Source organism: Simochromis diagramma, unplaced genomic scaffold (genome assembly GCF_900408965.1).
Source record: "Simochromis diagramma unplaced genomic scaffold, fSimDia1.1 OVJJ01000487.1, whole genome shotgun sequence".
In the NCBI taxonomy this organism is placed as follows: Eukaryota; Metazoa; Chordata; class Actinopteri; order Cichliformes; family Cichlidae; genus Simochromis; species Simochromis diagramma.
Window position 1 is genome coordinate 2,037,364 of NW_024387305.1, and position 283,354 is coordinate 2,320,717.

Consider the following 283,354-nt stretch of genomic DNA (forward strand, 5'->3'; position numbering starts at 1 on the left):
TTTTCCCATGTGTGACTTCTATCCTGAAATTAAAATTTAGAATTTCTGTCTCTGTTTTCTTTTCCTTTGCTTGTGTTCTCTATACTACTTTTTTGGACATGAACTTCATCCTTCTGATTGGGATTTCCAAATGGTGAAAAATCCATCCATCTTCTTCCGCTTACCTTGTCAGATGCCCGATCTCTTGCTCCTTCTCCCGTCACTTGTAAACAAGACCCCGAGATACTTAAACTCTTCCACATGGGGCAAGAACTCGTCTCTGGGACACTCCACCCTGAGGACCATGGCCTTGGAGGTGCTGATTCTCATTCCCACCGCTTCACACTCGGCTGCGAACTGTTCCAAAGTGAGCTGGAGGCCATCACCCGACGAAGCCAACAGAACCACATCATCCACGAAAAGCAGAGATGAGATTCTGAGACCACCAAAGTGAAAGCCTTCTGCCACTTGGCTACGCCTAGAAATTCTGTCCATAAAAATTATGAACAGAATCGGTGACAAAGGGCAACCCTGGTGGAGCCCATCACCCACCAGGAACGAGTCCAACTTATTGCCAGCTATGCGGATCGAGCTCTTGCAACGGTTGTATAAGGATTGAATGGCCTGTAGCAATGGACCAGACACGCCATACCCCTGGAGCACCCCCACAGGGGGTCCTGTGGCGGTGCTCCAGGGGTATGGCCAGGGGTAAGGACAAGGTCAAATGCCTTCTCTAAGTTCACAAAACACATGTAGACTGGTTGGGCAAACTCCCATGCACCCTCAAGTAGGAGGGGAGTCCATGGTGAAAAAGTCTAGAACAATCCATAGCCAAATTAAAGCAAAACCAGAACAAAATCATAAATTATATTCAATATTATGTATTATGTCAAGTTTCAGTCCTTTGTTTGTTGACTTTAATACCACATTATTGACAGGTATGACTCAGAGTCATAAAAACACAGGAGAATCCAGTTAATTCAGTTCAGTATATTTTTATAGCTCCAATTCACAACAGTAGTCGCCTGAAGGTGCTTGATTTTGCAAGATAAGGCGAGAAAACCCCAACAAGTATATCATCTGCTATGACCAAGCACAAACCCTGTTACAGAAGTCTCTGCCCCGGGGCAGTGCTAGGGTGGCTGGCAGAGAAGCTGGGACTGATTGTCTAATAATGTGCTCCCTATTTTAGTAGCCAGTTCAGACCAGATGAGGAGAGCTGAACTGAACTGGAGACTGAAAAATTACGGAAGCGTGAGAGTGTGATTTAGTGTTTTTGTGTCTTGGTATTCTAAATACATGGATGCTCACCCTGCAGTGCTGCCTATGTGTGCGTCAAGGTGCTTGTCACAGGCAGCCATCTCTGGGGGATGAGGGTAAAGAGAAGAGGAAAGAGGAAACTATGGAGAAACAAGCATGAAACATAGACTCTGGGGGAAAGAAGAGTTAGTTGGAAGTGTATAACTGAAGTTCCCGAGCAGCCCACAGCTATAGCAGCATAACTAAGGGATAGTTCAGGGATATTTATTATTGTAAAAAGAAATATTAATCTCAGAATTTCTCAGAAAACAGTGGGATTCTGACTTCCAGCAAAGTCCTTCTAAAAACAAGTCACCGATCACTTATTTTAACAGTTATTTTTAGTTACAGTTTTCATAAAACAACTAAAAGTGCTTCTTTTTTGTAAATGGCCAGCGCAATTAAAACCTCCACTTTTACTCTTACAATTATTGCTTCTCAAGCCAATGTTATATTTGAAGCCTGCTGTTTTCACAGGCTGAACTGAAGCCGTTTTCAAAATAACAAAATCTTCCTCTTTTACAGTATTAGTGAGAAGTTATGACCAACTTGTTTATCTCTATTTCATTAATATTTAACATATTTATATGTCTAACTTCCATAAAAAAGTCATAAAAGACACACAGTGCTCAAAAGCGACACCTAAACTCATAGCTATGGAGTTATAAATAAACGCTTCTGCACAGCATCTGTTATGAGATAACTGCCTACAGATGGATGCATTAGATTTGTATGAATCAGCAGTTTTTAATCTTTTATATATACTTAAGAAGTACAGATAGTTGATCAGGGGACGGTTTCATTTTCCACTTTTTTGGTCTAATGAAAATGTGCCACACACTAAAAGCAACCAAAGGAATCCACTAACCACTTGCTGTGACCACATAGCTTACTCAGAGCTGTCATTTGATCATTGCTATTTGCTCGTCTTGTTTAAAAAACTCTCTCCCTCTGACAGATTGCATTTTTCCCATAGAGTTTCTCTTTTGGGATGACTGATGGCTACAATGGGCAGACATCCAATAAGTGCATTTGGGATTAATGTTTTGTGGCTGCCAAGTGCATGCACAAACCCACCTACACACACACACACACACACAATAAGTGGATCTTGCCATATGTTAGCACTAAAGTATATAATAATACAGCTGCAGATGAAGTTGCAACTGATTGTCATAGGCTGACACTCTTCTTCCATGTCTGTGAGGCACAGACATGAATGAACAGAAAACTTTTAAATAGGTCAGTGCACCCTGCCTACACACATTCACCCTGTGCACACAGAAAAACTCACATCGCATCTGCTTTTACTTAAACTTTTGTTTACTCTAGATGCTGAAGGGACATGAACTTGGATTCTCTCATCCTCTTCCTGCCTACATGTGTGTGTGATTTGTCTGTCTCCATGTGTCTCCTGATTTGTCTGTGAGAATATGAGAAAATATGAAGATGCAGAGTCAAGATGATGCTTCAGAAGACCGTGACAGTAAGAGAACAAGAGACCAAAGGCAGGAAAACAGGTCACATCAATGAGATTTACGTTCACTGTGAATCAAGCAGAGATTTTTCAACTATCTCGTCATGGAAAGTGCACTTGTTGCTGCACGTAACAGGAAGAGGTAACTGGTTATCTACGACTGCTATCTGTGCTGCACACTGAGAGACTTCCATCAGTGGTGGACACTGTTTCTGTTAACTGCCCAGTAACCATGAAAACAATCTCTATTTGCAGTACACATCTAAATCTTTCTTTCCCCCTTTTCGACTGTGGGTTTTCACATCTCTGTCATAGCTTTTGTATATGTGCAACTTAGTGAGATGTTCTGTGTTGTCATCACAAGTGTCTTTTGTGTACCTCATTGGGTGCTGACTGGTGGCAATATATTTTTCTGTCGGAGTGTTTTTTTTTTTTCTTTCAAGGTAATGATGTTACACCCGGGGGACATACGGGGAAAAGATAACCTCAAAAAAGTCCCCTCATGGATCATTGCGAGTGAGAGTGTATGTTTGTGTGATAGACTAATCTACGTATATAAAACAAAACAAAACAAGTAATTACCACATTACCCCAATTGAGTAATGTGGCTTGCTAAGTCTTGATAAATGTGTTACTGATAAAAAAAATGGAGTTCGCTGCTCATGTGCAAAGCACTAACTATATAATCAAAATTGCAGGTATCATGCAAGCTATGAGAACTGAGTACTCGTGCAATAATATGTCAATATGTATTAATTACTACTTTATCATATGTGTGGAAACATAGACATGGAACATAATGATTTATGTTTATTCTTAAATAAGCAGTACAATGAAAATGATATGAGAATTTGTACCACTGCCCTGCCTAACTGTGAATATCTCATAGCTTAGCAAACGTTGCTGTGTATTGCAGGATTTAGAAACTACACACATGTCAACATGCTGAAGCAACCTGTTCTCAATTCTAACTCCTCACCCACTGAGGCTTAGTAAAGACCCACAAGCTTGTCATGAAGCAGCAGGTAACCGTAGTTGTAGTTTGTATTTTTCAATCTTCAAGGCACTTCAATAGGACCAAACCAGAGATCACTGAAATCAGAAAACCGTGCAATGACACTGTGGGTTAAAAGGCTCCACGGGTGTTGTTATGGTTGCAGAACGTGTACCCATGGTAACCAAGGATGTGTAAACCTGGGTAACCAAGGTAAAATCAAAGAAGTGTGTTGCAGATGGTAAACGTTTGCAAAGGTTTAAGGTTTAATTTGAAAGTGTGTATTTTAATGTTCTTTCCCTTAAACCTATAAACTCATGGTTTGGTGGCTAAATGTAATCACTCAATTCTATACCTAACTAAAGCCCAAACCTACTTATAGAGCTGCAGTAGAGTCAAAAAGAAAGTAAAATGAAATGGAAAAAAAAGTCAGACTGGTTGCATAATCTTGTGGTCTGCTGTTTTGCACCCCAGCTGTTACCTATGGCAAACTTTTGAAGGTTTATGTCTTCATATTTGCCGTCAATGCATTGGAAAATAAAGCTAAAGGGATATACCTTTACAATATGACAATAATGATTCCCTGACTAAGTGTCAGTGTGTAACTTGTCATGGTTCAGAATGTATTTGCTAAGCAGTGTGTATGGGAAGATATTAAAAGCAATAATATAGATATAAGGATGAGTGTGCATTATTTTTAGCATTTCCACACATTTTCAAAACATCATCATAAAACTGATTTAACAAAAATCAGTTTCTTGATCGCGGTCATGTGTCTGGAAGCTGGAAGCTGGTTACACTTCAGTAACCCTAATAGTCTTAGTATGTGATTCTGAGTCTTGTTAAAGGCGGAACCTGTATTTATATAATGATCCTGTATTACTAATGAAGATATAGAGCACTCAGCTACAAAAGATTGGCACCCACTTGTTTTCTAGTTAAAGATGTTATGTCTTTACATGATAGATTTTAATGCCAAGTCTTTTTTTTTTTTTTTTTTTTACAAAAATGTTTGAAAAACAATAAACACTGACCAAAGTTCTGTACAACTAAAAGAATAAAAGCAAGAAAAACAAACAGAAAACAAACAAATGTCAAGTCTGGTTTCAATGCCAAGGAATAAAAATGAATTTTCAAGCAGGCTATGAAGATGTCGAGTGTTGCTTAAGTCGTGATGTGAAAGACCAGACTGTTTTAAAGTTTAGGGGCAGCTACAACAAAGGCTTGATCTCCTCTGTGCCTTAATCTGCTTCTCCATATAACCAGAAACATCTGGTGAGCTGAGCTCAGTAATCTTTTGAGATGTGTACATAGTTAACAGATCAGAATGATAAGAAGCTGCTAACCCGTTTAAAGATTAAAACACAAGCAAAAACTTAAAATCTAATCGTAAAACACACTGTGAGCCAGTGCCTGGAAGCCAAAACTAAAGAAATATGGTCTTGTTTGTGTGTGCCCGTTAGGAGTCGAGCTGCTGCATTTTGGACAAGTTGCAGATGGGAAAGCAGAGCCTGGCTGATGCCCAAATAAAGGCTATAACCAAGCCTGGATGAAATTAGGTGATGAGAGAGGGTGTAACCTTTGCAAGGGCCCTCAGCTGTAAGAAACTAATTCTAACAACAAAAGCATTTATTTCTTTATCAAATATAAAGCTGTTGTCAAACCCCTGCTGTTTTCTGTGAACCACAACATTATGCTTGTGTGGTGGATTTCATTTTAACACAGGTCACTCTATCTGTCTCCAGTCTGTTTTCTCGCAGCCTGGGGGTTGAGAAAATGCAGAGGGTTTGTCAGTGGAACTGGGTGAAGGGCTGAATGCTGAGCAGGCAAAGAAGAAAATGTAGAAGAAGAGCAGAGTAGGACTTGGAGGAGAATGGGAAAGGATATAAGATTACTTACGGGCAAGACTCAAGTACAGCAGCAGCTGTTTAGGCTGAGTGTTAGTCATCGCCCTCTCTTCAGTCCCCCCCCCCCCTTTTCTGTCTCTCATGTGAATAGCTCCTGAAATAGAGGCCACTGGAGCGTAGGGGGAAATGTGAAAGCTGGTGTAGACAGAGGGGGGTTGTGTGTGCAAGCAATGTGATATGTGCCAGTGTGAGAAACGTATTCATGTGGAAAGACACAGAGTCAAAGCAAAGTGCAAGAAAGAGCAGTGTGAGGGAGACAGGGCCACGCTGATAAATGAAAAGAAAGAAAGGAGGGAGAGAGAGAGAGTCTGTGTGTGTGTGTGAGAGAGAGAGAGACTGAGATAGAGAGGTCTCGCGCGCGCGAGAGAGTGAGGGGTGGGGAGTCGAGCGCGAGACATGCCCAGGCTGAAAGTCTGAATCTGAGAGAGGAAGAAAGCTGGTGAAGGTTCATTCTTGTTTTTCCTGTCACAAGTAAAAATAACTTGTACGAAAAGGACGTCTCTTTTCAGTGGTCAGTGTTTGTTTTGTCACTCAAATACTTTTTCGATTTTTATGGACCTGAAATTTTTTTCTTGAACCTTTGTGAGCGGACAGCCACCAGGTTTTCACTTCATTCATAGTCGCGATAGTTCAGAAACAAACTTCTGTGTGGAACTGTTTTTCCTATTCAGCATGGGATTTGGGAAGGGACTACTTCTGCTTGGTAAGTTTTAAAATGACTTTACCTTGTGTGTGTGCGCGTGTGTGTGTGTAACGAAGTGACGAAGAGTGTGTGAAGGGAAAGTTCAGGGTACATAAAACAAATTTCTTAATTTTATGAGACATGGGCAAAAAAGAGAAAAAATTAAAAACTCAAGAATTAGAGAACATTTTAATCCATCCAGCATGGTATTAACCAAGTTAGTCACTCGAAAATATAATATTATTACTTTTTTTCTTTTTAAAAGTTATTTAGGTTCATTCTAGTTTACAGTGGTAACATAACCCTGTCAAACAGTGATTGGCACCTTCCTGATGTGCTTTTCCCCCCAGTTTCTGTTTCTTGAATGTTGTTCTCTATGGTCCTTTCCCTCAGTCGCGGCAGATCGTTACACATCACTGGTTCTACCAGTTGTCTCTTGGTGTTGAAGGAGTTCTTGTTCCCCACTATCGCTAAGTGCTTGGTTATGTTTTCAGATTGTCCGGGTTTTTTTTTTTTTTTAGCTTACATTATGAATCAGCCTGAGGTGACTGTTTTTGCGAACACGTGCTATATAAATAAAGCTTAGCTGAATTCTAAGTAGATCTTTCTTGAGGTATTCGCTTTTATTGAATGGCTGTGCTTATCAGACTGGTTGGCGTCGAGTAAAAACCTCCAGAAAAACCGCCACATCCTCAGAAACCCTGAACCTGAATCCAGTATCGCTGTTCAATCAGACCGTTGCATATGTCAGCAGTAATATGCAAAGATCACAGACAACGTGCCTCCCCGTAAGAGGAATCTTCAAGTCTTGTTTGAATAAACCGCAGATGTATCAGAGCGTGACGTTCGTGTTAGTTCTTCTGGTTTGTCTAGTGGTACACCAGAAGTGATGGTTCATGTAATGTAGGCTGATTTCAGAAGTTCACTTGATTCTATTTTATGTCATCTTTGTACAGATGCCTTACAATATTCTTTAATGAGCTCGTGTTTTTATTAAGATAAATACATCTAAAACGTACAAAACAATCATCAACTAAATATATCCATAGATTGTGTATAAAAGTTGTTAATAGAGTACAGGTCTGAAAAGTAAGGACACCTAACACAGGGTGACGCATCTGGCTGCAGAAAGACATCCGATTTTAAAGAAACCTATGAGAAAATGTGTTTGTATTGTTCACTTGATTTATAATCCCAGTGAACACTTTCCTGGTGTGTTTGTCGGCGAAACTGCTGGCTTCAGATTTTACCGAATAGAGTTTGATTCACATTTTCAAAAATTTGGTCCCTATTAAAGCCAAATGAATAATAGTGCAGAGTCCAGGATGGCTGCCCTGTGACTGACAAGTAGCTGATGTAAGACAAGAGTCACTGAGGTTTGAGTCATATGCACAATGACATCTAGTTTTAGCGGGCCAAGGTGGCCACAGACAAAATGGTCAGCTTAAGGCTTTAGAATAAGACTTGACAATTCAATTCAATTCAATTCAATTCAATTCAATTCAATTCAATTCAATTCAATCAGTTTTATTTATTTAGCCTCAAATAACAACAACAGTCACCCTAAGGTGCTTTATATTGTAAGGTAGACCCTACAATAATATATAGAGAAAAATCCAACAATCACATGACCCCCTATGAGCAAGCACTTTGGTGACAGTGGGAAGGAAAAAGTCCCTTTTAACCAAAAGAAACCTCCAGCAGAACCAGGCTTAGGGAGGGGCGGGGCCATCTGCCGTGACCGGTTGGGGTGAGAGAAGGAAGACCGGATAGAAGACATGCTGTGGAAGAGAGCCAGAGATTAATAACAAGTATGATTCAGTGCAGAGAGGGTGACATCACAATGGTGCTGTGATTTTTATGTAATAATAATAATAATGATGTATACTTTATTGATCCCCATGGGGAAATTACTCTCTCTGCATCTAACCCATTCACTTAGTGAAGCAGTGGGCAGCCACCAATCAGGTGCCCCTGGGAGCAGTGTGCAGGGACAGTGCCTTGCTCAGGGGTACTTCAGGGTAGCCGTTCTGTGGATTCGAACCCCCGACCTTCACGTGGCAACACGCTGTCCCTTCCCCATATACAGTCTATGTTTATTTCCTATATAAAGTTATGCACACATGTTGCTAATATGCCAATATGCTTGTTCAATGCTCTATAGCACTGCTTCATAAACAAACACAATAAGAGTTATCGCCCACTGCAGCATTTGTTGCTTCTTTTAGTCAACTTTTTGTTGTTGTTGCTGGTTTTTTGGGGGGTTTTTTGCATCACAGTTTCACGCTTTCTGTGCTTTGCTTACCACTTTCGAACCTGTCTGTGTTGAGCTCTCACAATATGTGGCAAAACTCTTCTTTTGTTAAGATGAAACCAGTGATGTGTCGAACATCCTGTTATATTACCTAAGTGTTGCAACTCTGACCTCTTTTGTCAAAACTGAATGTCCCTGGTCTTCGGTTGTGAGGAACATCAAAAAACGAATTCGTGTGCTGACCAAGTCAAAAGTTGGTCAGTAGCCTTTGAATGAAATGAACATTACTTCCACAAGCTGCTCAGTAATGATAATGTGACATAAAAGGCAAACGGGTCAGTTAGTCCCCTCAGAAGTTGGTGAAAATCTAACAAGTACATGACATTTTTCAAGACATCTTTTGTGACAGCACTAAATATAAAAGTCAACATTGTGTACTATGTGTTAGACAGGAATACTACATGTCTGAATATGTGGTCTGCAACCAATTTTGGCTAGATGTTTGCGCTGTGGTAAAAATAAACAGTTCAGATGAATACAGGTTTAAAGTTGAAATTAACTGTGGCCTACAGAAACCCCTGTCTAACAATAATGACAGGGGCTAAAGTCTTAGTAATAACTGAATGAATGATATCACCAAATGCAGGCAATTTAGTTCAGCACTTAAACATAACAATTTCAACCATAATACCAGGCTCTGTTTTTTCTTCAAATCACAATATTTTTAAATAACTAATATTTCTAAAAAAAGATGCTGCAAAATAGCTCTTGCATGATTAATTTCCTTGTCTCTGTTCACATGCTATTACTGTAACCAAAGGCAAACAAAAGCTGGACTTTTTCAAGCAAACTCAAAAATCCCCTTAATTCTGAAACAGGCATGTTGGATGGTAAACACATGACCGATCAACACCTACCAGTCAGCTTTACTTCTCACAGTCAGCCTTTTAGTGAAAAGACAACCCGCCTGTGTTTACAAAACTGAAACAGTTTACAGAAGGAAGTATTTATTGTCTATCAAGTCAAAATATACTTCTAGGAACAGAGAGAGAAAAATAGACATGCAGCTTACAAAAGATGGCAGAAAAGGCAGAGGAGTCAATCAATCAATCAATCAATTTATTTATAAGCACATTCAGGTTGACCAAAGTGCTGTACATAGTAAAAAACTAAAAAGTAGATCAAACACACACAAAGACTGAAACAAAACACAATTAAAAGCTAGAGAGTAAAAATGTGTAGGAGTCATACAGCTGGGGCACATGTGCTCACTGGTCAGTAGAGTCGTCTGTATGCGAGCATGCGGTTAGTCTTTAAATAAATTCAGGTATTGTTTCTGTCTGTGGTTATTTCATCATATAATAAGAACAAGTCGGCCTCGTCCACACTTTCTGTCACTGTTCACTGAGCAACACTGTCTGTGTTTCCTGTGGCATTACTCTGGGACAGTTTAGCCTCATCGTGAAATAGCAGAATTGTGGTAGAAGAAGGGAAACACAGAAGAAGGACACCGTGTGTGCAAATTGCTAACTGAGGATGGAAACATAATGACTTTTGCAAAACTGTGAACTAAGCAAATAATTCTGTTTGCATAGTTCACACTTTTAGCAAAGTGATGGATACTTGTAGATGGGAACATAAACAGAGACGTTAAAATGAAGTACACTTTTTGAAGACACAACATATTACATGGCAACTTCACATTCACAATTTGTTTATTTAAAACTTTGTTTCTCTTTATATCAGAAGATGGATTTCCAATAAGATTGTAATTTAATCACATTTCTTTCTTTTGCTTTTTCTCCACAGGGCTAGCATGTGCCCTGGGAAATCATGTTCTGGGGTGTAGAATTGGCTTTAGCTACAACAAAACTATCAAAGACTGCACTGGTAAATCTGTCATTACCTATCGTTTTGACTTTTCTTTGACATTTTCTTGCTTCTGTGCGCCGTTTCTCAAAACAAGAACTCTCAGACAAACATGGCATTACCATTATGCAAGGAGTCTTAGGATAGTTTGATAGGAAAGTGGCCTTTCTTAATGACATTCTTCTTTATTTTTTCCCATTTTAGGACTTTTAGCTCATGTCCAGGAAGGATTCAATTTGAAACAACAGTAGAGGAGTTTGAAATTGTTAGATCATTTCAAATACTAGCAGCTAATTAAAGAAATATGACACAAAGAAAATAATCTAATAAGATAACTACCAAGTTTGGTTTAAACTGAAATGATATTTTTTCATTTGTAAAAAAAAATAAATAAATAAAAACTTGAATATTATTTTTTACTATCTACTCATGGTTATGTGTTTTCATTTTGTATTTAAATCTACAGATATTAATGAGTGTTCAGAAAATCCATCGCCATGTGGGAGTCATTCAAGATGCATTAACACATTTGGCAGCTACTACTGTCAGTGCCAACACGGATTCATTCACAGTTCAAAAAATGTTAACTTCACACAGGGACAGTGCATAGGTAAGTGTGTTTGACATACATTTCTCCAGTCTGCTCTTACCATTGTTTACAGTATGGGCTTTTTTCAGATATCAGGCTTGGAAAGCTCACTATAGTTTGTTTGCTAAAGCTAGAGATCTGGAATTATCTAATGAAACTCAGTTATAGTTGTTTAACCAGATGGTATTACCTGTATTGTTGTACAGGTGTGGTGCCATGAAGATATTTTATTTATTGACGTTTTCCATGTTACATTTTTGAAGAAGCTTCTTAAGTTAAATTAAAAAGTGTGCTGTGTATGGAGATTTGGAAAGTTTTAAATGGATTAAAATTGTTGAATGTGGGGTGATTGGTTTCTGCTGTAGATTATTGAACACAAATAGGAATAAGTGATCATTTCTTGTTTAGTTTTTTGAAAAATCACAATGATAAAAGTGTTTTTAAGTCATGGTGAATAGTGAAGTAAAAACAAATATTAAAATATACACGATTTTCTTATTTATGGGAACATACCGGAGTGGTGAATAAAAGCAGTAATCATGATGAGGAGATCTGATATCCCGAGGCAAAATTAGAATTCTGGAATTTTTAATAATGGTGTTTGTATAAACTACAGAATATTGAAGTGCGAGTTCCAACTGGAATAATTGTTTGTGTAGTTTTGATCATTCCATCTGCTGTTATTCGGCAAGGTTCAGATAGTGGTACCTATGGAAGCCTGTTTCCGCCAGTGAAAAAAAAGTATAAATAACTCAAAATTTAATTACATTTTGTGCAGAGGAATGCGCACAATTTGTTTAGTGCGCGTTCCTCTGCGCCATATCCTTCCGGGTAACAAGAAAATGACATCATTCACGTAGATTACTGATTGACAGAGCTGACTTGAAATTTCGAGTTACTTTTCTCAAAAATTCTAGCTAATAAGTCAAAAATTAGAGAAAATAACTCGATATTTTGAGAAAATAAGTCGAAATTTCGGTTTACTTTTCTTAAAATTGATACTTTCTATTTCTTTTTTAGTGGCGAAAACGGGCTTCCATAGGTATCGCATGGAGCTGAATATATTAAAATTATGCTCCCCCAGATTTGCTCATTTGGGTTTGAATATTCTCGTCAAGTTCTACTATTTCATGCATTTCACATGTGTGTTTATCTGTACACCCACTGAGTACAAACAAGCTCAACATAAACAAAGGAAATCAAATCTGTCTCCAATAACAAAAACACACAAAAGAGAGAGAGGAGAGAGCGGGAGATCAGGCTTACAGTAGCATCCAGCCAGCAAGAGAAAATGAAAGCTTACAAAAACTCTGCTAGTGCTGATATGATCTTTAAAGAGTCTTATAGGCCCTTTACATTATGACACAGTGTCATAATGTAAAGGGCAAGTTCTACTTGCAAAGTAGAACTTAGTGATCCCAAAATACAAGACAAGATGTCACAACACCGTTTGCTGGGAAAGTTTAACTCTTTCCTTAAGATCCTTTTACCAGCATCATAAAAGTCACATGACTGTGCGGGTAGCTACATTTCAGAGACGTTTATTCTTTTGAAGGACGGACCAATACCTCCTATATTCAGAGTTGTTTCTGTCTAATGAAAATTATTACTTTTGAGGAATATGAGACATTACCTATGCCTCTGCTCTATATCCCTACACAGATTTTAATGAGTGCACAGACAGTGAAAATAAAGAAGAGCTGTGTGGACCCAATGGAGTGTGTAATAATATTATTGGGAGTTATTGGTGCAATTGCTCAAATGGCTACACCAATTACAGCACGGAAAGGACACCATGCTCAAGTAAGTGTGCAGTTTTTTGTTATTTCCTATAAACGAGTGCATGTCACAGCTTTTATGTCCTCATATTCTTCACATTAGGCAACACACCTTTATTGCATTTTTGCAATTTTCCTGACACAGACGTCACTGTATTAGTTGCAGACTATATTTTCACCATCTTTTACACCACCATGTTTAAGTAGTAAGAAAACCAAATTTCATCCACTGCGCTCCTGAGTAAAGTCCCTTTTTTTCCCCTTCTTAGTCATGCAGCTTGTGGTTTTGCTTTCTTTTATCTTTTGGGACTCAGTTTCGTTTTTGATATCAGGGCTTACTCAGCACTCTATCTACTTTCTGTATGAACTTATCAGTTCAAGAATCTAGATTGTGGCTTGTCTTCCAGCACATTGCATAGTTTTGTTCCTTTACTGTGAGATTTTTTATCACACACTCTTTTCATGGTGGAGCCAAGAATCCCAGTCAGCCGGTGTGGTGATAACCTAATGCTTTGTTTTGTCTAGAACTCGATTGTGATAACTTCCGTGCTGAGAAAAAGCCAACACAGGTAAGTGTGGAAATAAAGTTATGATCATTATCAACATAATGGAAAAATCACAGATATAAAGCCAGTTATAGTTCAAAAATAGATAATACATCTAGCTCAAATTCTGTTTATCAGGTGTTTCAAAGTTACTTATTTATTCTGACAATAACATCTGGCTGGCAAAAAATCTCATAGCACACCTGGATTCGCACACAAGTACACCACGCTTTGCTTTGGCACATCACGTAGGACCTGCTCCTCTAGACGACCCTATGGCCCCGCAAGGTTCAAAATACATGAACTTTAGAATGGGGCAGGCTGAATAGTGTCTTTATTCTCTGTCTATGTGTCTCCCAGTTGCTCAGGGGCCTGGCAAACATCATGTCCATGATGAGAAACAGCTGTTTGGCCCTGTCTGGAACTGGCAGCAAAGTAAAGCTTGATGGAGATGCGCTACTGGAGGTTAGGAAAAGATACAAGTATGCATACACTCATAACAAATGCAAATGCGTACGCAGTATTCACAATCGCCCCTCTGTGTCTTTTATTTGTGACAGAAACTTTTCACAGAGACTGATGCGATGCTGTCTCCTGGAACCCAGAACATCGATGAAAGTGTGAGCGGGCTGCTCACTGCTGTGGAGAAATCGATTTTATTCATTGGGCCTCAGCTAAAAGACAACCACACTAAGATGGAGAACAACAAGATAGGTAACACTTTTGAATTAATGAACTTGATGATTTTCATCTTGGGAACTAATAGTTAGGATGCAAAGTGTGTTATGATTTGAAAAGAGTGATTTGCTTGAATAGATGCACAGATTGCTGTTCAAAGAGGAACGACTCGACCAACTGGAGACATTCGTCTGTCCAGTGAATATGCTTATCTGGACACAGACTGGACAACAGCAGCCGGGACGGGAAAATATCCTGGTAAATATCAGTTCTTTTCTGTCCAGTTCAAGTCATAATAAGTTTATAATATTCTAATATTCTGAGGATCTTTTACAGGTTTTGCTGTGGCTGCATTGTTGAGCTACAAAAACCTTGAAAGCTCTGTGAACAGGTCTTTCGAGATGGTCAAAGGAGCTAAAGAAAACGGAGCGGACCCCTCCTACCAGGTCTTCTCTAAAGTTGTGTCTGTGGTGGTCTCAAATCCGTCGACTCAGAAATTGAGCCGCTCTGTCAACATCACCTTCAGACATCTTGAGGTAATCCCACCTGTGTCACATCCACTTTTTTTTTTAAATCAGTCATTTACTTCTTTTGAGCTTCACAGTAACAAACATGAGGAGCAAAAGAACAAGAGATGTAAATAAAACATAAATCGCGTCTTTGACATGTTTGTTTTGGTTTTAGGACATAGAGGAATCGACTAACGTGAGTTACATCTGTGCATATTGGACCGAGACAGGGGCCTGGTCCACAGATGGTTGTTCTAAGCAGGACTCCAATGCCTCACGCACCATATGTACATGTAACCATCTGAGCAGCTTTGCTGTTCTCATGGCTCTTCACCCCATCGAGGTAAGAAACAGCTTAAAAAAGTGTAACCATGTAAGGTTTAAGACCTCATCGGTGACCCTGACCCCAAACCTAACGCTATATCTTGATAAAAAAACAAAACAAATTCTGATGCATGTCAGTTTGAAATTTTTCTTGTCCCCTAATTCCCAAGACATGGGAGAACAAATGTAAAATTACTCGGTCTAAAAACATAGGGTAAGGGTCATCAGTGTTCATGACTTAAACCTCAATGAAATACAAATCATTTTCTATTAGAATAGCATTACTTTATAAGTTTATAAGTAAAATGATTTTATGATCTTGAAAAGAAATGTGCAACAAAATGTTATTTACTGGTAACCAGCTGCACTCACATTCACACTTATTGTCTTCTCTTCCAGCACACCTATGGGCTCGAGCTGGTGACTAAAATAGGACTGACCATCTCCCTGTTGTGTCTCACACTCTGCATCCTGACTTTCAAGTTCTGCCGTTCCATACAGGGAACCCGCACCACCATCCACCTGCACCTCTGCATCTGTCTCTTCATAGCTGATCTTATCTTCCTGGCTGGCATTTCTCAAACTAAACCTGTGGTACGTTTTTAAAAGGATGTGACATGTGACATGCTCTACATTATTTAAAGAGAATATGTAAATTCACCAGCATTCGTGGTAACAACAATATCTAACTAACTAGTTTGTCATATAGTGTCATGCAATATCTTCACATGATACTTATCTTTCTGTGTATCTGCTGTGAAGCAGAGTCTTTCCCACTTTAACGCTGGAGCATTCCTGCAGAAATAAATCTCGAATGGCGCTTTCTGACATGATAAAGCAGAATACCCTTGTGGGTTTTCTAAAGGGGAAAAAATGTACTTTTTAAAAAAATAATCTGTCCGTGAAAATTTTTCACAGACAGATTGTTGGAGTAGGCTCAGAATGGAGCAGAAAATTACAAAAATGAGCACATGGAAGTTTGTTGCAAAGAAAACTTCAGTTTGAATCAGAATCTATCCCATAACCTAACCTATTCCACATGTGCTTTGCTTGATTATTCCCATTTAGTTGTAGTTAGTGCCATTTCATTCATTAAGGACTAATTTTTAATTGAAATAATGTTGGCTGACATTACCTACTGCAGTCACACTTAATTACACTTCACTGTCTGAACTGTGATTGTTTGAATTGTGTAGTTTACACAATCACAACTCTGCAAAAAAAGACAAAGGCTTGTTTACCTCTTAATGCTATCGTTTATTCATCTGACTAAGAACAGAATATATTTTGATCAGACACACTGGCTTGTTACAGCAGCTCAGCTATAAACTAACCAATGCAATAATGAGAAAAGACCTGTATCTGAACGAGACCAGAAGAAGTACTGCTGAGGCAGGGTGGCAGCTCAGGGTGGTACCAGAGAACAGTACCTGGCCTAGCAAGTGTAAAATGCCATTTTTTGGATATTTTAACACCTCAAAAGTACAAAAACCCACTTATAATTTGTCTCATTAACAATTAGACTGTTTTCAGTGCTCATATGTTGCAAATGGAAGTAATACAAACTAACTGTAAACAATGATGAGCTCAGAAAACCGTGGGAGGATTTCAGCCTTGCCAGGAGCATCTGCCAACACTGAGAGAAGGTGTCCTTGAGCTGATAAGCTTCCACAGATACATGGATAACAAACTGTGATAATTATGGCAAGTGGATAATTACCTAATAATGCAGACGAGGTAGCAGCTTGCTGGTTAACCTGATGCTTCTTTTTAGTTCTCTCTCTGTTAATCTATTGATCGGTTTTGGGATTCAGCAGAACACAGGCACCGAGGAATTATCTGTGGTTAACTCTGACAGCAACAAAGTAACAGCCGAGCCTGGCCACTGTTAAAGTGTTCTTAAAGTGTTGCTGTTGGCTTGATTTGTCACACCTTGTGCTTTTCACAGCTGTCAAGAGTTACTTTGTAGTCTCTTCTCCTTCAGAGAGATCACATGACTGAAGGTTCCCGATAAGCAAAAATGATGTCTGACCTTGAAGCATTACATGCTAAAATGGTGTATTTTGTTATCCTTGTCCATATGAGTTGAGCAGAATTGGTGCTGTGGTACTGTGTTTTCTGATGTTCATGTACATCTTTGCTCCATTAATACATTGGCAGTAAAGATGTAAAATGCTGCTAAGCTACTTATTCATGTGGTCTTAATTAAATTTGGAGAATAGAAAATGTTTGTGTGAATAATTCTCACTCACATAAACATTGCAAGCAGCTGACTGCTGTACGATCGGGGATAGAGCGGTGCTTTCTCCTCTCTGACGTGTTCTTTTTCTGTGTCCTTTCACGTTACAGGGTGGCTGCAGGTTTGTTGCAGCAATGCTCCATTTCTTCTTCCTGGCGGTATTCACCTGGATGCTGTTAGAAGGGGTGCAGCTGTACCGTATGGTTGTTCTGGTGTTCAATGCCACCATGCGGCCCCTCTACCTATATGCTGTGGGCTACGGGACGCCTCTGTTTATCGTCATTATATCCGCCTGCGTTAGACCAAACGGATACGGCACTAAAAAATAGTAAGTCTTCCAGTAACTAAAAGTGATGACCAGAGAAGCCTTGTCTGTGCATGTGTTTCTACAGTTGCTTAATAGTAATGACATCAGTAGGTTGCATAAACTTAATGCTATCTATCTCAGTGAAGCAAAGAACATCCTGTTGTGAATGTGTGTTTTATCACTCCTAAACGTAGCTGCTGGCTGTCCACGGATGACGGCTTCGTCTGGAGCTTCTTCGGGCCTGTGTGCTTAGTCATCTTTGTGAATGTCTTCTTCTTTATCATCACCGTCTGGAAACTTGCCCAGAAGTTTGCCAGCCTCAACCCAGACCTCTCCAACCTGCACAAAATTAAGTCAGTCTGTGTATTAATTTGAATGTGTAACCCCTTCCACTGCATGACCAAACTGTGTGACTATAAAACATACAATATATAGATTCAATATGGCAGCTTCGGGACTGGGAATTGCTTTGATAGAAAGAATACGTTTTGTGAGGGGGAAAAAATGGAGGGAATGTTTTCTTAGTTGTGACAGCTGCCTGATGAGCTCCTGTTAATGGATTTTGTCTCGCCTGTCTACCTACAGTAGGCTCATACTTAGCTCATGGACCCTCCGCTCATAGCTGCAAAAAACATTAGAGTTAAAAAGAAAAAGAATCCCTTGTTCCTTTTGCTAGTTGATCATGAATGATGTGTAGTTCAGTCCAAGGAGTTGGGAAAGTGAACTTCATGTGCCAGAAACAAGAGAGAAAGATGTTTTTTTTTCAGTAGAGGAAAAAGTCAGAAGGCATTAAATTATAATCCAACACTTTCTGTCTGTGGAAGAAAAGTCTCTTTTTCACATTTCGATCTTCTTGTTTGCTAAATGGATTCTTGGCTAAGTTGGTAACTTGAGCTAGGCTGGATAAATAAATAGAACAAAGGAGCCATACAGAGCAAACTGACAGAAACTTCTTTTTAAGAGTGCCTCTTTTAATCTCTCTTTTATATTTATCATTAGCCTTTGGCTTTTCTGCTTCCACATACATTCAGCAGACAGCAAAGTGAACTAAAATGATCTGTTCTGTAGCTGCTTTGCCTAGAACACATGTCTCATTGTGTTCTTTCACTTTTAATGGGGCTTTCCAAACACTGATGTAGTAACTGAGTCATCCGTGTGTAACCTTTACCATTCTCTGGTAATCTTTATTGAATTACCATTTTTCCCATCCTTCTTTTCCATCTGCAGAGCTTTCACTGTGACAGCTGTAGCCCAGATGTGTATTCTGGGTCTGATGTGGGTATCTGGGGTCTTCTTGTTTCAAGAAGATCCCCCTGTTGCGGTGTCGTACATTTTCACCATCTTCAACAGCCTGCAGGGCGCACTGGTCTTCATCATGCACTGTCTGCTGTCCAAACAGGTACGAATACAGTATATTTGTGTAAAGCTTCATGTGGACATGATGCTAAGACCGAAATTAAAACAGCATGAAAATGTATATTTAAATAAAATCAGTGAAAAGGGCAAAAGCAGTGACAAACATGCTAGATTGTGTCAGTATGCGAGGTGGCAACACAGATTTGTTTCTTAATGTTCTGTTGCCCTCTGTAGGTGAGAGAGGAATATGCCAATTTCCTCTCCTGTATCTGCAAGTCACAGAAGAAGAGATACTCAGACCTAAGCACCACAAATCCCTCCAGCAGTCAATCACAAGTAAGCATGCAATAATACCACTGGATATCATCATCGGTTACAAGCACACTTTGTAGTGGAAAGTAAAGAACTGCATTTTCTCACTGGTAGCACTTTGGTACTTTTTAATCTACTAGGGGTGTGTAATTATTAGCTTTAAATTACTCTGTGTCTAACCGTGTGGTTTGTCTCCCTTTAGGGTTCAAAGAGTGGGCAGCAAACAGGAGAATCACAAATATGAAGAGCTCGAGCTAAAGCTTTCCTCCAAAGACTTAATGACTATCACACATTCAGCCTGTTTTGTCACCTACAGCAATTCTTCATTTAAACTTGATTCCGGTGAAGTCTAAAAGCAATGGCTCACTAAATGACTACACAATGCTGGCTGGGGGCTGTTGGCAGATTCACCCACACTCGGTGACTTGGGAAAAAAAAGAAATAAAGTGGTTCCTGGATATTTACATTTAAACTATAGTTTTTAGTTTTATCCAAGTCCTCTTAAAATCCTTTATTTCAAAATAAAATGTCATTCTTAGGTACTGATAGCAAGCATTTATAGCTTGTCTTTAAAGTGTCACATCATAAAACAGTAAGAAATGAAATTGTGACCTCTTAAGCACAGGTTATTCCTCGTAGGCAACGTAATGTTAATGGGACCAAATTTCAGTTCAATCCAGTAGCATCGTTTGCTACTCACAAGGTCGCAAGGTCCGATTTACCTCCTGAATATGGCTATTTTCCTCATTGTTTGTGTGCTGTAGCACTCTTTGTAGTTCAAGACGTACTGGTAATGACAGATTTTTATCACTGAGTTAAAAAAAAAATGTCATTAAAGTCACAGGCATGAAAAAGCTGGCTATTAAAAGTGTTTATTCAGGAGTGTGAAAGTGAAGCTGCTCGAGTGGCTTATTGGTTCGCGCGGAACATATCACGGTAATAATATAAGCTGTATTCCTTTCAAAGTCATAAAAAATGATATAATTATGTTAGTATTTATTTTCAGTGCAGACAATAAAGTCCATGTTATGTAGGCTACAAGAAAAAAATGAGCATGCAAATTGTTCTGTTTTACATATTTGTATTTTTGTTTTTGCATAAATGGCTGTTTGTATATAAGATTGGGAATGTTTGCTGATACTGTCGGATAATATTTGTTTCCATGTACTCTATTTAACAGTAGGCTGCAACGGAAGCAGCTTACCAATGATGAGTTTCCCCTTGTTCCCATGTGGGTTCTTGCAAGGAGTTCATGTCTGCTTCTTTGATTACGAACAAAACAAGTGTTTTTAAAAAAAATAATACTTGTGGCTATTTTCAAAGACTCGCCCTTGATTAACAACTGAGCTGTGCCTTTTTTTCACCCACCCCAAGTGCATATTTCAAGGGTTTTCTTTTTATTCTCAAAATTGTGAACTTGAAATTCTAAATCTGTCCCAAAACGAGTGGGCAATTCACAAAAACAGACCCACCCTACTGATAAGCCTGCAGCTTCCTGCAAGCAAACTGTGTTTAAGCCTGTGAGCAGTCACAATGTGCCTTTACATACTCTTAGTTACTGTAAAACTTAAGCGATGGGAGCTGTACAGACCTGAATTTGTTTATTTTGTTGCACTTTTCCATGATGATAAATATGACGATCCCGCGCCTCTTTACTCACACAGTGCACCAGCCTCAGTTACAGATCCTGAAGAGTAAAAATAAACTTTTTAATATATTTCCAGTTACAGAAAAAACAAAAAGCGACAAAGATGTTAATATAAGGAAACATTTCGATTGTTTTATTGTCTTAATCCTTACTGCGAAATATATTAAAGTCACCTCGCTGTTGGTTTTAACATCTACCCTGTTCTTCGGTTGGTAAGTGTGATTGCACTTTTATGGCCATCAAACCTTTTTTTCATACAATGCTATGGATATCAATGTGAAAATAGCTACATGCTTTTTTTGTTGTATTGTGAATGTAAGTTATATGAACTTATTTTTTTACTTTGTTCTGTTTATATTTGGTACTGTTTTCTTTGAAGAATGTGCATCATAAGATTTATTAAAGCTTCTATTCCATCTGAAAAGAAGATTGTGGTTTATTAGCATTAATCAATAACACACCACCTTTTTTTTCCCCACGAATGGACCTGTTGATCCATCAATCTTCTTCCGCTTATCCGGGACCGAGTTGCTGTTGATGTAAATTCCAAATCCATCCATCCATCCTTCCATGGAATGGAATGATTTATAAAGCATAGTTTTTTATATTGCTTGTGAATCCAAATAGTCTTTTTTATTCTTAAAAGGATTTTTTTTTAAATTTTCCTTTGAAAACTGCTTTAATCAAAATGATCTATTTAGTAATGATTTAACACTTAATGGATTCAAATGTTATAACTTCTACACATTCAATAAAATTGAACTTCTCTCTGCTTTTAAAACCTTGGCGCTCATTAGTCTTTCTGGGAAATAGTAAGTACTGATGATTAAACTCTTCCTTGATTGTAAGTGAGTAATCTATTGTAGTTATTCAGGTGAAGAAATCGTGCCTATGCGTGAACCCAGTAAATAATTTTTCTCATGAAATCACACATTTCTGATTTTATAAACAGGACCGGCAGCACTTTGATTCAGGAGTAATGAATCACACTGGCTCTGCAGTGACGTAAGAACTGCATGGGTTGTAACTTGTGCAACGCTCTGCTGCGTGCTGATTCTTATCAGGCATTTCACCTCTGGCTTTGGAAACATCTGACAGCTCTGTGAGCTGCTTCTGGTGCTGTTACTCAACTTAACAGTGAAGCTGACATTTAACTCGTCACAGCACACTGTTGCTGCTGAATCCATTTTTTTTCTCTTGGACTATCATAATTTAGAATCTTTAAGAGGTAAGCCTCATCTCATGAGATTTCAGTTGAGTGTATTTTCATGATTTTTGTGCCTGAAGTCATTGTTTGTATTCTCAGAGATAAGATCATGGAGCGAAAGATCGGTGTCATATTGAGCTTCATTGGTTTGGGCACTGTGTGGCTGCGCTCCTTCCCCTGGCTCTGCAGTCTGCTGGTGGGGCTAGGGCTGTGCTTGGTCCATATGGGATCTTGGAAGAACATTCATATAGCTTTGCATACTGTTAAAAGAGACCTCATGTAAGTAGGTAGTTTGCATGGGCTTGTCCCACATTTGCTTCTATGCTGGTCCATTCCTGTTTGCATATGCCCTTCACTGTTCTCCTTTCCTCTTCTTTGTGTCTAAAAGGTGTTTGGCTGTTATAATTAAAGTGAGAATTTCCATGTATCACCATCGGCGAAACCGAAGAACCATCCCTGCCCTGTTTGCCCAGGTAGTGACACAACACCCAGACAAGCCCGCCTTGATATATGAGGCCACAGGAGAGGTGAGGTCTCATCAAGAATAACAAATAGAAAGAAAACATAGCACCTTAATTAAAACAGCGGATAAACTGAATTAAGATGACTGATTTTGCATTTTCATTTCATTTCAGGTTTGGAGTTTTAGAGAGCTACAGGAGAGATGCCACGCTGTGGCCCACTGGGCATTGGCTCAGGGCTGGACTGAGGGTGATGTGGTGGCTTTGTACATGGAAAGTCAGCCTTTAATGGCAGCTTTATGGCTGGGTTTTGCTATAATAGGTGTTGAGGCTGCTCTTATCAACTACAACCTTAGACAGCAGTCATTGCTACACTGTCTCAGTGTTTCTGGAGCTCGAGCGATGGTGTTTGGATCGGAGATGACTGGAGGTGGGAACTAAATATACTTTATTTATAAGATAAATACAGAGCTTATTTGCCCAGAGGTGGAATAAAACAGCTAATAAAACATGTGCTGGTTTGCCTGCTTTACATTTTTCACACTTTTGATTGTCTTCCAGCTGTAACAGAGGTGAGTAGCATGTTGCAGCCCAGCATGCTTTTGTTCAGCACTGGTAAGCAGGAAGACAAGGATGAGCTTCAGGTTCAGAGTTTGGACTCTCTGCTGGCCCGTTCACCCACACACCCACCACCCTACAAGATAAGGAAAGAGTTTAATGGTGAGGCTCTGTAGAATTTGTGCATGTGGGTAGGGGTATGCTGCATTTGACATTTTACAAGATTTGATTGCAACACATTCTTGTCCTTAGCAAGTCTTTGCCTGCTAGAGTACATGGCCGACTGCCAAAATTGTCTGTCTTGCGTATTTTTTCTTTTCTAATTTAGCTCACATGTGTGTCAAAAAAATGGAAAAAATCATCAAGTTACTACAAAGTTCAAGACTGTGAACAATGTTTATCTTTTATTTTATATAATGCATGCAAATACAACTCTGGCCATGTTCAATTCAATCGTTTATATTGTTGTGCATTTGTTCTCTTATTTTTAACAAAGGCATTGTTTTTGTCTTTGTTATTGCTCAGCATTCCTATGTTGACACGCTTCAAGTCTTTACTTGATTAGCCTGTATGGGACGGAGAGAAAACAGAGTAACAAAAAAATATGTAAAGAATGACGGGAGCGTCACGGTGCATGCCACCCATGTGAAACACCGCCAAAAGGTTTTGAGAATGCAATATGGAAATTTCTTCTTCTCTTTGTATTTGCAGACAGGCTTTTCTACATCTACACTTCTGGTACAACAGGAATGCCAAAGGCAGCTGTAGTGGTGCACAGTCGGTAAGTCACTGAGGGACCTAAACAGTTTTATCAACAGTTAATAAAACGTACTCTTTGAATTTTGTTGTAAGACATGTCTACGACATTTCAGTTATAAAATTGCACTTTTAAGAGAATCCTTTAAATAATGACATAAGTAATGATGATGACTTCTGTCACTTAGTTTGTTGTTCTTTTTTGTCAGGTATTACCGCATCGCAGCTTTTGGTTTTCATTCTTTTGGCTTACGTCCTGATGACATCATCTACAACTGCCTTCCTCTCTATCATTCTGCAGGTAGGCCTTGTTTCTTCTCATCCATGTTTTCAAAATACATTTAAAATCAATATAAAGTAAGATTTCCCACGCTTACACATCTTTACAAGCATGATGTCATTATAATAACAATCAGAATCATTCTTCATAGCTCTTATGTTATTATGTCTATTTTAACATAATATACTACCCCATTTTTAAAAAGTACTTATTTTTACTTCCATTGGCTTTGATAAATGGTAAAATCTATTTGAGGTTTACAAATCTTATCGTTATACTAAAAATACATTTTTTCCTGAAGTCAGACATTCATCTCACTGGACTTTTAGTGATGTTATTTTCTGGGCTAAGTTTGGTGAAGGCTCATCAGTTGTCGCGCGACCCAAATGCAGGATGTAGAGGAAGGCAAAAATAAACAAAAAGTTTATTTATTGGCCGATACAAAAATCCCCAAACATTCCAAAATCCAAAAGAGAAAACAAAACATGAATCCATACCAAAAAGGGCAGAAGAAGAAGAACCCTAAAGTCACACTCAGGACAACAGTGTTTGGAGACTGGAGCGTGACTAAAGTTATTGCAACTGTGTGCAATGAACTTGCAATTTCACTGCCTCTGGAAAGGCTGCCTTGCAGTCAGGGACTAACTCTGGGACCAGTCGTTTCAGTCATTTGCTGTCTTTAAGGCAGCTTTGGAGCATCACGATGGCAACAAAGTCATGTGAACAACTTATTCAGAATCCAGCAGAACCTCAAGGATTTCAAACAGAAATTCAGAAATTCCTCGAGAAATAGTGATTCAGTTGCTACAGAACGATTAGCTGCAAAATGACATAGATGCTTGAAAACCTTGATCAAAAGCAGCCAGCAGTCAGTTGAATGAGATGTGCTGCAGACAAGCTCCGCTTATCAGCTGAGACTGACTCACTGTTAGCAATCTGTTTGTGTTTGTTAATGAGACTGATTATTGGCAACATTTCCCAATTTGTCTGCAAGTGACTGCAGATGGACGGCAGTTTTTCTGAGGCAGGTTGCCCCACCAATTGACCTGTGGAATTGTCTTGCGATCAGAAGTGATTGTCCAAAGTTGAGGGTGTTGCATGCTCAATCTCTGGGCAACCAGTTGGCTCAACTATTTGCAATCAGTCTCCGACAGCATAACAAAACCCCCAACAACAGCTGCCTCAACACGCTTTATATAGGATAAAAAAAAACATTGAACAAATAGACAATGTGACAATAAACTGACATAGGACAGACACGCACACTAAGAGAAGACAGGAAGCAGGCAGAGGTACAGGTGGTACAGGCTAGCAACAAAAAGCAGAAAGTGAAATAAGAAACACGAAAAAATTAATCTTCAGTGTGAAAAAGAAAGTAAACAAAATAGGCTACATATGACTGAAACATGAAGGTGAGCAGTAAACATGATGACAGGGGAGCATAGAATGCATCATGGGTTAAAAAAAACAAACTACAAACAAGAATAACTTTAAATTTAAATTCTTTAAACTTGGTTCAAAAGTAAAAGTAAAAAAGGGCAAATGTTATCATCTTTAGGTTATTACAAAGTTTTTCACTTCAACATAATTCGAAATCAAGGACTTAGGTTTACCCACTGAGCAATTTTCTTTTAATGAGAGGTCTAAAAGAGGTCTACTGGTAACTGTCAAGGCAAAATCAAGCTATATTCATAAGTGAAATTTTAATAAATGTCTAAATGTCTTTTGAAAAGCTTTTCACCTTTCATGCTTTCAAGTGTTAACACTGTTCAAATGGCTGGCATGGTTGACTAGGAGGGATACTGTTTCTGCCAATATGTAAAAGAAAGAACAAGTTTACAAGTATATATTTGCTTCACAGAAATCCTTGTTGTATGTGCTCATGTGTTCATGTGGATATTTACAGGGAACATCATGGGTTTAGGCCAGTGTTTGCTCTTTGGTTTGACTGTTGTAATCAGGAGGAAATTCTCAGCCAGTCACTTTTGGGATGACTGTGTCAAACACAACTGCACTGTGAGTACACACTGGTGCAATAACTGTGCCTAGCCACAGGCCAAATGTCCTATTGATTTTCTTGAGCCAGTTCTATAAACAAGACTTGCGATTCGGTTTTAGTGTGTAATTGTACCTCTATGTCTGTGCGCACACATAGGTAATCCAGTATATAGGAGAGATCTGTCGTTATCTGTTGGCCCAGCCTGTTGGAAAATCAGAGGCTCGTCACAGGGTCCGTGTTGCCATCGGTAATGGACTCCGTCCCTCGGTGTGGGAAGAGTTTGTCAAGAGATTTAGAATCCAAAGAATTGGGGAATTTTATGGCGCCACAGAGTGCAACTGCAGCCTGCTCAACATAGATGGAAAGGTATGCTTACCTGGATGTTGTTTTACTGATTTCTTAGGAAGCTAAAGAATTTAAAACACAACATCTTTTTTACGTACTTGCTATACTGTATGTTTGCACATCCAGGTCGGGGCGTGTGGCTTCAATAGTCGCATCCTACCAAATTTTTATCCCATCAGACTGGTCAGGGTGCAGCAGGATAGCAAGGAACTACTGAGGGATTCACGAGGCCTCTGTATACCCTGTGAGCCAGGTAACACCATGCACACACACACATACATGCAAAGCTACAATACAGAGAAACAAATGCAAAAATAATCTTTCATCTTTGCAGGAGAGCCAGGCATGTTAGTGGGACACATCAACCACACCGATCCGCTCAGAAGATTCGACGGTTACGCTGATCAGGATGCCACCAAAAAGAAAGTCGCTCGCAATGTGTTCAAGATGGGAGACTCTGCTTATATCTCAGGCATGTTTTATTTTGTCTCTTTAATGTTAGTCAGAATAATAATGATGGACTGTCTGTTTCTTGATTTCCAGTTTTATAATATCGAACATGCTTCATCTCACAGGTATCCAGAAAAAGAAAGCTGCAGATGCTAAATTGCCATATGAACTTTTACCTTTGTTAATTGTTTTTACATGCAGTTCACATTTTAATTGGCTTCTGTTTTCATAAGAAAACTGAAAATAATTTATGATCATGACACGACTGGACTGCTTCCAGTACTGCCGCTATTTTCAGCAGTGAAAGTCCCATTCGGAACACTTTCGCTGCTGCATCTGTAATTTCACCACAGACAACGTTTTTTTTCACAGAGCAAACATCAACTTTAGTGTCAAGGATCATTGATTGCAATGAAAGTTTGCTGCCTGGCTACGACAGTTTCCAAGCCAGATGATGGTGCATTGTGAGGAGCAAGCTTGTCATTTTTTTCATTCAAGCAGTTTGTGAATCATGAATTTAACCCTCACTGAAAGTAGTCGTTTTCTGGCTTTGTGAGTTGTCATTCTCTCACATTGTTCTGGATGAATTTTGACTCTTCTTTACAAAGTTGCTTCAGGTCATTGGTTTGTTTACAGCTCTCCTATCATCCACAATGGAATTTCAATCAGGTTGAGGTCTAGATTTTGACTGGGCCATTACAACACCTTGATTCCTTTTTTTGTGGATTTTTTCAGACTTAATAATGTGCTTGGAATGGTGGCCCTTTGGCCAAGCTTTAGTTGTCAGACAGATGGCCTTAAAGAGCAGTGATTTTGCTCTGTGATTGCAAAACAAACCCAAATCACCCCTCCACCATGGTACTTGACAGCTGATTGTAGTTAAAACTGGTGCTGTGCATTATGGCCAAACATCTCTACTTTGATCTCATCTATTTAAAGGACATTATTCCAGAAGTATTGTGGTTTGTTCAGATGCAGCTTTGCAAACCTAAGCTGTGTCATATTGTTTTTAGAGAGAAGAGGGTTTTTTTTTTTTGCTAACCTTTACAAATTAGCCATACTTGCTCAGTCTTTTTTCTAATTGATCTAATTAACATGCTAACTAAAGCCTGTAGATTCTTTGGCTTTTTCAAAATTAAAAAGCATCTGGCTGCTGCTTACTTCTTTAATTCCTATGGAAGCAGTAAGGGTATACTTAGTATTTCCCAGTCCTGTGAATACGTTCTTTTTCACGACTGTCATTCATTTTCAGCCATCAGAATGATGATTATTTTATTGCTCTGTCACTGTCTGTGCTTTAGGTGATATACTGGTGATGGATGATTATGGCTACATGTATTTCATGGACCGCAGCGGCGACACTTTTCGCTGGCGAGGGGAGAACGTTTCCACGACAGAGGTGGAGGGAGTCCTCAGCAAACTACTGGGACACACCGATGTTGCCGTCTATGGAGTGTCTGTGCCAGGCATGGATGAAATGAATTATTTCATCGGCACATTTCAGGCAAATAAACAGACTCAAAAAGCTTATGAATACTCTGTGTTTTATTGTGTTCAGGTGTGGAAGGGAAGGCCGGTATGGCAGCAATAGCTCAGGAGGGAAACCAGTTGGACCTTGATGCATTCTTGATCGGTGTACAAAAAGCTTTGCCCTCCTACGCACGCCCTGTCTTCCTTCGGTTCATGCCGTCTGTTGACACTACAGGTGAACATCAGTGAAAATACATTCAAAGGGCAATGTGATTTTATAAAATTACATAAAAACTATATATATATATATATTTTTTTTATCTTGTTCACAGGTACTTTCAAAATTCAGAAGACACGGCTGCAGAAGGAAGGATACAAGCCACAAAACTCGAGTGAAAAGATTTATTTTCTGAACAGTCGTGCTGGACATTATCAGCCTGTCACTGATGAATTATATGATGCCATCAATGAAGGGAAAGTGTCTCTTTGAAAGAAGAAGGAGCTAACAAGGCTACTGGGTTAACACAACTTACTCTGACTGTGTTTTTGATATAGTTACTTTGTGTTTGTTGTGTTTTTTTAAGATGAACATTAAGCTCACCTACCTGAATAGATTTGGCTTGGTCAGATTTCTCTGAGGCGTCATATATATATATATATATATATACACACACACACGATTTTTTTTGTATTTCTAGTAATAAAACATGTTCCTTCTTACAAGAAAAAGAATGACTGAAAACTCAGTAATTTATGGAAATTAAGTAACAACTATATCAAATAACTATTATTTGAAAACTCGTTTTTTAACATGACCAATACTCCATAGCTGCCTAAAGACTTGTTTCAAACAGAGCAGCACAGAAAGACTCAGGACAGCACCGCAGTAGCCTTGAATCATGGCACAAAATATGTGGGTTCTTTTTGTGAAAGCAAAGTGACTTTTAACTTTCATCACCTAATACCAGTCACGTTGAGTACAAGCACCAGTGTGTTATATTACAGTACATCCTGGGCATTGATTGGCTTTTAAGGCAGACACTGACACTGAATTGTATTTTAAAGTTAAAAATGATATCTGGGTTAATATCAATCATTCTCCCAAAAACTTGCGACACATGGGTAGCTGTCTCCAACTGATATGCTGAGAATTCCAATGTGGATGAAGCAGATTCAACAACAGAAAAGCGTCTTTGTTAGGCTGCGAACGAGAGGAGCAACGAGCAGGTTCCAAGGAAAACAGAGCACCAAGGTAGCACATGAGAAAAGTGACAACAAAGACTAAAGGAATGTATGAGCATATATTGACACTGAGAACTAACTGGGGTTACATGTATGAAGATAATCAAACAGGCAGAACGTTACAGACTTATATAAACAAAACTAAAGCTCAATAAATAAATAAAGGCCAATCAGACGCAAGTGGACAGTTTTTTTTTCTCATCTGACACTGTATCCTAACAGCATATTCAAGTTTTAAAGACCCCTCCTGCAGCATGCAGGGATGGCTGTGGAAGTGGCAAACTTACCCATATTTTGTTCTGTTCCTGTCTGTGTGATGTAGAAACTGTTGACCCCAGGAGACTCCCTCAGATGCTGTCCATCTTTTATGGGGTCGAGGGCCTCTTGAGTTCATGAAGCGACCAGAAAGTTGCATGCATGCATGCAAACTAACTCTAGAGGGCAATGTGTTTCATCTTATCAGACATACTAGCAGCTACCCTAGTGTTTTCCCACAGGTACTAATATAAAACGTATCATATCGTCAGGCACAATCATGCTTGTCTGTTAAAATAAACAGCAAAGCCACAAACTAATTAATTCCAACCTTGCAGTTGTGTGAAAAAGGGTTTGTCATTTTAAATACCCGTTCTCATTCATTGACTAGTTGTGAAACATTTGATTGAATCAAGCTTCTCTTTATTCAGTGACAATTTTTTTCTGTCAGGGATTTCGCTGCATGACTGATTCACTTTTTCCATTCCAGTGTTCAGTGTTACTCTGGTTGTTTCACAAAAGTCTTTCACATAAATCCCTCTCCATGTGTTCTTCTGTGAGTTTCTTGTCAGCCTAAAACACAATGAAAACTGTTTGTAAAGTAAGAAGACGGTAAAATAAATAAAACATCAGCTCCAATCATTTGAATGCATGTTTACAGGTCTGTGGGACATTTTTGCAGTGAAGCATCTTTTCGCTCATCCCATTTGTGATGTTCAGAGCTCCCCTTAAAGGCAAAAAGACTTAAAAACTAATCATCTATCACACTTTCTGCAATAAGTGCCCTTCTGATTAGCTGCTAGTTATCTAGTATGTAACATATGTTAGTACTTTACCAAATCAAGTAGTGAAAAGCAAGTACATTTACTCAATTGCTCAAGTACTTGAGGAGTCTCCAAATATTTATTCACAGTTGCAGAAGTCCTTATTTATCTTTTACTTGATTTTGGTGTAGCCCCACAGTTCATTCTTTGTCTGAAGCTCGTTTGGCTCCTCTACTATAACTAAGCCTTCTTCTGATTGGCTATCCCTTACACACAGAAGGGTTGAATAGTCACAAATGTGTGTCCAAGATGCCCATATACAGGACATTTCCTCATATAGACATCATACATAGGTTGAACACTCTAGCCTGAGCTTTTGTCAGATACCAAATCACCGTGAGTGGTATACACCAAATGTTTGTTATATGTATTGCTTATTTATTAGTTTTTTTCATATTTGTTAGTCTCATATGTTTCGAATCATCAAAAAAATTAATATTAGACAAAAATAGCCAAAATAAAACTAAAATTAGTTTTTAAAAGATGTTTTCATTTACTAAGAGGAAAAAAGCAATACAAACCTACTTGACCCAGTGTTAAAAAAGACACCAGTTTGTGATGTTAAACTGACCCCAGTGTGGCTGAATTAAAATAATTCAGAGAAGAAGAATCGGCCAAAATTTCTCCACGATGATGCCAAAGACTCATTGCCAGTTATTTAAAATATTTGATTGCAGTTTTTGCTGCCAAGTATAGCAGAACCAATTATTACTTTTCATGTAAGTCCAGGTAGGTTTGGATAGATTTTTTCCCTTAATATTTTTTCACTATTAAGTCTGGTTATTTTCATTTATTTATTTATTAACATTCATTTGATATCAGAAACATTTTAGTGTGACAAAGATGCACAAAAAAAAGGAAATCAGGAAAGGGCAAAGAGTTTTTCACGACACTATATAACAAAAACTAAGAGGAAGCATAACTGATGCTCTGGTCAAGTGCCACAACAGGAGAGCAATGACGAGATCATTCTGCACAAAAAGTGCTTTTACTTCATTTTTGGCATGTTTCTGTACATCTTTTTAAATTAGTAAAAAGCAGAAACACTACTACCACTACTTTTTCGTAAGTTCTATTTTGAATATGAGAATACGTCTTTTACCTAAAATAAAGTACGTCTTTTCTCGTATTTGTACAGACTTGACAGAAACACAACCCACCTCTCCAGGTCTTCAGTTTTTCTTGGCATTGTGGTCTGCATGTGTGCGTGTATGTGCAGCTCAAATTTCATGTCTTGACTCTTGTGAGACAGCACATATGTAAGACAATGATAGACACAGTTATTACCAGCTCAGTTTTCAGCTCGATGCTGCTTTGAAATTCACTCTAAATTCAGCTTGAATCAACTAATCTTGGATTAACACAAGGCGGCATCTGTTTGGGAAGGAAAATGAATATTTACAGGAGATTTTTTTAAAGCCCGACTGCTGCCTTGTTTAAATATCCGCTTGCTGTGGTTGCAGGAAGCATGCAAATGAAAAAGTATGAAACAGTCTTGAGAGGCCCCCCTTAGTCTTTGCAAAGAATAGGGTTCAGATCTTGTAAGGCTGCGAGCGCTCTGCTGTTATTTGATGTCTTCGTGCTAATGTTTGGTTTGGCTTCGTGACATCGGTGCAACTGCAACTAGAACACCAGCATTCAAGCACTCTTGCTGGCAATCATCTACCCCGCTGAAGTGTCCTTGAGGAAAAAAGTAAATTCCTGCCAGCTGCTCTGCATCTGATCCTTCAGGAAGTTGCTTTATTGCTTTCAGTGAAATAAACAGATCTCTTCTAGGTCTTTCACTTTTGTGATCCTGTCAAGAGAAATCTGAAATACATCCTTGAAAAGAAAAACATGTGAAATAACTACTGGCTAAGTTTAGTTGGTGGGGCCTCTGATCGTATTCACAACTTATTCACACAAGCAATAAGTTGGGAAAATAGTTTTGGTTAAGGTTAATCTTCTGTTCATAACTCACAAGGGATGCCAAATAAAGAGGTTTCTTTGCTTTGGTAAAACTTGGAAAACAACATTGTGAAATTTGAGGTTAAATTCCTGCACGCCAAAGTAAAAGGAGTGAAGAATTAAGAATACCACAGTGAGTGGTAAATGTTTATACGAGCTCCCTCTTTTCATGTAACCTCAACTTATAAAGTCTGTAATAGGAAAACAGCATTGATTATTTTCTATTCTTTCTTTAAATGTAAAGTCTTATGCTCATTACCTAACACTTTTCAGCGTATAGCTGCCCATGTTAAAATGTAAACCATGTGCCGTGCATGGCTTCCAGCTGCAAATAGTTTACTTAAGGGGTCCTAGTCATCCAAACAGAACGCTGACAAGTGCTCTTCACATTTCTCATAACACTCTGGAGAGTCAAGTAACAAGAGAGGAAAGATAAGGCTTTTTGCCTTAAATCCAGGAAGAAGTCTATGGAGAGGGACTTGGTGGTGACAGTTGAAGCCTTCAAACGTGATGCCAGCTTGGTTTCACGAATGCAGAAGCTGGATGTTTGTATGAAACAGATGACAAATAATGAAAACAGCTTAGTGGAAGTGCGCTACATGTGCCCATGTGTCTTGGTATTAGAGCTGCGTGTGCAATATGTCGAGAAGTGAGGCTTACTTTTTTCTGTGACCTGCATGAAACGATACCTCCACCTCAAACGTAAAGCTCAAGCAATGTGTGTCCACCAGATGTAGCCATATATCACCCTGCAGTGTCAACTTGACTTTATGACCCTGTAAGTTATGGTATATATTTTCATATCCAAGGGCTAACTTCATTCCTTTCTTAGTTTTTTTTTACTACCTCAGTCGTCTCCCTCCCATTGAACTGTAGCAGTAATTAAGTTCTGGTAATGTTTGGTACTTGCGTGTGTTTGTTGGAACGTGCACAGTCACAGTTCAGGGGTTCTTTTAGTTTTCAAATTAACACATGCAGCATCAAGTTTTAAATTATTCAGTGTTTGCGCTACCAGGATTCAGGTTTTTATTAAAATAACAAGACATTTTTGTAAGTTGAATATGTGCTCGTGAAGCGCTTCACAGTTTAGTCTTTCCTTTATCCATTAGGGGTCATGCTTAAGTGAACCCTGAAGGCAAAATACATTTGTTAAAAATGGTTTTATTTTGGTGAGTGAGTAAATATAAATATTAATGTCATTAAATAACTTTTGCCGCTTTGCACACATAGATTGCTGTGAATGGGCAAACTTCAATCAGGCGTGTTTTGGCCAAAACTCTGCGCAGCAAGTTTGGAGACAGTGGCAGGGACAAGATGAAACACATCAACCTAAAAAAGCTGCCTCTGCCTGCATCTCTTCATGTGTTTACCATACAGGTTTTATAGAGTTCATGTTTTTCCTCTGTCAGCTCTCTCTTATCATCTTCAGATGTCCTCCCACTCAGCCCCAGTAATCCTGACAGCTGACTGTTACCTCTCTCTCTCTCCAAACGTTATCAGTTTCAAGGACAGGGAAAATTGGGTCTCTGAAGTAAAATTGTTCAATGTCTTAGTCATTCTCTGTGTGCTGCACACAATTACCCCTCTCAGCTGTATAGCTCTATCATCAGTTTGCTCAATTACAACAGCTGATTCTGTGTTGTGCCACTTCACCTCCGTCGCACCATTTTCAGAGAATGGATTTTGCGGCTTGATTCCAAGTTGATGAGGGTGATGAACAAGAGGCAGGGCAGCATCTAGCTAGAACTTCCCTTTGTTATTCACCATACTCAGTTTCAGTCAGGTCAGTGACAGTTCATCCAGCCCTTATGTTCTGTTAATACTTCAGACGTGCCAATGTAATGGCGGCTGGGTGACAGCAGGAGATGAAAACTCCTTTGTTTAGTAAAAGCTTTAATGTCAGTCTGCATAACGTGTCATCAGATAAAGATAATAAATGAGGATAGCTTGATAAATGGGCCGAATATTAGTTTTTCCTTGCTGAATAATTTCAGCATAGCAACAAATACGATTAAAAATAAGCATTTGTCAGTGTCAGTGATTGTGTGACATGAATTTTGTGCTAGCTAAATGTTTAACATTCATACAGATCTGTGATTTTTTTTGTGAATAAAAATGGGGAAACAGTAAATCTGCCAAATTCTCATTTAGTAACACCTCAGAGTTTCACAATTGCTGCACCCGTAATAAAGAAAAAGGCAAAGGTGGAAGCGTGAAGGTGGAAATGACAAACATTATGAAAGCCAAAATGAAAGAGACAACTGATTTCTGAAGCTTGAAAATAGGAAAGCAAAGGTCTTTCTGAGGGTTTACCAACAAAAATACCACGACTGACCTTCAATAAATGGAGATCCATCCTTTACCAACAAACTGAGGGTTTTAAGGCTTCTTCACAACTGCCTATATTTATTCTACATCAGAAGCAGAAGATGTGACTTTAATCACGATCCATTCTTTAAAACTGCTAAATAAACTGCCAAATGAATGGGAGTGCACAAGCACTGACATGCTTTTATTTGGCATCTTTGTCCAGAGTGTTGACTGCTAACATACGATTTATGGACTCTACCGCAGTGAAAAGTCTGATGAAGATAAGGTAAGGATAAACAGTGTGAACGGATTAGGACGAGAGCTAACGTAGATCCAAAGTGATGAACTAATGTCAAAATCTGTCATTATGATTTTTAAATAATGTCACTGGATTGCAGATGTTCACAAATCAAACCCGTGTAAAGAATTTTGCAGATTTTGTCTTACATTAACAAAGAAAACAACAAAAGCACGAATCTTATTTTCTTTAGGTGACGAAAGAGGTGATTCCTCAGTTTCTTTACCCGACTTCACTTTTTAACCCGGCAGCCATGCAAAGGTATAAACACAGTATGGAATGTGAAGTGTTGTGCATGCCCTTAGATGCATAGAGTATTTTAATAGAAGTTGATGTAAGCTTTTCTTTTTAAACCATGTTAATGCCATGTTTTATAAAGCCTATAGGTAGTTTTTATGCTATTTAAACCAACTGCATAGCTCTGATATGAGCTGATAGAATTGGTGGCTTATTCACAGTGCAGTTTGCTGAATTATTGAAGGGTAAAATTTAAGTGTTGTTATCTGAAATGCTGACACCTTTGACTTGGAGCAGATGGATCTTGCATGCGGCAGTGTAGGTTGGATTTGTCAGCAGAAGGCTAAGGCTACTGGACACACAGGAAGCCCACTCAGAATGCTCTCCCCAAAGCTAATTAATGAAACATTTTGTATACCCAGTAAAGTAATGCAAATAAAAGCATTTTTAAAATGCCATCACATTGGTTTTCCTATCCCGTCACTCTTCTTTCTTTCCACGGGGTTAATATGTGTGCTGCGATATTTTGGAGCTCGGTCTCTGATCACAGCAGTGCTGTGCAGGATCAAAGACAGAGTGATTAAGGTGTGTAATAAGGTGAGATTAATTGTGAGTTTTATGCCCCAGAGTTTGTTCAGATTGTGCTGTCACAGAGTAAAATGCAAAGCTATTGCACATTTCCCTGTATGTGTCTGTTTCTGTCTGGGCATGTTCATTTTACCCTGCACCTGGGAACAGAACTGTTGACTCTGTCATCTCAATTAATTCTGCAAATGATCCTGTAGATCTCGCTGCCAGTATTTGCACAAGGTGTGACTGAGCAGGCATTTCTTTACATTTTTATGTGTGTAAGCTGCTTAATTCCCTTCTCACATCAAAATTATTAATATTCTTGTAATAAATTAATATGGTTTTATTATCTGACCTGCTATGATTCCAGGTATCAGCTTGAAAAAGCTCTCTTTATCCCTGTACTATCTTTGAATTCATCCTAAGAGACATCCTGACTTCTCATATCCAAAAAAGGTATATGTAATTTTTAGTCTAAGTCAGACTTAAGGAGTTGTTTCTGGTTTAAGAATAAGTGTGCTGTGCTTATCTTGAACTGATTACTTGTTACGCTGTCAGTTACATGCTACATTTTGTTTTCATGCTGAGATGAGACAGTCCCACAGCAGTTTGTGCATCTCCATGTCAATCCCAACATCCCCCACAGCTCCAGCTCTGGTGTCTCTGAACCAGTACATGACAAGCTGCTCCGTCATTGTGACTGCCAGCAGAAGCCCAGCCAAACCTCTGAAGGCTCTTAATCAGAATCTGAAAAACTCATGCCAAGCATCATGTTTGACAGAGGAGACAAGGAGCCCGCTCTAAAAACTCAGAAAAACATATGCTCTCAGTCCTTGATGAAGGCAATGAGCCATGAAGGAACTACATGGCGGCACAGTAGAGGCTTTGACCTCTAAAATTATATCCTTTGCATGTTTCTATTCAATTTCCAAGAAAAAGAAAAACATAAATATGTAAAGTCTTGTACATAAAGGTCGTACATTTATTTAGGTTGTAAAATGCACATTAATTACACTACCAGAAGAAAAGAGACTATAATACACACATCAGGCATAACATTATGACCACTGATGGGTGAATAACACTGATTATCTCTTCATCATGGCACCTGTTAATGGGTGGGTTATATTAGGGATCAAGTCGACGTTTTTTTCTTCTTCTCAAAGCTATCTTATTCATAGCCTTTCATAGCCTTTCCTTTTTTTTGTTTTCTTTAGGTCACGAGCAGTTGTCCAAGCATTTCACTACATATTGTACTGTGTATGACTGTGTATGTGACAAATAAAATTTGAATTTGATTTGAATTTGAATTTGATGCATTAAAAGCAGGAAAAAATTGTCAAGTGTAAGGATTTGAATGAGTCTGAAAAGGGCCGCTCAGTGTTAGACAGGTGGTCATAATCTTATGCCTGATCTGTGCATGTTCTTAGCACAATGGTGCAAACGTTGCCTCAGAGCCAGAAGGTTCCTGATTCAAATCCCAGTTGGGATTCTCCGAGCATGCTCTCCGTGTGCCTGAAGGTTGACTCCGGCTTCCTCCTAAAAACAGGCATATTAGGTTAACTGGTGATTCAAACTTAGGGTCGAGTTAAAAATACGTGCTTTTGTTTTATATTATAATGCAATATAATATATGGGTAAAAAGACTGGTTGTCTAAAGGGCTTTGAGTGGTTGATAAGAAAGAAAATGCTACATAAATAAGTGCAGCAGTAGGCGTTAATAGTTTAAGATGCTATAATAAAGCAAAACCATAGCTGTGAGAACACGTTTCATGTGGGGGTGTTGTGAGGATGATACAATATGTGTGACTTCAGGATGACACCCTCAGCGCCATATGAAAAATATCAGAATAAATACGTTGAAAAATACAGTTCATATAAATTTAAAGCTCATATTTGTCTGTGAAGGGAAAACCATGTAAGAAAACATATATAAATGAAAGGTTGCACAGACATATTGCAGCTGGACACTATATAAAAGGCAGATTTCCACAAATGCTGATAAAACAGTTACCAAATAAGCTGTTATTTAATATGGATACTGATCAGAAGACAACATATATAGGCAAAGTAAACAACAACGGTTATAACTTATGAAAGGCAGTTTCATTGTGTGTGTGTATATATATATATATATATATATTATACAATTATTATTTGTACAATTTTAAAGAGCTTGAAAGTCAGTATTTGGTATGACCGCCATTATTCTTCAACACAGTCTGAACTCTCTTAGGCAAACTTGTAATTTTTTAAAGTAGTCTTCAGGAATTGTTCTACAGGCTTCTTGAATGGTATTTCAAAGTTCTTCTTGAATTTTGGCTTCCTTTGGTTCCATGCTCTGTCAAGATGATCCCACACTGCTTCTGTAACGTTGAGGTCCGGGCTCTGGGGAGGCCAATCCATAACTAATGGTTTCACTGTGTGGTTTTATATTAATTTATGCTTTTTATGCATTGTGAATGCATTTGGAATTATTTTCAGGCTGAAACATGAATCTGTTGCCAAACAGGTGATATAATATGGTAGATTAAAATGTATCTATTCATAGTTCCAGAGTTCTTTTCACAAGATCCCCAACATCACTGGATGAAATGCAGCACCAAAGCATTTCAGAGCCTCCGGTGTGTTTTACAGATGGCTGCAGACAGTCACTGTCCGTGATAGGCTGCTATTAACAAAGTGCCTAAAGACACAATTTAAAATTGCTCCTTTCCTAAGCTGTCTGTATGTGTAGACACAACACATCCATTTAGTTAGATGCCTTTTTATGTTTGAATGGGTCATAAGTGAGTTGCTTAACAAACAAAACAAAAACAAAACTTTGTAATGCTCAGGTACAAGGAGCAGACTGTGTGATGTATTCTTAAAAGGGAGGACAGCATATGTCAAAGGGAAAGTATAGATGGCTTTATTAAAAAGACAAGGTTGTTTGAATACATAAGGAGGATTTGTCTTATCATAACCTAACCTCTCAGTACCTCACTCACAGTTCAATGTTACTGTAGCTGTGGTGCATACAAGCTGGCATGCAATGGCCTTTTGATAACAATGAGTTCCCCTGAAACCAGTTCAGACCTGCCTTTTAATTCAGCCAGCGCCAATCCAATCTCATGTCAGTATAATATAACAGTGACACCCTTGTCTGCTGTGTCTTCTGGTCTAAAAATTTGTTAAAGCACAACCCATGTCCAAAAAAAAAACCCTTTAAAAGACCTTCAGAAATCACGGAAGACTATAGCTCAAGACCACTTAAACAATAAAGTCTGTCTTTTTTAAAGCAAATTATAAATAAATGAGGAATGCTTCAAGACTTTTGCGAGTGCTGTGTGTTTATAAATGCATTGATCAGTGATTATTATTAACAGGTAGTTAATAATATGCTTAATAACAGAAATGGAGTGCTGTATCAAACCATTAAAAAGTGGCCATACTGAATGCTTTCAAAAGCGCACTTCTACTTTGGATTCATAGTGATTAAAATCTTATTATGTATGTATGCATGTATATGGGGACAAGCCAGTGCACTGTATATTAAAGAGCACCAGTAAGGAGGGTCCCATTCCGCACTGGTCGGAGATTAACAATGATTGCCTCTGGTGCTGTTGGCCAACAAGGAGCATGTGGAAACTACGGTACTGTTGGCCGAAGACAAAGGAAGAGGAGAGGGGGAGGCGACAAGAGAGAAGGGAAGTTAGAAGTGAAGAGCTGAGAGTAGGTGTAAGCTATAGCTGGTAAACAGAGAGTACTAGCTGATATGATGGCAAAGACAAAGGTAGTTAAACTGATATTTCTTGTAGAAATGCCAAGCAGGAGGAAAAGTGGAAGAGCACAGATAAATGGATGTAGTGAGGGAGGACATGCAGAGGATTGGTGTGACAGAGGAGGCTAAGACTAGGAGGAGATGGAGGCAGATGATCCACTGTGGCAACCACTAAAGCAAGCAGCCCCAAAAAATAAATAAATAAAAAATATAAGGAGAAATAAAAGTAGCTTATGGAGTCTGAGTTGTACTTTATGTTTTCATTTGTAATTGTGGACATGTAGGTCATCTCTATCCACTAGGGGGTACTGCAGTACCTTCAGCGCCACCACTTTCCAGCAAAAAGACTCAACACTGGCCAATTACACAATCTTATACCTGCGGATTTCTTCTCACGTTGAGATCCGGGAATCATTTCTCACTAATATCTTTCATTTTAATCATTCAAGTTTAGCGTTAATCACTAAAATGCCTGGTAGTGCTTAGGTTTGCTGTACACCATGATTTTAATTATTTGCTCTGTAATTAATATTTCTGTATACAAAAATCACCATTATTGTTATTATCCTAATTATATTGTCACTTGGGTATAACAGATGCATGATTATGGGACACGGCGTGAGATGAAGGTTTTACTCAAACAGTAGCTCCAAAGCAGAGCGTAAATCCCCTTAGTTTAGAGTTTCTGGACGATATTTTGCAGAGGTATGACAGGCCTGCAGTGTGCTCAACACATCCGACACGCCCAAATGGCTTTCCATCTGCTACAGCTGGATCTATTCTTAAAGGGGAGGGCAGTATATGGCAAAGTGTGAGTCCAGTCGGCCTTATAGGAAAGATAAGGTTGTTTTATATATATAGGTAGGATTCATTCTAGCTTAACCTGTCAGTAGCTCACGGTTAATTTTCTCTGTAACTGTGGTGCATAGCGGCTGCGAAGCAACGGCCTTTGGACAGCAGAGAGTTCCCCTTAAAGCAGTCAAGACCTGCCCTTTAATTCAGCCAGCTCGTCTGCCATGTACACACTGTCGGCATAATACAACAGCGGGACCCTCGGCTACTACATCCCCCAGTCTCCTTCTCCTGTCCGCCCTGGCTTCTAGGAGTTACTCGCCCCTGCCATGCACCGGGTCACCTCGATACTGCTTACCTTGCTGTTCGTTCTCCTGCCGGGCCGGAGCTGGGGCTATTTCCCCGAGGAGCGCTGGAGCCCCGAGTCTCCGATCCTCGCTCCCCGGGTCGTTATCGCGCTGGTCTGTCGCAACTCGGCGCACTCTCTGCCGCTGTTCCTCGGAACCATCGAGCGCCTGAACTACCCGAAGGACCGCATTGCGCTGTGGTGAGTGTCATCAGTGTGTCGTGTCAACATATTAAAGGAACTAGCTGACTAAAGTACAACAAAATGGGACTCACTGTAAGCTCTCAGTGGCGCACGAGAGACACGTCGAGCCTGGGTTTAAATTATAGAGGAAAACTCTGCGTGCGTTTGCGCGTGCGCTTGTGAGATTCGATCAGATGGGGGCGCTGTGTTCTAAAGCTGTGGGAACACATATGCAGCGTGGGCTTTATCTTTGTAAATGACACCAGCGATGAAATGAGTGCAAGTGGGAGCAGCGTGGCTTCCCCTACTGTGTGGACCTGAGCTGGCAGAGCATGGAGGGCGAACTCCGCCTGCAGAGTCAAGCCCATGAAAAGTTCCATTCAGTCACGGAGCTTCTCTTACATAGGCCCGCTCTTTCTCCCCTATCCCTCCCCTTTCTTTCCCCTCCCTCTTCCCCTTCCTCATCGTCGTCCCCCAAAGTCGTCTGGAAACAAAACTAGTATTTAAAACAATTTTGAATACATCTTTTACAATGCGACCAGACACAATAGACTGTGAATGTGAGCCCGTGTATTAAAACGCCTCCGCAGGACTTATCTTCTTTTACCTTAAGGCTGTTTTTTTTCTGTTGCCACCCAGCCCCCCTCCTTCTAGATTTTTCCTGTCTCCAGCTCTGCTAACTTCCTGTGATCCCCTGCCAGTATATCTGTTCTTGAAAATTGAGAGATTCTTTTAAATTTTTCATCAGCATTCACACCTGACAGGTTAGATTATATCCTAGTTGGCAATCCAGTGGTCTAATGAAGGAAAATGAGGGGCTAACCGCCTCTAGCAGAGTTGTGTTTAATGTGACAGCAGGAAGGGGAATTAAAACTAAACATCAGTCACTCCTGTGAAACGGCTGTTTGATCAGAGGATGCCGTGCTTCATTTAAATGCTGAATTGAAACTTTTTCCATCAGACCCAGAACGAGGGATTCAAGTGTCCGTGTGCCTCTTCAAACAAACCATCCTGGATGTTGAGCTTCTTTCCTTGTGTCTGAGCCAGATATTTGTGCCTGATTTTAACCATGCCCATGTGGCAGCCAGTTTTCAGCGGGCTCGCTTTGATATACAGCATAGCTCATCTCTCCGTGGAAGAGCTGATATAAAAAGTTTTGAAATGCAGTGTGAAAGACATATTCTGAGCTGCTGGCTTGCCACCTGTCGATGTCTGCAGTTATCAACGTGACAGGTTAAGATGAAATACTTGGCAAACGGCCACACACACACACACACAACCACACACACACACACACACACTGGTGAGTGTGTGTGCTCTGCAGGGACATGCAGTGGGGATGTTATCATCAAGCCATAAATCATCTTCCTCCTCCTGCCTTTTTTTCCCTAGCACTCTCATATCCGTTAGGCATGGCTGCAATCGCACATATTTATTTTTCACAAACCCTTTTTAATTCACTACCTCTGGCCATTCAGAACTTCACAGCTGTCAGAAATTTGTGTCCAACAGAAAGAAAAGAAGTAGACACATGCAGAGAGAGAGCATGGGAGAAGAAGATAGATTGGTTAGCTGGTCACATGTAGGTGCTGAGATGACACTGCTGTGTTAAAAACGCCACAGACAGATGGGAAGGCTAACATCAGCAGCACGTTGACTGACACTCATTACATGACAGGGTTGGAGTTAAATCCATTTCTGCCGTGTTACACATTCTTTCCCTCTTTCACGCTCCGTCTGTGTTTCTGCCTTTGTCTCTGCCCCTCCCTGACACACTTAGATTTGTTATGATAGCACAGAGAGCAGCTGAATGCCACCCTCCCCTTCTGTGGCTCTATTGTCTGCCTTTCTTTCCCCGTCCACACCCGATACTAGTGATGTGACGTTTTGAACCTCAAATGACAGCAAGGCCATAAAAAGGATTATGAGAGCATTCAAAAAGTTCAGCAACTGAGCATATGAAAATCAAAAGCTGATTTACATTTGCTTGTTATCTTCTTCAAGGTCACATCCTTTTGTAGCCCTGCACTGCTTCCAGCAGCGCTGGGAGTCTCATTTTGAGCACTAGTAGGAGTGTAGCTGTTAATTCACTGTGGAGCTTGAACTTGGATATAGAGAAAATGTCAACTTTGATGTCAAAGATTTTATCAGTCAGCATCATCGCTGGTGATGAGAGTTCTGTCTCTCGCTAAGACCCAAAAGTGTTCAGCAGAGGATCCTGCTGTTTCCAATCCCCCAAAATGTCCATTAGACGAGCAGCACAGCCAGGAGCATGTTTGTTTTCTTTAGGGTTAGTTTTTTTCTCTTTTTGGGTTTATGCACTGTGAATTTGTCCTCCAGGCTCAGACTATCAATGTCCTAAAGTGTCTTAGGTTGCCATTAAACTGCACTCTTTAAATGTCAACATATTCATTGCCAAGTTTTTCTTTGAACATTTCACTCATGTTCAGCTTAGTCTTTGTGTCATTTTCATTTTGTTTATTGAGCCACTTAACACTGACCCATTAATAAAACAGACACCCAACTCAAGTGTTGAACCAGCGTCGTGTCTAAACATAACAGACAATTTAGCAACTATTTCATTTAAATTTAGACATTTTGTTACTAGTAGCCTGTCACAAAAAACACGTCATTTCTTTAGTTGAATGTATGAAAAATAACATTTTTTTTTATCAAGAAGGTCAAAACAGTGTCTTAAAGACATAACCTTAACAAATGTGAACAAATCCAGGAAAGACCTAACACAGGACCTGAGACACATCTGAAAATTAGTGGCAACAGGTGTTATTAACTGATGAATCCAAATTTGAAAAATTTAGTCAACAGACAGATACAACAGTGACTGTCTGCATCCATTTGTAAAACACGATTTAGTGCAGCATTTCGCCCAGTGCTAGCGGACAGTTTCATTTTCAGTCTGACAGTGATCTTAAAAACACTGCCAATGCAGTAAAAGCATACTTAGATAATAAACACACACAATAAATAACTTTGAGTCATGGATTGGCCTCCCCAGAGTCCAAACCTCAAAGTTATTAATGCGGTGTGGGATCACTTTGATAGAGAATGGAATAAAAGACAACACGTTCGGGGCATTCAAAGAAGATCAGAGCGTCCTTTAAGAAGCCTGAAGAATTATTTCTAAAGCCTACTTACAGAAATCACAAGGCAGTGACATAAAGGCAGTTAGGTACAGGACAGAATAAGCAGTAAAGGACCAAAGTGGAATGTGTGCAATAAAGGACCATTCTAATTATGCTAAAGACATTCAATCCAACCTTTTAACTTCGACTGTAACTGAAATCTGCATTGGTGAATGCATGTCAGGGATGAGAATGTGTAGAGTATCCCCGTGTCATCAGCTGAAAGAATGCCAGGCTGCAGCACATGAAAAATGACCTTGCTTGATATTAACATGTATTACTAATATTTATTATATACATTACTTATACATTAATTTTAGGTTCCAGCCTCTGAAGGTTTGTGACCATGGATAAAAAAACCTTCAGAGGCTTATGCAATGACTTTGAGCTTACCACCCAAATATTCTCATACATCTTAGCTCTGTGGGCTGTTTCAGCATTTTTCAGCTTGTTTCGTTTCCTTCAGAGTTCTAGTTGCTTTGTTTCGCAAGACAAAGTTTGTGATTAACCAGTACACAGCACAGACAGTACGAAACACGTGGCAAAATACTCTGTATTTTGAAGTCTCAGTGTTGGTGTTTCAGCCACTTACATGTTGTTATTGTTTTCTTGAAACTGTCATATGTGGATAAAAAGGTTGAATCCCAATTTATCAGCTAAAGCTAGTTAGCAAGATGCATTAATAAACTGTAGGTGCAAAACACAGAAACAGGTATCAGCTAATTTAATGATGGCTAAATCTTTCCTCACCAGGATTAGAACACCTAGTCCTTTATCTCTAGAATGAATGCTGAACTCGATCCAACTCTGTTGAATGTTTAACAAGGTTTAGTTTGCTAACACCATAATAGCATTATAAGGTTTGTTGGGGCTTTACCTTACAATAAAAAATTATTGTTGCTATATAAAAAGATGGTGGATAATTAAATCTGAAATGACTGAATTTTAAGGCTGAAATATTTTCTACAGTTGATTGATATTTGAAATTTTCACCTAGTTATTAAATGGCTTTATTCCAGTCAAGACATGTTGATCTACTGATGCTCATTTCTGTATGATTTTGGAATATTAAAATGTTGAGTTTGTGCACCGGCAAGTGTTGCAAACTATTTGAACTTTATTACTTAATGCACAAAACATTTCCCGCTTGATTTTTGGAAACAACTCACAATCCTGATTGGAAAACAACCAATAATCAATCTATAATCCTCTCTACCACCGCCATACTTCAGTGTATAAAACTGAACAGGATCATTCTTCTTCCAAAAGCAGAAGCTTTGTGTAACTATTTATGCAGAGACATTAGCTGACTGCAGTAAATGAGACAGAACAGAAGAGAAAACAACAGGGCTCCTGCTGAGAAAATGCTGTTTGAGTGGCAGAATAATAAATGCTGGCAAATATTAATAAATAAAAGTACATCATGTACAGGGATTACTGTGGTTGTTTGAAATGTAGCCAGTGACCCAATAAAACAGAATTTTATAGCGACACCGACCAAAAATAGTTTTCCTAGGATTCATAGCCTTGTCTTATTAATGCTAGGACTGGGACCAATGCTATTCCAGCATGTCTCTAATATACTGTATATTGTAATAATAAATTTCACACATAATGATACATGTTCATCTCCCTTTAAGCCAAATTAAGTCTTAATACTTGTTGGTACCAGCAGAACTGTTCTTTACTCAGAGTTCGCTCTCTCCTGTCATCACTCCCACAGGGTGGCGACAGACCACAACATAGATAACACTACAGCCATCCTAAGAGAGTGGCTCATCAAGGTCCAGAGTTATTACCACTATGTGGAGTGGAGACCCGAAGATGAACCCAGGTACGTGCGTGCCCATGTGTGACAATGGGTCTCTGTGCGTGTTTGTGTGTGCGTGGTGTGCACATTACTTAATGCGTCTGTCTTTGCATGCCTCAGTGCCTTTGAAGATGAGGTGGGGCCCAAGCACTGGAATAATCTCCGTTATGAACATGTAATGAAGCTCCGTCAGGCAGCGCTGGACACTGCCCGTGAGATATGGGCAGACTATCTTCTGGTATGCTATCATCCACTCTGCAGCTCTACAACTATGTGCTCTCAGCTCTGTGAATAAGGCGATATCTGTGGAAATTACAATACGCTGATTCATGACACTCCACTCTCTTAACAGCCACTCATCCACATTATCCACAAATGCTTATATCTCTTCAGAGAACTGAGGTAAAAAAATTCAAAATATGCAAATTTCAGGCTGACATTTTTACTAATGCTGTTGTGTCAAGTGTTAAATTCTTTACAGTTTTAAAACCCTAGTTCAGGGAAGAACAGTGCTTTTGCACTTGTAAACAACTACAGCTCCGTGTAGCTGGTAACTAAAGGCTGAATGGCACACTGCCAGAAATGAGCTTGTCTTTTTTGTTTTGTTTTGTTTTTTTGCTGTTTTGTTAGAGCTGTTTCGATTCGACAATGCAAAAGGACACAAGAAGTTAGGTTTTCAGTGTATTATACAATTTTATTGTTTTAAACCATTATTATTTAGAACTCTTGCGTGCTAATACCTGTGTACAAGTAAACTTGTGGCCAGTTAGCCAGTACTTTGAGATAGGACTGTTTTACATCATTCCTTCATATATTAGGCAAACAGGTAGATATGCATTGTTTTTTATTAATATTTGTGATGTAAGTAAGAAATAACAATTTAAAAGATTTTCCACTAATTCCTACCATATAGTTTTACATACAGTCATGTGAAAAAGAGAGTTTTCATAGGACTCTGTGCAAAGTTGCATAAACCACAAGAGTTTTGGAACAATAAGTGGAGATGTTTGACCATAATGCATAGGTTGTCTAAAACCAAACACAGCATCAGCACAAACACCTCATACCAACTGCCAAGCACGGTGGTGGTGGGATGATTATTACGGCTTTTTTTGCACTGAGTTGATGGTAAAAATGGTAAATGGCCTGTACTTGTATAGCGCTTTACTAGTCCCTAAGGACCCCAAAGCGCTTTACACATCCAGTCATCCAACCATTCACACACACATTCACACACTGGTGATGGCAAGCTACATTGTAGCCACAGCCACCCTGTGGCACACTGACAGAGGACACTGGCACCACCAGTAGGCAACGGGTGAAGTGTCTTGCCCAAGGACACAATGACGAGACTGTCCAAGCCGGGGCTCGAACCGGCAACCTTCCGATTACAAGGCAAACTCCCAACTCTTGAGCCACGATCACTATGCTAGAGGCTGTCTGACAGCTAAAGCTTGACCCAAATTGCGTCTTGTTACATGACAGTAATGCAAAGCGCAGCAGCAAATCTATTACAAAAAGAAAAGTGGTTGAAAAAGCCCAGACCTCAACCTAATTGAAATGCTGTGGCACGACCTTAAGCGAGGCGTGAATAAACAAATATCTTCGAACCTGAAGCAACGTTGTAAAGAAGAGTGGGCCAGAATTTCTTTAAACAGAAAAACAATTACTCCAAGGCTGCTAAAGATGGTTCTGCAAGCTGTTGAATGAATCATGGGATGTACTGCATAGAGTCCTGAGAAAACTTTCTTTTTAAACTAACTACATTTATGCTACATTTCTAGCACAAGTTCCTGTGACTTATTGGGCCAAACACTGGCCAAGGCCAAGGCACATATGGTTGGCAAATTATAGGAAAACGCTGAATGCTCTGTGGGGGTCTGGTGGTTCTGTTAAGCTCTGGTGTATATTCCTGCTTGCATGGATTGGGTCCAGCTGTCCCAATAGAGGAAAGTGAAAATGGTAATCGGTACAAAGTTGCGCAGTAATCACCTTAATAAACACTTGGTCTCTCTCATAGCAACAATACCCCCATTCACAAAGCACAAGGAGCCGTTGAATAGCTTGATGAGTATGAAAATGATGTGAACCATATGCACACAGTAATTAGAAGATTTTAGACCCATATGTTTAACAGCACTCTTTGCTACCATCATCCGAAGACCAAACGAGGGAATATCCTTCAGAGGAATTACGCTTTGTCCCTTCAGTAGAATTTTAGAGACTTGGAAAATCAATGCCTAATGTAAGTGTACTGAAGGTGCGTGTGCAAAAAGCCAATATCAGAGGATACATTTTATGCTGAAGACATACACACACATAGTTGTCTGGGAGCACTTGTTGGAGCGCATCTGTTGTCGTTGTTGAGATGTAATGAGGCAAAGACTTTGGCACTGAACAAAAAAACAGAAAACAACAAAAAAATGTTCCCTGAAAATCAATTCAGAACAGAAACTCAGTAAAAATGAGCCTACAGCAAATACTAGTGCAGTCTGTTTGTAAGTGTTTTATAAAAATTACGTGCTTCGAGGTGAAAAGGTCTAAGAAGGAGCGGCCTATGCTTGCAGTGTCTAATGATCAAGCCATGTTGCCGTGGCTCAGTCAATTATTGTGAAGCAATGGCTGACATTTTGGGTGCTTACATGTGTACCTTTGTGTGCGATAGTCAATACTGTGCCCTTCTCGTCTGTCCGCAGGTGGCCGACTGTGACAATCTGCTCACCAATCAGGATGTGTTGTGGAAGCTGATGAGGGAAAACAAGACCATTGTAGCTCCCATGTTGGAGTCCAGAGCTGCATACTCCAACTTCTGGTGCGGCATGACCTCACAGGTACTGCAGATTTCTTTTGAGCTGCTATCTATTTACACCCCATTTAAATTTTGGCTATGTGGTATCTCACATGCTATGCATTCATTCAGTTTGGATGTGTGAATAATGTATTAATTTGTGACAACCAGATGGCAAAGAACAGTCTAAAATGCAATAAGCACAATAGCACAATAAGAGTATTTAGAAAATGCTATTATCCACCGACTCGAAATGATAAACCGCAAGATGGTGCATCTCTTGGATGTTTTTTTTCCTTTTTCTGTGCATCGTTAAATTTATAACACTTAATTAAGTTTCTGCTAGCTTCAGGTTTTAATCACAGTGACACAAAGAAAAGAGACTGCAAAGATTATTCATCATCGGTTGTCTTCAGATCTTTAAAGCCTTAAATTGATGCAAAATTAAGATCTTAACTTTTTGAGAAATTGCTACTACGTCTCTAAATCCATTTTTCAAATGTCTTCAGATGATAGATAAGATTTATGTGTCATTTTTTTATGCTTGGGAGGATGGAGAACCTAAGCCAGGGGGTCAGTTGCTTGAAAGGAAATAGTGTTTTATACTTTTCTTCTAATTTTCCGCTTAGTTTTTGTCCAACAAATTCTTTGCTTTTTAAAAAATGAATGCTGTACTTCTAGAATGTGTTTTTTAAGCCTTTTTGTAAATGCAAGAGCTTAAATTTAATCAAAGTGGCCTTAAAAAGCTATTAGATTTAGCATCCTTCAATCTGAATATTCCTTGTTATCAAGGTTAGTCTCTTTATAACGTGTCTTAAAAACCTCTTTTTATATCCTGGATGAATAATGAAATCCACTATTTAGTTTGTTGGCTACTGATAGTCTGTAAAATTTTAATATTTCTGCTGTGGAAAAGAAAAACACATTTCCTGCCGTCCTCCAAACATTGAAAAATAATCTAGGAGAACATTTACAGAGTGTTTTTTTTCTTATGCTTCAGGAAATTATATTTGTACAATACCTAACTTTAGAAACACTGTAAATTAACCAATTTTAAGGTGTGGTAGAGTCTTTATTATTACCAGCGTAGTGAATGGAGTGTGTTTGATGTGTAGGTGCTATATACTCTTTGTTAGGTACACCTGCAGCAGCTCGCTGGATAAAAATGCTTGTTGATGTCAAAGCTCAGAGGAGGATGGTCAGACAGCTTTAAGCTAATAGGAACGGACTCAAATAACAACCCGTTACAAAGAAACCAAAGTTTGCAGAAGAACATATTTGAACATACATCATGTTGAACTTTGAAGCTGTTGAAAGTGATGCTGCTGTCAGATAAGAACAGGAAACCGAGGCTACAATTTGCGCTGCGTCACCAAAAGTGGACAGTAGGTGACTGGAAAAGTGTTGGTCTGATGAGTCTTGATTCCTGCTGCAACGCTTGGATTGTGGGGTCAGAATTGGAAAAATACAACGTTAAAGCGTGGATCCATCTTGCCTTGTGTCGACTCTTCTGGGTGGTAACACTTTGGACCCATTTCCATGTCCATCCCTTTTTACCAGGGGTCTCAAACTCCAGTCCTCGAGGGCCGGTTTCCTGGAACTTTTCCATGTGTCCCTGTTGCAACACACCTGAATACAATTTATAAGTCATTAGTAAGACTATAGAACTTGACTGCATGCTGAGATGGTATTTCAGCCATGAGTGAATGAACATCGTGCAATAAAATTACTTTTAGAAGTACAGTACATTTTTTCAAACACTTACATTTACTGAAATTTAAGGGTAAAGGGTTGCCACTTCAGCATGCAATCAAGTTCTATACTCTTGCTAATGACCTACTAATTTTATTCAAGCGTGTTGCAACAGGGACAGTTTGAGGACACCGGCCCTCGAGGACTGGAGTTTGAGACCCCTGCTTTATATCCACAGTGGTCCATGAGCTCCAAATGAGCTCCACAGTCATCAGATCTCAATCATCTTTGGGAACAAGAGATTTGTACCAATGTGTGATGCTATTGTGTCAACATAGATCTGAGTCTTAGAGGAATGTTTCCTGCTCTGTGTTGAATTTATGCCATGGACAATTAAGGTGGCTGTGGAGGCAAAAGGGGGCCCAATCCTGCCCTAGCAAGGTGTACCTAACAAAGTGGCTGTCGACTGTATATGCCGTGGAATTCCTTAGGAAATTAAAAGTTTTGCTTTGTCTGGTGAAGTAATATTACCATATATAATATTTAACATAACATGCTGGTACACAGACAGCATAAACAGTCATTTTTAAATTTGTTCTTTCGCCACTTGCTACCACTTGCTTCACCAGATGCCACTGCTGTCTCTGTTTATTCAAATGAGTAAATATATACCTCTATTTATTTATTTATTTATTTATTACCCAAAGTAAATTGTTTTGAATTGAATTGAAACATGTTTCCCTGAGTATGCAGACACTGCTGCCATGATTTTGACAGCATATCTGATTCATCACACAAGCTGTCAGTGATCTATTCCTGTCTTGGCAGGACGCCTTTCAGAACTCATCTTTGTTTCTTTTCAGATCAGAATAGACATGAGGATGCTGACTGTCCTCTAGACAAAATAAACCATCTTCAGCCAACAGTCTGATTCCTCTAAAGAACATTTCCTTCAGTACAGTTAATAGGCTTGTTGCCAGAAGGCAATCAGTCAATGTCTTTTCCATGTCAGCGCAACCCAGAATTTCAAGATTTGCTCTTAGAAAATGTCTTTTGTCATAAATTAAAAAAATATGTCGATATTTCAACCTCCTACGAAGTGCTACAGGCATTCAGAAACTTCAAATCCCAGTCCTTCAGTTCAGGTTCTTGCTCACCTTATAAATTGGACACAGCTGAGAGCTGTTTGTAACTATAGCACACAGTGTTTCTGCACTTCCTGCAGGGTTACTACAGGCGCACACCAGCTTATATGCCCATCCGCAGGCAGGAGCGTCGTGGCTGTTTTCCTGTACCAATGGTCCACTCTACCTACTTGATGGACCTTAGAAAAGAGGCCTCCCGTCAGCTGGCCTTTTATCCACCACACCCAGAATACAGTTGGGCCCTGGATGATGTCATTGTCTTTGCCTATTCAGTGCGCATGGCAGGTGAGTTAAAGGCAATAGAGCTGGAGTTTTTATGTGGTAGGTCCATTAAAGTTCTCTAAAAAGAAAGTGTAAGCTTGTTTTTCATCTCTTGCCTACAGATGTGCAGATGTATATATGCAACAAGGAGACTTATGGGCATTTCCCGGTGCCAATGCGTACTCATGCTACCTTGCAGGATGAGGCAGAGAGCTTTTTGCATACTCACCTTGAAGTCATGGGTGAGTCAAAAGATCAAAGCGCTCAGAAATGCAGAAGTGATTTGTTTGTGTTTACTCGTTGGGTGCAAGTTTTCTTGTGATTAAGGCAAATAAAGTTGTTTATTTCTCAGAAGTCTTTGATCTAGTTATATTCAAACGGATTGATCTGTTGGTACTCAAGACATCTTTCACTTGCCTCGTCTGGTCTGTAGCATTGAGTTGCATTTAAAAAAATTTCCATCAAAACCAAATCCTCACGCCAGCCAACTGTCGTCTTTTGCTGTTCCCTCAGTAACAAAATAAATGTGAAGTTAGAGCGGTGTGACCTTCTACCAAAGCAGTGCCATATGCTGTATAACTCTTGACAAATGAGCATGGTAGGCATGATGATATGGTCATCTCAGACGCGCAGCTCAGAGTACAGTACCATCTGTTTGTGAGGGTTAGCCAAACAGGAAAGTTTAAAGGGAAGGATGGCTGTAAGGGAGAAGAGCTAAGAGGCATGTTTCAGAAAGAGAATGAAAGCACAGTATACGCTAGATATGAATTATTCTTAACTCATGAAAAGCTACTCCAGCGTGATCTCAGAGTAAAAATATAGAGTTGAGAATGAATAAAATATGTAAGTATCACTTTTTAGAAAAACAAAGACAAATCACACAACGAATACTAATACAAGATAATAATAACCTGATTATAACACGGTTTTAATACTTACCAGTATCTTGCAAAATACTACATCAAAGGAAATCAAAGGAAAACATAAACTGTAGGTTTTTTCCAGCGTTCATAGGGGAATCCCTCACAACTATCTTGTGGACCCCTGCTGTTCCCTAAACCACATTATGGGAACTCCTGTTCTAACACATTACTCATTCTCTTTTTTCCCTCCCCTCCTTTTTTCTTTGACAGTAAAAAATCCACCATTGGAGCCCTCCAGCTTCCTGTCTCTTCCTCCCAAGCAGCCTAACAAGATAGGCTTTGATGAGGTATACATGCACACACTCATTCACTCTCTCACACACATAAATACGTGCACAGTAATCTAGACGTGTGTGTTTTGCATCTGCGTGCACCCAGGTGTTTATGATAAATCTGGTGCGGAGAGCTGATCGTCGTGAGCGAATGCTGAGAACTCTGTACGAGCAGGAGATCAGCTGTAAGGTTGCTGCTGCTGTGGATGGCAAGTACGTTTCTCATTTTCTTCCTCCCCCACCGCTTGTGTCTTCCTGATTTGTGCCTCTGCAACATGCAGTGTAAATTGATGTAGTGAGCCCGGGCTGAGACAAACAACCAGGTGAAAAGCAGCTGGTCGCTTGCTCTTATTTCTAGATTCCCTGAGCCACATACTTTTTGCTTATTTATGTCTCTAACCTTCGCGTGGGCTGTCCAAAAGTTAGGCTGTTATTCACTTATTCGTAATTGATTTGTTTCTGCAGTCAGTCCTGATACCTGTATGGTTTACGAATATATTTGTGTTGTACATGTTTATTCACTGTTTCATTTGAGTATCGATTCCATATTAAATCTCAATGTCCATCTCTTTCTCTCAGAGCTCTGAACAAGTCTGATATAGAGTCTATGGGGCTTAAGATGCTGCCAGGATACAAAGACCCTTATCACGGTCGACCTCTAACCAAGGGTGAACTGGGTTGTTTCTTGTCTCATTACAACATCTGGAAGGAGGTGAGACTCTTGAGCTGGCCTAAGGCAATTATGTCTACCTGCACATCTTAGATAAGGTTTATTGTTAAAAACACAATAATTGAGATTGCGTGAGGAAAGGTGGCTTGAGCGGCAAATAAACTTGTCTTCTATATGTTTCAGTGAGAGCGCTGCTTTTTTTTTGGACAAATTTGTACATCTTATTTGAACATTTGTACATCTTATTATTATTATTTTCATGATGAAAATATACTTGCTGTAATAAAAAGTGCAAGGAAAGAGAGAGGAATTAGAAGCGAGGCAAACCCGGCATGCATCTACTCAAGGGCGTTGCAGTACATGTAGTCTCTATGAACTGCTATCTGCATGTGATTATGTAGGATGTATAAGCAAAGAAAAGGAGACTGGTAGCTTTCTCCAATTACAGTTCTCTTGTTGTCCAGCCTCTGTTTACCAATCATGTTTGAATAGACTTTGATTGCATGCATTTAAACAGTCCACATGAAGAGCAATTAAGGGACTGTATTCACCAAAATGCAGTTGCAAAACCAGTGACTTATTGCATTTTCATGAGCCTTTTTCATTGTATCTGTATTTGCAAACAATAACCGGGAAGTCACAAACCAGATATCCACTATCTGGATATCCTGGCTACACTGGAGGCCATCAAAAATAGTTAGGTTACAATTTGGAAACCAATTGGCTGCTATGTCGTGTGCGCCCAGTCTACATGGTCAACTGGTAGTTTTCATAAAGAATCTTTTTTAAAAAAAAACAACCCAAAACTTTATAAAAGACTTCGTAGTTTAGCTGCACTGTTTGTCAGGAAAAAGCTCCGTCAGTATAGTAATTAAACCAGCTGTATTCAGCCACTCCTGTTATTTTGGGAGAATGAACAAACACACAGGCTTTTATGTGTAATTATAGAAAATTAGCCATTTGTAATCATTTTGTACGAAGGACCCATAAAGGTCAAAAAGGATTTAACAAACGTTACACTAAATCCACCTAAGTACATGATGGATTTTATGCACAGGCTCACCAATATATTGGCAGCACTGTAATGCTCCATATCCATATGTCTTCGTTCAGATAGTAGACCGAGGTCTCCAGACTTCTCTGGTCATCGAGGACGACCTCCGCTTTGAAGTATTCTTCAAACGTCGCCTTCAGGCACTGCTGCAGGAAGTGACATCACACAAGCTGGACTGGGATCTCATGTGAGTGATGCTTCAGTGAACTGAGGAAATACACAGTGTAGTAAACAGAGAGGATTATCATCTCCATCATCCTCTTACAGTGAAATCCAACCATCTGTCACACGATATCTCAGACGCCACCAGTCAGATGCTGAGAACACTTGTGGGAATAATCCAGTGTAGCATCCCACTCCTGAGCACCGTCCTACGGCATTTTCATTGAAGCTATCCGAAATAAGAGCTGTTCGGGAGACTCATCTAGACATGACCTTCAAATATTGCAGCAAAGTCTGCTTGAGTTGAGCTGCAACTATATTTAGTATTTCTAAAAGCCCGATCGTATATTTTTATATTCGTATTTTTTTTTCTTATGAATTCAACAGCTGAGGAGGAATTGATTGAATTTTCTTGCTGCTGGGTTCTTTGTCATAGTGGCAGCAGAGACTCATTGATATCTCATTAAGAGTTTCCGTTATGCGAGTGTGAAAAAATGTTGTTAAAACACAAACATTTATTCCAATCACATTATTAAGTGGAAATTATCAATCAAACTCCAATATTGCTATGTGGAGTTATTTTTAAGCTATAATTGCACAAACGTTGTAATTGATGCATTTGCTACTGTCTGGCAAGAGAAAGGGATGTGGGTCCCATTCTGCCTACTTACTTGTGTCCATTTGCAATTTCACTATGGATATCCAGTATCAGCTAACCAGTGCACATCTTCACTAGGTTTGGGCGATTGGACGAATATATCGACTATCGACGATAGGCTGAGCCCATCGGTGATCGTTTTTATAAGGGCGATTTATTTATTTATTTACCCATAAGTAAGTTTGCTAATAATGATGGAGCTAATAGAAGCAGTCAACAGAAAAAAAAATAATAGCGCTGTTTTAACAGCACCCTCTTTCATCTGCGAGCAAATGCACCCTCCTCAGAATACGCCCAAATGCTTGTTGATGGAGCTGCAGAAGCTGGTGATAGCCTAGGATGGTGGACACGTACATGCTCATGCAAGTTAGTCGTGTTTGAGTACTTTGCTCGCACTATACGTCTGCACAAGCGGCACACCGCTTTGGTTAGATCCTTAGGTTTACCTCTTTCATCCCAAATGGGTAACTTTATATTTTATTTTAGTGTTGTCAGCATTAACGCACCGTCATCACAACTATCACGATTAAGAATGAACCCATCTGGAGTCAAAATCCCTGAAATGTCTCTGTCAACGCATTTCGGGCAGTTTGTCCAAAGTTTGTTCATTCTGCGCTCTAGATGGGTTGAGCACATTAAAAATTTTAATCGTGATGACCGCGTTAACGCTGTCATCCCTTATTTTTTGGGCAAATTAGTTCGTCCATGTTTGGACTTCTTCTGTGTTGTAACCACGTGCATGACTACATTGCTCCGCCCATCAAAAAGTCTGCACATGCGCACATATATCGCCCATCGCCGATTATTGGACTGACAATTGTCGGTTGGAAAATTTTTACATATTGCCCAACCCTAATCTTCACTGTTGATGAGAGTTTCCCAGCAAGTGTCCAAGCCCCAAGAAGGCGCATCAGGGCAGGAGTAGTTCTCAAGGTTTTGCGTTATGTACTTTTCCTCCACAGTTAGACCATCACTGCAGAATTTTACATTAATGTTCTGAAGCATCACAGAGGGAAGTGTGCCTGCTCACAGTGGGTTTTAAAACAAATTGAAACAATATTCATTTGTGTGCTGATTCTTAGTTGCTAATTAAAATATAAGTTCACTTAGTTAATTCAAGAGGATAAAACTAAAAGGGTCATATTAAAATCTCATGCCTACCATCTCTTCCATCTGGATTCAGCACAGTTGTTAAGACAGTAGAGTAGATTTACTGTTATTAGCTGTCATTTCAAATCTGTGATCTGTGCCTCTTATATGTGAACAACTCTTGCAGTTATATTGGGCGGAAACGAATGCAGGTGGACCATCCAGAGAAGTCGTTACCAAACATCCACAATCTGGTGGAGGCCGACTATTCCTACTGGACTCTTGGCTACATGTTGTCGTTACAAGGAGCCAAGAAGCTCCTCGGTGCAGATCCTCTAAGGAAGATGCTGCCTGTTGACGAGTTCCTTCCTGTCATGTACAACAAACATCCAGTGTAAGTATAACCCATCTGCTCTCCACGTGTTCTCTTTGTTCCTGTTATCTGCCTCCTCTTTGTGATTTCTTTTCTGTGGCGCTCTTGTAAATCTAATCACATCCCCGCTTGTCTCGCTCATCAGATCAGAGTACATGGACCACTTTGAGCGTCGGGACCTGCGTGCATTTTCTGCTGAGCCGCTTCTGGTGTATCCGACCCATTACACAGGAGACCCGGGCTACATCAGTGACACGGAAACATCGGTAGTCTGGGACAACGAGTCAGTCAGGACCGACTGGGACCGAGCCAAGTCCAGGAAAACTCAGGAGCAAGAAGAGCTGAGTTTCGAAGCCCAAAACTCTGACGTATTGCAATCTGAACTGGAGAACTGGAGTGCACGGGACGAGCTGTGATGAAGGAGGGAAGATTTGAGGAGGAGTTAGAGAGAAAGAACTCTGGCATTCAGAGATAAGACTGAGGGAAATAGAGCAAAGCTGTGATAGTGGGAGGAAATAGAAAATATGGAGGGAATCTAACAAAGTGGTGGAATAAAGGAGTCATAGTGGAACAGATGGACAATGGGCTGATGAGGAACAAATTATTTTTCTCTCTTCACTATTGAATCTTTCTCTTGAGAGAGGAGGTTAGATGTAGAGTTAACTCTTGAACAGTCAGCTGTCAGCTTTTGTTTTATTTATTACATCCCATAGTTGTCCCTTGTCCACCGCTGGTCTCTTAATAGTTTTTAACATGAGAATTTCACATGCAGTTTTGCATGTCTCCAAAAGACACTCCAGTAATGTTTCAACTGTCCAGAGCAATTTCACCAATACTTTCCCTAAATCACACGTTAAAGCTGCAGTATGTTCTGAGTTAAAATGTGACCTCCTAAAGAATAACAAGGTTATATTACGTTTCTTCTTCTACTGTCTAAAATTCTCTCTCTGGAGAAAACAATCACCAAAACATTTCCCAACATGGTTCCCAGCATGTTTGGCCACTTATTAGGGCTGCACGATTAATCGTTAGAAAATCGCGATCTCAATCCATACTTATGTGCGATCTCATTTCCAAATGACAACGATTTAAAAACAAAAAAAAAAAGACGACGACAATTGTACCGCATTTTGATCCGGGACGTAATCTGTATGAAAACAAGCGCTCACTCTTCCTGCTCAACAAATGACAAGGGCGGAGCCTTATACCACGTGATACAGAAGCTGTGCCGTGTGATGCTAAAATTAGCAGGGAAAAAACAACGGAGAGCACGTCAGGGATGACGAGAAAGTGACAGGAGAAAATCCGTCTCGGTCAACCACCCAAACATCAATAACGGGAACCTTATACAGCGCTTCCCTATACCCGTCGAACTCCCGCAGGCACAAAGAAATTACGGAGGCTATCACTTATCACCTGACCAAAGATATGGCTCCCATCAACACTGTGCAAAAGGAGGGATTTAGGAAAATGATCAACACCCTAGACAAACGCTACACAGTGCCGTCCCGCAACTATTTTTCTGTTGTTGCACTACCTGCTCTATACATGCAGTGTCGAGCAACGGTGGAGACGGAATTTCAAGCAGTACAACATTTTGCAGCAACCACAAAATGTGAGACATTTGTTGTTTTTATGTTTATTTATTGTTTTTATGTTCAGTCTCAACTGTTACGAAGTTGATGTGCAATTAATAAGCGCAATAAATATTTATACTGGAAAAGAAAATCGTGAGAGAATCGTGATCTCAATTCTAAGCAAAAAAATCGTGATTCTCATTTTATGCAAAATCGTGCAGCCCTACCACTTATCCCTCTTGACTGGATGGATCCGTTCCACCAAGACACTTTCGGTCATTCATTAGTTTCAGTTTAACAGCTTTTGGAGTTTAGAAGGACTAAAATAAACCAGCAAATCTAAAAAATAAGAAAAACCATATTAACATATTGATAAATATTGATGATATCGATATATATAAATTTCCTGTAAATTCATGTCGTGAAACTTCATATTTGTATTGTGATCAAATCCAGGTTGGGAACATAGACTGTATAGGGAAGATGGTGTGGGCCACTGTGACATCAGAAGAGCATTTTGAATGCTTCAGCTTGGTTTTTTTTTACGGTTTTCATCCTTTATTGTCTGAATTACTCTAAAATTAACAATAATTACATAATGAAAATCATAAGAAATCAAACTGTGATTGAAACCAGTGAGAAGTAGAAGAACGAGTAGCTCTCTGCTGGCCATTGGGTGGAAAAAATGTCAGTTTAAGATCATTCTCACTGGTTTCCCTTTTCAAACCATGAGGCTACGTTTATCTTTCATATTCAGTCTGTGGCTGGGAATCACCTCTGTTCGCCTTTTCTGACTCTTAATACCTTGATCTTTAATTTAGGCCCAAGCAGCCATTGTTATTTACTACATGTTATGTTTTGGGAGATTAATTTTAGGCTTACTTATTTGTAACTGATGAATGTATCTGTTTTAACTGTTACCAAAGGATTTGTTCACACTTGAATAACAGCAGGATTGATTTTTGTATTTCCTTAGTTCGCAGCTCATATTGCAGTTTTAACCCAGACTTGCAGCTTTGGTTGCATTTTTGTGTGTTAAAACAAATGAATATAGATTTTTTTGTAATACCTCTAAAGTCTTGTCTGTTCTCTGTGTTTTCAAAGCGTGTCTTTTTTGCTTTGTTTTTACCAAAGGATGACTAACGCCTTTGATATGAAAGGATTGGTTGGTTGACATTTTTTCTCCACTGGATTTAAGTTAGGCTGAAACAGGGAAACGCTAGAGCATCAGCACCTCAAAGCTCAGTTAAATGTACATGGAAGCACTGACACGCTGCCGGCTGTGGTTAAAGCTGCAGTGGCTAAAATATCAAAGTATCTGCTTTGCCTCCTTTATTGGCACACTACAGTTTTATTTAAGCACAGACATGAATGTTATTTAATTAGTGCCCACTGGTGTTTGCCTGCCCTGTAACTACATAATGGTAAGCTCTGGTTACAGCAAGCCACCATTACCTCTCCCCATTCATTGTGTTTATACTCATTATGGCTTACTCATTGCTGACCAGTGAAGCGTGCTCGTTCTACACCGACTGCCCTACAGTTTCATGATATTTGCATCTGAGATCAAGAGTTTGTTGTTGGATTAGAACAAAAACATTTAATTAGTTAAAGAAATTATACTCAAGGGAGACATTTTTAGTCTTGACCTCTGCGAGAGTAGCTTTGCATGATTAACAGTTCACAATAATCCATGTTTATGTTACAGTAGGCTTTGGTGTAGCACATCAGTTCATCCATTATTTCTTTTAAGCAAATATTTGTTTGATTGGCAGCCTCTTGCAATCAAAAGACTTGAACAGGTGGTGGGAGCTGTAGCTGCTGTGACCATATTAGGGTTATCCCCCCTTATTTACATCAAACGGAGCCAATTTTAGGAACGATTTGTTGTAATATGAGTGCTTGGAGCATTCTGAAGTCTGAGCTTTTGACTCACATAGATTACCTCAACATATCCTCACCTCTTTACTTGAATGTTTGGCCAAAAATCAGCATCCACCACTGTAACAGTGTACATCCACTTTGATATCACTTGCAATCACACTCAAACACACTGCCAGAGGGCCATTTCCACCAACTGCCAGACCCACTTCATGGATAACCTCAGGTATACTAATTTCTTAGATGATGCTTTCACCACATGTCTGAGATCGGTCTGAGATCTCTTGCACTCAAACATTACAGTTCATGATAAGAGAAGCATAACTGACTTACATCGACACCTGTACAGTACAGCCATGCTTCTAGGCTCACCTAAAAAAAAAAAAAAAAAAAAAAGCTTCAGCATGTGTTGTGTGCATTTGGTCACATATCCAAAGCATGTATTATTCAAAGGAGCGTATGCATGTGTGCGTGTTTTTGTGCATTCATGTGCAGTGACGCATGTCTGTGTGACTCAGACTAATCCTATTAGGGCTCTCTCCCTCTCTCTCTATATTTACCTCAACCCTCTCCCTGAGATTAACCCGGGTACTTTCTGCAAGTGCCTCTGCAGCTCGCTAAGCACTTTCCTACAGCACAGCTTGGAGTTCACCGGAACCAGGCTCAAAACTATTCAGTCTCTCAGTTAATTCTGCACCCTGCCTGTTAAATCAGCCTTAAAAACAGGATACAAAAGAATCAGTATTATGCTTTGATGGCTTAATGGGTGATATCAGACTCGAGCCAGCAAATTAAGCTGCGAAGGGAAGATTGAAACAAGCCCATCCTACCTTTGCAATCCAATTTGTCTTCTTTTTCCATCCCTCCTTTACTCGCTCCTTTCTTGTCTTTAAGTAATAAGATTTCTAGTGTTTAGCTGGTGTTTTAGGGCACACTCACATACACACACATCCTCTGCCCCTCAATTACAGCACTGCCACACCTCCAGCTATCTGTAATCTCCCTTAGAGGACCACAGAGTGCAGGGTGAACAAATTACAGAGAAAGGGGTGAAGACACAGTGAAAGGTGCCACTAAAATAACAAGCTTCACAGGATTTAAAGGAAGAGGGGGGAAAAGGCATATGAAATAATATAATGTCTTGAAAGACAGGAGAAAATCTGGATTCCCTCTATGTTGTTTTTTTTTTGTGAGAGCCGAGGAGTTTCAAGGTGAGGTAAATTACTTGTGTATATTTAGCTGCCACTGCACGTACAAAGATTGATGGCCTATTAAATTAGCTTCTAACAAGACACGGCAGTCTTGCTAGTGTATATCAGGAGCTATTGATCAGCTTCGAAAAGTGAAGCAGATTATTGTGAAATAACTTTTCCAAATGTAAGATTTAAGTTTTGACCTTTCTAAGCCTTACAGTAAATCCTCTTTTTTTTCCAGGTAAGGTCCAGTGCTGCTCAATTTCAGATGTATTTCTCCTACATTAGCCTCGGACGTTTCAGTGCAGAATGGTAGTCTCAAATAGATCTGGCACAGCTCAAAGCCACAGAGCCAAATCTAATTTGTGAGGTTATCGCTGTCAATTCACAGCCAGCAGCGACTTCTGCAACAGAAATACAGGCTGGGCAAGACAGATAAAGCATATTTCTTAGCTTTTTGGCCTGAACTGTATTTCTATATCTGAAATTTATCTCTTTTTGTTTGTTCTGAATCATAAGTTGGCTCTTGGAAAACACCATTTCATAAAAGCTTTATTCATACTGACTAACTCGTTCTAGCTGGGCTGTTGTATTGTCAGTTTGTCAAATTACCGCGTTTCAATGGGACAACAGGAAGTTTCCTTTTTCAAAATTTTTTTATAAATCTTAAAATTTGCTCCTTTAAAAGGAACCAGCATTTATCAAACAATTACTCCCAATTTAGGGACCTGGCCTGCTGGTTCGTAATGGTGGTATCCTAATAACTGGCCAAACTGAAATAATTTTTGACAAAATAATTGGAACTGCTTCTTTCCTTCTGCTAAATCGTCATGATTAAGAACAAAATGTGGTATCGGTCCCTCAGTGTGGGGTAATCATTCATTATTTTCATGTAAATTACCATTTGCTATTCGGTCACAGTAGGATGCAATAGTGACTCAGCTCATGCTTTGTTTGAAATTCCCCCCGTCGAAAAAAAAAAAAATCAAAAAACTTTTTGTGTAAACAAAAGTAATTTGTTCAGGATAGATGTAACCACTGTCTACAGATTGTACCTCTAAAACACCAAAGCAGTGACATTTTGAAAAATGGTTCTAGCATTTTTTAAGCTTTAAAGGCCCTGAAGCAGATGTTCCTAATTATTCTTTGATGCTGATGGAATCCAACATGAGCACAAATAATCTGTCAAACTTGTTTTGACTGTTTTTTGTTTTGCGTGGGCAGTAGCAATGCTCCGGATTCACCTGTAAGTGCACCCAAAATGTCACAGACACTCCAAACTTGATTCTTGCTTATTTTGTCGTGCATATTTGTTGAAATTCACAAGACACTAAAATATTTCAGATTTAACATCCTGAGACCTCAGCTCTTGTTTTGGATGGATTTTCAATTTCTCGTAGCTATTTGGGATCAGTTGGACCTGACAGGTCTAAAAACAAAACACTACCTATGAAAAGTGTGTCCTCAAGTGTGGACAATGGGTTCATTTTACTGCACAAAACAGTGACGTCTACAAAGTATAAAACACTTTATTGAGCAGAGTGAAGTACTGAAAACCTGAAATTCAATGCCCTGTGACTACACAGGGTCTCAGGGGTTTCACACAAATGTCAGCCTCAATCACAGTTTGCAAAATGAAACATTTATGGATGCAACAGATAGAAGAAAAAGTCATTATTTCAGGACTGTGCTGTACAAGCCACCACACATGCATATTGTTGAACATATGTACATAAAACTTCATCTAACTCTCCTTGTTTCCACAGAGGGCCTTTATCCTTTTACATTCCTGTCTTTCATCATGGTTGACCTTTTCCTAAACCGAGTTCTCATCGAGAACAACTGGGACCAAGACGAACTCAACACTGAGCGTGAGATCACGGGGATTCTCGAAAATCGCATCGTCATGCTGTTCTTTGCATCTGCTGAATGTGAAAAGTGCCTGGAGTTTGTGCCTGTTATGAACGACTTCTTTAAGAGACTGAAAGATCCAGCATACATCGAATACCCGAAACTGCTCGCACTCATCTACATCAGGTTCCCACATCTTTTTTTAATCTATATATCTGTCTTATACATATGCAGTTACATAAATATATCTATTTGATCAGTTTTGAGATTTCCAGATTTCTCTCTCTCTAGTTTGGACCAATCAGAGGAGAAACAGGAAAATTTCCTCAAAGAGCTGCACAAAAAGGTTCTGTTTCTGGCCTTTGAGGACCCGTACAGGAAGTGAGTGTTTAAATATATGTGCATATATTTAAGCTGTTTGTCAGTGCACCAAGTCTGGAGGACCACATCACTCTTTGTACAAAATTAGAGTATATTTTCATGCCAGTCTATTTCTGTTTTTCAGGGAACTGCAGACCATGTTTAAAGTGAAGGATGTACCAACAATAGTGGTCCTGCGTCCCGACGGCTCTGTCCTCTCTCCAAACGCTGTGCGGGACATCTGTCGTTTCGGCTGTGACTGTTTCCAAAACTGGCAGGAATCGGCCGAGCTTGTTGAAAGGAGCTTCATGCTCAACGAGGAGTTTGACAACCTTAACTTGCGCAGTGCCACTGACCCTGTGAGGAGGCTCAAGTACAAGACAGAGGACGACAAACGCAAAAAGAGATGGTGGAAGTTATGGGGGAAGGGAAAAGATGGAAATGAAGAGGAAGAGGAGAAAGATGGAGCATGGGATACCAAGAGAAATGAGGGAGATAACAATACCTGGAGGATAAGATGAGGAAAACATATATCATATAATATATTCTGTATGTTATCACTCAGACATTTAGGAGAAATGTTTTTGTTTTAGAAAGAAATTTTTATCTGCTGTTCCAGAAAATTGATCAGAAATGTTATCAAGATTAACTGCTTTAATTCATAATCAGGAATTTATGATTATGAATTTATGTAGAGCTTGCATGCTCTCTCTGTGTTTGGGTGGTCTGGCTTTCTCCCACACTCCAAAGACATGAGTGGGTTTAGGTTAATTTGTGAATCTAAATTCCCTGTGAGTGTGAATGGTTGCCTGTCTCTATGCGTTAGCTGTGCAATAAATTGCTGACCTGTCCAGGGTGTACCCTGTTATAGCTGGGACTGGCTACAGCCCCCTCATGACCCTGAATTTGGATACCAGTGAGAAGATGGATGGATGTATGAATAATAACCGGGAACTGTTTTTTCAACAACCATCAGTCTTTGTTTTTGAGTTTAAGTTTATTTTACCAGTTTTTCTTGGTGTGCCATATATAGATATATATAGATAGATAGATATATAGATAGATAGGTAGATAGATAGATTTTTTTCATACTGTGTGCACTAATCGTTTTACAAACCAGCACAATCTGGCTCTGTGAGGTGTTTTTTCTCAAGCCAAAGACTCTGATGCAGTTGTTGTCTTGCACAGTTTTGCACTCTGGCTTCCAGCTTCTCTTTCTAATCAAGTTAGAACCAGCTTGCGATCTTCTTTGTAGGGTTAGGTTGGTGCACGCCATTGTAGGGAACAATACAGTTTTGTTTTGTTTTTTTGTTAATTTCCTGAGTGGAATAGCCTTCATTTCCTAGAACAAGAATAATCTGTTGCGCTTCTTTTTATTAACCATTTTGAGACTCACTTTAATGTTGCATAAGATGAAAACAAATTTCCTTTTCTTAAAAAACCCAAAAACAAGCAGAGAGCAGATGTAGGCTATAAAGCAGACTGTTTGAAACTAACATCTACTATTACTGCTCATCTGTTGTTGTGGATACCTACTGTATATGTTGATGGTGTTTTTTTCTTTTCTTTATATTTTGTTGCTACTATTCAGTTGGTGATATTCACTACCACAAGAGATGCCACTGTTTTTATTCAGAAAACACAAACATGTACAAACCAATCCTGACTAAATATGTGAGTATCGATCCCCAGGATTCCAGTCTAAAGCTCTACAAATCAATACCTTCTTATTGACTTAGGATCAAATTACTGTGTATAGCAAGAGAGGGCTCACGTGTATACTGGCTACTCCAGCTGTGCAACTCTACAGACTTTCCTCCCTCTTCTTTACCCTTTCTACTGACAATATAATTCTTCTGGCAAAGTAATTCAAGACATATCAGCTCCATTTCCAGCAGCATCAGGCAGCTGTTTTCTGAGCTAATAATCAGTGGACTGTACGTGTGCTGCTCAGCATGATAAAGAAACAAGACGAGAAATTAGCTGGTGAAAAAAGTCCAGCTTTCTGCAGCTAACAGTCAAGATATAATATTTTCTCACTGGGGAGGGGAGACAAAAGTGAATGCTAAAAACAGGTAACAGGCTTAAATTAATCAGATACAGAGACTGATATCTGCTGGATATGTAAACAGGCAACTATTTTCAACCACACTGTTTTTTTTTTTAATAATATTTGGGCAAAAAACCCCTAAAAATATACATGTAATTGCATTTTTTGGCTACATTTAGGTGCTGGCGCCTGCTTGTTTTGTAACTGAAATTAATGTCTTGTCAGGGTGTTATTTACTTTCATAACACTGTTATTTGTCTTTACTATTCTTTATTAACTACGTCTCCTCAGAGTTTGCACTTTGTTATTGCATAGTTAAATGTGAATTGTATGCTCTCCAAAATCATTAAATTCTCTATTCTTTTAATATAAACAGTGCCTGTATCACTGCTGTGCTTTCATGGCCATATTGTAGTGTTCCCAGTAGAGCAAATCAAACTATCACTACGCACATATTCCCTGCGGCTCTGCTATTCCATTAATTACTGAATATTAAAGGTCTCACAGTGGCTCACTTCATTAAGGTTCTTTTTCTTCTTTTAAGCATGTCTCTCATTCTGTAATTTCTTCGTTCTTTATTCAGACAGACTTGATTGTTCAGTCACTGCTTTCACATACACACACCATCAGTGCGAGCACTTCATGTTCCTTGTCCCTCTGTCACCTTGTCTTTCAATCCCTCCCTCCCAGACATATGAGGGGAGGTGGAGAGCAGGGACACAAAAGAAGAGGTAGTGAGCAGCTACTGCCACCAAGGTGAAGGCGAATGAGTGAATGCGATACGAACTGGCAGACTGGGAAGTGATTCTAGTGTGATAAAGGAAGAGGTGAAAAGAAATATAAGGCTAGATTTTGAAGGCTATTTTCTTTTTGGATTTGCTGCCTCAAGGAGAGATAATATTTGTTAGAGGTAAGCAACTGTGAGGATTATCCGATTTAACAGCAAGCGAGATTATATATGATTACTGTAATCGATTTGGGAGAGTAGAAACATACAGTGAAACACAAGGCAAAGCCATTAAAATCGCCCAGATAAATATTTCCAAATGTCAAGACTTTTTACTGCTATTGTGAAGCCTTTAATATTCTAATGTGTGTTATGCTACATGGTTTGCGCTATCATGATTAGCGGTGATGTGCCTACTCTTTCTTGATTAATCCAAAGCATATTAATAGCTTTGCTTCTCCCTTTGTAGCACCCCTTCATCATGGTGGACTTATTCATTGACCGGGTCCTGTTAAAGAACAACAAGGACCAAGATGAGCTGGACACAGAGCGTGAGATCATCATGCGCCTGCAGAACCGAATCCTGATGCTCTTCTTTGCTTCTGCTACGTGTGAGACCTGCAGGCAGTTTGCGCCCACGCTCTCTGACTTCTACAAACAGTTGACAGATGAGTTCTACGTGGATCGTGCTGCTCAGCTGGTTCTCCTGTACATTAGGTAAAACACACAGAGGCACACATAGAGGTGTTTATTAGAACTGTAGCGTCTAACACTGGAATAGATTTTCTCCTCTGTTACTTTATTAAACTAACCTTGTCTCTAGCTCGAATGTAAAAATTAAACTGCATGCACGTATGTGCACTTGCGTAATGCATGTATGAATTTCCTTTAAGAAATAAGAACCGCAAGAAAAATGACATTGGGAGTAATTTTTACTGGAGTATATCCCTTTCACTCTCTAGTTTGGACCAGTCAGAGGAAGAGCAAGAAGGTTTCCTCAAAGAGCTCCCCAAAAGGTGCCTGTTCCTGGCCTATGAGGACCCCTACAGGAGGTGTGTGAGATTAGCCAGTTAGAAGTGTATATAACCTGCTAGTGGGTGATGGTAATGTAAATCCGTTAGCTCTATGCTAGTGTGTGTGTGTGTTTCCGCAGGGAGCTGGAGGCTATGTTTAACGTGGAGGAGGTGCCCACAGTGTTGGTGCTGCGTCCCGACTGCTCCATCCTCATCCCTAACGCCGTGGATGAGATACTCCGCCTTGGAACAGACTGCTACCACAACTGGCAGGAGGCAGCAGAGCTCATTGACAGGAACTTCATGAACAAAGAGGACTTTGAGGAGAAGTCCATGCGCAGCTTCAGCGACCCTGTGAGAAGACTGAAGTATAAGGTGGAAGATGAAAAGAAGAAAAAGAAGAAGAAAAAGCGAAAGGGGTGGGGTGGAGGTGGAGATGAAGGTGTGGAGGCGGATGGAGGAGCGGGCGACAAGGAAGGAGGGGGATCACCATGGTGATGGAGAGCAAGAACGGGAGAAAAACACTGCTGATTTGCCTAAAACTTGCTGCTGTCCTTCACAGCAAAAAATATCGCAGATATTTCAGTAGAAATGTGAAGCTGACCTTATTGTGACTGGCTTTGCTTCAGTGGTACAAAGATCGTGGTCCTACAACAGCTCCAGTGTACAGTATGTGGGCAGCAAACAACAAAAAGAAATATAACACTATCTGCAGGAACACTGACAGCTGCTTTGATTTGGCTGTATTTGATGTCTCTGAATGCTGCCAAGTATACAGTCGAGACAAGGTTTGGTCTGAGCCAAGTCTTGCCATTACGGCTTGTTTTATTACACACTGGAGATGATTATAACCATTTCTCCATTCTCAACAACACGGCTCTGTAATGCACTTTTTTTAAAATGATAATTTGTGCGTCCAATCAAAACACACCATGCATAATCTGAAATCAATGAATTATTCAGCGCCATTAAAATAATTTTGTTAGTGACTGTTTTGCTTTGAGTGTTTGTGAAGTCTAGCTGCACTTTACAGACTACACAAGCAGCAATCAGAGCTATTCAACAGGAGTCAAGTGAAATCATGGAGAAACTGGCTTTACTACACTATCATTGAGCTACTTTGACTGTAAATCATCTTCTCACATAATGAAGACCACATCCAGGCTTTGCACACTTCCTTGCGCACGCAGGCTAATCTGATGAAGCTTTCGAGTGATCAGGCAAGATCTTCCTTTGCAACAGTTCCTTCTCTTTGTGACATTTTCTTCCTTCCTCTATATCCTCTAAGTGACCCATGCCTTAACTACATGCTGCCAGTACTTCTAAAATACAAGTACAAAAAGCTAAGGCAGAATGACAGTAATCACAGTAATCACAGCAGCAGCACTGGGGTTGAAATGCATCTCAGAGACAGAGAAGGAAGCCAGAGTATCATCAGGTGTCATCAGGTTTGATTGCTATGGATTGATGTGCTTTAGAAAAGGCAGAGACATGATGATTTATAACAAAGCTCTAACATTACAGCCAGATTGACAAATAGGTCATATTTTCTAGCAGTGCTGCACAAATGTCTGTGCACTGTGCAGCACAGGGTAGCTAACAAACAGCTCATCTCCCCTTTCACCATGATGTGGTCACAGAACTGTAAATGCTAAACTTACATCGGAGCTGGTCGGACCTGTAAAAGGAGACAGATGCCTGAATAAACACAAGCCGCTGTGTGTTCCATATTCCGTTGCTTTTGCCTACACAGCAGCTTTGCTCACTCAGACAAACCTTGACAATATAGCCGAAGCCCCCCCAACCCCGCCACTCTCTCTGCACAAGTACACACGCGCACGCATAAACAAACGTGCACACACGCAGAAGCGCAGACGCGTTGCGCGCTCTCGATTGCAGAACGCGCAACAAGCGGACCAGCGGATGGAGAGAGAGAAGAAGAGAGACGGACGGATGCAAGGCGAGGCCAGGAACGGGAAACGGTATCTTTCCTGACCGTCCAGCTGTTGTATTTTCCTTCCCCCCTTTAACCCCAGTATTATTTTATAACGCGATTCTTGCTTTTTTTTCCCCCCTATTTTTTTAAAGCCTGACATTTCTCCATATCCGTCCTGATGTGCCGCTGCACCCCATCACGATTCTTCAAGGATATGCAAAGCGGCTGTTATCACGTCGACGTTATTTTCCATTAAATGCAAGGATGTACCTAATGAACGGCATCGGAGGCGTACGATCAACAATGACAAACGACAGCTGAGCTCGGCGAGCCGTAGAAATCGACGGAGGGGCTCAGAGCGGTCGAGGTTTGTGCGTTAATTTGCGCCTAATTATTGTTTTCGTGTGTGCCCGTTTATTTCCCTCCCTTCATCCATCGGGGCTATAAGGCCTATAGCCCGCATCATTTCTGGGCATGAAACCCGTGGGAATTATGATACCAACGTGACGCACAGTCACACAGCACAGCGGGAAGACATCGAGCCTCTACAGGACGGAGGGAGGGTGTGAGGTCCAGCAGAGCAAAACCCTGCCTCTCGCACTGATCACAGGCGGAGGACGCCCAGTTGTTGCTGGACAAATCACGCTAATGACTGTCGTATAGCCCAGCAGGTCTCGCCCTCCACTAATTCCCCATTGAGTATTAAATTTTTTTTAATGCATCGGGCGCAGCGGAGCGGGAGAAAGGGAGGAGAGTACTGTGGGTGAGGGCGCGGAGAGACGGGATGCGGGAGACGCAGTGAGCGAGGAGGAGGAGGAGGACGAGGGAAACCGGAGGATTGACGGTAAGATATGGATATAGGCTATGAGGATGCACTCCGCCCCTCCTCTCTCTCTCTCTCTCTCTCTCTCTCGTTCACACGCACAATCGCACATATATGATCAATGCCCCAGAGGACAGCACAGGTGCCCCGCTTCTTTCATTGGTATTGCTTCTGCTTCTGCTGCTGCCAAGGGCCATTTGATCACTGAGTGGACATGGATCCCATGCGCTGCTGTGCTGGGGTTTTTAACGCTGGCTGCCATTAAAGCTTGGTCAGTAGTAGCCATGAGTGTTGTGAAATATTCATAGGCACGTGATTACCCGTCTTTGGAGATCAGAGAGGGGAAAAAGTGTTGTGATAGGGTGTCCCAGACTGGAACGCCAGAGGGGTCTGTCATGGGTGGTGTGATTTGTGTTCATTAACACACACCTTTGGTTGCAGCGTCATGTGTGCTGCAGTGAGCAGTGATGTAAAACACACGCACACACACACACATACACACAAAAGGGGTTTTAATGCGGGTTTGGTTTGCTGATTCACCACAGATGGGAACATGAGGAGAAAAGAGAAAGAGATGAAGAGAGGTAGCAGAGCGAGTGAGTGAGAGTCCACTATCAATATTTCAGAGAGGGAAAGAGAGGACTGGGTCAGTGGAGGAGGCCAGGCGGAGAGACTGGAGTGACTGTGAGAAAGAGAGACGGAGCGATAGAGAGATGCAGAGGACAAAGGAGGTGAATGAAAGGGGAGAAAGGCTAAGGGAATAGATGGAGGAAGAGCTCAGTGGGTGACAGGACTCCTGCTCTACTGTCAGACTCAATCCCTGATTCATTTGTAGCCAAGGGTGTGCAAAGACATCGTTTGTGTCCTATTAATTATAGATACAAAAACATTGAAAAAGAGCTCATTAATATAGAGAACTATCTGTGAACCCAGATTTTAGAGCGGTGACTCCTTTCTGTTTGTGTGTGTGTGTGTATGTGTGCGTCTGCACTGTGTGTTGGATAAGAAAGAGAAAACAAAGGTAATGAGGTTTGTTTCCATGTAGGGATCATTTACATCAACTACTGTGGAGTAAAAAGAAAGGACACAGTGATTTGCTTAAACCACTCAGACACACACATACATGCGCACACACAAGTTGGATGGGTTTTCTGTCATTTGACTTGTAAAATGCACCATATTTGTCTCTTTCTGTTCGGACCACCTCGAACAGGTTCCTCTCACGTCTCCTTGAATCAGTCAGACACACTGAGTCAGTCTCCCCGTTTGTGCTGTGAGCATTTTATGCAAGCCTGTGCAGAGCTGTGGGCGGATATATCAGTGTAATATCAATATCATGATATGAGAACAGACATCTGCTTGGATTTTTATATGACAAAGATAAGGGGTAGACACAGTTTGGCGTGTAAAAATCATTTAAATTTACCAATGTCAAAAGAGCAGCTAATTAATATTCTGTTACAGTTCCAAGTCAGACTGTGGAACAAATAATGAGACGTATTTAACTATGCTAATTTTTTCCAGGGGTTATGGGTGGTATATAGAATTTTTTTAAAGAAATGTTTAAACAGGAAAAATAAATCGTACATAATCTGTAAAGCTGACATGCAGATATGTGCGTATGCTTTTGCTTAGTCAAGTGATTTTAATGTACACGGTCTGACAAAATCTCTGCGAGGAGACAAATTTTTGCCATATCACTGTACCTAATATTGCTATTTTGCTAAAATATTTTATTAATAAACCCTTTTTTCCTCCCTCCTGTCCAGACTGCTCTGTTCTCTCGTACTTCAGTTGATGATCTAGTGGCGTAAAGGCCTTTTTTAAGCCATGTGACATTTTAAAATCCAAACCGCAATCCTGTATTTTACTCTGCGAGTTTGCTCTGATGACATTTTCCAGCAGCTCACATTATCGGAGCAGGTTATGCTGACATACAACTGGGAGCAATGCCACATTTTCTTAAGTTTAAAGGATCACTTGCATACTTAAACACACTTTAAATTATGAACACATATACGTATGTTACTCACATATGTGAGTGTGTGTGTGTTTGCTGTACAGCTGTATCGATACATAATGCGATATAATTTCAGATAGATTTGACAAGGTTTGAAAAGCGGTTTATAGATCAAATATGACAGACGGGAATATTTTTTTTTTTTTTTCAGTTAATGCAGCAAGTTAAAACCCCTAAAATAAGAAACTTAAAGATATGAAATGTGATGGCAAAAATCCAAATCTGTGCTAAAAAGTCACTGCACATTTTCTTGTTATGTGTCAGGGAAATACCTCCTAAAGTGAGAAAGAAGACTTTGAAGAAAGTATAAAATGTTCATTAGATGTTGAGAAGATCTAAATGAACACAGATGTCACTTTTAATTCTTTCGAGCAGGCGAACATTATTCTGAGCCAGTTGTGTCTGGCTGGAACTCCCTGCTTTCCTAGAAACTATTGGCCATGAAACATTAACAGATCATCTAATATCAGGCCTCTGCAAACTGTCAAGAGATCTGATGTGCCAAGACTTTGCAACATCAGCACAACTGTTTTCCAAACAAATATTAACATGTGCTGAACATGAGCCTGTAGGTCTTCTGAAAACACAACATTTTCACAGGGTTAAAACAAAGGAAAGCATCAGAAAGATAAAACCTGAAATAATTATTTAGATTTTTTTTTTGAAAAAAAGTTATTTTTCTGATGATCGACTTATCATTGCGGTTCAAGCCGATATCTAAATTGTTATTACAAAAATCACATGCTGCTATAAACTATGTTCGTCGGTACTTTAAGTTGTCAGCGTTGACGGAACCCTGACTGAAGCTGAAGCAAACAACAGCCGGTGAACTATACACAAAATATGAGGGGAATGAACGTGGCTCCAGGGGTTCACGGGGCAGGAAGGGAAAACACTCCACACACGCTCGTAGGTCCACACTCCGTTCGCTCGTGCGCCCACTCGCTCCAATCTTCAACACGCTCCAACACGCGCCACTGCGCTCATCCAAACACTCGCGCTCTGAAATCCAAAGAGGTTCAAGGGACGGGTCCAGGAATCTACATACACGAGAGATAACCACCGCAAGGGAGTCACTATGAAGACACGAGATATTAGTCAGCCGGGGCTACACCAACATGTGTCGCAAAACGGTCCAGCGACGAGAAACACTGAGCCGCCATCTTAACTAGCAGTCAGGAAAGCAGGACGATGGGCCGCAGGTGTGCGATTGCTCCCAGGTGCGTGGGCCAAAGGCGGGAGCCCGCAATGAGCTCCGCCCAGGCAGAGCGAACACAGGAGAGAGAGAGCAAAAACAAAAACAAAAAACACATGTGGCCTTACTGGGTTGACTGGGCAGACACATGGACCGTGACAAAAGTAAAAGTGCCTGTAAAAACGAACACGGACTCCTCAAAGCAGCCAAAATCTGCCATCCACCCGTATTTAATGCACAGAATTGTACACTGTCAATGCAATTTTATACATAGTTTAAAAAAAAAAACATGATCCACTCATACAGCTGTCATGAAAGCTTGCAACTCATTGGCATAAGAATCTTTCCACCTCCACCGTGCAACCCACTTGACATGAATGCTGCACAGGCCTCCTATTGTACGCCTTGTTGGTCTGAGATTGGTTTCCGCCCACCTCTTACTGGCGTGGACAGTGGATTTGTTTTTTGTTTTTTTACAGGGAGGCTATATATAAACTTCGACTAATTTAAAAATCAACCAATCAGGCAATTCCTTTGGATTTTGTCATATTAAGAAGTTTGTTTTTTTTTTACGTCCACTTATGGAAAGCAGATACAGTTGTAATGCCTTTTTTAAAAAAAAAAAATAAAAGTATTATTTGAAGACAGACTTAAGTAAATTATGTGCTTTAAGAAAGATTCAGATTGGGCAATAATCTTAAATGTGACAGTAACAGATTTCAGCTATTATGCTTCGCACTGATCAGGTAAAAACAAAAGAATGATTAATGAGCAAACCCGTACAATTCTGGAGAGTTTCTGATACGGAGAAAATGCTTAAAGAGCACAAATGCATGGTGTGCTTTTAGCTCAGGGAGTGTGTGCTGAAGGCAGGATTACAGTTGTGATATATATGTGAGGAAACCTATCAATGTTTAATCAGTCTTCCTGCAGTCTTTAGCAAAGACTCAATTCTTTAAGTGAGAGAAAACCCAATTACTTTTTGTGCAAAAACTTTCTTTTGTAAGAGATCCCGGCCTGCACCTCTTAAAAAATGTGGCACAGAACGAGACACCAGGGAGTCTTTTTGGCCTTCTGTGGGATTAATTACTACCTGCTAGTATTCCAGATATATATAAAGTAGGGGTTAAAATCATAAAAACAACAAATACGACAGAAAATAAAAGAAAAATTTGGCTTGATATGCTAGTTACTACCATATTTTCTGTGTACTCTCATACATGTAGGGGAATGCGACACCTCTAGTCCCAGGAGTCAGACATCGACCAGACAAACATACAGGCTCTAAAACCCCATAAGTGGCTTTGACTGCAGCATGTAGGCCTCAGCCCTCTGGGAAATGTAGAGGTCAATGGTCCGAAACTAGCAGTTGCACAAGGCACTGTAGTGTGTTTTGATTCTTAAATATTATCCATAGCGACAAGAAAATTCTCCCACTCTTGTTATTAAAAAGTCTTTCAGCCAATAAACCTTTCAGGGTTTCTGTTGGAAGACTAATCTATGTCTCTCCCCCACACCTCTTAATTAGTCTCTCCTCTCCATCACACACATACAAACACACATTCATTCATCCATTAAGAGCATAGTGCTACAAGGCTGCTTTGTCACTTTGTGCTTCATAGTGATCTACCCTCAGGCACTGATTGCTCTGTGACCAAAGAGAGGGAGGTTAGTCTCTCTTTCTATCTCGCCCTCTGTTGATTGTATGGCCTCTAATGCACGTGAGTGTACGTAACTTGATTTTTACATTATTTCTACAACAGGCTACTCACATTCTTAAGGATCTGTGTGATGCAGAATTGTGTGATTACCGTCTAAACTACAAGAATTTAGACGTCACGCCTAAATTCTTGTAACAGCTATCATCGTAAAGCTACACTGCCGTGTAGCTGTGTGTAAAATGATGAACTGAGAATATTTTTATTTCATGAAATCGTCCAGCAAAACATGCAAACGAATTTTCTCTGTGTATATTCTTTGTAAATGGTTGGGTGTATTCGCAGCATGCACGTTAATGTGTGCGCCTGTGTAATTTTTTTCACTCTAAGCATTATGTTCATACACTCACTTAGAGATAGCTGCCACTTCAAGTAGGCCGGCCGCTTCCCCGGGGCAGGATTTTGGTTGTAGGCAGTAAGCATGGTGGTGCAAACAGGGGGAACCGGGTGTGTGGCTTTGTCAAGGGCCATCAGTGTCCTTGCTCTACTTACTCTGCATCTATGTGTGTGTGTGTGGGTGTGTGTGTGTGTGTGTGGGGGGGGGGTGAGATAGCAAGAGAGAGATTTGGGGTAGCAAGCATAAGAAAATGCTGCCATAAGGGGTTTGCAGGAGACTAGACATATTGTGTGTATGTATTTGCGTGGTTGTGCGTGCATCTGATAAAAAATGGAAATGTTCTCATTCTGTTCAGTCTTTTATATTTACTGTGTGTGCGTGTGCATAGCTCACTGGTCCTGGGGCCTTTATTACAGCCTTGTTGGTTGAGTGGATTTAAAGAAGGCAGAGGTTTCTCTTCTCTTTCTTAGTTTATGCGCATGTGCCCGAATGCATGCGAGGTTGTCTGTGTGTGCGTGCGTGCGAGCGCAAGTCTTTGAATGCGTGTTGGACATTTGTTGAGGAGTGACCTAAATCTGTCGGCCATCATTACCTAACAAGAAGACGGAGCGAAAACCGAGTCACAAATAAACACACATGCACACATATGTTTATGTACACACACACACAACCTCCCAAGACCGTAATTCTGGTTACGCAGTCCACACTACAGCTGTAGCTGAAATCCTAAAAGGAAAAAGAAATGTTATGGCGTACATGATGCCCCTCCTCTCTCCCTTCTGTCCAGGGCCAAGAGTTCAGTTTATATTAAGGAGTCATATTACTGTTGTTCTCTTGTAGCTCATCTTCCTGCGCCCCGTATGTTCCCTCATAAAAATCCACAGTGCACCATTGCCCTCTGATCACCTGTGTCTTCAGTCAGCTGCTTTACCTAGTTACGCCTGCGGGGGAAGAGATCGTCTCTACGACATGATTTATTTAGGATTACTGAAAAGTGGCCTAAGCTGAGCCCAGCCCTCTGCCTCTGTGAGTGTGTGTGTCTAAGGATAGAAAGATTAAGACTCTTTTATGGGTCAGTTGCCAGTATTGCTTCTGGCTAATTACAGACTTAAAACACAAATTCTCACGTGTGCGCTTTCAGTAACAGATACGCACATCCACTGTATACCTCCTCACTCTCCATCCCTCTCTCTCTCTCACTTCCTGAGACTGCACTGTGCTATCACCATGGTAACAGCAGATTGAGGGGCTTTTCGCTGCACCGATTGTTCAATTGTTATCTTTATTTTGCTCCCACTCTGTGTCCGTCCGTCTGTCTGTCTGTCTATTATTCTGTCCTCTTTCCACCCTGCTGTGGTGTCTCATGTGCACTCTTTCATAGTCAGTGTGGGTTTCTGACCATCCAACACACACACGTGCGCGCACACACATCTCCACTAAGACGAGAGGGTGCAGTTTTTCACTCACAGTCTCACACTTCCACTGCTTCCTCCCCAGGCTCTCCTAGCACTGTGGTGGTGTGACGTCCTAACTCTTCCTGCCCAGCATGGCTGTGTCACTGTGGTTCGTGGGCGTGCTCACTCTGGCTCAAGTTGCGCCCTCTGGCCAAGGTAAGCGTCACGTCGAGGTGTTGATTCTGACAGCATTAAGTAGGAGGAATCCTATAAACTGAAACGCCATAGATAATGTCAGTGCAACACAAATTTGAGTGACTCACATCTAACCGAGTGAAGCCCAGTGCCACTAAAAAAAGGCATCTAGACAAGCTGTATGACATGCTTTGACCTACGCAAACACAAGATCTGAATACAAGTGTATGAGTGGAGTGTATGAGGAGCTGCCTGTAGCTCAAAGTCGATTAACAATCAGCTATTCAGCACGGCAGACAGTTACAGTACATCAGCAGCATACTAGTCACACCAAAGTGTTGCTTTAATGTTTTAATCCTGATGCTGCAAACACCTTGTCATGCGTACACGATACTCAAACTCGTGTGAGAAAGCGGATTAAGGTAATGGTAATGGGATTTTCTCCAATAACCATGGTTTACACAGCTTTAAAAGGTTGTCAGGTGAGTGTTTTCGCTGAGCCTGTATTTAACATATTCACACGTAGTGCTCAAAGAAAATGAAATCCTATACTTGTCTGATTGTGTTTACCGAGCACCTGAGTGTCAGTAGTGGTTTCAAAGCTGCGCGTCACATGTAGCTGTTACAAAGGAGGTGTGACGAGATTATGTCAACAGTCACATCTGGGATTCCTTCCAGTGTTAGCTTTCACACTTGCGCATTTTAAAGATTAAATTAGCGGTTTTCAATGTTTTCACAATTTCAAAGCATGTGTAATGTGTGTTAAATGTGCTAACAAATACAGGTATGGGAACGATTTGAATGAGGCAGTCAAAGTAAGGTCTCTATCCTAGGGAATCATTAATGGGATCAATGTCCTATAGTTCGTGGTATTGGATAGCTGATCCCATCTGTAGACCAAGAGTATTTATCTTCCCAAAGCCTGACAATGTAGCCCAGATGATGTAATCAGCATGGCCATGTTAATATTGTTAGTATCACATTCTGTACAGTCTCCAGTCCTACTGAAATTGCTCATTCCCTGCCTTTTCTCCGTGCTCACCATTAGGCAGATATTTAATTCGATATGGAATTTCCCTGAAATCCAGTGCATCCATAGCATACAAAGGATACCATAGATACGGTATCCATGGTGTCAGATGTTAACATCTCGTAACTTTGGGATTCGATTTTGCATGTTAGCATCCATCACAGAGCACCACTCATAACTAAGTGCAAAAAAAGGCTTAAAACAAATGTGAGACTGTGCCAGCATCCATGATTATGAATTACTGCTTCAAACCATAATACTAATAGGTGGTTTATGCAGTACTGAGCAAACGTTTTGAGCCACCACCATTTTTTATATTTTGCAAGGAGCCAGCAGTAGTACTATTACAGATATACAAAGCAAAAAGCTTTTTGTGTGGAAAGAAACATCTTCTGAATGTATTTTAAGCGTTTTCTTTGCTTTTCACACATTTTCAGTTCAGTCCTTGTACTTTTCACAAAAACAGATAATTTGTTTCAATTTCTTAAGACGAATCTCTGAAAAATGCCAGCTTGACGGGCATAAAATTGTATTTCTGCTCCCGATGAGATGTTAGCCTAAAACTTGATGGCATGATGTGCGGTATGCTATTAAAAAAATTGACAAAGCTGGACAAGTGGTGGACAAAAGAAGAAGTGGCAGGTCTAAAAAACTACTTATACAGCAGATGAACAGTGTTTGAAAGTCATGTCCTTAAGAAAGAGGAAAAAAATCCACAAAATAGCTGACACAGGAGAGATGCAGCATTTTCAGCCTTTCATTTTCAGTGATCCCAAACACACTGGCAGTGCAGTAAAATCATACCTGGATAGAAAAGCATGCAATATGCTCTGTCAGTTACGACTGGCCAGTCCAGAACCCGGACCTCAAAATTATTGAAGCGTTTTGGAATCATCTTGACAAAGAACAGAGCAAAAGGTAGCCAACATTCACAGAAGAACTTTGAATGTCCTTCAAGAAGCCTGAAGACTACTACAAGAAAATTGTTAGGAAGTGATTAAATTAGCTTTAGAAGGTAAAACTATTTTCATTTCAGCTGTAAAGTTGGACATTAAAACATGGGAGTCAGTAATTGGTTTATAGCTCTAAGAAGCCATTTGACTCCCTTCTGAGGTTTAAAATTGCTGTCATCGAGGACACTACAAAATCAGACACTACAAAAATAAATCAAATGCCAGTTTTTAGAAATGTATTAACTTAACTATGAAGCTCCTTTTGCCTGTAGTAAATTTTGAAAACTTGGCTTTTCTTTCTTCTTGTGTTTCCGCCTTTCCCTTTCATCCGCTGCTGCCTCACCCCACTTCTCCCCCGCCTACTGTGCAGCCATGTCCCGGGCCGCTATGCCATTTGGCCTGCTACGCAGGGAGCTGGCATGTGAGGGTTACCCCATAGAGCTGCGCTGCCCAGGGAGTGATGTGGTTATGGTGGAGACTGCCAATTACGGACGCACCGATGATAAGATCTGTGATGCAGACCCTTTCCAGATGGAGAACACACAGTGTTACCTGCCTGACGCACTAAAGATCATGTCACAGAGGTGAGTATGTGTTGGGCTGCACATCCTGCTGTGTGTACACTATATTTGCATAAGCAGTTAAAAATTGCGCAGTAAAGATGCAAACTGTAATATCGTACTCGAGTTATTTGAATACGTCTTTTAGAAGTGGCTACGGCAATCAATGAGCGCATGAACTGTTTGTATGTGTGCACTGCTGCACAACATACACGCTGATTAGTAGGTTGTCTTGTGTGTCATGTATACATGCAGGTGAAGCAACCTCTCCAGCTAAGTATGAGTGCCTGGCTGCACCATTAGCTGTGTACTCAGCAGTGTTTTCCTCGAAGAACTGATCAATATTCAGTGAGAGGGAGAGTAGACAAATGGAGTGTCCTTTGCTTCCCCTTTCCTGTCTGGTAATCACTCCCCTTCCTTCCTTTGCTTTCTCTCTCCATCATCCGTATGACTCACCCATCCATCCATCCATCCATCCACCCATCCATCCATCCATCCATCCATCCATCCATCCATCCATCCATCCATCCGTCCTCCAGGTGTAACAACAGGACTCAGTGTGTGGTGGTTGCAGGGGTTGACGTCTTCCCAGACCCCTGTCCTGGAACATACAAGTACTTGGAGATCCAGTATGAGTGTGTCCCTTACAGTGAGTATGCATATATATTTATTTCAACAGACATAAACACACATATACTGTATGTACACACACACAAACACACTCACACACATACATAAACACAAACACAAGTGCACACAGATTTAACCTATGTTTTTGTTTTTTTTTCGCCAAGATGCATTTTAGGTTTTTGGTGTTTATTATTATTATTTGTACGTATGATTTCTGATGTTTACTAGTTCCCTGAGAAACTGATGGATAGAAAAAGACTGGGAGTTTTCGTTTTTGTTTTGTTTCTCAGGGAACGTGTGTGCATGCTTGTGTTTCTGAAATGTAAAAAGAAAGTTGTACGGAGAAAGTACAGAGAGAAAAACTGTTTGCCAAAATGTCTTCTGCGTGTATGTGTGTTTGGGAGTATGCACTTGCGCGTGCATGCGTGTGTGTTTTCTTTTCCAGATTCACGCCACGGGAGTTGCTCTCTTTTCTCCACAGGAGCCTGATTGAGGGAAGGAGAGATCGGGGGAGGTGGGGGAGGGAAGGGGGAGAGGATAGGGTGGGAGGGGAGGAGAAGAGGGAAGAAGAATATGTTGGGTCTCTTTCGTGCTCCTTCCTTTTACGTGAACAATAATGTATGTGGTGAGAATGAGTTCCAAAGTCTTTATCTGTGCAAATCTTTCTTTCTCTCTTTCTTTCTTTCTTTTTCCCTTTCTTTATTTCTTTCTTCCTTCCTTCCTTTCTTTCTCTCCTGCTTTTCTTGCTTGCTTTCTTGCTTCTCTTTACTTCCCTTCTTTCACCCTCTGACTTTTCTTTCTTTCTCTCCCTCTTTTTTTTCCTATGCTTGAGTAGAAGTGGACCAAAAAGGTAAAGACAATACATTGTAGCATCTTGATCTCTCCTTACCCCCGAACCCCCTCTTTTCTCTCCTTCTCTTCCTCTCTCCTACCATTTCTCTCTTCCTCCTACCCTAGGACGTTGTTTCGTAATCATGCTGGATGTTGCCCCCTCCCTTTTTTCATTTCCTACTCAGTTCTTTTTCCCCCATTTTATCCATCTCTCGTTGTATAGAAAGCCGTCCTTTTATCCAATTTTATCCAGGTTCTGCACCTAGTCTCTCTTCATCTTTTCTCTCTTGCTTTCTTGCTTTGGTTTCTTCACCTCTTCTTTCCCTCTTGCTCCTGGTTGATCTCTCTGTTCTCTGTCTCTCCTTCAGTCTCTGTGCACACCAACACAAACACAGCCACTCACACGTACATAAACACAATCCTCCTTTGAAGCTTTCCCTCCTCTATGTTCTTTCTTTCTTTTCTTTCGATCTTTCTTTTGTTCTTTCTTTCACTTTTTACTCTTCCTTCCTTCCTTCCTTCCTTCCTTCCTTCCTTCCTTCCTTCCTTCTTGTCTAGTCATCCTCTTCATGCTTATTTTCCCTTTTCTTCCCTTATAGGAAGAGCCCCTTATTTATCTTCATAGGAAAAATAAGACGAAATCTGTGTGATTGTATATCCGTCTGGATGTGTGCTTACCAAGCACTGCTTATGTGTGGGTGTGTGTGCATGCCTATTTGCATGCCAGTGTGAGACTGTACAGTATACATATGTGTCCATACAGTTATTGACATGTGGGTGGACCAATCGTTGTGCTCGGCGTAAACTAACCTGCCCTCTCATTCACTTCAAGGCAAAATTTAGCCCCGCCTTCTGCGTCCCTGACTCTACCTCACACTCTTTTTCACTCTTTTTGCACTAACCCACACACACACACAGACACACACACACATACACACAAAAAAGCACATAAATACACTCACACCTTTCATTGCAGTGTCCCTGTTGTATTACTCACCACACACACACTAACAGTGTGTGATTTCTCAACACTTATACGTCTCTTCTGTTGCTTGCCTCTCAAGATCAGCACAGGTGTTTTAAATCCCTTTCTCTTTTTCTCTTCATTCTTTTTCCTTAATCTCGCTGCATTGACTGCATTTAATTCAATCCATTTTTCATGCATTGATCCATTTTCTCCCCACACCTGCCTCCACTTTCTTTCTCTTCACTCTTTTTCGCACTTCCCTTCCTGCGCTTTTGCTCCCTCTCTCTTTCTCTTCTCTCTCACATCCTGCCTCTACCCCGCCTAATTCCCATCTTCCAGTTTTCGTGTGTCCTGGCTCACTGCTCAGCATCCAGCCAGCCTCCTCGCTCCTGGAGGTGGAGCATCAATCAGGGGCCTGGTGTAAAGACCCCCTGCAAGCTGGTGACAGGCTGTATGTCATGCCGTGGACACCCTATAGAACAGAGGTGCTGTATGAGTACGCCTCTTGGGATGACTATCGGCAAAACAGAGTCACCACAACCTATAAGTGAGTGCTTTGTGTACTGCGTATATTGTTGAGATAGTTGATGAATATTCAGTTACTCTAGGGTCTGCTTTGTTTATTGCTTTTTAAGAAACTGTAAAGTAACAGATTAATCACAGCTGGAAAAAAATCAATGAAGTAGTCTGTAATAAAAATAATGGCAGTTTGCAGGCCTTGGGGGCTTATTTCACATTTAGCCAAATCAATTTATTATGGAAAAAGAAAAACATTTATTTTATCCGTATAAAAAGTTGGTTTCATATATTCTATATCTATAACGTATGGTTAAATAAGAAGAGTTATAGTTAAAAGCATCATTGCCATTTATAGATGATAAGATTTCTGCTAGACTCATTAAATGTGTTACCACTCATTTGTTAGCTCTTTGTGTAGTAGTTTGCATAGTTAGTGGTAAAATCTATGCATGCAGCTTCTGAGAGGCTTGCTCTCAGTGATGAATAAAAAGGTCTGGGATTATTAAAAGGTATTATATAAATGCTCTTAAGGCTACCACAATATCTGCAATTGTCACCAAAATAATATCCTAATTAGGCCACTAAAGAATCAAAATTCAAGATAATTTAATTTTCCTTATGCAACACAAGATTGTACACAGCAAAATCTCCAGTGTTAAATTAACACTAGAGAGTGTCTATATGGGTCCACTCCTCTGAGTGTTAAATACAACACTGTTGAGTGTTAAATTAACACTTTTGACAGTGTTATATGTTTAAAAGTAACCTAGTCAGTTTTGAAGATTAACAATGGCTAACACTGAGCAGTGCTGATTTTCTAACACTGGAAAATAACTCAATGTCAAAAATATTCACTGCTCAGTGTTAGCCATTGTTAATCTTCAAAACTGACTAGGTTACTTTTAAACATATAACACACATACATAAAAGTGTTACACTCAGAGGAGTGGACCCATATAGACACTCTCTAGTGTTAATTTAACACTGGAGATTTTGCTGTGTATAACAAAATGTATCCCTTTATGCTGCTTACAAAATACAAATGAATGAAGCAAGCCTAAGTGTAGCTGGGGTTGATGTTTAATTTTAGTATCTTTTGGACTCTGTGGAGATATCTGGCTAATATCACTGATGTTTAGTTGGTGCTGGTGATGTTCTGGGTGGTTTTAATCTGAGCTGAGCTTTCCGGTCAACACACAACACGCCAATTTTTGATGTTTTGACTCAGTATCGTTTCTATTGTTCTTCTGTAAAAGTAAAAAGTCACAAACTATATATTTTCACACATTTCATGACGTATTTCATAATAATTTCCTAGGTTGCCCAGCCGTGTGGATGGTACAGGCTTTGTGGTGTATGACGGTGCCGTATTTTACAACAAGGAGCGAACACGCAACCTCGTGAAATATGACCTACGCACCCGTATCAAGAGCGGGGAGGCAGTGGTGGTCAATGCTAACTACCACGATACCTCGCCTTACCGCTGGGGAGGGAAGTCGGACATCGATCTGGCAGTGGATGAGAACGGCCTTTGGGTTATTTACTCTACTGAAGCCAATAATGGACGCATCGTGGTCAGCCAGGTAGGAGGAAGGAAAAAAAGATCGATGATTGTATTTTGGAAAGGATGAAGAAAGAAAAGAGGAGGTTTTAATTTTTTCATCATTTCTTTCCTGTTTGCAGGTGAACCCCTACACTCTCCGCTTTGAGGGTACCTGGGCAACTGGCTTTGACAAACGTGGAGCTAGCAACGCCTTCATGGCCTGCGGCGTGCTCTACGCCGTGCGCTCTGTTTTCCAGGATGATGAGGGGCAGGCAGATGGCCGAGCCAGCAGCAACATGGTGGTTTATGCCTACGATACCAGTCGTGGGCAGGAGCTTCCTGTTCAGATACCATTCCCAAACCCCTACCAGTACATCTCCTCCATAGATTACAACCCCAGAGACAACCAGCTGTATGTGTGGAATAACTACTATGTACTGAGATACCCTCTACAGTTCACACCACCACCACCTACTAAAGGTCAGTTGAATGATAGTAGTTGTATAACTGGACATAGGTGACTAATGTAATAAATGTGGAGAATTAACAGTGCTTTTTGACCCTCCAGGGCCCTTGTCCTCTCTGATGACCACTGTCCGGTCATACACAGCCACAGTGGCTCTGACTCCAGTACGGCCATCAGCCTCCCATCCAATTGGTGTCATCAACAGAGGGCCTTTTGACCAGCGGCCGATCACAGCCATGGTCCCTCTGACCCCACGCCCTCCTCTGCGTGTCCCCTTGGCCCCTGGGGGACTGGGTCAGGTGGGAGGATGTGAGAGTCGGGTGGCACGAGGGGTGCAGTGGCCCCCTACCCTAAAGGGGGAGACCGTGGAAAGGCCCTGCCCTAAGGGGTCTTTGGGTAGGTGTGGGAGATGTGGGCATGCCAGTGTGTGTGTTTCATATGCATGTTTGTGTGTGTGTGTGTGCGCAGATGTGAGCATGCCAACATGTTTGTTTCATGTGTGTGTAGTATCATTTGTGTGTGTGTGTGTGTATCCTGTTTCCCTTTGAAATGTAGTCGGATGTCCTCTCTTTGAACTTGCCTCAGATGAGTCTGAGAGGTTACAGTGTGTAGAGAAGCTGGGTTCAGCGACTCTTCCTCTCGCTGTGCAGCTGTCTTCCTCAGCCCTGCCTCCCTCTGAGGAGCAACTCTTATGGAGATTATGTAGAGATGCCTGGAGTGCGTTTTGCCTCTTCATAATCATGTTGAATGGCTTGGACATGGGTTTGGCACGGCAGTGATGATTGAGTCTTATCTTAAACGATGGTTATAACTGGAAACAGGCGTGGCTGTTGTTTCATACTTAAACCTAATTTGCAGAACAAGTGTCCAGTCTTGGTTTTCATCAAATGTCTTGTAAACAAAATGTGTGCAGCAATTAAGCAGATCAGTTAAAGGCGTCAAACTCAATTCATGGTAAATAATCACCTGACTTCTGCTGTGGAGAGCCTTGCAACTTCTTTTAGCTCATACAGCAGTTCTGTTATTATGTTATTAACTGCAGGGTTCATTATCATTGGCCTCGTTTCCAGCAGTAGCTGTTTTCAGCAAAAATTAATCCTATTGTGCAATACTTGCTCGGAACCAAAAGCACAAGCAAAGTTAGTGATGAGCTGAGAAGGAAAAACTAAATGCGTACGGTGTAACAAGAAGGCAGTGATTTCCTAAAGTTTTAAACATACCTTTATAAATTATGCTTTTATCAAAATAAACCATAAAATTGGAATTATCTGCATAGAAAAGTGAAAAATACACACATAGTGAAGTAAAAGATGATGTGTCAGACATTTTGGCCACTGGTTCACTGACTCTTGTTTGAAGACTCGAGTCAAGCATTTTTGGCTGTCCCGATCTAGGTATTTTGAAAGGGACAAGGGAGGGGTGACTCTTACTGAGAAATTGAGGATGCTGGATGCTTCTCCAGGCATTTTCCTGAAATTTGATCATTCATAAATTATAATTTTGCTTATCAATTGACCTGAAATAACAGAAAAATGCACAGACTTACAAGCAAACATGTCCGTGTGGAGCCACAGTGGGGCCCAGTACCAGCATGACGTGTGGGGTACAGATGACTGTGACTTGCTGACACTAAGCAGAGAGGGTGTCCAAGTGGGGTTCACTGTAGGCTTGCAGCATGCCCTATGAAGCATGTGCCACCACCAGCTGCTATGAAGTTTTGAGCAAAATGTCTCTAAAAATAAAAGTCAGCTGCTCTGACATTCGATAGGGGCTGCCACAGCAGGTAGTGCCACTTATTTGATTCGGCCATTTTTCCAGCTGATACTATACCTAACAAAACACCCCTTGTTTTTTCAAGGGGAACTGGGGATCTTCTACTCGTTAGGCAAATGTGTAAACCACTTGACTATGGAGCCACTCGCTTAAACAAGCCTGCAAACAAGCAAACAAACATAAAGAAAAACCTAAACCCTATCAAAACAAGTTAGCCTGTTTTAGGAAATTAAATATGGCTTTATAACGTTAACTTCTAGAGTTCTATATATCACTATATACATATTACTGAGGTTTTACATCAGTCACCTTTACTAAGCCTCATATTTCTATTTCTATTTCTATGGTTTAATCTTTCAAAGTTACACATCCCTGCAATGCTTCTTTATTATAAATAATATCCAAGCTCACAGTTAGCAGGTGTGGGTGAACTGTGGAAGTGTATGGGTAAGAAAAACCAATATTTCTCCCATACAGGCTCCAAGTGGGTGTCCCACAGCTGCCCTAAAAACACTATATGGGAGGCCAAAGAGGATTTTCTGTGGGCGTGCCCACTTTTGTTTGCTCACAGCAAACCCTCATGGGTACCCACTAAAAAAGCAAAACTACCATGGGATATCATGGGGCCATATAGGGGATCTCAAAATACAAAACTGTGTAAGTGCTCCCACTTGGGGCATGCATGGGACAGGCTATTCTCACATAGCCGCATGTTCTCCCACAGCTACCCCAGTGTAGACATATTTGCTGGACTATTGCCTTAGCGCTATGTGGACCAACTGTACTTACTTGCATAATCACTCTTTAATGGCCTATTTTGAAGTGGGAAAAAACTTGTTGTAGCAATCTTAAAGCATACCCTTGACAAATTTTTTACTCTAAATTGGACGACCGTTTGTAAAATGAGTACTGTGTGGTCTAACATAACATATGAAATTAGACACTAAAACCACAAACTCATCCAGAATGTCTTTTCTCAGACGATAAATCAAGTGAGAAGTAGATTTTTCTCTTAGACTCTTATAGAATCAACTAAAGGCCCCCTTCTGTCAATACGAAAGAATGCCAAGTTTAACGGACTTCCCCAATGGCTTTACTTCAGACACAGAGGCTACATCTGTCTCATATCTGGTCTATGCTCTGGTGTTATAAAATACAAACTGTCGGTTTCCTTTCTGACTTTCTGCGTCACCTTTTCCGTCTCTGCAGGTATAGCCTCCTATCAATGCATGTCGTCTCCAGTGGGCTGGAACTCCAGAGGCCCTGACCTTTCCAACTGCACCTCTCCCTGGGTCAGCCAAATTGCACAGAAGGTTAGTCACACACGCACACACACAACCACAAATGCACACGCATGCTGTGCAAATGCCCTAAAGCTAGTCAGCAAGCAGCTCTCTCTTAAATGTCAAAATATTTGACATTCTAAACACCCCCGCCTCACTCCAGATTAAGAGTGGAGAGAATGCAGCCAACATCGCCGGGGAGTTGGTCAACCTGACCCGGGGGCGGATCTATGCCGGTGATGTCAGCATGTCCGTCAAGCTAATTGAACAGCTGCTCGAGATACTGGACGCTCAGCTCCAGGCCTTGAGACCAGCCAATAAAGAGTCAGCAGCACGCAATTACAACAAGGTAAATTGTTGCTGTTGTCAGTGTGGATGTGTGCTTGACCTTTCCTGGAATTGAACAGAAATGTCAACGATGACGATTCTAAAAGATATCTAACAGATGTTTTTCTGCTTTTTTTTAGCTGCAGAAGAGAGAACGCACATGCAAAGCTTATGTTCAGGTAAGATAGATGGATAGACAGCTAGCTAGCTAGCTAGATAGACTGATAGATGTAACTGTCTCTCCCCTCTTGTTTTTCAGGCCGTTGTTCAGACAGTTGACAACTTGCTTGGTCCTGAAGCTCTTGTGTCCTGGGCTGATATGAGCAATGCTGACCAGTCACGCTCTGCGTCACTGCTATTAGACGCAGTAGAAAAAGGAGCGTTTCTCTTGGCTAATAACCTTTATGAAGCACGTTTCAGTGACAGGGCACCAAATGTTGGTACGCTGACTTTTTCGTCCGTTTTCTTGTCATATTCTCCTCAAACTAGCAGCTCATCCAGACTTGTGTGTACCTCTGGTCCTCTTATGCACAGATCTGGAGGTGTACGTGTTAAATACAGAGGCGGACATACAGGACCTGAAGTTCCCTAACACTTACGACAGCGACAGCATCCTACAGATATCAGCACTGGCCCTGCAACAGTACAGCAACAACGGTATGTGGCACATAGGAGAAACTGATCAGTGTTAGTTCAGGCAGGGCACATCCTCAAGCTCTGCTGCAATCAGGCAGATCAGCTGATCTCAGTGCCAAGCCACATGAGCTAATGGCTAAGCTGATACTTGTTTACTGAATCTTTAGGCTGCCTATAGCTTCTGCACACATATAAACCTCTTTGCTGTGTTAGCAGTGCCTGCCCTGTTCTATACACGGGGACCTGGTGCTGCACTCCCATAACAGAGCCATAGCACCAAATATAAGAGCACTGCAGAAGGAAATATTAATCTTATTTTCACAGAAGTAGTTGTGACAAAGATATTTATTACAAACAGATTTCTTCTTAAATTATAGTTATTAAACCATGGCTAAGACTGATTGTTTGGAGAAGTAATACTAGCTTTTCTCAGATAGTAAGATTTCAGACACATCATTATTCCTATTATTTCATGCTATTTTCTATTGTTTTCTCTCCAGGCCAGGTGAAATTAGTCCTTTCCCTCTACAAGAACCTGGGCTCCTTCCTGACAACTCAGAACTCGACCCTGCGGCTTGGACTGGGGCTGGGCCAGAGCTCAGAGGTCAGGCACAAGAGCCTGGTGGTGAACTCTCATGTCATCTCTGCATCTGTGCACAGAGGATCCAGCAGAGTGTATCTCACCGAGCCAGTGATCTTCACTCTTAGGCACCTGCAGGTCTCTTAACTCTGTTCAGCGTAAAAGTCATATTGAAATGAACAAATTTGTAACACTTTGCATAATTGCTGTGTCGAACATACTGTTTATTGATGCCTTTGTTTCCTCAGCTGGAGAACCACTTTGGTCCCAATTGCTCTTTTTGGAACGCATCAGGGGTTTCTGGGAATGGCAGGTGGTCTACACAGGGCTGCCGCCTGTTACACACAAACAACACACACACTACTTGCGCCTGCAACCATCTGTCCAGCTATGCTGTCCTCATGACATACCAGCAACCTGCTGTAAGTAACACACGCTGACACATAGCAGCATTTAATTCGTGGAAGCTACTGTTCGCCATATTGCCATTGTGCATTTGCACCGTTTGAGCACAGAATGTATTTTCAATATGTTTAATTTGGCAACTATTATGCCAGTATGGACGTACCACTGAAAACAGTCACGTTTTTTCTTGTAATTTTACATGCATTTGCTTGTGTGGTCAGACTAAGATCTTAAAAGTCAGATTTTGAGATGAACAGCTGACAGACTTTAAAGTTGAATAAAAAAAAAAACTTGTTCCATCCTCACCCACCAGGAACTTGTCGATTCCCCCCGCCCGCCACGGTGCCCATTTGTGGTTGCACAGTTGGAGTTCACCCCTGCTGTTCTCTCTGAAATGTTGTTTAAAAATCAAGTGCAAAGTGGGTGATAATTTGGATTTGTGGCTGTAAAAGAGAGAGTGATACATGTAGCAGAATATTTTTTCTGCCATGAAATTAAATTTTGTGTTCTCAGTAAGATGCTCACTCTGTTTGGTATGATTGCATTCCTTTAAATAAATGTTATGTGGAACAAGGATAGAAACACAGCAGTTTTCAGCACGTGATATGCCCACAAACAAATGGGCATCAAGATAAATATCTATGAATGTCTTACACTTTCTTTCATGTCTGCTTTTCTTTGTCAGTTCGGAGCTGGTGTGGAAGAGCTTTTTGTCTATGTGGTTTCCTGGGTTGGCATCTCGGTAGCATTGGTGTGCTTGGCGACCTGCCTTACCACACTGTGCTGCCAGGGGGCGCCCTGGCATACAGACCACAGCACCATTCACTGTAACCTGTGGGCTAACCTGCTCATCACTGAAGTTCTTTTCCTTGTTGGTGCCAACAAGACTCAGTACACTGTTAGTGTTTTATTTCTTTTTATGATGATATTGGACTAGAAAACAATAGCATTTTAAAGAAGTGCGTCTTGATCTAGATAATAATTTTAAAAGCTTGGCATAATAACTCAATAGTAATAAATCACTTTTTGGCTGCCTCCTGATTTTTCAGGTTCTCTGCTCCATCACCGCCGGCCTGCTGCACTTTTCGCTGCTCTCTGTGTTTTGTTGGTTGTGTCTGGAAGGAGTGGAACTGTACCTGCTCCAGCGGGAGGTGTTCGAGGGGCGGAACTCCAGGAGGAAGTATTTCTACCTGTGTGGATACTCTGTTCCTGGGCTGGTGGTGGCCGTGTCCGCAGCCATCGACTTTAGAGGCTACGGCTCGAAAACTGCGTAAGATGACTGGTCTGTGGGTGTGTTTGCTGTGTGTGGCTTTGACTCCACATTCTTGGAAGCTTGCATGGGGACAGTTACTCCGTATTGTTGTGTCACCTCCTGCTTATTAATTTGTTTTTCTTAAGATTCCTATTTTCCTGTAATTCGTTGTTTTGTTTGTATATATTTGCAGATGCTGGCTACGCACAGACAATTACTTTATCTGGAGTTTCCTCGGACCTGTTGCTGTCATCATTACGGTGAGATTTCATCTCGTGTTAGAAATGCCAACCGTTTCCTGTTTGACTGTGTCATAGCGTCATGATCAGTAATCTTGTTTTAATGAGCATATATTTGACTGTGTTTGATCTTCCTCTTTTGCCATCAGTTAAACCTCATTGTGTTGGTGATGACCTTACATAAGATGCACAGCACCGCTGCTTTGAAGCCAGACTCCAGTCGCCATGACAACCTGAGGTTAGTAAGAGTCTCTCGTGCCGAATTATGTGTCATTGTGCAAAGCATGAATTGATAACTGCCGAATGAGGCAAGACAGATAAAAATAAATTGTGAGTCCGTTTTATTAAACATCTTTCGAGTGCATTTGTTATTATTAATGTTGAATGAAATTTCATTAATATCATTTAATAAAGGTAAGAGAACTGAAAGAAGAAGTGCAGCAACTGTAGCCTTTAAAAACCCGAATTAAATGCACTGCAGCAGTCTTGAATAGCAGCATGACCTATGTAGACTCTGCGTCCTTTTGAGTGAGTAAAGGTCAGACCTTAGCATTGCTGCAAAAATGACAAATAGAGGGAAGAAAAAGCATTCATTCAACAAAAGAGAAAAAGTCAGCGAGTGTGTATGTGAGTAATGTCGAGCATGTTCAAGGTAGTGCAGCCCACATCTGTCACAGCTTTCTTTCACAGTTCCTGTTGCTGATGGGGGCTGTCAGGTACATTTGGCTTTACAAACCTCAGTGCTGTTACATGCTCCTTCCTCCTCTTTGTGTTAATAATTTAGCTGCCCTGTGAAATAGAGGCACAGTTGAATTTTATTCATTTTCAACGTGAGGCAAGTGAAAACCTATGTTTTAAATTGCTCATCAGAAAAGTAAAATATGTCTTTGCTTTGGTGTCTGCAGGGCATGGGCAGTTGGCTCCCTGACACTGCTCTTCCTGCAGAGTGTCACTTGGTCTTCAGGCCTCATGTTCCTATCTGCTCCATCTCTCCTCCTGGCTTACCTCTTCTCGTCCCTCAACACTGCCCAGGCTCTTCTTATCAGCATACTGCACTGCAGCCTCGCCAGGAAGGTCAGTGTCAGTGAGCATGAATCATTAAATAACTGCAGGTGTCTGTCAGTGACATAATTATATTTGAAGAAAGCCGTCTTCTACATGACTAAATAATGTTTTAGGGTCAGAAGGATTATGGCCGTTGCCTGCGTCTTTCGCAGTGCTGCGCAACTTCCTCGTCCAGCTCTCCAGACTCGGTTAAGGGTGCCGCCCTTAGATCCAACAGCCGCTACACCAGCAGCCAGAGTCGCAGGGCCACGGCTAACAGACAGGTATGCTGAAGCGCTCTGTGCCTCTTAGTCTCCTTCTTTGTGTCTGAGCCAGGTTTGAACTTCTGTAATATGTCTGTTTCAGAGTCGTATCAGAAGGATGTGGAATGACACCGTTCGCAGGCAGACTGAGTCGTCTTTCATTGCAGCGGATGTTAATAATACACCTACTCTTAACCGAGGTACAAGAGTTTATAGCTCAGATATGCTGGCTCTGCAGACAAAGAATGTGCCATTTATTTTCTCCCTCTTTATCATCAGCTGCTTTGGGGAACCATTTTCTTACTAACCAAGTGCTGCAGACTCATGCTGGAGCCTCTCCATATGACACAGTGCTGGCCCAGGGATATAATCAACCCTTTACCTCCACAGGTACATCCTAATACAGTTCTCTATACTCCCTGCTTCTCTGGCTATTCTTTCCTTCTCTTATTATTATCTTTTACCATTCTCTTATTTATGTATATGCACAAAACCCTGCAAAGCTCTAGGCTATGCTGAATACTGAGTGACTGTTAGACCACTATTATATACAGTAGCCATTTATACAAGCAAAAATTTTGTTTGTTTAGCTTTTAATAGCCTAAAGCTTTTGCACAGTACAGTGTTGTCTGTTTTTTGTACAGTATGGATGCTTGGATTTGTTTGAGTTTGTTTAATTCTGCTTTAGTTGTTCGACTTGAAATAATTGTTTCTTTTTTGATACTTTTCCTCTCTGTCTTTCTGTCTTAACATGGACCAGTAGGAACCTTCAGAAACAAGCAGAGTATGAGCTCTTCCCTCTTGTGCTCACTTGAGTCATTGAGCGCCACTCCCTTGTGCACTGTGCTTCAATTCATAGACTATCTGTGAAATGTTTGCACACAGTCACAATGCACAGACCATAAAGACATAAAGCACATTTCTCCATGTGGCTACATAACCAAACATTTCATTCAGAAATATTAATATCCAAAACACTCTCAGCAGGAACACCAAACTCTGCCCATTCATTCATTTGGTCATTCATATATATTTAATGCTAAAGTTCTTATGGGTTCCTTGGCTTTTTGTGACTGGCATTTTCTTTTTTCTCCTAACAGAGGGTGGCGTTTCACAAAGCCAGGAGTCTTGTGGGTTGGACAGTGTGTGTCTCAATGGAGGCTACACCCCCAACACCTTCACCCTGCACGGTTTAGGGACGACTCCTGGGTCCCGAGCTGGAGTAGTGGGCAGCACTGACCTTCTGAGGGACGGAGGAGTTGGAATGGGAGGGGACGACATCTCCCCGGGGCTCCTGACACCGCACGGGGGAGCAGATCTGAGCGGTGGTGCTGGGATGCGTCGTAATCTGTCCGATGCAGCAGCACTAGAGAAGATGATTATTTCAGAGCTGGTACAGAGCAACCTGAGGCCTTCAGTTCCCATGCCTGTTCCTCCTGAGCGCTACGGCAGCTTGGCGAGGCCGCACCACCACGACAGGCCGGCTCTCACTCACACTGCCACGTTAACGCGACACGCACAGCCGCCACAAGAGGGATGGGCTACCTCCTTGCAGCCAAGCACACGGCATAACGCACAAGAGGGCTGGTCACAAACAAGGCACCTCACACAAGACACTGAGACACATTCCACGACACGTGGACAAGATCATACCACAACGCCTCGCTTACAAGACGGCTGGTCACACACGCGCATTTCTGGGGATTCTGAGTCCCGTGAGCTGCTTAAAGATGGGGACCGCTCACAGCTGCAAGGTACTCTGGGACGCCGTGGGCTTCAGGAAAGACAGCAAGCGCGTCCCCCCGATGTACAAGCACGACCTTATTCCACTCTTAGCCGCACGCCTGGTACTCTGTCCCGCCACCGCAGCACTGCAGAGTCAAGTGGAGGGACGGACAGAGACAGGGAGAAAGAAAGAGAGCGAGACCGGGATCGTTATCGGGACAGGCCCCTCCCACCTCCTCCTCCACCTCCACCACAGGACTCAGAGCCCCTGTACAAGGCCCTGGAGGAGCCACTGCTGATGAAACAGAGGGAGGCAGGTGTAGAGACATGGAGAGGCGGCCAGGACAGAGAGAAGGATGAGACGTTTCTATTAAAAAGAGATGGAATGATGGATGATTGGAGGAGTGGAGGAGAGATGGGGAGAGATGAATCTTTTACCTCTCAGAAGAGAGATGGAGAGATGGACAAATGGAGAGGCGGGATTGACAGAGGGAGGGAGGAGTCTCATATGCTGGAGAGGAGAGATGGAAGGATGGATGTGTGGCGAGGAGCGGAGACAGAGCGGGAAGAGACTTTTATAACTCAAAAGAAAGATTTTGGGATGGATGGATGGAGAGGTGGAATAGAGAAAGACGAATCCCTATTTTTAAAGGACAGAGATGGTTGGAGAGCAGGGATCGAACGAGAAAACGAGAAACAGAAGGACAGAGTGCTTGACGTGTGGAGAGGAGGGATGGATGTAGACAGGGAGGAATCCTTCCTGTTTGAGAGCAAAGATGGAGGTCCAGATGGGAGGAAAAGAGGGAAAGACAGAGGGTCTCTTCGGTATGGTGAGCGAGAAGATTCTGACAGCTTCTCTCTGCCCTTGACCCCAGATCTCGACCTTGATGCTGACTCTTCACCTATCTACGCCCGAGATTCAAACCCCTCCCCTCTCTACCCTGGAGACCGCCGCTCACCGCCGCTTAGTATCTTCCCCCGAAGCTCTCCGCCGACAAATATATTCGCTCCACGAGAAAGTAACTCCCCTCCCAACAACCTCTATTCCCGCCATTCCCCGCAGGTGTACAGCCGGAGCAGCTCCCCTCCTCGCTTCTACACCCGCAACTCCCCCCCGACCCTCTCGTACCCAGACAGCAGCCCCGAAGGTCCAGAAGAAGTCAGCCCCACAGGTCAGCCTCAGCGGCCATCTCTGGAGCTGCCGTACAGCCTCGGGCGACCCCCGCTGGGCCCTCGGCCTAATCACCTCCAGACCTTCTACCAGCCACCACCGATGGCATCCAATGGAGAGGCAGGGTACACGCCAGAGCCCTCCTCTGAAGGAGATGATGGACAGATGCAGCGGGTGACGAGCCTGTGACTAGGGCGGTGGTGATTGGGGCATAGAAATCAGGGAGGAGGAGGAAGATGGTGATAATAACAACACATAATGACGATCAAACTGATGGAAACGATTATGATTATGTTCATGAAAAGGTTAATGATGATGGATGATTAACAGTGATGCCTATGAAAGTGATGGCTCCTCCCTGCTTCTATCTCCCGATCACCACGAGACTTCCCCCCTTTCCATGTTTTGTTACTTTTGTATGACTGTGATCCATTGATAACTCTTCCTCCTATTCCCCTCTCTCTTCTCTCTTTCCCTAAACCCTGCTGTGTCTTCCCATCTCATCGGTGCTTATCCTTATTGGCCTGTCGTCTAAGTTTCTATTGCTTCATCGGCTGGGTGTTGCCCCTCCCTGTAGCAAGCAAGCAGTGTGTCAAAGAAGCACTTGTGTGTTGCCAAAAAATCTTTTCAAAGAACATGTGCATGACTTTATAGTGGCTTTACAAGGCTACATACTGTAGGAGGAAGTGCTGAAGTGTGCGTGACGTACGAGTGTGCGCGTAGCTTGATGAGCACGGGTGTGCGCAAGGGAGTGTTTGTGTGTATGCGTGTCTGAGAGAGGAAGCGAGAGAAAGGGTGTGTGTATATACATCATTCTTGTATAATTAATGTATCACAGTGAAGCATTTTATCTATACCAACTGGAGGGCCTCTTAAACACATCCCCTCCTACTGATTTTGAACTCTTGACCAATCCTATTTCACATCAAGACCAAAACCTCTGCGCCCCGACCTGCCACTGACTGTAGGTGATGGAACTTTTGACTGCAGAGCCAGAGATCATGTAAAACCTCAGAACTTTTCTGCAACTCCCCCCGAGATCCTTGTACATATCGCCTCAAGTGTTCTGATTGTCTTGTATTGCTATTGAAGTTCAAGTAAACGTGAAAAAAAAGGTTCCTGTTTGTGTTTCTGTTCGTGCATGTGTAAATGTAAATGTGTCAACTTGCAGATGAGTTAGAGCCGTCTATTACTGCAGCCAGAATGATTTAAAAAAAAAATTACAGTTCAATCAGACCACTGATTTATTACACCAACAGAACATTGTTAGAGTTTGTAGTCTAGACTCTGAGCTCATCTAACCCAGCAGATATGGTACATATAGGAATTGGGGAATGATGAGTAAACATGCCCCCTGGAGTCTACAGGTGAATGCTGAGGCAGTGGAGAGGTCGACACAGCAGGAAGCAATTCAGTGCAGCCGCCTCATTGACAGATCAGAGGGAGAGATGGAAAATTCTGCAGCTTTAATAGACCAACAAGTTGGGAGGGTGTGCTTGGTATGTGATGTGAGGAGAGTGAGAAATGTTAGTGTCTAAGAAGCAATGTAGTCTAAGGTGACTGCCATTGGTGTTTTAAATTAATATGTTATTTTATAGGGAAATATTGAACCTTAATGCATCGATCTTACATCTAATTAAGACATTACATACAAAGCATCAAATTCGAATGATAAGAGAGATTTTCCCAAAATAGACAGTAATGAAAATGAGCTCAAAGTCAATCCAGTTGCAAAATTTAAATGCTTTGGACACATCCATGCATTAATAATAGTGCAATGTCATTCTGTCAGGAACTATTTAACCGCACAGTGATTGCTTTTAATTTTGATATTTTAAAGAAAAGTTGATAACACTTTTACATTTCCCTAAATAAGGTTTTGGATTCTCCCAAAGATGACGAGTATAAGAAGAGAAGTGTGATGAAATGAATTCAATACTAAATGAACTGCAGTTGCATGGGTCCCATTTGGTTCATCACAAAAACATATAGACAAAAAAGCAGTCCATATAATAAATGTGAATGATGCTGTTTGCTTTCTTGTGCTATCTGCTTAAAGCTCCACTAATCAATATTTCTGGATTAGCCCGAAACAGATCAAATGACACAGCGTAATGTAAAGTGTTGCTTGTTATGACAAAACAGCAGAGAATTATCGCCCACTTTCCAGCTCATTTGCACAGTGCTAATTGAACATCTTTGGCTCGTTGTTTTGATTTTTACAGCTAATAACTCTACTGTTTTGATCCGGGTTCTCTTTAATCTTGTTTCAGTCGCAGCAGGCTGCTGTTTTAGGCAAGCTTTGATAAATCTACCCCGCGCCACCTGGCCAGCACCAAACAGCAGGAAGACAAAGTTAGTGACTTTCTGAAAAATTAGAAACTTACCCGTGGAGTCTGGGGAGACCAAATCAAAGCGAAAAGAGAAAAAAAATGTTGGAATTCTCAGGTGGACAGAGACGCTTTAGTCCAAATGAGAGATGACATGTTCTCTGTCTGCTTATGTAAACATGCGGAAGCTGTTTTACACGCTTGCAGTAGTGCCCCCAAGTGGTCAAACCATTTAATTACATACATTACAATGAAATTTAAACAACTAAAAAAAAACTTTTATTTTTAATGATCTGTTATCTACAAGCATGCATAACTTCATAAAGTCTGAGAACTAGTGGCATCCATCCTCTTCCATAAACAAAGATCCTGTTAGGAGTCCTCTCACTTACATAACACAGAGATGGACGGATGCATCCAATGAAATCACCCGATGCAAACCTTTTAAATGAATTGCTTTTTTGCTATTTGTGCTTTCCTTCAACAACATTCAGTGGGTGGATAAATAAACTACACAAAATAATTAACTTTTGTATGAAATATTTTACATGCTACATACTAAGTCATTGTAGAGTGCTAATTATTAACACTATCATGGACATAAAAAAGTGCTTTTTTTTTTTTACAGTTTTTGAATTGTAAAAAAAAACTATATATTTACAAGTGATATGTGGAGTGATAGTGGTTCTGCGTTCAGTCTTGTTTGTAGTCTCATCTCACAGGTAAGTGTTACATGTGAAGCTAATGTCAGTTTCAAGGACAAAATGTTGACTGCTTGCTTTGACAGTATTTCATAAGGTCTGCTTTCCTTTTCTCCCCTCACTCTGTCAAAATACTGAGGTTTGTAGTTTGATTTCACAGGAAATGGTCTTGCATTCTTCAGATCTCTTGTCTGTCCAAATCAGTCTTCAGGCAGCAGGTGGATGCAGGTGGATGCAGGCAGATGCAGCGGTAAGTGGGAATGAGGTTTAGCAAACAGTATGGTGGGGTGACAGGGGGCTGTCAGGGGTCTCGGTCGGAGAGAGATCTGAACTGGAGCTTTTAAACATAGCCGAGATGTGGAAGGCCTGGGAGAAATATAAACACATGCCCAACTTGAGGATTAAGCAGACTTTGACATGTGGACACGCATTGATGCACAAAGACAAGCAGGCAAGTTATACTGACCACCCAGTAGGCAGTGAGAGCTCCCTGTATGTAGCCTGTTAATACATCAGACGGGTGGTGCCTGTAGTCTGAGATACGGGTCAGGCCTGTGTAGATTGCCAGCATAATCAAGAAAAACTGCAGCATGGGTCTCAGCAGCCGAGCTCCACGCCACGTCAGCCGTGCCTGCAGGTAAAACTATATCACAGAAACAAAAACAATATTAAATGCGCTGAGCAATACATTACAGATACAAGACGTTTACAAGTGAAGAGATAATTGTGGCTAAAGCTACGGATTACAGTGGGGAGGGGGAACAAAAGTTCTCTCTTTGTGTTGACGGTCAGGGAATTACAGCTTCCACCAGAAGGTAAGGGCTATGGTGGATGGTGATTGGATAAGTGGTTTCTGAGATGGGTTAAGATTTGTTTTTGTTTTTTTGTGAGAGAGGTTTCATAAATGTGAGTGGTGTGGTAATGACAAATATATTTAATTTTGATACTACAAATGATTAAACATTGCATATGAAGGTTATAGGCGGTTATAGAATCTGAAGCATCTTTGAGAGTACTCAACACCTGTTTCTGGACTTATCAGTTATGGATAGTTAATTCAATTCAATTCAGTTTTATTTATATAGCTCCAGTCCACAATACCTCAAAGTGCTTTATATCGTACATAAAGGGTAAAGACCCTGCAATATTAGAAAGAAATCCCGAAATGGCAGAAACATGGCAAAAGACTATTCATAGATATTCATAAATATATATATTTATAATGTAAGCATTCATCAACTACTACCTTTGTATGCATTACTTTCTTGAGTCTTGGTGACCAAGTTCAAAATTTTATCTATAATATTTTGCTAGCATTTGTGTTTGAACTCTTGATGAACAATTTAACTGTTAGCCATATTTTAGCTAAATAATGAGTAATAATTTTATTCATAAGATTAACTAGCTATTTAAAGTGTTTATCCGTTATGCTTAGGCAGCATTTGGTTTACTATTAGTTAACAGTGTCAACGAGCTAATGATGTACTTCTGTGTAGGTTTCCTCACCAGCTTTAATCATTTATGCATTCATCTTTTTCTCTACTGCTTAGTCTTACTTAAGTTTACTGTTCAGACTTGTATGGGTGCAGTTCTTTAATTTAATGGTTATTTCATTTTTTTGATTTAGTTGAGCTCTGTTAGCTGGAAACTTAGATACTAAAGAAATACCACCTGTGATACTTGTGCCCCTTCTTGGGAACATGGCTGGGATTTACTCTCTTAAAGCACTTTATATCCATTTTAACTTGACTTTTTATCCATCTCCCCTCTTTTTCACTAGTGCACTGTTAAAGCTTTCACGATAACTTTCAATACAGCAGGAGGCAAATAATCTTGTTATTGTTTAATGGTAAATTAACAGTTAACTGTTGTTTTATGGACACACGAGCAGCAAAAATTATTCTGAAATTATTCCTGATCTACTGTCACAGGTGTGTCACAGCCACCGCGGCACTCACATCATAAAACACCCGATATTATGTCGAGAGACTGTTGTGAGTCGGCTCTCATTGTCATCTAACAAAGTGGCTTCCACTTTTGGCACCCTAGTGTTCATTTGCTCAGAGAGATGCATGAAAATCACATTAAATTATCAACCCCCCACTCCCACCAAAAAAGGTACCATAGAAAGTCAAAAAAAGACAAAGTCAGGACAAAGAAAAGACTGAATGTGCACAACTGTGCCTTCAGTTCCACTTATGAATTAGGCAGTGAGTTCCTAAGTTTAAAAAAGTTTTTTTTTTTAAATTATGAATAATAATTTCCCTCTTAAAATAAAGTGGTGCTAGTGACACTGTGAGAGAACAAAGTCGGGTAGCTAAAGATCCAGATGTGTGCTCCTGAAATAATAGATGTCGCAATGACCCCTCTGTGCTTTAGTCACTGAAAGCTGTGAAACACTGTTTTATATAACAGCAGCAACAGCAGTAAAAGTGATTCCTGTGCATCTGTTTCACTTTAAAGCGGGTAAACCCTCCTTAAAATGCTGTTGTAAGCTGAAAACTTTACAGTTTGTTGACTCAGATTTTGTCTAAGCCGGGTCCAAATCTTCCCACCAAAGGTTAATAGTGAAATACGCTCTCTTTGCATGTAATATAAATATGTAAAGTTCTATAGGACACTATAGAACATTTAAGATCAATCATGAACAATCATGTTATATTTTCTTTACGCTGAGCTTGTTAGCTGTAAAAAATACTTGAATTTCTGCTGATGCAGCATTTACGTCTGCATAAAAATGAGTACACATATTCACATATTCACACACACACGCACACACACGCACACACACACACACACACACACACACACTCTTGTACAATAGAGCAGCACAGTGAGACGAGGTCACACTCCTCCCAAAGCAGAACAAAGCAGTCTCTGTTTGTGCCGTATCTCCCTCCAGTCCCTCATCTCTTATTCTCTCGCTCTTTGATGCTAACTGGACTGGGGATGAGTCCCTGTTTCATTCATTCTCTCTCAGCATTTTACAGAGTGATGGTAATTGGAAATTGGAGAGACAGTCAATTTTCTTTGCCAGTATGAATGTGTGGTGTGTGGGAGAGAAAAAGAGAGAGAGATAGAGGAAGAGAAACATTTTGGAAAAAGCGACTAATAAATAGAGATACTCACAGCTAAATAGAGCATTGTGAACATTGCAAAAGAAGCATGGCCCGAGAAAAAGGACTTCCTGAAAAAGTGGAGAAGTATTTAGAATTGCAAATTTCAATACGACATTAAAAGCACAAATTCATGAATGCAGACACACACCTGGCTTCCTCCTCTAACTGGTGGTCAGGCTGGCGACAAGTCACTGTTTCAATGTAGGTCCCAGGTGTGCAGTTGAGTGATGCATAGGTAATGCCGCACACTGACAGGAAGTGCGGTCGCAGCCGTCCCACGCTGAGCTTGGCCATGTTGGTCAGTGATTGGCCAACAGAACATCCAAACAGGAAGCACCCCAGCTCCTTGTACAGGCACGAAACGTATACGTTCCTCACAAAGGCCTTCGAGCTGACACCGTGGAAACGCACCCGATAACACTCGCCGAGGGCGATCTAGATTCAGATGCAACGTGAGAATCGCAAGATTACATGTTGTTGTACAATAAATGACAATGGGGTGACTGATACGACAGGAATGATGAAGATGATGAATACTCACAGTGAGGCCGGTGATGATGATGCCACCTGTGATGAGTAATTCATCTGGTATGGCTTCTCTGTGCAGGTAAGGATACGTGATGCTGGGATCCCCACAAATGAAGCCTCTTCTGTAAGGACTCAGTGCCTTTAGCTCACATGCAAATAAAGGGATGGAAGCTGAGTGGGAGGAAGAAAAGGGAGAAAAATAGAATTAGACCAAAATTAAGTATTTTAAATCCCCAGTTTCCCTCTGGGTGAAAGTATTCTTTGAAAGTGATACATGGGAGGAGAAAAGAGGAGTAAGTTCTCATCTCAGGTTAACCAAGAAGAGACATTGTTAATGATAGACAAAAATAATATAATCAAAACATAAATTTAAAGCTACATAGAAGACAGATGAATAGGGATTTTGAGAAAGGAAAAAAGTTTGGGAAAGTAAGACGGTTACAGAAAAAAGGAAATCCAACTTTTTCTTTGGAGAACAACCATTAGGAATGTCGGGGTCGTAACACTCCTCCACTGGGACCAAAGAAACTCAGAGAACAGCCGAAAGCTCCAGTTTCCTTACTGAATAAAAGCTGAATCCACTGAGAGTGGAAGAGCGGAGCAAGGCAGCGCTCAGTAAAAGACCCAGTTTGGCTGCGCATGTGTGTATTTGTGTCTAAGTGTATGCATTTCTGTTGATGAGGAGAGAAAGGGGGGGTTGTTTGTGACTCCAGTTGAGCTCTTCCCAACAAAACAAAGCGTAAAAGCGCCAATAGACCCGAGCCAGAACCAGCCTCACACTGTCTCTGTTTGTCTCTCATGTCCTCTCTCCTTCTCTGCCTCCTGTTTGCATGCCTGCACGCACACACAGAAAAGACAAGGGTGGGGAACAGACATCAAAACAGACAAAGAAAGAGAGAAACAGAGACTTCTCGCAGGGCCTCCACCCTTCTGCACAGATCCAATCTGTTGTTAATACAGGCTACTTCTCTGTCCAGCTTGCTCCAGTCAGCCAGCATTACATAACCCCTCTCCCACCACCAATACCACTATGAGCTAGGGTCAACAAGTAGAGTCGTGATCATGTATGTGTACACACACATGTGATAGTCATGGATCGTACATTATTTATTGAATTCCCCCTGGCCTGACTCTACCCTGAGAACTGTATGTTGTCATGGAAACTGCACAATTCCCTGGGCAATGCACAAACCAGCTGGCACAAAGAGCTGAAGAGCCAGCAGAAAAAGAGGGGTGGCATGTAGATGAAAGGGGCGAAAACGAACTTTCTGTCTCTTTTACTTTTCTGGTTTCCTCCTTTTTTCACCTTTTTATATTTGCTGCTTTTTTTTTTGAAGACTCTAAGCGCGATCATCACGTTTATAAGTACCCTAAATACCCACTGATTTCTTGACCGAAAGGGATGAAAACAAAGTGGAACAGCACTTAATATGGGCGACGTGATCTTATTGAAAGCAATAACAAGTGCACGGGATTTTGTCGCTGATGAACAAATTCCTCAATGACTCGAGACTGTAGGAGAACATATGGATTTAAACAAACAACAAATGACTCGCTTTGATAATACCCATATTTCTTGAATTATTTGGAAGAATTTAACAGAATTGTGCAAAAACATCCACAAACCCTTTTCAACAGAATGTTATTAGCTGATTGAAGTCTATCAACTCACTGCTGAATCGAATGCAGATTTCAGCTATAAAAACATTCACGAGAAAACAAGTTTCTTACGTTGTAGCCTACAGTTAAAAAAAATACAGAGACCCATTCAGCATATCGGTTAGTGTAGTTTGTACTAATGCACACTGGCACCAGTGTAGTTGTAATTAATGAAAAAAAAAAAACTGCACGGAAGTCCAGTAACACAATGAACACAGGGCTGTATCAGCTTATAACACAGGGTTAAATGTTGAAGTATGTTATGCTGCGGAATACATGGCCTTGTACAAGGCAATGCAGACCCCTCAATAAGCAATATAGTGTTATGTTAAACACTGACAAATCCAATTAGCTAGGCCTTCTTACCAAGAAAGAGGCAGAGCAGGTCTAAGCCGACCAGAAGTTTTCTTTTGGATAAAGCCGGTCCAGTTATCTCTATGAGTTTCTTCCCAGTGCCGTTCTCCATCCCCAGGCCGCTCTTGTTTTCCGTCAGTTTAAGCTGGAGGTCCGCGCTGGAGACGGGCACACCGGCGCTCTGCGGGGCAAACGTATCCAACATGACGATTAGCTGCGAATTGTAGGTCGGTTGTAGATCTTACTGGCATCAGAAACTTGGGAGCGCCCTTTGGCTACTCATGTGCAGATCTCCAGGGAGAGTGAAAGTAAATCCAAAAGTTCCCGGAGTATTTAATATGCTACCTGGAGCGCGTGGTGACGTGTTTCTTCGCTGTCAAAGTGGAGAAATGTTTTACTCATGTTGGTGTCAGTCTGCAGGGCTCGTTCAGACTCGCTGAAGTGCCTCCGTCAGCTTAAAGATATGCGTAGTTTGCGAAACTAGTTGATAAAATCTCTCACTCTCTCCCTCTCTCTTCCTGTCAGCTCATCGAACATTAGGGAAAACAGGGAGGGAAAAATCCGCAAGTCCTAATTAGAGGCAGCACATCAGATATGCGTCACGGTGTGACGGTGGTTATTGCATGGATGCAGTCTGGAAGATATTTCTCCATCACTACTACTGTATGACTTATCGCCTACAAAAATGCAGGTGATGGGGGATTGGGAAGAAATCAAAAGTAGACTAAATAAAACTTCTTATCACTTTAAAAAACACTGAGATTCGAAGTATTTTTAAGTAATTTAGCCCACAGTTAAAAAAAAATACAAATATTTGCCATTGATCTGGACATATTTTACTTTTTGAGTCTGATTACTTTAGTACTTTTTAAATGTAATTTTTACATAGTTGTTTGAAAAACACATCGTGTTTTTTTTTAAATCGTGGTTTATTGACCCGTTCAAATATATCATAAGTAAGAATAATCCTCAACTGAAATCTATAGGCGAATTCTACAAGATGGTGGTAGAAGTAACAAGTGGAGAAAAAGATGTTAACAGTATTTTGAGTTCATACAATCTTAACAAGACTGAATTTTTTTTCTTTTCTTTTCTTTTCTTTTCTTTTCTTTTCTTTTCTTTTCTTTTCTTTTCTTTTCTTTCCTTTTCTTTTCCAATACAGCTTAAACTCTCAGGCAAGCCTTCTTGAGCTCTTCTTTTGGATGCTGGTATACTCTTTTCTCTGTCAAGATGATCCCACTGCTTCAAGGATGTTGAGTTCCAGGTTATGAGGAGAGCAGTCCACGACTAACAGTGAGTCATCATAATTTTTTCTTTCCAGCTATGCTTTTCTAGCATTGGCATTATCTTTCTTCTATTGAGGGACACGAGTGCCCAAAAGAAATAAATTAACACATTATTAAATAAATGTGCAATTAATTATTTTGCATTTGTAATAAACAAACAGTTTATTAAATATTTAAATTAAATTTACTGATATTTAATTAATTGCTTGTTACAGATTTTTATTCATTAACAACACACTTAGTTAATTATTTCATGATGTATATATTTAATTAATTTTGGCCCTCCAGGTTCTCCAGATCTCTTCCATACATATTGTGGATGATTTCAGCCATAAATTTCAAATTTGGATTAATAGCTCTATTTGACTCATTCACTGTGGTTTTTGTGAAATTTGGCATACCCTATTCTTTTCTTCCTGTTTCCTTTCCTTGAACGTAGCTTCTTGACATTCACCCTTCCACTGAGGTCAAATTTTTGAGGCTTCTAGTGAACAGAATGGCTCAACTGAAGGGCCAGATGGAACTTTCAGTTCCCGTGTCAGGTCTTTGCTATGCTAATAATTTCCTTGTAACTAAAACCAATTCTGAAGTATGATCTCACTAACTCATCTACACATGGCATTTTGTAGAGGCTACAGCAGCCGTGACAGTTTGCCTTGAAACAGCTGTAATCTCCATATTTGGACTTTTTTTCCCCTCAAAATAGTATTTTGACTTTTTGCACTTATCCTCAAAAATGATCAATAATATATATTTTGTTCTTCCTAATATGTCCCTAATACTATCCTAATAACTACCCTAATAACACCCTAATTCAATACCCTGTTGTACACAACAATATTAAGTTTATATTTTATACTGTGGGCCTGTGTTAAGCGGCTAAAGAAACAAAACAAAAAGCATTCCTTTAAAAATGGTCAGGTTTGTGCCTGAACTATAAATGAGTGAAAAAGTAACCAATGTCCAAAGAAAAACTTAGAAAGACCTTCAGAAAGTTTGGAGAACGATGACTGAAAACCAATTTAAAACATTACAAGTAAGTACTTTATAAAGATGTGGTTCTTGTGTCAGTGACAAATAATAGTAAAGTTCAGCTTTTGGAAAATACCCACAGTGGTTTGATGCCAATGTGTGAAAGAACTGTGGTAACTGGAACATGCAGTTCCATGCAACGTGAAACTACAGAGCCAGCAACCAGTTATTTTAGCTTAAGCTAGGCATGAAGACTGGAAACAGCTGATAACGTCTATACTGGATACAGTCTATATGACAAAAGGGAGCACAGTCTATCTACCAGCAATGCTATATACTGGGAGAAATTGACCCAAGCTGGTGTGCTGTCACACTCACGGGAAGAACCACAAACAATGTAAGTGACCCAAACACAGTGATTGGAACATGGGCAAGAAGTGGGTTATATTATTATTGTGGGCAGAAAACCCTTTTGGTCCGTGTTCCTCTGGGAAGTGGAGGGACATGTGCTATGGTGCGGCTGGGAGCTCCACTCATACTCATTGGAAACCAGGTAAAAGCCATTCCACAACGCAACACACGTACTTTAACAGCCAAACGTAAAAGACACATTTTGGCAAAAAAGAGGGACCCAGGGTACCCATGTGTACGACCCCAGACTGAACTCTCCTACCTGGATTGACTCCATAGGGGTGCCCAGGGGAGTTCCGAACGAGTATAAACTAGCAGACCAAGTAGCTTCAGGATTTGAAAGTATATTCATCTGGGTAACGCCTAATAAGAATGTTGATCGCATTAACTATGTTCATTACAATGTGCTGAGACTCTCTAACCTTACCAGGGACGCCATGGAAGGGTTCGCAGAACAATTGGGTCCAACCTCGTTGATGGGAGTGCAAAATCGAATGGCCCTTGACATGTTGTTGGCGGAGAAAGGGGGCGTCTGTGCCATGTTTGGAGACACGTGCTGCACCTTTATCCCCAATAATACTGCTCCAGATGGCTCGGTAACCTGAGCTCTGGAGGGCCTGAAAACTCTGTCTAAAACCATCCGTGAGCACTCAGGTATCGACAACCCGCTGGAGAGCTGGATGTCATCCGTGTTTGGCCAATGGAAGGGTTTGGCTATGTCGGTTATGCTTTCAATTGCTACATTTTTAGGGATACTGGTCACCTGTGGTTTTTGTCTCATTCCTTGTGCCAGAGCATTGTTGGTAAAGGTAATAACAAGGGCTGTGGACCCCGGAACGGTTGTTCCGATGTCCATAATGCCACTGATTTCTTTCAAAATGTCAAAAGAGGGAATGTGGAGATACAGAAATTATTTTACTGCTAGAATATAACCTGCATTATTAACATTGGATTAATAATATATCCTACAGCCATTAAAGATGTTTATTAAAGCTATGGCCATCACCTTAACCTTTTTATTACAGGTGCAGCTATGATTATTTTACACACATTGCATGTTTGTGCTCATTTAGTGTTGATGCTCAGTCTATTAAAGAAGGTTTTAAGCTTTGTGGAGCGTTATGTCTTCACAATCTATTGTGTAGGTGACTTGGAGCATAGAAGGATAGACAGCATACACGCTTACAACACACATATAATCCAGAAGCCTGCCAGGCCAAAGGCCCGAAATTCATTTAGCTTCTAACTGCATTTCAGTTTACTTAGTAACAGATGACAGAAGACCAGTTAAGAAAAGGACAAGCCCTTAGAGACCATCTAGACTTGAAATTTATTGCCATGTATGGAAGATGTTATAGAAAAAAGAACTTCTGTGTCTGTTTTTAGCCATCTAAGATGTACCTTTTACTGCCAAATGTATTTTTAGCAGGAGATGGTGTGCTGATGTGATGCTGTATACTTCTCCTCCTGCGTGTGTTTTAATAAACTCATTGTTTGATTGCACTCTCCTGGGCCTCCGTTGGTTTGTTTCATTTCTCAACATTTTCGAACTCGTGACATTTTGTTCATTTATGCCTTTGTTTTTGTGTATCGACATCAGCAGCACCACTTTCCTAAAAGTAAGCAAACCAACGTGTACACTGAAAAATATCAGCACAACAAAAAGTGACCCTATTTACAATGACAGAAACAAAAAGTCCCAGTTGTATGTTTTCTTTTAGAAACTTTGTGGTGGTTGACTCCTGAATGAACCAAGGAGGGGAATAACCAAAAAGGCACCAAAGATATATTTATAAAAAAAAACTATTTTTGCCTCGTCTTACAAGAGACGAGTACAATTAAAGACTTTACATTTTGCTGTACCTTTTTCCAGTTTTCATACACTTTAAATGTACTTATAAATTGACATTTTTTAGATGACCTGGTGTGATAAGCTTGATTTTTTAATATGTTGCATTTATTTTCATTACGTGGGACATGGAAAACAAAAGCTTGCTCACAGTAGAAGGAAATAAAACGCAACAACTTTACGAGTCGTTTTATCCTCACAAGTAGTGTTACAATGTATAAAAAATATTCTTTTCTTTTTTAAATTAAGAGTAAATTAAGAAATTGGTGATTGACTTATTTTGTTAAGTGAAACTGCAGCACAACATTCAAGATAAACAGTTGTCAGCAGTAGGTGGCAGCAAAACCCCTATCAGTGGATGCTCTAGCAATTATCCTGGGGTTTAGCCATTTTTGTTTTTGTTTTCATACATGGAGGAAGATAGAAAGATAGCATGATCCTGACTGTGAAGTGAAAACACAGAGAGCTACTTCCCTTTGAGAAAACCCAGCACATCATAACGTTTGTTTGTTTTTTTGGTCAATTAGGTGAAGTGGGGCCGCATGTAATCCTGACCACAGAAAATCCAGGACGAAATGTGTGTGGGTGTGTATTTGTGCAAGGTTGTACGTTTAGCAGTTGTTTACTTTATCTGAGGCATTTAACAGTGACATAGTTCCTCTTTTACCTTCCTCCGACATTTCGTCACTTTCCGTAAGGAAGCTGGAGCGTCATTTTGTAAAATGATTTTATTCTCATACATTACAAGGCCTCTATGCAACTTCCTCGTAACAAAGGTCTCTGAAATCTTTTAAAACAACACGCAAGGTGAACAGATGTAGATCATAAATTCAGATAAACTAAATACCACACACACACACACACACACACACACACACACACACACAGATGCTGTTCGTTTTTAACAAGCTCAATCTTTTTCAAAACAGCTGGGAAACTCTTGAGGAATTTGTCTGTGCTGCCTTATTTTTAATAGTTTGCTTATTTGAATATTTGTGGTTAGTTTCATTGAGGAACAGAAGACATGGGTTTGCCCTGGTGGATCATATGACCTTCTACAAATGCTCGTAATGCTAAATTTCTTATTTTCTCTGTTTCAGACTGACTTCCTCATCTCGGTCACCCACACAGCAAGAATCCCCACATTTTTCCCATTACCGTGTCACGCTTCTCAGTTGTCATTCCTCATGATATTTTAATTAAGTACTTTTTTGTTTTTGTCTTCCCCAAAGTTTAAGGTTAGGCAGCGTCACAAAGGCCATGACATTATCTAATGTTACTAAACAAAAAGCAATTGAAGATGTAAAACTTACCTGTGTATTATAATGTAAAAAACATTTTTATTGGGCTTTGCATGAATGCAGCAATAAAGGTTTTTGGACATCACTTAAACTTTCGAAAAAATCCCCCAAAATCTCAACAGAGAAGAAACTAAGAAAAACTTTGAGACAGTTCAGCTGAAAATCTAATTTGAGAGAAACTGAGCTGAAAGTTTTGGCAGAACTAACCTGTAGTCAGTCAACGTAAATAGTGACAGTGGCCCTGTCAGGTCTGTACTGGAATGGTTCACCCCTGTGAGGTGAAAGTGCCTACTCTAACCCTGAGCCTACATTTTGGAGAATTAATAGCCCGCAGACACAGTTTATCTACAAAATATAGCAGATAAACTGTGGCTTTCAGAACATCCTTACTTCTATCTGGCATACATTTAACAAGATGATTGACACAATAGCATCACACAGCTGCTTCAGATTTGTCCGCCGCACATCCATCATAGTGTGGAAGCAATTACAGTGAACTTACTATCATATTGGAATATTCACTTTGAGATGACCTGAGCTTTGAGACAGGGCCCTTTACCCTGCTGGAAGGAGCAATCACAAGATGGGTAAAGTGTGATCATGAGGGAAGACATATGGTCAGCAACAATACTCAGGTGGAATTTAAGCAATTCTCAGTAGTTATTAAAGAGCCCAAAGTGTGCCAGTAAGCAATCCCCTGCACAACCAACAACACCACCAGCCCAAAATTTTTGATGCAAAGGAAGCTCGATCCAAGTTTTTATGGTGCTTTCAGCAAATTTTGACCATACCACCCAAATGTTGCAACTGACATCGTGGGTCATCAGACCTAGCAACAGTTTTCCAGTCTTCAGTCGCCCCACTTTTTTGAGCGTTTACAAACTGATTAATAATAAGTGGATGTTTGAGCTGCTATCATTTGTATACATACATGGAATGAACAGCTCAACTGTAGGTATGCAAATTTATTGAGCAAATCACAGTGAGTTTTGTACAGTGCATACAAAATATGTAAAAGAAAAATTGGGAGTTGAAAATTTGTAATCACTATAGACTCAATATAAACGATTGAGTTCCATGCTCTGTTTTAAACTTGTCTGTAGCCAACAAAATATTTTGTAAATCAGGGCCCTATTAGGAGACATAAAAGTAGAAGTATTGGAACTTAAAAATCATTCAAATAAATAAAAAGTGGCAATATTTCTCTACCACAAGTTGTTCACTAGTTTTCTACTTAACAGCACTAAAAGGCTAAGCAATGATGTCAGAGATGAAGAAACAAACACAGGAACTAAACATGACGCACAGGCACATAAATGTGTTTTATTGTATTCAAAATAAGTTTGTAAGTACACGACAGCAGAGCAATAATGTTTTTAAATGTTATTCTTACTAACCCATAACCTCTTTTGAATTCACGCGATCTAAAAAGAACAAAATACAGCACAAACATTACCCTCTGTGTGAACAATACACCATCTTTTTGGTTTCTATGATAAAGCTATATATATATTTAAATATTTTTTTGTATACATTAGTGCCAGAATTTGCACTGTGTTTGTTTTCTAAGTGGTAGCCACTTCCTTTTACCCATGACTTCTTGTTCAGGAACAGCCACAAACATTCCCTTAACATGATCCAAAAATAGTATTAGAGTGCCATTACCATAAATCCCAATATACACTATGCTGACTCTACAGATCATCACCTGATGCTAGAGGAAGAGTCTTCACTAGTTATTCACCATCAATTACACAATAGACTGTAATGCCTGTGATCAGTCCAGTTAGTTCATTTACAGTAACCCCCCCCCCCCCCCCCCCGCATGTATTAATATCTGCATTTAATTATTACTAGTTTTTTTTACAAGTTTTTTAAAAATGTGTAAGTCACTTTTACACAGGTGATAATAAATAAATAGAAACATAAACAAATGGCTGTCCATGTGTTTTTATTACTGGTTTATTGCTACCTTGACTTCCCTGTCTTGCAGCTTTTTTTATGCTGCACTATCCAGCAGAAAATTTCACTGTAAATTATCAAATAGTTGTTGATATATTTTAGTCTGGACCAACATCTAACATCAGCATGACTATTTATATGAATGCGAATAAAGTGTTTATGTAGTATACAGATAGCAGAAAGCCCTTTCTCAAATGTGTGTGGATAGCGATGTCGGCGTAGACTCTATTGCAAGAGGATCAGTGAAATGAGGCACTCGTGAGGTAAGGAAAGGACAAAAAAGTGATTAATTGATAAGTTTATATTTAACATCTCATTGTAAATGTCACGTCTGTGCAGAAAGCAGCACAAGCATGTTCTGTTTGTTTCAACTTGAAATGTCAGTCACAAGTTATTAGCTACTTCTATAGCTAATAACTTCACTTTTGTGTTAATGGTTAGTTTTTATAACAACTGCATAAACTGGAAGACAGACATGTCAAACATGTTGAAAAACTGAAGCATCCTGTAAGTAAGTTAATGCATATGTAAACATCACATTTTGAATTCAGAAAGCCAGATAGCCATGCCACTCTGATAGAATTCATGGTTTTGCGGCATGGTTTTGGGTTTCTAAACGTTCTTTGATGGTGAAGCAAGTGGTGACTGTGATGGTGAAACTAATATGCTAATGAATAGAAGACCAAGCTATTACATGGCATGTAAAATATTTAGAAAGACAATGAAATAAAATAATAATAATAGAATAAAGATAATAATATTGGCCAGTTATATTTTGACTTTGTGTAAGACAGAAGTTCCTTTCTTAAATAAAAGCATTGCTTTTTTTTTTTTTTTTTTGAGAAAGTCACTCTCACTATGTAATCCTTTTAGTGTCACTCTTCAACTGTTCGTGCCTTTCCCCTCTCTTATACAGATATGGTGGGGAATTCCCATACTTCTATTATCAAAGCATTGAACTGTACCTGTTAGGACTAAAGTTTGACTAGCTGAAAAGGGAAAATAGTTTTTGCAGTATTAATAGATTCCACCATCCAGCTCCTCTTAATAGCTGAACCTCTTGCGGTCTTTCTCTTTCTTGGGCTCCCTCTCTCTCCCTCTCTCTCTCTCTCTCTCTCTCTCACACACACACACACGCACACACACGCACGCACACACAAAACAAAGGGATATCCCTAGCTGTTTTTTTTTTTCAAGCTAAAGTCAATCTCATTTCACATGCCTCTGGTGAAACTGCTTGTAGTTGCTCCTAGCAGATAAAACTCTCTCGCTCTCTCTCTTTCTCAAACGCAAGAAGGGATATTCCTGGTTATTTTTTTGTGCAACCAGTCACACTGTCATTTGACATGCTCCTGGTAAAACTGCTCCTAGTACTCTCTTCCCCTCTCTCTCGTGCTCTCTCTTTCGCTCTCTCTCTCTCTCTCTCTCTCTTTATTATTATACATACAAATGCCCTACACTGTCCAATCACCCACAAACCCCAAACACACACCGACATAAAAAAAAAATGAAAGAAAAAAAATTCTCCCATAAGGCCCAAGACAGTCGCGTCCATATTCGCTTTTTTCATGCGATCATTATCTCCATTGTGCCACTTTTGCCAACTGCTTTGTTCAAAGTGTAAAAGTTAGCTATGTTTGACTGTTTCGGAATGTAGTGCAGTTGAAGGTATCGTCTCTTCTGTCCCTTTCGTTTTCCACCGCACTTCTCTAGGGTGCACTTGCGCAATTGCGAAGAGCGCTGCGGAAAATCTGCGCGTCTATTTTCTCACCTCCTGTAAGACCAGGGAAGGAGGGGGTGTGAATGTGTGGGGACGGTAGGGAAACCCATGACTTCCGCGTTTTTCCTCCCTGTCTGAAAGTGACTTCACGTACATAAATAGCTATGGGTGCTTACAGTTGAAACATTTAAACCAAGACACGCAGTGGACTCGGCGGACGAGCGGACTATCTTTTGGTCGTCAACCAACCAAAGCCGGACCTATAAAACTTCAAAGCTCGCTCAAACCTTTTATTCTGCGAAGATAAAAGCTGCTCAGTGTGAACTTTTTGACCGAAGCTCAAGCGACCCTACTGCGGATTGATGGGACAGCAAGCCAAAGACGTGGACGTTGAAGCGCTTCAGGAAAGAAGCCCTCAGCGTGGAAGGTGCCTGGACAATTTTTTAGTCATGTCCATCAGCTTTCTCTTTGTGGCAACCACAGCTCTTGCAGTCGGAGGAGCGATGGTTGTGATGGAACTGCGGTCGGACATGAAGTCCTTGGGTTCGCCCCCATCAGTTGGGACGCAGCAGAAGCAGACGGGAGACGCATCTTCCCCAGCATATAAGGTAATTAATTATTATCATTTTGTTCAGAAAGTTTGTATAACCTTTTACTTTATATCTTTTCTTTTCTTTTCTTACATTTATCCATTTTGATTCACAAATTCTTTACTGTTTTGCCAACAGATGGAGAAATTTTCCTATTTACAAGCCGCCAACTCAAGTAAGTCTTTTACAGATTTTCCAAATATATAAAGCCATGTAACATAAAGTCTTTTGAATCTACAGAAAAAACGGAAGTTATAACATTTTTTTTGCAAAAGATTTAGAGTAGGCAGAAAATAATGACCTCGTGGTTTAACGTTATTGTTAGTCTTTTACTGTTTGCTGTTTATATGAAAAGTGTACATTTAAGTTTTTGAGAAAAATAAAAACCCTATTTTGCATTACAACAAATGGGGTTACAAGTCTTAGCAAATCTATAAGTGTAACCGCCAAATCTGATATTATCTTGTGTAAACAAAAACTAAAATAAATGTAATTGTCTCCTCTTGCAGAGTTGGGAAACTCCACCATGCAATGGAAATCCATCTCATATGGTAAACGGACAACTGTAGGAAGCAACTTTGTCTTCGACCCAGAGCGGCATTCACTGACGCCAGTACAAGATGGAGCCTACTTCATGTATGTTGAGCTAAATTTCACCTGCACTTCCATATGCAACGCGGGTGTTCTCACGGTGAAAGTAGGTGATGAACTTACCTGCAAAGTGGAGCTTCCAGAAGGTATACTACCTGTGAGCAGGAAATGCTGGACTGTTGCTCAACTAAAAAACCAGGGAATGCTCACTCAGATGACAGTACAGAAAGGCCTAGAAGACTGGAAACTGGAGCTGCAAAGCTCAGGATTTGGAATTTTCCTCATAGACCCATAGATGCACATGCTGGAGTGCTACTGCTGTTATCTAGAAGTAAATGGACCCGAGACACGTGGGTTGTAACGAGTAAGAACAGAAGTCTGTTTTTTCATAAACCCACATAGTTGAAAACGGACAGGCTTGGGTGCCGTTTTTCACAGCTATGATGAGCTTCCTTGCAAAGGTTCTAGGAGAAAGAACCTTATGAGACTCAAGAAAAGCTGCATTTGTGATAATGCAAAGAGAATATGGAGAGACTAGAAACTTGCCTCATTGTATGTAATTATGTAAAAATGTTTCTCTGTATATTTATTTGGTGATATGGAATTATTTATGTACTTATGTTGCTTTTATTTATAACTTTTATTTATAGCAATGTTTATATTTTGTATAGGATTTTTTTTAAATGTACAGTAGATGTCACTACACTGATATTGATGTGCAATATACAGATTTCAAGTTGTCATTAGGCTTCTGCAACCACAATAAAAAAAAACCTTTCAGGGATGCATTTAGTTCTTCTGTTGTTAATCTGTTCTTGGAAGCAATGAGTAACCAAGTGATGAGTGAGATTGTGCACTTATGCAGAAAAAAAGTCAGAGTTAATCAAAACGTATCCAGAATTTCTAAAACATTCAGTTTATTTGTTTATTAATTACAATTAAGTGTAAAGACTCAACCTAAGAAATTGTTTTGCTTTTAAAAGATGTCTAAGTCCTGTGGACGAACCCATTGTTGAATGTATTTCTCTGTAATCCATATTAAAAACATGGATGTGGTGACATGAAGTATTTTTTGGTGTTAAATAAGAAAATGTGAAAGCGACTGTGACAAATTTTACCTCAATGTTACACACCTCATTCCGGGAACTGGATGCACATCACATCCTGTTTATTTACCATGATGTGTGGTGAAGAAAAAAAAACCTATAAGCCACCAAACAAACACCTCCCGTATATACGTGAAATGGAGATGTCAAGTGAAACAAAATTTCATCTGGTGCTGTCATAATGAATGAGGATTTTCATGGTTCCAACAAATGCTCAAAGCAAAAAGCACGCTTTAGTACATGTACATATATATAAAAAGATGGTTTTGGTCTAAAAGTAAGTACTGAATGTAACGAACTAAAACAAAGTAAGTTTAATCATATCCTTACTTTTAAAGATGAATGTACACTTTCTGCATATGACAAAAACACATGCACTATCAGTGCATGTGTTTTTGTGCATATGTAGGTACAGTGTTTTTCTTTTTTTTTCTTTTTTTGCTTATATGGACTCACTTTTCTAAACTAGTGATTTTCAAAACTGAAAGAAACATAAAAATAAAGAAATTTCAAGTTCAATCAGTTGTTTATTTTTACAGGTACACATTTGGTGTGATGCATTGTTTTTGGGACCAGTGGTTACGAGTGAACCTACAGCTCCCGTTATCTTTATTGAAGTTGTTTCCAGCTGGTTTAATCTCTTTTTTTCTTTTTTTTTCCTGGCCCGCAACTTTGTTGTTTTTGTTCATTCCTCTAAACGATTCAGTGGCGCACACAGCTGTACATAGCTGTACCTTAAAAATTAGGCAGATACATTTATAACTTTATTGACTTTTTATTTAACATTTAGCAATTTTCTGCCAGCCTTCCAAACATGGACAAGGCTTGTTTGGTGCTGTTACACTGCTGTAATGTGTATAGCTAAGTTCAAAAAATCTTGGTTCACTTATAGCACATCTGCAGTAGTGTCTTTGGACACGAGAAGTCACCACTTACCAGCATTGCACCCTTAATAGGTGACTAGGTAGTGGCAGGTGTTCCACCTTTGGTACAGCTTCCTGCAACCAGTCAAAAACCCTGGTGAACCTGATTGGCCAACTCTTTGACTCCTGCTCTGTCTTTCATGGACTACAAGCGGGCAAATGCGGCGTTGCAAACTTTCTGTTAAGAAACCTCCTCGTAATGTGTTTCTACAAACTGTAAAGCTTAGGGCAAAAGGCCATAAAGTTGTTTAATCTCTCTTTCTTCTATAACAATTACTGTTTTTTGGGAGTTTCCGTCCTTGGTGAGTTCTGCTATATGCACCCACATATACTTAGTGTGCTAGCAGCTGAGAAATCTTTGGTATGATAAACTTGGTTTGTAATACATGTCCCAGGTTGTTGTGGTAGTTTTATAGTTTTCTTCTCTTTTTTTACTCTAGAACAAATGTCTTTACTTCAAATAAATTTTTATTTGTTTATCTTTGAGCAAAATCTGAAAACAAAAGGGAAAAAGTTGCTGCGTAGTTTAACTTTTTTGACTTCATGTTGTTTCCTCAGTGATTTTCCTTATTTCATAGTGCAGTCAAATAGTCAATAGCCTGTCAAATAAACTTCAGTTCTATCTAAATTCAGATCAAGTTAGATAGGACAATAACATTGTAAATAAAAGACAGATTTTGAAAAGTAAACCACTTCTCTGCAGCTTTCTTAGCCAACTATAACCGTCACCGCACATAGAAACTCGTGAAAAGTTTGCACGCTGAATAGTTTATAGCAGCTCTGTTGCAGCACATCAAATTGCCCTTATACCTTTATGATTAAGTGCTGGTTTCTCCACACATATGCAACAGTGCAATTTCATATGCTTTGTCAGTCACTCCTTGTGCCACAACACCCACACACAACTCAAAGCATGGCAGCTCCTGCCAGTGAAAACACATACCAACATGTACCTGCAAGCTGAAAGGGAAAGTGACCTTTTTTCACCTTAAAAATGAACAAAAAAACCCCAAATTTACAGTAAATTCCAAACAACGGAACTGACAATATTTTTGGCAACAAACAAGGATAATAAATCTGATTTTGCTGACTTAAAAGTACTCTATCAAAATTATTTTCAAACATTTGACCTGTTAAGATATGCATTAAACAAGATTAGCTGTAAGATTACATACAGTTGATGCATGATGGCAACGTACCCTTTACTTGCTTACAAGAGACAAGTCTGAAATGGAGCTGTACAAGTGCTTTCGCTGAGGTGAAGATTCACAAAACACTAGTCAAGCTTCTTTCTTTCTTCATTTTAAACCTTGCATTGTGTATGGCTGCAGCTGCTTTTCAGGACTCATGTGTGTCAGTGTCCCTGTTTGCACATCTCTGGCTCTTACCACCAGATCTGTGAATGTGCAGCCCTTGAAACGTATTGCATTGTGAATGTGCATGTGAATTTGCATGTGCATGAAACACAAGACTTTTACTATAAGTGGAATTACTTATTCCCTTTTCAGTGGACATTTATCACGTCAAACAGATCATTACTACTGAAGCATTAAGGTGCAAGCAGCCTTTTATTGATGCATCCTGTTACTGTTGAGGAGGAATGCATCAGATTTTATGACCTGAATACATGCTGTGTTTGAAAGCTCATGATGTTCACAAGAAAATTTGTCAGGTTAGTAGAATGAAGCAAAATGTGCCACGCTTGCTTCTGAAATGTAGTTGAAGTTGAAGAAATGTAGTGAAAGCAGAGACTTGAAATAGTATGTAAAACATGGGTGTAAAACCCAAGAAAACTATGTAAAATAAAGCACTAACATAAATAGACAATGGACACATTGCACCGCTGCAAGTAATAAACATCAGCAACATGATATGTTTGTACAACCATTGCTTTCGAGCTCAAGTTTGCAAAGACTATCTTGGTTTGAGCCTGTTCCTCTCTGCACAGATGCTTATCTGTGTATTGTGGCAGGAAATGACCCAAATATTTCAAAGGTATCTGAGGTCAGTCTTTCCACTTACTTATGTCTCTGTCTTAGTGGTGATTTAGTTACCTGTCTCTGCACCTGTCTTTACTAGTCCATGTGCTTTAGTTTTATTCTCACTCCACATCACACACTTTCATTTTTCTGTCTTTCCACTCTACTGCCATGGAAGAAGCCATTTTTGGCTAATGAACCCTCATTGACTATCTATATGGTTTACTTCTTTCCACTTGAAACTGCTTCAGTGATGTGAAACTTTCCCCTAAAGTGTGAAAGTAGCTGAGTCAGGAACACTAGACCCAGCATCTCGATACTCCCCCCCCCCAAACCTCCACTCCACTCCCTCCCCCATTTTCTCCTCACTGCATCCTTACTCAACCACATCCTGCACTTCACACACACATATAGTGCCTTGCAGACATTGGTGTTTGTTGCATCTCTCAATATGCAGCTATGTAATGTGGGTTGTCTGTGGTTCATCACAGTGTGTTTAAGGTATCCAAGCTGTTTCCAAATGATTTTATGAGTGTTCACACAGTTTTATATGTGAACAAGAAAAAAATCTGCCGCATCTCATTCTTTCACTTATGAGATACCTTCTTATTCGTTGTTCTTGTTGTGTGTCATAATCAGGATATGATACTGCTTTGCAATTTGTTTGATGAAAAAAACATTATTTATTTTAAACAAGAAACCACATTGCAAAAATAGCATTATATAACCTGAATATCAGATACTTTTTTAACAAACAAAATAATGTTATTTCTTCATTGGTGATCCAAATACATACACCGGGTACAGCATATATTATCTATTTTGTGCATATATTATACATAGAAATCATCCAAACAGATGGTGTAAAATTAACATTGAGTAAATAGAATAAGATAAACTGGCACACACGTGTCTCTAGGGATATACCATAAAGGCCCCCATAAAGTTAAGAGTAGACCCTCCATGAATCTTCGTTTTATTCTTCAGTGTCACATAAATTTCATCTCCAACTTGCAGCTGGAAAATCCCAGCCAGGTAACTGTTCCACAAATCTTCTGAAGCCTCTGGAAGCTTCAAATGAGGTTTTGAGGTTGAGCAATGAATACTAGAAGAAAAATATGATAGGTGTCACGTTTAAATCAACTCAGCACAAACATAAAAATTACAGACAGGCAACACACGAATAAGCACACCAGTAACGACAGGAGAGAGGAAAGAAAGGAAAGAAAGAGTACCTTTTTGATTGCATAAGTTCTATAGGCTTATCATAGGCTTTGGTCTCCTTCATGACTTTGTGCTGGCTAAGTGAACACTCTTCTGCTGCATTCATAATCACTTTGGAGTAGATATAGTAATAGCCCTCCTTTTCTACTGTCAGTCGGCCTTCTTTATACGTCATGTCTTGGGTGACTGCGTCACCCTCTTTTGCCCATTGCACTATATCGTTCGTCCCCGGCTTATCGGAGCCTTGGATAAAGAGAGAGAAAGCAGTTGCTTGGACCATAATTTATCTGAAGAGCTCATATGCAGTGTTCATGTTTGAGTGATGAGGGGAGTCTCTTACCCAGCAGGTGAGCAAAGGGTCTCCTCTCATCTCTGCTCATCTTCTCACCTGTTCAAGAAAGCAAGGGCAGATCAACTAATTGATCAACCAGTGTAAAAAAACATTTTTAAATATACACATAAAATTCTTAAGATGAAGTTGTGGGGAAAAACAATACAAAATTTCAACATGTTAGCAGTCTAATGGTCTAAATTATATGATGATTTAATTGTTCTGGCTTCCCTTCACAGACAGTCTTCTATGCAGATCATGAATTATCAATGAATCATGTTAAGAATGGGCATCTCAATACCTCCCACCAGACTTTCTGGCTTGGGGTTTGTCCGGTTCTTAAGGTCAGGCTCATGGTTAGAAGAAGAAGCCTACAAGGAAGGAAAGATAAATACAACACAACAAATACTGAGTGAAAATCTTTGTGTGTTTGTCAAAATGTAGGAACCTCATGCAATAAGGGAAGGTGTCCTTTAGAGATGTATGGAAAAACACATGCACACTAAATGTAAATTCTGCAAATACATTATATATATATGTATATATACAAGTAATGTTTTACACATTAGATTATTTTTGTATGAAACCACATACTCCAATATTTTTTTCAATAGTAACCTAAATGTAACAATAATATTTTCAATAAAACCTGAGATCTTAGGTTTGATTTTTAAGTGCAGTTCATATTATATACAAACAGAGGGCATAACACGTGAGAGGCAGGTGTATAATAAACAGCATTATGAAACTGTCTTTAAAAAAAGTGAAGTTAATGTTGCAGCTTTGTGCTTGAGATACAAATAAAGGGAAGTACAACTAGAGAAAGAGTCCAGTTGAAAAACATGTCACTATCGACCTATAGCTTAAAGAGCAAACGAGGACCCACACCGAAACGCATTTAGCCCTGCAATGACATGTCTCAATATGACGTAGGGGCAAGCAGGGAAATTCTAAAGAGAAGGAATTTCCAGTCAGTCCAAGCACTGACACTTCTCTCTTCTCTCTTACAGCACACATGTACGCAATCACACACAGACCTCATGCTCACCTCTGTCCTTTGGTAAAGTTTGTAGATTAAAAATCCCTCGACGATTATTCCCAACATGGCCAGTCCCACCAGCAAGAGAAGAAACTTTTGGAGCTGACTCCCCCACCTTGGTTTCCTTTCAGGGGGCATTTTAATGTAGCTGGCCTGACTGTCCACCACAAACACCTGGGGGCAGGCACCTGCGCCGCCCTCTGCCATCCCACCAGATCAGAGACAACCTAAGATGTTAAGGGTAAAGGTCAAAGGAGATACTGAAGGAAAAAAAGTTGTACAGTAGAGTGTAAAGAAATGGGGGGGAAAGGAAGATCGGACAGGAAATATTTAAAAAAAAGAATGTGTGACAAAGCAACAATCTACACATAAACAAATCAGTTATTTTACGGTCTATTTACGTTAAGTAGCCATGATGCAAGCAGTTTCTGAAAACAATGTGATTTCTTCATATCCCGACTACTTGAACAGCACAGTGAAAGACAGCTTGTCAATCAAATGAAAGAATAATAAAAACAAAACTCTTGTAAGGGAAAGGGAAATTACCTTGGATTTAAATGTTCCTCCACCGCTCAGCCAACCATCCAGTGTAGTCTCTACACAGTCCTCTGAAGCTCGTTTGGGATATTTAATAGCAAATGTATTCTTAACGCATTTCAAAAATATAGACCTAACAACATTCTCTGAACTACGCTACTGACTCATTTATTAAATTTTTTCCCTCTCTAGATATTTTCTCTCGGAGCAGATATTGGCACTCAGTCCAACCTCTAGTGTCCGCTTGCCTGCTGTCAACTATCGCAAATATTGCTTTTCAGCTCATATAAGGAGGAAATGAAGATGACACGGGGAAGGAGCAAAGACACAGAGACAAAGAGTGAGAGAGTGAGTAGTGTGCGTGTGTGTGGGGCACTCCCTACAACTGCTGAATATAGTTATCATCACAGCTGACACTTCCTTTTCTTACTCTTTAGTTTCTGCCTCACTGTTCTTGATGTTTTATTGAACAGTCGATGTTGGTTTTAAGTTGTTTAGATTTTTTTTATCAGTTTCTAAGAAAGTCGCTTCATCTAGCTATGCACATTTATAGCATTTCTAATACTAAGCAAGTACGCAGTGTGATGTTAAACTAAGTACAGCAAAACCAGATGAGCTGGGGTGGCAAGCTGTAACACATATCTGCACTCTTGACCACTACCCAGCCCTCCCACCACAGTGTTGCACTATCACCCACATTGTAAGTGATAATCTTGCAGTAAACCCCCCCTTTTCACACACAAGATTTCTTTCTGTATTCTAGGTGTCTCAGGTGGATTAAGCAACTTGCTTTTATTTTCATTTTGAGGAACTTGCGGTGTTTCTTTCTCTTTTCTTTTTTTTTTTTCAACAAGCAACAGCTTGCAGTGATTGAGCTTGATGGTTTGCAGCAGTTTGGAAAAAGTGAGACAACGAGACATTTTTTCCTCACTTTTGTAAGTAGTATTGATGTAGTTCTCACTTTTTTCCTTTGAAAAAATGTTTTAGTGACATGTCATTTTTTAAATGTATTTACTTTTATTATCTAACATCCTGAAAGTGTGATTCATCTTCATGTAAATGTGGACAGCTAAGTAGGAGTACAGAAATGCAGGCAGTCTGTGTTGGTTATGGTTCTTTTTTTTTGTTCTTTCGCATTTCCTGTTTCATAATGCAATCCTCGTTTTGAATTGTGGTACTGAATGCTTTCTTTTTCTCCCTGCTGCTTAAACACTGTCTCTAATGTTATGAAGAAACAGTCTTTTTGGTATCCTCTTTATCATAACCTGAAACCAGTATTTTTACAATCTGTTTTCTGCTGTAGGAGGGGAAAGTTTGACGTGACATACTCCATATGGTGAAACTACACACACACACTTACTGACTTGCAATATAAATTACTACTTCAGACACATACATTTAGACACACAAACAGAGATATGCAGTGTGTGCACAGGGCACTTGCAAGTTGTAAGGAGGGCAGAGACAAGTCTGCTGCCAAGGAAGGCCTGACTGTAGTTGTTGTGGTCGTTGCATGCTCAGTCCAACATGAATGACAAAATGAACAGACTCTGACAGACCCAGTGGTGAGTTACAGTAAAAGTGCTAAGACAAACAAAAAAGCAAGACTAAAGGAACTTCTTTTATTTCAGAGAGTATAAAGTTGACTAGTTTTAGACACATTAAGAGAAATAAAACCTACTGTAGGAAACCTACTGATACATTCAGAAAGTGGGAGAGAAAGTGAAGGCAGAACTTTGTGATTTACACAAACCCAGCATGTACAATCCCCCTGTAAGCAGGGAATTCCTGGTCAAGAATACACACAATCCAAATAACTTTCATTGAAATAAATTTCAACAAATCTGTATTACTAAGAAATTAAAGGACAAATTAGCACTCACACTAACAAGCAAAGTATAACTTAATACTGTAACAATACATAAAAATGGTAGTCATTGAATAATGTATTGAATTGAATCATCGCTGTAACTTAATGGCTCTTAAGATGAGATGCAAGGAAATTATCAAGAGCAGCACAGTGCAATGAAAGAAAATGGGTCAGGAAACAAAATGTCAGGGAGTGCAGACACTGAAGAGGAAGCATTTAGTTTGAGGAAAATGTAAGTTCGGTATGACTCTGAGTGTAACTGCAATATTTGCATTTACTTTTAAGTAAATGAGATTTGAAAATGAAATTAAAAACTCTGCAGTATCGGTGAAAATCTACAATGTTACAGAATCCTTTAAACAATAGAATTGGAGTCTCAATCATCTGGGGGGGGGGGGGGATCTAGAGCTTTAGTCAGCTTACAGTGTTTAGTCAGCTTCAAACTGTGCTACTGTAGATGTACTTAAGAGATTAGGCAACATATTGCATAACTCATCTTTTTTACTTTTCTGCTCAAAATAACAAATTGGAAAACATTGAAATTTAGTGCTTTGGTTGGATAGCTATATTCTGAGAACGCCACACCTCTAATCCCCTCACCTAAACTGTTGAACCTTGAGTGCTTCATTTTTTAATGAATACTCTTAATAACATTAGCGACATTATATCGGTATTATCTGAACGTATAACAACATCTAGTTCTCTATTCATATTTACAATAATAATTGGCAGCTTATTTCACAACAACCTTACTTTTATGCAACCTTTTGTTTTTACTTTAATGTGGTTCAGCTTTAATTAATATTAGCTACTCAGCTAAAGTTAGCTGCTAAGCTACTTTTAGCTACTCTATCAGTTGTGCAAGCTAATAGTATGTGGTTTGAGTTAATAACTACATGAGACACAGCTCTAAATATACCTTAAGGAAAAATATAAAGGTTTTACTTACCATGCAGTTCTACAGCAGTAGTTAGAATGTGGATTTAATTCAGTGGACTGCTTTGTATTTATCCATAGATAAAGACAAAGAAGAAGTGGGGTGCCACCTGCTAACTTTAGCCACTTTTTGCCTCCTTTTTGCCTTCCCTAATAGATCCATGCTTGCATAAACCAGTTGATTTTAAATACATATTTGAAATCTAATATTTGAGTGCCCACTGCGGGTTAGGGACAAGACCCTGCCCCAAGTGGAGGAGTTTAAGTATCTCGGGGTCTTGTTCACGAGTGATGGGAGAAGGGAGCGGGCGATCGACAGATGGATTGGTGCAGCGGCTGCAGTGATGCGGGCGCTGTTGTGGTGAAGAGAGAGCTGAGCTTAAAAGTGAAGCTCTCAATTTACCGGTCGATCTACACCCCTACCCTCACCTATGGTCACGAGCTGTGGGTAGTGACCGAAAGAACGAGATCACGAATACAAGCGGCGAAAATGGGTTTCCTCCGAAGGGTGGCTGGCCTCTCCCAGAGATATAGGGTGAGAAGTTCGGCCATTTGGGAGGGGCTCCTGGGCGCCTCCTGGGCGAGATTCTCCGGGTCAGACCCAGGACACGCTGGAGAGATTATATCTCCCAGCTGGGCTGGGAACGCCTTGGTGTTCCCCCGGATAAGCTGGGGGAGGTGGCTGGGGAGAGGGAGGTCTGGGCTTCTCTGCTTGGGCTGCTGCCCCCGCGACCCGGCCCTGGATAAGCGGAAGAAAATGGATGGATATTTGAAATCAAATCCATGGGCCCTTATTATTCATAAATTAAATAAATTGACATATGACATATTGACATGTGTAATATTACCCATCTGTAACCACTGTTGCTACCATGGTATTACTTGGATATTAACTGGTTATAACTTTGCTAATTGAGTGGTAATAACTTAATAATGTAATAATAATAATGTAAAAATGTGGAAATTACCACTTTATGAAATTCTTGTTTCTGCCTTGTTACCCTAATATTACCTATTATTTTATTTATTACTGAGCTTTAATATAACGTGCTGCCATACTTGTTAAGGCAGTAACTAATTATGCTGAACATATGAAAATAAAACAAAATAATGAAATTAACATCAACAGGTGATATAAGTTTAACAAATGAGGAGTCGATATTTTGAACAAGAATACATGAATACATGAATGCGTTTATTTCAACATGAGCCATTTCTTTTTTGTAATTTCCATTCGTAATGGTTCATTATGTTCATTGCCTACTTCAATCATCTTTGATGCTTATTTGCGTAAAAATAATTTATATCTATATCTAGGGAAAACATTTGTTTGGGCTGTGGTTGGTACTAAAAGAGCACAAAGTAGGGCAACAGACAGAGATGGATGTGTCAAGGAGTGTCACAGTTTGTGTCCTATTTCAGAAGTTCCGAGACCCAGAAAATTACCCATTTTCCTTGAAACCAAATGTGCTGATTATACAGACTGTAAAGTGGTAAACCATGTCTGCAAATGTAACAGCACTGTTTCACACAATCACTCTATTTAGTAAACATAAAAAACGGTTTGCCTTGGTGCAGGACAGACATTGTAAACGTATTATCGTAAACGTATAAATCTGCAGACTTTCCCTTCCAGGTTATGTAAATATTAAGGACAGAACTCTTAGATACATTTTAAATCAAACAATACAGACGCTGAAATCAGCACTTTCATCTAATTTAACCCTCAACTGCATAGTGTTGCCCTGAGGCAACAAACCACATTTTCATGCCTGGCCCTTCAAAAAAAAACAACCTTTTTTTTTTTTCAAATAATGCTACCAGACACATCTCTTTCCAATAAAATGATGAGTTGAAGGTGGTGTGACTTTCATTGGGGTGGGGGGGCAGGACCCCTTTCTGCAAGCTGCACTACATGAGAGACATCTCCATTAGGAGGCAAGATAAAGATCACTATTTTACATGTTTATAGTGAAATAAATGTATATTAAAAAAATACTTGTATGTGAATGAATATGTTAAGAAGCATATTTGATTGTTTGTTCTACTTTTTAAAATTTATTTATACAGTAAAACTGTTAATTTTCATTCGTTGCCTCAAGGCAACACTGCGTAGTTAGCCCAATTTTTTTTCAGGCAATATAATGCATTTGCATATGTGTGTAGAGATGTGTTTGTGTGCATTTATATGATCATAGCCTATGCTTTTTACTTTACAATCGACTCATAATTACAGGACATGGATGTAAAAACCTTTTATGCAAGGAAACCAAGGGAATGTGCACTTTCTGTCCTCAGAAAGTGAGGACAGTGAGCTTTCAGGGAGTGACAGTGAAGTAGAGGAGTGGATCTCTGAATGAGGTTTGAGGGACACTTAGGAGCTCAGGGGTCAGTTGGTAAAGTAACTGTGTCTTTTTGTGTGTTAGTGCCCACATAGCAAGCAGGTCTGGCCAGGATCTGGTATCAAGCCGGCACTTTGAGTAATCTGGGAGAGTAGAAAAGCGCTATATAAAAATCAGTCCATTCACTGTCTGAACAGAGTTTCAGCATGTTACTTTAGCACTGTTTTGCATGTTCCGGCACATGTTGTTATTGCATGGCTTGATTAAGGTACACATTATGCTGACATCTGGGGCCAGAGCTGAAACTGTTCTGGGCCAGCACAGGGCCAGCAGTGTGTCTACAGCTGGTCCGTGGCTGCACACCACCTACAGATGGCCCACATACCGCAATGAATAACGGCCCTTTGGTGGCCCAGATCAGGTTTGCCAGAGGTAATCCACACATGGGCCAGCACAGGACGACCAGAGTGTCTGAAACTGGCCTTGTGCTGGCCCATGTGTGTGCCACCTCTGGCAAACCAGGTCTGGGCCACCAAAGGGCCATCATTCTTTGCGGTATGTGGGCCATGTGTAAGCACATTGTGTGGGCCTGATCCCTGCAATACCAATATTGCTGTGTGGGTGTCAGTGTGTGTGGTCATGTATTACTTATTGTTGTAGGGTCTCGCCTACTTTATGGGGACAAATTGCAAGATAAATCATTCAATTTTAGGGTGAAGGCTTGAGTCAGGGTTAGGGCAAGGTTCAGGCAGGGACTTGTGATGGGTAGAGTCAGGATAAGTCTCCGGGAAATTAATGTAAGTAATTTAATGTCCCCAAAAGTGATGGAAACACAACGTGTGTGTGTGTGCGTGCGTGCATGGGGTTAGGGTCAAATGTTGGATGTATTTTGATGTTTTATTGTTTTGTGAAATGTTTACATTGTTTATTTATTTGTTCATCCTTGTTCTACTAATACAACTTATTATAGAATAACTTGGCATTTTACTACCCTTGTTGCACAGTGTTGCCTTGAAGCAACAAACCAATATCTATTTGGGGGGGGGGGGGGTGTCAAATTTTATGATTGATATATTATTAGGGACCCTAAAGCTCCCCCAAAATAGGGAGAAATATTTTTTTTTCCCACAAAAATTAAAAAGTCATGCAGTAGAGGGTTAAGGGGTTTGTAAGAAAAACTAAACCAAAAACACTGTACAACAGCATACATTTAATGTATTGTTTTTAAGACACTGCAGTCTGCAAGAAGTCTAGAAGTTATTTTAGAGCACAGGAGTCGAACTCCAGGCCTCGAGGGCTGGTGTCCTGCAGGTTTTAGATGTGTCCTTGATCCAACACAGCTGATTTAAATGGCTAAATGACCTCCTCAACATGTCTTGAAGTTCTCCAGAGGCCTGGTAATGAACTGATCACTTGATTCAGGTGTGTTGACCCAGGGTGATATCTAAAACCTGCAGGACACCGGCCCTCGAGGCCTGGAGTTCGACACCCCTGTTCTAGAGGTTCTGGACATCACCAAATATCATGTCAGTGCTTTGTCAGACCTTTGCTACAGCCATCTTCAGTTTCAGCTTGTTTGCAGGGCTTCTGGTTTCAGTTTTCCATTCACTAAATGAAAAGAATGTTCTGGGTGGAGATCAGGTGGCCGAGTTGGCCATTGAAGAATATTTATTTTCCTTGCCTTTAAAAATTTTGGTTTGCTTTTGCTTTGGGTCATTGCACTGTGAAGTGATGTCTGACCAGTTTAGCAGTATTTGACTGAATCTGTCCAAAAAGTATAGCTGTGTACGTGTAACAATCCATCCTGCTATATCAGCAGTCACATTATCAATAAACACTAGTGACCTGATCATAACGTGGCCTCCTCCATGTTTGACAGATCACATGGGATTCTTTGGATCAGGAGTTGTTCCTTTCCTTCTCTAGCCTTTTCTTCACATATTTATGGTACATGTTAAACTTGGTTTCATCTGTCAATTTTTTTTCCAGAACGGTCTAGGCTCTTTTATATGTTAACTGGTCATTTCTAATCTAAGAAATCTCTTTTTAACCACTGTAACTAGTGGTTTGTATGTTGTTGCAAACCCTCCATATTTTCATGAAGGAGTCTCTTCATTATAGACTTTCACAAGTGTCTAAGTAGATTATAGACTGCTTATAGAGTTGTACGTTACTGATCATAGACCTCCGGAGACCTTCAGAGCTACAGCCACCCTCAATGTTTGACTATAAATCCACTGTGGTGGTGTACATGGGAAAAATAACCAAAGTGTGTCGATATCCAATGCTTTTTAATCGAAAAGTGAATTGTCAGAGAAGGACAGACACTGCTGCATATGACACCAATAATAATGATCATTAGGTTTTATTTAGACTTTGGAAGAAATGTTGAATACTGGCTTTGCTTGCTGATTGGCCAGTTTACTAAAAAAAAAAAACCCTTCTTGTTCTTCAAATGTGAGAAGGCTTTCTGTGAAAAATAAAAGTTGGTTTTCAGTTTTGTTTTTCAGTTTATAGTGTTCACTGATTCGTTTATTAAAAAAAGAAAAAAAGAACAACTGAAACCATGAAATGGAAAAAGCACTGAGGTGGCACCAAAGTACTAGAACACTGTACCGTTAATATGTCACTAGATGAAATAATGAGAATTACTGGTGAGCTGTAATTAGGTGCAGTTACTCAAAAGCATCGCTAAAGTACAGTTTTTAATGTATTCGTAGCTTACGAGGCATTTCTGTGATATAGGAGGCTACAGTGCTGTAAATATAGATATAGATAGATAGATAGATAGATAGATAGATAGATAGATAGATAGATAGATAGATAGATAGATAGATAGATAGATAGATAGATAGATAGATAGATAGATAGATAGATAGATAGATGTTAGTTAATCAGTAACCATGGCCCAGTAATATATTGCATGAAACTCTGAAAAGGACCATTCTGTATAATGAGTACTTTTACTTTATCCATCGTAAGTATATTTTGATAAAACATTTGTCATCTTATTTAGGCATTAGAACTACTACTGTCAAAGTCTTGTTAATTTAGGGACCACACATAGCCCAAATAAATGTTCAGTGGCCCAAATAAGTAAACCAATAGCATAATAACCTATTTAAAAAACCCCACAAAAGCAAAAATCCCTCCTTTTTTGTGTGATCGTAAAAGTACATGTGAAAGTGTTTGCATTTAATAAACCATCCAAAACAGGCGGTGAACAGCTTGAGAGTTCTTAAGAAAAATAAATGCAATTTCAGCAATATTTCTCAGTGTTAATATCTCACTTTTTATGAGAAACACTGGGAATTACGTCAGCAAAGATCAGGCGCTTTACCATCTTAGCTCAGTGTGGTTTGGAAAACCGGGGGTGATGTCTTTCCAGTAAGAAGGAAGTTACATTGATCCTGATTTAGCTCCCTGGGTGTGTGTACAGTGTTGATGTTATGTACAGGCCCGTGGAGTCTAGGCCTGTCAAAAACAAACACCATTGTGCCCGCTCGGCTGAATTCTACTGAGAACACTTTTACATCTATGAGTAAAACTAAGTCACACAGTTTGGTAGTGAAAACTTCATCACTGACACCTCATTGTGGGAATACCCAAGATCATCTTTATTATTCGATTAATAATAGCTTAGTGCATTCACAACAACCGTGGAAACTAGCATGATGAAGAGGACATTAACTCTGGACTGCATTGACCTTTGCAAGACAGACTTTTTGAAAAGTATCTTTCAGTTGTCTCTTTGGATACATTCACCAGCTTCTGAGTCCAGCTATGAAACATGATCTCACTCAGAAATTACAAAACAAACGAAAATGTGTTGAGGATGTTCTACACTCACAGTCGGCGACTCCAACTTCATTAATCCATGTCGGCACCTTGAGAAAATATTTCTCTTCTTTTGCACAGTATACTATATGAGGGATATTTTTGTACCTTAAATAATATTTCTCCATAAGCACAGTATGGTTGTGATTACTCATACAGGATGTATATTCGGTTTATTCATACATTGGTTGTACAGCCTGTAAAAGTGGGTCAGTATATGGGGTATCATGAGGATTAAAGGTTGTCCCTTGCAGCACTTTATTTATATATTTATTTTACTGTAGATATAGGCTTATAACTTTTGTTTTGTATGGTAGCATGTGTCAGTACAAATGTCTACTCAACTGAGCTGAGCTAAATGTCTCCTTGTCAAAGTTGGTTGGTTGGTTGTCCCACTTCACATGCTCTGGTGCCGACTGCATGAGCCCTAAAATCATACACAGTGTTTTTTATGGCAATTTTTAGAGTTCATTTATCTGGATTTAACATAGACTCCCATACTGCGTTGTTCTCCCCCATCTCCGGGAGCGCGTCTACTGACTAGGTCGCATTTGTCACTGCATCCGGAGTCCTGTGAGTAGAGCATGTACAAGCTGACTCAGCGAAGACCTCAGCCCTCACTGATTGGAGGAAGACTGCTACTCTTCTTTCTCTGATTGGCCCGTAGCAGTACCCTCTATTGCGGGCCTCCACCCAATCCCGGCATCGTAAAGTTCTGCTGCGGAAGAGGGGATGCTAAGGAGATGGCTCAACTTAGATAGCCCTGTGTTTTTCCAATAATATTTTCGCCATGGATGCACTTTGGAGGAAATCTAGAAGCAGAGGACGGCTGCTTGTGTTTGCAGCAGTCTTTGTGTGGTATGCAGGGTCTGTGAGCTGTTTCGGTCAGAGCCAAGACAGCGAGTTTACGTTTCTGTTGCCAGCAGGAAGATCCGAGTGTTTCTTTCAAAACGCAGTAAAGAACGGTACGATGGAGGTCGAATATCAGGTAACTGTGTATGGGGGGTCCGAAGAAATAACCACTCAATGTCTACACAGTTTATTTCATAATAGCAGCGATAGCGGAACATGTTGTAGATGCCTTGCGTCACTCCTTTCAGCTAACGTTAGCTGGCATGCATGCATGCATGCATTGTGCAGGTATTTTAATAAGCCACCATTAACGTCACATTGAAGAATCTGAAGTTATTACCAATGCATCTTTTGTTCCACATTTTCCTGAAACGGTAAGCAAGTCAAACCAAACCAACACGTCAAACCAAATCTAATTTATCTGCCACCGTTTTATAAATAAGGTACTTCCCGAAAGTAAGATGCTTTCCCTGTACAGATCAATGATAACAAAATAGCGTACCGGAAATAACATAAAGATTTTAATCAGTCACGTGTCTGATGGTTTCAGATCCTGCTGTTCGAGGTAAACCCGTGATGCCAACTCGCTGTAGTTCTTGACCCAGCTGGTACTAGGACTAATACTAGAACTAGTAAAACCATGGTCTAACAACCCCCATGGGAAATGTCTATGCCAGTAAGAAGTGTGTAAAACTGACAGTGACTCAGATCTCAGTTCAGACAGTCTCTTCATACTGATTCATTGTGATTCTGTGTGATGCAAAAAGAAAGAAAGAAGAAACAGTGAAGTTTTCCTTTTTTTAAAAAGAAAAAGTTTGTGAGTAAAAGTGTTTAAGAATCATGACCAAAATAATTATGAATATGCAGTAGTCTTTGCTCTAAATGAGCAGCTCTATTTTCTTAGGATTCATTGTTTGCTGTGTAAAATCAGACAGCAAAGAATCAGCAACATCACCAATCTCATTAAACAGCAGAAATATTAAACAGTATCTCAACAATAATGCAAACAATAATGTAAAAAAAGATTATGTAAATATAACAACAGAGACCAGTTGGAAAATCAGCTGAACACAGAAGTAGAAAAGTAACTGTTGGGCATGGTATTAAAAGTTGTATGCTGCAGAAAAATTACAAATTGCGCAATATACAAAAAACAATGTGGGACCCAATGTTGTGAAATTATATTGTTCTAATTAGATGATTTAGTCACTGATCTAACTTGTTGCTGATTCATGGAGGAAGGCATTATATTACCTTTATGACTGTCCAAACAAGGCAGCACCTTGTAAGTATCAGTTTAAACAGGCTTTAAGACAGGAAGTAATACAAGTCAACCTGTTGTTTGTTTAGTGGGAGAGTCCCTCTTGAATGTGTTAGTATTAGTTTGGCTAGAGACTTTTCTTTTACTGCAAAATGTTTGACATTTGAATTTGAAGGTGCACAATGTGCTTATGTGAATGTCTATTTTTCCAGGTAATAGCAGGTGCTGGTATGGATGTAGACTTCACAGTAGTCTCCCCTCAGGGCATCCGGCTCATATATGAGTCACGACGCTCTGATGGAGTCCACGTGTAAGTGGCCTGAATCTGTGATCATTCTTCATATATACCCTGTGGCTTATTACAACTTAGTTTATATTTGATATTTTCATTCTCTGTTCTTTCAGGGTGGAGCCCACAGAGGAGGGAGACTATGAAATCTGTTTTGACAACAGCTTCAGTCGCTTCTCAGAAAAGATGGTGTTCTTTGAGATCATTATTGAGGGCCAAGGAGGAGATGTGGGAGGAGATGATGAGTGGGCGGGCTTAGAGGAGCCTGAGGGAAGCCTTCTTGAATACAAACTGGAAGACATCAGGGTGAGTTTTAGGTTTTTGAATTCAAGCAGAAAAAGGGCAAGTTGCATCATTTGTTCCATTGATAAAAATCCTTTTACTGTCATTGATACCTTATTGCGTAATTAACGTCACCACTAGGAATTTAAAAACGCCGCAGCTTTTTTTGTCATCAGTTCCACACACCTCGTCTGGTTTTACAGAAACTTTCTTCGGAGTGTGTCGTTTGTTGTTATAAAAATAGTTCCCAAGCGAGGAAGTTTGGACATCCTCACTCAGTCCACTTGAAAATGAGTCATCATTAAAAAAATAAATTCAAGTGAATCATAAAACACACAGTGAATGCTCAAAACTGTCATCATGATATTTACAGTGTGTTTACCGATTCACGGCGTAAACTCATGCATGCTGGAAAGCTGCTTTTCATTGACTCAAAAGGATACGGTTTTTGATTCGTTCACATAAATACTGTAATTTTTATAGTAATTTACTGTTATTTAATTTCCTTTTACCTTAACTGCTGTTTGTATCCTCTTCCCTTTACTTTAATAAGTTATTAGTAAAATTAGTAATTTAGTCCCAGTTTGTGGGTAATGTAGACACTGTGACGTCATCCATCGCAGTGTCTGGGTTTAAAGCTTCAAAGCATTTTGGACACCTGCAGATGTTGTCTGTTTGTTTTTGAGGCTTAAATTCACCATATTGGGGCAGGAGATTGTTAGTGCTCTGTTATAGGCTACCACCAGCAAGCTTGGTTAGCAACTGTGTTAATACGGAGTACGCGTGTGGCACACCAACACACATATGCCTACCAATCATAGCTAATTACAAGCCAAGTGAAATGAAATTCACTCATAAAAACTGGAGAACCAACTTCTTGGATGGTCTCACAGGCAGACATAGTATTTGCCATACAGTCTATTAAAAATTCGCCAAAAATGGCGAAAAAAGCACAAACACAGCGTAGCGGACCAAGTGAAGCACAGGAGCTACAGATTAGCCTGTGTCGGCGTGCCTCTTAGTTCACATGGACACAATCATGAAAGAATATTAAAAAAAAAAAAAATCCATGTTAGTTTAGTTGTGACAAATGGGGCAAACTGTTCATAGAGACCAAAGTCACTGTAAACATGCTTTTTTAATGGTGTAAACTTGGCTTCAAGTGGCTTAAAGAGGAATTTGACTATTTTTGGCACTATTTTGCCTTGGCTTCGTTACTTAGCCCTGGTGTTTGCCACTTGGTGTTAGTGTTCTTTGACTGGCGTCCTCTTTTAAAATTACATTACACTGTTTAGGAAAAAAATCATTTCATTAGAAATACTACACTTTGCTTTTAGTGTGTAACATCTGCGTCACACTAAGCATGTTGTAGGAAACTCAAAATGGTACAAATTACATAAATATTTCATAGACTCCAAAATTATATATGCAAAGGAAATGCACACTATGACAAATGGTTATTTATTTACGTTATTTTACCTCACCGGATATTAAGGGAGGAGAAAATAAAAAAGCAACCATCATACAGAGAAACAGTGGGTGAGAAGAGGATGGGAAGATGCGACACTGAGAGATGAATGACTTGATCACATCTTAATAAAGCCTTTCTAACATGTGATCATGCGGTCATTTACAGTTGATTTACAGTTGACTTACGACGCAACTTTCTATGGTGGTTATACAGACTTAGAAATTAGCCACAACTTAACCATATGTCTGAAGCAGCGTATACTCTGACACTCATCTGTGAAGCGATCAGATCATTAAAGTATTTGAAGAAAAGGGAACTGAATTTCGTTTGGGTTTTGAACACATTTCAAACTATTTTATTTAACCCCACTAGAGATGATGGAGAGTCCCATATATGCAAGTACAGCTTATGAAACTGAAAAGGCCTTTTAGTTGAAAGGTGATTTTTCAAAAACCTGAAAGATGTCCAGCTGCTTTCGACCAACACTTACTACACATACTAGTATGCTTCTGCTACCCGCCTCTACTTGGATAGTGTTTTTAGAAAAGGAAATCATATGTCTTTTACCTGTTATTCTTTGATATTCAGTTCGAACAAATTATTCTTGAGCTGCGAGACACAGACAGGCAGGGGAAGTGGGAAAGTTTTAAAAGACAAACTAATACACTCTTGGTTTTGTTTTGTTTTTGTGGGATTTTGCTGATGATATAGAAAATGTCAAATAACATCTGCTTCAATCTTTACGCAGTGTTTGCCAGTTTTGAAGACTTAAATACTGATGCACCTGCTGGAAAATCATTGCCTACTTGGCAAGTCAAACTAGTTAAACTAAACCACACGATTGCTGCATGACGTATTATGGGTTTTCTAGCTGACAAACTTACATTTGACATGAACTGAAACGGCACAGAAAACGCATATCTAAGTTCTGTTTTGACACCAAAATGGAAGTTTAGAAAAGTCATTAAGCCATTTGCAACTTCTATTTCTTCCACTTTACCAACTACACAATTGAAAGCTCGGTACTTTTGAGACCAAGCATAGCCTGTCATTTTTTCCCCTCTCGTTTCTTTTTCAAATCCCTTAAATCTTTGCTCCCTGTTGCTATCCATGTTTTCATGCCGGGCTTCATTCCCCTCAGGAATCCATGGAATCTCTTTACAAACGCTTGGAGCGCAGCCGACAGATGCAGACGGTGCTGCGCGCTTTCGAGGCACGGGACCGAAACCTTTTGGAAGATAACCTGTGGAGAGTCTCGTTCTGGTCGTGTGCCAGCGTGGTGGTGATGTTGTGCGTGGCTCTTACACAGGTAAATAAACATCTCAGCTTCACAACCTCAATAAGGGAAAATGATTTGTTTTGTACTTTAGGCAGACACTTTTCAAACCTGATATCCCGCCATCTTTGTTCACAGGTCTACACAGTCCGCAAACTGTTTGATGATAAGCGGAGGGTCCGCACATAGAGGGATTGTTTTGAAGTAATACATGACAGACCGGGAAGAAAATCAGCTGAGAACAAGGCATTTGGTTACCCATTCAAATTATTACTATTGTGTATTATTGCTCTTATAATCCACATGGACACAAACAGTCACAATAAATTCTGCTGGAGTTGTATTTAATTTCTGAGACCTTGTTCCACATTTCTTTGTGAGCAATAAGTAACATTGTTACACCCTTAAGGGTAACCAGATGAGTAAAGGGTTTAGGAAGTTTAGGTTAGTTAGTCATTTCTGTCATTTAGTGCCTTTAACGTCAGATCTTACCACAAGCCATCGAGGAAATGTTGTCCTGTTGTACTGTCCCATACTTCTGAAACTGTGTAAAGGTTTTGGGAAATTTTCACCAAAGGTGTCATTACCTTTGAAGGTCAATAGTGTGACAACACTTAACAATTGATCTGTGTAACTTCTTTGACTGCTGGTTTACAGGGGATAACATTGTGCAATAGTGTTGGTGGCTTATTTGTCCTCAACAGATCCTGCCATCGTAACAGCGATTTTAATTGTCATCACTCCAAGTGTTTCCTTGGTTATAGCCTTAGGGATGTTTTTCTTTTTCTTTTGAGAGGTTACTGATTTATTGTTATGTGCTGACATAAAAAAGCTGACATACATAAAGCTGACATACTTACGAATAAAAATGCAGAACAAGAATGAGGGATTATTTTCACAGTGATTAATGATGACAAACACGTGTCAGTTCTCTTTTAGACTTGTATACATACAGGATGTATGTGAATGTAAGTTCATGTATATATCAGGATTGCTACATGCATGTTTGGTTTCTGACATTTTGGCTTCTGGGGAATCAGATCGGCCTTTTTTTTTCTTTTTCTTTCTGACGTTTGTGTGTGAAAAGAATGTAATTTTGATTCTACTCAGCTTTTTATTTTTTACCAGATGCGTTGTGTGTGAGATACTTAAAAATCAAGTTTTCATGGGAGTCACTGATCAGAATAAATGCATTTTTACACAGAAATACTTTGATGTGAGGATTTTTTTTTCGGGATAAAAAGCAGCTGCAAACAGAACTGATTAAAGAATTGTCTTTATAAATAAGTCACATGATGAATTCCACATCAGTCTTGAATGAATAACATGCAGTAGATCAGCATGCCAAGGTAAACACACCTAGTAGGACAGTTAAGCTAAATGTTATCACAAAGCTTTGCCTTCAATTTACTTTTATTTCCTCAGGTTTGATAAACATTTCTGATAAAGAACAAAAATAATTTTTTCATGATTGCTACACAGTAAATTAAATAATAGAAATACTAAGTAAACTTAATAGTCTACTTGAATGTACAGAGGATGCCAGCATTTCTCATTCTAGAAGCCAACGCATACAGAGTGTCAACTTTTGTCCAGCCACGACTTCTGTTGTAATGTATAACCATTATTTCTGCATGCACTTGTTATTTAAGTGTCTAGCTTAACAATTATACGTAGGACAATCTTCCTCCTGCTGTAGAGTCTGAGGTTCCCTCACCAGTGGTTGGGACGAGCAGGGACTTGCGGTGGCCGCCTGTATTAAAAGATCACGAGAAGAAGAAAAAGATTTTGGGTAACGGTATTAGTAAAACACAGCGGACAGAAGAAAAGGTGAGGAAGAACAGGATTGCATACCTTTAGTAATTCCTTCCCAGCTACATGAACAGCAAAACACCAAAAGCAACTAGCTTTCATCATGCTTTGCAGAAGATCTTATCATGCCGCATACAGAAAGTGAAATTTTTCTCTTGGTCTCCTAATCTTACACATCAAGAGTTCTTAACCTCAATTCTGTGTAAATGCTGTCACAAGAGGCATGTTCTGCATGTTTCACTCTTTGTGCAAAAAAAAAAAAAAACAAAACTTGAGAAAAGTAAAGAAGAAGAAGAAGCTGCAGCCACCAAACACTTGTCTTTTTCTATTCATTTATTCACTCCATCACTTCATGAAGAAGAAGAACGTCTTCCTTACATTTTTTTCCATTATGGCTTAGATTTTTTTTTAAGTAATTATAATTTCTTTCTTTACTGTAGGCACTAATGAGGATGAACAGTTGTGGGAGGTAATTGTCAGACTGGGTGTTTGACTGGGTAAGTTCACTCTTACCTCAACTACTGTATATTTATTGTTGTTAAACCAGAAAAAACCCCACTGCTCCAGCAGCAGTGGGTTTTTTCCCTCTTCTGTCTCGTGTTTACTTGGTCTTTAAAACAGGAAAATGGTAAAACTTTACCCATAAAAACTTAATTAGTCAAAATTATCAAGCATATAAAATACTGGTCACTCTAATTTGTATAAGCCTGTTTGAAGCTGAGAAAAATTGAGAGAAAAGTGCGGTTTTACTTATTGAGGTGAATAGTGTGTAAAATTGCTGACAAAATATTAGCAAGTACACATAATACAAAAAGTTACAAATTGTATTGTTGTAAGACACATTTCAATTTAAATGCACAATGAAAAATTCAGCCTGACTTGCTGGTTCCACACTTTTGAGCCATTAAAGTCATCAAATTTATCCCTTTTCATAATAATAAATGCAGGAAATGTCATTATGTACTTGTTAAAAAAAATCTCACAATTACATACAATATGCTTCTGAAATGCACAGACTGAAACAGCATCAGATTACTACTTAACAGTAGTCTAAAGTTACAGGAAAAAAATTAGTGACTATTTCTGCTTAAAAGAAATATATAAGTGTAAACAAAGTCTTTAAGACCAGATAAAAAAAAAAGGTTTCTAATCAAGAAGCGAGGGCTCTGAAGGACGTATGATAGTAGGTCGGTTGGGAGCAGCCGGTGGTCTTCTGCTGCAGGAAAAGAGAGGAGAAGAGGTATTGGGGGAAGGGAAGGGGAGGGAACATGCAAGGAAAAATATTATCAGAAGGTCATGCATCAGTTTTTCCCAAACCACCAACAAAAGCCTGAGTAACACATAGTGCAGCCCTTCACCAAATGTTTCAGTGCAACTTTCCCCAATACCAAAGCCACACAAAAAAAGCTTCAAGGTCTGTATGTGTGTGTGTGTGTGTGTGTGTGTGTGTGTGTGTGTGTGTGTGTGTGTGTGTGTGTGTGTGTGTGTGTGTGTAGTTTTACCTAGGAACGCCCGGTGGCAGCGCTGGAGGCACACGGGCCGGCCTTGATGGGACTAGAGGAACAGAGTTGGGATCGCCTGGAGGCCGGGAAGGCACGGGAGGTCCAAATGCTGGTGATGGGTTGACAGCAGATGGAGGACCTGGAGTGGCCCCCCTCACCCCTGGGGGTCGGCTGGGAGGGGCCCCTGATGCGGTGCCAGGACGGGATGCTGGAGGACTGAAAGAAAGATACGGAAAGATATTTAATATCATGTCAAAAACAAATGTCATATATTTAATTTTAGCATAGCATATATTTAAATAGGGTAAACGATACTGTCTTTTTTGATGTTCCAGCCGACAGAACTCATATTATGTGACTTTTATACTTCAATCTGTTTCATTACTGCAAAAAACATGAACATAGTTGGATGGTGGTATAACTGAAAATGCTCGTTTGCATTGGTGGAAAAAACAGTCTTTAGCTGACCTCTGCTGGACATCTGGAGTAATAAAATGAGTCAAGCCTAGTTTGTCTGTTTTGCAGAGAACTAACATTACTTTGGGACATTCAGTGGTTTGGAAACATTGAAACAAATCAACAGTGACTATATGTCTATTAATAGTAACACTGGGTCTCTACCTGGTGACCACAGATGTCAGTAAATTTAGAGTGAACTTGTCTTTGTGTTGCCCAAAACATAGATGTTGTGGGTACTTCCCAAATCACATGAGTTCTTTGTTAACACAAGTGTGAAAAGGGTTTTAATTATTATTAATATTGTTTTTTTATTTCCTTTCATTATTTCCATAGTCTCAGCAGCTTTGTTTTATCTTGTATTTAAGTTTTAATGTAATATTTTATGTAAGTGTTGTGTGAATTTGTCCAAAATTATGTTGTACCTTGGCTCTTTGGCAATCCAGGTATCGTCGACAGGTGGCGGGACTGGAGTAGAAATCGTGGTGGTGCTGATGTCTCCGATGATGACCAGAGCTTCTTTCAGAGCGTGGTACATCCTCAGCATCTCATCTCTCCTCTGAGCCTGCTCCGCTGACTCCTCCATCAAGCTGCCCTGGTCCCCTGCAGAGTACAGGTAGGCAAGCAGCTCTGAGTGGATGAAGTCCTTGGCCTGGAAGTGCGAGTGGGAAAAGGGCAGCAGTTTAGAAAACTAATTCTAATAAGATTTCCACATTCCACATTTGAAATGCTATAAATAATTTTGAGCAGGACTCTATAAAGTTGCTTTTTAGATAAAGTGCAATGTTTAAATTATTATATAATTATTCCCAGCCCCCCTTTTTAACACTGTTTTAGTCTTTGCCAACTCCTGAGGGGAAATGTATGACTCTTTTATCTGTACCACTACACTCAGCAGCTGTCTGCTTCCTGCCTGCTTTGAATAAAGTCTCCGACTAATGTTGAGTCACAGCAATAAAGCAGTAGACATACGCTGTTGATCATGAGATGCATGATGGTCTTGGGCATGAGATCTCTGATGGACTTGTTGACAATGCTGATGTATGAGTCCACAAGGTTGCGGATAGTCTCCACCTGTCGTTCCAGCTGCGGGTCCATGGACACGGTGTCGCTAGAATTCATCGCATCTTCATTCTCAGTCTGCAGGACACCAGACAGATGGACAGAGACAGACGAAGCAAAAATGACCATGAATAGCAGGTGTCTTTAAATAAAAAGTTAACACATTTAGAAACACCAATTCTGGACTGTACCAGCAGAAGGGTACGATGCAAAGGTATTTCAACACAGCCAGGCTTTCTTTTGTGAGCTAGCTTTAAATAAATATATGAATAAAACCTGCGTCAGAGATAAACGATAATACAATTCCTTTGTGAATCGAGAGTTTCTTCTTCAGCCTCTGTGTGTGCTCACATAAAATGAGACTTGGTGAAAAAGGCACAATAGTGCTAGGAATAAGTGAAGTCCTTGCAGATGGTGGTTAATTATCATGAATTTATAACATTATATTAATTTTAACGCTGCTGCTTTTCACTTCTAATGTGACAGCTGCACATTAAAGGTGTGAAACTTTATACTTATACGTAAAAGATTAAAAGATGTAGGTCTGACACTTCCCCATAGTCCAATTAAGGAGACATGTAAATGACTTTTGGGCAGATCAAAGCAAAACTGATTTTGCTGCTCAAATATTCCATTTTTATAGCCATTTTTAAAATCTGTCTTCTATAGTTGAAGCTGTGTAAAATGGAATTAGCAGCAATTTGTCAAAGATAAAGATATTTGCATGTTGTTCCTGTGACAATGCAACAGTTTGCAATGCACTGTTGTGATTGTTATTGCAGTTTCCTTCAGTGTACTCTGAACATAATGCTTTGTAATACTCACCTCTGAAAGCACTAGTATAAACGGTTCCCCACTTTTCTAGATTGTAAGTGTAACAATGAAATACCTGGTCCTTTTCTGGGTAAACACCAGCTCTCAGGAAGGAAGCCTTCCAGCTGTCAACATCCTCCTGAGTGTCACATGCCAGTTCAATCTGACGCAGGTCTTTGTACACATTCCTGTAAAACAGACATGCACAAACTTTGACCAAAGATCATATCTAAAAAAACAACAACCCAGCATCACTGTAATGATTATAGACGATTAAAGCATCCACACCTCTGTTCAGTATTGAAGATGGCAAAGACGTGCTTGCTGGACATGAAGCCCTTTTCCACATCTCTCAGCTTCAGGTTGTCAAGAGGCAGCATATACTTCTTTTCCTTTTCCTGATAAAAGAAACAGTTATGTATTGACAAGTTTAAAAGTAGACAGACTGAAATGCATAAAGTTATTTCAAAACAAACTCATTCACTGCTCGGAATAACTTTCAGACATTTCTTTAAACACACACGTAAGATTTTGCCATTGTTGGCATGCTGTAACTTCCGCTTTACTCCAGTAAATTATTACTTAACCTTTTGTCTTTGAAAGCAGCCTTACCTCTTCGTCTTTGTACCAGGACAGAGACTCGGCAGTCAGGACAAACCAGTATTCCTTGGATCCCCCTTTCATAATGCTGATGTTGATGGTGAGCCAACCTCTGCGGATGACCTGTACACAGTTAAGTCCAACAGTTGATTAAGCTGTACAGACAGGTGATCAACAGCAAGCGACCAGAATGGTAAAAACAAATGAAACCTAAACATATACCGAATATATGCCCCAAAAAATGCCACAGCAACATTAACAACAGCAACATAGCAGCCATGCTGGTGTAACAATGTTCTTAATAAAAAAAAGGAGATCACTAAGCAATCAGATCAGTCCGTACAGCATCAATAAATGCACCACAAAGAGTACAAACAAGTGATAATAGGTTCAAATGGAAAGTCACCTTCTTTGCATCCTTTTTACTGCCAGACTGATGAACAGGAAGACAAATGAACACACAGGGATAATGAGCAGACGTATGCAATACTTGAAATCTGGTTGGCGTAACCATAGATGGATTGCACAGTTGGTGCGTCAGCCTTGCAGACAATTTGTTACAGTGGATAGCTGTGACAAATTGGTTCAAAATGTAACTTTTATAGACCACTAGTGCACTGATTTCCCAGTATAATTAGTCATAATTGCAGATATGTGTCACTGTTAATTACTTAAAGTCTTAATACTGCAATTAAAATGTGATTTTTAAAAGAGCCTGTAGTTCAGCTTGGAAGGGATTACTGATGGCTAAATTTCATTAAACAAATGTGCTGGAGTGGAGCTACAGATTTCTTGTTTGTTTCTGTGGAATGGTCACTGACACAGCAAAAGAACTGAGCATCTGAGCTGTGAGCTACAAAATAACAAAGCCACAGCTATTTATGCTATGGCAGCAGTTTGTATCAGTCTATTCTGTTAAAACACATCCACACGGGCATCCTTTATGATTTGGCCAGTGGTTTTCAATTTCTTTGTGCCTGACACACACAGAGGGAACTTAGGTACATTTGAGGCACATTAGTGGACTCTGGACCTAGCAGGAAACCTACAATCTCACTCCGTTGGCATTTTCTTCTGGTTTCAATCTTTCTAAGATTTCTAAGATGTCATGATTGATTTCCAAGCGCCTCTTTAGCTAATTTGGCACCATATCAGTAATCAGCTTCTCCTGACAAATGATGCACTGTTGGGCTTCTAACGCCCGTAAATCCTGCTGAAACTGCAAGTTTACAGACAGTTTTTCTACTTTCTTTAGGTAGTGGGTTGTCTTTACTGGTTTGCTGCAATTTACTCCAAACAACAAAGTTTTTCCAGAATTTTTTTTTAGTACATGTGACTGTGAACTTATCGTAAGTTTAATAAGAATTGTCCCAAATTCCCACACATCAACTTGCCTTGTGTATACAGAACATTACAGTGAATTTTAAAAAAGGAAGCTGTAAGTTTTTTTGTTTGTTTGCTTTTTTTTTAATGACAGCTACTCCAGTTCTCATAACACATCCTTGTTAGTGTAACTCTCACTTCCCAATTCCTCTCATCACGGAGTACAAATCTTGCTTCTCGGCATGGTCCGAGTGACCATTCACTCTGCACCCAGTGAAGAAGGAAGTGACAAATGGAGACGTGGGGGCTTCATACTTACAAGAATCTCTCCCTGGGCTATTTAAAGGAGAACCACAAGAAGAGGCAGAGGAAAGGGAAATTAAGGGAGAGTACTAGAGGGTCACAGACAAGAGTATGAACGTGTGACGAAACAAGGTAGTAATGGCAGGAGAGATAGGCTGAGACAACATCAAGAAATGAAAACAGAATAACAGCAGATGGAAGCAGGGTCTATGATGACATCACAGAGGCATGTGCACTTTAGATGAGGTGTAGACTGTATCTTTGATCACCTGATTGGGCATGGCTCGCTTCTTGGTGGCATTAGCAGCAGTCCTTTGCTGGGCGCTGTAGGAGGCAGATTTCATAACATCAGATACAGAACTTTTTTCAAACGGGGAACAGATGACGGAGAAAGTCAATAACTGTCACTACTCTTGGAATCTTTCATGCAACATAAAAGAATCTAAGACATCAGTTTCCTTTTGATCAGTTTGCTTTTGATATATATTTTTTTATCTTTAACCTCCTAAGACCCGAACTCTTCCACGGCATGCATTTTTAATTTCTCTTTGATATTTGGGCTGATTGGGGCCGGATGAATGTAAAAACAAAGAATTACCAGATTTTTTTTTACCTTATTTTTGTTTTTATGAAAAATAAGAGCCACATATGAAGATATTCGTTTAAAATTTTGATAGAACAGTAGCAGTATAATGTCCTCGTAAGTGGATATCAGGCCCTTGTAGAGCAGAATTGAGTATTTTGGTCTAAATAACCCAAAATGTGATGCCCACATATGTGGACACCAGGTCCTAGGAGGTTAAGGCAGAGCAGGATGAACTGTTGAGTAGCCTTTAAATGCATTTGGGTTTAGTAGAATTTCATTTTAAACTAAAAGGCAGAAAGATTAAACGCTAACCAAACCAAAATATATTTACACAAAATGCCCACTTTATTAGCCGTTCAACTGCCCATTAATGCAAATATTTAATCAGTCAGTCACTTTGCAGACAGTCAGACGCATTTAGGCATGTTCGAGCTGACCTGCTAAAGTTCAAACTGAGCATCAAAATTGAGAACAAGGTGGTTTAAGTGGCTTTGAATGTGGCACTATTACAGGTGTGAGGCGAGCTTGTCTGAGTGTTTCAGAAAGTGCTGATCTACACAACCATCTCTAGGGTTTACAACAGATGGTCCTGAAAAAAGATAATATGCAGCTGACGACAGTTCTCTGTGAGAAAATGACTTGTAGATGTCAGAGGTCAGAGTAGAATAGCCAGACTGCTTAAAGCTGATAAAAATAACCACTCGTCACAACCAAGCTATGAAGAAAAGCATCACTGAGCACACAACAGGCAGAAGAACAGGAAACTGAGGCTACACAAAAGGACAGTAAAAGACTGGAGAAATGTTGCCTGGTCCAGTGAGAGTCCGATTTCCACTGCTGCATTTGCATCAGAATTTTGCATAAACAACTTTCTGATGCAAATGCAGCAGTGGAAATCGGACTCTCACTGGACCAGGATGAGTAGGATGAATCCCTCCTTTTATTTTGCATAAACAACTTAAAAGGAGGGATTCATCCTACCATGTGTCAAACATTTAGGCTGGTGGTGGTGTAATGGTGCGAGACAGATTTTCTTGGCACACTTTAGGCCCCTTAATACCAAGTGAGCATACACAGTGAGCATACAGAGGCTCCCTGAGTACCTTTTTATGATTTTATGATTACAATGTACCTGCTTTCTGTTGGCTGTTCAACAGGATAGAGTGTCATCAGAATCAGAATCAGAATCAGAATCAGAAAGGGGTTTATTGCCAAATGTTGAGCAGGTTTACAACATTAGGAAATTGCTGCGGTGCTTCAGTGCAAAGGTCACAAAGGTCAGATTATCTCGAGCTGGTTTCTTGAAAATGAAAATGAGTTGAATGTTCTTAAAAGGCCTCCACATTTACTATATCTGAATCCAGTGGAGGACCTTTGGGGAGGTGGTGAATAGATGGACGTGCAACTGACAAATCCAACTGTGGTGCTATCACTTCAATATGGACCAAAAGCTTTGAAAATATATATTTTCCAGTGCTTTGTTGATTCTCTGCTATGAAAAAAGGCATAAGGTGGAGCTCCCAAGGCAAAAGGAGCTCCACCCTAGGTACTAGGTGTACCTAATACAGTGCCCAGTGACTAATCACCTACAGTCATGGCTAATGATTATGTTTGTTCATTGTTAGAACTGAAATTGATGATTAAACATATGGTTTACAACAGTGTGACAAAATATCTATCACTAAAACAGCACAAAAAGAAAAACAAAAAGAAAAACAACTGCAAATTCTCACTTCTACAAATTCTGACACGTTAACTGACAAGTTACAAGAAACTGCTCTAGGGTAATTCCACTGACAGGTGTGAGGTAATCGGTGCCGCCCTTAGGTTGTATTTTAACTGTAAAGGTAAAATAATCCCAATAAATTTAAGTGAATGCTTTTTGTGTTGAGAAAGAATCTTAGCCTGTGTATGTATCATTTCAAATTTAGGCTTACTTTTTCCTGATACTACAGAACAGTTTGAAAGTTCCACACGATAAAGCTCAACATTTGATTGATAAACTCTACACACTGAATTGATCTTAAAGAGAATAAAGCTGTTTACGCAGATGCCCTTTCTCTCATACGGCATACGAGTCTGCTTCAGATGAGTTTTCAGTTATGGGTTCGTGTTTGGAGCACACAGGAGGCAGGTCACATGACAGCCACTTGCTTGCTAAATGATTTAAGACTTAGATGTTTTCTGGCAGCAACTAGTGGTGGAAAAAGGCGGATAATGTTTTAGCCACTACGATTTATCATGGAAATGGAAAGATTTTACTATCATGTATATAATTAAAAAGTGAATATGAACCCCCGCATTTACTTATCCTAATTAAACTGAATAATCTATATTTTAAGTTGGTCTTACTTGGCAAATCCAATAAAGTCCTCATGGTTAGTGTTTATGTAGGACAGCTCAATGTCAATCAACAGCAGCACCTGCCAAAGAGGGCAAAACATGACGTGTTGTGTACACAAACAAGGCAAGCTTTATAATTGTTCAGGCAAGCTCCATCTCTAGCACGCACCTGGTCTTTGGTTTTGCTGTCTCTCTCTCTGATATAAGTGGTGACAATCCGCTCGGTCTCCTCTCTCAGTCGGGGGTACGAGGTCAGCTGTAGAAAGCACACATACAGAGACACATGCACTGCTGCAGATTGATGCAGATTACACACGGATACACTGTTACTGCACGCAGGCTCAACACTGTAAAACAATCTGTGTCTCCTTGTAAGCAGCTACACTCAACCAGTGACAGTTAAGTTACACCATGAACACATGTTTGAGGTCAGACAACTAACACACAACACCTTAGGAGGCATGCGTTAACAAGTCCTCTATCAGCTTGAGATTTTTTCTTATCTATGAAAATTTAACCATATTATAAAACAGCACCGGGTTAATTAACCCCTTCCACTGCACTATAATCTCAAGCTCATAGAGAAACCAGGAAATCAGTGAGGTTAAAAGATAGGAAAGAGGGAAAAAAACAGTCTGGAAGAGCATTGTGAGTGTCTCATTGTGGATGTGAATAGTGTAGAAAAGGTACACCACTTGAAATATACACAACACCAGCCACAGCTGTGCCATTTTAAGCAGCCACGTGTCTTGTGAGAGGGGAATGGATTTGATATTGGTGAGGTAGTGTTAAATCACTAATCCCAGTGATGATGGGCTGAGTGGATTTCAGGATCAGAGTGGGAAGGGGCTCTTGGATTTGTCATTGGGGGTCCAGGGGAGCAGCAGGATGGATGTTCAGCAAAGCCTTCAAGCAGCGGGACACTGACAGGACGAGTTAGTTTATTGAATTTATCTGCTCTTTATCACTATTTAGTCTTAGCCTGTCTGTTTTTTCTCCTTCACTCTTTTGTCCTTTAGCTCTCTCTCCATAACCTCAACATGCCTCTCTGCTATTCATGTTTACCTTTTCAGTGCACTTCCTGATCAGGGTGACAAGCTCGACGACGACCAGGTCAACACATTTCAGACAGGGATCTTTCAGCTTAATGATCTGCTTTTTCACTATAGCTTCAAACGCCAAGTCTGGGGTGAACAGGCCTGTCCTGTAGTGATGCATCGTGGGAGTTGGAGGTTTAATATCAGGAGGAAGAGGAGGAAGTGTTGTATGTGCCATGGTGGGGAAAAAAAAGGGGATGGTGATAAAAAAAACCCAAAAAGCCCATGTTGGATGGAATAGTTTGGGAAAACAAAGCATTTAAAGAGGGAATGTAAAGATGAAGGTTGAGGAATATGACAAAAGGGAAAAACAGGTGGTTAGTTAGTTCTACTTCATGTTCAGAACAGAAACAAGCTGCAGGTTGATGGAGGTTTCAGCTTCCTGTACATGTGCAAGTTAGCTGGTCGGCTTATATCTTCTTTGTCGCTGTAGAAACACGACATCAAACCGTGTACAGGCAATCACAATAAAGCCTAACAACTTTGGTTAGTCCCACCTTCATAACACAATTTCAACTTGCCCAAAAAGAGTTCCCCCCAGTGTCAGCTATATGTTGGAGTTTCGCGATCGAACAGAAACAATAGCATGCTGAAATTTAGTTCAAAGCAGGGCTTTGATTAAGTATAATCTCAGGAAGCAGCTGTGGCTGTAGACGCTGTCTCGAGCTATTTCTTCAAACCAGGCCTGCAGCTTGTTTTTTGCAAAGAACCTGTGCAGGAATGTGTCACAGCCCGTCTATCTCTTACTACACAGCTCCTCAGAAACACCACTCCAATGCACTGCAGTACAGCCAGAACATGTAGCTTTATATTGTTTTCTTCATATAAGAAAACCTCAAAGCAGGATTATAAAATAGTTCTTTAAATTCCTGTTTCGGTTGTGCAATCCAAGAAAAAAAATGTCCAGACGCACACAAAAATGGCTACTGTTGGGTGAAAAATTACATCTGGCAGTACAAGCTATGCATGAGTAGCAGTCGGGCAGGCGACCATGCAGTGATACCTTATTGGTGCACTGTCTGACTGTGTTGATGAGCTCCTGGATGACCAGGTCGATGCATTTCAGACAGGGCTCTTTCAGCTTAATGATCTGCTTTTTCACTATGGCCTCAAACGCCAAGTCTGGGGTGAACAGGCCTGTCCTGAAGGACATACAGACAAGACAAACATGGAGACATGGAGTAGGAGACACATGGGAACAGTGTGAAACAGGTACATACACACAGGGAAGGCATGAGCGGAGAGCGGGGAAAAACAAACGAGGGAGAGCAGAGGAAAGAGACGGAAGAATTGGAGCAGAAAATAGACATAAGGCTGACAAGCAGCCGAGAGATTACAGAAAATGGTTACAGAAAAAAAGCACATTATAGCCAGCACACAAAAGAGGGACACATAAAGCACGGACAGAAAAGAGGTAAGACAGGTGAGCAGACAAATGTGTGGGGTTTTTTCACAGCCTGGCTCAACTTGCCTGACTCCATGGATGTTCTTGATGGCATAGCTGATCTCTTTCCTCAGCTCCTTCTCATCAAACTCCATCTAAGACACAGTGGATTTGATTCATTATGTGTATCATCGGTGATACTTGCAGCCAAACAACAGTAGCAACAGTCTAAGAGGCGCTTGTGTTCTTCGGGTAATTCAGGGGCAAATAAAAAATATGTGACCTAAAAGAACTCAAAAAAACAGACAAAGAAAAATAATTGTTTTTGAGAAAAGGGATGATAACACTTGTCACCTTCACTAGTTCAAAGGGAAACCGCTCATGAAAGATACGGTTAATCTTCGCTCCACCAGACAAGTTGGAAGTATCCACTTGATCTCCAGACCCTTCTATACACTTCTCAAAGTCCACACCAAACTGCTGCACCATCCTGCAGGTTTTACAAAATGAATATTAAATGTAATATCCTGTAGAGTTTTCATGCATCTGTGGATCTGGGTCTGTGGAAGTGGGTACTGACTGAAGTAACGCCTTTGTCTTGCGTGCCGGGTCGTCAGGACGGAAGTTTTTGTATTCCTCCACCTCCTTCTCCAGTGATAGCAGCTGGCTTTGGAGTTTACTGCGTAACCCTGGCAACGTGTCGCGGATGTGGTTGGTGAGTTGCTGTAAAGAAGTTACAAAAAAATTGTAAGTTTTTATGAACACTTCTGTGCTATAAGTGACTGTCGTTGCCTGTTATATGTGTTTGTTTAATCAGGTGTGTGTCTCACTTGATTGAGGGACTTCTGGAGGTGTGGTGTACCCATGCGTTCTGCAATGTGCCTGTATGCAGGATGAGACAGGAAGAACTTCCTTTCAGCGGCTAAAGCGGCACGGATGTCTTTCTTCCCATCAATGTCCTTTTGACTGCGGTTCACCACACCAATATAACCTAAAGAAAAATACAAACAAGGCACCCAGGGAGTTTAGAAGACCAGAACCACATCATTTTTTGATTTGTAGTCACACAAGAAATTTAATGGATTTACTAAAGACCAGACAGAATTCACAAAGTGGAACATCCCCCCACACTTTACTAAAACAACAGCACATGTGACTAAAAAGTTTTTTTTGGTTGCTAGGCCAAATATATTAAAAATTACAAAACTAAATATTATACAAAAAGCTACATGCAGTTCCTACAAAGTTAATTTCTTAAACTCTGATTAAAACAGTGTTTGTTTTACATCAATTTAAAAAAGAAAACTCAAAAAAATACTCTGAAAGACTCAACACACACCCAGTAAACCTCTGTTTGAGCTCTTGCCCTTGGGGAGGAAATTCAGAGCTATTAAATCAAGGACAAACCGATTAAAGAACAGTTTCTTTCCTAAAGTAATTATTCCACCTAATGCTGAATAAATGCCCTTTGACTGCTGTTTTCGAAAGCAGTGGGAAGGCAATGTGTAATATGTGAAAAAACAAGAACACGTGACTGTGTTTTATTATGTTGTTTTTCCTTAGTTATTATGAATTTGCTGTCTTTTTATTGCTCTATTCTTCTACTGGATGCATTTCATTTTGTTGCTGTGGAAATGATAATGACAATAAAGTGTCAGAATCTGAAATAACAGGCAAAAATTGAAGCGAACCTTAAGTCAAAAGAGCCTCTTTGAAACATGAGCTGCAATTCCACCAATCCCCACTAGAGGCTATGCAGTAGCTTTTTTTTTACCCCTGTATTAAAATGTTCAACTTCTTGTTTATCCTCCTGACAACCAGGCTATTCATTTATGACCTCTGTAATGGACATTTGCTTTTTTGACTCATTTGAGCTACCCTTCCAAGTCCTGATGTACTAAATAGAGGACATCCTGGACTTTCCATTGATATCTCATGTGTTTGGGTGGCCTCTTTTAGCTCCAAAGAGGCAGGAAATCACAAGAAAGTTCAGTGGGAAGATTCTTTTGTCCTTGGGTCTCAGGAGGTTGGAGTCAGGAACAAAATAGATTTGGTCTTTACAGTTAATCCCCCTGTTTTTATGGCAACCACATTATGCTTTATTATGTTTGTGGCTGTCTGAGTAATAGGTAGGTGTCGTGTTGTCTAGCATTTTACCCGAATGCACTCTAAAGAGCTGATGTTCAGTTATTCCAGTAAGTAAGTATTAAATAGGATGCTAACTAAAATGATGCTAACTGTGGCTGTTAATTGGCAACACAAAACTGTGTAAAACAACATCCTTTTACAAAGGAAAGTAATCAGCCATCTTTAAATGCACACTTAATCGGGCAATTATTTTGTATCATTATTAATATTAACTTCTATTTCATTGGTTAATGCAGCATAAAAACTGTGTATGGAATCATCAGTCAAATCTGACAAATAAAATAAGATAAAATAAAAATTTTAAAAAAGCTTAAACATGTGGCTGACTTGCATGCTGCTACCGTTCATCTTATGCACAGGCTAATCCATATTCCAAAGGCCACTGCAGCAACCTAGGTTCAAGTTTATCACAGATTTTTTGCTCCATGTTTGCTAATTTTGCCTAATTCTTTCCCTCCTGGTAGTTCTTTTTCCGCCTCATTCAATTCATCAATTAATTTGGGATTATTTGAGAGACATGCCTCTATCTTAAAATATCTCTGGCTGTTGTCCCAATATAGTCATGCAAGGTTTAAAGAAAACAACAATATAGCAAAACCTGTTGTCCACAAAACAACAGGTGATACTGCTGTGGGTATGGCGTGGGAGTTTTAATGCTTTGGTTTTGTGTCCGTACCTCTGCGGAGCGGCAGAAGTTTGTTTTCCAGGATGTCTCGTGCATCTGTCCCCTCGTCCATCAAGTCCAACTTTGTGATCACACCAATGGTCCGTAGCCCTGAAGAAAAGTCGTAATTATGTTTTAGCATTCAGATAGATAATCTCAGAATGATTTCAAATAAAAACTTATTGTCATCAGCATTAATAACTGTTGAGTAACAAATAATTTGCAGTTGCTGTACAACCCCTGAAGTTGCTGCAAAAATTATACTGAAAAAGTTACAAAAAGAAATATGTAGATGTGTGTAGGTCCACATATTCTGAACATTGGCTTACCCTGAGGGTCCACCTCCTTTGCTATCTTGAGGGCATCTGAGTTGGCCAGGTCTGTGTTTGCAGGGGTAACAGCCAGGATAAGACAACTCTCCTTAGTGATGAACTGTAGCAACATGTCTCTGATCTGATGCTCAATGTCCTGGGGTTGGTCACCGACAGGCACTTTAGTCATCCCCGGTAGGTCAATCAGGGTCAGGTTCAGCACTGACAGAGAAAAGAGGGAACGGTGAAAGTGATCAGACTGATGTTGAGCACTGGCACTAAGAAGGCTGAGTTTGTAAATGTGTGTGTGGTACCATTAGGGGAGTAGACACGGAGGTTGATGGGGATAGGGGAGATGCCTTTGTTGGATCCAGTGAGACGGTCTGTTTCCGCTTCGATCTCCTGGCGGACCTCATCAAAGTCCACAAACTTCCTTCCTTTACAGTGCAAGAACTCTGCATACTCTACATGGAGATAAACAAGTTTTAGACGGCAAGGAGAAAACCGAATGGACTGGAAAGAAACGGCACAAAGTAACACAGCTGTAAGATGTAGTGAGTGAAGCTCAATTAGTGGCATAAATGATGCAATTATTAAACCTGTATTATATGGATTTAGAGTGCAGGATTGTAAACGCAAAACAATCCTGTGTGGTACAGTTCTCCAGCTTTCTTCAAGAAAAGCCAGATTTTCAAGAACTACTTCCTAACAACTGAGAAACAACTTGCCTGCTTTACTGTTAACCAGCTGGAGGATGAGAGGGCGACGGGTGACGATGCCAGATCCTCTGGGCAAAAAGTCCCTGAAGGAGAGAAGCAGGTAAAGTTTAACACAACAAGTAATGTTTAATGGACAGGCTTTTCTTTTTTTTTTTTTTTAGTTTCATACAGCGTTTACAGCACTTATGTTTTTTGCATTTCTTATTCTATTATACTTTAAAATTCCTTGTGTTTAGCAATATATTTTACATAGCACTAAATCTACTTTTTTATTTGTTTTGTAACATTTTTCTGTCTTATTATCAGCTTGTACGGCATCTGTGAAGTGATCTTAAAACCGGCAAATAAAAGGTGCTTTACAAAAAGGGCTTGACTTATAAGTAAATACAACAACAAAAAAACATCAATTTCATTTTTAAACTATATCAAAATCCTACATATTTAGCATCCCCTACCAAAATAAGAGTTCATGGTGTAAAACAGCTTTCATATACCATTAACTGGAAATGCAGGCCTCCATCTGAGCTTTTGCATTATTAATGCAAAAGCTCAAGATTGACTTGCATCCCTGTTCAATATAAATAGTGCAAAGACAAACAGATGTCTCCCACTGTTTGCCCTTCTCATTACATACACATTCATCACAATGGAAACTCCTGTCCAATAGAATCGTGATCATTTCCAGGTCACTGACTACACATCTCTCTGGGCCATGAAAATATGTCCTTATCTGTTTTTCTGTTTGCATGCCCAGCCAGCAGCAAGGTCCAAGTTTTATTGTAAGGTAAATAAGCCCCACGCACTAACATATAATGATTTGAAGCTATACACATGTATACAGCCTCTGCTTGTAGTCATTGCTGACAGCGCAGGGAGGAAATTGCACAACTGTGATCCCATCCTGTTTTTTTCTCTCTCTTCCTGTCACTTATGAAACCACAACATGAGTCGGTTGAAGCAGCGGGTCATCTAAACTGGAATTGCAAAGGACACTGCTAACTGTTTTTTGTCCTCTAAACCAAGAACAATTTAAAAAAACAACAACTGATGATTTAGTCCACCAACACAAAATTAATCATGAACATTTTGCATTATGATAATCTTTTCTTTTTTTTTTTAAACAAACAAAAATTTAATTTTGGGGGATAATTTTACATTATAGCAAAATGTAAAAGGAACATTTTTTTCCCATTTAGTGGAGAACTAAAATAAGGGAAACTTGTCAACATTTTATAAACAATAAAATAAAACAATAAAATAGAAAAAAAAAAACCTACATCAATAATCGAAACTATTAGCCGGATGTGTCTGACAAAAACTAACTTCCACCTTCGTAAAACAAGTAAACCCCCCCAATCTCAAAACGCAGTGCTTCATCTCTGAATGTCAGTGGAGCAACTAACAAACATGAAAACAGCTCTGTACTCTTCTGTGGGTATCTGGTGGTACCCAGTGTGTCATATACACATGACAGTGCAGCTGGTGACATCACTGATGACCCCAGCACAAACACATCAATGCCTCTACTGTCTCCCTCGGCCACTGCTTGGGACTTGGAGACAAAAGGAAACGGGGAAAAAGGAGACATGGCAGCCTAATCAACATTCCCGATCTCTTGAACAACAAATGAAATCATTTGGACATGTAGTCGATTAAAGTGGTCCTGTTACTTTGTTACTAAACTCAAACTGTGGATTAGGCCCCTATAACTGCATTACGGCCATGTCACATTCCCCTTCCGGATTTTGTTTCAAGCTATGTCAATGTGTTTTTAATGTAAAATACTGATTATTTTACACAACGTAATAAAGTGAGCAGAGTGCCTCAAACATATGGCAATAATGTAACAGCTGTTTTACTGCTATTTATCATCAAGAAGAATCATACACTGCTTACTGGAATTCCTTCTAGCTCATTCATCAGCCTCACAAAGAAATTCAACAGTGCTTAGCATGCTGAGAGGGCAGAGTCAAGGCATTTTCATATATATACGATGGGTGTAACTGGGTGTAACATAATAAATGATCAATCCACGATGACTTCATCATAACTGCTAACAACCTTTACATACCTCACCCTTGAAAGTAAAACATTTACCTGACTTGTGTAATTTGAGGACTATGAAGCTATCTTTCTTTTCAGAATGAGCAGTCTCAAGGAAAACAGCCTTTGTAAATGTTTGACAGAATGGGCCTAATAGGAAGCAATGACTGGAAAGAACAGTGGACACAGATCTAATGAGAAAGTCACATTCTTGACTGTATAGTTCAAGAACACGGACGCTAAGACGAAAGCTTTTATTTTATTTTTTTATTGCACTTTACTTTAACACTCGTTTTGTACCAGTTCTGCCAGTCACTAAACAAACAGCTGTGTTCTTGCGTAAAATGCGTAATTATCGATCGTGAATAGCACAGCTCCATAATGGAAATAATCTGTTGGAAAACTGGGAGGCTCCGACACACAGACGCGTAACCAAGTGTTTAGCTGGCGACTTTTACGCAAAAGCTCTGTGTTGTTTTTATTAAAAGAACAACGAGAGACTCCTGCCAAAAAATGAAAGTTAAGCTTCACGGTGTCAGTTTTAGCCAATACTACATATTAATGGTACAACCTCCCAACGAAATTCTCCAACACGGAGCTCTTCCCTGCACTCTGACCGCCGACGACTGCTATCTGAGGCAGGTCCAAGTTGCAGGTCTGGCCGATAGAGCTGAAGGCGTCTTGGAGCTTGTTGATGAGGGGAATCAAGTCTTCCATTCCCCGGTTTCCCATAGCTGCAGCTCGGTCAGCTCAGTGGGCTTTATTCTGCTCTCCTCCACGGTCAAACAGGAGCCAAGGGGGTCTCTTGTCCAGCAAACCAAAAGTTCCCAAATGGCAGTGCAGTTTGTCACAGGCTCGGGGAGTTTATTTCAGTACGACACGAGAGAGCTAAGAGTCAGAAGTCCCACCAGCCTTTAGTAAACTCGCAAGAGTCTTAAATGTGTGATCGCATGATAAAAGTCGCCACATTAGACTGAAAACTTCTGTCATCATCCGGTCAGGCGACACCCAGCCTCCGCCGGAGATTGTAGCTCCGCCTGGAGCGTCATTTTGGTCAGTTATTGGTCGTTTGGGATGTCTGTCAGTGTACACATACATATGTCATCATTTTTATGACAGAGCACAGTAGTTTTTGAACTTTGACAAATTAGAAAAGAGACTTATCTTATTCATAAAAACACTCGTTTCACCACTGGTACTAAGAAACAACGATTTTGAATTTCAAGTTAAATTCCTAAACAGTATTTTTCTTTGTTTTGTGTGTAATGTTTTTGCTTTATTTAATTTTTTTTTACAAGGTTGACTGTACTTTTTGTCTCTTTAATGAAATTATTTTAGGAGCATCTGCAGTGAGGCTCATAACTTTCTTATGTAAACAATAAATTTACTTACATCCCCAGAAGGAATAAACATTTTATTAACAACAACCCTTTTCTTTATATTTCGTTATTTCAAAGAATCTTACACAAACTGCTTTGTTTTATGAAGCACTTTCTCTACTGTATTTACCACATTAATTTCCTTTTGCCACTGTTTGTCTTTACTTTTCAGCGAATACAAAAGAATAAAACAAAACACTTACTTACTATGACAGACTGTTACAGAGAGGTATTTACAGGCAATGTGATAGTGAATTATGATATGGTTCATACAATGAAGCACACGATAACAAATACAGTTATCTACTTATAAGCAGCTGATCGCTAAAGAGTCCACAAGAGGGAGTTGCAGAGCAAAATAAGATACAAACACTGAAATGCTCGGTGGTCAAACGTAAAACAGGAAATCATAACTTCATGCTTGAATTATAAAAACAAATAGGATAAAAATCATAACAAGACACAAGGAAAAGCTCATAGTAGTTTAAATATTAATTTATCTTAAAGAAATGGAAACTAAACATGTTTTACTCCATGTCAAATTGTGTGTGGTTTATTCATCAGCTGCACCTTCAGGTACTGCCAACCTCTGAACTGTATTAAACTGTTTCATTAACTACGACTGAAAAAGAAACAAACCGGGAACTATTTCTCAGGAATATTCATTTTCTTAATCAGTGATCAGATATTTAAGTGACGATACACTTTCTAAATATTGTAAACTACTTTTTGACCAATTACTTGTTTAAAAAACCCAATAATTTATGTTCTCATTTTTGTGACACTGAAGCGTCGACCATAGCAAATCAAATTTTTACTAAAAACCACTAACTGAAATCAGACGTGTATGCGACCTAAATATTTGTAATTGTAATAACTGTAATATTCAAACCACATTTCTATAGTTACACCTGAAGTGCTTCAACCTTTTTCCTATTATTTTAAGATTACAGATAGTATCTATGCATAGAGAATATTCAGCTCCTTCACAGCATCACTATATTATTGCTCCCCTTGTCTTATAACAGTTGAATAGAGAGTTGTCTCAGGTGCTTGATTACTGGTAGCACTATGTCCCCTGCCAGCGGAGCTATTTTTCTTAGTGTCAGGAAGTGTTTTTCCACCAGTGTGGAAACCCACAGTGGTATACTGAAGTATGTCTGCAGAAGGACTGATGACGTCTTGTCCCATGGGAGTAGAGCCATTTTCACTAGTGACAGGAAGCATTCTTTCATCTTTTTGGAAGTCCACAGTGGCATAGTGGACTATGTCTGCAGGAAGATTGACATTGGTATCCTTCTGAAAGTCAACATTAGCATGGTAGACCAGGTCTGGAGGAGGGCTGGTAACAGCACAAACAGAGGGCAGTGAGCTCTCTTGCTGTCTCCGTATGTTAATCTCTTCATATTGATGATCTTCAGTATTTCCCTGGGGGAGCAATGAAGAGCAATGGTGGGACAGATGCAAAACTGTGCCCTCAATCAAACTAAACAGCCCCCCCCCCCACACACACACACACACACATTGTGAGCCTCAAAAATGCCTTCAAACTCGTGGGGGCCAGCATTTTATACCCAGATGTGACTGTTATTCCCCACATGCTAATTTTCTGTCCTCACAAAGATGTCCAAACATGTACAAATGCACACACACACACACACACACACACACACACACACACACACACACACACACACACACACACACACACACACACACCTCTGTGTTATGTCCAGACTTTGTCCTCAGCTCTGATGACCCCTCAGCAGCAGTTTCTAAGATGAGAAGAATTTGAATATAAACAACAAGAGTTTTTTTGTGTGTTTGTTCTCACTGATGTCTTGTCTTATCTATCTATCTATCTATCTATCTATCTATCTATCTATCTATCTATCTATCTATCTATCTATCTATCTATCTATCTATATTTAAATGCATTAAATATTTTTGCTTTTGTAGTTAAGGTCAGAAAAACCTTTCATTGGCTTAGGAATGTTTTACACCAATCTTGATCTGATAAATTAAACAATTATATGTATTTGTTTATTGTATTTATGTATTTTCCTACCTGACATCCTGAGGACTTTACATCTGTATAGTATTAGCACAACCACAGCAATCACCACTAATGATCCCACACCCACACCCACTCCAATACCAATACGCAGGCCTGCAAAAAGGAGACAGCCATAGAGATATGGCTTAAAAGTTTATAGAATAGAGACTGTGGCTTAGTGTGTTTCTGCAGTAGACATTTGTGTGTATTTGTATACTGAGATATTAACTGCAACTGCTTGGCAGAGACACATACCTAAATGCTCATCTTCGATGCCTTCATCTCTCTTCAAACGTAAACTGACTGATTTTTTGGTTTGAGTGTGTCTTTCAGCTATGTGAGAAAAAAAAAGAAAGAAGGTTATACAATTTTTGTTGATGTTGTTAATACTCAGAAAATAATCATTACACAGTACCAAAGAGTGGTTTTTTTTTCTATTGCTTAATTAATTTGATGTAGTATGAATGTAGGAAAAGCTTTAAAATGTATGAAAATACATTTAACAGTCTGAAGTTTATTCCCTTTTCCAAAGCCATCCAGTGGGCCGGGCTGGAGTCAGCTTAGCCAATTCGAACCCCTGAGCCTTATCTTTGACACCCCTGCTATACATTTTTTTGTATTTCCTATAAAGTAACTCAATTTATGGCTTCAGTGGTAAAATATGTTTATTGATTGTCAACAAATAAACCAGGACTAAAGTCAGAATAATTATAACCATGTGTCAAACAATAAAATGATACCTTCTACCTCAATTAATTTTATTGCAGATGGTTTTTCTTCTAATAAAAAGGTGTTGTTGTGAAACACCACAGATATATATATAGATATAGATATAGATATAAAAATTGGGTACTTACTGATAGAAAGGTATATTTTGGTGTATTCAGCATTTGTCATTGTTTTACCAGATCCGCACCAATACGTTCCAGAGTCGGTTCTCCTCAGGTCACTGATGTAGACATAGAAGTAGTTCCTTCTTTTATTATCCCTCATGTAAAATCTGTCTTTAACTACAACTCTGTCTTCTTCTGTTGTCCGTATTAACTCGTCACAGTTCAAGGGATTCTTTCCTTTGCAAAGGTATTTTTCAGTGTCCTCTTCACTCTTAGAATAGTTACATGTAATTGTTGCAGTCTCTGAAGTAACACCAACTATTTCATGTGGTTTAAGATCGTCCCAGTCTTAAAAAAGGAAATGCATGTCAGTGCAGCTATTTTCTTTACAAACTGCAACTTATATATATTATATATATTACATATATAAATGTGTTTTTATTTACTAAAATTATTATTACGTTAAATCAAAAATCAGGTCAATACTCACTCAAAATATAGAGGTGGATCTCAGTTAAACAAGAAGTGGATGTACCAGATTTTATACTACACTGGTATTTTCCAGCATCTTGTTGGGTCAGTGCAGAAATGATCACAGTGTAGACTCTTTGCTGTTTATCATCTCTGAGAGAAAATCTGTCTAGTCTGGTGTAATTTGAGTCATAAGATGATATCAGATTATTGCAATAAGAGTTTGCATCTTCTCTACAAAAGGATTTGATTCCACTTTCTTTTACTCTTGTATAGTTGCAGTTGATGGTAGCCGAGGCGCCAAGAAATGTGGTCTGGTTCACTGGTTTGTTGTAGCCTGTCAGAGAGTTGAAGCGTATGAAGCAAAGATTAATTTCTCACTCAAAGTCAGCAGATGTGTGTATAGTGCATTCAGTGCAACACTTAAAATTACTAATCTGTTTATTAGTAGAGTGTAGATGCTGTTTGACGTTTTTTTTAGGCAGCAAGAAGACAACCTGTATTATTAATACATTAATATACAGTAAAAAGCATCACTCATGCTGTTCATTCATAAGTTCATTTTAGCACCTATACAGGTGTATTAGGGCTGCCACGGTTAGTTCACCAGTCACGATTACGTCAGCTATCAAAATCGTCGATGACTAATTTAATAGTCAACGCTCATTTGAAGCTTTGTAAGATCCTGAAAGACGCAGGAATGAGCTGTAGGATTTAATAGTGTAATAACGGACTGAAACAGAAGATGGCAGCAATGCTGCTGTTAAACGCCAACGAAGAAAAAGTAGTATGAGTTATTTGTGCCTGAGCGCCCTTAGAAAAATTTTTGCAAGCGAAATGTTGCATTTTGAGGAGAAAATAATTTTGAGTGAAGAAAATTTTAATTTGAGCAAACATTGCTGTGTGCAAGAAATGTATTTCAGTGTTTGCTCTTATCCATATACACACACAATAACAGCCCCTCTCGCTCAGCTGTTGGCATTTGCTCTTGCTCAGTTCTCTGCTCTGTGTGCTGACATCTGCGGATCTGCTCTCTATGGCAAGCCATCAGGGCCAAAAATTACCACTTTTCTAACCCGTCTCTCAGTGTGTCGTTAGCACTCACAACATCTCTGCTCCGTGCACGCTCAACTCTGTACAGCATTATAAGTGTGCCATAAAACCAGCCAATCACAGACTTGAATGCAAAAATTCTGATTGGCTGTTACGGTCTCCAAGCAGCTCGCTAGCTACTGCATTCCGGAAACAGGGTCCAAAATGTAGCTAAATCCATTTTCGGTTAGTATGTTTAATTATTTTATTTTAAAATATCTATATATTTTTAAGGTCATTGTTAGTTTAAATCTAGTTTAAACCAAACCACTCCACTGGATTTACTTGTGACTATAGATGTCTGTTAAATCTATGTACAACATTTTCATCAGAACGGAAGACTAAAGGTATAAAAACAGCAATAAAATAAAAAAGAAAGTACTCAAAGAAACTCAGATGCACAGTAATGAGTATCACTCGCGCTGTTAGTTAAAATAAGCTAATTTTAGCTGCTATACAGCGTTATGATTTAACCAATGGCTATCTTTCATGTTTTAAAACTTAATCACAGCAACGTTTGTAACTATAGCTGTCTGATAAATGTCGTAAAAACATTTTTCTCACAACTGAACAGTAGAGGTATAAAAACAACCATAAATTCCAAACACCTGTAACTACCTAATTACCTGAAATTTGTATTCAAGTATAGCAGTAAATAACTCAAATTACTAGCGTGCCTCTGTGCAGAAGTATTTTGCTGGTTGGTTTACATCTTTGTTGTACTTACAGTTAATGTTGACACGTCTGTCCTTGTTTCCCATTACAGACAAAAAGCTCACAGCAGCTGTTATAGAAAATTAAATGAATAAAACTATAATTTAATCATAACACTTAAAATGAGTTTCAGTCCCAAGAAAATCAAATAGAAGAATAATCTTACCTGTTATTAAGCGGATGATTTGTAATGATGCTGCCATTGTTTTGGTCAGAAACGTTTTATTGTTTTCCACAGTTTTAAGCTAAAATTATAATATTATGATCCAAAATTAAAAAAAAAAGCTAAATAAGCTGCATGCCCCTATGATCAGTCATGACACCTGCACTCTGCTCTCATCAAATTGTTATATTCTCACTTGCTTGTGATGTCTCTGCACAAAAGAGAGAGGGCCAGCTTTGTTTTTCCACCACAGAAGTTGAAATATTTGCATGATGAAGAAACAGGATTTGAATCTCTTTATGCAGAGTGATAGAAACAGAGATAGAAAAGGAGAAGAGAAAGAAACAGATGGAGAGCGAGAGTGTTGACTCATAGTAGCTAATCATCAGCTGCATGTTATGACGTCTTTCGCTGCTTCGAGCAAAATATTCATCATAAAACAATGTCCACAATGTCTCTCTTATCTTTGGATCAAAATAATTATAATACCAGATATTAGTTAGCAGGTGTTCTACGTATCTACCCATTGCATGAAAAAGTATTAATGTAGTCTATCCAGAGGCATGGAATTATGAAAATGTAGTCGAGTTTTGTTATTATTTACATATTGTTTTATATGTTGACCATATATGTTACACAAGATCAACTAGACGGACAAAACAAAAAGTCAAAAACCCTCAAATTCGGTATAAATGTAACTTAAAATGCATCATATTGTATTAACTTATTAATGCTCCTAAAGTTATTGTGGATTGTGTCTCAAAATCAAATTGTGAAGGATGATACCTAGTGAGAAGAGATATAGATACCCTACTAGATTATGCTTTCATCATTAACAGGTGAATCTCTATATGTTGTGTACAGGGGCCTCTTTGTGAGGTGACTACCAAGAGCCCCAGTGTTATGAGAGGCATTTGCAACCCCTGGAATTTTGTTTATTTACTTACAGTATTTCTAAGTAATTGGGGTCATAATTAAATTTCCGGATAAAGTAGCTGTGTGCCTGCACTTTGATTCCAAAATAGTAGAGGCTGTCTTTGTCATGGTCCCTTTGTCATCGTCTAACTGACTGTTTTCTGTCTGTCTTATCCCACTCGTGCTTTCTGCCTCTCCTCTCTACTGTCCTCGTTTGTGTGTCTACATGTGTGTTGTGGTGTTCTGGATTTTATGCAGTGGCCTTACTTAAGGGAATGGCTGCGCTTAAGTCTTTGCTGAATTGAATATGAATCACTGAGCCATGTCTTTTCCCTAAAGAAGCAAAATTGGGCTATAAAAAAAGATAAAGAAAGAAGAACGAGAGAAAGCAACCAAAGGGAAATTAGCTGTTAACATAGGAAGGTGAGCAACTAACAGGTTACGGATGTTTTACTTAATAAAATACAGTGTGTGAATGTCAGATTTGGCACAATTTAATTGATGGGGATGTAGATGAGGAGAGAGAGAGGCAAATAAAGGTTGTGTTGGGAAAAATGAGAAGGCAGAATATGTTAGACAACTCAGATTCTTAAGTCTTAAGATTTTCATGACATGGTAATATGTAAATTATAGTGAAGAAAATACTACTACTACTACTACTAATGATAATAATACTAATAATACGACTCACAAAATGCATCCAACCAGAAAATAACTGTAGACTGTAGTATGCTCAGAAATGACACTTAGAATATGATGAGACTTATAGATTTTTTTAATTGCATTTGGCATGTGACCAGTTCATTACTGGCAACCCCAATGACCACTACAGAGTGGCCAATACAGTTATTGACTCAATTATTAATCATTAAAAAAATCCAAAAATGCACATGAGATATTGATTGTAAAAGTAAGGGGAGGCACAGAGACTGCTTATGTATAGGGCAAAGAGTTTTGTGCTGTACCTCTGGTTGTGTATTCAGAGTTAGAGTAAAACTATGCCTCATTTTACATGGTAGCTTGACAATGCCTAGTTACAAATTTTGGGTCTAATCCTATTGTGTGTTTATTACAGGTAATAAAACACAAGACTTCACTATTGTATTTATTTTTGGCTGCTGGCATGACTACATAGTTGCATGTTACGCCATTCACTTATATGCAAATAATGCAGTTTGCGTCTGTGTATATATATATATATATATATATATATATATATATATATATATATATATATATATATATATATATATATATATGTATATGTTTATAATAACAATAAATTAATAAGTGTTTAATTGTTTTTGTGCATTAGTAGCTTTTTCAATCTTTATTTATCTTACAGCTTCAGTATCATCTTTGCATCAGCTGTGTGCATTTACAGTTTTCATTCCCTTTATCAGGTTTTAGTTCTACAGTTAAGTGGCCTCCAGTTAAGGGTGTGGTGGGTGTTCAGGGAGTTCACTCATTTTTTACGGTGATATGGTTTATTGGCATAGTTTATCAGCGCTGTTAAACAGTGATGGGAATAACGGTGTTACAAGTAATGGCGTTACTAACAGCGTTACTTTTTTCAGTAACGAGTAATCTAACGAATTACTATTCCTATCGTTACAACGCCGTTACAGTTACTAACAAGAAAATGCGGTCCCTTACTATTTTTCAACAAAGAGACGGTTGAAGCTGTGTTCAGCTTACTGCATCTTATATCAGTTGCACGGAAGTAGCTGACTACGTAAGTATCAAACAAGCCTTCACTAAAGTATTTGACCAAATTATATGCTAAATTGAAATCCATTCAACATTTCTCCATCTATTTTAGATGTATGAACAATATTTATGCATGGAAAACACATCCCAGCTTGATGATGTTGTTGTTGTTAACCCTATTTTGTGACAGTTGCATAGAGAGTTGGCTCTGCTGCTGGAGGATTGGTGGCACCGCCCTGCACAGGAGAGGAGCCATTTCTATTACTGTCAGGGAGTCTGTTTGCATCCTTCTAAAAATCAACAGTGGCACAGTGGACCAGGTCATGGACATTAATCTCTTCATAATGATGACCTTTAATATTTCACTGCAGAAAAAGGGAAGTGGTGTTATAAAAGTAACTGTTTTGCTCATATGCAAACTAAACACAGGCGCACGCACACACGCACACACACACACACACACACACACACACACACACACACACACACACACACACACACACACACACACACACAACAGCACAACAGCACAACACGCTAAAGAAGAAGATATTTTTATTTGTGTATCTATGTGTTTAGCCTAAAAGCTAATGGTTCCTTAATCCATTCAACATTATAAATAGTCATAGAGTCATATCTCCCCACTTCCTGCTTATATACATATAGAGGCAAGTTCCTGTAATTGACTCCTGTGATTTTCTTATATATTTTTTCCACTCAAAAGAAGAGAAACAAACTCATAAAACTTATGTATGAAAGTATGTATCGTGCACAATATATGTGTATTGCAGTACAGAATTGGTGCAGTTACAGTAATCAGTCCCAGATCCACCCCAATACCAATAGGGAGACCTGCAAAAAGGAGACAGCAGTAATGGCAGCTCATGTTTTTTACTGTACTCATGATTAGTGCATGAAGTAGATGTATCTGTGTGTGTTAGTGTAGTAGACATTTCTTTTCTACTAGATATGAACAGCAACAGCAGCTGTTTGTGTCACCAACCCAGGAGTCAGATACTTGAGATCCTGATGTCCTGAAAACTGCTCACTTTCATTTTCTGTCAGGCATGATTGCGTCAGTGTCAGATTTCTTGATTCATTGTGTCTTTCAGCTGTGTGACGATAAAAAGAAAGGATAAATACAAAAGTAATGAATTATATTATTGTCTGAAAAACATACTCAAACTCACAGTTTTTTCAATAGATAAAACTTTGTTTATTTCATCCATCAGACATAATAAGCTATATGAGTATAAGATCAATGTAAACGTGGCACAAATCGCCATTTTAAGCAGCAATCTAGCAGTGAAGTTGTGAAGTCAAATAGTAGTAAATAGTGAAGTCAAATGTCTTCACATATTAAAGGTACTTGTAGATTAACCCATGTTCATATGTTTTAAACAATATATTCAATAGTGGTGAACATGAATATAATTATAATGCTATAGTCTTAAGCTATTTATTGTCATGGTCCTGGGCTATATGACCCAGTGTTTTGTGTTCTTGTAGTTTCACGTCAGTTTGTATAATGTTAAGTCTACTTTGTTATTCTTCTGGAAGTGCCTCAGTTGTTCTGTTTGTTTAGTTTATTATATTTCCCTCTGTTTTGTTGCCCTCTGTGTCTCCCTCTGTGTGTCTGTGTTTATATAGTGGTATAAGTTCTGTGAGGGTGTTTTATTCCGTCATGTTTTTCTGCGTTCCCCATCTCGTCGTGTCCTCTCTCCCTCATGCTCCTCCGTGTTCTCTCTCCCTTCAGCCTGCGTCTCTGTGTACTTCCTGTTTTACTTTGATAGGCTCACGCCATGTTTCCCAGCAAATAAAGCTGTGATTTTTGAGTTCACCCGCCTCCGTGAAGTCTGCTTGTGGTGCTTTCCTGGCTGCCTGCACAGCCGTTTCATGACAATGACGACCACATTGCAATGTGTATAAAAATAATAAAAAACTGCTTTATTTAATCATATTATTCCTAACAGGGTATTTACTTCTTCAGTTTCCCCTGTTCTCCACATTAGCTGTGTGTTATAATGTGTTTCATCTTCCCTCGGTCATGAGTTCTCCCGTCTCCACTGTGTTCCCTGTTCTTTACTCTTCACCTCTTTTTCTTTTTGTCAAGTTTACTTTTATTACAAACACTTCTGTGTTTTGTAATACGTTTCACTTCCCTTGTTATGTTATCCTTTGATTAGCTTAACTAGTTCCTTATTTTAGCCCAAATGTGTTGTTTTTCCCCTACGTTTGTCTCCAGCATATTTAACGCCTCCTTTTGCATGTGTTCAACATTGTGTCCAATGCATGTTTCATCTAGAAAGATTACAAAGATCTATACACACATAAATTCATTCAGCATATTTATTTTTTTATGAAAAAAGTATGCATCTGTTTTGGAGGAACAACCAGTGAAACTGCACATACTTATTTTCTTGTATGCACATTTTCCAGTTGACAGAAAGGCAGTATGGCATACAGACAAACCAAAAAATAACAGACCAAAGATAAGTCTAGCCATACCTCACGTTCTTGAAACGGGGTGGACTTAAAGTGCATCACATTAAAAATAATTTGTTAATGTTTCATGTAGAAACCAGTTTGTATTTAAATGCTCTTAGGAACTTTGGAAATTAGGCTTTAGAAAAAATCATCTTACATTTTAGCATTTAATATATTAGGAAATGTATGATATGTGTAAATAAATTAAACTGCTACTACTAATTACAGACAATATCAAGATTCATTCCAAATCTTACACTGCTGATTGGATAGCATCATGATGATAGTCTGTTGGCATACACACTGACAAAAAAGACAGCAAAACATGAACCTAACAGTTGCACACCAGTGTGTCCACAAATGGTGAATGGACTGGTTCTTATATAGCACTTTTCTGCTATGAGCATTCAAAGCACTTTACACAACTTGCTTCATTCGCAAGCACTTTTTTCTATGCTTTCTCTGTAAGTGCTTTCTAGCTAATATTCATACGCATTCATACTCCAAGGATACATCGGAGAGGAGCTTGAGGTTAGTATCTTAGCTAGGGGACAGACAGTGAACAAGCCACCAACATTTCAATTAGTAGGTGACCTGTTCTACCACTTGAGCTACAGCCACAAGAGAGCGTTGTGGAGAAAAACGAGAAACATAAGACATTTGTCACATTTTGACTATATTATTGTTGTAACTGCTTTATAACAGTGGAATAGAGAGTTGGCTCTGCTGTTGGAGGACCGGTGGCTCTCTTCTTCTTGTTAGAGAACCCATTTTTATTACTGTCAGGAAGTGTGTTTCCATCCTTCTGAATATTGACAGATTCATAGTGGACCAACTTTGCATGAGGACTCACAGTAGCATAAACAGTGTGCAATGAGCTCTTTTGCTGTTTCTGTTCATTTGTCTTATCATAATGATTAGGATCTCCAGTATTTCCCTAGAAAGAAAATAATAGGATGATAGATACAGGTGTAGTGCTCATATGCAAACTACACAAATACACACACACACACACACACACACACGTACCTCTTTGTTATATCCAGACTGTATCCTCTGCTTTGACGATCTCTCGACAACACAATGTGCTAAGATGGAGGAGGGGGAGGATTTGAATAAATGTAAAGGACATCATATTTGTTTTTGTGTCTGTTTATCCTGAGCAAGTAAATCATGTCATTCTAACTGTTAACACTCTGTTATAAAAATTTGAACAGAGCGTTTGTTCAGATGGGCCACAAAGTGAAGCTTTACTGTAATCCTGGCAGATCTGGCTGATCTGATGGCATTTTTGTCAAATTTCTATTCCTCACCTGACATCCTGAGTAGTTTCTGTCTGTACCGTATTAGTGCAATCACAAAAATCATCAGCAATATTTCCAGACACACCCCAATAACGATAGGCCAACCTGCAAAAAGGTATAAACAACAACGCATACAATTTATTGTCCTCTGGAGTCATGTATAGACTAGAGCAGGAGTCCCCAACTCCAGTCCCCGAGAGCTACTGTCGTGCAGCTTTTAGATGCATTCTTGTTCCAACACACCTGATTCAAATGGATAGCTTGTTACCACGCCTTTGCCAAACTTGATGGCATGCTGAAGAGGTAATTCAACCATTTGATTCAGTTGTGTTGGTAGAGGGTTGCATTTAAAAGCTGCAGGAGAGTAGCTCTCGAGAACTGGAGTTGGAAACACCTGGACAAGACGATCTGTCTCTGTGTCATACCTATGACATCCGGTGCAAGTGTTGCAAAACTGGGACTGGAGGATGCAGAAGTGGAGGGTGCAAGATTGAGTGCTGGATTGGAGGTTTTCACCCTGGAGTTTCAGTGTGTGGAACTGGAGTGTGTGGAACTGGAGTGTGTGGAACTGGATTATGTGGAACTGGAGTGTGTGGAACTGGAGTGTGTGGAACTGGAGTGTGTGGAACTGGAGTGTGTAGAACCAGACCTGAGACATTGGCTGCATGACCTGGGACGTTGTGTGGAATGAATTAGTCACAAAAGTAATGACTGAGATTGCTGCCTACAAAAAAATACAGTTTTTTTTAAATGCAAGAAACTTAGTTCATTCTATCCTTCAGAGATTGTAAAAGTAAGTATTAGCAGAAAAAAATATTTCCATATAAGATCACCGTAGGAATGGCACAAAGGAATCTGTGAACAACAAAATATTGCCGTAAAATGTCATACACTGTCATACCAGACAGTGATACTACTGTTCATTAAGGCATGACTGCTGATAGAAGTAGGATGATTCTGAAATGTACAAGATTCTGAAATCTTTGCTGAGATTCAACTCAAGTCAAAGTTTATTTATATAGCACATCCAAGTTCTGTACAAGTTAACAAAATATCAACTACATAGAAAAGGCCACTAAATCAACAATATATATATAAACTAAAAATAAAAAAAATCCAGTCAAATGTTTCAAAAGTGATCAGAAACTGTTTATAGTGCAAATAGATTCTTCAAAGACCAAGTTAGTCAGCTGATCTCAAACAATGCAGCTTGCTCTCTGGAAGAACATGCAGCAACTGAATGTAGCTGCAGTAAAGGCCCAGCAGGGCATATCAAGGAAGGAAACATTTAGCATTTGGTGATGTAAATATCTTTAAGGTGAAAGTCTGTACCTCAGTTGTTTGATTTAAAATCTACAGTGGTGGTGGTGTATAGAGTTGGAATTACAATAGTTGTACAATAGAAGTGAAGAGCAGAGGTCTTCAGCAAGGAAATAAATAGAAATACGTGACTTTTGATGATATCCCCATTGTTTTGAGTCAGAATCCTTTTATACATTAAATTTAAGCTAATGTTGAATTAAAAACTTCTCCACAATCAGTCAGACCTGTATTTTATTTTGATCTAGTTATATTCTCACCGCCACACTTTCCATATTGCTACACAAATGAGACAGTGTCGTGCCTTTCTTTCTAATATAACTGGCAGTATTTGCATGATGTTACAGAAAGTGGATTTGGATCTGGATGTAGATGGAGCTTTACACAAAAAGTGAGAGAAACAGAGGGAGAATGGAACAAGACAAAATGCTTTATACAACACAGAATCATGTCTACAGTGTATTTCTCATCTTTGCAACGAACTATTTATTAATTTATTTATTATTTTATTAATACATAATTCCATTCACCCAGCATGCAATTATGAAGCTTACTTTGCTGTAGCCTGAAACCCGTATGAAAAACTATGCATATCTGTCGTGCAGTTGCAAAAAATAATTTGCATAAAGGTAATGCATTTGCATTCACACAGCCACAAACACACACAGACCAAGTATGCATAAATAGAAACAATACTGAAGAAGGAATTTTGTTTTTGTTATTTTTGTCCCTGCACTGCAAAATCTCCAGTGTTAAATTGACACTAGAAAGTGTCTACATGTGTCCACTCTTTTGAGTGTTAAATTAACACTTTTGACAGTGTTATATTTCTACCAGTAACCTAGTCAGTGTTAAAGATTAACAATGGCCCTTTCTCACTGTCCCTCTTCCCCTCTGTTTTTCTTTTCTTTCATCTTTCTTTCTCCCTTTCCTATCCCCTATCATGTCTGCCCCGTCTGTAACAACTGAAAATAAAATAAAATAAATAATGACAACAAAGGTCGATCAAATGGACCAATACGGCAAGGCCGTGATGATCCACTTGGTAAAGTAAATCCATTGGGTATTCTGACGGCTAAAGGACCAAACGGGACAGGCAAAAAAAAAAAAAAAAAAAATGAAGAGGATCTGCAAGGAGGAATGGCAGAGGATCCCCAAATCCAGGTGTGAAAAACTTGTTGCATCTTTCCCAAAAAGACTGGCTTGACCTAATACAGACTTGGCTGTGTATTTGATGAAAAGGGTGCTTCTACTAAATACAGAGCAAAGGGTCTGAATACTTAGGACCATGTGATATTTCAGTTTTCGTTTTTTTTTTAAACTGCAAAAATGTCAAGAATTCTGTGTTTTCCTGCCAATATGGGGTGCTGTGTGTACATTAATAAGGATAAAATGAACTTAAATAATTTTAGCGAATGGCTGCAATATAACAAAGAGTGAAAACTTAAAAAGGGTCTGAATACTTTCTGTACCCACTGTATCTAGATGCATTATTCTGTGGACTAGATGGCCCAATAATGATTGTACACAGTGACATGCCACTGATGTTAGCACACACACTACCATAGAAAAGAAAGCAAAATATGTCCAAAGGAGGGTGTTGTGGAAAAGAAATGCATAAACAGAAGAAGAAGAGTAAAAAATTAAATTAATCATTACATGTGGCTTTCTGATAAAGAAAAAAAAACTTGTCTCAATATTTCAGACTAAGTCAAATATTATTTTTTTCCAATAGAGCTTTTGGAAACTAAACTTTTGATTGATGCCACATCAGATGACGCTATTGCTATTATGCTTTTAAAAATCAGAATATGAGATTTAACCTCTTTTGTTATTGAAACAATAGAATACTTTATGAATGATATGACCAGTGAATTAAAGACATAACCAAGTTTTTCTGGTATAAACGTGCTTTTAATTTTACATTAAACAGTAGAGTCTATCACTAAAATATATGACCAAATTATCTTATTAATAGAACTATATATAACATTTCTTCTTCTTTTGTAGGTGCATAGACAGAGTTTATACATAGAAAACATTCTTCACAGAGTGACTATATTATTAGTGTTGCCCCTTTGTGACGTCTGAATAGAGAGTTGGTTCTGCTGCTGGAGGACTGGTGGCTTCCTGCTCTTTTTCAGTGAATCAATTTTTATTACTGTCAGGAAGTGTGTTCCCATTTTTCTGAAACTTGGCAGATTTATAGTGGACCAGGTCTGCAAGAGGACTGACAGTAGCATAAACAGATGGCAGTGAGGTCTTTTGCTGTTTCTGTTCCTTTATCTCATCATAACGATGATCTGTCATATTTTCCTGTTAAGAAAAAGGAGACCAGGATGATAGGATGATGATGCAACTGAACACACACATGCATTCACACATACCTCTTTGTTAGCTTGTATCCTCTCCTTTGATGATTTCTCAACAACGACATGCTGAGATGGAGTAGGAGGATTTGAATAAATACAAAAGAAAAAATACAAACCATAAATTGTGTGTCTGTTTATCCTGAGCGAGTAAATGTTCTCTTTTCGACTGTTAAATCACACACTCTGTTTGCAAAGTTGAGCTGAATGTTTGTTCAGAGAGGCCACAAATTGAAACTCCAATGTAAATCAAGATGATCTGGCTGATTTGATGGCTCAGCTAAACACCTTTCTATGCAACCAATGAACATCTGCAAGCTGCTTTTCAGTATAGCGTCACCCTAGATCCTCCATTCATGCTATATCAGATTTAATGAGTGTGATATTTATAATCCCCGATGCCCTCTCTGTTCTACAAAGCTGCACTCTCTTTTAGCTTTTCATATATGGACATTGAAGGAGGGACAGGTCACCAAAATGGACTAGTGATCTTCCATTGACAATGGTTGAAATATTTAGGCGTAACTCACATTTAAGAAAGTCTCTGATCTGACAGCTGATACCGTTAAATATAGATGAAACAGAATGTGTATGTATATTTTATGATATTTCCAGCCCTCACTTGGAATGAGTGGATGTGGATGAGTCACTGTCACTGGAGAGAGGGGTGCTGACAAAGCCATCGCCAGAGGCAGCACTGCCACTGGTGCTGGCGTCAGAGAAAGCGCCACCACCAGGTCTACCAACTGAGTCTCAGTGAGTGTAAAAATCAAAGCACAAATTATTTTTTTTTCAGGATAAATGTAAAGACTTGAGGATCTTTATTTCTGTGTTTCTTAGTGAGACATACCTGTGAAATGTGGTCTAGTGCTGGAGGCAGAGCCGGCACCAGAGGCAGAGCCAGGGCTGCTGCTGGAGACAGCATCAGGACCACCAACTGCTTCACTGTGGCTACAGTAAAGGCCTTGTATGTCAAAGAAAGAAAACTTAGCATTTGGTGATGTTCATAGGCTCAAGACTTCAGGGAGTCACTGACCTAAACAAATTTTCATCTAAGTGTTAAAATCATTCCTTGAATGTGTAATTATTTTAGTTTGTCCAACAGCTTTAGGCCCGTTAAAAATTGGGGCCTATGGATAAAAGTGGTTGTAATTCCTAAATGTTAATGCAAGACATTTTTTTAAATAACTTGAATTAAAGGCCTTTGCACCAAGCATGTTGTGACAAAACAATAAAAAATTCAGAATCTTTTGGAAGAAAAACTTATTGTGTAACAGTGAAAGCATCTTTTGCAAAAATATGTCCTCCAACAAATGCATTACAGAAAAGTGGAGTAAATGCTAAGCAATGATGGGCTGGTTGTGGCGTTTCTAAACAAGAAAAGATAGAAATATCTAGATCAGTGTACATTCAGTGCATTTTGAGACACAGGGGCACTTGTTAACAAATGCAGTGGGCCGATTGGTCAGGTGTATTTAGTCACATGCACAAAGTTGGACAAATTGGGCTTGAGCTGCAAATCTGTCATGTGCAATTAAGCATTTGGTGTGAACGGCTGCATTAAGAATAGGTGAGTCCAAAAACATATTTTTAAGCCAAATATTTCTATGTGTCCAGTATGTGAAGTCCTTTAAGGTGTAAGTCTGTTCTTCAATCTCATCTATTTTTTTTATTTAAAATGTATAGTGGTGGTGTACAGCGGAGAAATTCCAAAATGTTCCACTTTCCAAAATCTGTTTGACCACTTTATTTTATTTTACTGTGCACATGTGATAAGTTTTATTGAGTAAAAAGCACAGCTACAAAATCAGCAAGAAAATGAATACAAGTATCCAAGTAAGTAGAACTACCTGACAAATTTATTTGTGTTCAAGGATTGTATTTAATTAGTTAACTTACTTATATATCATGCAAAGGCATTTTTTTTTATTATGCTTTCCATTGTTACTGTGCTTACAGTTTATGTTGAAAAGAATGATAATAGTAAAAATGATAATGATATTACCTGTCAATATGCAGAGAGTGAATTTTAATAATATCCTCATTTTTTCAGTCAGGATCCTTTTATATATTTAGCTAAATTTTCCCAAGATCAGTCACAAAAAGGAATTATGTAAAAATCTACTGCAGCTACTACTGCTGTAGCTTGAAACCTGTGTGAAACTGTGCATATCTGCAATGCAGTTAGAGCAAATAAAATTCAATTTACTCTCTTAAAAAAATCAAAAGGGTTCCATGATGCAAGATCATCCTGCCAAACAAGAAATATGAGAGACACAGAAGAATGTTGAGCGCACTTTCTTGAAGGAATTTGAGTTAAATTGTGTCATATTAATATAGATTGGTAACATTAATTGATGTAGAGAATAGTGATGGTAAATTTGATTCTTTTTACTGAATCGAGTTTTAATGAGTCACTCACCAAAGTGAATCGGATTTTTTGAGTCATTTGTTTCACTGAGTCAGTTGACCAGAGAGTGCAAAAAATTTACATTTTCACTCAAACTTAATTTGTTTCTCTTTTCATGTATATCCTACTGCTAAAATGAATGATTCTAAAAGAAAACAACTATTTTATAGAGCAAAAAAGAGCAAAACATTTCTAAAATTAAGCAATTCCCTATCAAAATTGCTTAATAAACATTTATTATGCTTATTTTATTTTATTAGTATTTTCCTTAAATGTGTTAAATATATATTTTCTCATCTAAATGTCCACTGAGCTGTGAACCAGGGGGCGGTAATGCGCCTTAACATTGGTTGCCAACCAAGAAGAAGAAGAAGAAGCTGTGAGCCGGGAGGGAGGGGGTGAGTGAGTGAGTGATTGGTTCGCTCTATGATTCAGCACAGGAAGGGAGGGGGTCAGTAGGTCAAATGTGCTGTTAGCATGTTAGCAGAGCGATGCTACTGTGAACCGAGGAGCTAGTTTCTTGATGTGAGCTTCTACTCAGGGTTTTTTCTTCCAGTTCAGAGCAGAATTTTTTTTTGTTAAGATACTGGATGTTGTGTTTTTCTCCACAATTTTAATTATAAGATAGATACATTGCTGCTAACAGCAACAGGGATGAGCCAGTGAGTCAGTTGGGCTTGTGAATCATGATTCATGAGTCAGTAAAGTGATTCTCGAGTATTGAACGATTCGTTCACGATTCACGCATCACTAGTAGAGGACAAGCTTAAATGTTCTAAAATGGTTTGCAGCCTGGAGCCCCTTCCAGCTCTCACAGGGCAAGAGGCAAACTGACAAGGTTCTCAGCAAGCTGCAGTCCATTTGTATTTACATACAGAACAACACTAAACACTGAAGAAACAATTGACAAGTAGGTTCTGGGGGCACACATATCATCTGTGTGTTTTGTATTCAGACTCACAGTATAACTCTGCTTTCCTTCAAACAGTTTCTTACTTACAAAAGACCTTGTGGTGACTGATGGGTCTAGTTGTCTTACCCAATCACAGCTCTGTCAAAAAGGCATGCAAAATTGTTGCTACTGCTCAGTCATCTTCAAAGAGGAAACAAATGTGCAGAATTTGAGTTGTTTATGAAATACTTGAACTGTTTATTTTCAGAGATTTTATTTAAACAAGATTTTAGACACAATAAACCTGTTTTAAATCATTGGAAAAAGAGATGTGTTGTGCTCAGTGCTCAACACTCACTGCACAGTCAAATGGTAAATGGTCTGAGTCTGAATGGTCTTTTTTTAAACTTTGGTTTCAATCCATCAGGTTTCAGGTCACCAAGTCAAAATTCAAATTAGGGCTTTGATCCTATTCTAGGGACCTTCAAAATCAAATCAAAACAAAGCTATGTTAGACACATGCGAATGAACCCACAACCTCTTTCTTTGCTCATATCACTTTCTCAGTTTCAGTCTCATATAAATAAGCATGTATACAAAACACATATACAATAGAAAAACAGAGTCTGAAAAAATCTATGTATTGTTTGCTATGTATATAATTTTCACATTACACATTATGCCTGATATGAAGTTAAATAATAACTTGAAGCTGGATTTTTAAAATATTTAAATCACAAGAAGAAAATACATGTTATAATCAAGAAGTGAAATGTTCCAGTAGAAATACTTTGTCTAACTTCAGCATTGAGTTGAGATGTTGCTATAGATTGTGGATTCTTCTGTTGATTTTGGCTTAGAGGATGATTTTATAGACGCTACACAGTCGGGTGCAGCCATGCTGGACTCTGTTTGATTTGTGAAGGTAACAGTCGTGTAGATGAGATTGCCTGAGTCCTTCTGAGGCTCTGATGTATCTTGATGCTGATTGGCGCTCTTAGTTCCACCATCTGTTTCTTGATCCTCCTTGGATGGAGAGGCATTCTTGTCATTGCAGGCATCTTGTTTTTGACAGGACCTGAACACCAGGTCATAGTACTGTCCTGTAAAGAGGTAAAGACGAACCAGCAATCAGTCATTCCTCTGATATCAAAACTACCCTCATCCTTACTCGACTTTGACTTCCTGAGAATAGTTAGTTATGTAGTTCCACATTATTGAATTAATCAGCCAGTGACAACAACTGTGGTGTTTGAAACTGCTGTTAAATTAGTATTTTGAAGCTACGCAAATAAAAGTTTGTTAATTTTTTATACCAGATGATGCATTGATGTTGCTGTTTCGATGTCTGAAGAAAATCAGAAGTCCCACGCCCAGCACTAGCACCACCACACCGAGAGTTACTCCAGTATACACCACCGTCTCTGAAAACGTTATAGGTCTTATAAATCAGCAACAATATATCACACTGGACTTTATCAGATATATGTACACACACAGACACACACACACACACACACACACACACACACACACACACACACACACACACACACACACACACACACACAGCCATTTCCTTACCAGAAAGAGAAGCATGTGTATAGGCTGCCTTATCTTGGTTAGCTGTGCACAAATAACAAGAAGTGAAGTAAGTTAATTTTGCCTCAGCTCTGCTGAGCTAGTGTTTCAGTTTTTTTTCACTGTCCGGTGCAGAAAACACAATCTGAGAACCTGTTGTGAAATACTATTGTCAATGACAAGAAACTTGAAAGTCAGAACAGATAACATAATGAAAGCTTTACGTACAGAATATAATCAACTCACCTAAAACTGTAAGGATTACTTGATTATATGTGTCCAAACCAACTCGTTCAATTCCACACCAGTAAGTTCCAGAGTCATCTTCTTTCAGGTCAAAGATAGTGACACCGAATGTATTTCCTTTATCTTCAATTTTGTATTTTTTATTTGAAATGGTAGTGCTGCTTATGAGGATGTCTTGATATGTGCATTGTCCTTTGCAGAAATATTTGACGGTGGAGTAGGCGTTGGAGTGAGAGCAGGTTACTGTGATAGAGCTGCCCTTGTTTCCTGTTACTGACATAGCTTTAGTCTCCCATAATCCTAGAAAAAACACACGCACACACACACAGAGCACCAACAGTCAGATCATGTTGTGGTTTATAATCAGAAGTATATATTTGAACTATACTCTGTATTATCTGTAGTTCATCCACTATCTGAAGCCATTTTTGCTGTCTTCTCTTTAGGAGAACGTAAAGAGTATGCTGCCTTTCAGCCAGCATACGTTGAATTGGCTGTTGCAGAAAAACAAAATAAGAATAGTTGGTAGGCAGCTCTTCTTAGCTAAAAGACAGAGCTTTCTGTTTCTGAGATAACCATATTATGAATATGCCCTCTCTTACGCATCATACAGAACCAAGTGTGGAAAAAAATGATTCATTACATTTGATATAATATATAATCCTTTTTACTCCCCAGCAGCACAGAGTCCATGTCTATAATACCAAATACAGTTAAAAGAAAACTTTCATATTTCATTGCATTAATCATTAGCCTTTTTTAGTATTATGTGCAAATTTGTTATCACTGAGTTTAATATTCAGTATTTTGCTTACGTACAAAAATAAGCAAGGAGCTTATTTTTGGTTTTGGGGTTTGTTTGTTTTTTCAAACATCAACATAGTTTTATTCTAGATGCTATGCTTACATTTTTTTTGGTCTTTGCACTCATTAAACAACTTATTTAATCAAACCAAAAACTAACAGTTTTTAATCAAAACTATTAGCCACTATGATGTGAATAGTCGGTGGGAGGATACTCCGGCTTCCTCCCACCGTCCAAAGACATGCAGTTTGTGGGGATAGGTTAATTGGATAATCCAAATTGCCACTAGGTGTGAATGTGCGAGTGAATGTGAGTATGAATGGTTGTCTGTCTTTGTGTGTTAGCCCTGCGACAGACTGGCGACCTGTCCAGGGTGTACCCCGCCTCTCGCCCTATGACAGCTGGGATTGGCTCCAGCACCCCCCGCGACCCTGAAAAGGATAAGCGGTAGCGAATTGATGGATGGATGGATGGATGTGAATAGTCAGTTGTTTATTTGCTGGATAAAGGCCTGCAGTCTTTTTTTTTGTAGTTTTCAATAAGTCTTATGTTGAGCAATTCCATCTATTTTTCTTTGGGAAATCTCTCAAATTCCTCCAGATTTAACCTCCAGATTTAATATTTCTTATGGACTTTGGTCACCCCCCAGCCTTTCAATGTGATTCAAATCAGGGCTTTGTGCAGGCTAGTCAACAACCTTCAATTTAATCTTCTGGAGGAAGTTCTTCAGCAGAAGTGACATGTGATTATTTTTGGTTGTTGATGTGTTTGAACACAAATCAACAGCCAATACCCAGTTTTAATGCTGACTGTTTGAGGTTTTATTTAACAATCTTCAAATCTTCCTTCTTTCCTCATGATTTATTCCACCTTGATGAAATTCCCAATTTAAGCGACACTGAAGCATCCCCACAGCATAATACTCACTATGAGGATGGCTTTGGATTGTATGCCTCTCCCATTTTCTGCCAAACATAAGCAGCGCGTCTGTGGCCAAAGAACTCCAGTTTTGTCTCATCCGACCAAAGGACACACTTACAGTATGCATAATGGTTTTCCAGGTTATCCGTAGCATACTCCAGTCTGTCCTAAAGATGTGTCTTTTGCAGAATTTTAGTATTTCTTTTTCTCCCAAAAAGTTGATTCATCTGGATGTAACATTTTCAGTGGGCGAAAAGTTTCATCACTAAACAAAGTAACTTCTTCAGTCTGACTGCAGGTTTCCCCAATCTTTTAAACAGTACATTTGCATAATGACTGAAACTAGTCCACTGAATGAACAAAGGGCTGGGAGGTCAGTTCCTTGATCATTAATATGCAAATTCTCATGACCATTGATCAAAGCCCACTGATCAAAGCCCACTGATCAAAGGCCATGAGGACCATTCACAGAGAGTTGGGGAATGGCTGCAATCACAGCATTGTAAGATGGTGAAAGATGCACCCTTAGGCCACCTCCTTGATTCAGAGATGGTCTTTTCCCTTTTCACGTAAATGGCCTCCTTGACTCCGCACTCAAACCAGCGTTCCACCCTGTCCAGGATGTGTACATCCTCATCCTTGAAAGAGTGTCCACTGGCCTGTAGGTGTAAATAGACTGCAGAGTCCTGGCCTGACAAGGTAGCTATTCTGTGTTGTGCCATCCGCTTCACCAGAGGTTGTTTGGTTTCCCCAATGTATAAATCCTGGGAATACTCCTGACACTTGACAGCGTACACTATTTTACTCTGTTTCTCCAATTTTTGGTGAAGCGTGTTTTGGGCTTAAAAGGTTTAAAAGCCACAGAGACACGGTGTTTAGAAAAAATGCATCTCAGCTGTTGTCCTTCTCTCTTGGATCGACTTTCTTTAGGTGCCTTCTCAGCTTTTACAAATGTCCAGCTGGGATAACCACATTTACTCAGGGCCTTCTTGATGTGATTCTGCTTCCCTGGCCGCTGTGGTATTCGCTCTATGTTGTAGCGTCCTGATGACTCCCAGTTTATGCTCCAGTGGATGATGAGAGTGAAACCTTAAATACTAATCCTTGTGCGTAGGTTTACGGTACACATCAGCTTTTAGATATCCCCCGTTAGTGATGGAAATCTCACAGTCTAAGAAGGCTAACCTGCTACTTTTCATGTCCTCCCTGGTCAATTTGATGTGTTGGTCCACCAAGTTAATGTGATCCGTGAATTGTGGAACATCCTGAGATTTGATTTTCACCCAGGTGTCATCCACATACGTGAACCAATGACTTCATGGTGTTCCAGGGTAGGATAGCAAAGGGTACATCTTTCGCCATCTTACAATGCTGTGATTGTAGCCATTCCCCAACTCTCTCTGAATGAGTACTCATTCAGAGAGAGGGTCTTTGATTAGTGGCCTTTGACCAATGAGCTTTGATCAGTCATCTTTGATCAATGGTCATGAGAATTTCCATATTAAATGGTAAAATGATAAATGGTCTGTATTTGTATAGCACTTTACTTAATCCCTAAGGGCCACAAAGCACTTTACACTACATTCAGTCATTCACACTGGTGATGGCAAGCTACATTGTAGCCACAGCTGCCCTGGGGCGCACTGACAGAGGCGAGGCTGCCGGACACTGGCGCCACCGGGCCCTCTGACCACCACCAGTAGGCAACGGGTGAAGTGTCTTGCCCAAGGACACAACAACTGAGACTGTTGGAGCCAGGGCTCGAACCGGCGACCTTCCGATTAGAAGACAAACTGCCAACTCTAGAGCCAGATCATACCGAGATCGTCAAGGAACTGACCTCCCAGCCCATTGTTCCTTCAGTGGTGTTAGTTTCAGTCATTATGCAAATGTACTGTTTATAAGATTGGGGAAACCTGCAGTCAACTGAGACTGAAGAAGTCAAATGTTTCTCCCATTGAAAACATTACGTCCAGAGGAACAGAATCAACTCTTGGGGATTTACTTACCTGGATGATTGAGCATGCATCAAGATATTTCTTGTTCTGCAACCTTGCAGTGATTGTCTTCTTTGAAACTACAGTTCCCAACTTAGTTATTCACTAATTTCTTGGCAGTTGTTTTCAGGTCTTTAGCCACATCTCTTTTCTTTTTGAAGTCTTTGAAAGATTTCTTTTCCTGTGTCTGCCAGGATTATTCTGTACTGCGTGACTCTCTTTGAATTTCTTGATGATGTTTCTCGCTATCGCTCAATCCTACTTTGATAATTATTTTTGTTACGCAAAATTTGTGTTTAAATATGCAAATGAGGCATTTCCCATGAAATGTGCAAAGGTTTTTGTAAAATGATCAGTTAAAAGAGGACAGTAAACTTACCTTCCAAAAGAAATATCACAAAGATCACAGTCATCTCCATGCTTCACGTAAGGTTTCTTTTTGTTACCGTCCTTGGGCTTTACTTTAACCACCCTGATTCTTTGCCCTTGCGAGTCTTTCTAAATGAATACCAAGTCTGCTTTTCTTCACGGGTTCCTCTTTTTCCTTTCACTTCCTGTCTTTCATCAGTTTCCTCTGTCTGATTCTCTCCCCAAAAACCATGACCATCAGCATGTCCCTCCCATGCGCTTTTCTCACAATGAGTAATCAAGAGGTAACAGGTCAGTAAATAATAACTACAAGAAAAACTTCAGATATAAACCTGTTTGTTTATTTTGGTAAATATTATAAAAATTGTAGAGCAAAGTGACACTGCTTAAACCATCCACTCAGATTTTTTTGTTTTTCTTTTTTTCATTTTGCTATTATACAAAACAAAAATATACACTTAAAGAAATTGCATAAAGATCCAAAAGTTTTGAGTTACTCAGCTCTTTCTGTCATTCAAACACTGTAAAAGGATAAAACTAATATATTAAATCAGGATCTGGATCAGGATTGGTCATTTCATTTCATTAGTTGAATTATTAATTACAGATTTACCAAGCTACTCTATATCACTAGTACTTTTTGTGAGAGGCTGATTGAAACCACACTACTAAGACTTAAGGTGTGATTAGCCTAGAATTATCTTTTGACATTTAAACAGTTCATCTCCTCTTTAATAGGTTCATGTTTAGGACAACTATGTACATGAAGACTGTGATAGACATGCTCTTCTAACTGGCTGAGATCCAGATGTTGGTACTGGCAGATATTTCCTAGTACATCCACATCAACATATTCACCAACGCCGAATGAGAGAGCAGACTCCCGATGCTTTGGGAAGCTAGAGCAGAGGTCAGGTGGTGGTGGTAATGGTAAAGATGAAGGATCACCGCAGTTTGGGGCCGAACAGCTGCAGCAACATTGAGGCTCAGCTTTTAGACCTGGCATCATAGTCTCATAGTCAGACGTTATCTGCAAGATACCAGAAGAACACTTAGAGTGAGATCATGTTTTCTTTGTGCTGAGTAAACAATGTGGCATTTTCTGCAGTCAAATTACACATTACAACACTATTGTGTATCTATAGGCATACATGGAGTATATAGATTTTGATTCATCACCAGTAACTATTTATGATTGTATTTTTGTTAGCTTAGAATGAGCCTTTTCTACAGAGCCTTCTTTAAAAAAAGATTCAGTAGGCCAGAGCAGACAAACCACACATTACATTCAAGTGACAGCTGCCAAAGATTCTCCCACATGTTTTGTAAGGGAAAAGTGAGGACGATAGTCAGTTTGTTGGTCATCAACCTCATCCTCAACTCTGGTTCTTTTCAATTAATTAATTAATTTTAAATACATTATTGAAAAATAAAATAGATAAGTGGTAAAAAAAAAATTTAATGAACAAGCATCAAAATGGTTTTATACTCTATGGAAAGTCACCACTTCTGTTTATGCCCCAGTGGGGGCACAGCCCACAGTTTGAGAACCTCTGCCTTAGAGGAAGGGTTCATTGGAAATAAATACATCTTCAAAAACTACCAGTTTTTAATCAAAGCAGAGACTTGGAAAATTAAAGAAGTCATCACACGAGTAATTACACACAGGTTTCAACTACACTACAGGGCTAACAAGCATTCTCCAGTGTATTTTGTGAACATACCTCCATGTCAATTCCTTCGGCTACCACTAATCTGAAAACATGTCCAAAGAAGTAGTGGAGATGGTGGGACATATTGTAACAAAAAACGAAACTTTTAAAGCTTCCAAACTAAAAATCCAGACCTTTTATCAGGCCAGAGAAGTGGGCATGAGCATTAAGACACAATGCATGTGTGATCGTGACACTCACTCACACTGTTTGTGGGAATCATTTTGCTACTCATAAGATAAACATGATAAGACTTTAAAGCCTGAACCATGAAATAATTCAATCCAATGTAAAAAAAAAAAAATGCATATATGAGTTTTAATTTGTCTTATATTGCAGTTTATTGCTAAAAATGTATTTATTCATCTTCAAATCAGACTGATGCTGTATAAGTCTCAACTGTATGTATCAAACTAGATGTTAAGGGGATAAGTGAACTTTAGATTACTGTATACTTTTTGCTATGTTGGTCAAAGTGTTTTTATTTGTGTTATTACAGCAGAGAACTCGTCAGCAATGTTATTGTTTTTGTAGGTATCTCTGCTAACACACAGCTTACATTAGCTTTAGGAAAATAGTTATCAGAAAACATTTGCCAGGTAAAGGTATTTTTAGAGCCTGTCAACTCCATGCAGTGATTTTACTATTATTTCCTTTCTGAAGGTGTGTTTTTCAGAGTAAGCTTATGACATGTTATGTTCTACCTTTATGACTCATCACTGACATCCTCTTCACATTTTGACCTGTTATTGCGATATAACTTTAGGTTTGATGAATGTTTCACATTTCATAAATGTTACTGACTAATAATGAGAAACTGCAAATGTACAGTGTTGAACCACTTTGCTGTTGCTTATACTGCTAGCATATCTAAAAGTGTCTGTGGTGGACAAACCTCTTTATTCTGCGGTGGGATTGATCTTCTGTGTTTCAGAACCAGTAGAAGACATAATGTGAACAGACACACAAACATGAGTGCTGCCACGCACATAACAGCAGTCAGGACCAGCGGCAGGTGGAACAACAGCTGAGGTTCATATGCTGGAACATTTACACAAATACAAATCTCAGTGCTAATAAAACAGATGAAAATACACGCGCACACAAACACATCACTTACTCTCTATTGTGTCTTCACTATTGGCTGGTATTACTTTTACAGGAAAATGAAAATACAAAAAGAGGAATTTATAAATGAGCAAATAAAATGAAAGTATGCACAGAGGTACCCCGACTTCCTCCCACAGTCCAAAGACATGCAACTGATGAGGTTTGGTTAATTTGTGATTTTAAATTGCCCCATAGTGTGAGTGGTTGTCTCTCTCTATGTGTTAGCCCTGCATACGATTGGCAGCCTGTTCAGGGTGTGCTTAAGGCCACCCTATAGTGGCTGGGATTTAGTCTCTGGCCCTCCAACCCTTGGAAAATGCATTGAAAATTCTAATTGAATTCTTATTCAATTTTTAAAAATGCTTTTCTTTTTTCAAATTGCTAAATATGTTACTGCAGCGTGACTTTTTCTTTGCAAGCATGTAAACTACTGGGTGGAAAAGTTTTCATGAGACTGAAGTACCACTTCTCCTTGCTAAGAGTGAAATTGATTCTGTGCACGTGTTCAAGCCCAAAATAGCCTCTAACCACCCTGTTTCGCTGTTGGTCTGATATGCTGCTGCATCGCTCTTTTCTTTTTTTATCTTCATAAACGCTTCCATTTATTTTGGCTGTTCAGGCCAGAAGTCTCAAACTTTCAGCAGCAGACATGGCTTCCTTTCCGATCATGTCTGTGAAATACTGGTATGTTACCCAAATGATTTAGTCTTGTTTACTTCCTCAGAAGAAACCTCCAGTCAATTGACGAGAAAGTCCCTTATGTTCTGAGTTTCACTTATGAAACTATGAACGTTAAACTACACTAATGCTTAAACAGGGGAAAAAAATGTCCTTAAATACATTTGAATATTGCTTGAATGTTGTTTACATGAAAAGGAGATAACTGAATCTGACCTTTTGTAACAAAGCAATAACACAATCAATAACACAAATTTGCTTTTGGTCAGTTGATTATACAAAATTAATTTATAAGTGTGTACTTTAAAGCTTTTCAAGATATTTTCACATTTACATAGAAATATTTTAAAAGATAAAGTTAAAATAAAAAGTAAGTCCAACTTTTCGACTCCACTGTACATCTTTACAGAAACAGAAACCTCATGAAAGCAGAACATGGAATTAGTACGACTGATTTCTCATGAATGTCATTTATGGCCTATTATTTTTGGGGTCACAAACAGAATTCATAAGAACTATAATATTTTATTCCTGTGAATTCATCACCTTGCTGGACAGCACATATACCTTCTATTTTTTAGCCTTAGTTAACTTATCTAACTTACTTATTTCATCTCAGTTGAGGTTGTCCTATGGGACAATTCCCACTAACCAGAAACCAGTCTGCTCTGAGTAGTTGAAATATGCATAACTGGAGACCATATTTAGCCAGCCAACTGAGAACTGTGGTGTAAATATTTATACTATACCTTGGGAAACATTCAGTTTTATGGCGCTGTGATAATCAGGTTGGAGGCTGATATCCACTCCACACTGATACGTCCCGCTGTCATTTAACCTCAGTTTATCCACCTTGACAATGAAGAAGCTTCCAGTGGTGTTGTCGTACATGGAGAAGCGTCCTTTGGTCTCCCACCGGTTATGTTTGTCTGTCATTATCAAGTAACTGGAGCATTCATCAATACGGCACAGGTACTTCAAATTCTCCTTCAGGCCATTTGGATATTCACATCTGAAGACAAAACTCTCACCTTCCACACCAGAAAAAACTGTGGTTTTGGTGCCGATTACTGCTGTCATAAAACATTGGTGTTAGTTACACATTTTAATTATTTTTGTAATAAGCAGACTAGTACTAGGTTTTAAATCTAAATACTATAAAACTCACCTTGGATGTGTAGTATAGTAATAATGACAGCTGTAGTTATTCTCCATGAGTCTAAGATGGTTCCCATTACTTCTAATTTACCTTCAGGCCAGAGTCAGGTTCTCCCCTCAGCCACTGAAGAAGGTAACAACCTGGACTAATGATTGTCTCCCTGTGTTCAGTCAGGTGCTTTCATGGTCATGGCTTTGAAACTCTTCCTCTTTCATGTAAAAAACTGTACACCCATAACATTCAACCACTGCAGGAAGCGGTTTCATTTTTTATAATAAACCAACTGTGCACCAGTTATTCAGCACGTTTAGTGACTGTTGAACTTTCTTCAGCATTACGCAGGTAGAGAGACTTTATATTTTTCATAGAGATGGTAAAAGAAACTAATGTTGGACTAAAATTTGGTAGGTTCTTGGAAAAATTTTCCATATAGCCTGTTACTCCCAAGTCAACCCCCCCCCCCCCCCCCCAAAACAAACACAACAAAACAAAACAAAACAAACAAACAAACTAACAACAAACACTCTTGAGGTCTAATATAGCATTTATTAAGTATTCGTATTAATTAGGGGTATTTGCATGTTAACAGGCATGATTAACAAGACTTGGTTGGCCAACTAGGTTTGCCAAGCAGACATTTAAGTAGAAGATTTAGTTTTTTAATATTAGACAAAGTACATGAAACTATTATTTATAGGAAGCATTAAACAAAGAGCTTAGAGGGTTCAACATTTTTGTTTGTTTCTCTCTGCTGCATCTTTTTGAAACTGTTTCATGGCTTATTTCCAGTTGGAAATTATTAATTTTGTCTTTGTTTTTATGTTAGATGTACTGTCAACAAGTCACTGTCTTTTTGACAAATAAATTACGCCATCTTGAAACAGCTTTTCTTTTTTTTTTTGCTGCATTGAAAGCTAGGCATCAGTGTGACATTATATTACAAAAATATGATTTTTTTTTGTAGTAAGGTACAGGAAGTTCATATTTGGTTATTTATATCAGCCCTCACTGCCAACGTGTCTTTATTCACATGACCACTAGGAGTCATCGGAATACATGCGTTTCCTGTGGTGACCTCTATTTTTTTTTTTTTTTAAAGGGAGCTACTGAAACTACCCTCCCACAAAATACTTCCAGATAAGCATCAACTTCAAAATACACTACATGTATCACAAATGCAGAACTACATCATTACTACAACTAACTAAGTGAAAAAGTACAAATCACTTTTACTACAAACTCACACCAAAGGCAAATACGCAGTCTAGCTGCTAAATGTATTCATTCACTAGGGATGTAGTCCAGCACTTCCCCTGAACTTACCTAGAAATATTAACAGTGTCAAATGGTAGTTCACACACATTTTTTTCTCCAGTGTAAGGTAAATTTGATTAAGACACATATTAAACCACATGTGTAATCAAAACACTTAACAGCACCATTTAGTGTAAAAGCTTATAATGATGGAAATAGGTTTTGCTTATAACTGTCAGAAAAATATATACATTCTATCTTTGAGATCAACTCTGATTTACTCCTGATAAATCTAAACCAAACCAAAGTGTTCTGGGCTTCTCTTCGGTGGATTCACAGGGGGCTCTGGAGACACAAGGAGATGCACTATTAGTACCGCTCGTTGTATTTTTGGATGTCAAAGGTTTATCTCTGTGTTTCCTACACTTGCTAACACCTGTTCTTTCAGATATTACATCTGGCAAAGGATTTATGTAGATCCCAGAGTTATTATCGTGGTCATTTTGATGCTCTGTGGGTGGATGTTCTGAAGCTGCAGCAAGTTTGGACACGGATATGTTCTCATAGATATGAAGGTGTAGGCTAGATGTCGTTTCTGTTGCTTCAGTTGCTGGTGGATCCAGTCTTTGATGGTGTGTATGAATAGAGGAACGCCCAGGTAACTTCTGAAGATGCTCTGCTCCCTTGAAAACAGACAAAAATAAAAAAAAACAAACATAAATAAATAAATCAGAATTTTCTTATATGTTCAAAATATTTATTTTATTTTATTTTACTCACATGGCATTGAATAACATTACTTATTAGCTGAGTAATTACTATGTGAATTAGACAAAAATGTATAAATCTAAATCTTTCTACAGTAAGGATAGAGGCATGCACGGTGCCATCAAAATGTATTTCCCCTATTCCTGATTTCTCCGTTTTTTGCATATTTCTTACACTTAAATGTTTCAGAGCATCAAATACATTTTTGTTTATTATTTAAAGAGAACTGGAGTAAATACAAAATGCATTAAAAAAATGTTTATTAAGGAAAAATAAGTAATCCAAATCTTTCTGGCCCTTTGTGAAAAAGTAAATGCATCCTCTTGTTCAATCATCAAGTAATTAATTAACCTGTTTTTGAAAAGCTGAGTTCAATTTCACTACACACCTAGAATTGCTAACGTCCACACCTGTTTGATAAAGAAAACACTTAAATAGAGCCTGTCTGCCAAGGAAAAGTAGGCTGATGGGAAATTCACAGAGAAACTCGTGGATTCTTCCACTGACCGCTGCGGCACACCTGCACCAGGGCAAACCTCCGCCTACCCCACTCCTGCTTTACAGGTGAAAATAGAACAACAGGACCGCTAGTCTTTGATTTTATTTATGTTCTGCTCTGTTTCACTTGCATCTATTTGAAAGAGTGAGTGTAAACACACAATAAAATATTTTATTTTATGTGCTGGAATGTGCAGAAAATAGGTTTAAATGTTAAACAAATTTCTTCCAGTCAGAGAATGTTGCATATAATTAAATTTTTGCTTGATGCATAAAGTTAAAAGATTAAAACTAATAAAACAAGTTTTAAAAAGAGACTTTTCCATTTGATTACATTTTGTATGATGGATTATGCAGAAAAATGGCAATATTGTTCTGTTTGTCCTTCTGATTCTCGCTAGTTGGTGTCTGACCTTTTTTTCTGTGCATCTTTGCTGATTTGATGAAAGCCCAGTCTGGTTAACCACATGTTTTGAGAGTTTGTGTTCTAGAGGGTGTTGGGAGTCAAAGACTAGGTCCAATCAAAGACCAGACTTAAAGATGCTTTTGTATGACCTTAAACAGGCGATCAGGCTTAAAAAGCTTTCCTAGAGTGACTGAATTTCCTCCACAGTGATGTGAAAGACTCGTTGTTAGTTGTCACAATACTTCTTGGTCAAATAGCCCTTCACAGCCTGGAGGCGTGTTTGGCGTCATTGTCCTGTTGAATTACACATGACAGTCCAACTAAACGCAAACCAGATGGGATAGCATGTTGCTGCACGATGTTGTGGTACTCATATTGGTTCAGTGTGTCTTCAATTTTGAATAAATCCCCAACAGTGTCACCAGCAAAGCACCCGCACACCATCACGCCACCTCCTCTGTGCTTCACGGTGGGAACCATGCATGTAGAGACCATCAGTTCACCTTTTCTGCACGGTGGGTGGAAGCAAAGATCTCACATTTGGACTCATAAGATCAAAATACAGATTTCCACTGGTCCAATGTTTATTCCTTGTGTTTCTTGGCCCAAGCAAGTCTCTTCTGCTTGTTGCTTTTCCTTAGTAGTGGTTTCTTAGCAGCTATTTGACCATAAAGGTCGGATTCGCACAGTCTCCTCTGAACAGTTGATGTAGAGGAATATCTGCTACTGGAACATTTATCTGGGCTCCAATCTGAGGTGTGGTTAAATTGCAATTTTTGAGGCTGGTGACTCAGATCAATTTATCCTAAGCAGCAGATGTGATTCTTTGTCTTTCTTTCCTGGGGCAGTCCTCATTTGAGCCAGTTAGCCCTTTTTTTTTTTTTTTTGCAATTTTCTGGACTGACTGACCTTCAGTTCTTAAAATAATGATGGGTTAGGGACTGTCATTTCTCTTTACTTAGCTGATTGATTCTTGCCATAATATGAATTCTAACAGTTTTTAAATAGGGCTGTCAGCTGTGCACCAACCTGACTTCTGCACAACACAACGGTCCCAATGACATTAAGAAGGAAAAGGTGACTACATCATGAAGCTCACTGAGAGAAGGGTGTGCAGAGCTGTTACAAAGCAAAGGCTGGCTACTTTCAGGAATCTAAAATATAAGACATTTTTTGAGTTATTTATATTTTTTCTTTGCTGCAAATATCCATAAATTCATACATTTGATGTCTTCAGTATGTATCTACAATGTAGAAAGTAGTAAAAATACAGAAAAATCATTAAATGAGAAGGTGTGTCCAAACTTTTGACTGGTAGTGTATGAGGTTTCTACTCAAAAAGGCCCCTGTGTTCTTCTTCAAATGTAATTCACTACAAATTAAACAGAAATGTAAAATGTTAGTCAGTGTACTTCTGAGACACTTGAAGGCAGAATTCAGTTTCTCTGTGTATCAGATCACCAGACATAGCCAGACTATCTCTCCCCCTTCTCACTTTCTTAATTGTGCTTAGTTAACCGTCATGTTGCTTGAAGATTAGTATTTTTATCTTGCTACTTTTAACAGGAAGACAACAGAACTTATCTTTGCATCTAATGGTGTCAGTGAGTGTGTGCTTCTGAAACAGGAGTGACTTCCAGTGCCAGTATCTGTTACTTTGCAAGAATACCTTTTTAGTTGACCCAGATTTATCACCAGAGCTATACACAATATGACTTTTGACTTTTCAATTGTAAGGGGAAGAAGCATTTTACTTAAAATGTCAAACCATTCCTTTAGCACAACACTAATGTAACACTGTGGTTTTAACACATCCCCATTGAAAAATTCCACAATATAAAAAAATGAGAAATGACTTTTGGAAAACCCCTCGTCACATACATTTGATGTATGAAAAAAAAACTAATCATATTCTACTTTATTTAATTTGCTGTCTAAGGCAATCACTGATCTCTAGGAGGGAATGAACCTCCTGATAGTGTGATCTCCAATTTTCCATCTCATACCTCTTGTTGATGCGCACTGCTGACATCTGTGTTGTTGAAGCAAACTTGTAGTTGAGGTTTTGAGGTTTTTCTGTACTTCCTGAAGCATACTGTCAGCATCAGGAGACATGCCATAGCAATGCCCCCGACTGCAGCATACACAACGGTGCCTGATGAAAACAAGATTATAGAATCATCTTATTCATCAGTAACTTATACACCAATCACATCCTCAAGTGGAAACTCACCTGTGCTGATTTTAGGTTGTTCTTTAGTGGAGAATGATTCTGCAAAACAGGACTCAATATTACTTCTTTATGTAAAATGTATCCAGAATTTATATTTGTAAGGACTGTAAATCAATAATTTATAATACATTGTTTTTATACCCATTGAAGGTTTTGTAGGCTTAATGGTGTCTGTTCCAGTTGTTAACTGTGTTGTGTTGGTATTCTGATATGTCCATGTGGTAGGAACATCAGGTGTCTCAGTTTCAACAGCTTTATAAGAGAAAGGGGCAAATTACGGTACTATTATTAACTAATCAATATACAATATATATATTCTAAAAGTAAAAGTTTTTCATTCAAAATTTAATTCCGCAATAAGATTATTGTTTTTAGATACCTTTATTTTTTATATATATCTAGGGATGTTTTCTGCAAAATAAGTTTTATGTCATGGATATATAAGTGGAATTTTTAATATACTGATGCAAAAAGGAAATGCATTTTACAGATGTATTCACTTCAGGTGTCCAGAAGCTAGTTTTAACAACTTTGTATTAATATAGCTTATCGAGAGATGACTTAGAACGAGAAAAACAAAAGTTTGATTGTTTTAATGCTCTGATGTTTCTAATATGTTATAAACTGGATGTTTTTCTTCACTGAGCCTCCAAAAATACAATAAAACCACGTGAGAAGAAAAAAAGGGGAAATAAATCTTTTGAATCTTTTAACAAGAAGATCCAGTCAAGCCACGAGGGGAAATTACTTGGAACCACCAGATTATGAACCGGATTATAAAATGCATTTTAATTCACAAGCTATGCTTTTATATGCAGTAATTTTTTTCTGAAATAAAGAACTATAAGAAACGTGGAGTATTTTTTTTCCTTATCTTTTGAAGTAAGAATGCAGATGCATAATTCAAATTAAGCGTACTGATAAAATAAACTCAGAAGAAATAAAATGATGACATACCTTTCTTTACTGTGAGCTGTATCTGAGTGTATGTGTCAAAACCAGGCCTGTCCACTCCACACCAATATTTCTGATGTGAGTCTGACAGCTGGAGATGACTCAAGGTCACAGTGAAGGATCCATCTCCAGAATCCACCAGAGTTACCCTCCCGGACTCTGCTCTTCCACCAGATTTTACAGTAGCCAGCCTGTCTTTCTCGCTCCCACATGGATCTTTGCAAAAGTATTTATCATACGCCCATGCAAGTTTGTGTGAGCACTGGAAGGAGACATTTCTGCCCTGAAATCCTTCTATCTTCATCAACTTGTTTCCATCTGCCAACGTAGCTGCTAAAATTGGCAAGATATAGGGCATCCCGGAGTTAAACAAATGTTAGAAAACATTAATACATTAATTAATTACATTAATATAATTTTTCTAAGCCACTTACTGCAAAAAAGACAGATGATATAGACGGTCTTCATTTTGGCTGATAAACTGCCAGCTCTGTGGTTCTTATCTTGGTGGTCCTTTCAGGTATTTACGACTGGTCAAACTCTTTCAGTTTGCTCCACCACTGTACGAGGTCGTGCACATGAATTGAATTATATTGTAAGTCACGATCGCGATAAAACTGTAAACTAGTCGAAAATATTTACCAAGTAAATGAAATCACTGTCACATACAAATGATTGTGAAAGAATACAAGGTGCCAGCCTACTATAAGTGCACAGAGCAGTCACGATGTGCAGAGAAGCGTTTGTTTGTGACGAGTGGGGGGCAAACGCGCCTCCGCAGATGTGTCACAGCTGCACTCCTCTCGCGTGAATTGACCTGACTTGTGAAAGCAAAGAAAGGAAGGAACTGCTTCAAAGAACTGACACCTACACAAACTTGATGACGGTCTCAGTTAACTGACAGTTACTCGTTGACAGCAGCACAGTTTTATGCATAGTTGTTTATATTTTTTTCTTTTAGCACGTAGCGTTAGATTTGTGGTCAAGTCATCTACATCTGTAGATCAGTTTGATAGTGAATACATTTTAAAGTTCTGAAACCTCCCTGTTACTGTTACAGTGCTTAGCTACAGTGTTTTCCTTCTCCAAACAGGATTTTACTCATTTTAATCAAAGACTGTACTTTAATTTTGAAAACTGGTTTACTTCCCATCGACATCTGTGCAAGTAACAATATGAATTACACCTGTTCAGTCCAGCTGGTTTTAAAAAGAGGCAGAGGAATCACACAGTGCCAGCCAGTGAGGGGCACAGACACAGCAGGGTGAGGAGGAAGCAGCAAAATGGTCATCAAGGAAATCTGATTTGAAACTAGATCCAGACACAGAGGAGGAGCCGGACTCAGCAGTAACAGCATTTACAATAACATGCAACTGATTAAAGACTGGTTATACTCCCACTACATTGCTGTCTTAACCTCTTGGGTATTTGTGCTATGGTTGTTTTGACCAGAAGAAAATCCAACACTGTTTCAGACTTTTCTTTAATTGGTCTTTAAAAGAAAAATCAAAAGTTTTTCAGTTGAAAACACCTGATTCTATTTCTGCTTTCAAATTAACTGGTATTCCCAGAGGGTCATTTAATTTTGCCACTCATCTTTGTAATATTGGGAGGGAAGAACTTGATTTAAATTTGAATTTTCAGTACAAATGTGGTAACGGCCCTCATATATTTAATAATATTTAATTTCCCCAAACATATTTACTATTGATTTCATTTTCAATAAACTTCTCACATTGTTGCCTGACACCTACAACGTCTCCTTTACAAAAAGCAAAAACAGGAAGACGTGAAATAATGATGACTCCAGTATTTGCCTACATTTAGTTTCAGTTGCATGAGTATCATTCTGGTGACTTGACAAACCAAACCAAAGCAGGAACAGAAATTGAGATTCACCACAAACCTACAATAACATACTGAATACATCTTACTTTATACTTCTTATATCTGCATCTGTTGATGTGGATCAACAACTGTGCAGTAAGCTGCACATGTAAAAAAAAAATATAAAATTCACTTTTCATAAGGTATGATTTAAATTTTTTAATTTTAAAATATAAAATAAAACATAGAAAAGAATTAACAGTTTGCAGACTGCAGAACTAAAATTAAAAGATCTGCTAGAGGTAGATATCTGGAGTTTTTTGTGCATTATTTTTTTTCAGCTCTGCAGCTAAGGTGGTGAGGATGTGCGTGGTTTATTTTTTTTGTATTTGTGTGTCTGTATAAACAGACTGCAAATCAATTTCCCACTGGGGACAATAAAGTTACCATTGTTACCCCTGTTCTGTATACAAAAAAAAAGAAAAAAGAAAATGTAAAATATGTTTTAATAAGGGTCATTGTGAATATCCAGCCCCCCACAAGATATTCAGGTGTCTTTCTCACAGATACTTTATTCAGCACACCAAAAATGTTTTTTCTTGGTTCAGCACCAACGTTTCTCGAGCTGACTCCCCTCACACACACACACACACACACACACACACACACACACACACACACACACACACACACACACACGCACATCGCTAAAAAAGGTGAGATATACCTCATTAGTACAACTATCACCTGCTCCATCGGCCGTCCTGGCACTGCCCCTTGAGCAAGCTGTACCACCCCTCCCCTGCAGAAGAGCCAATGACCACACCCCTCATATGATGACATCAGTCATATGATGCATGCAAAAGCAATGTGGCAATTAAATCACTACACAAACTCCTTATTCAGTTATTTAAAAGTGGTGAACATAGAGCATTTTATGAAAATAAATTACAGTCAGGGGTTGGTAGAGAATTCAATTCAATTTTATTTGTACAGTGGCAAATCACAACAACAGTCACCTCAAGGCACTTTACATTGTAAGGTAGACTCTACAATAATAAATACAGAGAAAAACCCAACAATCATGATCCCCTATGAGCTAGCACTTTAAGGACAGTAGAAGGAAAAACTCAATTTTAACAGGAAGAAACCTCCGGCAGAACCAGGCTCAGGGATGAGCAGCTATCTGCTGTGACCAGTTGGAGTGAGAGAAGCAAGACAGGATAAAAGACATGCTGTGGAAGAGAGCCAGAGATGAATAACAAGTATGATTCAGTGCAGAGAAGTCACACAGTGAGTGAGAAAGGTGACTGAAAAAGAGATACTCAATGCATCATGGGAATCCCCCGGCAGCCTACAACTTTTGCAGCATAACTAAAGGAGGATTTAGGGTCACCTGATCCAGCCCTAACGATATGCTTTAGCAAAAAGTAAAGTTTTTGGAACTGCCAAACCACCTTTTTTGCATGGTATTCAAATTGTGCCTGTTTATCTTTTGTATGTTGTTATGAATTGTACTGGCCAAATAAGTAAAAGTGCTTTTAATCTGAATGCACCCAGGCAAAGAAGCTTTGGTACCTTCATCGTCCAAAGGCATCAAGGCAGATTTGTCCAGTTTATTTTGTAGCCCGAGAGAGAACCAAAATTCTAAATTATCTAATCAATGGATGGATGGATGTCTCAAAGTTGTCTAAAAACAAAATAATGTCATCTGCATACAGAGATATGACATGATTTTGAGCACCAATTCTAATGTGAGAGACTGTGGACTGTCTAATGACTTGTGAGAGAGAGGCAGAACAAGAGAGGGGAAAGTGGGCAACCCTGCCTTGTCCCATGGTTGTTACATCCTGTGAGGCTGTGAGAGTGTGTGGGTGTGCTGTTCCTCTCTCTCCGCCTCCTCCTCTCTTGCTCCTCCCCTCTGTCTTTCTTTTACTCTGCCCTAGCTGCTACTCATTTCCCTCGTTTGGCACCTGAACTCAGTCAGCAATTACCTCTCAGAGGTTACTTGGGAAGAACTGTGTGGTGCAGGGTGGTTGTCCTGTGTCTCTACATTGCTTTCTAGGTGATTGAAAGGTCTTATTGTGTGATTGTGCTGCCTGTGGTGTGGAGTGTTGGGAGCAGTGGAGACAGTAACTGCGCCAAGTGAGTAGTGTGGGCCTCAACAGCAGTAGAGCTTGCTGCTGCTAGCGAAGGGTGGGCCTGTGGGCCCTCGGAAGTGCACTTTGCTTTGTTGTTTATTAGTTGGTTTCTTGCTGTTGTTATCTTTTTCTTATTTAGTCTTATTGATAAAGTGGTGTTGCTGTCTCTTTGTGTTAAGAGTATTTGTAATAAAACCTTAATATATGCTAAACACCTTTGTTTGGTTTCGTTTTCATTCTTTTCCGGTCCTGTTTGTTACCGCTCCCCACACTTTCCCCTAGATCTCATTTGTGGGGATGTAACAACACTGAATGTAAACAAGGGAGAAATAAGGTCCCCTGTTAGTACACTTGCAAAGGGTGAATGGTCTGTCTTAATCATTGCAACAAACTTCTGCTTAAACCCAAAGTGTTTTAATACTGTCCATGTATATTCCCACTCTAGCCTGTCAAAGGCTTTCTCCGCATCATGTAAGAATACTGCACATGGATTATGATAGCCATCTGTGGCATCTATGATATGCAACAGCCTTCTTATGTTATCAGATGCGAGCCTCCCTCAGATAAATCCTGTCTGGTCTGCATTAACTAAAACGTGAATAACTCTTTCCAAACGCAATGCGAGAGACTTGGCACATACTTTGTAGTGATGGGATTTCCGGCTCTTTTTAGAGAACCGGCTATTCAGGTTGTTTTGTTGCTTTAATTAATTTATTATTAACAACAATATGAAATTATGCACAAAAGGAATTACTAATGCAAAAAAAGTGGTTTTATTCATATATGTTTATATATAAATATATACGGTGGCCCCTAGAGACAAAACACGTACAAATTCCAAAACACATTTCTAGCATTAACTGAACTTCCCAAACAGAGCTTCCTAGATCACTTAAATTACACAATTGAAAGCATATTGTTTGTATATTTATACACAATCACTCATATATATTCAAATAATAAAAAAAAAAATTTCATTTACCTGTTACTACCACACACCAAATCCGGTCGTTGGTACTTCTGTCAGTGCGCCCCAGGGCAGCTGTGGCTACAATGTAGCTTGCTATTGCCAGTGTGTGAATGTGTGTGTGAATGGGTGAATGACTGAATGTAGTGTAAAGCACTTTGGGGTCCTTAAGGACTAGAAAAGCGCTATACAAATGCAGGCCATTTTACTTGCTGGCTTGTGTAGCCACTAGGTAACAAAAGCTCAACACTGCCCCTAGCATCCTGTAGCACTTCTGCTGTGTTTTGTACGTGTTTTGAGTTTTTATGTGCTTCGGAGTTTGTACGTGCTTTGTCTCTAGTGGCCACCGTAAATATACTTTTATTTATTCACTCCACATAAAATGTAATAAATAAATCATATAATACAAAAACCAACTATTCACATTTCAACTTTTAACTATTTAAATTTCCAGCTTTTTCCTGCAAACTACAACACAATTAAATATAAATTAAAATATGAAAACAAAAAGAAGATGCACATTCTCTGTCATATGGGCCTGCATGACTAAACTTTCTGAATCCTTTATCATCTGCAACTGAAAATAGTTGTGGATGACTACTATACCTTTCTAATGTGACGTTGTTGTCCCTGGCTCTCTTTCTCTCTCTCTCTCTGTTCCTGTACTACTGCGAGTGTAACTACTGCCCCTCCCCCTTCTTCCCAGCACAAAGCACAAGGCTGGCGTGCGGAGTGAAGCGGAAAAAAGTGCGAGAGAGAGGGTGAGAGAAAGAAAAAAAAAACCCACGGCCCGCATTGTTCACGTCAAAGATCCGGCTCTAAGAGCCATTTCATTCGAGACATCACTAATACTTTGAGATCAGTTGTGAGTAGGGATATTGGTCTGAAACTAGATCACTCAGAGGATCCTTTACCTTTTTTAAGAGAAGAGTAATAAGTGCTATTTTCTCATCTCTCTGGAAAGAGACATTCTGGATTGCAAAATTAAGAGTCAAGCATAAGTGAGTCTATCATATCCCAAAGCCATCTATTCCAAGATTTAGCCTTTTATTTAGACCTTTCAGCGCTCTATGCAGCTCATCCAGAGTTAATGGGGCCTCCAACCCGTCCTGAGCTGCTTGTGAGATTTGGGGTAGTTCCAAACTGTCAAAACTCTTACAGATAGACTTCTTGAAATTGATCTCTGATTTATACAGATTTTCAAAAAGCAATATAAAAGTGGCAGTGGTATTGCTTGGGGGTTTGTTGCAATTTTACCATCTGCAGCTTTTATTACTGGGATGGGTGTCCTTGTTTAAGCATAAGTACCAACAGATGACAAGGACACTCTGATTCAAAATAGTACTTCTGTCTGGTTCTATGGAAGATGAACTCTGCTTTAGATAAGGTTACTGCATTGTATTCATCTGTCTGTGATGCTAGGAGTGTAGACTGGTAATCTAACTTTTTTTTTTGTGAATTCTGTAATAATTCTATTTGATTTTCTAAAATAGAGACCTGAGCAACTTTTGATTTTGCCAGCACAGAGGAGAATGAGATGCAAAAACCATGAATAAAACATTTTGTAGTCTCCCATAAGACCTGTGGGTCAATGTCTACATTGGTGTTGATATCTAAGAAATCTTTCAGCTGGAGCTAAAGCATGCTAAGAAGAGTAGGGTTGGTTAACAGCGATGTATTCAGTCACCACCTAGGGGTCCTAGTCTTAGTATTAGGCAGGTCGATGCTGCATAATAAGGCCGAGTCATCAGATAACAAGATTGGCTGAATAGAAGTACTACCTGAAATTAGGCAAGGGCTAACAAAAATGTAATTTATCCTACAGAATGTCTTGTGTTTATTGGAGAAGAATGTGTAATCCTTGGTGTCAATGTTCTGCATACGCCAGAGATTGATAAGGGTGAGATCTCTAATGAGTGCATTCAGCAGAGTGGATGAGAGATTAGTTGCTGCATCTGGATTAGATTTATCAAAAACAGGGTTAATAACGGCACTGAAGTCATCTCCCAACACTAAGGAACAGTCATTTTGTTCTAATAGTGCGTTGGCAAAATAGGTAAAAAAAAGTCTCTGTCTGGCTCATCTGGACAGTATATAGATACGAATGCTAATTTGTGATTTAAAATACTGCCAGTGATAAGTGCCATTCTCATCATTTTAAGCACTTTGTTAGCAGCCTGTTGTAAAAAGACACTTTATTGCCATTTCTTTAGTTGATTCTACAAAAAAAAATCCCATGATGACAAAGTTTGTTGTTATTAAAAAAAAATTTTTAATACCAACAATATGAGACCCAAAGAGCTGGTATTAAAAACCTGGCATAATAAGTATGGTGTGTAGTTTGTTTTTGAAAAAAATATGAGGAAATTGGACAAATGGAGGGAAAAGGTGGCAGGCCTGAAACTGTATATGACAAATGAGCAATATATGAACATTATGAAATTAAATGGCTAAAACACTTTGACATAGGAGCTGTGAGACACACCCGGCCTTGTTGAAGCTTCAAGAGAAATGGTCTCAGTGGAAGGGTGGGTGTCAAAAAGTAATGCTTAAGGAAGAAAAACGTGACGAACCAAAATTTGAAAAGTTTGGTTCCAGTTGTGTATACCCATCTGTAAAATGTGGTGGAGGCTTTGATATTTTTGGGGGCTGCATTTCAGCCAGTGGTGTTGGCGATCTTATCAAAATTGATGGAAAAATGCAAAAATGCATGATCAACACTCTTTCAAAAATAATTGATAGAAGGCCCCAAACAAGACTCTTGATTACCCAGGATGTTGACTGGATATAGCTTGTTCTGTGAACAACATAAAAACAATGTTTAAACTGTGTGAACACTTTCTAAGACATGTATTTGTTTATTTTCAGATACTATTCATTTTCACTTCACACAAGCGAGTGAAACATTTATCATTTTACTGTTGAGGCCATTACCAGGTAATTCATCTGAACATGGTTAAAAATGGGGGGAAAAGGATAAATAGTATTTAAAGATTATTTCTTTGTAAAAGATTAAAGGTATAAAACACAGACAGTTTAGTTTGTCCTGCCACTCTTGGTCTTTTATTCAGTTTAAGCTGTCTTTTGGCTTGTGTCCTGTTCTTTAATTTATCACTATCCATCTGCTTCTCCAGTAAACATGGCTTCTATAACACTACCCATGCAAGAAATGTTGAAACTTCCCTTTTGCTCTTCATTGTAAATTACAGATCAGTGTGGTGTTATGTTTCAAAAAAAAGAAAAAAAAAAAAGAAGTTTCACCGTTTTACAGTAATAAAGTCTATTTGGGGTTGTTTATATCAGTGCTGACCCTCACAGTGTCTTTATTAATATGACCCCTGGGAGGGACAAAAATCCAAGTATCTGGCATGTTATATGAGGACAGAGTATCTGTAAAGACATGACATTACTCACATTTTCACAAGGTCTCACTAATTGCAAATACAACCCCTGTTCTGTGACAACAACCACAATATTCACAAGTATGGTCATGAAGGTAAAAAACAAACGCACCACAGCATACTACAGTGACTAAACTTCATCTACTGAACTTCCCTCTTACCCTGACCTTAACCAGAGGAGTCAACCATATGAAGTGGTATTTCAGACCTGGTTAACCTTATGTGAACAAGCTTTTTATATTCAAATGCAAAAAAAAATTGTGTTACAGAAACACAGGCAGCTACAGTGGTGAATTAGAAATAACCACAGTGAAATTTAGCATACACCCTCAGTGTGACGAAGATTTCAGATGAAGCTTTTAATACCCGGAGAATCCACTTGTCAAGGAATTTCCATAAAATTTACACAAATCTCATATATCTTTGCGATTAGCTCTGATTTATTCCAGACAAATCTAAACCAAGCCATCAAACAGCTGGTTGTCTGACACAACACAAAATCCATAACATCAACACAGCTGGTACAACTTCTAATGACTTACTCTCACTTTGCTCCAGCAAATTCAACCCCTGAATATGTTTTATGCTTTATTTTATTCACAGTGATTAGAGATCACCCTGATCACTGCCTTTGATAGCAGTATCTGATTCATACCTCTCTTGTTTGCATTGCTCAGATCTGCCCTGTTGTTGATTATGGCTCGCTCAGTCAATGCAGCTGCTAAAGCCATTCACGTTATTAGAAGAAAGCATCTACTTCAACATTTAAATGAATTCATGTATAAATTTAGGATTTCGCTTACCACATAAAAGACAGGAGATGAAAGAAATGCTGGAATAAAGTGCCAGCTCTGTTGTTGCTACAGACTCTGCATTTGGAGTTACAAAGTTAAAGGCTTATAGCACCACTGTACGCATCTGCAAATGAAATATATTTATTAATAAACAAGAGCCGGTCATGAGCCAATCCAATGACCTCTTTCAATACATACACAGCATGCTTCATGACCCTCAGCCTCATTGAACTGCCACACACAGTGTTACTCTGTGGAGGAAGCATGAATGTCACTTTCCTCCACATTTGTTTACACTGAGAAACAGTTTTTCAAAATTAACTATTGAAGTTAATTTTTGCTGCGTGTCACTAGATGCACTGACATTTATCAGTGAATTACTTTGTGACTGGAAACAGTTTTTAAAATGGAAAACGAATGGATGTGAATGTTCTCTATTGGATTGAAATCTGATGACTGCGCAGTCCATTTATCTACAGAGAATTTATTGCCACTTTCAGGAAAACAGTTGAGATGATACGAGCTTCGTGACATCATGCTAGAAGCAGCCATGAGAAAATAAAACATGGTCATTAAAGGATAACCATTCATACAAGGCATGATGGATCCATGCTTTCCCATAGTTAACATCACATTGTGATCACAGAGCACAGCAGACATGGAGTGGAAACAATAACTTTTAATTCAGTGTATAGGCATATTAGAATGAAAACAAGTGTTGCTCATAATTGGAAAATGTATTTGTCTCCAAATGTCCATAAAAAGTACAGATTATAACTTAACTTCCTGAGGTTCCTGCAATCACAGGTTCTTTCATATATTAAAGATGGCAAGACATTAATGTAGATGCCAGTTATTATTATTCATTTGAGCCCTCCATGGGCGAATACCCTGAACCTGCCAGAGGGCTGGAGAAATAAATGGCTTTATAGACAGCAGTGAGTGTGCTGCATTTGGTTTATGTGGGTTTAAATGTTTGTAGATCTGATCTTTGTTGATGAGTAGAGACAGAAGAACTTGCAGACAGCTTGCTACAGTTGTTTGTTCTCGTGTCAGTGTCATTGTACCCACAACTGACCTATTAAAAAGTGACAAAAAAGTGTTGAGATATATAGATATATATAAAAATCCAAAGTTTTTAATGATACAGTATGAAAGACACACAGAGATTATTAGATAGATTATTAGATCGATTATAGTAAGCACACTTAACATAAATCTTCTACCATTTTTGGGGTCTATTTAACATGGCCAGCAGCCTAAGCAAAGGTGCCCAGATCTGCCTCACTCCATAGCTCTCCTGGTAGGACACCAATATGTTGGTATGATGCCTGGGTACCAAGTGAGAGAATATTAACCTCACCAACATGTCTGACCTGTCCGGTCCTAAAATACTTCTATAAGACTTTTACTTAGAAAGAGCTCCGACAATGAGCCCCTATATATGAAACCTAAATATACTTATAGACTGGTAGAAATATAAAAGTTTATGCGCAGCCAGTTGGCTTTGCTCTGCTTAGTTTAACTGAAAGACAGAAAGCATGGGGTATAGGCTATCAAACAAATTTAGTCAAATTTAATCCATTAAAGACAAACAAACAAACAAACAAACACACAAAAACAAGGTGCATTTTTAAGGGAGCCGTCAGCCAGACAATTTCTTTGACATGATTTGTAATTTTGTTTTTAGTTTTGTTGACTGGCCATTTAATGAATACTTGAGGAGTCAAAGAGGCTCTAATAGAAGTAAACTGAGATATAAAAATGTTAGCAAGTGCCCTCCGGGTATGCTTATCTGGTAATAGAGCCAGACAAACCATTTCTCCCATGTCCCAGTGTCTGAAAATCTCAGACAACCACCTCCTGTTTTGCCATTATATTTAAGAGAAGGACATGAAAGTGGTTTTGGTACAGAGTTGGGGTTGTATAACTCTCATGATTTACTTTTCAATATAATTCTGTAATTCCACCCAGAAAGCTTTTTTATATATATAACTTCTTTTATATTCCTTCTTCCTGACAGGTGACTTCCATTTTCTAACTCATACCTCGCTTTCATTTGAATTTCTGGTGTCTGCTCTGTTGGTGTAAACCTGTAGTTTATTGTTTGATGTTCTTCTGGATTTCTTGAAGCGTACTGCCATCATCAAGACAGAGATCAGAATAACACCCCCAACGGTAGCACAAATGATGTTGCCTGATGTATTAAAAAGAAATCTTGAATCATGTAGCCTTTATACAACTTTTTCTTCTTATAATGCATAATATCAGACAGAACTTATACCTGTTGTGGACTGCTTCAAGGTGGGATTTGGATATGGCAATGTAGAAGAAATATCAGTCTCATTTTCAACAGCTGTGTAAGAAGAAGTGGTAGAAGAGTTATTTAGAGTGATGATAAGTTCTGTAAAAATAATACAAATGAAATCATTAAAATGCTAGAGTTTGTCAAAAGTATTATCTGCTTAGTATACTTTGATATCGAAGTACGCAAGGAAAAAAATGTGCACAAAAATGTTTTCTCAGTTATTTTTTTTTCTATTTGGATTAGAGTATTGTTGGATACTTTTGTTTGGGGTTTTTTTCTGGTACAACTTGTGATATTTGCTCACTTCAACATGAAATTCAAAAATAAAGTAGCATTCTCTTCTTTTTTTCACTAAATTACATTTAAAAAACACTTTACATTTTCATGTCAGTAGTTCTTTTTTTGCAATATAATGTTTTTCTGATTGTTGTCATAGTACTGGGTCATTTTGACCCAGTGTTTTTGAGTTACTGTGTTTTGGTGTTATTTTGTATTGTATGTGGTTTATGTTTTAGGTACCTCCGGTTTTTTAAATATTTTAATTATCCTTTCATATATTAAATACTTGAAAGTATTTAACATGCGGAAAAAAATCACAGCATTTATGTTCAGAGTTTGTAACAATGTTGTTTGTAATATATTTTTGCTAGTAAGAAATGAGTATGTAAAACTTTACCAACCTTTAGATACAGCTATATAATCCACTGTAGTGATGCATTTTTAATCAAGCTAAAAGAAATAGGATTATACACGTACATTTCATTACTGTGAGCTGTACATCAATGTATGAGTCCAAACCAGGCCTGTCTACTCCACACCGGTATTTCTGTGAGTCTGACAGCTGGAGATGACTGAAGGTCACAGAGAAAGATCCATTCCCAGAGTCCACCAGAGTTATCCTCCCGGACTCTGCTCTTCTGCCAGATTCTACAGTAACCAGTATGTCTTCCATGCGTGTGCATGGATCTTTGCAAAAATACTTATGGTTTTTCCATGCAAGTGTGTGCGAGCATTGGAAGGAGACATTTCTCCCCTCGAATCCCTCTACTTTAATTATGACTCCTTCTGTTAGTTCAGCTGCTAAAACAAATGACATTACATTTGACACTATAAGGCATCAAATTGAGCATTTAAATTAATTAATGTATTAATTTTAGGTAGTCACTTACCATATAAAAAACAGGAGAAGAAAAAAATGCTCTTCATTATGGCTGATAAAGTGCCAGCTCTGTAGATCCTTCTCATTCTAAGTGGTTGTTACGGGCTCTGCATTTACAGCCTAAAAGTTAAACACTTGTACCACAAATGGAGAACAGACCCAATCCTGCAGGCTAAAATATCAGCTGCATTCTGTTTACGCAAACTGATCTCACTCTTGAAGGTTTGGGGGCAGACATCAAGGGAGGAGCAGGTCCTATAGTCTCTTTCAATCTGACATGTACACAACATCCTTCATGACCCTCCGCCTCCTTTAACTGTTACACAGTTTCTTTGTGGTAGTAGCATGAATGCCATTTTCCTTCACATTTGTTTATACATTAGAAAAAAATAAGGTTTGCCAAAATAACTATCAAAGTTCATTTTTACTCTATGTCATTAGATGTGCTGACAGCTATCAATGGAGGGAATTTTGGCAGATTCTGTGTAATTGCTGGACTGCACGTCTTTCCCTTCTCCAGACTAACATTTCCAAGTAAAGATCAAACTTTGATTCTATAGATCTCTAATTTATAAAAACAGATTAGTCATATCTTTTTCACAAATTGGAAAGCACCTGATTTTATGGAGTATAATTTTTGTTATCATTTGTCTATATTTGACCCATTATATAGAAGAATTATAGCTGTACCTCCACATCCCCAATGCGTTCTGTTGAACTGATATCTGGTGACTGTAGTGACCATTCAATAAAGAGAATTTATATTCAAGAAATATTTCTGGTTGACTTCATGTGACCAGAGATGTTATGTCACAAATGTGTTTATACTGCTTTTCTCTGACTTTATCACTGTCCTCAACACATCATGTGTACAGTATACAAATACTATAGATGTAGTCAAAGAGCATAGTGTACTAAAATATTTTTGTTAAAGTCTCAAAGCAGAGCCACTTCAAAAACTGAAAATGTTTTATTGTCACCATTTCAAGTATTCTTACATACTTATATTTGCTTATTATCTGCTTAGGAATAATGCAACAAAACTGACCTAATATCATAGCAATAGCAGTTATATGCAGTTATTGCTATGTCTATGCAAATAAAATACAACTCTATAAAGGTAATTCCACTCTTCTATTTGCTTCCTGTATAATAACCAGAGACAAAGGTGATGCCCAGTTTCTTCCACAGAGCAGGCTGTTACATTCAGTCTTTGACTTTTATACACGCCTGCAGTATGTATAACAACAAGCAACACACAAGTGTGAATTAAATGGGTGAGAAGTCTTTAAAATGGTTTAAATGTGACCTAAAGCCATATTTTTTAAAAGGCATCAGAATAAAGAGTGCAAAGGTGGAACCATAGTACATGTGTGCAGTGCTTACTGGAACACTACTTTGAACTTTGTAATGGCAAAAGTTGTGGCAAATGTTCTCCTTTGCAGGTTTAAAATCAATACTCTCTCTCTCTCTCTCTCTGTGTGTGTGTGTGTGTGTGTGTGTGTGTGTGTGTGTGTGTGTGTGTGTGTGTGTGTGTGTGTGTGTGATCACCTTACAAAAAGTAACAGTAACAAGTCCTGTAGTTGCGAAACTAGCCCAAATCATTACCCTCCACCCCTCCCATCACCCATAAGCATGCTATTTTGGTTTTGACAAAGAGACGCTCTAAGCATCACACCTCAGCTTAAGACCAGTAATACAAAGGTGGCTTTAATGTTTGCCCGCACAACACTGAATTTTATGGGCATGATACAGTTTCTGCATCTGCCTAGGTCCACTTGTGTCAGAGTAATGGGAATTTCATCACCAGACAGTGAACTAAGGCTTTGCACAAACATCTGTGTACCTGTCATTGTTTTGTGACCACGTGGCGTCATCAGTGAAGACACTAGGCAAGGCAAGGCAAGGCAAATTTATTTGTATAGCACAATTCAACAACAAGGTGATTCAAAGTGCTTTACAGAGACATTAGAAACAAAAACAAATAAAAAGCATGATTTAAAATTGATTATAACAAGCAAACAAACAAACTAACTAAATACACACATTTCACACCTGTTCACGCGATCTGAACCCTTATCGTAAGGGGAGCTACCAGTCCTTCTGTGGACGAGCTACTTTCTATTTTAAATTCCCTGAATTTAAAATACTCTCTAGACCCAGTCTAGACCCAGCTGGGGAGCTACCCAGAGCTCTAAACCCACTTAACAAACAAACAAACAAACAAACAAACAAACAAACAAACAAACAAACAAACAAACCAGTATATAAAATCAAAACAGATAAAATCAGAACAGTAGATAAAATCAGTAGTTAATGTAAGTTTTGAAATTTAAGCTTAACTAATTAACAAACAAACAAAACAGTATATAAAATCAAAACAGATAAAATCAGAACAGTAGATAAAATCAGTAGTTAGTGTAAGTTTTGAAATTTAAGCTTAAAAGTGTGGATTTGGTGCTTTATTCAAATGCAGCTGAGAATAGGTGAGTCTTCAACCTGGATTTAAATAAACTGAGTGTTTCAGCTGATCTGAGGCTTTCTGGGAGTTTGTTCCAGATATAAGGAGCATAAAAGCTGAATGCAGCTTCTCCGTGTCTGGTTCTGACTCTGGGAACTGATAAAAGACCGGATCCAGATGACCTGAGGGATCTGGAAGGTTCATACTGGGTCAGGAGGTCACTGATGTATTTTGGTCCTAAACCATTCAGAGCTTTATAGGCCAGCATCAGAACTTTAAAGTCTATCCTCTGACGGACAGGCAGCCAGTGTAAAGACCTCAGAGCTGGACTGATGTGGTCCACTTTTTTGGTCTTAGTGAGGACTTGAGCAGCAGAGTTCTGAATGAGCTGTAGTTGTCTGACTGATTTTTTAGGTAGACCTGTAAAGATGCTGTTACAGTAATCAAGCCTACTAAAGATGAATGCATGGACTAGTTTTTCCAGGTCCTACTACAATGTGACAACTAGACATGGTTACTTTGCGACTTCAAAGCACTATGATAGGAGTGACACCTCATTTGTCATGTCTGCAGCTGCCTGTGCAGTGTAATCCACACTTAAGTACATCAGTAAACTTTTGTTTATTCTCCAAACCAAAATCATATTTACTGGATTTTGTTTCACTCCCCACCTGCAGTAGTACCATGTCTCACTAATGGAGTCCTGCCCACAGTTTGAGAACCACTAGCTTACAGGGTGGTCTTAAAGAGAGAAGTGATGTTTCAGATGAACTGGGGGACTGCTCCAAGATCCAGCGGATGCTGTGGGCATCAGATATCAATTCAGGAAAAGTGAGAGGACACTGACATCAGTGTGTATACACACTTAATTTCAGTCAAAGGATGCTATCATTGGGATGAATTTAAAAAAAAAAACAATATATATATGATATGTATAAGCTACATATCATTCGTTTATTACATGAACACTTGAATAGCATAGAATAGCATAGAATAGAATAGAATAGAATAGAATAGAATAGAATAGATCTTCAGTGTGAACTACACATCACTGTGATATTATATTATTTAAGAGGTTGATAATAATTAGTCTAATTTGGGTTACTCATATCAGTGTGCAGTGGTGTCAGCTATGGCGTCAAGGAAGAAGCAAAATATGAATATCCTGAACATTCAGGAAGATTGGGGGAAAGAGATGTTTTCATAGATGTGAAGGTGTACACTTGCTGGGGAATCAGATGTTGGTATATCCTGTCTTTGTTGGTGAGTAGGTACATAAGAACTCTTAGGTGACTTTTTCCTACACTTTGTCCTCTTCTTATTGTGATCATAACCACAGCTGACCTGTTGGTAAGTGAAAAAGAAACAACAAATTAGCACATTCTTATGGGACTTGCATTTATTGGGTGTTTGTACTGCCATTATTGGAAAATCGGGAGAAAATCTGGAGAATGGTGGCTCTGGGAGATTTTTGGGAGGGGCACTGACATTTGGGATTCTCCTAGAAAAATCGGGAGGGTTGGCATGTATGAGTGCATGTACCAGGGCATCCAGGCCATCAACTACAGGAAGGCAACACCTGCCTGCGACGGTGACGCCTCTGTACCAGATGCGCTGAACTACTTGTATGCACGGTTTGATGCTCAGAATGAATTGCTTGTGCTGCCTTCTGGCAAGAGGTACGGGAGCATTCGGGCCTCACTGTCAGACTGCAAAACAGTTTCTTCCCCCAAGCCATCAAACTCCTGAACACTCAGTGACTGGGCTGATACACACAGATACGCACACACGCATGCCTTCATACATGTCACTACCAACCACTTATCTGCACGATCTCATACACACACACACGCACACCTTCATATATCAGTTACATTTTGCACATCGCTCAGTCTTTTGCACATTCTATTGCACTGTTGGGTCTGCACCGTCTTGTGTCTTTTTCTGGTGTTGCACTGTTTTTGTTTTGTTTTATTGCAATTTTGCGCATTGCGCTTTATGCAGTCTGGTGATTGACAATAAACCCACTGGATCATGACCTTGAGTAAACTTAGTTCAGCTTAACTCAGTTGCGCCACGATAGGCTATCAAACAAGCTCTGAATTTGATCCATCCAAAAGACATGTTTTTTGACGAGGGTTTTCAGGCAGAGGAATACTTGAGGAGTTAACAAGACTCTACTACAAATAAAACTGAGATGTAAAATTGTTAAACAATGCCTATCAATGATGCTATTAGACATACTTGGTTTTGCTGCAGGTAGAGCAAGGCTTCTACCAGTTTTCAGTGTATTTAAAATTCTCAGTTGAATGCCATGAGAGTGGTAGTGGTAACTTTTTATCTAATGGTATATTAGTCATTCTGAATCCAGACAGTGTAATGTCTGTTGATACACACTCACTACATTCCTGTAAATTCAGCTTTTTAGTTATGTACTACAAGCACAGCTTTCAGATTGACGTACATTTTTTGAGTTCATACCTTTCTTTTGTTTGCACTGTTGCAGTACTCATGTTGTTTAAGTTTTGAGGTTTTTCTGGACTTCCTGCAGCATACTGCCAGAAGCAGGATAATGATCAGACCAACACCACCAACAGTAGCACACACGATGGTGCCTGATGAAAACAAGAACATTTCAGGTCTTGTTCATGCAAACACTTTAAATGATATTATCAAAGTAAGCATTACCTGTTTTGATGTTAGGTCCTTCTTCTGCTGTGAAGTTTAGGGCTGTAGGACAGATTGGAATATTGTGTCATATAAAGTTATCTATTATTCATATGAATAAGGATTGATAAATATATTGATACCTGTTGAAAGTTTAGTGGGCTCTGTGGTGTCTATTCCTGTTGTTAAATGTGTTGTGTTGGTATTCTGATATGTCCTTGTGGAAGACACATCAGGTATGACCGTTGTCACAATTTTAACAGCTGTATAAAAAGAAATGGTGTAAGAGGCATTTAGACTATTGGTATTTTTATTTTTGTAAACAATATATACAGGAAATGTATGGTATGTAATATTTAAATAAATGTAATAATTGTAAACGTAAATAATTGTAAAACGCAAAAAAAAAATGAATCCAATGATTTTCAAATCTTATGAACTCACATTTTATTTACAATGGAACACAAAAAATATCAAATGGTTAAAATGAACATGGAACATCTCTCAAAAGTCTGGAAAACTAAGTAGTTATAAAAATAAAATAGCTGGAGGAATGCTTTCCAGATATTTAAGTTAGTTAGCAACACATCTCCACCATGACAGTGTATACAAAGAGTATTTTAGAGAGGCCAGGTAATGGAAGCAGAGGTTAGCCAATCTAAAAAAAAATAATGTCCACAAATTGTGGAACACTTTCAAACTAGTTCCTCAAGAATCTAAAAAAGTCTGTGTGGGCAAGAGAGCCTGAAAATCAATGACTGATGTCCCTGATGGCTGGGTGCTCAAATGGCACTGAATTTAAAGTAGAGATGGACCGATCCGATATTATGTATCGGTATCGGTCTGATACTGACGTAAATTACTGGATCCGATATCGGAGAGAAATAAAAAAATGTAATCGATCCATTAAATATCAAAAAAGCACGACATGGCGTAACTCGGCTCATAACCATAGCACCTCGGAGCAGTGTGCTCACGTGATAGAGCGGCTGTGTGTATTTGTAGCCTCGCTACCAAACCAGCATTTCATCTCGGAGGAAGTTATCCCACAGAGAAGTAAAGCAAGTGTGTAAGTTCATCTCTGAATGTTTGTAAAGCATTCCCACATTAAGCTTAACAACCAATATATGGAGCGACTGCCTCTTCTTCCTCCCTCTCCTGTTGCTACTTCAATCATGAAACTGCTTAATGATCAGCTGATCGGCTTTTCTGTCGTGAGTCCGTCTCTCTTCTTTGTTTTTGGCCCACTTCGCGCCAGAAAGAGGAAACCAGCGGCTGAACAACAGCAGCATGTTTAAGCTTGATAATCTGTTGTTAGAATTTATTTAATATTACTTTCTACACCAGGATCGTTTTCTACATAGCTGACGGCTGGTAACTGTGCAGGGGCGGATTTAGCAAAGTTTAGCCAGGGGGCCCGATAGGGCATTAACAGGGAAAAGGGGGCACAAAGACATACTTTTAGTTCTTATTCTCATTTAAAATGTCTAGCTTTTAATAAATAATTGTCTGAATCTTGCACCCAAAGTTTTAATCTTATGTATAATATATAGAAGTCCATTACTGTATATAGTAACTGTTAAGTCTAATATACCCTAGTAAGCTATACTACTTTTTCTTTTGGGAAGATACCATCTGTGCAGTCTGCAATTCTGTAGAACAGGGGTGTCAAACTCAAATACACGGTGGGCCAAATTTCAAAACTGGAACAAAGTCGCGGGCTAACATTAATATTTATTGAAAAAAAAATCTTCCTCCAGATATAAGAATGTATCTTTTCTTATGGACTCAAACAAGTTTTGCTGAAAAACTGAATATGGAACAAGCAAAGCTTAATACTAAACAATATATATATTAGCTGTATAATACCAGTAGGCCAGCTCTAATAGTAATTTGGTATGGCTTCGAGGGCCAAATTTGGCCCGCGGGCCAGAGTTTGACACCTATGCTGTAGAAGAAAGATGTTGCATCTATTTAATTATTCTTGAAAAATAATTTACTTCTGTGCATTTTTTTTTCACACTGTATCAAATTAAAGTTGATTACATCGATTAAGCATCATGAGGTGGAGGGTGGGGGGTGGTTCCCTATTTTTTTTTTGCTGGGAGTTTGCAACCCTATTAGTTAGGTTGCTTAATATTTCTGCTAAGTACTCTTTAAAATACCAGAATAGGAAGGATGGAGTAGGTTTAAGTTTATTAGATTGATCAGTGTTGCTGAACTATGAAATATTTTGGGTGCAGTGTATTTTTTACATACAGGTATAACAGAATAGCCCAACAATGTTCAGAATTTAGTCTTTTTGTCCAGAAAGCCCCACCAAAGTGTGTAATGCCTTTTTCAAGAGATGATTTATGGATTTAAAAAATAATTTTAAATCCACTATGATAAGTTAGAAAAGCTGCATTTTTCAAAATACTCTAATATGTTTTATCTAAAAAGATTTGAGAGAATAATAGAATAAAGAGGAAAATACAAAATAATAGAAATTTCAGAGCTAAAAGAAGTTGTAAGTCTTGTGAGCTCCAGTCAAACCAAAAGACAAAAAAAGTGAACCAAAGGATTATGAAAATTTTAAAATTAATTATTAGTATATTATTTTATACCGTCTATCTGTAACATAACTTCAGCAGTGGTAAGATACTTGTACGGTAAATTTAAATTTAAATGTATTCCTCTTCTAGTGAAATATGAATGTGTAAACTTTACAGAACTTAAGGGTATTAATGCATTTTATTTAAAACTGATTGTATAATACACATACCTTTCTTTACTGTTAGCTGTATCTCAACATATGTGTCAAAACCAGTCCGCTCCACAGCACACCAGTATTTCTGTGAGTCTGACAGCTGGAGATTGCTGAAGGTCACAGTGAAGGATCCATCCCCAGAGTCCACCAGAGCAATCCTCCCTGACTCTGCTCTTCTGCCAGGTTCTACAGTAAGTAGTATGTCTCCTGTGCTTATACATGGATCTTTGCAGAAATACTTGTTGTTGCTCCCTGCGAGTCTGTGTGGGCACTGGAAGGAGACACTTCTCCCCTCGAATTCCTCTAAATTGATTATGGTTCCATCAGTAAGCGTACCTGCTAAAATTGAAAGCATTGAATGCAGAATTAAATGCACTGAAATTACCATTTAAATATAGCTTAAAGTGGTAAAATTGTAAAGTCACTTACCATATAAAAGGCAACAGAGGAATGAATTGATCTTCATTGTGGCTGAAAAGTAACATCTATGTAGGGTTTTTTTCTTATTCTAAGTGGTTTCTTCTTGTCAAATATATCCACATGATCCACTGTTGTCCGAATTTGCCACAATCATGATAAAAGTAAACGTGTTGACAGGTACTTTCACAGTTTGCTATATAATTACATAACAGGGAAACCCCAGTGCAGACGGATGTGATTGGTGAATGGTGGAGGACAGACTTGCTTCTGCAGTCAAATCAGGTTTGCTCTCATTCTAACTTTCAAAGGTGTGTGGGCATAAAAAGGAGGAAACAGCACCAACACAGCCTCCTTTGTAACAGCCTCTTTTAACTGTGTCACCAACACTGGCTCACAACACAAGTGCTGTTTTATGTCACATCTGTTTATATTTAGACTTAGACTTTATACTTAGATTGCTCTAAAGCAGTCTGCGGTAAAAGAAAGGACAGAAGCTCCACCTACGTGCTACTTAAACGTTGGCAACGGACAAACAAACAAACACATACGATATGATTTAAAAGCTGAACAATTACTAATCATAAAAAAGAACAAAGCTGACTTTTACCATATCAAAGCACCAAATCACAACAACAGTCACATCAAGGCACTTTATATTGTAAGGCAAAGACTCTACAATAATACAGCTCCAACAATCAGATGACCCCCTATCAGGAAGTACTTTGGCGATAGGGGGAAGGAAAAGGAAGAAACCTCTAGCAGAGCCAGGCTCAGGAGAGGGTGTCTGTGTGTCTACCATTCTTCCCTATTAAAACTGTTTTGTTTTTTTTCTTTAATTGCACTGCTTTCACAAACAGCAAATACTTAGACGTTTTCATTAGTACAGCTGAAGTTTTCAGTAGCACAGCTATATTTTTAATATTTTTAGTTTTTATCTCAAATCGCTGAGACAAAAACTGACTGGTCGAGAGTTGGCAGGCATAGAGAAATCTATGTAGGACATCTTTTTCATGAGAAAGTCATTGTGTTTTAGAGTTGTGGTTTTGAGGCTTAAAAACTGCCTCTGACTTCTATCACTAGGAACATCCTTCCTGTAAAGTAAGTGGCAATGAGTAACTAAGACTTTCCAGCAGACATATATGTGTACATGTATACAAACACATGTCTGACAGATGATGCAGTCACAGAGCATAATAAAATAATTTCCTATATAAAAAAACAAAAGAAGTCAAAGCAAAATTTATTTTAGAAACTGAAAAAATGTTTTCATATCATCATAGCAATTTTCTGTCTCCTTATCAATAATCCAGTTACAAAATGACGTACAACATTCACACATTAGCGCTGTTATTTTTTTTTTCTATGCAGATAAGTTTGAACACAACTGTGTAAAAATCACTTTAGTCTTCTATTCACTTTCTATTTAATTATACGTTGCTATACTATACAAAATATAACTATACGTTACACAGACATAGCTTGCAACAAATGTCGCACAAGTATAATTTTTGGTGACGGCACTGGCATCTTGCAAAGGTTATGTCATAGGCTCTGTGTAGATTCATTGTGGAAGGATAAATTAAGCTTTATTATAACACTGCTTTGAAATTTATGAAAATAAATGGTGGTGGTCAGAGGGCCCGGTGGCGCCAGTGTCCAGCAGCCTTGCCTCTGTCAGTGCGCCCCAGGGAAGCTGTGGCTACAATGTAGCTTGCCATCACCAGTGTGTGAGTGTGTGTGTGAATGGGTGAATGACTGAATGTAGTGTAAAGCGCTTTGGGGTCCTTAGGGACTAAGTAAAGTGCTATACAAATACAGGCCATTTACCAATAATCTTAGTAACAAATGTTATTATTTTCGTTTTTACAAATAAATCCTGTAAACTGTTTTTTATGCAGTTCTTTCTAATGCCTGTGTCTTTTTTATAATATAAAAAAATATCAAATACAAAAATGTGGAAAAGTATGAATTATATGGAGAATTATATTCAAATAGTTTCATAAAACACAAAGAAGAAAAGAAATAGAATAGAATAGAATAGAATTCAACTTTATTGTCATTGCACATGCACAGGTACAGGGCAACGAAATGCAGTTTGCATCCATCCAGAAGTGCTTTAGTGATATAGATATATTACAATATATATTAGCAATAATATAGATATGTGAGTATATTACAGAAATGGGTCTATTATGGTATGTTATAATGTACACGGTATGAAGTATGTTGTGAATATTCTATAACTATAAGTATGTACAGGCTGTAGTGAGTACAAGCTATGTACAGGCTATGAACAGGATATAAATATGAAAAACTATACAGAATATGAAATAAATAACTTTACAGAATCTGAGATATACAGCTATACAGAAATGGGAACTATGCAAGTTGTAAACAGTTGTAGGATTAAAGATTATCGAATGTACAGAATGATTATTTACACAGAGCTATACAGTAGTGCAGTTAAGATAAGTGAGGGTGTAGATAGTTTCTACAGAGGCTATATAAAGTGCTAGTGGTTGTGAGTGGTGGTTCAGTCCATGTTATTATTGTGTGTTTGAGGGTACAGTTGTCCATTGTGGGTGTGTGTATGTTCAGTCCATGAGTTTAACGTGGGTCAGATGTCAGGAGGCAGAGTTCAGGAGTCTGACAGCTGTGGGGAAGAAGCTGTTCCGGTACCTGGTGGTCTTAGTCCGGAGGCTCCTGTGGCGCCTCCCAGAGGGCAGGAGGGTGAGGAGTCCATGTGATGGGTGACTGGGGTCTTTGATGATTTTCCCAGCCCTTTTCAGACACCGCTTCCTGTAGATGTCTTTTATGGCAGGAAGTGGTGCTCCGGCGATGCGCTGGGCAGTTTTCACGACCCTCTGCAACGCCTTCCGGTCCGAGGCAGAGCAGTTCCCGTACCAGACTGTTTTACAGTTGGTCAGGATGCTCTCGATGGTGCAACGATAGAAGTTCACCAGGATGTCTGAGGACAGGTGGTTCTTCCTCAGAGTCCTCAAGAAGAAGAGGCGCTGGTGAGCCTTCTTGACCAGCTTGGAGCAGTTGGTCGTCCAGGTGAGATCCTCGGAGATGTGGACTCCCAGGAATTTGAAGCTGCTCACACGCTCCACAGCTGTCCCCTGTTCTCAGGACATGAAGAAACTAAAGTGGTTTTTTTTGTCAAGAATTTGAAGATCCAGTACATGGTAATGGCACCATATTCAGAGATGTTGTTAGCTCCAGAGCAACCTCTGCTTCAAAAGCCTGCAGCCCCACTGCAGCCAGAGCAGATGCAACATCTGCTTTTTGTTCATCCTAGGATAAATAATAAATAATACTAGTTTGACCTCAACCTTAACTCTCAAAACAGACATTGGCAAAACAGACATTGGCAAAACAGACATTAATCATTTTAAATGATTAAACATAAGAATGGGACACTCACATAACCCTTGCTATTTTGAGCTCTTTTTGGACCTTCAGAAACTAGTGATATGATTCGATCGAGTGGTAAAAAACTGTGGTGTTAGTGTACATTAATGTCTTTATGTCTATAATAACCAACCTGCATATCTCTGCCAGTTTCAATTGAACGCATTGGAATAAAGTCACAGATTTTTTTTCTTTTTTTTCTTCCTTTATTATTAAAAAAACAATGACCCAGACTTCACAGTTTTTATTAATCATTACCCACAAAAAGGGAATAAAGTTTATGGTCATGTTACAGTTTCTCCATCTGCTTGGGTCCGCTTCTGTCTGAGTGTGGTCAATCTTATCATCAGACAGTGTTAGGATGCCTGGGTCGTTGACCCAGAGGTTTGAGTTTATTATATTATTTATCATTTCTAGTCTTTGGTTTCTTTGTCTGTGTTCTGTCTTATGGTTTACGTCTCGGTTCCCTCTGTTGCAGTGCCTGCGTGTGAGTCTGTGTCTTTAGTTCAGTCTGTGTTGTTTCCTGTTTTATTTTGAAGGTCCATGTCTGATGTTAATGTATCTGGTTTTGCTTCCCCTGTTTCGTTAGGCCTGATTTGCCCCAGCTGTGTTTCCCTCCTGTTACCCATTCCCTGATTGCTCCCTCTGTGTATTTAAGCCCTGTGTTTCTCTGTGTCCGTGTTGTGATCTACCCTTATGCCATGCTGTGTGTTCTGTCAGTCTTCCTGTGTAAGTTTATTTTGATATATCTAGTTGTGTTACATTTGAGTTCAAGTTTTACCTCAGAGTGTCTGCACCTTGGGTCCTCCTACTACTAGTGATGGGCAGATGAAGCTTCATGAAGCACTGAAGCTTTTCATCCACTTGGTTCATCCCAGCGCAAACCTTCTTGAAGCTTCATTTGCTCTAGTAGGACACCTACTGGACGTAAAAATATTAGTTGGCATGAATTTGAAGAGTGTGGCCTTTTGCATACAGCCTGTAAATGTCAACAACAAAAGGAGCGTGTAAAACATGTATATTGTAGTGATGGCAGTATACTGTGTATATTTATACTGGCAGTATGGAAAATGATTATTTGGAAATGCTTAAAATGGAAATGATCATTTACTGTGAGGTGTGGTTGGGGTGTGGACAGTGGTTGTGCTTTTGTAACGTTGAGGTATGGACAGTCCTGCCTGTTCACATTTTATTCTGTAAAAACTACATTTTCACTGCTTTTATGACCTTTTTAGTGGGGAGAACATAGCTAGGATTTAATGATTTAACAAATCTTTTGAATCCTTTGTCCTCCACAATGCTAAATGGCTGGGAGTCCTCAATCACCATTCTAACCAGATCTTCATCTATTTGAGATTGTTCTCCTGAGGAAAGACAATAAAGACAAAGCACAAATATAAATATCCCACACGTAACTTATAACAGTTGTATAATATTGTTATATCATTTAGTAACATTACTGCATGCTATATTATCATGGCATTTGATGGCTCACCTGGTCTTGCTCCACAATCGGTGTTCCCCTTATTCTCATGCAAAGCTCTGTAGTGCCTAAGCATGGATGAGGTGTCGTTATATCCCAGCTCCCTGGCACATAGCAAACACTTCACCTTGTACAAAAGTCAAGACAGCTTAACATAAATTGTATTGCACCATCAGTATTATGAAAATACATCTTCTGTAGAAATTTACATACCTTGTTGGGAGGAATAAGATCAAAATGTTCCCACACAGGGGAGGACATCCTCCTCTTCTTAGCTGGCTCCATTCTCTCCTGACTTTCTCTCCTCACTCTCATAAACCTCCAAACGGTCTCCAAACTGTCTCCAAACTCTCACTAATTGCAACTCTCCATCAAACACCCACATTTTTGAATGAAGTCTGAGGGGTTTATATCGCTGTCATATCTCGCGGCAAAGTTCGAACCACTTCATGAACCAGTCACGTGGTACAGCCAGGCAGCGAGGCTTCGGACGTCATCATTTTCAGCTCCTCCCATAAATGAAGCAAGCCTCGATACGCGCATCGCGGAAACGCTCCCTCAATTACTCGACACAAGCTTCGAAGCCTCGATACAGAACGTCACATCACTACCTACTACCACTCCTGTCTGCACACAGCCTTCACATAACAGACAGTGAGTTAAAGCTGTCTATGTCCAAGTATGCAACAAATACAAAATTATTTTCATTGAACTTTGTTTCACTCTAAATTGTTCTGTAGTCATCTTGGCCACACCGGCAGTAACATCATGTCCCACCAATGCAGCCCTACCCCAAATGAACACTTCTTTCATTTTAACATGTTTAAAAATGACGTATGTAGAATTTAGCTACAGGTGAATTTGTTGTGTAACACAGGCAGGCTCAGTCGTGTCTACGCCCATCTGGACCAGCCAACGAACACTATGAGGGTTATGTTTTTTTGATTTTTTTTTCCAGTGCATTCAATAGCATCAGGCCAACCCTTCTGGGTGATAAGCTGACATCGATGCAGGTGGATGCCTCTCTTGTGTCCCTGATTGTTGATTACCTAACAGGAAGACCACTACTGGACTGGGTTATAAACACCACTGCACTATACAGGAAGTGCCAGAGTGGTCTCTATTTTCGGAGGCAGCCGAGGTCTTTCAACATCTGTTGGACAATGTTCAGGATTTTTTTACGAGTCTGTTATAGCCAGTGCTATCCTCCATGCTGTTACATGCTGGGGCAGCAGGTTGAGGGTCGCAGACGCCCACAGACTCAATAAACTGATCCACAAGGCCAGTAATGTTGTGGAGCTGGACTGCCTTAGGGTGGTATCTGAGAGGCAAATGTTGCCCAAAACAAGGACAATGCTGGATAATATCTCCTACCCACTCCATGATGTGCTGGCTAGTCACAGGAGCACGTTCAATAAGAGACTGAGATTACCAAAAAGCACCACTGAACAACACAGGAAATCATTCTTGTCTGTAACCATCTCTCTGCCAGTGGCGTGTCCAGTGGGGTGGCCTGGGGGGGCACAGGCCACCCCCCCAACCAGACTGGCCACCCCAGGTGTCACCCCAAAGGTAAAACAATAAAATTCAATCAAATATCAAATGTACGATTATGTTTTCACAGTGAAGCTCAGATATCCGAGTGTAAGTGAATGCAGCATCGGCTTCTGCACTATGTGCATCACGTTAGCAAAGGTAGGAGAGCCAAGCACGAAAGACGGCACTGTAGGAAACAATTTTTCGGTGAAAGAAAATGAGGACAGAATAAATGTCCCGGTAAGTAATATTAAGTTTGTTGAGTTTAGTAAACTTCGGTGAAATTAGAATACCAAGGAAAAAATAACACTTAAAGAATTATTGCAGCCATCGAATATTTCAGACAGTATGCTACTGAGGGGAGCTAAGATAAGAGTTATGAGTTATAAGATATAATTAAGTTGTAACATTGCTGTATGGAGCTGCAGATTTCGTTGCAGGTTAACATAGCTGGACTGGCCATCGGGCATACCGGGCATATGCCTGGTGACTTATTTTTTATTTTTTTTTAGTAAAGGCATGAACAATGAGAGGTGGTGGATTGGCCAGATGCAGGTCGATGTGTAAAAATAACTCAGTTGTTTGGTGGTGGCTATGGCGGGGCTTCCACAGAGGCCAGCAGGTGGATGAGGGAAGGGGAGGCAGGAGGAGAGCCCCGAGGCAGCCGCCAGTCCGAGTGTCAGGTGAACTGAACTTCAGGTAAGAAGTTATGACCTGCAGTCTATCTGGGTCAGATATAAACCAAGTTCAGGTGGAGTTTATTTTCGTTGTGCTGACTTTTTACAGTCAGTTACAATAACTCGTACTGCTACTAGCTAGCACAACGGAGTTTCTATACAGCTGGGTGGGTGCTATGATGTTACTGATAGTAAGCTTTATTTTATTCGTAAGTTTAATTAGTAGAGTTGCGAACGGCTCCTTAAAAAAATGGAAAGGTCCCTCATTCAGAGAAAATATTACACGTTTCGTATTGAGCTGAGAAGAGACGCAGTTGCTACTTCTCCTGTTGCTACTTCAATCATGAAACTGATCAATGATCAGCTGATCGGCTTTTCTCTCTTGTTTGTTTATCGCCCACTTTGCGCCAGAAAGAGGAAACCAGCAGATGTCGCGCTAAACAACAGCAGCACGTTTAAGCGTGATCAGCTGTTGTTAGAATTTATTTAATATTAATTTCTAGTATCAGCTGATGTTTGCTGGAGCCACAGCTGTAAAGCTGCTGGTCATGATGTCGGTTTGTATATGTGGTGAGAGGGAAACATGAAGATGAAACCAGGAGATGTCCTTACTGAATCATCAGAGATGAACAGATGATGGAGAAACAGGTTTACCTTTTAGGTGACATGAATGAGTTGAAGTTATGAACTGTTTCTGAGAGACAAATAACACCAGGATCCTTTTTTTATGTAGCTGACAGCTGGTAACTATGCAGGGGCGGGTCTAGCAAAGTTTTGCCAGGGGGCCAGGTAGGGCATTAACAGGGAGAGGGGGGCACAAAGAAATACTTTTCTTTCTTATTCTCATTTCAAATATCTAGCTTTTATTAAATAATTATCTGAATCTTGCAAACAAAGTTTTTATCTGATGTAAAATATATAGAAATCATACATATACCAACAAGACGGTGTACATCACTGTCACAACAGCGTTTGTTTTCATTCAAAGGCTTTATGGCTTTAATACCTGGTGGGCTGGTCTGTAGTGAAAATGCCCAATTTTTTTGTCCCAGTCCAGCCCTGCAGGTTAATACTGGCAGTGTCACCATGCCAGCTGACTGTATTTCATCATCATTCAGTGTTGTTCTTTATACATCAATATTACCGAAGTTTATCATAAGGCAGCATAGAAAGTATTTACTTGCTTTCAGGTTTTATTCAAATGTTAGTCTTTTCATTTGTTTCCCCACTTTTTTCCTGTTTCAAAATCAAACACCAGTTTGTGAGAAGATGATCTTCTTTTTTTAATCTGCCTTTTTTAAATAGGCAGATAAAGTTAACATAATAATAAACACTGACAGAGCACTGATTGTATCTCTCGTACTTTATCAACGCAGTATCTAAAAACTTTGCACCGTAGTGGTTAAAATCTCATTCTAATAAGAGTTAAAAGCGCATTCAGTTATTAGGTTTACAGGGTTATTGAATTATGGTTAACGGTTGGTAGATTTTTTTTTTTTTAAACATTATCTGCCAATTACATCTGCCACCCTTCTCCAAATCTGTGCCCCTACCTGGCCCCCCCAACAAAGATTTTCTAGACACGCCACTGCTCTCGGCACAACTCCTCCATCTAATACACTGCACACAGTACACATTGCAATAGTTACACTCGTTGCACATGCTGTACAGTAAAATAACAAATGACAAAAGTTTCACAGGTTAGAGTTAAATATCAATCGTATATATTACACCTTTATAATATTCTTGACATTTATAATTGAGTGATTTGTATATATTAGTCCTATTTCTTACATGTGTAAACTTTGTAATATATCATATTATTTAATTAGTTTAGTCTGTTACTGTCTTGGAGCAACTGTAAACCACATAATTTCCTAAGTGATTATTAAAGTATTCTGATTCAGATTTCCTTCTCATTTTAAACTATCTCTTGGGTGTCCAAACTTTTTCACTTTCTTTTTCCTTTTCCTACATGGTTGCCTTTTTTTGTTTTTTTTTAACACTTTACATGTAAATAAAAGTCTAAACTGACCTTCTTTCTTTGTTCTTCATCGCATAGTTCACATCAGTGTAATGTTATACAGAGAGTGCAGAATTATTAGGCAAGTTGTATTTTTGAGGAATAATTTTATTATTGAACAACAACCATGTTCTCAATGAACCCAAAAAACTCATTAATATCAAAGCTGAATGTTTTTGGAAGTAGTTTTTAGTTTGTTTTTAGTTTTAGCTATTTTAGGGGGATATCTGTGTGTGCAGGTGACTATTACTGTGCATAATTATTAGGCAACTTAACAAAAAACAAATATATACCCATTTCAATTATTTATTTTTACCAGTGAAACCAATATAACATCTCCACATTCACAAATATACATTTCTGACATTCAAAAACAAAACAAAAACAAATCAGCGACCAATATAGCCACCTTTCTTTGCAAGGACACTCAAAAGCCTGCCATCCATGGATTCTGTCAGTGTTTTGATGTGTTCACCATCAACATTGCGTGCAGCAGCAACCACAGCCTCCCAGACACTGTTCAGAGAGGTGTACTGTTTTCCCTCCTTGTAAATCTCACATTTGATGATGGACCACAGGTTCTCAATGGGGTTCAGATCAGGTGAACAAGGAGGCCATGTCATTAGCTTTTCTTCTTTTATACCCTTTCTTGCCAGCCACGCTGTGGAGTACTTGGACGCGTGTGATGGAGCATTGTCCTGCATGAAAATCATGTTTTTCTTGAAGGATGCAGACTTCTTCCTGTACCACTGCTTGAAGAAGGTGTCTTCCAGAAACTGGCAGTAGGACTGGGAGTTGAGCTTGACTCCATCCTCAACCCGAAAAGGCCCCACAAGCTCATCTTTGATGATACCAGCCCAAACCAGTACTCCACCTCCACCTTGCTGGCATCTGAGTCGGACTGGAGCTCTCTGCCCTTTACCAATCCAGCCACGGGCCCATCCATCTGGCCCATCAAGACTCACTCTCATTTCATCAGTCCATAAAACCTTATAAAAATCAGTCTTGAGATATTTCTTGGCCCAGTCTTGAGATATTTCTTGGCCCAGTCTTGAGATATTTCTTGGCCCAGTCTTGAGATATTTCTTGGCCCAGTCTTGAGATATTTCTTGGCCCAGTCTTGACGTTTCAGCTTGTGTGTCTTGTTCAGTGGTGGTCGTCTTTCAGCCTTTCTTACCTTGGCCATGTCTCTGAGTATTGCACACCTTGTGCTTTTGGGCACTCCAGTGATGTTGCAGCTCTGAAATATGGCCAAACTGGTGGCAAGTGGCATCTTGGCAGCTGCACGCTTGACTTTTCTCAGTTCATGGGCAGTTATTTTGCAACTTGGTTTTTCCACACGCTTCTTGCGACCCTGTTGACTATTTTGAATGAAACGCTTGATTGGTCGATGATCACGCTTCAGAAGCTTTGCAATTTTGAGACTGCTGCATCCCTCTGCAAGATATCTCACTATTTTTGACTTTTCTGAGCCTGTCAAGTCCTTCTTTTGACCCATTTTGCCAAAGGAAAGGACGTTGCCTAATAATTATGCACACCTGATATGGGGTGTTGATGTCATTAGACCACACCCCTTCTCATTACAGAGATGCACATCACCTAATATGCTTAATTGGTAGTAGGCTTTCGAGCCTATACAGCTTGGAGTAAGACAACATGCATGAAGAGGATGATGTGGACAAAATACTCATTTGCCTAATAATTCTGCACTCCCTGTATTGCAATACAGGGCTCTAGAGTGCGACCAACTGTTCGGGTAGCAAAAAAAAAAAAAAAAAGTCTGTAACCTTCCCTGTGGTCAACAACAGACACACATTATGCCCCCATCGTGGACTAAACCAATGAGACATAGTAAGGGGCGGGACCTCTCTGATTGGCCGTGGTCCAGTTGAAAGTGCAGGTGGAAGTGGGAGGTGAGTAGCTTGAATAAAGCGATATCAATTCATTAAATCCTGAATCGACTTTTAAATATAACTGTGTTTTGCCAGAAACGCCAGATTCTCAGATTAAAGCTCACAAAACCAGTTCAACAACAACCAAACAGCAAATGAGAGCAGGTACACGGACTCCACACAAAGACGTAAACACAGAACGGACCCGACGCATCAGAATCAACTTTGTCTTTCTCGGCTTTCTCACCCGACGGCCCGTAGACGGACACGCTGTCGGAGCTTAGCGATTCTGATGCGTCCGGTCCGCGCTGTGATTACGTCTTTTTGCGCTGATTCTGAGCTGCAGGTTTTGTCTCTCTCCAACCAAAATTCACCAAGCCAGCAGCAAAAGAAGCAGCAAACTGCGCTTCACATTTGATCAATGTCGTCATGAATTTTGCTGTTTTGCTTCCACGACTATTAAAATCACACTTTATGCACAGCTAGCTCTCTCTTTATCTCTCTCTGTACTTCAAGAACAGTTTCCCGTCTCCAATCTCTGTTTTCTGTATTATTCATTCGCTTATTGCCCACCAGTCTACCGTTGTTTACAGTGCTGCTGTCTTTTTCTTTTTTTCACTTAAATGACCTCGGACAAGAAAGCCTATTTTTTCTGTTGTTCAATACTGAAGAAATTTAAACTTTATATGCAGAACATTGTAGAATATTTTTAAGGTTATCTGCTATAAAAAGCCAGACCAGGAAAATCTCCTTCATGTTTTTCTGTGTTTTATTCTCAGTTACTTTCACACAAAGGCATCTGCTGTGATGTTCACAATTCTGATGAAGTCAGTACTGATAAATGATCAGAATTATAATATTTCTGACTGTCTGAGGCTAAGTTGAATCGAATCGGGACTTTGAAAACCGGAACCGAATGGATTATAGAAATTAGTGATGATACCCAGCCCTAGTGAGCAGCCTAGGCACGACAGAAGTGGATGTAGCTGTAATAGGAAAAGAACTATTGCTAACTTTTCTGTTAAGTTAAGGCCTGATCCTTCTGAAATTCATAGCCAGTGCTCTGACACGGTGTCATCAATCTTTGAATGCTGAAAAAGCACAGTGTATCCAGAAAAACACATTATGTTATATAAATTATTATAAAGTTTGTGTGCACCTAACTTTTGTGCCGGTACGCCTAACTTTTTAAAGTTAGGCGTACCGGTACGCCCATGGCAAAAAGTTAGTCTAGAGCCCTGCAATATTTATGCTTGCAATAGATCTGTGTGCAGTGCTGTCTGTTTGGTGTGTTTATCGAAAACACCACTAGTGGGCATCAAAATTCAAATCTATGTCATAATGAATTGAGACAAGCAAACATTAGCAATTAAATAAAGATCTTAGCCACAATATTCATGCATATGCTCATAAACACAGTCACAAATGTAAAGAATATAACAATGACTAATGTTCACACACTAGAGATGTTGCAAAATCCTTCCCCTTATGTCATCACCCTGCAAAGGAGTATTTCACAATTTGTTAACCAGGTGTTGCACATATTGGAGACATTTAGTTGTCCTTGAATGTCAGTAAAACATTTACAAATGTCCTGATAGCTCTGAATAATTCCTGATGAATACAAACCAAACTAAACTAAACGAGAGACCAGTGACCAGCATCGCGGAGCATGACGTCCGAGCGGCTTTGAGGAGAGTGAACACAAGGAAAGCGGCGGGGCCAGACGGCATCACCGGCTGTCTGCTGCGCTGCTGTGCTGACCAGCTAGCAGGTGTGCTCACTTACATCTTCAACGAGTCCCTGGCGAAGTCTGTGGTCCCCACATGCTTCAAAAGATCCACCATCATCCCTGTGCCCAAGAACAGCAAACCCTCATCCCTGAACGATTACCGGCCAGTTGCACTGACCTCGGTAGTAATGAAGGTGTTTGAGAGGCTGCTGAAGAACATCATCTCCTCCTCCATCCCAGACACCACAGATCCGCTGCAGTTCGCCTACCGACCCAACAGATCCACAGAGGATGCCATCGCCCACATCCTACACACCACTCTCAGCCACGTGGACAAGAAACAGGGTAACTATGTGCGAATGCTGTTTGTTGATTATAGTTCAGCGTTTAACACAATAGTGCCCTGCAGACTGTTCACAAAGCTGAGGGATCTGGGACTTAACAGCCGTCTGTGTGCATGGGTGTTGGACTTCCTCACTGGCAGAACTCAGGTGGTGAGGGTGGGTAGATGCATCTCTAACAGCATCACCATCAACACAGGAGCACCTCAGGGATGTGTCCTCTCGCCACTGCTCTACTCCCTCTACACACAGACTGTGTGGCCACCCATGGCTCCAACACCATTGTGAAGTTTGCTGACGACACAGTGGTGTTGGGTGCCATCTCCAACAACGATGAGGCGGCCTACATGGACGAAGTGAAGAATCTGGCATCGTGGTGCCAGGACAACCACCTCCAGCTGAATGTCGGCAAGACCAAGGAGCTGGTGGTGGACTTCAGCAGGAGTCAGCACAGAGACTACAAGCCCATCATCATCAATGGAGCTCCAGTGGAGAGGGCCTGACTGCTCATCAATACTTTTGTTACCTGTTGAAGTTCAGAATCTAGCTGTTACATTTAGCAATGATGCAATAACGCAATGTGTTTACGGTAATGCGTTTAACCCAGCACTTATCGTCATATATACTGGTACTCAAATTATTCAAACTGGTACCGGCTACTCAAATTAGTCATTTGTAGGCCTACATGTGGAAAAATAATGATATAATACAGTTTGGAAGCCGAATATGATGGATTTTTGAGTTTATTTTCAATTTATCACTGTCTGCAAACAAACAGCCTATAAGGTAACATTAACCACAACAGAAGATGCCAACACACACAAACACACACAAGATACTACACTAACTAACTTTCACCCACTAGAAATGTTGCACATTTCCCCTGACGTGTTAAAAATGTCAGCGTCAATTCACACTTTAGCTTTGAGTCAACAAGCTATTAGACTTGTTCTTAACCCTATAATGCCCTTTGTATCATATTTGCTACATGAGTTTCTGAGACCTCTATCTCATCTACATGATCAATACTTGCAATAATTTCAAAATGTTATGTACTAAACTCTTTTTTTTTTTTTTGTCTAAAATTAACATTGTTGTCAACAAAAAGTTGCCAAAACACCCAATGTATCAAATGTGATACAAAAAAAATATAATAAATATATAATGAAAATATATAATTAACAACATGATATAGAAAAAAATGTAGATTTTGTTAGTGTTAATACACATATCAGTTCCCAAAAAACTCTGAATTTTTTTCACTATTTTGTGATGGGTTGGGTCTTACAGGGTTAAATGAAACCAAAGTATAAACGACAAAAACACAGACAGAGACAGCCATGAAATGGAAACACTGACAGTACAATTGGTGTACATCTTTAATATTGGTGAAGACTGTTGTTGATGATTAGTGAAGAAGTCACACTTTTCCATAAATGTCACAAAATGTTACAAAATCACAAATCAGATGAAACTAATTCTTATTTTTTTCTGATAAATCTAAACCAAACCAAAGCGATCTGGGCTTTTCACATGGGACTCTGGAGACACAACGGTTTGCAAAACTCAGTGTATTTTTGCTTGTATTAGGTTTAGTTATTTCTTTTTTTCTACAAGCACCATCATCTGTTCTTTCAAATATGAAAGCTGGCAAAGTATTGATATAGATTCCAGAGTTATTTTCATAGTCATTTTGGTCGTCTTTGGGTGAATCTCCTGAACCTGCAGGAAGCTTGAATAAAGTGATATTTTCATAGGTATCAGCGAGTACACTACGTTTGGTCGCTGTGGCATCAGACGTTAAAGGATCTGCTCTTTGTTGGTGAGCAGAGACAGATGAACTCTTAGGAGACTTGTTACTACCCTTTTTCGTCTTGTCAGTGTCATCATAACCACAGCTGCCCTGTTGACAAGTGAAAAAGAAAAAAAATCAGCATGCTCTTATATGATCCGCATTTATTGGGTTTGTGTAGAAAATCAATTTTTAAATGATTATTAATTTAAGTACAAAAAAATGGATTTCTGTGAGTATCCATACATTTACAATTATCTGGATCTGTGTTACAGAGTAACCAGTCTAAGCAAAGCTGATCTACGTACCTCACCCTAGTGAGGTACCCAGAGCTGTAACTCTGTCAAACAAGCTCAGTCCCAAAGAAAACAGATTGAAGTGTGTTCAAAGAATGTTTTAAGCTCGTTTTTAACAATTCATTGGACAGGGTCAGTCATTTCCTAACACTGATTTTTGGCTAATCAGTGCATACTGCAGAAGCTAAAGAAACTCTACCAAAAATAAAACATGAGATCTAAAATATTGAATGATACCCTTCAGTGATGTTGTTGCACAGGTTTATCTGTGGATAGAGGCAGTATAAAGAATATTTTTCTACCATTACATGTAAAAGAAATGCATGAGGGTGGTAAGAGTATTTTTTCATCTAACAGCATGTTAGTTGTGTTTTGATATAACACAGAAGGATTTACTCACATTATACTCCTTTAACTACAAACATGAACATGGTTTTGTGCTTCAGTTTATATTGCCTCTTTATATTTGCGTACTACTTTCATAGTGATCCCCGTTTTCTGATTCATACCTCTCTTTTGTTTGCACTGGTGAGGTCTACACCTTTGGAGCAAATTAATTGTTTATGTTTTGAGGTTTTTCTGGACTTCCGGAAACATACTGCCAGCAGCAAGACGGAGATCAGACCAACACCACCAACGGTAGCAAACACGATGGTACCTGATGAAAACAAGACAATTATCAGATCTTGTTCATGTAAACACTTTAAGCCAATAAGCTATTAGCTAAGCTAATATCAAACAAAACTTTACCTTTGTTGATTTTAGGTTCTTCTTCAGCTGTGAAGTTTAGGGCTGTAGGAAGAATTAAGTATTACTTCATGTAAGTTTATCTGTGAGTCACATTCATAAGGACTGATATGTGTATTTATACCTGTTGAAAGTTCTATAGGCTTCATGGTTCCTGTTCCGGTTGTGAAGTTTGTTGTGTTGGTATTTTGGTTTGTCCATGTGGCAACTCCCGGTATGACAGTTGTCTCGGTTGCAACAGCTGTTTAAGAGAGTGGTTATTTACAAGGTATTTATACTATTTGTACTTACCTTTGTCAGAACATATACAACACCACTTCCAAAAAAGCTGGGATGTTGGGCACAGGTTCACCAATATGGGTGAACCTGTGCCAGTTTCCTCGGTGTGACAATGATCAAGAGATTCAGAGAATATGTAAAATTCTTTATAAGAGATAAGCCTGATACTCAGTACTGGATGTCCATGACGTTTGGGTCCTCAGTTGGCACTAAATTAAAAGCAGCATTGGTTCTGTTGTGGAATTAACTGCATGAGCCTCAAAATCATTGTCTGTGAACAAAGTTAACAATGCAATCCACAAGTGCAGGTTAAAGCTCTGTCCTGTAAAGAAGAAGTCATATGTGAACAAGATCCAGAAATACCACCGTCTTCTGTGAGTAAAAGTTTTACTTTTTAAATGCACTGAGGCAAAGTTTAATGTGTTCAGACAAATCAAATCTGAAATTCTTTTTCACAAAAATAGGTGGTGACCATCATTGTTGAGATCGGGTTGAGAAGCGTTATATAAGAAGTGGTCCATTTACCACAATTATTGTGAACCACGGGATTATAAACATTTATAAATGCAATTCTAAGTATCATATATAATAAAACCTTAGCTGTAATAAATTTATGTTTATTTCTCTGAAATCAAAAAGCCATTTTTTCATAACTGTTGTGTAGAAGAAGTAGTAATAAAAGCAAAACATTGAAATATGATAGTGCAGTATGAGTGGGTAAAATTGTACAAAACTTTGTTGTTAAATTTATTTAGTTGCATTAACCCACAAACTGGGAATTGTACCTGCATGAATGTAAATACAAATATAAAATTAAGCGTATTCATGTATACCTACCTTTCTTTACTGTTAGGTGTACCTCAGCATATGTATCGAAACCAGTCCGCTCCACTGCACACCAGTATTTCTGTGAGTCTGACAACTGAAGATTGCTGAAGGTCACAGTGAAGAATCCATCAGAGTCCACCAGAGCAATCCTCCCTGACTCTGCTCTTCGTCCAGATTCTACAGTAACCAGTATGTCTCCTGTGCTTTTACATGGATCTTTGCAGAAATACTTGTTGTTGCTCCATGCATATGTGTGTGAGCACTGGAAGGACACACTTCTCCCTTCAAATTCCTCTACATTGATTATGACTCCATCAATCAATGTAACTGTTGAAATTGAAGCAATAATGTAATAAGTCATGTAGTAATAATAATAAGCGATGTGATAAGATACAAGACATCAAAATAAACATTTAAATGACATAAACTACTACACTTGTGTAGTCACTTACCATATAAAAGGCAGTAGAGGAAAGAAGTCTTCTTCATTGTAGCTGAAAAACTGACACTTGTACGTAGTTCTTTATTTTAAGTGATCTCTTAGACTCTACATTTACACATTACAACCCAGACCTGCTTCTGGAGGTCTGCTGTTAATCTGACTTTTGAAGGTTTGTGGGCACAAAGGGAGGAAATGACACCTACACAACCCACAACCTCGTTTATGACAGTTTCTTTTTACCCGTTTCACGAACATTGTCAGTAGCTATATATATATATATATATATATATATATATATATATAAAATACTCTATTATACTCTATTCCTTATGCAAAGAAAAGCAGTGAAAAATCACTGGCTGAGCAGGAGAGGAGATGAAAATAGTTTTTGATTTCGTTTTTTCCGTTGTTTTGTTTTTTTTTTTAATTACAGACATGTTGGATAATTTCACACAATATCATAAATTTAATTGTAGCAATTGTTTAACATTTTGGAAACTTAATTGAATGCTTTCTTTGAGACAGCAATTTCACAGATATATATTAAACTGTTAACAATCGTCCTGGTTTGAAATTTGAAATGTTTGTCAAAATGTTTTTTCTTCTTCTGTAATTACACTCCTTTTACAAACAGCCAAATACTGAGGTTTTCATTAGTACAGATATATTTTGAATATTTTTAGGTGCTATCTCAAACCTGTCAGTCAAAGGCTGACAGGTCAATAGTTGGCAGTTTACTCATAAGAGTCATTGTGTTTTAGAGTTATGGTTTTGTGGTTTAAAAGCTGTCAGTGTCTACCCCTGACTTCTATCACCAAGAACATCCTTCCTGTAAAACGAGTAATCAAGACTTTCTAGCAGACATACATGTGTGCATGTATATGCAAACACATGTCATACAGACAACACTATACTAAAATCATGTCTCGTATAAAACAAAACACTTATATTAAAACATTAAAGCAAAGCCACTTTACAAAATGAACATGTGTTTTAATGCCACCAAAGAAAATATTTTTTTGACTCCTTATGAATAATCCAATAACAAAATGATCAACTGGTTAAATGCTGTATGATCTTGCATGCATGTTACACTGAAGCTGGGTTGTTGTTTTTTTTATCACAGTGCAAATAAATCTGCCTACAAAAGTCACTTCACTCTTCTGTGTAGTTTCTTTAGGGTCTAGTAAGTACAATGAGTGACATGAACTGACAGACAAGCAGAAATTAAATGGTTGTTTTAAGGCTACATTTTACAAAGGCTGTCAGAAGAAAGTGGAACGCTTCAATCATAGCAAAGATGTTTAGCACCCTCTTTAGATTATATACAGGGTTCTTCTGCGTCTTTAAATCTGAGACATAGATGCACTGTAATTGGAACCCCTTCTGAAATCCTATGCCATAACGTAACTGCATGTGCACCTAGAAATATAACTATATGTTACACAGGGTACGGCCTCCAAGAAATAATGTGTAACGCATATGAAACACAGGGCTACTAAACCCATTTACGTCATTTAAAGCTATTGCTTTTTATTGTCACACGGGGGCGCCGTGAGACTGTTTTGCATTACAACAACCTTAGGTCTGTGAGACTGTCATATCTTAGGTCTTGTCCACAGGAAGTTTTTTCTGTCTCTGTCTTTGAGCTCTTTCCCTCTATTGTTTAAAGTGTGTGTTGGAGGAAGATGAAAAATATACTGGGCCCAAACTCTGAGCACAAAGACGCTAACATCTGAGTTATTTGTGTTATAAAATCGTAATTGTTTTTTTTTTTTTTTAACTACTAGAAAGGATTCTGGAGAACCCCTTATGACGGGCCCAGCACAAATGAGATTCTGGATGAAATCTCTGAAGAACTGAGTCAAGCCATTTCTTGAATTTTAGCCTTATGCACTATTAGTCCTAACTGGGTAGTAGACAATAGGGTCTGCACACTGACACTTCCTTGCAGTACTGATGTTTGGGTCTCAGCGAGCATTAAAGGACAATTCAGACTGGATTTTTTTCATTTCAAGATAGAAAGAGTTTATTTTGTTTAATTCATTTTGTTCAATAACTGAAGACCAGACACTTCTGATCCCCCAGGTTTTTCCCCAAAGAAACTACAGGGGGCCGAGAAGATAAAGGCTGTGCAGAAGATAATTAACACCATGCAAAAAATCATTGCCAGCCCTGGAGACCATCGCCAGATCCTCCTGTCTCAGGAAAACCAGGGCCATCACAGGGGACCCCTTGCACCCCGCCCACCCCTCAGGTCAGTCAGGTCTCACACCTCCAGACTCACACTGGGCCAATTAGATAGTCAACAAATGTTTTATTTTCTATGCACTAGCTCCGAGCACTTTGCAAATATTCTGTTCTCCAGTGTGTGCCTTTCTCTTATATTATATATATTTCTCCTGTTTGCTATGTATTTCTTCTGTCTACTATTTATATTTATTCCAGCACAGTTGGTGTGGAGCACCTACAATTTCGTTGTACATGTACAATGACAACAAAGGGCTAATCTATTCTATTTTATTCTATCCCCAGAAAGGACCAGTCCAATTTAACTATGACTGATAATCTGCCTGAGAGGGCAAACCTGCAGACACTGAGGATAGCTGCAAAAGTTAATAATCATAACTGGAGAATATGGTGCACATAATTGGAGAAATTAACTTGTCCATGAATGTTTATGAATAACACACAAATTTAGATTAAGTCTGATTAATTTCTGATAAATCTAAACCAAACCAAAGAGATTTTGGCTCCTTTGCGGTTGATCCACAGGAGACAGAAGGAGATGCCTTGTAGGTACAGCTCTCTATATTTTTGCACGACTTAGGTTTAGTTGTCTTTTTGACAAGTACCTGTTTGGGGTTTTTTGGCACTAGAGCTGGCAAAGTATTGACATATATCCCAGAGTTATTATCATAGACATTTTGGTGCTGTGTTGTTGAACATTCTGAATCTGCAGGAAGGCTGGGGAAACAGATGGTTTCATAGATACGGGAGGGTACACTGCATTTGGTTGCTGCAGGTTCAGATTCAGATGGTGGATCTGAATGGGATCTTTGTTGGTGAGTAGAGACAGAAGAACTCTGAGATGACTTTTTACATTGGTTTGTCCTGTCGTCAGTGTCACTGTACTCACAGCTGACCTGTTGAAAAGTGACAAAGAAAAACAAAATAATCACATTCGTGAGTGCTCTATCTATGTATGCTCTATGTGCGCTCTACATCAACTGAGAAGTTCATTTATATTTCTTTATGGAATCCTTATTTATATATTATGAAACAAATTACTAAATAAATTAAGTATGTTGCATAAATTAGCCAAAAAAAAAGGGGCTTATATAATTTATTCACACATACGTACATCTTCTAACATTGTCTGGTTTTGTGTCCCAGAGCCACGAGTCTAGGCAGAGCAGAGAGAGAACATTTTCAATACAATACAAAAAAATCAAACTAAAATAAGAAAACTCTGGAAACTAACAGAAACTTAACTAATTTAGAAAAACCAAAAATCAAAATGAAATAAAAAATAAAAAGTAGTAAGAAAATTCAAAACTATAATTACTCAAACTCTGAAATGAATCCAGCCAAAGGTGAAGTGTAGTTTGAAGTGGGTTTATGCTAGACAGTTACTTGGACAGGATGTGGGACTTTTCCTCAATCTGCCTAATGATGGTTAAGGATCTCAGTTTGCAGATCAGTGTCTATTTGCTCTACTGATTTGCAGCACAGCAAATTAAACTGAGATCTAACGTGCTAAACAGTGTTTCAGTGATGCACTTATATTTAGTTTTATCTGTGGAGAGAGCCAGACTGACAGTTTCTTTCAGTTCTAATGCATGCCTTTTAAATGCATGCAATGCTAAAGACAGGAAATGATTACCTGGGCTTGCCAAATAAACTATTTCCATCTAACATCAGTTATTTGCGCTCTCACAAAATACAGAATCTAGGTGCCATAATGTGTCATGATTTACTCTCATTGTAATTCTATAAATTCAACCCAGAACATTTTTATTATGCATTTGATTTATATCGATTGGCTTCAGAGACTGTTTTCAGGGCTTATCTCCAGTTTCTAACTCATACCTCTCTTTGGTTTTCATTGCTGAAGTCTGTGCTGTTGCAGCAATCTTGTAGTTTATGTTTTGAGGTTTTTCTGGACTTCCTGATGCATACTGCCAGTAGCAAGAGAGCAATCAAAGCTAAACCCACAGCAGTAGTAAACATGGTGGTGCCTGAGGAAAACAGGTTGAATTTCAAAATCTTATTCATGCAAAGTCTTTAAGTCATCATGTCAATCAGAACTTTACCTGTGTTGGTTTTAAGTTCCTCTTCAGCTGTGAAGTTTAAGACTGTAGGGCAAAATATAATATTAATTAATGTAAGTTTGTCTTTGATTTATTTTTATGTGGACTGAAATTTAATTATGTCAAATATTTATTATACCTGTTGAAAGGTTTGTAGGCTTCATGGTTCCTGTTCCAGTTGTAAAATGTGTTATGTTGGTATTTTGATATGTCCATGTAGAAGAAACATCAGATATGATAGTTGCTGTAACTGTATAAGGAGGAGAATTGAAAGAGTTACTTAGATTGTTGGTTTTTCACTCTTTTCAACATAATATGAATCAAAACAAAACCATAAATGTATTTCATTAAAAAGCCCATCATGAGTATAATCAGCATACTGTACTTTAATCTTGTTTTTCATGTTGATACACTGCTCAACAAAATGGCTTTGTAGTAAAACAACTGAACTCAACTGCGTGCAGTCCGGAATTTTCACCAATTAAAAGTATTGTACACATTATCGCGTAACAAATATGACAAACATGACCAAAGACTGTGAAAAGGCTAAAGTCCTGTCTCAGACAAGAATGGGTCAACGGTCTTCTTCTAAAAATCCAGCAACTGGTCCTCTCACTTCCCAAACATTTGCAGACTGTTGTTCAAAGAGAACTGGCTGCTACACAGTGGTTCTGTGCCAACCTTTTTGAGATGTGTTGGCACCATCAATGTCAAAATAAGCAAAGTTTTTCTTAAGTCACAATTTCTCAGATTAAACGTTTGACATTTTTTCTCTGTCCTATTATGACACAAATTTGACTTAATGAGATTTGCAAATAATTCCCCTCAGAGAATGAATGCATAGATGCACATTATACTACCAACTAGGAGCTGTCCCTCCATTAATTTACATGTGTAAAATTAAGAGTATTGGTGCATTTTATTTAAAAGTGATAGAACAATATACGTACTTTTCTTCACTGCAAGCTGCACTTCAGTATATGTGTCCAAACCAGGCCTATCCACTGCACACCAGTATTTCTGTGAGTCTGACAGCTGGAGATGACTGAAGGTCACGGTGAAGGATCCATCCCCAGAGTCCATCAGAGCAATCCTCCCTGACTCTGCTCTTCTGCCAGGTTCTACAGTAACCAGTTTTTCTCCTTCGTCTTTACATGGATCTTTGCAAAAATACTTGTTGCTGGTCGATGCAATTTTGTGTTTGCACTGAAAGGAGACATTTCTCCCCTCGAATCCCTCTACATTGATTATGGCTCCATCAGTAAGTGGAACTGCCAAAATTGATCATGTAACAAGATATGAAAGATGAAATTAAATCATTCAATGAAAGAATTTAAGTACTAAATTTGTGAATTCACTTACCAAACAAAAGGAAGTTGAGAAAAGAAATGGTCTTCATTGTTGCTGAAAAAGTATCAGCTATGTACCAGTAGTTTTTTCTTGCTCCCTTCAGGCTCAGCATTTACAGCCTTAATTAAACTTATACAGTATACTAATAAATAAGACAACAAGGTGCATGTAGAATTAACTAGCCATAAGTGCACAAAGCACAGTTAGAATTGGTGAGCGGTGGAGGACAGAGTTGCTTCTGCAGGTAACTCAGATCTGCTTGCTTTGGTTTGTGGGCACAAAAGGGCGGAAATGACACCTACACAGCCTCCCTGACGAGAACCTCTTTTAACTGGGTAGCGAACTGGGGCAGTAATTTAAGTGGCGTTTTATACCACATCTGCTTAAAATTAAAATTTGCTGCATCAACTATAAATTTAATTTTTTTTAATATGTGCCTTTAGATTTACTGACAGTTGAGCACTTCATTCTCGGACTGCAGGCTTACTTGTTGTTCATAGAGTATTTAAAAGTAGAATGGGAGGGAGAGCCTTCAGCTTTCAGGCCCCTCTCCTGTGGAACCAGCTTCCAGTTTGGATTCGGGAGACAGACACTATCTCTACTTTTAACATTAACCTTAAAACTTTTCTTCTTCTTTAAGCATATAGTTAGGGCTGGATCAGGTGACCCTGAAACATCCCTTAGTTATGTTGCAATAGGCATAGGCTGCCGGGGGATTCCTATGATACATTGAGTATTTCTTCTTCAGTCACCCTCTCACTTATTATGTGTTAATAGACCTCTCTGCATTGAATTGTACTTGTTATTAATGTCTGGCTCTCTTCTGTAGCATGTCTTTTATCCTGTCTTCCCTCTCTCGTCCCAGCCAGTCCCAGCAGATGGCTGCTCCTTCCTGAGCCTGGTTCTGCCGGAGGCTTTTTCCTGTTAAAAGAGAGTTTTTTCTTCCACTGTCACCAAAGTGCTTGTTCATAAAGGGTCATAAGATTGTTGGGTTTTTGTCGGTATGTATTATTGTAGGATTTACCTTACAATATAAAGCACCTTGAGGCAACTGTTGTTGTGATTTGGTACTGTATAAATAAAACTGAATTGAATCAAATCTAATTGAATTGAATTGAATTTTAAAGTCCAAGAGATTCTGGGGTAAGTGCTGAAGCATCCAGGCCTAAATGCCTAGTTCTAAAAGACTTGCCAGCATTGCCACCCAGCCTCCCCTGGCATTGCTCCCTGAACTCACTTGCCAGCAGCTGAGTCAAAAACTACACCCAGCCACCACAGTGTGCTACCAGCAAGTTAACTGGTAATAATTTTTGAATAATTTTGCCACTAACAGATATGTAATATATATTAATACTTAACACAGTTCTTCAGAAACTACAGTATTTCGGACATGCCCACTTCAGAGATTGACGACAATTCATGGCCCACGCTGCATCATTTTTATTAACTATTACCCACAAAAAGGAACCAAGTCGAGTTTTATGGGCGTGACGCTGTTTCTGCTTGGATCGGCTCGGAAGGGTAAATAATATCATGAAATTCGCAAAAGGGCACCAGAAAAAATATTTATTTATTTTAAAAAGAGAATGCAGTCATATTCAGTAAACCTTGTTTGACTTAATTTTTTTTCCCCCCAGGTTATCCTCGTCCCACCTTTTGCAACACCCTGCCCCACCAGTGGAGCCCTGTCCCACAGTTTGAGAAGCACTGTCTTACAGAGTGGCCTTAAAGAGAATCGAGATGTTTCAGATGGCCTCGGGGCCTGCGCCAAAATCCCAGCAAATGCCATGGGTGTTAGTTATCAACTCGAGAGAAATGAGAGGACATTGACTTTGTGTGTGTGTATACACTTAGTTTCAGTCAAATGATTCAATCTTCAGCATGAATTAACAAACTAAAACAAAGCAGGAACTGAAATCAAGAAAAGCTACAAATTGACAACAACAAAGCCAATTACACTTCGCTACTGCTACATTTTGATCTTCACAGCTTCGCTCATTCATATAGCCAGCTTTTTGCAAAGGATAAAATTTTATTATTTTAAACAATAGCGAGATAAATAATTCACAATATAATCTGTTCTATTGTCAAGAGGACAAAACAAAAAGTAAACACTTTTTTAACAATTTTTATTAAAAAGTTGATTTGTTAACACACAATAAAAATAACTGGTGAAGCCATGAACACATATTTAATTTGAAAATGGTTGAAATACATAAAATAAAATATAGGTAAATAAGATAATATAATTTCATGGTAATCTTTTGTACAATTTGGATGCAGCTTGTTTTGTTTGACCTCTCAATCACTGCTTTGTCTTTCTTTTTTCATTTAACTAATCATTTGCTTATATATAATCCCTAATTTCTCACTTCTTCCTGCTTTGTTTTTAGAAAGTCTTTAGCATACTGAATTGTAGATGCACTGTATTAGTGCAGACACAAGCTCACTCACATTTTTCACGAGCTCTCACTCACTGCAAACACACAGATTGTTAGGTATATACATACTAATGTTCACCACAATATTCATGCATATACTCAGAAACACAGGGACAAATGCACAGGATACTACACTAACTAACATTTACCCACCAGAGATATAGCACAACACTTACCCTTACCTTAACCAGAAGTGTTTACCCTATTTCAGATCTGGTTAACCTTGTGTGGACAACTTTGGTGCAACAGAAGTTTGATTTATGTAAATACAGGGAGCCACAAACATGAAGTGGTAACAATGACAGTACAATTTAATGTACATGATTAGTAAGATAAAGACTCATTATTGAAGAGGTTCACTGGTCTTTGAATATCCATAACATTAATAAAAATTGTATCTTTAATATTAATTGATTTATTCCGATAAATCTAAACCGAATCAAAGTTCACTGGGCTTTTTGAGGGATTCACAGGGGGCTCTGCAGACACAAGGACATTCACTGTTTGTAGAGCTTTCTGTATTTTTTTTTTTTTTTTTTTTTTTTTGCACATTTTCAATTTAAATGTGTAGTTTCTGAGGATACTATCACCTGTTCTTTCACATATACAAAGCTGGCAAAGGACTCACGTAGATCCCAGAGTTATTATCATTGTGATTTTGGTCCTCTGTGAGTGAATATCCTGAACCTGCAGGAAATTTGGAGAAAGAGATGTTTTCATAGATATCGAGGGGTACCCCCACATTTGGTTGGTGTTGGTGGATCTTGTCTGTATTGGTGAGCAGACAAAGAGAAACTCTCGTGTGACTTTTTACTACACTTTGTCTTCTTCTGTGTCATTGTAGCTGGTGATCTGTTGAAAAGGACAAAGACAAAAGAAATGAGCATTTTATGTCCCACATTTATCCCATAATGTTTACTTTTGTTAGAAAATCCAAATTCTTCCGCTTATCTTGGGCTGGGTTGCGGGGGCAGCAGCCGAAGTAGAGAAGGCCAGACCTCCCTCTCCCCAGCCACCTCCTCCAGCTTATCCAGGGGAACACCAAGGTGTTCCCAGGCCAGCCGAGAGATGTAATCTCTCCAGCATGTCCTGGGTCTGCCCTGCAGCCTCCTCCCGGTGGGACATGCCCGGAACACCTCACCCAGAAGGTGCCCAGGAGGCATCCTTGTCAGATGCCCAAACCACCTCAGCTGGCTCCTTTTGATGTGAAGGAGCAGCGACTCTACTCTGAGCCCCTCCCGGATGGCCAAACTTCTCACCCTATCTCTAAGGGAGAGGCCATGCACCCTTCGGAGGAATCCCATTTCCGCCGCTTGTACCCGCGGAAATGTCTACAAAACACATGTAGACTGGTTGGGCAAACTCCCATGCACCCTCAAGAATCCTTGAGAGAATAAAGAGCTGATCCAGTGTTCCATGACCAGGACTAAAACCGCATTGTTCCTCCTGTATCCAAGGTTCGACTAGCAGACTAACTCTCCCTTCCAGCACTCTGGCATAGACCTTACCATGGAGGCTGAGGAGTGTGATTCCCCTATAGTTGGAACACCTACCCGGTCTGCCAATCCAGGGGTACTGCCCCTGATCTCCATGCAACATTGTAGAGGCATGTCAACCAAGACAGCCCTACAACATCTAGAGCCTTCAGGAACTCGGGGCGGACCTCATCCACCCCAGGGGCTATGCCACCAAGAAGTTGTTTAACTCCCTCAGTGACCTTGCTCCGGGGATTGGCGGGCCATCCCCTTTGACCCCAGAATCTGCTTTTCTCTGCGGAAGACATGCCAGTGCGATTAAGGAGGTCCTCAAAGTATTTCTTCCACCGCCCGACGACTTTCTTAGTCGAAGTCAGCAGTGGTCCGCCCGCACTATACACAGTGTAGGTAGAACACTGTTTTCCCCTCCTGAGTCGCCTGACGGTTTGCCAGAATCTTTTCGAGGCAGTCCGAAAGTCTTTTTCCATGGCTTCTCCAAACTCCTCCTACTCCCAAGTTTTTGCTTCAGCCACTACCCCCGCAGCGTTCCGCTTGGTCTGTCAGTACCTATCAGCTGCCTCCGAAGTCCCACAGACTAACTATGCCTGATAGGACTCCGTCTTCAGCGTGGTGGCTCCCCTTGGTGACCCTGAACATGGTCCATTCGGACTCAATGTCCCCAGTCTCCCTCGGGGAGCTAGAAAATCCAATATTTTATTTTTTTAGACTGCTAAAGTATATTGTGTGAATTAGGAGAAAAAAAATCAGGACCTTTGTATCCATACATATATCTACTATAATTATCTGCAAGGATGCCCAGATCTGCCTCAGCCTAGTGGAATCCAGCTCTCCTGTCAAAATACCAACATTCTAAAATGACGATCTAACCACCAAAAGGCTACTTGAGGGAATTTAAGTCACTTCCAACTTGTGATTAAAAAACTGAGGTCAGCCCCTTGAGCTAAAAAAAAAAAAATACAGTGCAAAGAAAAAAGAACAGGACATCAGAACCAGTTACCTCACATGAGTGAAAAACTGGGTGGCTTTCTCCTGGCTTTTAGAAACAATTGTCAGGGTGATCTCCAGTTTCTGATTCATACCTCTCTTTTGTTTGCATTGCTGAGGTCTGTTATGTTGCAATAAACTTGTAGGTGATGTTTTGAGGTTTTTTTGTACTTCCTGAAGCATACTGCCAGTAGCAAAATAGAGATCAAAGCAAAACCCCCAATGGTGGCGTATACAACAGTGCCTGATAAAAGCAAAAGAATTGTCAAATTTTATTAATTTAGGTTCTTCAGTAATGAAATTCAAGGCTGTATAGGACAGAAAGGAATTTCACTTTGTTTTAATTTATATGTGACTCATATTTATATGGACTGAAATTTGATTATGTTATATACAGTGGCGGCTGGCCCATAGGGGGCGCTCGGGCTCCGCCCCCCCAAATGTGGAGGAGTAAAAATATATATTTTTAAAAAATTCATCAATGATAGTTTTACTATGTGTGTGCCCATATACAGCCAGGCGTATTTTAACATTTTCACCAGCTGACTCATTAAAGTTCAACCAACAAACGGTGTTTTTCTTCTTCTGGGGCGCTCGTCAAAGCGCCCTTGATATGCAGCGAAATAGCCTATCATTAAATGGTTGCCAGGGGAAAATAATAAATATTTGACCTATCAGCATCGCTGAATTAAATGGTTTGGGGGCGCTTAAAATTGCGCCCCTGCAGAAAACGCGCGAAGATTTGCTGTTCTAGAATTTTACCTCAGTCAGTAGCCTAAGTGAGCTATAAGGTCAGAGAGAGACGATGGCAGCGGTATTGTTAACGGTTGAGGCACAGCCTCCCCCAAATTCGGTTAGATCGCTTCTAACCTACCCTTTTGCCAGAAGGACAATGGCAGAAAAACTGCAAGTTAAAGAGTTGGGACCTGACAAGCCCGAAATTCAACTAACCCAGGCAACGAAGGAGAAGTCAAAAGCATACAACAGGACTTTTTGTCGGAGTTGGTTCCAGCGCAAGTCGTGGCTGACAGGCTGTGCATATTGATTTATATGATGCAGCCGGCTTTATATTGTTGCTTGATTACACCACACAACATTGGATTGATGTAGCCTAAGTAATGAGTAAGTGGACACATTCATTTTTGCTTAAAGGCTACTGGATGCTAATTTCTTTCGCTTTCTACCTGTAACTTATGTAGCTAGAGGAAAGCTTTCTGTTGTGTGTTGCCATCTAGTGGGCATGAGGTATCACTGTATGAGTTAATCACCTAGCAACAAATTAAAATTGTGTTGTTTGATGTACTCATTAAATGGGTCATTTTAGTCGATATCATAAAAATTGCCCCCCCTGAGATTTTTTTCAGGAGCCGCCACTGGTTATATATTTATTGTACCTGTTGAAAGGTATGTAGGCTTCATGGTTCCTGTCCAGTAAGTGGGTTCTGTTGGTGCTTTGATATGTCCTTTTGGTACTTTGATATGTCCTGTTGGTTACTCTGAAAGGGTGAATGAGGCAACTTGTATAAAGTTGACTAAAGTTGTATAAAGTGCTTTGATTGCTCAGGTAGAGTACAAAACTGCTATATAAGAACTAGAGATGGACCGATCCGATATTACGTATCGGTATCGGTCCGATACTGACCTAAATTACTGGATCGGATATCGGAGAAAAATAAAAAATGTAATCCGATCCATTAAATATCACGAAAGCACCTCACAAAACTTGCAACACGCCGTAACTCACCTCAGAACGTTAGCACGTCGGAGCAGTATGCATCACGTGATAGAGCGGCTGTGGCATGCGGGACCTGTCGGTGGTCTGGATAGCATTTGGAGCTTCACTAGCAACCCGGCATTTCATCTCCGATAAAGTTATCCCGAGAGAAGTAAAGCAAGTGTGTAAGTCCATCTCTGAATGTTTGTAAAGCATTCCTGCTTAAGCTTAACGAGCGACTGCCTCTCGCTCTCCGGCTGCTACTTCAATCATGAAACTGCTTAACGATCAGCTGATCGGCTTTTCTGTCGCGAGTCCGTGTCTCTAGTTTGCTTTTGGCCCACTTTGCACCAGAAAGAGGAAACCAGCGGCTAAACAACAGCAGCACGTTTAAGCTTGATCAGCTGTTGTTAGAATTTATTTAATATTACTTTCTACACCAGGATCTTTTTCTACGCAGCTGACGGCTGTAACTGTGCAGGGGCGGATCTAGCAAAGTTTAGCCAGGGGGGCCGATAGGGCATGAACAGGGAAAAGGGGGCACAAAGACATACTTTTCTTTCTTATTCTCATTTAAAATGTCTCGCTTTTAATTATTTAATATTTATCTGAATCTTACACCCAAAGTTTTAATCTGATGTAAAATGTATAGAAGTCCATTACTGCATATAGTAACTGTTAAGTCTAATATACTCTAGTAAGCTATAGTACTTTTTCCTTTGGGAAGGTACCATCTGTGCAGTCTGCAATTTTGTTGAAGAAAGATGTTGAATCTATTTAATATTTCTTGAAAAAGAATTGATTTCTGTGCATTTTTTTTCACACTGCATCAAATTAAGGTTGATTACGTCGATTAAGCATCATGAGGTGGAGCGTGAGGGGTGGTTCCCTATTTTTTATTTATTTATTTTTGTTGTTGCTGGGAGTTGGAACCCTATTAGTTAGGTTGCTTAATATTTATGCTAAGTACTCTTTAAAATACCAGAATAGGGAGGATGGTGTAGGTTTAAGTTTATCAGATTGATCAGTATTGCTGAACTATGAAATATTTTTTTTTGCATACAGGTATAACAGAATAGCTTTAGTGTAGTTGTTGTTTTAAACTTGAGTATGAACTTATACAAAATGCAGCAAGATATTTAAAAAACAGTTTTGTTGATTAAAAAACACTATATCGGATTCATATCGGTATCGGCAGATATCCAAATTTATGATATCGGTATCGGTATCGGACATAAAAAAGTGGTATCGTGCCATCTCTAATAAGAACCAATCCATTTACCATTTTACCATTTACTATCTTAAAAGAGCATCTATAGAGAGTTTTTTAGAAGATGGGCAGAGGTACACCAATGTGCAAAAAAACTCCTCTCCATAAATAGTAGAACAATTTCACAATTATCCTGAAAGTTTGATGCCCAGATGTACTCTACATTTCATGGTGGTGGGCTGCTCGCTGTAGGCCTTTGGGTCTATCCATATTGGCCCCACATCTGTCCCAAGGGGGCATGTATGGTAGAAAAATGGATTGGTGGATGTTACCTTCTCTTAGTTGAAACACATTTGATATGCTCTCTATGTTCTATTCTCAATAAACTGAGATTTGAATATCACTGTATTCTGTTTTTATTTACTCATCTGTCACAAGGAGTTACAGTCAAATCTTAATGCAAAAATACTGAGAACCACAAAATTATTAACATTTATAAATACACTTTATTTTATAAGCTCTGCCTGTAACATAACTTCAACTGCTGTAAGGTTCTTATGGGGTAAATATATATATTTACTTTTCTGTAATCAAAAAGCATGTTTTTCTGTTGATTAGTTGCAGAAACTTAAATTTCCTGACTTACACTACACCATTAATGGGGAACAATACCTTTGTTAATCCAGAAATAGCAATTAAATTAAGCGTAACTATACATTTTATTTAAATCAAATACAAGCACCTTTCTTTACTGTAAGATGAACTTCAGTATATGTGCCGAAACCACACCTGTCCACTCCACACCATTATTTCTGTGAGTCTGACAGCTGGAGATGACTGAAGGTCCCAGTGAAGAATCTATTCCCAGAGTCCACCAGAGTTATCCTCCCTAACCAGTATGTCTCCTGTGCTTGTACATGGATCTTTGCAGAAATACTTGTTGCTGTTCCATGAAAATTTGTGCGAGGACTGGAAAGAGACACTTCTCCCCTCAAATCCCTTCTACATTGATTATGGCCATTTTAACACCGCTCTCCTTTCTTCCAGTGCGTACCTAATCACCAGTCCAGCTCCCGTTGCTTTCTTGGACCTGTCACTCTGCTTCTCCTCCTCTCTCCAAGCCAAGATCCCATGCCCCATTTATCAAGCCTTAAGTCGAGTGCCACTGTAAATAATATCCTTGTCCTGGTTAATAAAACACTTTTAAAACCTTTCCTCAGCCTCTGCTTTGGGTTCTCTGAACGTGGGTTCGGTTTTGGTACTCAGCCTCTGGCTGTTTTGTGACACACAGAGCTTATTCAAATTATTTTATTAAAAAAAAAAAAAACTAAAGCATATCTTCATATCAAAATAACAGACATTCTACTTTTTATGTTTGCATTTACCTCCCAACCCAGTATCAGGGAAAAATGTGAAATACAGTGGCTTGCAAAAGTATTCGGCCCCCTTGAACTTTTCCAGCCCTCCTCATCACCCGTGTCCAGAACATACAGCCACAGAGTTGATGATACAATTAAAAAAAACTGAAAATCGACCTGAGGCATAGGGTGTGAAACCCTAGGCTGCGATTACACATTACAGCAACAAACATGAATAAATTTTATTGGAATTCCACGTGAAAGACCAATACAAAGTGGTGTACACGTGAGAAGTGGAACGAAAATCATACATGATTCCAAACATTTTTTTTTTTTTTACAAATAAATAACTGCAAAGTGGGGTGTGCATAATTATTCAGCCCCCTTTGGTCTGAGTGCAGTCAGTTGCCCATAGACATTGCCTGATGAGTGCTAATGACTAAATAGAGTGCACCTGTGTGTAATCTAATGTCAGTACAAATACAGCTGCTCTGTGACGGCCTCAGAGGTTGTGTAAGAGAATATTGGGAGCAACAACACCATGAAGTCCAAAGAACACACCAGACAGGTCAGGGATAAAGTTATTGAGAAATTTAAAGCAGGCTTAGGCTACAAAAAGATTTCCCAATCCTTGAACATCCCACGGAGCACTGTTCAAGCGATCATTCAGAAATGGAAGGAGTATGGCACAACTGTAAACCTACCAAGACAAGGCCGTCCACCTAAACTCACAGGCCGAACAAGGAGAGTGCTGATCAGAAATGCAGCCAAGAGGCCCATGGTGACTCTGGACGAGCTGCAGAGATCTACAGCTCAGGTGAGGGAATCTGTCCATAAGACAACTATTAGTCGTGCACTGCACAAAGTTGGCCTTTATGGAAGAGTGGCAAGAAGAAAGCCACTGTTAACAGAAAACCATTTGCAGTTTGCCACAAGCCATGTGGGGGACACAGCAAACCTGTGGAAGAAGGTGCTCTGATCAGATGAGACCAAAATTGAACTTTTTGGCCAAAATGCAAAACGCTATGTGTGGCGGAAAACTAACACTGTACATCACTCTGAACACACCATCCCCACTGTCAAATATGGTGGTGGCAGCATCATGCTCTCGGGGTGCTGCTCTTCAGCAGGGACAGGGAAGCTGGTCAGAGTTGATGGGACGATGGATGGAGCCAAATACAGGGCAATCTTGGAAGAAAACCTCTTGGAGTCTGCAAAAGACTTGAGACTGGGGCGGAGGTTCACCTTCCAGCAGGACAACAACCCTAAACATAAAGCCAGGGCAACAATGGAATGGTTTAAAACAAAACATATCCATGTGTTAGAATGGCCCAGTCAAAGTCCTAAATCCAATCAAGAATCTGTGGCAAGATCTGAAAACTGCTGTTCACAAACGCTGTCCATCTAATCTGACTGAGCTGGAGCTGTTTTGCAAAGAAGAATGGGCAAAGATTTCAGTCTCTAGATGTGCAAAGCTGGTAGAGACATACCCTAAAAGACTGGCAGCTGTAATTGCAGCAAAAGGTGGTTCTACAAAGTATTGACTCAGGGGGCTGAATAATTACACACACCCCACTTTGCTGTTATTTATTTGTAAAAAAATGTTTGGAATCATGTATGATTTTCGTTCCACTTCTCACGTGTACATCACTTTGTATTGGTCTTTCACGTGGAATTCCAATAAAATTGATTCATGTTTGTGGTTATAATGTGACAAAATGTGGAAAAGTTCAAGGGGGCTGAATACTTTTGGATACACAATGCCCTAGGGATCCTTCTCTGCCTGAGGCTCTCAACTGGTTCTATACCCACTTTGAGGACCCTAACCTAACCCCCTCCCCAACAAACAGACTCTCACCACCATCAGATGAAGAAACCCTCAGTGTGACCACAGCTGAAGTGAAGAGGACCCTCAAGAGGATTAAACCCTGCAAAGCTGCCGCCCCAGATAACATCCCCAGGCGGGTTTTGAGGAACTGGGCTGATCAGCTCACTGAGGTCCTGACAGACATCTTTAACTCCTCCCTCATCCAGGCAGCTGTCCCCACCTGTATGAAGACCGCCACCATCATCCCAGTCCCCAAGAGCTCTGCTGTGACAGGTCGAAATGACTATCGCCCAGTAACCCTCACACCGATTGTCAGAAAATGCTTTGAGAGGCTGATTATGGCCCATATCAAAGCCACCATCAGTGTCACTTCAGACCCAGACCAGTACGCCTACCGGAAGAATCGATCCACAGAAGATGCCATCTCTTCTGTGGTTCACACCACCCTCACCCACCTGGAGCAGAAGAATTCATACGTCCGAAAATGAGATTTTTAATCTCAATGAGATTTTTTACCTGGATGAATATAGGACTAATAGTATGCTCTTTATGGACTTCTCATCTGCGTTCAACACAATGATCCCGCAGACACTTGTTGATAAGTTACTGACTCTTGGACTGAGTTCCTCTCTTTGTAACTGGGTTCTGGACTTGCTGGCCAACAGACCGCCGTCTGTGAGGATCCACAATGTCTCCTTATCTTCCATAGTCCTCAGCACTGGCTCCCCTCAGGGCTGTGTGCCAAGTCCCCGCCTGTTCATGCTGCTTACATATGGCTGCTTACCCAACCATCCAGGCTGTCATATTGTGAAGTTTGCGGAGTACACAGCTGTGGTTGGTTGCATCACAAACAATGATGAGACCGGCTGCAGGAAGGAGGTGGAACACTTGGAGGACCGGTGCAGGAAAAACAGTCTCTGAGGAGCATTAAATGCAAAACCACCAGACTGAGAAGCAGCTTCATTTTGAAGCTGTGAGACTTCTCAATGCATAAATGGACAAGAGCTGATATTGTAGCACCTTAATCACTACTGACACTTACTGACACTGTCACTTTATCAATGCTGGTCATCATGCCCTTTTGCTGCTAAAATATTTATACCTATATTTATACCTACATTTTATATCCATGCTCCATACTGGTACTCAGGTTGTTGCACTCTATGTCTATGTGAATGACAATAAAGCTCCTTGAATCCTTAAAAAGTGCTGAGCTGTCAGAGGAAGACTGGGGACATTTAGCCTAAGCAGACCATGTTCAGCACCTCCATTGGTGAAGCGGCTGCACTGAGCTGCAGCTGCAAGGTGGTTGGTGCCTGTCATGGTGCTAAACCTCAAACCAGATGGTGGACACTGGATCTGAAGTAAACCATCATGCTGAAGGAGCCGCATTACCAAAAACCAGGGGATGAAAGAAATGGTCTTCATTGTGGCTGAAAAACTGTTAGTTATGTAGTTCTTTCTTTTCTAAATAGTCGCCTCAGGCTGTGCCTTTACAAGGCTAATTGTTAAAAACTTAAAACATATTTAAATATGTGCATATGATCCACAACTCTCCATCTTGTCCTATAAACAATTCGTACTTGGTAAATTATATTCAGACATTTTCAGTCTATTAAAAATAATACAACAAGGTGAGTGTAGACCTAACCAGCCATGAGCACACATAGAAGCCACAATGAAGGACAGACTGGCTTCTGCAGGTTCTGCTTTTGAAAAATCATCTTTATAAAATAATCTGTCAATTTCTGTTGGCTCAGTTTCCTCCTGTTTATCACTTATAAGCTTAGGTAAGCAAGTTGTCTTTTGGTTGGGCTTAGGGCCCTTTAGAGTTTTGTTATTTTTGGCATTGCTCACTGCTGACTTAAATAAATGGCTGCATAGTATTTTGAAAAGTATTCTGTTTTTGCTTTTTCTTGGGTGGTGTGTGACTGGAGGGTCACTTTTCTTGTTGCGTTCAGTTCCCTCTTTAGACCAAGAATGTAACAGCATTAAATGACAGAAAAGCTTTTTTTTTTTTAAGAACAAATTAAATGGCCCACACAAAGTAATCTTTACCTTGAGAAAGCTCAGTAATATGAGTCATTGTTTTTTAGAGTAGTCATTTAATGGTTTAAGAAATGACTGTGCCCCCCAATGACTTTGTCACCAAACACATCCTTCCTAGCAAGTAAGCCACAAAGAAGTCAACATTTTGTAGCAGACGTGCATGTCTGTACCAGTAGATGTCTGACTCATCGTGTGGTCACAGTGCTTGCGAACATTATGCTCTTTAAAGAATACTGAAGCAGAACCACTTTATAAACTAAAAGAATATTTTCATATCAACAAACGTTTTAATAATCTTTGTTTCCTTTTGTCTCCTTATGAATAATCTAACCAAAATAATCTACAGGGAGTGCAGAATTATTAGGCAAGTTGTATTTTTGAGGAATAATTTTATTATTGAACAACAACCATGTTCTCAATGAACCCAAAAAACTCATTAATATCAAAGCTGAATGTTTTTGGAAGTAGTTTTTAGTTTGTTTTTAGTTTTAGCAATTTTAGGGGGATATCTGTGTGTGCAGGTGACTATTACTGTGCATAATTATTAGGCAACTTAACAAAAAACAAATATATACCCATTTCAATTATTTATTTTTACCAGTGAAACCAATATAACATCTCCACATTCACAAATATACATTTCTGACATTCAAAAACAAAACAAATCAGCGACCAATATAGCCACCTTTCTTTGCAAGGACACTCAAAAGCCTGCCATCCATGGATTCTGTCAGTGTTTTGATCTGTTCACCATCAACATTGTGTGCAGCAGCAACCACAGCCTCCCAGACACTGTTCAGAGAGGTGTACTGTTTTCCCTCCTTGTAAATCTCACATTTGATGATGGACCACAGGTTCTCAATGGGGTTCAGATCAGGTGAACAAGGAGGCCATGTCATTAGTTTTTCTTCTTTTATACCCTTTCTTGCCAGCCACGCTGTGGAGTACTTGGACGCGTGTGATGGAGCATTGTCCTGCATGAAAATCATGTTTTTCTTGAAGGATGCAGACTTCTTCCTGTACCACTGCTTGAAGGTGTCTTCCAGAAACTGGCAGTAGGACTGTGAGTTGAGCTTGACTCCATCCTCAACCCGAAAAGGCCCCACAAGCTCATCTTTGATGATACCAGCCCAAACCAGTACTCCACCTCCACCTTGCTGGCATCTGAGTCGGACTGGAGCTCTCTGCCCTTTACCAATCCAGCCACGGGCCCATCCATCTGGCCCATCAAGACTCACTCTCATTTCATCAGTCCATAAAACCTTATAAAAATCAGTCTTGAGATATTTCTTGGCCCAGTCTTGACGTTTCAGCTTGTGTGTCTTGTTCAGTGGTGGTTGTCTTTCAGCCTTTCTTACCTTGGCCATGTCTCTGAGTATTGCACACCTTGTGCTTTTGGGCACTCTAGTGATGTTGCAGCTCTGAAATATGGCCAAACTGGTGGCAAGTGGCATCTTGGCAGCTGCACGCTTGACTTTTCTCAGTTCATGGGCAGTTATTTTGCGCCTTGGTTTTTCCACACGCTTCTTGCGACCCTGTTGACTATTTTGAATGAAACGCTTGATTGGTCGATGATCACGCTTCAGAAGCTTTGCAATTTTGAGACTGCTGCATCCCTCTGCAAGATATCTCACTATTTTTGACTTTTCTGAGCCTGTCAAGTCCTTCTTTTGACCCATTTTGCCAAAGGAAAGGACGTTGCCTAATAATTATGCACACCTGATATAGGGTGTTGATGTCATTAGACCACACCCCTTCTCATTACAGAGATGCACATCACCTAATATGCTTAATTGGTAGTAGGCTTTCGAGCCTATACAGCTTGGAGTAAGACAACATGCATGAAGAGGATGATGTGGACAAAATACTCATTTGCCTAATAATTCTGCACTCCCTGTACACCTATGCTGCATTATACTGCATGTATGATGTCTATCTAAATAATCTGCATACAAACATCCAAAGTCACTCTTCTATTTGCTTTCTGTAGGTTTAAGTAAGCCGTGTGATGTGACAGCAAGTAACAGACAAGCTAAATGAAATAAATGTGACCGAAAGCCACATTCTGTAAAGGCTGCTAGAAAAAGTGTAAAGGTTGAATATACCGCTTGTGTGTCGGACCATCATTTGGTATGACTATGATACCACTTTGAATTTATGTTTAGAAATACAACCTTTAGTTGTTAATCATAGTTCTTTATGCTGTTGTTCATGTTTCTAATGTCTCAGCTTATTGTTTATGATATAAAACAAACTAAAGGCTCCAAATTCAAATATAGAAATATGAAAAATCTCTCAAAGAATTAGAGTCAAATAGTTTACTTTATTTTTTATGTAAAATTCAAAGAAGAAAATAAGCTGTCAGGACAAAAAAAGACTTCTCAGTCCATGGTTTGAGGTTCTCGTGCCTCGTAGATGGCAACATATTCGGAGGTGTAATTATCATCGGTCTCTGGAGCAACATCTGACTCAAAGGCCTGCAGCTCCACTGCAACCTGACCAGATCCAACATCTGTATTTTCCTCCCGATGATCACCCTGTGAATAAATCACCATTGTAGCTATTTTCTGAGCAGTGAACATTAGTGTTTGAAACAGCCCTTTAGATATGGAAACTCAGTTTTAAAATAGTTGAATAACAAATGGTCACTCACCTCACCCTTGTTGTCTTCAGCTCTGTTCGGACCTTTTGAGATAAACAAAAAAATTTGTAATGTACCTGAACAATACCCTGCCATGGAATTATTATACTTTACTGTCTCTAAACCTGTGCTACTAGCCTGTGTGACTCCGCCAGTGTCCATAGAAAATAACAGGGATGATGGCACAGACCAGAAGAGCTAAGCTCCCTGAGACAATGATGACCATTGTAGTGTCTGCACAAAACAAAAGACTTTCCTTTAGTTTGGAGAACAGCAGGTTCAAAAAACAAATCAAGACAATTGTCCTAAACACATTTTAAATCTTCTTATTTTTATGGAAAAAAAGCACTGATCAATATCTTGTGTCATGTTAAAGTTTAATTCTGTTGATAATATTCCCTGTGTTCTAGGAGTAAAGTTACTTTTATGGTGTACCACTTTGCCAAAATTTGTGTGACAAATGTGACAGTATAGTTAAAACTTTAAATTTTCATTTATTACATTTTTTTAATCTATGACAACATTTAAAAATTATCTCAGGTGAACTACAAAACATGACATTGTACACTGTGTCGTTATCTATTTAACAAAACCTAAACCAAAATGGAGAAGCACTGTGTGAAAAACTAAGCAAACGTTTGATGCTTGCATGGGAATTAAGAAGGAAAGCAGTAGCCAGGTGCTGCTAGTGTAAGTGGGACTACCTCTTGCACTAGTTGTAGCAGTTTGCAGGTCTGCAGTATTCAGGTATTCACCTGAATGTTCTTAAGACTTCTGGAACTATGTCCCTTAGACAGATGAGACCAAAGTGGAGATGTTTGGCATTTTAACAGTGCCACATTTGGTGAAAGCCAAAAACCCAAACCACTAAAACAATTATTATATTACAAGTAAAATTTTAAGTCCATTTTATCCATTCTCTTCCGCTTATCCTTATCAAGGTCGCAGGGGGCTGGAGCCTATTGCAGCTATCATAGGGCAAAAGGCAGGGTAGAGACCCTGGACAGGTATCCAGCTGTAGCTAGATTGTGAGTACCACAAATACAACTATGACATCTGCACCATGAATACATCAAAACAATGAAATGGAGAATGTGTAAGCAAGACTGTGGAATGTCATTATTTTGTTATTACTGAGCAAGTATCTTCATGCCATCAGTTGGAAGCAATGCTATGCTGTAGCACCCAAAAAATCAACTTTGGTGTAATGTATAAATCTGAGTCTGATTAAACCATCTTATCCAGAGTTTTGCTATACATACATGCTGTATTTGTTGTTGTTAAGCTTGCTATCAGATCCATTCGGCCTTGAAATACCTGTGAGTCGGGATGCTTCATGTCTGTTTCTCTTTCCATCTGAGGGTGAAGATGCTGTTGGTGATTGCTCGGTGCTGGATGTAAAGCTGTCATGTGACAGAAGTGCTGTTTTGTTCGGAATGATAGTAGTGGAGGAAGGAGCTCTGGGAACAGTGGAAGCTTTGAGAGAAGAGGACGGAGGAAGACTGGTGAGAGATAATGCTTGTGTGCTCATGTGACACTGTTATTAACTTTGTTAATAACGAAGTTAATATACATTTCAGTCTTAATTTAGTTAAGTATTGCAAATGCCAACCACATACTGGTGGGCTCAACATTAGCTATTGTCTCCTCCAGCCTATCTACAAATTGATCACATCAATGAAACTTTACAAGACAAAGATTTTCTTTGGTTTTATAGTCCAGCTGTGCACAAAAATGGTCAAATGATTGCATTATGCTAACCTACAGTTAAAACTTTAACCTTAAAATGGGTCACCTGCACCAATGGAGGAAACCTGCAGGAAACTTAACCTACCTTCTACAACTATGAGATTAATTTCCCGATACAACACATTCAAGGTTTTCTCCACTCCACAGCGATATCTCCCTGTGTCCGCTTTCTCCAGCTTCTTTATAGCCACATTGAAGACTCCATCTTCTCTGCCATTGTTAATGCTGTACCTCCCTTGACTTGCGACGGTGGATCGCCTCCTCTCACTCTGAATGAGAATGCTTTCGCTGGAGCAGACTCCTTTGCAGAAATACATGCTGTTGTGTTTGGCACCGCTGTCTCTGTTCCAGCTACCGGAGCAGAGGATGGAGACCTCACCACCAACACGGCCGCTCACCTCTAGCACTTCTGAGGCCACCATACTCACAGCTGCAGTTTGACACAAAAAGGCCTGGTTACAGCTTAACACTGGCTCTAACCAGCATACAAATGTGGTGAACACAAATTATATTTCTTGCTGTACTGACTTCTTTATCTTCTCATGCATTTTGACCTTGGAAAAAACATTTCATTTCATTCAAATTGAAACTTGATGTCCACATGACATCATGGATCATGCCCTACTAACCTGCTCAGGGTTGATCTTTATGTTTGTTTTCTCTGAATGCTCGTCTTCTATCTTTCCATTTTCTCCTCACCCCAAATGGTTCAGGCTTTTTTCCCCCTGAGTCTAACACCGGTGAGTTTCTTTCTTTCCAAGGGAACCATTCTCTTTAGCTTTACCTTATGATATAAAATGCACTGAGGAGAGTGCTGCTTTGCTATAGAAATAAGATCAACTGATATACCATAGTTAACTGTTGGTTTGAGTCAAGGAAATTATAAAATACAGTTTAATGGCATTAAAAGAAAGCACTGTAGACTTCTAATCCTTCAAACATTCTCTGCAAATTAGGAAAAAAATGCATATCCATGCAGAGAAGAGGCTAAACAAAGAAACCTTTTATTTCACAGCCAGAGTTAAGTATCCTCAAGCATTATAAAAACATTGATGAAAAGATAAACAGTTTAACTGATTTCTGCCAGACAAGCTCTCTGATATTTGTTTACTATTTTTGAAAGGGACTATTTTAACCCAAACCATGGTTCTTTCATAAACTTAACCAAAATGTGACTGAAGACTAAATTTAAAAAAAATTTAAAATACAGACTACTTCATAATTTATTATACTTGCAATTCATTGCATTGAAATAACAACATTTCCCCACTCAATTCTATTCTATCATAATATTATGTTGCCATTTCATTATAAATATGTAAGTAATAAAGTTAAAAAAGCAAAAATATTAAGAATTGTATGACTGTAACTTATAATTAATATAACACAAAAATGATCACACCAAACATCTTAACTTACTCTCTTGTTGTACATATCAATTTAAGATGATATTAATGATATTTATATCATTAATTATATTAATGATAATATAATAAGAGTAGTACATTCAACTATACTGAATAAGATCGTTTTTGATGGCTTAACATTATGATTATATTGCATGCATTGCAAACAATTGCAAAAATTAGTTTTTATAGTTTTTTAGAGTTTAATCAAGATTCAAAGTCACTGCAGCTGCATTACAAATAAAAACCAGTTAAAGTCTATACATCATATTAGAGCAATCTTTGATTGTATTAAGAATAGCCTCATAATTCACATAAATTTAATTAATCAGACATTCATTAAAAGTAAAATATTCTATTTATTTTTGAAATTACTGGAGATGACCTGACAATTTCAAAACTGCTCTAACAGATCAAAAAGATCCATTTTCATTTAAGAAAATGCCATGAAGATAACTCCAAAAAATGATTCACCTACACATATTGCATTTATTTCTTCACTTCAATTCATGTATAAGTACACATTAAAATAGAATATAGCTTTTACTGATTAAAACAAATGCCTCTGGATAGAACTGATCAAAACTCACCTGAGAAGCAAAAAGACACGAGGACATGAAGGGGCTTCATTTTTTTTATCCGAGCAGAAAATAAGGTAAGTAAAAAAAATAAATAGCGCAGCAGAAATGTCTAGCAGTCCGCCTCAAATTAGTCATCTGATTCACTGCTCAAAGACTGAGTAAAGCTACAAAGCTGTGATTGTACCAAGAAATGATTGCATCTTGTTTGCCTTCAGCTACTGTCATTATTGAATGGGCATGATGTTGTTTGACCGTCCCTCTTTAGCTAAAAAAAAGAGGGAGAAAGAAACAGGGAACATGCCATATGGAAGCCTTCATCAGTCTTCTAAGAAGAATTAGTTCATGACTCTTTCAGGGTATGAACTCTTCACCACTGGCTCTTCCATTTGTTTTAGTACATACAGTCCATGAAGCTCAAGGGCATCAAACTCAACAAGCAGACTCTGCTGACCATGTCACGGGTATCAGAGGACAGTCTGAGGATTCTTTCATATTGCAAAGTAGCCATTCAAACCACAGCTATATAAGAAAATCATACTTATGTTCATTAAATACTCCCAATGAACTCTAACTAACTGGGATGAGAAGGGGCCAATCCAAGGCATCTTCTTGGCATTGCTATCTCTATTATTAACTAAAAAACTGAAATGCCTTGTCTTCTCAATATCTTAATATTATAACTTTATTAGGAAATTTACTTATTATATTTATGTTTTACAGACATTACCTTGAGTGAACCAGGGCTGCATGGCCCTTTTGATTTAGTCCAAATTAGTCCTGCATGCAGGGTTCATACGCCTTTTTCAGGGCCAAATTCAAGCACTTTTTAAGCACTTTCAACGTCCCTTTTCAAGCTTTTCCACTAGTAGAACTGACACACAAAACAAAACAACGACTACACTACACACTAACTACACAAGACCAGTGTTGGTCAAGTTACTTGAAAAAAGTAATCAGTAACTAATTACTGTGAACTTCACCAACAAAAGATTCAGTACTTTACAGTTGCGTTATTTAAGTCTTATATACTTAAATTTACTTAGACAGATCTTTGACAGGATTATATACTGTATATGATAAGAGACGATGTTCCTTCGTAGTTAGCATTCTAAATTGGCTCATTGCTTTCAATATTTATAAAAAAAATTAACAAGGCTGTGATAACTGTTTCTGTAAAATGAGAGTAATGTATTTATTAATTGGTGAGAAAATCAGACCTCTAACTGCTTTAAGTCATACAGAATAGATATCAGAGCCTTAAACAGGCTGGCTTCTGCTAAATGGGTCAAACTGGGCAGAAAGTCTACAAACACATAACATCCTTTAGAAGATGATGTAACACTATAGATCAACTTACCTCAGAATATATAAAGCATATAAACAATTACAGCAATATGATGCAACAAACACAGCAGTGCTACTGATCCAAAATACTCAAAGCTCATAGAACTGGAACAAACATTTATTTTTAGGTCCATTCTGCTGCTGATACATACTTTAGGTTTCTGAATATTAAACTTGTTGCTGCCTTTCATAGTGTGTAACTTGAAGGCCCTGAGTACTTTCTCCCACACTGAAAGCACTGGAATGATAGCATTATTTGAACATTACCTAATGAGACTGATTCAGGACAGACAATTAGTGATTCTAAACTTTTCTAGCAGTCCTTCACAAACAGGGAACAGTCGGTCTATTCTCTCCATCTGTCAGCTGCTGCTGGCTCTTCCTCCGCCTCTCTCACACACTGCTGAGTTTGTCCTGGTGGATCATCAGGGGTGCAAAGCCTCACAGATGATGTGCAGCAGTGTGTCCCTCAGTCTGTCCTCACTCTGGACACTTGCAGTTGTCACACATGGAAATCAAATGTGTGATAAGCTGTGTGACTTATAAGTGTGACTTATAAACACATGTTCATACTTTTATTACACAATCAGAGAGAAAGAAAAAGAGAGAGAGTGCAGGACAGACAGGTGACAGTCTCAGGTGTATACACTGCTACAAAACAGCACAAAAGAAGGAGGATTTAGTGTTTGTGTTATTACGAAACAAGAGGAATTCCCAGATGGTACAGTGGACACATGTGTGACTGCTGTGATTAAAGCTTTTCTTTCATCTTAACGAGTGAACCGTCAGCTCGTTCAACACACGTTAAAGTCCGTTTGGCTCGACACCACCGAACAGAGGCAGCAATATAACATAGCTAACATTAACAGTGCAGTGGATCCTGCTTGTGCTGTGATATTCAGGACTGCAAACCGAGCAGCATCACTGACTTTCAGCTTGTTGTGTTTGTGGATATATGACTGACTTTAATTATCCACAAAATCATCACAATCTCTGTAAGATTAAGGTCGACTATATATATATATTTTTTAAAGTAAAGGCTTTAAAACCAAGTTAATTCTGAAAGTACAGACATGACTAATGTCACATAACTTTCCCGACATGTGGCCAACAATAATGGTTTAATGTTCTTCATTAAAAAAATATTTGCGCATAAATAAGTGACATAATATTCAGTACTTACTTCTGAAAGTTTACTCTTCCTCCGCTCTGCTTTCACCGTTTTTTTTCGGCAAAATTATCCACACCACCACCGCACTATGAAGTCTGGGATATGTTGGGCCATGAAGGCTACACCGACCCATCCTTAAAATTCAGGGAAATTATGGACGCATTTGAGGGCCGCATGTAGAGCAGCCTTTGAATTGGGAAAGCCTTCTCTTGTCGCTGTGACGTAATCGGCCTTAAAATGCGGCCTTTAAGGCTGCAAACCCCAAATCCGGTCATTGGTACTTCCTGGTTTGTGTAGTTACTAGGTAACAAAAGCTCAACACTGCCCCTAGCGTCCTGGAGCACTTCCGTTGTGTTTTGGAATTTGCATGTGTTTTGAGTTTGCAAGTGTTTTGGATTTTGCAAGTGTTTTGGAATTTGTACGTGTTTTGGAATTTGTACGTGTTTTGGAATTTGCATGTGTTTTTTAGTTTGCAAGTGTTTTGGAATTTGTACGTGTTTTGGAATTTGCATGTGTTTTTTAGTTTGCAAGTGTTTTGGGTTTTGCAAGTGTTTTGGAGTTTGTACGTGTTTTGGAATTTGCAAGTGTTTTTTAGTTTGCAAGTGTTTTTTAGTTTGCAAGTGTTTTGGATTTTGCAAGTGTTTTGGAGTTTGTACGTGTTTTGGAGTTTGCATGTGTTCTTTAGTTTGCAAGTGTTTTTGGAGTTTGCATGTGTTTTAATCTTACTTATTTACTCGCTACTTGAAAAAAGTAATCAGATTACAGTAATGGGTTACTGCCCATCTCTGCACAAGACAACACACTAACTTGAGACTCCAAACATGGTAAACGTCACAAATCTCTCACGTATCAAAACACTCTGGCTGTATCCCAATTCAGGGTCTGCAGCCTTTAAGGCTGCATTTTAAGGCCGATTACATCACAGCGACGCGACGAAAGCTGTCCCAATTCAAAAGCTGCTCGAAATGCAGCCCTCAAATGCGTCCTTCATTTCCCTGAATTTTAAGGCTGTGGTGGTGTAGACTTCGTGGCCCAACATATCCCACAATGCATAGCGCGGCAGTCCCTGTGGATAATTTTGCCGCAGACGGCAGAAGCGGAGTGGCCGAAGAGTAAACTGTTAAAAGTAAGTACTGAATATTATGTCACTCATTTATGTGAAAATGTTTAATAATGAGGAACATTAAAACATTACTGTTGGCCACATGTCGGCAAAGTTATTTGCCATTAGCGATGTTTGTACTTTCAGTGTTTATTTGGTTTTAAAGCCTTTAAAATATAATAATACAATAGCTGACCTTAATCTTGCAGAGAATCTGATGATTTTATGGATAATTAAAGTCAGTCATATATCCACAAACACAACAAGCTGAAAGTCAGTGATGCTGCTCGGTTTGCAGTCCTGAATATCACGGCACCAGCAGGATTCACTGCACTGTTAATGTTAGCTATGTTATATTGCTGCCTCTGCTCGGTGGTGTCGAACTATGAAAGACAGCAACAAGTTTAATGTTCAGAAAAAATAAATTATGTATCAGCAGCAGAATGGACCTAAAAATAGATGTCTGTTTCAGTTCTATGAAGCTTTGAGTATTTTGGATTAGTAGTACTGCTGTGTTTGTTGCATCATATTGCTGTAATTGTTTATATGCTTTATATATTTTGAGGTAAGTTGATCTATAGTGTTACATCATATTCTATAAGGATGTTATGTGTTTGTATACTTTCTGCCCAGTTTGACCCATTTAGCAGAAGTCAGCCTGTTTAAGGCTCTGATATCTATTCTGTATGACGTAAAGCAGTTATGACATGGTCTGATTTTCTCACCCAAAGAAGGAATATTTTATATATCAGTCTACTCTTCATTTTATCAGAAACAGTTGTCACAGCTCGTACATTTGCTTTTTACACATATATGTAAGCATTGAACCACATTTAGTAATGCCAACATATTAAACGAACAATATTTGTCTCTTATATATAATACACCTATATATACACTGTCAAAGATACTCGTCTTTGAGTGAAGATTTAAGGTGATAGGAACGATGAATAAATGCAACTTGAATCTTTATTGAAGCTCAGTATTTGACACGGAGTTCAAACTCCCTGCTGTAATGACTAATAATGATTAATATAATAACTATAATATTGGCCATATTATATTTACATTACCAAAGTGAGATGACTTTAGTCTCATGAACAACATTAGCTAATTGTTATTCACTAGCTAATCTTAAAATGACTGTTCAGTACAGAAATGAAGCCCAACAATCATGTTTTTACAGTCCCGTGGTCTCAGCCTCAGATACTTATTAAATCACACAGAGCTCATGTAGAAACAAATGAACTAAATGTGTTCTCCTTCATTTCTGTCAAACAAAGCTGTATGACACGTTTCCAGCTGTTAGTATCATGGTTGCTAGGCAACCTGGGTAGCTCGACGGAGGCTAGACCGTCCCATGCAAGCCTCGCACTTCCGGCCTTAGCGGTCTTTGAGTACGCGGCCCTTTAGGACCGTTGAGGCTGTGTACTTTGAGGCTGCAGACCCTGAGTTGGGATACAGCCAGAGGCGCAAGACAGCCCAGGCAGGGAAATTTTGCTTTTACATTTTGCGACTCATTTTATTTTTCCATCTGATAAGAAAACTATTCAATCAGATAGTTATTTGTGGTGAATGAAATACAGTTACACTTTCAAGCACCACATCTGAAATTCAAGCACTTTTCAAACCTTAAAAAATGCAACATTAAATTCAAGCATTTTCAAGGATTTCAAGCACCTGTACAAACCCTGTGCATGTTGTGAGCAAAATCTGTGATGTGCAATGTATAAAACTGAAATAAAGATATGACTTTTAGGAAGTTTTTTGTACCATATGTCTATGCTTTAGCATGTAGTCGGGTAAAAACGACCCAAAACACAAAATAAACAAATTAAATAACCTTCTACTAATACTTTTATTGAATTAGGACAAATGTTAACATCCTGTGCAGAAATACATGGGTTCAATAAATAAAATTAAATTTTCTTTTGTGAAATGGTTATCATGTGCATATATTTTGATAATAAAGAAAGCATTATTCAGAGATGTCAGAACTAGTCCGGATTCTGAATAAAGGCCATAAATGAACAACATTGGGATGAACATCAAATTCGAAATGTAAATGAAAAAGAAGCAAATCTAAGTAATAACCACTGCAGGTGCTGTCAAGCCTGCCTGGTGATGTTGGCTGGTGGTTTGTGTAGAGTGTGCCCTACCCAGCACCATCTTTTCTTCCTGATTTCTTCCTCTATTGGGAGTCGACAGGTTCTTTCCCAAAGGTTGATGTTGCTGATGGTGTCTGGCCAACAAATGTGGGGGTTCCTTTTGAGACAGCTATTGAGGAATGTTTATTTGTTTGAGGTCTTTTTTTTTCCCAGGTGTCATCCCCGTACAGCAGTACTGACTTCACGTTGGATGCCCAGATGTTCTTGATGTGGATGAAGGTGACTATTGTTTTGCCAATCCTTGCCTTGACATCTGCATCGGTTCCACCTTGTTGGTTGATGATGCTGCCCAAGTAGGGGAAACAGTGTACTTCCTCTAGAGCAGCGGTCCCCAACCCTCGGGCCTCGGACCGGTACCGGTCCATGAGTCGTTTGGTACCGGGTCGCGAGAGTTGAAGCTCAGGTGTGAAATGTATGGTTTTCAGGGTTTTTATCGGTTTTCAGCGTTATTTTGTTATCGTTTTTATCGTTAACTCGGTTTCCCTGGGTCTTTTCACGTGTGTTATGAATAAATCTTCTTTTTTTCGGTACCGGTACTAGTTTTATTTTGTTGTATTTATCCATGACACCTTAAAGGCAGGTCCGTGAAAATATTGTGGGCATAAACCGGTCCGTGGCGCAAAAAAGGTTGGGGACCGCTGCTCTAGAGGACTTCCATTAAGGATGCTTGGGTTGTTGCTATTGGAGTTGATCTTGAGAATTTGGGTTTTCTTCTTGTTGATGATGAGTCCACCATGTGCTGATATAGCTGCCAGTGCATTGGTCTTTTTTTTTGCATCTGCTGCTGGCTGTGAGAAAGAAGTGGCAGGTCGTCAGGAATGTCTAAGTCATCAAGCTGACTCCAAAGGGTCCACTAAATTCCATTCCTGCATTCACTGGTGGAAGTCTTCATGATCCAGTTGATGACGACAAACAGACAAGCAGGCATCCTTGTCGGTCTCCGGTCTTCACCTGGAAGCTGTTGGTGAGTTGCCCTTCGTGGATTACTCTTCAGGTCATGACCTAATATGAGCCCTTGATCATGTTGACCATCTTGGCTGGGATGCTGTAGTATGCTGGAGGAAGTTCCAACGGCCCTCTCAGTCCACACCAGGGGCGATTTTAGCCCATTTTTGGGGGCACCCCCAAAGATTTCTTACTTTTTTTGACAATATTTGCTGTTTGTGTGACACACTACTAAAAATATAAAAAGCATACAGTACTGTACTTGTTTGCGATATAACATTGTAACAACAAAAGTATAGATAACCCCCCCTCCCAAAATGGTTTGTTCCAGCTCGCCTCTCCCCTACTCTGGCTCTAGCACTCTTGCTGCCAGAGCAATGGTGGCTGAGACACAGCGGAGCAGAGGTGTAAGTGCCTGTATACATTGTATACATTGTATACATTCTACCACAGGCAAAGTTGCCTCCATTTTTATAGTTTTTATTAATATTTTGTAATAATTTATTTGAAATAATTCTGTTTTGGGAGTGTTTTTTATGTATCTGTATTATATTATACAAACACATTAAAAGTGAATCTCCGTCCAAAAAATGCACTGTTTACTTTTTACTCACTATGGGCATCATTCATAATTCTCCCCCAGTAATTAAGGAACTATATGTATTTTTTTTATTACAATCCATTCTTCTTTTGCAGCATTTAAATAACCTTGATCAGATTTGATGGTTTTGTTGCAGACTTTTCAAAAAAGTGTTTTGCTTTTCTTTCACAAATGTGGGGATTAAATTGTGTTAAAATGTACAAAACAGTGATGTCATGTTTTGTGACGAGGACCCAGGCACAGAGAGACTTGATGAATTTAAGAATCTTATATTAATAAATAAAGAAATTTGCAGACTTGCACAGAGATGGTAAAATTATGATGACTGATAACGGAGACGAAGACAACAGGCGATGAGGACAGGGAGGAACAGGGGTTTAAATGCACCAAAGTGACAGTCAGACAGAACTCGGGACAACATTTAAGGATGCAGGGACTGACAGAGACAGGTTTATCTTGCCTGGCTGGGCAGCTCTCCGGGTGCTCAGCACCCCCAAAGCTCTGATCCTAGAATCGTCCCTGGTCCACACTGTCAAATGCCTTCTCCAAAGACTGTTCAATTATGATGCATAATGTTGTGATCTGATCTGTGGATGATCGGTTCTGTTAGAAGCCTGCTTGTTCATCTCGTAGTTGTGAATCAACAATTCCCTTCATCCTCTCTAGGGCTACATCCACATGTACACGGATATTTTTGAAAACACAGCTTTTTCTATGCATTTGGTCCTTTCGTCCACACGTAAACTGCATTTAGTATCACTGAAAACTGATATTTATAAAACCTCTTGCCAGGGTAAAGATTTTCGAAAACTCACTTTTTGCGTTTATGCGTGGATGAGGAAAATAGAGTCACGAAACGTCAAAGGTGTGCGCCTTTTTGACGTCATGCTGTGCGCCACGTTATTGTTTACGAGACAAAATTGCTACAATGGCGGATATAGACAAAATACTGTTGCTGTTAATCTTACTATAATTTTTTACACACTTACATATACACATGCAGTTACTGTCCCTCCATTTAGAAAGACAGAGGCGTCAGTGTGAACTTCATGCCTCTGATTCACCTACAGCAGTGTTACTTTAAGTCTGTATTATGTGTTTAACCTGCTTACATTTTTATCATGGTGTAGTTTTGTCTTATGAATCCAGATAACAGAATGATATCCTTGTTTAACTTATGTTGGCCTCTGGTAAAGGTAATCTAATGGGATGTATGACTGCCAGTGGAACTAGCACTAGTGTTTACTGATGATGTGACTACTGATAGAGGCAGCAGGATGAATCCTGATGTGTACAGAGCTATACTCTACTCAGATTCAGCCAAATGCTGCAAAACTGATCAGGTCATGAGTCACATTGCAAACTGATAAAAAACATACTGTAAAAGAAACCCAAAAATTTCTTAAAGCAAAGAAATGGTATTCTTCAAAAACAAGTCAATCACATGAGCCTATCCCAGTTGAGTTGGGAACCACAATGGTGTAAACAAACCTTTGGGTTCTTGACATTGTTTGTCGACTTGATTTCCATCCTAGTATTACAAAAAAAAAAAAATCATCTTAAAATGATTAAAATGGAAAATGTGCTAGGTTTTCTCTGGATTCAGATTAATAGTGGCTTTCAAAACTTTTATCAATATTTTTTAGACCTCATATTTAGAGTTCAAGTGAAAGTTATCAAATACAAGCTCAAAACCTAGAATTAATTCCAGATCTTTAATCTGCTTAATTTGTCATAAAAGTAACAAGAGAACAGGACTCATCAGACCATGGAACCTATCAGCCAACAATCCAGTTACTTTTGAACCTCTAAAACTGGGGAAATATTTATTAAAAAAAAAAAAAAAAAGTTGCACGTCCATTAATACAATGTTAATACAATGGTTAAACCCCTTGAGATGTATCTTATAGTCAGCACTTTAGTTATATGCTGTTTGAATTTAAACTTAACTGTGGTGGTTTACAAAGGCAAAATTTCAAAGAGATTAAATTATAGAATTAAGTATGCATATTTATAGCGGCAGCAGACAAGACTTTGAATTTAAACCTTGTTAGTCAAAAGTGACATCGCACTTAGTGAATGTAGGAGACTCGGACAGTTCCCCTCATAGTGTTCCTTTCATCTCTGTAGAATAGCAGACATTCACCAGAGGAAGAAAATCATGAGGTAAAATTTGCCCTTATTGAATTTTCATTTTCCTTCCATTACATGGAAACAGTATCACTTTTGACAGACCTTAATTTGAAATACTCAGAGCAATAAAAAACAAACAAACAAACAAAAACAGTAAGACTACTCTCTTTAACATTAAACAATTTTAATGTCTTTATTGTCCAAAGATTGCACAACACTTGTGATTTAAATATCACTCCTTACAGCATCAACTGCAACACCACTCATTCAAACACACATAAAATCTCTTGATGTCAAGAAGCAAGTCTCTCAGAAAAGGAAACTTTTTATCTATCATTAGAAACGTTATAGGATCTCTATACTAACTATGTAAACATTGCAATGGAAACGTTCCTGTTGCAATTTCTTACAAAAAAATAAAAACTTCTTAATGAGACGTTTAGAATGAACAAGAGCTCCCGCAGAATAGTGCACATGAATTTTATATACACTCAGTGTCATCAAAATATAATATTCAGTAAATCAAACACCACACAGTATCGGTCATATATTTACATTCTAGTATGTGAGTTGATTCACCCATTCAGGTAAGCGTGTTCCAAAGGTGGTTCCGACACTACAGATGATCAAGTAGACCGAGGATGATCTGATTCATCAGTTTGTCCTATATTGGCTGGAGTGAGTTTAACCGCCACGAGTAACCACGTGATGTTTGAAAACATTTATATTGGCAGCTTTGTTTTCGTTTTGTTGGTAGGATTGTCTTTTTTAAGATCGAGGAAGGACCTGAGCAATTGTGTCCCGCGCGCTCTGAGTGAGCCGCTCTGGGAACCTGACCTCATACTCTACTATTAGGTCTCCCCGACGATCAGGTCGTTTGGGATAAGGTAGCCCTTCTCCACTAATTCGTCGCTTCATCCCCGGATGCACAATATCTGTTGATGACACAGTGACTGTTCTGCCATCTACTGTGGGTGCATTGACTGTACAGCCACACAAAGCCTGGGGAATCAGAAGATAAGATAAAGAAGAAAAACATTAGGAATTCCAGTTAACTTCATATGTCATTTAGTTAACATTTAAATTGATTAAAAAAAAAAACAAACAAAAAAAAACATTGAAAATGTATTTTTAAAGTTATATGTACTCTTACTTACATCTCTGAGTGAGATCTTAGCGGTGTAAATGATGTCAGAGCCGTCACGTTTGAACACTGGATGTGGCTTGTCTTTCAACACAAATGCAATGTCAGCTGGAATGTTTGTAGGAGTCTCGTCTCCCTCTTTAGGAAACGTAATTTTAGTGCCCTCTTTCCAGCCTTTCTTTATTTGCACCTCTAGGATTTTCTCTTCTTTCCTTAATGTTCGGCCATCAGGGTTCAGCCTTTTCCGAGAGATTTTCATTTTTTTGGTGCAACCTGACAACACTTCCTCCAAGGTCACCCGGAGATCGTGAACTACAGGAGGATCCTGCTGCTTCTTTACCACACTAGTGTGACCGCCCATACCAGAGCTGAAGGAGCGAGGGAACCCACCCATTCCCCCCATTCCGCCGCCACCCATCCCAAAGCGGGCAAATGGGTCATCAGTGTCCATTTCCTCATCCATGCCTCCATTCCGCCCGCCAAAGAACTGTTCAAATGGGTTACGTCCACCGAAGAACTCTGCAAAGATGGCATGGGGGTCGCCCTGGAAGGTGTAGCTGAAGGTGCCAGGACCACCACCACCACCACCAGTAGGGCCTCCGCCTTTCAGTCCTGGAAGCGTAGTAGAAACAATCAGATTAAAAGGATTCAGTTTGGGTTTGGCACACTGCAGTAAGTTTGTTTGTTTGTTTGTTTGTTTTTTTATTCTTGTAAGAAACAGTTGTTAGTCATCATTATCTTACTTTTGTGCAACTTATTTAATGCAAATTACTAATTTTAGATTTTTATTAGTAATGATTTTAAAATATCCCATACACTAATGAGGTTCACGTGAATGCTGGTATAAAGAGAATTTTATCATGTTTTTTCATTTAAACAATAGTATGAACAAAGTTATTTTGTGCTTTGATTTTGCAAACACCCTTTAAAGTACAAAAGCAGATGTGAAACTAGCATAACACTAAAATCAGCCAGGAAACAGGGCTAAAACACATTTGTCATGTTAGAATTAATAGCACCCCCCCCCCCGCCCAAAAAAAAAAAAGTGGCACAAACCGCTGCTGTATAACCAAAGTTATACAGCAGCTGCTGTTTAACTGTGTGCCAAAATATTACTTGTCAGCATCCTTATTTGGAAATGCTCTCAGTTCAGGAGGTACCAAGAAGAATGTGAAGAAATGCAACACGAATGCTTGTGTAATGCTGTGATCACTGGGGATAACTGAGGTTTCCACTGCATGAGTGCACTGGGTAGGTGATTTTTCACAATTTTACCAGGCTTTACTAGGAGTAACTTAAGTATTCCATGAGAGTAGCTGGGATATGTCCAGTTGGGTGCATGGAGTGGCACTGCCCCCCTCTACCAATACCCTTGCGCTAGAGTACTGTTAATCTCACAATGTCCATCATCATTGTCTAACAGCATGAATAGGAGCAATGGTGGATTGTAGCTTAGTACAACGAGGACAACGCTGAAGCACTTGAAGGTTATGCTTCCACTTCACTATACTTTAGATGTAAATTTTTTACATTGATATCCATTTATTTTAAAGCTTTACTTTGTTGTTGACTATGAAGACTTTAAACTATAAGCATATTATGCTTTATACTTTGGCTTGTTGTAATGTTAAAACATCTGTGCTAATACTTAAGTAGAAGTTTCCACCATTTCAGGTTTTTGTGAACTAAAAATATCAACACCGAGGTTAGCTAGTCATCGTTAGGGCCTAAAAGCCGAGCCCCCCCGCCCCTTTCCTGTCCCGTCAGATGCAGAACCCTCCAGCTTCTCTACGTACTTCATCAAGTTCTTGCAGAAACATGCAATGCGAGTATTGCCGTCAGCAGACCAGCGCTCCTGTCCTGGCTCAGAGACAAGCCACTGACTGAAGGTCGGAGGACAGGAGAGCCAGGACAGCGCCATGACACACAGGATTATCCCAGTTTAGTCTACACATGTTCAGAACTGTTGTTTCCACCCAGCCTTGTTGACAGCTCGTAGCTCCAACTGTGTTAAACGTTATTTTGACGGCGCCTTGACGATTACTGGCCCCGCAATATTGCATGATTTAGAAAACTTACCTTCTTCGCCAAAACGGTCGTATATATCTTTTTTCTTAGGGTCGCTCAAAACGTCGTAAGCTTCAGCAATCTCCTTGAATTTCTCCTCGGCTCCCGGTGACTTGTTTTTGTCAGGATGATAACGCAGAGCCTGCTTACGATAAGCTTTCTTGATGTCGTCCTCCGATGCTCCTTTCTTAATCCCCAAAATCTCATAGTAGTCTTTACCCATTTTGACCAACCAGTGGTCTAACCTGTTGTAGCTGTTGGTAAATTGCTGGTGATGAACTTCTGCCGCACGTCCTCAATCCTGACTCAACTCGATCCGCTCAGCCCCGCATATTTTCTTTATAAACAGTGTGGAAACTTCCAGAGTTTTCCATAACCAGCCTGAACAATCTCCTCGGTGGCGCTGCGCCAGGGACACGCCCAGCGGGACGTCACGCCATGATGCCTTCATGTGCTGTCGGACATATTTCTCAACCTACGTTTCATGCCTGATCCAAGAGTGTCAAACATATTTTAGTTCACGGGCCACACACAGCCCAATTTGTTTTCAAAAGGGCCAGATCAGTACTCCAGTAAGTACTCCAGAACAACCTACTGAAAACATTTTCTGCTAATTAAGCAGAATTTGTTTTTATTTAAAATTATATTAATGACATATAAAGCCCCATATGGTCAGACTCGTGTATGTATATGTATGTATGTATGCTTTATAACACCAAATGGCCTCTGAGATCATCTGATCAGGGTCTCTTTCAACAATCTTATTTTAAAACCAGAGGTGATCACTCATTTGAGGTTGGAGTGCCTAAACTTTGGAGAAGCCTTTCTCACCCTGTCAGGGCAACTGAATCAGTGGTCTGTTTCAAGGCACTGCTGAAAACCCTTTTTTATAGGTCAGCCTTTTCTGAATCCTTCTCCTATTATTTTTGGCCATAGTTTACATCTGATGTGTGCATTCAAGTGTGTATGTTAGAATTAGAACATAAGAACGTCTATTTGACTTTGTGTCTGTATGCTTGAACATATATACTTACCTTTAATATGGAGTTTTGTTTTTTACAAACTGTGTGTTTCAGAAAGCACCGTACAAATAAATAAATGACTTAAAAGCATAAAATCTTTATATGTAGAGTATTTGTAAGTAAAGAGCATAGTACTTTATGTCCATACATTTTTGCTCTTGTGTAGCAATGCTGGCAATACGTAACTTTACAGAGAATACCATTTCGTTGAAAAACTTTATTTCAGGGCTTTTCTCCAATTTTCACACCCCAGATTCTGCAAAGCCATGACTAAGTTGTTTCTGGTATGTTTGACGGCCCTCGCTGTCTTGATAAACATAACTTTAGGTTTATTTTGATGCAAAACAAGATCACAAGACCACTCTTGATTACTCTAAAATATTTCAAACATTAGAAAAAATCCATTCCTACATGTCCCGTGGGATTATTGGCTTGGCACACCAAATGCAATCTGAAGCTGAGTGAACTGCTGGCAGGAACTTTCACGCTTGGGTGCAGCCCAGATTTAAGACAAATAAATCCACTGCTTACTGACTGGTGGTGAACAGGAAGATGTAACAATAACACTGTGCCATCAGGAGGGATCACCTTTTTTTAGACCTGTTACCTCAATCAGAGGAAAGCAGACAAGAAACATGTGAAAGAGATACAGTAACTGCCATGTTACTGTGACTTGGCTGTATTCTACCATGTAGCCACATCTGGAAGCCCACTTTTTCATCTCTTTAAACTGCATTTTTTTTAAATCTCTGTTTTACACAAACTGATTTAAATGTTGAAGCTAGATAATACATAAATGTAATAATTTGCTGCCACTGCTAAGACCACCTTTTCATTATTATACTAATAATAATAATAATTATTATTATTATTATTAATCACTTATTTTAAAAAAGGATCCAAGCTAAATCTGACTTAAGTACAAAACACACAATAGCATCAACAAACTCAAGTTTTCGTATTTACTCAATAGAAATCTACCATATTGAGTGAACATTTTTGTCTATCAGTGGGTAACCAACCCACAGTTTGAGAACCTCTGCTTTAGAGGAAAGGTTCACTACAAATTAATACAGACACCATCATCAAAACACCAAATGCTGTGATATTCTTTGGTAAAACGGGCCTCCATCTCTCTTGAGTTTCAGAGACTTTAATATAAGTTAAAATAACGATGCACTGGAGCAACAGCAGAGTTTATGGTAACATAGCCCCTCATTACCATACTATATATATAATTCACTATGTTTTATCAAAACGTGACTAAATCTTTTTTTTTTAATTACAAGTATCACTAGACTCCTGTCTGCACTCTGTGGGTTTCCTCAGTTTCATTTGCTGTTGTGCAAGACAGCACTGGGTTGTATAAAAGTGATATATGCCAATTTGTAAGATAAACTTCTTCGTCATGTGAAGGAAAACCTGTTTTCCAGGCGAGTGCTGCTGCCAGTACAAACTGAAAGGGTGGTAACAGAAAGACTCACCCAAATCACTGTAGCAGTCTCCATTTTTTTTTCTCATAGGACGAGAGGCAGGGTACACCCTGAACAGGTTGCCAGCCTATTGTAAGATTAACAACACACCACACTGAGTAGAGAGAGACAACCATTCACACTCATAGATTTGGCTAGTTTAGAATCACCAGTTAACCTAATCCTAAACCTTTTTGGGGGGGTTTGCTGTCATTCCCTTTGCTTATTACCAACCCACAGCATCATCCATGTTGAGCAGCATGCAGAAGAATTTTGGAGGCTTGCACAGAAGCACTTTTACACCTATTGAAAACTAGGTAAATAGGTATAGGTAAACATAAGTTACATAGGTAAATAATGTGTATTTACCTATGCACAGTGGCAAACTGACACAATCGCACTACCATGCGTTCAGCACAAATCCCAACTGCATGTAGCTCGATTTGGAGGATGCTGTCCATTGGTCAAATGTTGAGTGGTTGAAAAGTGATTCTGAAAGAGGAAATGGAGTGACAAAAGAGTCCACCAGTAATGTGACAAACAAAAACATACAAATGCACTAATGCATTAAATTTGAGACATTGAAGTGACACATGACAGGTAATTTAAAAAAATCAAACTTTATTAATACAACACTTAATTTACAGGGATAAGATGACCCATTAGCTAGATTAGATGACCCAAAGACTAAGCAAACATTTAAAGTTTAAATGATGTAGTTCCAGTCAAAAAATATCCAAAGTAAAAGCAATTAAACATAAAAAGTACTAGATAATTGAGAACGGGTGACTGCAGGGAAAAACCGTTTTCTACAATCTCTTGTTCACTTGAGAGAGCTGCCCTTTAGACTACAAAAAAATCCAACAATATCGGCGTAGACGCGACCGCTCCCAATGCTCAAGTCCCATTGGCTACATCCTTGATAAGCCGGGCGTGTACGCGCAATTGATGCGGGAGCTGATTGGCTGCGGCGCGATCGCAGTGCTGACCTATGGTGCACGGCTCTGTGCCTCAGCAGTTGTGTATTACTTCGCTGATTGGACGGTCTCCTGTCACTCATCTGGGATACTAAGGAAGGGGTGCAAACTGCCAAGATGAAGCACTACGAGGTAAGTAGTATCTATGAAACTTTACCCGTCAGTGTGGCTACAAATGAATTAATTAAATAATCCCACAAGTTCCCAGACAATTCTCCAAATCAGCGAAAAGAGGTTCAAATTAAAAGCTTTAAACGTGAGCAGTGAAAATAGCACGCTGCTGCATCGCCGCCTCTCATATACTGTGCCCTATATGAACGAGGTGCTGTGGCCTGTTGTCGTTAAAGTCGCGGTTTAATTGGCAAATCCTGTATCCGAAACACAAACAACACCCGCTGATATGATTAATTATACTTACGCTGAGCGTTTGATAAGTTCTCATTGTAAAGTGTAGGCTACTTCTCTGTTAGCTGAAGACTGATAACTGGGTGTAGGTAGGATAATGCTCGGCATCATCGCCATCTCTGGCCGGAGTGACTCATGGCGCTTCTTATCTTATTCTTACCCAATGCAGGTGAACGGTCAAGTGCGCAATCTCAGCACTTCTAAATTAACCCCTGTAGTATAACTGTGGGTTTAAAAAAAAAAAAAAATACATTTTAAATGAGGTGAAATAAATTAGATATTTGTATATTAAGAAGGAAAAACGTGCATAAGGGCCTCTTTACTGCTTTATCGCAAACGTGAAAAGCTTCCTGTTTCAAGCAGCCGTTTTACTTGTGCAAGCACCTTACGTTTCTCCAGATGTTAACCGTTTCATGAGCACAAAAAAACCCATCAGACAGGATCTGAAGCAGTCTGACAGAAACCAATCCGCCCAGTAACTGCTCTGGCTGCCCCTTTCTCCGTTGACAGGTGTCGCTTTTGAGACCTGTTGGCAGGATTAGAATTTAAATGAGAAAAAAAAAGACCGAAAAACATTTTTAAAAATATCTAAGAACAAACTCCATTAGATTATGTCTGAAGTAAAATGCATACTTGTATGCTTTTAAATTGTATAAAACAATAAATCATTTATTAAACATTGGTTTAATTTAACAATTTCGTCTTCTTCACACTGCATCGACTTTATTTGCACTGTAAGGGCTTTTTTCCATGCTTACAATCTGTCTACACCACACTAGGGCATGCAGCCCTTATGTTGAGTTAATTTAAAGAAATATATACATTTCATTGATTTAAGACTACTTATTGTACTTCATTACATTTCTGGTGATTTCTTCTAACTCTGGCTAAAACCAGTATGGGACGGTGCCAAACATTTCTCAGTACAGGATAAAAACTTGACTGGCCAATGGGGCATAACTGTCTCTTAAGATCTCTGATCAAGCTGCCTGAATCAGCTTATCTCGTCAGTTATCACCTCCTGAACTTGTGTACAAGCCCTTTAGTTGGATTTGAAAATTCTAAACATTTTAGATGTGTACATGGAGTTACTGTGTAATAACCAGATGTATGACGGCGCCACATGGAATCAAATACACCAGGTGTTTATACTACCATTTATGACTCAGATTTTTTGGCAAAAATACCTATTAAATTGTTCAGTATTCATAAATATTAAGCATGGTTGTTCACTGACATTTGAAGCAAAATGCATATGTTAAACTTTAATTAACATCATATCTGTGGTTCTTTCTCTTTTGGAAACCAAACAGCTAAACTGTATTCAGAGCGCTCTGTCATCTTGACTAACTTGACTTGAGCTAAAATCAGTCCACCACATCCTGGGTTCTGTACGATGAAGTGAATTCAACATACCCAGGCTATCTTTCTGTTATCTAGATTCACTTAGTCAGGATAAGCAGTCACATGAAGCAGATTATTAACTAGCTAATACTCAGGTTCCCCCTGCGCGTTCACACAAAAGTGGTAGCATTGGCAGACAAATTACAAACATTCACAGGTGTACGGCCATCAGAAAGGCTGATTTTTACAGATAGAACTGTAATATAAAAATATGACTCAGAATACTTTATTAATCCCTAAGGAAATTATGTGGTTCCAGTTGCTCCAAGACGATAAGAACAGTGACAGACTGAACTAAATGAAATAATACAATATATTACAAAATATAAGACATGAGTCTAACATATATATGAATAGCTCAATTACAAATATCCAGAATATTACAGAGATTAAATATACATGATTGACATTTTACTCTAGAGATCAACCAGTATAAAATAAAATATTCTGGCACATGGCCTTCTCTGTAGCAGGTTAGATTCATAGCATAAGTTACTATGGCGATGTAGCCCAGTAAGAAGTGAACCACCTTTGTAGTCCTAAAAATCAGGTTTACCCTGAAGTTAACTGGATAACACGAAATCCTAAATTCAATCTGTTCTGATGTTATTGTCCTACTTTTATATATATATATATATATGTATATATATATATATATATATATATATAATTTTTTTATTTTTTATTATTTTTTTTTAGTTAACTGCCTCCTCAGAGAGTTACCTATGAAGATAAAAATAAATTAGGCTGCAGGTGTTATAGCTCATGATTCTTCCAAAACATTAGTGTGACTTTTTGGTTTTAACTGTTTAATCTCTGTTTTAATGCATTTACACAAGATAGCACCAGAGAGCAACTTCACAGTCATCAACATGTAATGAGTATCTAGAAATGCATACAAAACCAAAATGTTTCTACTTTGATTGGTGAAAAATATTTTAAAATGATCTCTTACCTTGAATAAATAGGTTCTGTGTAGTCATTATGAAAGTCCACTTAAGCTTGGTGCTCCCTGTTTCCCACTCTCACCCCAGAGTGTATTAGCAGCACAGTCACTGCCAGAGCTTTTATATAGATAGATGAGACAGGGGGAGGTGCTCAGGCAGAGGGTATGCCTGACACAGAAAGTGAGATAGGATTATTTTCCCAAAGTCTCGGCAACATTGTCATGTGTCTGCCTCGTTTTTTTTTTCCTTCCCAATCTATGTGACTACCTTTTTCAGGACAATAATAAACTAATTAAATCACTTCATTTAATCAGACAGGCTGCCTTGCAAAAATGACAAACAATGGTCAATGCGTCATCTGAGTCTTGTACATTTAATCAAAGCAGTGTGAAGGTGAACAAGTGTTCACAATTCTGACATTTAAAACTTGAATAGTAAATTATGAGCGGCACGAAGTTATTTTTTATTTATTCCCCCCCCCCCCCCCCCCCTTTTTTTTTTTTTTTTTAACCAGAATAACATTCAAATTTAGCCCCTGTTTAAATCTGATGTTTGGATACATGTAGTGGACATACGGGTAATTAGCTACATAAGATGGTCTGCATTTACACATCCAAATCCAAGTTCGGATCTGATCCTGCTGCCACTTGTGACTGCATGTCTTTCATTCATTTTTTGAAATTGTATCCCAAGTCTTCGTTCTTAGGTAGTGGAATGGCGAAGTTTGCCAAGGGGAATACCCTGACTAAGCCCTCAGACTTGGGAGGGGGGGTGGAGTTATCACCCTGAGGTGGCAGAAATAGGCGACTGTAGTCGTATGTGACTGAGACGTTTTGGCTGTTCAGTTTGGTTTCATACTGTAAAACTCCTGTAGGCTGTGATAGTGAAACCTTAAACTGGTGTCACAGTGATGGACATGGGGGTTGAAGTTAGGAGCTGATTGAATGTCAGCATAGTATGGTTAACAGTAAGAGCGTGACATCACAAAATAGACACAGATGGCTGTGGGGTCTGTAGGGAGAGGTCAGGTTATGTGGACTTAGCAGGAGGTGTTTTATATTTAGCTGGGTAGAGGAAGACTGGGGGGGTCTAACTAGAAAGGGGTGTTGTCACTCTACCTCTTCTTCATCATCCTACTTAGCTGGGAGTTGAGAAGTGTCAGTGGTCATCAGGCGTCTGTTTTTAGAAACGAGTTATATTTCAAATGCAAGTCACTGCAGCTCTGAAAGGAAGCTGCTGCTCTCAGCTCCTGAAGTTTCTTTAATGATAAACACAGGTGACAGCTGGGGAATACTGGGCATTCCTACATATGCACGCGCACACACACACACACACACACACACACACACACACACACACACACACAGGCGGCATATGTTTGTGCTGCAGGGGTCGCCTGGGAGTTAAAGTGGCACAACAGAAGTGAAGGAATGAGTGGGGTGCAGACAGGGAGGGAGGGAGAGTAAAAGAATGGCAGAGGTAGAGGGAGAGACAGATTTATTTCCACAGCTGAGAGCCTCCTCTCTCTTCTCCAGCTTAGCCTGCATCTGAGATAAACATTTGAGAGGTGGAGAGTGACGAGAGAACTGAGGGGAAGACGGGAATAAACCGAGAGCAGGAGAAGAACTGTGGACATGGATGCCCTAGCATTAGAGGCCACAGGCAACAAAAGGGTGGCTAACGGGGCAGTAGTGCCGGCCCCGCTGCCGGTCCAAGCCCAGAGTAAACGCAAACCTGCCAAAAAAACTAAAAAGGCTGTTGTTTTCTTTGAGGTGGAGATTCTGGACGCCAAGACCAAGGACAAGCTCTGCTTCCTGGACAAGGTAAGACGTCAGTCCTCTTTTTTTTTTTTTTTTTACACATTTGTGGAACCTTTTTTTTTCTTAAATATTTATGCAACTTTAATTTTACTTTCACACCTAACTTACTTTGATACCTGATCTTTTTAAAAACTGCTTGTGCACATGTAATCATTGCTTCTCTGCTCAGTCCAACAGACCCAATATTTCTCTCCTTATACTTCAGTAGAATGGTCTTTTTATGTAAGTCTGGTGTTTTCTAGAACATGGAAAAGCTGCTATAGCTGTAGTCCCCACTGTCTGTCAGTGGGTGTGCACAGCCTTTGAGTGCTGCTGTCTGTAAATGGTGCACACACAGGAGTGCCTTTCATACATACAGCACAGCACTACTGGTTTTATTTATCTGGATATGGTAGAGGTTATTGACGCACATACAAGAAGACATGTACAAAATAAGAGTAACAACTGCAGCCTAATGCAGTCTTGTGTTACATCTGTAGCCTGTATTTATCCCACACTTATTATTTTGGAGTGGTCGGACAGATGGTTCACTTAAAGCACTGGGCATTACAATATAAATGCAATCACAGTTGTGCATGGCCTCAGACACGCATGCGCTTATGTGCAGTGAAATATGTTGATAAAGTATGATTAAATATTGCTAGACACTTTCAAGGCATTCCCATGTTGCACTATGACACTTTATAAAATATGACCAGAACCACACTTGAGTGGTTGCCTGGCGATTGTGAACAATCACAAGTAGGTGTGACGAACAGCTGGTTGCTCAGAAGTTCAACATGCAACACCCTCAACATTTGGGCACTTTTGAGGTTACAGGACACCTGGTGGGAGGCATCCTGTCTCCAAACAGTCACAGCCCAACTCAGACTAACAGCTGTTTGTTTTGCATATTGGCAATGGTTTGCAAGTAGCCGTGTAATTTCTAGACACAGAGAGTCTTTCAGCATGTTACAATCATTCGGAATCAGTCTGAGTCGATGACCGTAACTCAACTGCAACTCACCGCTTTGCAGTGAGAGACTTGATTAACTGGTTGACAACTGGTTGTATTCTGGTTATTCTGGGTCCTGCAGCAACAATTTCACTATCTGTTGAGGAATTTCTGTTTCAAATCTATGTGCTTCTGGCTGAAGGTAGCTAATATGATTATCAATGTATGCAGACAGCAACACATTGCAATCTTTGCTACTTTATAACGAACAGATTTTGTATAATTGCCAACACAAGTCCTTTCAATAGCAAACTAAATCGATCTTATTGCTATTTTTTTGCTGCCTTTGCACACCAAAGAAACTTTAAAGAAGGCTACAAACTGTGGGTGTTCACAGACCTGGAGTCAGTTTTGCACACGTTGCAGTAATTTTGGTGGAGCTGTTGTCTCTAACCACTGTTTTCCACAGTGTGACTGCAGCATAAGAGCAAAAGAATGATTTCTACTATAGAAATACACCTTAAATTGAGCAGCTACTACAGTATTGCAGCACATATGTAGTTTTTCAGATTTACTTCTTGTTTGTCACTGTCTGGTCAGTGGTATTAATCATGACAATTATATTGATCATATATATAAAGTGTGCGTATATGTATGAGATTCAGGTTTGGCTCTATTTAACTACTCCTACAGTCTTTGAAAAATGCAAATATTTCTGCGTTTGTGCTGTTTATTCCAAAATGTGATTGAACCTGTTTGAAGATACACAAGATATTAAGACAAAAAATATGAACAATAGTCTGTTGATTGCATCAGTTTAACTCTAACAGCTTTAGTAGCTATAAAATCTATCACAACAGAAGCAGAATTAGTACAAGATTGCTTTAGACTTTACATTCATTGACATTTAACATCAGTTTTAAATTTCTTTTTAATTTTGAAATGTGTGCCCCGTTTCTGCAATACAACAAACCATTTGCACCGCTGTTACATTTGACCAATGTGTTGACTGATGGACTTCAGTTGTGTTTACAGTTGGGACTAAGTGGGTATCAGCACTGCATTAGCCATATTTACTTTGAAAGGATGTTTAAGCCAACTTTATCAGGCATATTTACAGTTATTTCTACTCCCCCTGTGCTTATGTTATTGTAATGTTTGACAGATTTAAATTGTTAGTGCTCAGCCTGCAGGTTATTGCTCTTGCATTAGAACTGTTTAGTGTATTGCTGTTGTGAGTCCGGTGAGTGTAGAGTTGCATTAGTCAAATTCACGGTGTGATCAGCCACGGCAGACTCTGCTTATTAAAGGCTACTCCTCAGGACCGCAGAGTATAAGGTTGTATCCTTATGGGATTATCCTCTGTTGTCAGCTTAGCAGAGTTTCTATGGTGATAACATCATCAATCTTATCACCTCTTTGGAGGCAGCTTGACAGATGTGACAGATATAGATTTGGAATCTGGACAGAAGGCCCTTTGGGAGAGAGGTTTGGTCCTCCAAAGTAGGCTAACGGAGCTAAACTGACAAGCTGTGTGACACATTTAAAAAAATAAATAAATAAAAATCAAGTTCTGTATTATGTCTGGCTCGGTGTGTGTATATGACTGACTGACTGACTTCATACTAAATGAGGCCTGCAGAAAGAGTGGGAGTCCAGAGAGGTGGTTGGTCCATCTAATTCAACCATAGTGATGTCATCCTGCTGAAAATGGCATGTGGTCTTCGGGGGGACATGAACAGAAGCCAAGTCAATTACAGCAGCAGACCTGCTCAGTCTACTACTGATTTGTCACACGATCTTTGAAAGCCAAGACGAGGGAGCGACACTTCAACAGGCAGATGATGACAGAATGTAAAGCAGTATCTCCTTACACTCCTTGTGAGCACTGAAATAAGCAATCAGCAAGACAATGCAAGTTTGATTTAAAGCTTAAAAAATAGTTCCCATCCTTTTTTAAAGACAATTGCAGAGATGGCTTACCATTGCTAAACTGTCTACACTGAAAAGTGCTGGCCTGGCTAAGAAACTGTAATGGCATTTTAGTCTTAACTTAGTGTAGTGGTTCTCACAATCACCCAATGTGCAAAAAAGGTCCCTGGTTCCCAGATGGAAAGAAACGCAGGTTCATCGAGGGTTGTGTTATTGATACTCACAGCTTGCAAACAGCAGCATTTTAGCAAGTTAAAGTAAATGAAAGACATTTTCCTTTTGTTATGAGCTACTGCTGTTTATGAGACCGTACCTAATTCAAAGAGCGAGTCTACTGAAAAAGGTGCCCGCAGCAGCGTTATAGTACAATAGTAGTGACCCAGCAGTATATCCAGTGACATATTATAAACCAAATGTAAGCACAAATTTAGCTTAGGTAGTGTTTTCCCTGGAAATTTTAAGTTGAAGTATAAAACAACTGTCTTTAAATTAACCTTATTGTGGTTAAAATATTGTCAAATAGTAAAACACAAAAAAATATTTTGTACCAAGAAGTTGAAGCTTGGGTTGAGTTTTTTAACAAGATGCTTAAAACCTTCATTTTCAATCTGCTTGCTCTTCCTGTCATATTCAGCGCAGTTAGCGAGTGCTCCAGCAATTCTTGGGGTCATTTGTTTACATTAAGATCACTGACCACCAGTTGCTGCCATCTCCTCCTCCTCCATAGCCTGGTTGTACTTGATGGTGTTTTCACCTTAACTGGTGAGAGAAGTTTGTTGTTTCCATCTTCAGCAGAAACAGTTTTCTTGTATGTTTTGTTTGTTAGAGGAGGTTGAAGTACCTCCCTTTTAAGGTAAATAAATCAGAGGCTGATGCACAGCTCTCGCTGTCAGACTTGCCCGGGCTTGTCTCAGTTTTATGGGCACTAGTAAGTGGAACAGGATCAGAATCAAATACTTAATCCCCGAGGAAAATATGTTGTTACAGTTGCTCTAAGACCATAAGAACAGTAACAGACTGAACTAAATTAAATAAGACAATATATTATAAAGTTAAAAAATGTCGAAATAGCTCTAATATTTACAAATGGCTCAATTATAGATATCCAGAATATCAAATGTATGGCGTTGTTGGAATAACAATATGACACTTTTGTCATGTAGAAATGTATACAGTGGCCCCTCGTTTATCACGGGAGATAAGTGAAATCCGCGAAGTAGCCAACTTTATTTTTTACAGTTATTATAGATGTTTTAAGGCTGTAAAACCCCTCAGTATACACTTTTCTCAGACAGGCATGAACATTGTCACACTTTTCTCTCTTGTTTAAACACTCTCAAAGTTCAAACCTTTGTATTATAGAATGAAACCAAAGGCACCTGACGGTGCAAAACGTTTCGTGGACATTGTTGTTTGTTAGGGAGAAAACTTACATACAGTACAGCACTTCAGTCACACTGCTCGCGATTGAAGATTTATGTAAATTTGACAAGCTGAATGCAATCTATACTGTGCAGGAGACACAGCACGAGATTGGCTGTAAACAATGGTTTACAGCCAATCAGGGCGGAGAACACAATGCGCAAAAAAAGAAAGAAAAACAGGCATAATTGCACCAAAAAAGTCCACGAGGCCGCGAAAGGTGAACCGCGAGGGACCACTGTATCTGTGCCAGATTTTATAATGGCAGTATGCTTGGAGTCAGATGACACAAAGATGTTAAATTCATTTCTGCCTAATTGTACATTGCTCCAAATAAATCATATCACAGATAACATTAGAAGTTAGTATGTGCCCTAAGATTAGCAGAACTCACCACACTGTCAACCTGCTAAAAGCAGCCTGCTTTTTTTCATGACTGTAGTTTTGTTTTGGTTGTTCATTTTGTTTGAATGCATGCCTCCTTAGCTTAAACAGATAAAACCACTTGTTCAAATAATTGTGACAGTGATTATTACTTTAAACAACAAGATTCAAGCTAATTCCCCAGGGTTTCACTGTTTGTTGTCCTGTAACAACTGTTCATGTCCATATTTACCTTTGTGCGCTCTTCGTGTTTCTGTTTCGTCGTCATTCCTTTTTTATATTGGGGGGTTGTTGAGCCATTGCTGGCAGCCTGGCATGAGGTTGTGTACTTTGGCTGTGTGTCTCTGTGCCAAGTTTCTTTGAAACCCTAATACCAGCTGTTAAATAGCTCACATCCATGGGGTGTGCGCACACAGTCAAAGCTAAATTTACCCCTAATCACCATCATGAATGGAAAACAGGGTTATTATCTGTTCCTTTGTATGTACACGTCCCTGCACTTATTTATTGTGATGTTATTTGTAGGTTGAGCCAAATGCCACCATCGGGGAGATCAAGTCTATGTTCCACAAAAGCCGTGAGTGCCATCTGTCTGCAGCCTCATAAATCTAAGTCAAGATCAAGGAAATCTTCTAACGTAGCCTAGATAAATACATCAAAACAGTCTTAAGAAGATCTGGTTTTGTTTGTTTCAGATCCTCAGTGGTACCCAGCCCGACAGTCCATTCGCCTCGACCCCAGTAGGTCCACTTAAATCAATGTTTTCCTTCTGACTTTAAATCATTTATTTTTATAATTTATTTATTTTAAATACATTTTAAATCTCATATTAAGTAATGTGTGTTTTTCAGAGGGGAAGTCTCTGAAGGACGAGGACGTTCTGCAGCATCTTCCTGTAGGGACTACAGCCACCTTCTATTTCAGAGACCTGGGAGCTCAGATCAGCTGGGTCACAGTGAGTACAACACAAAGACAGCTCCAAAGACAGGAACATATTGTGCTGCCATGAATGGGTCCAACAGCCCTGTCAAGCCCAGATACATCGGTGCAAGTGGGATCAAGCAGAGCTATATAGAGTTTTCCCTGTGTGTAGAAATTGAGTGTGTGTTTGTGGGTCAGACGTTTAGACCTAACTTTGAGGTTAATTTGCTACACAGAAGTCGACTTTGACAGTGAAGGTTGTTTTGACTCTGCAGGGAGATGCAGGACAAGCAGATGGAAAATAATTTATGACCAAGGTTAAAATGACTGAGAGTGTATATTCATTGTTTGAGTCTCCAAAGTTCTGACTAATCTTTCTTGTTCCTTTGTGTTTTTTTTTTTCCAGGTTTTCCTAACAGAGTACACCGGTCCACTGGTCATCTATCTGTTGTTCTACTTCAGGGTTCCCTTCATCTACCCACCCAAATATGACTTTACCACCAGTAAACACTGGGTTGTACAGTGAGTGTCTCAAACACACTTTCAGAACACTTAGGTAGTCAAACAGAGCCTGCTTGTCCTCTTTTGTGACCATCTCAACAGCTCAAATAGAAGATAACACTCTTGTGCCTGTCATCTAAATATAAAGCTTTAGCTGTAGTAAACAACATTGTAAGCTTAGTGTTGTAAACACTTCTGATGAGTTTTATCCCTAATTGTATATCAAATACAAACACTGATAAGCAGACATTAAAGTATTTGCCTTATTTTAGCTCAGTGGTGTCAAATGTGGTCGTATAGTGTGAACATTGCACATTTAGGATCAAACTAATGACCTGCCAGAATTTTAGATGTAGACTACAAACTGTGTTCGTCGGTTTATAAATGGATTTTATTAAATGTGAACTAGTCTGTAGTCTGACAAAACCCCAGAAACTTGCTGTAAGCAGTCAAAAGGAAGTTGCATTAAATAATCTAAACTAAAAGAAGCATTGCTTTGTTTGCAACTTAATGAAGGACACCTATTTTATTTTTTTATTTATTTTAAAAAGGCTGATGGGTTATTGTTGTCACCCTGCCGGGGAGGCAGCAAGGCT

At 39.3% G+C, this 283,354-nt stretch overlaps 21 protein-coding genes across 37 annotated transcripts in view; 9 read left to right on the forward strand and 12 right to left on the reverse strand.

Annotated features, from left to right (window-relative positions):
- The first annotated feature begins 6,021 nt into the window (after positions 1-6,021).
- Positions 6,022-21,159, forward strand: LOC120717079 (adhesion G protein-coupled receptor E5). 2 transcript variants are annotated; one of them, XM_040004913.1, is made up of 16 exons: positions 6,024-6,359; positions 10,402-10,482; positions 10,928-11,071; positions 12,713-12,853; positions 13,354-13,397; positions 13,734-13,838; positions 13,934-14,087; positions 14,190-14,309; positions 14,388-14,587; positions 14,736-14,903; positions 15,284-15,478; positions 17,234-17,451; positions 17,625-17,783; positions 18,658-18,829; positions 19,021-19,122; positions 19,301-21,159. In XM_040004913.1, exons 1-16 carry the CDS (start codon positions 6,329-6,331, stop codon positions 19,340-19,342), a joined length of 2,076 nt encoding a protein of 691 aa, XP_039860847.1. In that variant the 5' UTR covers positions 6,024-6,328; the 3' UTR covers positions 19,343-21,159. The 2 variants fall into 2 exon arrangements, with proteins under 2 accessions (XP_039860848.1, XP_039860847.1); XM_040004914.1 differs by lacking the exon at positions 10,402-10,482 and having other exon boundaries at positions 6,022-6,359.
- Positions 21,160-21,741: 582 nt separating this feature from the next.
- LOC120717080 (long-chain fatty acid transport protein 1-like) lies at positions 21,742-30,421 on the forward strand. The gene is made up of 14 exons (XM_040004915.1): positions 21,742-21,974; positions 22,053-22,232; positions 22,342-22,480; positions 22,589-22,844; positions 22,976-23,134; positions 23,684-23,753; positions 23,938-24,029; positions 25,915-26,024; positions 26,164-26,373; positions 26,479-26,605; positions 26,687-26,824; positions 28,104-28,268; positions 28,361-28,507; positions 28,605-30,421. Exons 2-14 carry the CDS (start codon positions 22,063-22,065, stop codon positions 28,760-28,762), a joined length of 1,941 nt encoding a protein of 646 aa, XP_039860849.1. The 5' UTR covers positions 21,742-21,974; positions 22,053-22,062; the 3' UTR covers positions 28,763-30,421.
- A 9,943-nt stretch (positions 30,422-40,364) lies between these two features.
- LOC120717081 (procollagen galactosyltransferase 1-like) lies at positions 40,365-58,186 on the forward strand. Its single transcript, XM_040004916.1, has 12 exons — positions 40,365-41,057; positions 45,906-46,016; positions 46,113-46,230; positions 48,689-48,823; positions 51,698-51,902; positions 52,001-52,120; positions 53,012-53,088; positions 53,180-53,286; positions 53,653-53,785; positions 54,857-54,984; positions 56,894-57,100; positions 57,225-58,186. The coding sequence occupies exons 1-12, from the start codon at positions 40,840-40,842 to the stop codon at positions 57,493-57,495; spliced, it is 1,830 nt and encodes a 609-aa protein (XP_039860850.1). The 5' UTR covers positions 40,365-40,839; the 3' UTR covers positions 57,496-58,186.
- Positions 58,187-58,794: 608 nt separating this feature from the next.
- LOC120717084 (nucleoredoxin-like protein 1) lies at positions 58,795-66,510 on the forward strand. 2 transcript variants are annotated; one of them, XM_040004920.1, is made up of 4 exons: positions 58,795-61,748; positions 63,497-63,767; positions 63,873-63,962; positions 64,087-66,510. In XM_040004920.1, exons 2-4 carry the CDS (start codon positions 63,532-63,534, stop codon positions 64,460-64,462), a joined length of 702 nt encoding a protein of 233 aa, XP_039860854.1. In that variant the 5' UTR covers positions 58,795-61,748; positions 63,497-63,531; the 3' UTR covers positions 64,463-66,510. The 2 variants fall into 2 exon arrangements, with proteins under 2 accessions (XP_039860854.1, XP_039860853.1); XM_040004919.1 differs by having other exon boundaries at positions 58,795-63,767.
- A 123-nt stretch (positions 66,511-66,633) lies between these two features.
- On the forward strand, positions 66,634-69,454 carry LOC120717086 (nucleoredoxin-like protein 1). Its single transcript, XM_040004921.1, has 4 exons — positions 66,634-66,901; positions 67,188-67,435; positions 67,681-67,770; positions 67,872-69,454. Exons 2-4 carry the CDS (start codon positions 67,200-67,202, stop codon positions 68,227-68,229), a joined length of 684 nt encoding a protein of 227 aa, XP_039860855.1. The 5' UTR covers positions 66,634-66,901; positions 67,188-67,199; the 3' UTR covers positions 68,230-69,454.
- A 203-nt stretch (positions 69,455-69,657) lies between these two features.
- Positions 69,658-96,650, forward strand: LOC120717078 (adhesion G protein-coupled receptor L1-like). Of its 5 annotated transcripts, none has more exons than XM_040004907.1 (26): positions 69,658-70,511; positions 77,258-77,370; positions 79,703-79,916; positions 80,432-80,541; positions 81,358-81,372; positions 82,660-82,867; positions 84,158-84,422; positions 84,523-84,862; positions 84,951-85,244; positions 87,831-87,934; positions 88,068-88,253; positions 88,372-88,410; positions 88,491-88,671; positions 88,766-88,888; positions 89,368-89,585; positions 89,696-89,869; positions 90,538-90,750; positions 90,902-91,122; positions 91,298-91,364; positions 91,493-91,581; positions 92,249-92,417; positions 92,522-92,671; positions 92,754-92,850; positions 92,930-93,040; positions 93,411-93,434; positions 93,751-96,650. In XM_040004907.1, exons 2-26 carry the CDS (start codon positions 77,307-77,309, stop codon positions 95,733-95,735), a joined length of 5,661 nt encoding a protein of 1,886 aa, XP_039860841.1. In that variant the 5' UTR covers positions 69,658-70,511; positions 77,258-77,306; the 3' UTR covers positions 95,736-96,650. The 5 variants fall into 5 exon arrangements, with proteins under 5 accessions (XP_039860841.1, XP_039860842.1, XP_039860846.1 ...); XM_040004908.1 differs by having other exon boundaries at positions 93,414-93,434; XM_040004912.1 differs by having other exon boundaries at positions 92,561-92,671.
- A 1,482-nt stretch (positions 96,651-98,132) lies between these two features.
- On the reverse strand, positions 98,133-104,750 carry LOC120717083 (phospholipid phosphatase 3-like). The gene is made up of 7 exons (XM_040004918.1): positions 104,583-104,750; positions 104,250-104,418; positions 102,238-102,395; positions 101,845-102,131; positions 101,707-101,764; positions 99,044-99,220; positions 98,133-98,943 (listed from the first exon to the last, which is right to left on the reverse strand). The coding sequence occupies exons 1-7, from the start codon at positions 104,637-104,639 to the stop codon at positions 98,845-98,847; spliced, it is 1,005 nt and encodes a 334-aa protein (XP_039860852.1). The 5' UTR covers positions 104,640-104,750; the 3' UTR covers positions 98,133-98,844.
- An 8,896-nt stretch (positions 104,751-113,646) lies between these two features.
- On the forward strand, positions 113,647-115,975 carry LOC120717034. Its single transcript, XM_040004830.1, has 3 exons — positions 113,647-114,346; positions 114,467-114,503; positions 114,838-115,975. The coding sequence occupies exons 1-3, from the start codon at positions 114,101-114,103 to the stop codon at positions 115,212-115,214; spliced, it is 660 nt and encodes a 219-aa protein (XP_039860764.1). The 5' UTR covers positions 113,647-114,100; the 3' UTR covers positions 115,215-115,975.
- A 3,611-nt stretch (positions 115,976-119,586) lies between these two features.
- On the reverse strand, positions 119,587-122,381 carry LOC120717035 (tumor necrosis factor ligand superfamily member 14-like). 2 transcript variants are annotated; one of them, XM_040004831.1, is made up of 6 exons: positions 122,068-122,381; positions 121,531-121,748; positions 120,784-120,853; positions 120,492-120,539; positions 120,163-120,394; positions 119,587-120,032 (listed from the first exon to the last, which is right to left on the reverse strand). In XM_040004831.1, exons 2-6 carry the CDS (start codon positions 121,726-121,728, stop codon positions 119,843-119,845), a joined length of 738 nt encoding a protein of 245 aa, XP_039860765.1. In that variant the 5' UTR covers positions 121,729-121,748; positions 122,068-122,381; the 3' UTR covers positions 119,587-119,842. The 2 variants fall into 2 exon arrangements, with proteins under 2 accessions (XP_039860765.1, XP_039860766.1); XM_040004832.1 differs by having other exon boundaries at positions 121,531-121,781.
- A 9,357-nt stretch (positions 122,382-131,738) lies between these two features.
- tmed1b (transmembrane p24 trafficking protein 1b) lies at positions 131,739-137,681 on the forward strand. Its single transcript, XM_040004575.1, has 5 exons — positions 131,739-132,031; positions 133,369-133,466; positions 133,562-133,751; positions 136,340-136,507; positions 136,613-137,681. The coding sequence occupies exons 1-5, from the start codon at positions 131,834-131,836 to the stop codon at positions 136,661-136,663; spliced, it is 705 nt and encodes a 234-aa protein (XP_039860509.1). The 5' UTR covers positions 131,739-131,833; the 3' UTR covers positions 136,664-137,681.
- Positions 137,532-156,661, reverse strand: LOC120716882 (dynamin-2-like). 4 transcript variants are annotated; one of them, XM_040004571.1, is made up of 20 exons: positions 156,212-156,660; positions 153,607-153,680; positions 153,193-153,342; positions 152,897-153,100; positions 152,580-152,678; positions 150,586-150,746; positions 150,336-150,478; positions 150,110-150,245; positions 149,843-149,910; positions 149,375-149,513; positions 147,444-147,530; positions 147,284-147,354; positions 144,615-144,669; positions 142,732-142,842; positions 142,408-142,517; positions 142,196-142,307; positions 141,217-141,384; positions 140,670-140,896; positions 139,789-140,004; positions 137,532-138,227 (listed from the first exon to the last, which is right to left on the reverse strand). In XM_040004571.1, exons 1-20 carry the CDS (start codon positions 156,370-156,372, stop codon positions 138,188-138,190), a joined length of 2,532 nt encoding a protein of 843 aa, XP_039860505.1. In that variant the 5' UTR covers positions 156,373-156,660; the 3' UTR covers positions 137,532-138,187. The 4 variants fall into 4 exon arrangements, with proteins under 4 accessions (XP_039860505.1, XP_039860506.1, XP_039860504.1 ...); XM_040004572.1 differs by lacking the exons at positions 137,532-138,227; positions 149,375-149,513 and adding exons at positions 138,697-139,499; positions 148,340-148,478 and having other exon boundaries at positions 156,212-156,661; XM_040004570.1 differs by lacking the exon at positions 137,532-138,227 and adding an exon at positions 138,697-139,499.
- A 374-nt stretch (positions 156,662-157,035) lies between these two features.
- On the reverse strand, positions 157,036-162,605 carry LOC120716883 (CMRF35-like molecule 1). The gene is made up of 8 exons (XM_040004574.1): positions 162,352-162,605; positions 162,199-162,255; positions 160,399-160,716; positions 159,933-160,256; positions 159,331-159,408; positions 159,088-159,189; positions 158,739-158,794; positions 157,036-158,447 (listed from the first exon to the last, which is right to left on the reverse strand). Exons 1-8 carry the CDS (start codon positions 162,386-162,388, stop codon positions 158,022-158,024), a joined length of 1,398 nt encoding a protein of 465 aa, XP_039860508.1. The 5' UTR covers positions 162,389-162,605; the 3' UTR covers positions 157,036-158,021.
- A 12,927-nt stretch (positions 162,606-175,532) lies between these two features.
- On the reverse strand, positions 175,533-186,785 carry LOC120717021 (CMRF35-like molecule 8). 4 transcript variants are annotated; one of them, XM_040004812.1, is made up of 8 exons: positions 186,343-186,537; positions 185,924-186,244; positions 184,282-184,427; positions 181,685-182,704; positions 177,583-177,882; positions 177,340-177,381; positions 177,072-177,179; positions 175,533-176,858 (listed from the first exon to the last, which is right to left on the reverse strand). In XM_040004812.1, exons 4-8 carry the CDS (start codon positions 181,722-181,724, stop codon positions 176,557-176,559), a joined length of 792 nt encoding a protein of 263 aa, XP_039860746.1. In that variant the 5' UTR covers positions 181,725-182,704; positions 184,282-184,427; positions 185,924-186,244; positions 186,343-186,537; the 3' UTR covers positions 175,533-176,556. The 4 variants fall into 4 exon arrangements, with proteins under 4 accessions (XP_039860746.1, XP_039860747.1, XP_039860745.1 ...); XM_040004813.1 differs by lacking the exons at positions 184,282-184,427; positions 185,924-186,244; positions 186,343-186,537 and having other exon boundaries at positions 181,685-183,595; XM_040004811.1 differs by lacking the exons at positions 175,533-176,858; positions 177,072-177,179; positions 177,340-177,381; positions 177,583-177,882 and having other exon boundaries at positions 181,748-182,704; positions 186,343-186,785.
- A 74-nt stretch (positions 186,786-186,859) lies between these two features.
- Positions 186,860-193,206, reverse strand: LOC120717019. 2 transcript variants are annotated; one of them, XM_040004809.1, is made up of 7 exons: positions 192,881-193,206; positions 192,450-192,779; positions 191,634-191,744; positions 191,493-191,531; positions 191,266-191,414; positions 188,024-188,270; positions 186,860-187,932 (listed from the first exon to the last, which is right to left on the reverse strand). In XM_040004809.1, exons 1-7 carry the CDS (start codon positions 192,912-192,914, stop codon positions 187,880-187,882), a joined length of 963 nt encoding a protein of 320 aa, XP_039860743.1. In that variant the 5' UTR covers positions 192,915-193,206; the 3' UTR covers positions 186,860-187,879. The 2 variants fall into 2 exon arrangements, with proteins under 2 accessions (XP_039860743.1, XP_039860742.1); XM_040004808.1 differs by having other exon boundaries at positions 186,860-188,270.
- A 9,041-nt stretch (positions 193,207-202,247) lies between these two features.
- LOC120717033 (CMRF35-like molecule 9) lies at positions 202,248-205,207 on the reverse strand. 2 transcript variants are annotated; one of them, XM_040004828.1, is made up of 4 exons: positions 205,054-205,207; positions 204,641-204,961; positions 203,861-203,932; positions 202,248-203,773 (listed from the first exon to the last, which is right to left on the reverse strand). In XM_040004828.1, the coding sequence occupies exons 1-4, from the start codon at positions 205,127-205,129 to the stop codon at positions 203,619-203,621; spliced, it is 624 nt and encodes a 207-aa protein (XP_039860762.1). In that variant the 5' UTR covers positions 205,130-205,207; the 3' UTR covers positions 202,248-203,618. The 2 variants fall into 2 exon arrangements, with proteins under 2 accessions (XP_039860762.1, XP_039860761.1); XM_040004827.1 differs by having other exon boundaries at positions 204,641-204,964.
- Positions 205,208-207,892: 2,685 nt separating this feature from the next.
- Positions 207,893-213,748, reverse strand: LOC120717039 (CMRF35-like molecule 9). The gene is made up of 6 exons (XM_040004838.1): positions 213,350-213,748; positions 212,936-213,259; positions 210,315-210,434; positions 210,193-210,234; positions 209,986-210,119; positions 207,893-208,848 (listed from the first exon to the last, which is right to left on the reverse strand). Exons 1-6 carry the CDS (start codon positions 213,384-213,386, stop codon positions 208,678-208,680), a joined length of 828 nt encoding a protein of 275 aa, XP_039860772.1. The 5' UTR covers positions 213,387-213,748; the 3' UTR covers positions 207,893-208,677.
- Positions 213,749-227,815: 14,067 nt separating this feature from the next.
- Positions 227,816-230,966, reverse strand: LOC120717074. Its single transcript, XM_040004904.1, has 6 exons — positions 230,833-230,966; positions 230,390-230,707; positions 229,398-229,514; positions 229,277-229,318; positions 229,036-229,184; positions 227,816-228,341 (listed from the first exon to the last, which is right to left on the reverse strand). The coding sequence occupies exons 1-6, from the start codon at positions 230,867-230,869 to the stop codon at positions 227,913-227,915; spliced, it is 1,092 nt and encodes a 363-aa protein (XP_039860838.1). The 5' UTR covers positions 230,870-230,966; the 3' UTR covers positions 227,816-227,912.
- Positions 230,967-231,927: 961 nt separating this feature from the next.
- Positions 231,928-236,777, reverse strand: LOC120717073. The gene is made up of 7 exons (XM_040004903.1): positions 236,498-236,777; positions 236,086-236,406; positions 235,275-235,385; positions 235,139-235,180; positions 234,915-235,063; positions 234,187-234,228; positions 231,928-233,968 (listed from the first exon to the last, which is right to left on the reverse strand). Exons 1-7 carry the CDS (start codon positions 236,595-236,597, stop codon positions 233,525-233,527), a joined length of 1,209 nt encoding a protein of 402 aa, XP_039860837.1. The 5' UTR covers positions 236,598-236,777; the 3' UTR covers positions 231,928-233,524.
- A 15,091-nt stretch (positions 236,778-251,868) lies between these two features.
- On the reverse strand, positions 251,869-256,245 carry LOC120716778. The gene is made up of 6 exons (XM_040004388.1): positions 255,952-256,245; positions 254,041-254,385; positions 253,524-253,682; positions 252,345-252,440; positions 252,219-252,250; positions 251,869-252,102 (listed from the first exon to the last, which is right to left on the reverse strand). The coding sequence occupies exons 1-6, from the start codon at positions 255,989-255,991 to the stop codon at positions 251,947-251,949; spliced, it is 828 nt and encodes a 275-aa protein (XP_039860322.1). The 5' UTR covers positions 255,992-256,245; the 3' UTR covers positions 251,869-251,946.
- A 9,324-nt stretch (positions 256,246-265,569) lies between these two features.
- dnajb1b (DnaJ heat shock protein family (Hsp40) member B1b) lies at positions 265,570-269,037 on the reverse strand. The gene is made up of 3 exons (XM_040004874.1): positions 268,630-269,037; positions 266,564-267,162; positions 265,570-266,408 (listed from the first exon to the last, which is right to left on the reverse strand). The coding sequence occupies exons 1-3, from the start codon at positions 268,838-268,840 to the stop codon at positions 266,175-266,177; spliced, it is 1,044 nt and encodes a 347-aa protein (XP_039860808.1). The 5' UTR covers positions 268,841-269,037; the 3' UTR covers positions 265,570-266,174.
- Positions 269,038-272,099: 3,062 nt separating this feature from the next.
- tecrb (trans-2,3-enoyl-CoA reductase b) overlaps positions 272,100-283,354 on the forward strand; it is a 14,020-nt gene continuing 2,765 nt past the window's right edge. Inside the window, exons 1-6 of one of the 2 annotated variants that reach the window (XM_040004873.1) lie at positions 272,100-272,220; positions 276,617-276,667; positions 281,862-281,913; positions 282,032-282,076; positions 282,188-282,291; positions 282,664-282,779. In XM_040004873.1, the coding sequence (XP_039860807.1) occupies positions 272,206-272,220; positions 276,617-276,667; positions 281,862-281,913; positions 282,032-282,076; positions 282,188-282,291; positions 282,664-282,779 (383 nt within the window). In that variant the 5' untranslated portion in view covers positions 272,100-272,205. Of the gene's footprint in view, positions 272,221-276,289; positions 276,668-281,861; positions 281,914-282,031; positions 282,077-282,187; positions 282,292-282,663; positions 282,780-283,354 lie in introns of those variants that run through there. The other variant, XM_040004872.1, reaches the window with a different exon arrangement.

Bases quoted from the DNA above. Each gene is read 5' to 3' on its own strand.
- LOC120717078 (XM_040004907.1), top strand. From the start codon at position 77,307: ATGGCTGTGTCACTGTGGTTCGTGGGCGTGCTCACTCTGGCTCAAGTT. The intron at 84,423-84,522 runs GTAGGAGGAAGG...TCCTGTTTGCAG, and splicing joins GACGCATCGTGGTCAGCCAG to GTGAACCCCTACACTCTCCG. The intron at 93,435-93,750 runs GTATGAGCTCTT...TTCTCCTAACAG, and splicing joins AACCTTCAGAAACAAGCAGA to AGGGTGGCGTTTCACAAAGC.
- LOC120717039 (XM_040004838.1), bottom strand. From the start codon at position 213,386: ATGAAGATCAATTCATTCCTCTGTTGCCTTTTATATG. The intron at 213,260-213,349 runs GTAAGTGACTTT...TTTCAATTTTAG, and splicing joins CCTCTGTTGCCTTTTATATG to CAGGTACGCTTACTGATGGA. The intron at 210,435-212,935 runs GTATGTGTATTA...CTTTTTATACAG, and splicing joins ACAGCTAACAGTAAAGAAAG to CTGTTAAAATTGTGACAACG.
- LOC120717073 (XM_040004903.1), bottom strand. From the start codon at position 236,597: ATGCTGAGCCTGAAGGGAGCAAGAAAAAACTACTGGTACATAGCTGAT. The intron at 235,064-235,138 runs GTAAAGTTCTGA...TGTTTTCCTCAG, and splicing joins GGAACTTAAAACCAACACAG to GCACCACCATGTTTACTACT. The intron at 233,969-234,186 runs GTACGTATGTGT...ACTTTTCAACAG, and splicing joins ACCAGACAATGTTAGAAGAT to GTCAGCTGTGAGTACAGTGA.
- LOC120717034 (XM_040004830.1), top strand. From the start codon at position 114,101: ATGGGACAGCAAGCCAAAGACGTGGACGTTGAAGCGCTTCAGGAAAGA. The intron at 114,347-114,466 runs GTAATTAATTAT...TTTTGCCAACAG, and splicing joins CATCTTCCCCAGCATATAAG to ATGGAGAAATTTTCCTATTT. The intron at 114,504-114,837 runs GTAAGTCTTTTA...CTCCTCTTGCAG, and splicing joins TTTACAAGCCGCCAACTCAA to AGTTGGGAAACTCCACCATG.
- LOC120717035 (XM_040004831.1), bottom strand. From the start codon at position 121,728: ATGGCAGAGGGCGGCGCAGGTGCCTGCCCCCAGGTGTTTGTGGTGGAC. The intron at 120,540-120,783 runs GTATTGAGATGC...TTTCTTGAACAG, and splicing joins GCCAGAAAGTCTGGTGGGAG to GTGAGAAGATGAGCAGAGAT. The intron at 120,395-120,491 runs GTAAGAGACTCC...TCTTTATCCAAG, and splicing joins ACCCTTTGCTCACCTGCTGG to GCTCCGATAAGCCGGGGACG.
- LOC120717079 (XM_040004913.1), top strand. From the start codon at position 6,329: ATGGGATTTGGGAAGGGACTACTTCTGCTTG. The intron at 14,588-14,735 runs GTAATCCCACCT...TTTTGGTTTTAG, and splicing joins TCACCTTCAGACATCTTGAG to GACATAGAGGAATCGACTAA. The intron at 14,904-15,283 runs GTAAGAAACAGC...CTTCTCTTCCAG, and splicing joins TGGCTCTTCACCCCATCGAG to CACACCTATGGGCTCGAGCT.
- LOC120717033 (XM_040004827.1), bottom strand. From the start codon at position 205,129: ATGAGAAGGATCTACAGAGCTGGCACTTTATCAGCCATAATGAAGAGC. The intron at 203,933-204,640 runs GTACGTGTATAA...CTTCTTACACAG, and splicing joins ACAGCTCACAGTAATGAAAT to CTGTTGAAAATGAGACTGAT. The intron at 203,774-203,860 runs GTATAAGTTCTG...TTAATACATCAG, and splicing joins CTTGAAGCAGTCCACAACAG to GCAACATCATTTGTGCTACC.
- dnajb1b (XM_040004874.1), bottom strand. From the start codon at position 268,840: ATGGGTAAAGACTACTATGAGATTTTGGGGATTAAGAAAGGAGCATCG. The intron at 267,163-268,629 runs GTAAGTTTTCTA...CTACGCTTCCAG, and splicing joins CGACCGTTTTGGCGAAGAAG to GACTGAAAGGCGGAGGCCCT. The intron at 266,409-266,563 runs GTAAGTAAGAGT...CTGATTCCCCAG, and splicing joins CTAAGATCTCACTCAGAGAT to GCTTTGTGTGGCTGTACAGT.
- LOC120717019 (XM_040004808.1), bottom strand. From the start codon at position 192,914: ATGAAGACCGTCTATATCATCTGTCTTTTTTGCA. The intron at 191,745-192,449 runs GTATGTCATCAT...TCTCTTATAAAG, and splicing joins ACAGCTCACAGTAAAGAAAG to CTGTTGAAACTGAGACACCT. The intron at 191,415-191,492 runs GTGAGTTTCCAC...TGTTTTCATCAG, and splicing joins ACAACCTAAAATCAGCACAG to GCACCGTTGTGTATGCTGCA.
- LOC120717086 (XM_040004921.1), top strand. From the start codon at position 67,200: ATGGTGGACTTATTCATTGACCGGGTCCTGTTAAAGAACAACAAGGAC. The intron at 67,436-67,680 runs GTAAAACACACA...TTCACTCTCTAG, and splicing joins CTGGTTCTCCTGTACATTAG to TTTGGACCAGTCAGAGGAAG. The intron at 67,771-67,871 runs GTGTGTGAGATT...GTGTTTCCGCAG, and splicing joins TATGAGGACCCCTACAGGAG to GGAGCTGGAGGCTATGTTTA.
- LOC120716882 (XM_040004569.1), bottom strand. From the start codon at position 156,372: ATGGGAAACCGGGGAATGGAAGACTTGATTCCCCTCATCAACAAGCTC. The intron at 153,101-153,192 runs GTACCACACACA...TTTCTCTGTCAG, and splicing joins CCGTGTCTACTCCCCTAATG to TGCTGAACCTGACCCTGATT. The intron at 149,911-150,109 runs GTGACAAGTGTT...ACTGTGTCTTAG, and splicing joins TTCCCTTTGAACTAGTGAAG to ATGGAGTTTGATGAGAAGGA.
- tmed1b (XM_040004575.1), top strand. From the start codon at position 131,834: ATGGATGCACTTTGGAGGAAATCTAGAAGCAGAGGACGGCTGCTTGTG. The intron at 133,467-133,561 runs GTAAGTGGCCTG...CTGTTCTTTCAG, and splicing joins CGCTCTGATGGAGTCCACGT to GGTGGAGCCCACAGAGGAGG. The intron at 133,752-136,339 runs GTGAGTTTTAGG...CATTCCCCTCAG, and splicing joins ACAAACTGGAAGACATCAGG to GAATCCATGGAATCTCTTTA.
- LOC120716778 (XM_040004388.1), bottom strand. From the start codon at position 255,991: ATGAAGCCCCTTCATGTCCTCGTGTCTTTTTGCTTCTCAG. The intron at 253,683-254,040 runs GTAGGTTAAGTT...CTTCTCTCAAAG, and splicing joins TAATCTCATAGTTGTAGAAG to CTTCCACTGTTCCCAGAGCT. The intron at 252,251-252,344 runs GCTAGTAGCACA...TTATCTCAAAAG, and splicing joins ACACTGGCGGAGTCACACAG to GTCCGAACAGAGCTGAAGAC.
- LOC120717084 (XM_040004919.1), top strand. From the start codon at position 63,298: ATGCCCTGTGACTACACAGGGTCTCAGGGGTTTCACACAAATGTCAGC. The intron at 63,768-63,872 runs GTTCCCACATCT...CTCTCTCTCTAG, and splicing joins CTCGCACTCATCTACATCAG to TTTGGACCAATCAGAGGAGA. The intron at 63,963-64,086 runs GTGAGTGTTTAA...TCTGTTTTTCAG, and splicing joins TTTGAGGACCCGTACAGGAA to GGAACTGCAGACCATGTTTA.
- LOC120717074 (XM_040004904.1), bottom strand. From the start codon at position 230,869: ATGAAGAAGACTTCTTTCCTCTACTGCCTTTTATATG. The intron at 229,515-230,389 runs GTAGGTATACAT...TCTCTTAAACAG, and splicing joins ACACCTAACAGTAAAGAAAG to CTGTTGCAACCGAGACAACT. The intron at 228,342-229,035 runs GTATGAATCAGA...ACTTGTCAACAG, and splicing joins CCAGTGCAAACAAAAGAGAG to GGCAGCTGTGGTTATGATGA.
- LOC120717021 (XM_040004810.1), bottom strand. From the start codon at position 186,409: ATGGGAACCATCTTAGACTCATGGAGAATAACTACAGCTGTCATTATT. The intron at 184,428-185,923 runs GTATAGTATAAA...TAAATGTTCCAG, and splicing joins AAAACTGAATGTTTCCCAAG to CATATGAACCTCAGCTGTTG. The intron at 182,705-184,281 runs GTTTGTCCACCA...GGTATCTTGCAG, and splicing joins TCCCACCGCAGAATAAAGAG to ATAACGTCTGACTATGAGAC.
- LOC120716883 (XM_040004574.1), bottom strand. From the start codon at position 162,388: ATGGCAGCATCATTACAAATCATCCGCTTAATAACAG. The intron at 162,256-162,351 runs GTAAGATTATTC...TTTCTATAACAG, and splicing joins AATCATCCGCTTAATAACAG to CTGCTGTGAGCTTTTTGTCT. The intron at 160,257-160,398 runs GTGAGTATTGAC...TCCTTTTTTAAG, and splicing joins GATCCACCTCTATATTTTGA to ACTGGGACGATCTTAAACCA.
- LOC120717081 (XM_040004916.1), top strand. From the start codon at position 40,840: ATGCACCGGGTCACCTCGATACTGCTTACCTTGCTGTTCGTTCTCCTG. The intron at 53,089-53,179 runs GTATACATGCAC...GCGTGCACCCAG, and splicing joins ACAAGATAGGCTTTGATGAG to GTGTTTATGATAAATCTGGT. The intron at 53,786-54,856 runs GTGAGACTCTTG...GTCTTCGTTCAG, and splicing joins ATTACAACATCTGGAAGGAG to ATAGTAGACCGAGGTCTCCA.
- LOC120717083 (XM_040004918.1), bottom strand. From the start codon at position 104,639: ATGAGTAAAACATTTCTCCACTTTGACAGCGAAGAAACACGTCACCAC. The intron at 102,396-104,249 runs GTAAGAAGGCCT...CCTCCCACTCAG, and splicing joins CCTGCTCTGCCTCTTTCTTG to CTTCCATCCCTTTATTTGCA. The intron at 102,132-102,237 runs GTGAGTATTCAT...ATCTGAATCTAG, and splicing joins TCATCATCACCGGCCTCACT to ATCGCCCTCGGCGAGTGTTA.
- LOC120717080 (XM_040004915.1), top strand. From the start codon at position 22,063: ATGGAGCGAAAGATCGGTGTCATATTGAGCTTCATTGGTTTGGGCACT. The intron at 23,135-23,683 runs GTGAGGCTCTGT...TTGTATTTGCAG, and splicing joins GATAAGGAAAGAGTTTAATG to ACAGGCTTTTCTACATCTAC. The intron at 23,754-23,937 runs GTAAGTCACTGA...CTTTTTTGTCAG, and splicing joins GCTGTAGTGGTGCACAGTCG to GTATTACCGCATCGCAGCTT.